Source organism: Perna viridis, chromosome 10 (assembly GCF_037379345.1).
Source record: "Perna viridis isolate PV_CMFRI_1.1 ecotype Kerala chromosome 10, ASM3737934v1, whole genome shotgun sequence".
Classification (NCBI taxonomy): Eukaryota; Metazoa; Mollusca; class Bivalvia; order Mytilida; family Mytilidae; genus Perna; species Perna viridis.
The window spans coordinates 14,322,386-14,587,794 of record NC_142454.1 but is presented as its reverse complement, the minus strand read 5'-3'; the positions used below and the strand labels follow the sequence as shown (position 1 = coordinate 14,587,794).

At 33.2% G+C, this 265,409-nt stretch overlaps 13 protein-coding genes and 1 pseudogene across 24 annotated transcripts; 4 read left to right on the top strand and 10 right to left on the bottom strand.

Annotated features, from left to right (window-relative positions):
* Positions 1–9,779: 9,779 nt before the first annotated feature.
* On the bottom strand, positions 9,780–17,870 carry LOC148604655 (uncharacterized). The gene is made up of 5 exons (XM_088549513.1): positions 17,602–17,870; positions 12,794–13,197; positions 12,472–12,553; positions 11,847–12,026; positions 9,780–11,447 (listed from the first exon to the last, which is right to left on the bottom strand). Exons 1-5 carry the CDS (start codon positions 17,759–17,761, stop codon positions 11,143–11,145), a joined length of 1,131 nt encoding a protein of 376 aa, XP_088405639.1. The 5' UTR covers positions 17,762–17,870; the 3' UTR covers positions 9,780–11,142.
* Positions 17,871–49,732: 31,862 nt separating this feature from the next.
* Positions 49,733–50,854, bottom strand: LOC148604654 (transmembrane protein 233-like). The gene is made up of 3 exons (XM_088550683.1): positions 50,695–50,854; positions 50,339–50,476; positions 49,733–49,940 (listed from the first exon to the last, which is right to left on the bottom strand). The coding sequence occupies exons 1-3, from the start codon at positions 50,698–50,700 to the stop codon at positions 49,803–49,805; spliced, it is 282 nt and encodes a 93-aa protein (XP_088406809.1). The 5' UTR covers positions 50,701–50,854; the 3' UTR covers positions 49,733–49,802.
* A 30,573-nt stretch (positions 50,855–81,427) lies between these two features.
* On the bottom strand, positions 81,428–83,263 carry LOC148604653 (uncharacterized). The gene is made up of 2 exons (XM_088548687.1): positions 83,055–83,263; positions 81,428–82,320 (listed from the first exon to the last, which is right to left on the bottom strand). Exons 1-2 carry the CDS (start codon positions 83,101–83,103, stop codon positions 81,737–81,739), a joined length of 633 nt encoding a protein of 210 aa, XP_088404813.1. The 5' UTR covers positions 83,104–83,263; the 3' UTR covers positions 81,428–81,736.
* Positions 83,264–88,705: 5,442 nt separating this feature from the next.
* On the bottom strand, positions 88,706–94,341 carry LOC148604652 (fibrinogen-like protein 1; annotated as a pseudogene). The gene is made up of 5 exons (XR_015915911.1): positions 94,213–94,341; positions 93,440–93,532; positions 92,603–92,735; positions 91,616–91,706; positions 88,706–91,238 (listed from the first exon to the last, which is right to left on the bottom strand). The product of XR_015915911.1 is annotated as a fibrinogen-like protein 1 (transcript).
* Positions 94,342–106,805: 12,464 nt separating this feature from the next.
* On the bottom strand, positions 106,806–108,301 carry LOC148604651 (uncharacterized). The gene has a single exon (XM_088550688.1). It carries the CDS (start codon positions 108,103–108,105, stop codon positions 107,299–107,301), a length of 807 nt encoding a protein of 268 aa, XP_088406814.1. The 5' UTR covers positions 108,106–108,301; the 3' UTR covers positions 106,806–107,298.
* A 13,745-nt stretch (positions 108,302–122,046) lies between these two features.
* Positions 122,047–133,141, bottom strand: LOC148604650 (uncharacterized). Its single transcript, XM_088547495.1, has 2 exons — positions 132,978–133,141; positions 122,047–124,828 (listed from the first exon to the last, which is right to left on the bottom strand). Exon 2 carries the CDS (start codon positions 123,122–123,124, stop codon positions 122,099–122,101), a length of 1,026 nt encoding a protein of 341 aa, XP_088403621.1. The 5' UTR covers positions 123,125–124,828; positions 132,978–133,141; the 3' UTR covers positions 122,047–122,098.
* A 2,144-nt stretch (positions 133,142–135,285) lies between these two features.
* LOC148604649 (protein mono-ADP-ribosyltransferase PARP15-like) lies at positions 135,286–168,073 on the bottom strand. Of its 3 annotated transcripts, none has more exons than XM_088547492.1 (12): positions 167,944–168,073; positions 162,531–162,656; positions 162,022–162,137; positions 159,229–159,453; positions 157,209–157,430; positions 156,039–156,069; positions 154,529–154,614; positions 147,505–147,738; positions 147,090–147,320; positions 146,807–146,837; positions 143,537–144,214; positions 135,286–140,482 (listed from the first exon to the last, which is right to left on the bottom strand). In XM_088547492.1, exons 2-12 carry the CDS (start codon positions 162,613–162,615, stop codon positions 140,205–140,207), a joined length of 2,217 nt encoding a protein of 738 aa, XP_088403618.1. In that variant the 5' UTR covers positions 162,616–162,656; positions 167,944–168,073; the 3' UTR covers positions 135,286–140,204. The 3 variants fall into 3 exon arrangements, with proteins under 3 accessions (XP_088403618.1, XP_088403619.1, XP_088403620.1); XM_088547493.1 differs by having other exon boundaries at positions 167,901–168,061; XM_088547494.1 differs by lacking the exon at positions 167,944–168,073 and adding an exon at positions 166,617–166,754.
* A 1,887-nt stretch (positions 168,074–169,960) lies between these two features.
* On the bottom strand, positions 169,961–181,630 carry LOC148604648 (spartin-like). 4 transcript variants are annotated; one of them, XM_088551225.1, is made up of 7 exons: positions 181,446–181,630; positions 176,587–177,385; positions 175,797–176,036; positions 174,779–174,973; positions 173,623–173,784; positions 172,563–172,653; positions 169,961–172,152 (listed from the first exon to the last, which is right to left on the bottom strand). In XM_088551225.1, exons 2-7 carry the CDS (start codon positions 177,353–177,355, stop codon positions 171,936–171,938), a joined length of 1,674 nt encoding a protein of 557 aa, XP_088407351.1. In that variant the 5' UTR covers positions 177,356–177,385; positions 181,446–181,630; the 3' UTR covers positions 169,961–171,935. The 4 variants fall into 4 exon arrangements, with proteins under 4 accessions (XP_088407351.1, XP_088407350.1, XP_088407349.1 ...); XM_088551224.1 differs by having other exon boundaries at positions 181,501–181,630; XM_088551223.1 differs by having other exon boundaries at positions 181,545–181,630.
* A 348-nt stretch (positions 181,631–181,978) lies between these two features.
* Positions 181,979–193,030, top strand: LOC148604647 (transmembrane protein 184C-like). The gene is made up of 9 exons (XM_088551227.1): positions 181,979–182,299; positions 183,674–183,710; positions 184,592–184,791; positions 185,489–185,563; positions 186,464–186,557; positions 188,151–188,263; positions 188,519–188,621; positions 189,244–189,424; positions 190,192–193,030. Exons 1-9 carry the CDS (start codon positions 182,052–182,054, stop codon positions 190,806–190,808), a joined length of 1,668 nt encoding a protein of 555 aa, XP_088407353.1. The 5' UTR covers positions 181,979–182,051; the 3' UTR covers positions 190,809–193,030.
* Positions 193,031–198,386: 5,356 nt separating this feature from the next.
* Positions 198,387–203,037, top strand: LOC148604646 (TRPM8 channel-associated factor homolog). Its single transcript, XM_088548722.1, has 3 exons — positions 198,387–199,972; positions 200,912–201,163; positions 201,547–203,037. The coding sequence occupies exons 1-3, from the start codon at positions 199,808–199,810 to the stop codon at positions 202,159–202,161; spliced, it is 1,032 nt and encodes a 343-aa protein (XP_088404848.1). The 5' UTR covers positions 198,387–199,807; the 3' UTR covers positions 202,162–203,037.
* A 3,757-nt stretch (positions 203,038–206,794) lies between these two features.
* On the top strand, positions 206,795–219,098 carry LOC148604645 (TRPM8 channel-associated factor homolog). Its single transcript, XM_088548721.1, has 5 exons — positions 206,795–207,055; positions 210,407–210,563; positions 212,649–214,075; positions 214,439–214,684; positions 217,925–219,098. The coding sequence occupies exons 2-5, from the start codon at positions 210,422–210,424 to the stop codon at positions 218,279–218,281; spliced, it is 2,172 nt and encodes a 723-aa protein (XP_088404847.1). The 5' UTR covers positions 206,795–207,055; positions 210,407–210,421; the 3' UTR covers positions 218,282–219,098.
* Positions 219,099–223,516: 4,418 nt separating this feature from the next.
* Positions 223,517–237,415, bottom strand: LOC148604644 (MIT domain-containing protein 1-like). Of its 5 annotated transcripts, none has more exons than XM_088547951.1 (7): positions 237,294–237,415; positions 233,651–233,843; positions 232,781–232,882; positions 230,235–230,371; positions 229,830–229,916; positions 228,509–228,627; positions 223,517–225,997 (listed from the first exon to the last, which is right to left on the bottom strand). In XM_088547951.1, exons 2-7 carry the CDS (start codon positions 233,790–233,792, stop codon positions 225,826–225,828), a joined length of 759 nt encoding a protein of 252 aa, XP_088404077.1. In that variant the 5' UTR covers positions 233,793–233,843; positions 237,294–237,415; the 3' UTR covers positions 223,517–225,825. The 5 variants fall into 5 exon arrangements, with proteins under 5 accessions (XP_088404077.1, XP_088404076.1, XP_088404075.1 ...); XM_088547950.1 differs by lacking the exon at positions 237,294–237,415 and adding an exon at positions 237,203–237,293; XM_088547949.1 differs by lacking the exon at positions 237,294–237,415 and adding an exon at positions 237,232–237,289.
* LOC148604643 (endoplasmic reticulum membrane protein complex subunit 7-like) lies at positions 237,362–243,701 on the top strand. 2 transcript variants are annotated; one of them, XM_088547953.1, is made up of 5 exons: positions 237,362–237,600; positions 238,864–239,122; positions 240,057–240,137; positions 240,630–240,777; positions 242,861–243,701. In XM_088547953.1, exons 1-4 carry the CDS (start codon positions 237,362–237,364, stop codon positions 240,759–240,761), a joined length of 711 nt encoding a protein of 236 aa, XP_088404079.1. In that variant the 3' UTR covers positions 240,762–240,777; positions 242,861–243,701. The 2 variants fall into 2 exon arrangements, with proteins under 2 accessions (XP_088404079.1, XP_088404081.1); XM_088547955.1 differs by having other exon boundaries at positions 240,630–240,789.
* Positions 243,702–246,965: 3,264 nt separating this feature from the next.
* On the bottom strand, positions 246,966–262,490 carry LOC148604642 (uncharacterized). The gene is made up of 3 exons (XM_088548398.1): positions 262,063–262,490; positions 253,491–260,264; positions 246,966–248,526 (listed from the first exon to the last, which is right to left on the bottom strand). Exons 2-3 carry the CDS (start codon positions 260,239–260,241, stop codon positions 247,910–247,912), a joined length of 7,368 nt encoding a protein of 2,455 aa, XP_088404524.1. The 5' UTR covers positions 260,242–260,264; positions 262,063–262,490; the 3' UTR covers positions 246,966–247,909.
* Between the last annotated feature and the right edge of the window lie 2,919 nt (positions 262,491–265,409).

Below are 265,409 nucleotides of genomic sequence, written 5' to 3'. Positions count from 1 at the left end.
TAAGGTTTCAAAATTTGATGGGGGTAACTTGGTGTGCGCCTTAATGTAACTGTATAGTGCACCCTTAACCCCTGAGCAGCAATATTTCAGCTATATTCAGGTGATGAACATGAAATGGATAACAAAATGAACATGACTTGATGATGAAATAAAACATGGGGTGGGACACAAGGACAGTAGAGGCCGACAAACTTTGATTGCCACTGGAAATAGGGAGAGATGGGTAGGGTCGGGCAATTTAGCCTTCTGTGGTGGAGCCCTATGGTTCTTACTCCGGGAGAATACCACAGAAGGGTTCTTCAACGTGCAAGGAACGTGGCATCTTTCCCAACACGATGCACCACTATGGTTTGCGGTCAGGTTTTCTGTATTATGGCCTGATAACCCCAGCATGTAACACGCCAGGGGTAGCCAATTCCACCACCTGGGGCAGACAACCCAGTTGCTCTGTGGGTATAGTGCCCTAGTCCCCAACTAGGGTTCTGAGCACTATTTGGTCTCCTTTTACGACAGGCTTAGTGCTGCTGCAGCTAGGCCTATTATTTTGACACCCGGAGCTGCACGGGGCTATTGCATTTGTTGCACTTTACAATATATATTTCTTTCCATGAATATAACGTTCCATGGTTTCAAATAAATAACGCTTTGAATACATAAAGCACAACTTTTATGTATCAGTCTAAGACTGATTTTTTTACATGTCTTCTGTTCTATGATTTGAATTTAACATGTATTTTTTTCTATAAAAATATAAATATCAATATGAAAATCAAAACCCAGCAAACAGAAAGTATTTCCCAGTTTAATACAAGAAATGAAGACAAAGTGTCTCAGTTTTTTCAATTTTGTAATATTGAAGAATGAAATAAAAAAAAGCAAACACATATCTATGTTTTGTTATGCACAATAAAAGCAGATAGACATTCAACTTCCTTTTCATTAAAAACTGTTTGCCTTGCAGCATTTCTTTAAGTTATTGAAGCATAAGATCGGAAACACTCGGTAATTTGACATTTAAAAGTATTTTAGTAGTGTCAAAGGACACCATAATAGACATGAACATTAGATAATCGGGTGGGTGTCACTAGGTATCAATATCGTTAATGCCCCACATAAAAAGGTCGTACATCATTGGCTTCTTATACTAACAGTATGTTGTAAAGGGTCAAAAACCTTTTTGACAACAGTACGATATTTATATGGTACGTGTTAAGTACAAAAAGCAATTTAACAGATAATTGATAACAAAAAATAATTTATAAACCATCAACACAGATGTTGATTGTAAGAGCATCGAACTATTTGTCCCCAACAACATGACTAATGTACAGTTAAATGGATTTAAATCAGCTTTAAAAGTTTTTGGCTTCAGTAATATTGCCCTTGAAATGCCATGTTCCCATTAAGCATTTATTTTGTGAGCAACTGGGTGGGATTGTTTAACTACGAAGATGACGTTTACCCGGCCGGTACACTTGGTCGATACTTCTTGATTTAAATGGAGCCGTAAATTCACTTTTGCTTCTTTTGGTTATTTCATGTTCTTTGTTGTGTGTTTCTATTTTCTCTGTGCTCTTTATCCAGAAATGATCAATTCCGTTGAAATCCTTGTTCCCTTGATTTCCCTTTCTTGTACGAATTGTTTTGATTATATCTTCACCATTTTAACTCAGACTGCTGACATTTTTTACCAATAAGTGTGTCGGTCAATCGTGATCTATGACAATTTTTCTTCAATTTCCAATAGACTTTTAATATTCTAGAATATAAATCGTTTACATAATGTTTTTCGCATTTACGAAAGTCCGTGCCGGTGGAAGTATATTAAGCATATGTAGATAAAGTATAACGGGAATATTTTGATGGATAGGTGGGGCCTTTTCGTTTTTAGACGATGAGTAAATCAGCTCAATATACGTTTTAAAAGTAAACGAGGAGACAATTGTCTTAAATTATCTCACTTAGAAGTGCTTAAACCGCAATATTTTATAACATATCCGGCCAAGTCACGCCCACACTACTAATACACAGAATTGATTGGTATATATATAGAAAGTACTCTCTTATTTCATACAGTTTTTTTGGCTCTTGTGGTTTATCTATCTTTCCTTTTTCCTTATTTTTTTATATTAACTGTAATGATATTCATAAAAGACAACATTAGACCGAAATCAATTTTCCGTGATCAGTATAAGGAAACACAATTTTATAATCGGGTACAAACATTATATGTAATTTTTAATCTTTAGAAGTATGTATATATATCCTATTTTATATAGCCTAGCTGGTCGAGTGGTCTATGGCGCTGGGCGTTGTGCAGGAGGTGTTGTCTTAAAAGTCACAGTGGTACGCGTTCGAGTACCGCGGAGGGAACGACCAAAAATTTGCTTCGTAAATTTGACAGTTCTAACATCGTTTGAAATTTTTCACAGCTTCCTATTCTTACATTATCTTCCCTGTTTCAATTTGATCCGATGGAGCAGTGTAGCGAATAGAGTCGTCACATTCTGAGATATATCTTAGAATGTGACGACTCTATTCACTACACTGCTCCATCAGATCAAATTGAAACAGGGAAGATAATGTAAACGTATAGAAAGGACTGAAAAATTCCCAACGATGTTAGAACTGTCAAAAATTTGCGATGCAAATTTTTGGTCGTTTCCTCTGCGGGACTCGAACTCGTACCGCTGTGACATCTATGGCAACACCGCCTGCACAAAGTCCAGCGCCCTAGATCACTAGGCCAGATAGACTATATAAAAATATAGCTTTTGCTGGCCGGGTCATTCCTCCTCACATTCTGAGACGTTTGTATAATACTGATTTGTTGTGATATGCATCATTAATTTGATCCTCTATCCTACATAACAACATCTAAATGAACTGTCCTAGATTAATCCTACGAGGAGGGATGACCTGGCCAGCGAAAGCTATATTTTTATATAGCCTAGCTGGCCGAGTGGTCTAGGGCGCTGGACTTTGTGCAGGCGGTGTTGCCATAGATGTCACGAGTTCGAGTTCATCGCAAATTTGACAGTTCTAACATCGTTGAGAATTTTTCAGACCTTTCTGTATATTTATATAATATAACAGATGCAGAAAACTTATACTGAAACTAAACTAATAAATGTGCACCCCTTTTTGAACCACAATGTAGAAGGAAGTACTTAGTCTTTTTTATTATCCTTACCACAAACGTAGTTTGTTTTCATACAGTTATCGAATCATAAACCAAATAGTATTCCTGATTTTTATTTGAGAATTATTATGATATTTGATTTTGATACAAATTTGATCGCTATCATTATATTTTAACTCACATATGATTTGCTTAGATTACCTTTTTGATACCATTACGTTAGTATTGTGGCGTTTCATTGCATTTTTTGGAAAGTTTATTTTCTTACTTTAATGGACAATTCGCGGTAAAATATCCTTAATAACAATTTTTGAAAGTATTCCTGTCCTTAGAATAACCATTTAAAAGACATAATAGTTCAAAATCGTTTAATACACATTATAATTTACTTCTTTTGATTAGAGAGCAGAAACCGATTTAGAAGGTTTAGAAAGTATTGTAATCGTCCAAGGAAAAAATGAAGAATAGATATAGCTTATCAATAAGTTTGGTAGTTTAAATTATCTAGTTTAAAAGGGTAAAAATGTATCTGACACTGTTTTTCTTTTAAGCAGAAACCAATGTCGAAAGAAAGTTGAGATAAGAACATAGATGACACTAAATGAAAACAAGTTAAACTGATAAAATGAGCAACTGACGTTGCTAAATTGTTAGAACTTTCGGTCAGCACAATTTCTATTAAGCCTGGAGGACAGGTTTTCCAACAGACCATTGGAATATCTATGTGAACACACTTTTACCCATTTTTGGCCGATGTGTTGTTTTTTTAATTAGTATGAAGTTATGATTTATAAGGACCAAAACGCGACTTACCTAGTCCTTCAATTTTTGTACCATTATATTGATGAAGTATTATCTCTAATTTCAAGAATTATAGCATTTGATCTATCTCAAATGAATTTGAAAATAAAGAGACAATGGTTACAACTTCATATCTAGTCTTTTACCTATACATAGATGACATAGCACTTTTGAAATGAAAATTTGACGAAAACGCTATGATTTGTATTCAATGTGACTTTCCAATTGTATACTCCCCATTTCGAAGTGGCAATATTCCAACACCTGTAGCATACGGAGTAAATATTTCATAGTTGATTTGTTACTATTCTGCATATGATTTGTAAACTGACTTTCCTATAGGAGTTGGTATGGTGTGAAGTACAATTCAGGGGTATGTTTCAACATTTGTTGTTATCATTTCATAAATTTGATAGTCATCATAGCTTGATTAACTTATATGAAGTTGTTTACTATTTCATAGATGGGACAATGTACCATAAGTTATATTTCCCGTCTGAACGGATTGATAACCGATGGAATTAGAGGCTTACTAATTTGCAATGTTACGGGTGCCGCTGGTGGAGCAGAACATGCTTACCCTCCCGTCACCTGATGCCAATCCCAATTTTATTTGTGGAAGTTCATGTTGTAAGGGCTTTAGCTTTTGTGCGCAGTCTTGTATATGTGACATCAGTGACTTTATGCAGTTGTAATTTATTCTGTCGAAATATTATATGTGGATGGTCGTCTCAATTCTTCCCTGTATTCACGTTTATGGTCATATCTTAGGCTATGATGTCTCTGGATTATCCTATTGTTTTGATGTTTCAGTATTTTCGTCAAAATTTACTACCATGTTTTTGCTTTTATTCGTACATTTATGCTCACCTTTGCACATCTTACCTATGTAATTTATTTGATCTATCCGAAATACATTTTGCTGAAATATATCAAAATGAAACATGTTACGTGCTTTAAATTTTATTTCCATTGTGGATAAAGTAAAATCGTTTTTTTTAGATCTTTTCAAGAGAAGACGAAATTCCTTTCGCTTACAATATATATTGAACAAATACAACATATTTGAATCGAACAAAAACTACCGAGAAATGCAAATTTATAGTTGCTTTACATCAAAAAAGAAATTTGAATCATAAACTATTTTTTTATATCCTGTTTGTACAGTTTATCAATGAGTCAAAAATAATACTTAAAGACCTGAATATAACGGCATGATTTTGCCGACATATTGTCGTGTCTTTCATATTTTATATATGACCCTTTTATGATTTTCCACCTCATTAATAAAGTGCAATTTCTAAAAAAAAATCAAGTACCCTCTAAAACACAGACATTTAAGAATCCAATATAAACACAAGTATTCTCGGGTGTTGAGATTGTGAGTGATGGGCCAGTAATCCTTCAGGTACGACATCCACTATGCTGCCCGTCCAATGAATGAGGTAAAAGATCTATAGCAGAACAAGGCCGTCATTCATGATGGAAATTGACTCAATGGTCTTGTCTGAAATGTTAGTGTGAAGTCCATAACCCCCTGCCAAAAATTGTGGAAAAACACACCAATACGCTTCATTTGCTGCAATGTGATTTAATAAATGGTAATGGTAGAGTCAAAGTCGTAGAGTTTGTTTGAAAACATACTTTTGTGTTAATTCCGGGACAAAATTAAATATAATATAAAAACTCTGGACAGGACGGAATTAATGCAAAAATTGATCAGAATATATACATAAAAAGAATGATATGAACTATACTCCAAGTCACCTCAGATTGTTCGCGGTTTGTGCGTTTATTTTTGTAATTACTGGACGGTTCCTTTAAAAAAAACTTGCCATTTTATTCATGTCGTTCTGTACTACGATTCCCTTCCAATTATTTTTCGTTCTTACCTCCGAGATTGAAAAAATTCAAAATTTATTTTTCCTACGAGAATTTTGCACTGAATGTTTTGTTTATCCGCCATCTTGTTTCTATGGATATTTTAAAATGTTCCCTATTATCTCACAATTGAAGAGCTGAAATTCCATGATTTTTCGCCATATTTCTGCTCTTTACCTTTAGTAAAAGACAAAACCAGAAGTTCCGAATGAAAATGCTACAACTGGTACTTAATATGAGTCTTACCACATAAAGTAATAAATTAGCAGGGAACCAGAAATATGGCGTAGTACAGAACGACATGAATAAAATGGCAAGTTTTTGAAAGGAACCGTCGAGTAATTACAAAAATAAACGCAAAAAACGCAAACAATTTGAGGTGACTTGGAGTATAATTAGAAATCAAAATATCGATATAGAACACATTTTGTAAGCTCCAAGAAGTGTCAGATGTTCGTTTCCTCTCTTACTAACCGCTGCAGACAAGTTTTTCGAAACTCCCGGACATTATTCAAATTAAACGTCATTTGACCACCAGATAACATCACATAAAATCATTCACTTTTTCCGACATGGCAAGATTCTTGCATTTTTTAGAGGGCTGACTGCAGCGTCTACAGTGAATTTCGAACGACAGATGCTGTTGGAAGCTTGATATTTGGTGTAAATTATGCGACGAACGTACCTTGAAAACCTACAGGTTTGATATTTCAAAAATATAATTACTGCTGCCATTTGTCAACTAAACGAATACAGCGACTACAGAACTGATCTATTCTTTTACTAGCCTAATAATTTGGCATTATCATATGTTAGTGAAAAACGGTAATTCATCAACATATTATGCACGTAATCGAAAAATCACTTTTGATCACAGTCTGTTTTAGCCTTACGCGTATTAGTACGCCATTAAATACAAGTGTCCCAAAGAAATATTAAGGAGAGGACATTAACGCTTTATTGTACAAAACACGCCCAAATATGACATTGATGTTGCAATACTAGAAACTTTGGAACACTGAAATAATATCTCTTTCAATTGATACTTATATTGTAATGAAACGAACCATAGAACAAACGATTGCGTCTTCGTTACAAACACAGAAACGCAAACATGGTTTTAAACCAAAAAAAAAAAATGTAATTGGAAAACAAGACAAACACCAGTAATGGGAAGACCGAGATAGATTTAGCTACACTTGAATCGATTGGCTGTTTAACGAAACGATAAATGGTGGCGATATTTTGTATGCAAAATGTCCGATGACCCGTTTATCTAGATCTAAATTCATAAACGAGTCAAAATCTAATACTAAAACTGCATGTTCGTTTATTTGTGTGAAAAATAATGGGATTGATGCCAACTGTACTTGTATAACTGATGTTGGACGACAGCTTCACGGACCAATTTAGATATAGTAATATCATCCCTAAAACAAAATTAATAAAAAGCAAAAATTTGGAAAATCTGTTACTTATATGAATGAATTTATATATTAGCCTCCAGTTAAATTCAACAAAACAGAACCAATATTTCATATATATTTGAATTCACATTTAGTCTGAATGAAAAACAAGTTATTTATGTTTTCTTAAGAATTGATAACCACCATCAATATCACGAGGAATGCAGGTGCGGTAGCGACGACTTAGTGTAATATTATGCGTAGATATGTACAGACTAAGATTGAAGAAAGAGAACTATAAACCTTTTCAGATTTAACTGTTGATCCAAAGAAAATTATTTACAAAACCAGTCGCCTGATGCCTAGGTGATTTAAAACATTGAATGAAACTAACGGATGTACGGATAATTAGATGTTTGATGTGTAAAAGAAATGAAAAATATAAACCATTAAAAAACAAACCAGTTAAAGCGTTGTCAAAACACAACCTTAATATATTTCCTGGCCTTTTATGTTTGTTAATATAAACACGTAGCATGTGACCAGATTTACATAGGAAAGAAACATCTTTCGTTATTATTTATCATACATTGCCATATAAATATATTGTAATAGTTTGTAAAATACCTGATTTTACACAATGAACCAAGCAACTGTATAGCTATAAAGCAGTCCGGGTCTAGCCGGTCATTCTTCCTAATATGAAAACATTTTCCAGATTTTTAAGCAATAAAATCATTGTCTTAAAAGCTTTTGTTTCAGTATTGCCAATATTATCGTATATTGGCTGTACCACACTGTAAGATACAGATCCTTCAATTCTGAACTCGCAAAGTCAAGAATTGAAAGTATGCACACATTGCCATATAAATATATTGCAATAGTTTTTAGTACCCGATATTACAAAAATGAACCAAATAACTGTATAGCTATAAAGCATTCCGAATCTAGCCGGCCGTCCTTTCTAATATGAAAATATTTACTAGATTGTCAAGCAATAAAATCATTGTCTTCAAAGCGCAATTCTTAACTTGCAGTCACAGATTGAAAATATACACACTGATAAACTCAAAGCCATATGGGAATGTTCGTATAATCCAGATCATTACAGGCTAAAAACCACTAATTCCACTTCCCATAGGCTTCTATGCTAATTTCACAATATTCAATGGCTTCTCTTCACTTTACCTTAACTTTAACCTGCAGAGGACTATATATCAGCATGATACTACATATGTCAGCTCACAATCCTCAGAATGGCATGTGGGGTTAGCAGACTTGCAGTGCAGTACTGGTCACCGGAAGTGAAGTGTCTATAAATAGCATGGGAAATCCCAGTGTTTTCACAAGATAGGGGTATATTTAGAAATCATTATGGAGATTAGGCTTCACATCACAAGAAGCAAAATGCACCTATAAAATGTACAGAAATGTTTTTCCTTTCAGAAACTGTTTACATTTTTTAAATGAGATGAGAACTTTTTTCACAGCACTATGAGGAACAGGGGTAATTTCTGCGTAGGACTATTTTTTGCGTACGTTCCAAATGCTCATTGGTTGAATTGATGGTCTGTAACCTACATATCTTCAAAGGGCGTGTAAGTGTTTCGAACGAGCACCGACGTCCAGTATATTATAATATTGGAAGCAGGCTAGATCAGATATTGCACACCAGGTTGTGAATGAACAGTAGTTCACTCAACGAACACCTGTTCATGCGTAACCTCGTGGGTAGCCCAAACTGTGTTTGCGGACAAATTGTGTCAAACAGCCATTTCTTACATGAATGTTATATTTATTCCGATTTACGACGTACCACTATTCACGCTTTGAATTTTCAGTTTGACATTGATATTCTCCGAAATGGGTCTGATGCTCTATCAACAGATCAAAATACTAAACTTTTTCTGAAGGTGCAATTATAAAGAGTAAACGATTTGTAATCGATTAAAAATATAATTTGTATACATCTTTTGATTGCATTTCATATATTTTTTATTTATTTTCTTCATCTCTATAATCATTTTTTTTCTCCTTATCTTTTTTTTCTGTAATTAATATTTCCCCAATAAGTTACCTTTTCCAACTTCATTATACATATAGTACATGTATTTGTAAAAATTCCAGATCATGCTACTTAATATATTGAGATATATTTTGTCCCTTATTTGGAGACGGATTAGCAAAAACCATATGGCTCGTTTCCGAATCCTTGTGTTTATTTACTACACTGCTATATCATGTATTGATGTATTCTTTGAAATTAAATATGTTTAAACTAAAGTCCGTATAACAAATAACAATATCGGGGGGGGGGGGGGTTCGGGGGCACCGCAATGGTCAGGACCTGGTACAATCATTATCTGTGGAAATAATGGTTTAACATTTTTATAGCGCGCTACCTCTTCCGCGTCCATTATTATAAACACACACTGTTACATAAATCAACAACTCACTGATTCAAATAAAGACAGCTCTGTTCTTCTGTGGTGGTACTGCCTGAGAATTATGTACTGTATTATTATAATTGCTAAAATGATACAAGCTCATTGTTTCATTATTGAATTTCTTTATTATTTTTTATTAAAATATTGTAACAACAGCATAAACATGAAATAAAGATGGAGTCAATATATTCATTCTAACTATACTATAAATATAAATTCTTAAAATAAAATTCAGAGTCACTAACAAATTTGAGAACAGAATACCTAAAAGGAAGTGGAATACTCTTTCAATAATCTTTCTAGTTTACGTCCTGTTATAAAATATTTCTGTCAACTGTAAAGAACTGTGCTATGGGTGGATTAATCGACTGGATTATCTACATTAACTGAATTAAATTTCATATAATATAACGGCAGAGTATCTTCCAGGTTAAAACTTTCAAAATAATATGATTAATTGATTTACTGATTATGGCAAGTATTTCATTTATTCGAAGAAATGAGAACTTGATAATAAAAAGAAAAAAAACCCAATCCTTTGTACAGATAAATGTGGTGTGTATTACTGTCAGTTTTTTAACAAATTGATTACACATATGTACACGGTCACGTGCTTTATGTTATTTGATGGATTCCAGATGAATCCGGAATTAAGTAAAGTTATATTTTGTTCTCCGTGGTCAAAATTATTAAAAATAATCTTAACAAAACATAAACTCATTTAATCAGCATCAATTATTTTTCATTGTTAATGTTATTAATTAGTTATCACACGACTACTATTATCTAACAGTGAATAATAAATGTTTTGTTTAATATCGTGAAAACAATGTTACCTAACTTCACTACTACTGAACACATATGTATCTGTAGATAAATTTGCATATTTGCAATATTATTGCACACAGACCTGCGCATTGCACTGCTTCCGACATTTTTCTTGTGTGTGAAATATATTGCACTTATAATGAATTTACTTTGCTTATTGATAACGGTATATATTTCATTTCGTACACAAATCAAACAAAAGGTATTATCTAAGGATGACTCAAAGTCTTCATGCCTTTTCTTGAATTACAAGCGCTATTAAAGAATTATTACAACTTTTGTTACACCTTGCTTGCTTAATTAATGTACTATCGATGATAAGATCGTACAAACTATAATGAAAATACGACATTATTAACTGCACCATAGTTAAAGTTTACTCAGAAATGTACTGTAATTGTAAAGTAGTAAATATTTTAATTTGTTATATCACTGTACAGGGTAGAGGACCAACAATAGAGGACCAACAACTGACTCCAGAGAATGTTCCTGTTCTGGTTCAGAAATGTTTAAAATTTATAGAGGATCATGGTATATTTATTATATTATTGATTTTGGGGGTTATGGCCCACAACCTCTAAAGAATACGATTAAGAAAGCTTAAACGTCGAAATTTTTAATAGGTTTATGTTAGGATTCAATGTTTAGTCTGCTCAAAATTTGACGAAGCTAAGTTTTGAACATCTGTTTCAAATTTAAATTGTCTCTTATCATAGAATTTCATCAGAACAGGATTATGGGGATGGTACTTTTTTAAATGAATATAATGAATTCCTGGGTCACTTTCGGCATTTCCACAGTCTTCACACACGTAAAGCTTCCGTCTTCGCTGTTTATGTTCAAAGTTATACGCCACACCATGGACTTTCTTACTATGAGATTCCAGTGAACAACGTTGTGTAAAGGCTTTTCCGCATCGCTCACATTTATACGGTCGCACGCCTAAAGAGAAATGTCAAACAATGCAATGTACTAAAAGTGATAAGCTTTGTATTTATATAGTGTATTACAGTAAAAAATACAGGAGGTTGCAAGAACGTAGCATACTTCATATTTTCATGACCAAAAATTAAAAAAAAATGAGAATAAGAAAAAGGTCATTCGATCAAATAAAAATGTTACTCTCCATTCTCCTTTACTAAGTACTACATGTATTGTTTAGTTTTGACATCATCTTTTTTTCAATATTACTATACAGTTTTGTCTGTTTTTCTCTAAATTTTGAATTTGAATTTGTTTCTATTTTAAAAACATATACTAATAAGAATCATGCATATGCACATCGCTTAAGTCCTACATATTAAACAAGCCTTGTTTGGTGTATGTTTAACACTTAATTACCTGTATGAGTCCTTGTGTGTCGTTTCAGATCGAATGTATCATTGAATCCTTTTCCACAAAATGTACAGAGGAACCTTTTAACCTCGCTGTGACATTTCAAGTGTCTATTAAGCAATCTTTGCAGACTGAATTCTTTGTTACAAACTCGACATATGTATCTGTTATCTTCTATCTGGGCAACTGAAATTAAAGAACAAAACTCGCTTTATTTCTCAAAAAAGCCAAAATCACGTGTTTTTGTGAGCTTATTTTCATTGGCTTACTTTTATATTTAAGCTTGAGAATATTCTTAATTTCCATGGTAACTCCATCCAAAGTCGTTGAATTCAATGAGGTCACAAACAGTTACGGGTTGTCTCAGATATATCTGAGACAATCCGTAACTGTTTGTGACGTCATTTATTATTTTTGTGGCGCTGGGGTCTGACCAATCGTTTTGTGAATCTTAATAATTCGTACTCGTTCCCGATACTAAAAGTATAAAAGATGTAATTTCTACTACAGAAATGTGTTTTAACAACAATAAGGTATGTATTCATTCTGAAAGATAGACAAAAAGTCAAGAAAAGACAAGAGAGTTATAGTAAATAAGTTTGATGCGAGCATGTGTTTCATAATGTCTTACCTTTCTCTTTCCCTATGTCAGGAGGAACATGGGCTAGCAATGGATTCTTTATTCCATAACCACCGTTTACTATTTCTACTCCCTGTCAATGGTGAAGGAATATTGATAATTTAAAAAAATATGAATACAAACAATGCATTGTTTGAACAGTATTCTGTCGCACAAGTTAGATTTTAATTTACCCTTACAAAATTAAATCTATTTTAAATATTATGGGAGTTCAGAATTGCTGATCTTGTTATCTAGTAGTCTTTAGGATTTAATGCAAGAAATTTTACACTTTTGATTAAATTTGAATGTTGATACTGTAGATTTAACTTACCGAAAGCAGTTTAGAATCGATATCTGTAGCAGTTGGTTGATTATCACTTACATCAGGAGTCATTCGTCTGTGCAACCCATGAAATTCAGTAGGAACGATATCAGAGCACGGACTTGATAATGACGGTGGCGATGTTGTGGATACAGGTGAGCAAAGTTCATGATGTCTGAATGGCAAAATAGAGAGCGGAGAGACTGGACTGTAGATAGAGGAAGGAGGATGCATGCGGTGAAATAGTTGAGGCTCTAGTGGGAGGTACATCTGTGGTCTCTCCTTCTTTGCTACACAAGGACCACGATTGCCGTCCGACAGGTCGAGTGGATGTGATTCTTGATTTTGACATTCGCAGATTTTCTTTGATATTTCTAGGATGTGATTATTTTCTTTTATAGCAATGTTTGCTTCTGTAAAAAAAAACCACATCAATTATTAGTGTATTAAGTATAGTTCTGTCTGAAAACCAGACGGGGGCGATTCGTCACATCTTAAGATAATCAGTAACATTGTATAAATAAATTGGTTAGGTCCTAAAAACAACTCTTCCTAGTTTATTTCCTTGAATCTGCTACTTATCGTGAACTACTTTTTGACTTATTATAGTGTATAAATTCTGGTGATAAGTTTTTCCGTACTTTTTGTGTAGCAGAGCATAATCTAAGTGTTAATATCTCCAGTGGACAACTTTCATTTGCACTTTTATTTTTGAATAAAGTTTCTACGAGGCCTATGGAAGGATTTTTAATCAAAAAAAATATTTGGGATTTCCTACATATCTTTTAAAAATATTTTTTGACTGGTTATAGACTAAGAATTATGGTGGACAATTTTCCCGTACTTTTTCTGTAGTGGAACATAACCAAATTTTAAGTTTAAATATCTCCAGTGGACTACTTTTATTTAAACTTATATTTCCTGATACAATTACTATGTGCCTACAGAAGGATTTGCAATAAAAATATTCGGGATTAAGAAATGCATGGAGCACCCATTATAAGCCTCTGCCTGTTTTTTTAGGCAAAGCTGTTCTTAATATTTATGCATTTATGCATGTTGTAAATTAATTGATATCAAATGAGCACATTAAATGCTTAGTTGATATTATTAAAACTTATAGGATGAAATTCTCGGTGCTGGAGTTTGCTTTCTGAATTATTTATTTTTCGTTTTGAGTACTAATGTTATAAATTTTTCAAAAAGTATCGATCTTCCTATGTGTTTTGTTCTAATGCTCTGATGAGAGGTTACTTTTCAAAACATATACCGAAATTTAAAATAATCATATCAAATAGGTTTTTTCGCATTTGCGATCTAGCAAATCGGACCCTTAAACGGATATTGTAAACAAAATTTTATATTGATAAGAAACAAGACATAAGATATTGGTAATTATTTGTCAATTTAATCAACATTTTGGGAATTTTAGATGCAAAAATGACCCACTTTGACTAGAATATCTGTAATAAAATTCAGTAACTTATCTTGTAACTATTAGGTCATGGAAAACTTAAATATTTATAACGTATGAAAAGTCATTCTTCGCTATAAACAGGATTGGCATCCTATATTGAAGGTAAAAAGAGAAATTTATATTAATAGCAGTTTAAATGTTGGTCATGTGATGTTACCAAAGAACATACGTACTGAAACCAAAACATTATTAAATTATCAGTGTCAACCCAAGTAAACAAAATTTGCATGCGTACATGATAGTACTATATCAACAGTCTTCTTTTGCCCCTTTAACATCAATATCTGTAAGTACCATTTTAAGGTCTTTCATGCATGGAATTGAAATTTGGCAGCCTGCTGATGTCCTATTATATGATTAAAAAATAAATATAAGGAGATGATGAGCCATGTTATATGTTTAACGACCCATGGTGAAATAAAGTATCCAATCCCTGCTGATTTCACATGAATTATATTAATCCACTGTTATATTGTACATAGACACGTCTATCAGAGAGAGATCATTTTAAGAATCATGCATAATGACGATGTTGTGACTGTGTTTGTTCTGCATATTATCGAAATAAAGACACATAAGAACAAGACAATAAATTAACAAATAAGACAATTTGTTGGAGTACATGTGAACATGTCACGAAGGATGCAGGAATCATGATGTTCCCTTACTTTCTCTGCAAAACAATATTGAAAAATTATTTAATATGAGTCAATATTATATTTAGGGAGTCGTCACCATTGAAAAGCAAAATGTGTGTGTGTTAGGTTTATTTTGATGTTTTTCGAGAGACTTGCATACAACAATGATATCGATTTATATGTATATTAAATTGTTATGAACAAAAACTAGTAGATGAAGTGTATATACTTTAACATTGATAGTCTTTTTGTTATCTGTAACTCATCCAATGCTATTTTTAATTTTTTTCGGTTGTTTTTTTCTGCATGAATCTTAATCATACTGTTTTTTTCATAAATTGTATGTAGGTACATTATCATTAATGAAGATTTAACAAAAACCATTGTGAGGAAGGGCATGCAGCGAACGTATTTTTACCTAAAAGAAAATGTCAAATCTTATCTGTTGACATGGGCTACGAATCGAATTCAAGTTTTGCGTGTGTATTAACAAACAACGTTCGAGGTTTAGTTTAGCAAGGAACAATTAAAAAACATGGACATCATTTGGAATATTTTAAAAGTTTAAAAGTCATCTATATTGTATTTTCGTAAAATGTGAAGTATTTAGTTACAGAAAAAATGTTACCAAGTTTTTTTAGTGCACTTAACCTTTTTCATAGTTTTGTTTTGTTTTTCTGTTTACATGCAAACGAATGGTTAAAACCGTCTTAATCTCAGTTTGCAAGTAAATGAAGTCTTACGACTATATTAATGTAACTGTTAACAGGCCCGTGGGTATAACGTTTAATTGGGATTATTTGACGATATAATCTTATCTTTAAAAGTGATTCACAATCTTTGAGCTCGGTTTGGGCAGTCTTTACACGTTTTTGCTTTCAGAGGAGGGATGGAAATGTCCCCCTAACAACCTGCCTGTAGTGTGGTTTCAAATGTTAAGACAGTAACACTATCGCAAACTGTGCGTGGTCCGTTCATAGAATGATCCGCCTCACTGAAGTTACGTTATACCAAATAAAATTATAGATGACGTTTTCCTTAAACAAACGTATCAATTTTCAATAGAATATGTTAACGTAACAACTTTTTGAAATAAAAGACACCATATGATATAAGTTATGATCACAAGACATAGTCAACACCTCATTTCAAGAAGTTAGTGTAGTGTAAAACACCTTTGAAGTGCTGTCCATTATAGTAAGAATAACATTTTAATTATAATACACTGAAACTATTCTAAACCGAAACCCTTAACAAGTTAAAAATTTGCTTGGTTTAAACAGGTGTCCGGTTTAACAAATTGATGTCTCAAATAGACAGCAGCCCTTTTCACAACAAATCGTAATAGTAAAATTAGTCGTAAGTTGTGACGTCACAATACATAACTAATTTTACACTTACGATTTGTTTGTGAAAAGGACTGCAGGTTTTTGGGGTTTTTCAATGTTTGGTTTGACATGTTTTGCTCTAGGTATCGATCATTCTCATTGTTTTCCTTCTTAAAAATGATTCATAGACATAGGTATTGCGTCTTATAAAACAGAAACCATAGGAAAATACTCAAAAGTAGAAACGGAAAATTAGTAATTGAAGTTTGAATCTGAAATTATTATTTTAATCAATTTCCTGTGTCAAATAACATTATTTTTTAAAGAGTTAAGTAGAATACCGCACATTGAGCCTAAAAACGAAACATACTCAGTCGTAGGAAGATAAAGAGAAAAAATACCTTCAAAACTAAAAAAATCAAGAAGGTACGATTATGTTAACAACGAACATTAAGTATGAAGGAAACTTGTTTATGTGATAAATGAAAAAAATGTATATATAAAGGGGAGAAAGAAAATAAAAATATTACCTAACCACACTAGGACAAGAAACATTTCTAGGTTAAATTATGTATTTTATACATCTTAACATCCATAAAAACAAATGAATACAAACATGTACAATAATTAGCATAGTATATTATACTACACTTCAATGTATGAATAAAGTACATTGTCATTGGTCGATGTGAAATTGAAAGCAGTCATGTGTGTTATGAATACCTTAGGACATCAGCCAATAATTACAGTGATTATATACCCGAACAGTTATATTAAATGTAACTGTCAATGATAGAGGTATCTCATTCTCTGTATTTATTTAACATCTATTCAAACTTTGTTTGCTTTCCATTTAAATAATCGTCCTTCAATATCTTTATGTCGCACAAATGCTCTCCGTTATTAGCACAGGAAATGCTATACAAATAACGGGTATATTATTTAGATTTGTAAAACATATTACATTTAGTACAAATTCCTTGGGAAAATAAGAATTGAAATTTTACAGTTAGTACGTGTAAAAACATAAAAAGCACTGAGCATGAAAATTTATGAATACATGTTGAATTCTTCATAACATTAAAATATTTCTCAAGACTGTAAAAACTGAATTTTTACAAATTTCTTAAAGTATTCAAAATAAAAAAAAAGTAAAGTTACTTCCTATAGTAATTGATAGCGAACACTTCCATCTTATTATTAAATGTTAAAATGTTTTCAAAGTAACTTGATGCACATACGCACTATCAGCAGTAAGAAAAATAAAAAAAAGAAAAGAAAATATGAAAAATAAAGAACATATGATACTAAAAGCTCACTAATAGGTTGAAAACCATCAATGCATATATTTTTTTTACATTTTAAGAAACATACCTTCAGTTTGTAGCCTTTCGCTGATATTTGAGACATTTGAAACATCTGCTGATAAAGATGCTTTAAAATCTTTAATAAACCCGTCAGCCGACTTTGTAGGTATCTTCATCCGCAACAAACACTTTTTTCCATATTTCTTGATCAAAAATGACTTAGGCATAGTTACGCTGAAGGATGGTTACAACATTTGTTTTATACCTAGGTATAACGGAGATATACTATACTCCTCAACCTTTTATACACAAACCAACAACCCGTAACAATGAAATGATACACCTTCCCCGTTTAACAAACTGTTTGTCAATTTAAGAAAAAAAGTACAATGTAAAAGATGTGGTCACTGGACCGCAACATTCTTAAAAGTGATATATTTTGTACCATTAATATTTTTAAAATTAAACATCTTCTACCCACTTGCAACTTATAAATATGTAGTCGTTAAAAAAATCAGTTTGTTTGATATAGAATTGAAACATTTTGAGCTGACATCTTAGTACCTCCTATAATTAAGAACATCCTACGCTTGACAACAAATTTATAAATATTGCATTTCAGGGTCTCACCCTTGATTTTATGGTCTGTTCATAAATACATAAATAAATACGATTCAAGATCATTGAACTGCGTCCTCCCTCACTAAATTGTTTGCTCCAAAATGGTAATACCTGCCGAAATAGAACAATATTTGACCAAAATAAAACTTTTTTTCAATGTTTGATTAAAGTCGACACGTTTGTTTCAAGTAAAATCATTATAACTATTTTGATTTTATGTTCTGTTATTTACAGCATGTTTCGATCGCTAGAGGCCGAAAAGGAAAGAAGTATGGGAATCTATCTGACAAAATAAATAATTGGAATAAAAAGGAATTTGAGAAAAGAAAATTACAAACGCAACACCGTAAATAAAAAAAGTAAGTCAAGAGCTAAACGAGAGACATATAAAAAATTACAAGTGTCACAAACCACGGTGTTTCTCCATATTTCTTTTCACAGTATGAAATTGAAAAAAAAACAAAAAAAAAAAACAGACTACTAAAAAGATGATGTTATAGTTCTGATACAAAAGCTATTAGAGTTCAATTTAGAAAAAAAAATAAATGGTTGATATAAAACATCTTTTTTGAAACTATTTAAAATATATAAATATATCTGCACATTTCTGCTCTACATATAAAACTGTACCGGGATAATGACGTGGTAGAAAGGTCTAAAATCCAAGCCTTAACTAAACAGAGTTATAGGAGAACTTTAAAACTCGATGGATTTGTATGAAAACTTCTAATAATGATAACTATGTGAAGCCATTTAGTACCTGATGTTTTTTTAATTTTAGGTTTTAATTCGTGTTCTTAAGTCTAATATACGGTAGGGGCAAAACCGTGTATCTGTCACGCCGCCTTTCGATATACAAATTTTCATTAAACTTCTTAGGACTGATGATTAACATTTGACTCTACCAGTTTACCTGGTCGTTGGTCCCAGTGTTTAGTGGACTCTTGGTTGATCATTTGTTTCTTTGTACATGTTATTTTGATTATTTCATGTTCTTTGTTGTGTGTGTCTGTCTAATTTCACTTTGTAGCCGTTATCCTTAGATAATATCCGAAATTGCCGTTCGAATCCTAGTTTCATTGATTAAGAAATAATTTACGGGGGTATCGTGTTGTACTCGTTTACACGTGGGCTAGGTCTTCATATTCATGTTCATGAACTCTAACAAATAGGCTTCTGGAACAGGGTTATGTTGCTACAAGATTGAAGTCATCACTACAGAAGTTTTACGGTCGTCATCATGAACTCGTGGATCGTTATGGTGTATCCATCTGCACCATGAAAACTGATTTATTCAACGGGTCATAGTTTTCCTTTCCTCGTTTGTCTACCCCGGACTTGACTTTTTATGAGCAACTCGGCGGGTGTTTCTAGAAAAGCAGAGGACGCTTACCCTACCTGTGCACATAGTCCATGCTCTCAGTTTTTAGTGGAGTCCGAGTTGCTCATTTGCTTTTGTTACTTTGTATGTATGATTTTAGTTACTTTGTGTTCTTTGTTGTGTATGTCTGTTTTCCATGTCTGGTTTTTTGTTCCTGGATTACATTCTTTTGATTACCACAATAACCTTGGTTCCCTTGATTACTCTATATACTTCTATTCTTATATGATAAAATTATCTGCATTTGTATCGCCCAACGGCAGATATATCGGGTAATACGTATATCATTTGACGTTTGTAGAATTTCCCTTTGAATTGAAATACCTGTATTTATACTCCTGTCATATTGATGTCAATTTTGAATGTTTTGATAAAAGTATAACAGCATCATATCTTGCCTCATACTGGAGACTTTCTGTCACCACGCCTGAGACAATAAGAAATTTTTGTCAAGAATAACATTTCTTCTGGATATGTGAAAGGTATATCTGAAGTACTCTGCATTTATAAAAAATATCACAGGATTTGTAGTGAATATTAAAAAGTTAAACCATGTAACATCTCAACATAGTCTAGGATAATATTATAAGTGCATTATTTATTCAAATGTCTAAAGTAGATAAATGCTCCAGGTCCCGATCATTTTGATAAAAGAGTTCCGTAATGGCTTAAGATTTGATAATAATGAATCTGATGTCATTTTACGCCAATGTGGCAACATCTCACCTTAGATGCATATAAAGGGCCATTTAAAGCCTGTCACACATGCACGCTGTCATACGGAAATACTATAAATAATAAAATATAAAATACTGGTGCATGTTCGGTAATGGGATGAGAAAACTATTAAACTGCCATCATTTATTATCTTTCTAGAGGCAATGTTTTTTTTTATTAATTTAAATGAAAATATTGAATGCGAGATAAATTTTAGTACATATTAATTTTCGCATGATTAAAGGAATATCATTATCAAAAAATAATTATTTTGTAAATTTTAGCGATTTACTGAATGTTCCAAGTGTAAAATATTTCGATAATTCACAATGTGAAATAAAATCGGTAATTTCAATCTCGGACTTTCTCCCGCAAAAGCGTTACAATATAAATATAAATCCGTCGTTAACAACATTTTAAATTTATGTTGCAAATAGCAATAAACGATAGAGGAAATCTATATAATAAATAGGATATTCAATTGGATATGGTGAATACCCAAAATGTAATCACTCGTGCCACAACGCATTAAGATTTAACTCGTGCGCGGAACAAGTTTCGCACACTCGTTAAATCTAGGTGTTCTTCGGCAGTCGTGGTCATATTTTGTGTATTTATTCTTTCTAATTCATTATCCTATAAATTATAAAAGAAATGTGTAATTTTGTCTGTAATATCGAAAATTTCTTCATTTTCTTTATAGTTAAAGGCGTATTATCTATAGCGTTTTGACATTTTTATTAGACCGTGCATTTTCAATGATACTTATTACATATATTTATTTGTTATAATGAAGATAGCCACACCTTTTCTGTGAACTCAGTAAAGAGGCTTCCCTGTGTAAACGGCTTTATTTCGGTTAATCCTTGTTTACCAATCTTAATTACACATTACTTTTGATACATACACGTTATTTGCCATTATTTGTTGACCATAGGTTTTGAATACAGTATTTATATGGAAATATGCTACTTGTTGTTCCTTGAAACACTGTGATACTACAAAATTACTTTGAGCATGATCATTAAGAGATTATCACTCGCTTCATATGCTGTAGTATATAATCCTCAAATTCAATTTTCTCCCTTTAGAATATATGACAGTAACCATATTCCATCATGCACATCCACGTATGATGTTTATCCTTCCTACAATATTTCATCTAAATCACTTGAGCTGTTAAGGAGAAGTTGCTCTGACGAGTTTCAACATGTAAAACACTTAAGTTGGATTGTCTTCCGTTCGAGACACCCGGCAGTAACTTTATTCCTTCATTGACACCTATATATAATGCAAAACTTCCCTATTTATTTCATCAAAATCCAATGAGCGGTTTAGGAGGAGTTGTGCTTACAAAAAATGTAGACAGATGGACAGACAGACTGACAGACAGGCATATAGAAAGACAGAAAATATGATTCAAATAGTCCCTCAAACTTTGTTTACAAGGGCTTTGATTATTAAAACAAATGTTGATTGCTCGACATACGGTTTTATAAAGCCATTATGAGAACCAAAATCTTTTGTGAGGTAGTATGTATCTTGCAGTTGACACATAGTATCAATAATACTTTATTTATTGGTGGGATATATGATAATAATGAATTTGTGATAGTTATTGCAAAGAAAGGGCTTTCTTGATTAAAAAGGAACTAGTTTGCATTCTTAACTGAATCAATCAGATTTCATACAACAACTATCGTTATAAGTAGGATTAGTAATATATGCCTGGCTCTACTTGTAATGTCATTTTCTTTTTCATTGATTAAAAAAGGGGACATTTTAATCGTAATTTCAAGCTTTTGAGAAATTCAGTAGCACTCCAGATAAGAATCATGCAAAATGTGATACATGGTTGGAAAGCCTACATATTTTTATTTTTGATATTTTGTTTCAAATGCTTCAGTAAACAAAATTTAGTATTAGTTTTTCGTATAACCCGTGTTCATAGGAGATAAAAATTGTATAAAATGCACTGTAAAATTCAAAATTAAGGGAGATAACTCTGTAAATGACACTCAAATACAATAGAATCTATTGGATATTTAATGTTGATTTTCTCTTAAGAGCATGTAGATGAATAATTACACATTTCATAATGAAGACCCATAAAACAACTTAATTTTAAAAATAAAAATAAGTAGCCTTTTTTTGGATGTATCACATTTTTCAGATGATTTTGCATGATTTTTACAAAGACAGCTACTTAACTAGATCATTAAAAGCCTTCCTATAAAACACAGAAATTAAACATATAAAAGTTACCATGGGATTAAGACAAAAATTTATTTTTAGAATCTTCACCATTTGTATTAATAATATTATCTGAATTTACCAATTCAACTTCCGTCTTCGTAAACAACGATGCATCGTCGTAACATTATCGTAAAGTATGTTTTGATCAATGAGGACGTCATGCAAACTAGCAATCCCAGAATGCTACTTCGATTTTTGAATCGGCCTATTGTCCTACTTTTTGTAAGGAAAGAAATTACAAAACAAAATAATCTCTTTCCTGTTACTATGATAATCGTAACATTACTGTTGTGTTTTTGTGTTTTGTATTGTATTGCAATTGGTATTATTGTATTTTCCAACTATTTTTCCTTTTTAAATGACAACATTTTACGAATTCATATTTGAAATGTGATTGTTATTGAGAAGTAATGAAATGACATTAAAATACCAATATATATATATATGGGAATATAACTATATGATACATGTTTATATATGACCTACAACTTAGAAGGCCATGTCATGACTAAGGAGTTTTTGCAACATTAAAACGTTTAACAGTAATTTAATTCTTCACGCATAAAAGGAGAATATAAAATGTATTGTCATACTTCATAGTAATTTGCTTCCTGAATACTTATATCATTCCATAGAAGGAAACATTTATCCGTGAGGTACATGTTAGAATATGGAAATTGCTGTCAATAGTGGAGTAATAAAATCGGAAGTGTAAAGGATGGGAGTTCCTTAAACAAAACAATTCCAGAAACACCAAGCAATACAGCAGGAGAAAGAAAAATGCATTTCATGAAAAGAAAAAAAGAACCATAAAAACAAACATACAAAAGATAAATCAATAAGAACACGACTGAAAGAAGGGATAAACCTCTGTGCCTTGGAAAGGAGAGCCGAGCTGCTTGTGAAGATCGAGTTCTGAATAGGACATCACGTATTGGTAATTCAGGTCATTATCACGAGCGTAGTACTAGGAAAATGACGACTTTCATAAATATATTCTTTATTGTACGCCCATTAGCAATGCAATGCTTGATGCAATTAGAAGTTGGTATAATGTTGGTACAATGCTATATTTTATTTTTTCCAACCATTCAACTGTCCGTTTTTGCTTCAAAATACGAAAAAAGATGATAGAAACTACTGAATTTCCATTAAATCGTTGGTTTATAAGTTCGTTTTAAAAAGACCAGTTCATGTATATTAAAAACATCTGCTTTTACTTCAGTTTAGAACTAACACGTATGATTCAATTTACCTTCGAGGTCATGTTTAAGGCTCCTTGAAAGCTGAAGTCATAGTAGAGGATTGATTAGAATCAAAGGTTTATATTGAAGTTTTACAAATGTTTTAATGTTAATCTTGTTCCCGATGCTTAAAACAAGACGAAAAAGATATGTATAGACAGTACAGTTATAACTATTAAAAAAAATAAATATCGAAGTACTCTTAATCATTTAGTTTGACGCCCCGTGCAGGTCCGGGTGTTAAAAGAATAGGCCTGCAGCAGCGCTAAGCTTGTCGTAAAAGGCGACTAAATAGTGCTCAGAAACCTAGCCGGGGGCTAGGCGCTCTGCCTACAGAGCAACTGGGATGTGTGCCCCAGGTGGTGGAATGGGGTACCCCTGGCGTGTTACATGCTGGGGTTGTCAGGCTATAATACGGAAAACCTGACCGCAAACCATAGTGGTGCACCGTGTTGGGAAAAATGCCACGTTCCTCGCACGTTAAAAAACCCTGCTGTGGTATTCGATAGGAGTAGGAACCTTTGCGCTCCGCCAGAGGAGTCTAAATTGCCCGACCTTACCCATCCCCCTTTTTCCAGTGGCAATAAAAAATTGTCGACCCTATTATCCTTGTGACCCATCCTCTTTTTTCATTTCATGTTCATTTTATCATCCATTTCATGTTCATTGTCTGAATATAGCTGAAATATTGCTGCTCGGACGTTAAACCCCAACAAACAAACAAAAACAATTTAGTTTGACCGCTAGATCACCATAATGTCAAATCGATGGTGCTTCAGCTTCCTTTTTACTTGCAGAGTGAGACAAAGTAATGGCGATATATAAAACAAGAGAAAATCCATGAACAACACACCGTCGGAACAACAAATTTTAGCATTGCGCATTCGGTACAACGGAACAAAAACGTACTCTAAGAGATTAAAATCATTTAGCGTCAGTCTCTTTAAGGATCAGACAGTGGGTGAAAAAATCCACAATTTTGAAATAGTCAAATTAAATGAAGTATAAGGGACAAGTTTTCATATCACTTCGGTTTATTGAGTTATAATATTCATTAATATACACTGAAATGGATATTTCAAGGGCAGATAACCTTGTCCAAAACCGTATTTGACTAAATTCATATCAAAATATTTCTGTGCAAATCCAGTGTTTCAGAGATCAAATAAAGGTCTTTTCAAAGAACATCCTTGGGAGAAATCAAATTGTCAGATTGATATTTTTTTTTACATGCATATATCTTATTTTTCCAATTTCGTTAGATTCTTACAGAAACTTACACTTAACCCAAACATTTGGGTTGGACTAATATGCTCCAAGAGGTTGAGTGGTTTTGTGCGCCTCGACTTTTCAGAAAATTCAATTGATTTCATTGGATCAATACTTTTATTCTAAATTACGTATTAGTGTTATTTACAGTAAAAAATGTATTTTTGAACGATAAGTGGAACTTTTCCACCAAAAAATAAATAAACTAAATAAATCACTTCTGATAAATTTAACATTATTTCAGATAAGATTCTCATACATGAAAACTCGGGTTCTGCAATATTCCTATTTGTATTTGTTATAAAAAATAATTTGATAATGAACTGATTGTTCTCCTTGTCCCTGAAAAATAATATACATAAGCGATTAAATTAAGTTAAATTCAAAATTACCATAAATGTTAACAAGCTGAATGCACTATATGGTAAGTGTCATTGCTATCATTAAGTGGATAATTAAATGCTGATGCAAATGAGGCAACTCTCCAACTTTTCTCACGCTTTTCTGAACCTTTCTGACAGGAATAAATGCAACTTAAAAATTACTATTATTTAAATGAGGAAATAGATCCTACAGTGTATTTACAAACAAACAGTAAAACTAAAGACACTAGGACACACGATATGGGCGATAATACAAGTTTCCGTTATAAATGTTAATGTTGACAATACTGGGTGTGAGCTTGCATCATTTTACAACTTTGTCTTCATTTCTGTTACTCTCATAAAAATGATTAATGCTTAAGATACCCACAACACTAAGTTCATTTTATTCACTGTTTTTGTTTTAAAAATAAATTCTTGATTTCTTTTAGGAACACAACTTTTGTCCAACAGACAAAAGATATAACTTCTGTATTCAATGGTACTTATTTGCTCCCACTTTTTAGAGGAGGTCGAGTTTATTGCTCATTTAATTTTGTTACTTTGTATGTATTATTTTAGTTACTGTATGTTCTTTGTTGTGTTTGTCTGTTTTCCATGTCTGGTCTTTGTCCCTGGATTGCATTCTTTTTATTTCCGCTAGAATCTTGGTATCCTTAATTACTCTTAAATAAGGGTAACAACCAAAATTAGCGAACACCAATCACATCCATAATCAGTGAAACATTGCAGAAATATTCAATCAATAAATTAGCTTTCTTTGGTTGCTGTACATAAATATCGTAGTAGAACATTGTGTGATAAACACTTGGAATGACGCAACACATTCTGCCAAATCATTTAAATAATAAAGCATGCTTATTTTACAGCAATTTTTTTGACGTTTGACTATCATACTGTACTGATTTAGTTGAACTGACTCGTTAAATTGGTATAAAAAAGACTCTTTTATCACATTTATTTGACTTCAATTTAAACAAAATCTTGCCAAAAAAGTGGACGCTTTACTACGAAGTATTTGGGAAACTTCAATATTGCAATAATGCAAACTCACTATTTTCAATGGTTTAAGAGAAATCAAGGGAACCAAGGTTATCGAGGTAATCAAAAGAATGCAATCCAGGGACAAAGACCAGACATGGAAAACAGACATACACAACAAAGAACACAAAGTAACTAAAATCATACATACAAAGTAACAAAAGCAAATGAGCAACTCGGACTCCACTAAAAACTGGGAGCATGGACCAGGTGCACCGGTAGGGTAAACGTCCTCTGTTTTTCTAGAAACACCCGCCGAGTTGCTCATAAAAGGTCAAGTCCGAGGTAGACAAACGAGGAAAGGAACGACCCGTTGAATAAATCAGTTTTCATGGTGCAGATGGATACACTATAACGATCCACGAGTTCATGATGACGACCATAAACATCTGTAGTGATGACTTGTAGCAACATAACTCTATTCCAGAAGCCTATTTGTTAGAGTTCTAGCGCGATACAAAAAGTCTGCGTAGTTTCGGCAAGCTCTGGCATAACGTATGAGTTGTGATATGAACACTCCATGCGCAGGTGCTGAAGAGATGTTGCCACAGATGAAAGGAAAGTTGACAATCCTGAATGAAAAGTCATCACGTTTGTCGTAAAGTTTGGTCAATAGTTTTCTTTTAACATCGATATCTAAGTGTAGGTCAAGATATGAGGCTGACTTCACAGTGTCTGTAGTATCCTTTATCTCAAGTTCTTTTGGGTAGATGCGATGTATTAAATAACCGAAATTAGGATTGTTTAAAGATAATACGTCATCTATATAGCAGAAACTGAGATTGAAGGATCTAGCCAAACGATATTCTTTCTTTCGGATCAGTTCAGCTATAAAGTCAGCCTCAAAATGGGAGGAAAAGAAATTGTTTTTCTAATGTTACCCGTGGGAGAGAAACGAAGAATTTCAATCTTATATTGGTTGATATTGTTTAGAGATTTGTTTGAGGATGTTGGTGATACAAGTGTAAACTTGTCTTTTTTGTTTTTTTTTCACTTTTAAAGATTATAATTTTAGGCAAGGAAAATACTTGCTTGGGGATTTTATCTTTAACATATGCATGGTTATAAGTATGTGAATTTGCATTAACGTTCAATATAACAAAGGTTTTTTAATTACTATTAGTGTTTTACAATAGAACTATTTAAGATTTTTTTAGGGAACTAGTATAAAGTCGACCAGACATGAGCTCAAAGTGAAAAATTCAAAAATCAAGAATACCGCTAAACAAGTCATCATTGAGAGCGAAGCTGGGTGAAAAAGTAAAGCATAGCAAATATAAAGTATGGTCTTAGGTAGGTTAGATAGAAAATAGTATCAATACAATAGTTGCATTAGCTGTCAAATTTGTTCAGTTTTGATTCTACTCAATTTTGCTGATTCAATGAAATAAGTTTGTAGTAATGCAATAGAAGCAAATCAATGTCGATAGTACCTACAGAATATTGTGAAAATAACGTTTCTTTAACCAGAGAAGATCGATAGCTCTGATCTAATTATTTTTCGCCATTACTTATGAAGATTGCCGACAGGACATACTTTAACCTTGGTAAAAAAAATAACAATCAAGGATACACAGGTAAGCACGTGTTTTGTTTTCATTTCATTTCATCTATTTCTTGATTAGTTTTCAAATGAATAATGACCATATTTGAGCCACATTATATCACAAAACGTACATTTCGTTATTTTCGAACTTTTTTCTTATACGGCTTGAGTCCGTCGGTCTTCCTTGCCGTTGAATAACCACTTTCGCTTTGCAATCAGATTTGTTACTAAAGAAGCAACCTTTACAGCACATGTGCGGATTAAGGTCACCAGGAGTCACATGCATACGAAGTTATCTAGGTCGATTTTTTTGTCTTGCAAGACAATCAATATATGGACCCCTATTTCATGTACTTAATGCATTTTATGTGTAGATATCAAATGAAATTATACAGGAAAAGTAAAAATTAGTAGAAATAATTCAAAGTTAAGGTATATTTCAACTGAAAAAAAAAATTACGAATTTGACAGTTAATGCAGCTTTAAACGTATTTGTATAGCAATTAAATACGTAGGTTAAACATTATAGTGAATATGACACTGGTAGTGTTAGATTCATTTTAGGATTATAAAGGATAGTTAGTTTCATTTCAGTTTCTTTGTATGTATAGTTTTGGTTGTTTTGTGTTATTTGTTTTCAGTGTCAATTTTTCATGTCTAGTTTTTGTCTTCGTTTTTTTTACTTTAATTTCTCGCTTAGATCTTGGTCCACTTGATTACCCATTATTATTTCATTTCATAATACAAAACTACCTACCATATATATATATATATATATATATATAGATGTGAGTAGAAGATGATCGACGGCTTGTACTAATTAATAGTTTATATTGCATTAAGTCTTGGATACTTTTTATCTAAATGAAAAAAAAGGCTTAGAGCTTACACAGTAAAAATCGTAAAAGGCGCATAATAATAGTTTTCCTGTTTTTACATTTTTTGCTATACCATGCAAAAAATGATTTAGGAAACATGTTTTTACCCATAACTGTAATCACCAAATTGTATAAAGCATCCGTTAGCTGTTAGGTGATACATACTCACGCACCTGAGAATGTCACACGAAACCATCAAACTTTTCTTCATATGATAATGAGAAATATGAGCAGATATTTTGACATTTTATAACGTTTTCCAGCTAGAAATTTACGTTTCATCACGAAAATATTTCTTGATATTGAAATAGGATACTTATTGCCATTTTTGCTTTCTTTTTTCTATTTATTTCTATTATGAAGGCGCTTAACAATATATAGAGAAAACAGTTACTGTTGTCAGATTGTCCGGAGATACTTCCCTCTTCAGGAAAGTTAGACATTTGAACTTGATTCCATTTGTTTGTCCAATAATGATAAATGATCTTATACAAAAACAGAAATAATTTATAGTTAATATTAATAAAGATAAAAGTTTCAACTTACGAATCAAGCTTACATAATTTTATTTTGACATTTACCTTAAAACTTATTTTAAAGAGGAAACATATAAAAAATTTACATGAAAAATATAAGAAATTAATCAGTGATAAACTATTCGAATAACGATAATCGCAAAGTGCAATTTCTTTTTAATGCTATAAGCATTCCTCGAACAGCGCAGACAAATCTACTATAGGAATGTTACTAGAAGTGCAGAATGTTTGGTCAACCAAAACAAACGGATTGTTAACAAATTATGCAGAGGTTACTGCAATGGCTAATATTTCTGTTGATATATCTTTAAGCATTTTATCATTTATTTAATGAAAGCAAATCGCTAAAAATAAAATTCATTTATTGATGGTGCTTGCAGCATTTTTAGATGTTTTACAGTAAAAACGTACTGTCAAACAGAGGGGCCCCGTGCAGGTCCGGGTGTTAAAAGAATAGGCCTGCAGCAGCGCTAAGCTTGTCGTATAAGGCGACTAAATAGTGCTCAGAAACCTAGCCGGGGGCTAGGCGCTCTGCCCACAGAGCAACTGGGATGTGTGCCCCAGGTGGTGGAATGGGGTACCCCTGGCGTGTTACATGCTGGGGTTGTCAGGCTATAATACGGAAAACCTGACCGCAAACCATAGTGATGCACCGTGTTGGGAAAGATGCCACCTTCCTCGCACGTTAAAGAACCCTGCTGTGGTATTCGATAGGAGTAGGAACCTTTGCGCTCCGCCAGAGGAGTCTAAATTGCCCGACCTTACCCACCCCCCTTTTTCCAGTGGCAATCAAAATTTGTCGACCCTATTATCCTTGTGACCCATCTTTTTTTTTCCATTTCATATTCATTTTATCATCCATTTCATGTTCATTGTCTGAATATAGCTGAAATATTGCTGCTCGGACGTTAAACCCCAACAAACAAACAAACAAACAATCAAACAGAGGGAAAACATTTTACAGCCGGACACATCAGATAGACAGAAAACAACTAATATAGAAACTAAAAATATACACTGTAAGGAACAGTGCTGACTTAAGGTAAACTCAAGTGCTCCGACATGGTAAACAATTACTGCAAAATATTCGTAATATTTTTGTTGATCGTTATAGTGTATTCATCCTGAACATTAAGTTTTGTGTACAAATGATGACCTTCTAAATGTAGCTCATAATAGTAGTTACATCTTTTAAACAATGTCAATATTAGTAATAAAATTAATAGATAAGGCAAATGTTAATATATATAATTAACACCTGGTTTATCATTTTCTATTGCTCAGTTATTGTTTTTTGTGCGTGCTATTTTGAATCATTTCACGTTCATTATAATGTATGTCTTTTCCCTGTCTGGTCTTTTTCCTTGGACTCAAAGTTTGATTCTTTCTATCTAATCTAGGGTAATTGTTTATATTGACCTTTACTACTCATCCTTCTCTATATATTTTTATATTTGGAAGCATCTTTTTACCCAAAATGTACAAATAAGTACCTGTTACTATTTATGACATCATGTGCCTGATGTGATCGCGTCTAACTATTTGTGTGATAACTATTTTTTGTCAGTTTTCTTTCAAGCAGTAGTACAATATTAATCGCAAACAACTGAAATTAATTTCTCTCTATTTGCTTTTTCTTCTTTTTAACTTCAAAGCATATCATTTCAGATGCGTAATCAACAACACCATATTCAATAAGGATAGTACCTTGTTCTGATACTATATGTTTGTATCGACTAATTAAGACATCATTAAAAATCGACCATAAAAACTATCACTATAGATGTATAGGAACAATTCTGGTAGTTGTAAGAATGCCGTACATGGTCGCGTGCTATATCGATATCACTGATGACCACAGATAGTCACGTGTCACCAAGGTTACCATCTATACATTCCTCAAGTAATCTATCGATACATCTTATTAATTTTACCTGTTATTCTTTTGATATTTGATCAAAATACATCATATTTCATTTCAAGATTTTCTTTTGATAAAACTGTTTTTGAATATGAACAAAAGCTTGAATGCTTTCTACTAATTTGCTTTTAAAAAAATATTTGAGACAAAAAGCTACGTAAAAACCATAACAACAAAATGTGTAACGGAAAACTTTACCATTGTTTAAAATTATTTAAAGAAGTGAATTGATACAATTTGAGATACATTGTGTTTAACAAGTCTTTACAAATTGTTTGTTATAATCAAGTTGAAAGATTCAATATTTTATTTTTTTTAAAACAAACTTCCGTAAAATTCTTTTGAATAGGCAGGGTACGTTTTGTTTTCAAATAATAGCTACAAAACCTTTGTAAGCATACCTAAAGTCAGTTGCATTTCTTCGTCGTAAAAGGTAATGTATTAGTTACATTTGGCGTCTGTTACAGAAAAAAAAAGTCATATGCTTACTAGCCAGTGTTTTAATTTCAAAATAACGATCTACGTAACAAGAACTATTAATTTACAAATTATTGTTAATCATTTTAATGCACGATAAGTATGATTTGGCGACTCCTAAAATAACTTGTATCATCTGTATCGAATGCTGTGAACGATTTAGAAATTTTGAAATTAAGTCGTTTCTCTGATACAATTACGCAAAATGTAGTGATCGTAAATCTATTTTATTTTCGTGAAACTCTCGTCAAAACAACGGAAACATAAATTCATTACATTGTATTTAACTTTTAACAACAACAAAAACTTTTAACAACAACAAAAATTCCATAAAATCGATTGATTGATATTCAACTATCAAACTGTATAAAAATAGATTATTTACCATTCAAGAAAAGAAAATTGGTAATACTTACTCGCTATAAAAATTGTGAATATCAAAGAAGGGACAACCATGGGCAAACCAAATTCGATGACAAGGAAAAACATCAAGACAGTCAGGGAATAAAATATACACAGAGACGAACAATACATAATCTACCAAAACACGGAATATGCAACAGCTTCATCGTATAAAAATATTGGACTTTACATCCCTACCGGTGCTCCCGGCCCATGCTCCGTTTTCAGTTAATTCCGAGATGCTCATTTCCTTTTTTTTCTTGAACGTGTTATTTGAATTATTTTATGATCTTTGTTGTATGTGTCTGTTTTCCTTGTGTAGTCTGCATTCTTTTGATTTTCGCTAAAATATTGGTTTCCTTGACTGTTTTTATTATTTGATCTTTAACATTGTTGAAACACTGTTGTTAATTATTCCTTTTCTGTTCTATGCACAAATAAGCACATCGGTGTTTAGTCTAGTGTCATTTATATCTTCGTTAAATATTTTATTTACATTTTATTTATATTGTTTCAGAAAATTAGACGTTATACATTTCTATAGAAAACATCGTTAAAACAGCGGGTCTGTAAAACATATATAGATCTACCGCAAATTTTATTTGATGTTTAAGACCCATATTTGAAAATGAGACGGTTTTAATGTCAATATTGTATTTTAATCTTCTTAAATTCACTTCGTCATGATATGGTACAAACTACATAAAGGTCAAGAAGATGGATATACTTTTAAGGATCACTAAGGGCTTCCGAATCCGGCGTCATCTGTGCCTTCAAACTAACTTGAAAACTAAATATATTGGATTCCGCACATGGTCATAGCAACGGCGACTTTGAATCTACCCGAATCACAGAAATTTTTACTCGCCATGTCATTTTTACCTTTAAAACTAAGTTTCAACTAAATCTTTTTTTTATTTTTGTCAGAAAAGTCGGTTTCCATGGCATTTGGCAACATATCCTTAGATACGCTTAGACACCACCTCATTTTCGGTAGCCCAAATGAAATCAATGAAAGCAAATATGTACAAAAGGATAATGATAAAACTATGCAGTAAGACCTTTCTCATCCCAACCTCTTTTGTATCTTAAGATATGTTCGGTTATGAGACGCATTCAGTTTACTGATTGTGCTCCATTATTTACTGATTTATTCCTTCACTCTTATGAAGCTGACTTTATAACTGATCTGATCCGAAAGAAAGAATATCGTTTAGCTAGATCCTTTAATCTCAGTATTTGCTACAAAGATGATGTATTGTCTTTACAAAATCCTCGGGGATTTGATACATCGTATCTACCCCAAAGAACTTGAGATAAAGGATACTACAGACACTGTGAGGTTAGCCTCATATCTTGACCTACACTTAGAAATCGATGGAAAACTATTGACCAAACTTTACGACAAACGTGATGACTTTTCATTCAGTATTGTCAACTTTCCTATCATCTGTGGCAACATTACTTCAGCACCTGCGTGTGGAGTTTTCATATCACAACTCATACGTTATGTCGTAACTACGCAGACTTTTTGTATCGCTCTAGACTTCTCAAAATTAGGCTTCTGGAACAGGGTTATGTGATGCTACAAGGTTGAAGTCATCACTACAGAAGTTTTATGGTCGTCATCATGAACTCTTGGATCGTTATAGTGTATCCATTTGCACTATTAAAACTGATTTGTTCAACACGTCATGGTTTTCCTTTCCTCTTTCGTCTACCCCGGACTTGACTTTTTATGGGTGTTTCTATGAAAGCAGAGGACGCTTATCCTACCGGTGCATCTGGTCCATGCTTCCAGTTTTTAGTGTAGTCTGAGTTACCCATTTAATTTTGATACTTTGTATGTATCATTTTAGTTACTTTATGTTATTTGTTGTGTTGTCTGTTTTCAATGTTTGGTCTTTGTCCCCGGAATACATTCTTTTGATTTCCACCAGAATCTTGGTTCCCTTGATTGCTCTTTAAAATCCAGTTTGATTGATATGAAGGGACTTTAGGGTGTGTCTGGTTTAGACTTTGTTCATATTATTCAGGGTTCGGTTTATAATGGTCTAGCTGTATAGTCTTTTAAGGTATTATAATATTTCTAGTGGATCAATTTATCTAGTTTTTTTTTCTGGAAAACGACATTGAATGAACATATTTTGGAATTTTAATGTAAAAAACATATGTCACCGAGCCTTGATAACTGAGTCTTATTTTTTTAAAAAGAAAATTGGGTGTCAACGATTTTTTTCTTGTTATATTAAAAATTCTAAAATTCACATCTTTTTGTGTCAATAATTCTTTTAAAATAATTCAAATAGCAGTTTTACATCATTTTTAACATAACTATATATATGTCTGTATGATTTTGTAAGATGACAAAAAAAAAAAAAAGAATGTTTAGTGTAACAGGCATTATCTACCTTAAGTAGAGAATACTCTATGAATAAAGAACTGTTTGTACTGTTTTGTGACATATTTTGTTAAAAGTATAATAAGGACGAAAGGTTTTAACGTACATAAACTTATTTTTATACCTTTTATATATCAAAGCTATGTCAGATATAAATGATGAAGGCAGCAATAAAAAAATAATTTATAAAGTAACTTTTATAAACCTTTCTATCAGACATTTCCTTTCTTCAATAAAACATGAAACGTTCTTAAATGTTATTATCATACTGTTTAAGAAACATCATTTTGTTAATTCCCGTTATGAGTATAGCCGGTTTTAATGTCTGTTTCTAAAGTAAAGCAGACACTTAAATCATAATAATGATGTGAAGATTGCAAGAATATACATAACAAATTACCTTCCATCCAGGAAGCCATGAAGGTCAATGGACCTATTACGTTAAAAAATATTGCTAGAGAGACACATTTTTAGAAAAATCAAGGCTCTGAGAATATTTCATCGCATTTGTTCATTGTTATTAAATTATAAATAAACTTAAATATGACCATATATTTAGATTATAATATACTTTTTTGTATACACATTATTAGTGTTTGATTGATCCCTACATTGTTTAGCCTATTTCACACATCCTTTATCGCATGTACACCTATTCGGAACACATTTGAAGTATAGCTTAAATATAAGTTATGATGAACTTTACATGTCAAAATCTGTATCACATGATGTATCAACCTTCGTGCAGTATGTTTAATGTCAATTTCAAATGGAATTTACAAGGAACATGATTTGAATCTGGTGTGCGACCGATTTTGTGAATTTATAGAGCCGCCATATACATGCATATAAAAATGTAACAATTCAATTGCACTAAAACTCATCTGTTTATACAATAATGTTTAAAAACATTCTAAGTCCAACTAAATTCCATTGAAAGAGTAATCAAATGAATCAAGATTCTAGCGGAAATCATAAGAAAACAATCCAGGGATAAAGAGTAAATGAGCAACTCGTACTACTCTTAAAATTGGGAGTATGGACCAGGTGCACCGATAGGGTAAGCGTTCTCTGTCTTTTTTGGATATTAATTAATCAAAAGAATGCAATCAAGGAACAAAGACCAGTCATGGAAAACCGACAAACACAACAAAGAACATAAAGTAACTAAAATAATACATACAAAGTAACAAAAGTAAATGAGCAAATCGGACTCCACTAAAAACTGGGAGCATGGACCAGGTGCAACGGTACGGTCAGGCATTTTAAAATGAAAGTTGGGTAAACTTATTTCACGGTAATTTTTCTTGTTTTATGTGACAAAATCTTTCATTAATTTAACTGTAATAAATATTATGCCGTGAAAAATGAAAACTTTTTTTGAGCCCGAACGATCACATAATTTTGACGTTCAAAGTCAAAAACACATTGAATCCACAACAACGGGCTTCATTTGAGATTAATTCAAACTTCGTTTAGACTATAATATACCGTACAAATCATATGTGTCTCAGTCAACTACTTTCGGCAAGTATAACTAACAGTAAAAAAGTGGAAAAAAATGATAAACAAAGAAAGGAAACTATGTTTAAGAAACTTTACGCTTGCACATATGCCTCAAATTTACTACAGTTTCTTATTATCTTGGTTCCCTTGATTAAACTTTCTGTCTTTGATATAAACTTAATTTTTGAGCTAGTAAGACCACAGACTTTCATAGTCAAATTTATGCGTTCAAATATTTCAGGTCGCACAGATTAAATGGATCTGATTTAGTAATATAAAAAGCAATAAATCAGAAAAATGATATTCATTGGTTAAAAGTGAAATGTGAATACACATAATAATTTCTACCTGTACAGTTAATTTGTATTATTTTACGGTATGTTTGCCTTTTTGTTTTGGCGTGTCAAAACCTTTCTTTTTTTTAACTGTAATAAAATCTTATGCCGTGAAAAAATGAAAATGTGACCTTAAATTCCAAACTTTTATTGTGTATATCTGTAACATAAAATGAAACAGTAGTGGACCTTGTCAAATTGACGATCCGTATTAAAATATATGGTAGGGAAACTGCCGATATGAATTTTAGAATAATGTTTTTTTATAAATCTATAAAGCACGTAGACTTAAGCCGTTTATAAGAGAATCCTGTAAAAAAGGATTCGTTAGTAGGATCACACATGAATTATTGATGTAAACAAAAATTCTATTCTTAGTGTATACAAACAACGAAACATTATACAATACTGCAAAAGTGTAATGTAAAATTCAAATGATAAATAAATTTCTCGTCCTTTATTCAAAGTGGAGTAACTCAATGAGGGTAATTATTTAAAAGTCAAATTTTAAAGATGTAGGTCTTCAGATAAAAGTCTATTGATAAAAAGGTCGTATTTTATTTAACGCGTAATATCATACGTTTTAAGATTTTTGTTTGTTATTTTCTTAAATGTAACTGCCAGTCCATATAACGTCATGAGGACCGGTAGAAAATTATATGGACCGCCACACTTTAAAGTAAAAACGGCATTATTTTGGAAGTTGTGTACATTTTTCTCTTTAGCACGAATGATCCAGAGCAAACTAAATTTAAAAGTTTGATATACCAAATAGTTCATGACACTTCGGGTCTAATTGCAATATATGGAGCGGTTGGTTGCTCTCCCCCTAAAAAAAATCGGTCCAGATGTTGCGATTTGACCCTCAGCATCATAAGCTATTTGCTAAATATAGTAAAGGTGTAGGGCATTAGGCTATGAATATTGCCTAAAATATCAACCTTCTTGTATTTTCAGTTGTCATAGGCCAAAGACATTCTTTATCGCCCCGTCTCCTTTCTCAAACGTTAGGTCCTATCTATATGGTATTGTTGAAAATATATGAAAATATATGTCATTACTCGTTGTGATTTAACCATTTTGTACGTTAAATTTTCGTATTTATACATTTGAAATAAACAGCAAATGCTTCAAAGGGAGAGAAGAACATTTATTGACATTGCTTATGTATTTATTATAATATTTGAATTAAATAAAGCATGTTGATGTTTTACTTTTATGTTATTCAGGTTTGAAGACTTATTAAACCGTTTTCTTTGATTCCTTTGGATATTTGATCGCTTGACCATCGGCATCTGTCATGCGAGAAATGCTAATAATCGTCTGCCCATAAAGTAACCAGTTGTTACGGGCGGATAACGTACGTAACGTCCCAACGTTGGATTTGGAAAATTCGATTTCATTGACAATGCGACACAATTAGACAACATTCACATTGGCAAATTTCTGACATCACCTTTTCGTACCAAATCTTTCATGGTGTGTTGAAAGGTCTTGTTATGAGTAAAAGTTGAATATCGTGAAATATGAACTCAAGTCAATTTATTTCAACATCAAAATAAACGAGTTTTGGCGAGTTGACAAATAAAGCGAGTTGCTGTTTTGCGATATTCTTCTTTCACGCGTTATGAATTTTTTTCTCCGTGATTCGTTTAGATTATTTTGGCGCGCTTGATAGTCAGAATCTGCCATGGCGGCTTTCGACCAATAATGATATACAAATACACAACAACCAATGACAGCTGTTCGAGATATAGATGAAACGACAGAATCACATAGAATTACAATGACTTATCCGTTCGATAAGTAGAAAAAATGACCAAATCATATAGAATTACAATAATTCATCAATCCGATAAGTTTATAAAACGGCCAAATCATACAGAATTACAATAATTTATCAGTCCGAGAAGTTTATAAAACGGCCAAATCATAATAAATTAGAATTATTTAGCTATACGAGAAGTAGATAAAAAGATCAAATCATATAGAATCATAATTATTTAGCAGTACGAAAAGTAGATAAAACGTTCAAATTATTTAGAATCATAATTATTTAGCAGTACGAGTAGATAAAACGCCCGAATCATTTAGAACCATAACTATTTAGCTGTACGAGAAGTAGATAAAACGCCCAAATCACATAGAATCATGATTATTTAGCTGTACGAGAAGTAGATAAAACGCCCAAATCATTTAGAATCATAATTATTTAGCTGTACGAGAAGTAGATAAAACATTCAAATCACATAGAATCATAATTATTTAATGTACGAGAAGTAGATAAAACGTTCAAATCATATAGAATCAATATTACATAGCTGTCCGGGAAGTAGATAAAACTATCAAATCATTGAGAATCAATATTACATACTGTCCGAGAAGTAGATAAAACAATCAAATCATTGAGAATCAATATTACATACTGTCCGAGAAGTAGATAAAACGAACAAATCATTGAGAATCAATATTACTACGCAGTCCGAAAAATCGATAAAACAACCAAACCATAGAGATTCATTTTTACATACTGGCACATGTCTTATTTCAGATATTTTTGTAACATCAACTTTTATGTATTTTATCTGTTCACTAGCGCCTTCAAACTAGATTACTATAAGAAAAAGAAAGACAACTTCAATTTGTTTTAAAACTAACTGAATATATGTAAGGTCAAAGTCGTCAATAGTAAAACTATGATTGTCAATGACACATTTATATTCACAATTATGTTGAAAAAAAAATACTCCACAATGTGAGAAAGTTACAAGGAAGAATTTATAAATGAAATGTAAAGAAAACATTAAGGAAACCATTCTGAGAACTTGTTCGAGAAGTAAATAAAACGATCAAATCATTGAGAATCAATATTACATAGCTGTCCGAGAAGTAGATAAAACGAACAAATCATTGAGAATCAATATTACATAGCTGTCCGAGAAGTAGATAAAACGATCAAATCATTGAGAATCAATATTACATAGCTGTCCGAGAAGTAGATAAAACGAACAAATCAATATTACATAGCTGTCCGAGAAGTAGATAAAACGATCAAATCATTGAGAATCAATATTACATAGCTGTTCGAGAAGTAGATAAAACGAACAAATCATTGAGAATCAATATTACATAGCTGTCCGAGAAGTAGATAAAACGAACAAATCAATATTACATAGCTGTCCGAGAAGTAGATAAAACGAACAAATCATTGAGAATCAATATTACATAGCTGTCCGAGAAGAAGATAAAACGAACAAATCATTGAAAATCAATATTACATAGCTGTCCGTGAAGTAGATAAAACGATCAAATTATTTATTACAATTATTTAGCTGTTCAATTTTACTTCCAAGATTTGTATTTCTTTACTTTCTTAGATGCTATTTCTGCTGGTCAATATATCGTTGTATGAAGTGCTTTAAAATATATTGATGACTTCGCTTTCAGATTAAAAACAATCGTCATGATTAAAAAAAAATATGTATGATTTTCTCTTTTCTTCAAAACAAACACTCAAGAGTCGACTACATTTGTAAAGTATAATAAAACAAATAGATCAAATTACGTGTCAAATTACAGTGCATTGATGCAGCCAATTATCAATCCTGATAAATTTTGGACTACCAACCTGTCCTAATATTGCCATATATGACCATCCACAGCATCATAGACTATTTGCTATTACCTTACTTTTATATCATTATTTACTTTAACTCTCTAATAATGGCACAAAAAAGTTTTTTTTGGTTTTTTAGAGATGTAAATATGTATACAGTGTTATAGGTGCTTTGTTCGAATAAGATTTACTATATATGCACACACGTCAGTAGAAATAAAACTCTATCAACAGACAGGTCAAACAAATATTCCTTAAAAAAAGTCAAGCTCCACGCAGCGGTATCGTTCGTTTCCTATCTTACTAACAAATGAAGTCAGGCCTTTCTAAGTTCTCGGATTCAAATCAAACATCGTTTGACAATCGGATAACGTCGCGTAATATCATTAACTTTTCCCGACTTTTCAAGATTCTTGAAATTTCTGAGAGGGCTGGCTGCAGCGTCTAGAGTGAACTTTGAATGCCAGATGCTGTCTCAGAGCTTGAAAAAGAATAATAAAGGGACCCAAGATTCTAGCGGAGAGCAAAATAATGTAATTTACAGATGATAGAAAGTCGCATTTACCTAAAAATACAAAAATATATGAGCATCGAGTTAACGGCAAAGTTATTTTCGAAAAATGGATAAAAATATAGAAATAGCGGGAACAAATGGCACGCTATTAAAGGTTGTAAGCTTTTGTATAACGCTCCATCAAATGTTCTTTTTAGGACAATTGTGACTTTTAGCTCTCTGGAAAGAAGCATTAAGAAGCCGAAATAAAAAGAACACATTAAGATTTAACTCGTGCTCAGAGCAAGTTCCACAAACTCATTGAATCTAGGCGTTCTACGGCACTCGTGATCATATTTTAGTTCTTCACTCTTTCCAAACCGCTTTTATAACTGTTAACTTCTACACTCATAGCAGTCTAAAAGGGTCTACAGTCCCACCACGACACTTGTTACTCCCGTATTGGTATTAATTTAATATGGATCCTGAAAAATTGGAAAGATCTTATGAAAAAACATCAATTCTAGATTATTATTACCCCCATGCTCCCAGTTTTTAGTGGAGTCCGAGTTGCTCATTTGCTTTTATTACTTTGTATGTATTATTTTAGTTACTTTGTGTTCTTTGTTGTGTAGGTCTGTTTTCCATGTCTGGTCTCTGTCCCTGGATTACATTCTTTTGATTACCGCTATAACCTTGGTTCCCTAGATTACTCTTAGAATACACTAACATTAAAACCTATGATTTTTCAACTATGTATACTTCTATTCCCTACACTCAGTTAAATTTTTATTTAAAAAAAAAAGTTTATATCGTTGTTACTCCACTTTGTAACAACATTTCCGAATTACTTCCAAATAGACCGAAGAAGATGGTTTCAAAATTCTGGAATTCTTGATCGACAACATATTTATTCCTTGACATATACATGTGGTGGACACATTTTTCAACGTTCGGCATTCCCATAGTAACAAATTGTGCTCCTCTATTTGCTTATCTATTTCTTCACACTTATTTCGCTGACTTTATCGCTGAACTAATCGAAAAAAAAAAGGAACATCGTTTAGCCAGACACTATGATCTCAGTTACCGTTATATAGATGACGTATTATCGTTCAACAACTCAGTTTTGGGGATTTTATATATTCTTGTCTACCACACAGAACTTGAGATAAAGGATGCAACAGAACTTGAAGTCAGACTAATATCTTGACCCACCCTTAGAGATCGATAGTATAGGAAAACTATTGAACAAACTATACGAAAATCGCGATGACTTTTCATTCCGTAATGTCAACCGTTTTTTTAAATTGTGGAAACATCCCTTTAGCACGTGCGTATGGAGTTTTCATATCACAACACATAGCTTATGCCAGAGCTTGCTGTAACTACGCAGACTTTTAGTACTGCGCTAGACGTCTAACAATTAGACCTCTGGGACAAGGTTATGTTCCTTTAAGATTGAAGTCATTACTACAGAAGTTTTATGGTCGTCATCATAAACTCGTGGATCGTTACAGTGTATCTATCCCCACCATGAAAACCGATTTGTTCAATGTGTCACAGCTTTCCTTTCCTCTTTCGTCTAACTGACTTTTTATGAGAAGATCGACGGGTGTTTCTAGAAAGCAGAAGACGCTTACCATACCGGTACACCTGTTCCATGCTTCCTGTTATAAGTGGAGTAAGTGGAGTTGCCCATTTGCTTTTTATTGCTTTGTCATTATTTTGGTTATTTTAAATTATATGTTGCTTAGGTCTATTTTCCATGTCTGATCTTTGTACCAAGGTTGCATTTGATTGTTAGCATGGCGGCTTTTGCATTTTAAAAATTAGTCGTACTTTTGGTACGTAGGGATATCTTAAAATGTAACAATTTTAATCACTTACAAATTAAAAAGACTATTCAAAGAACAACTGTAATATTTTTTTTTCGGTCTATGAAGAAATAACCTCAATCTTGAGTTAAACAACAAAGAACCTGAGTAGCAGGTTATTTCAAAGTTTACACCACGGGCTTTGAGGTTATTTCAAATAGACCGAAAAATGTGGCTGTCATTCATTGCGATTTAATTTTATAAAAATTGAAGAAGTATATCATCAAATAAGTACTTTAAAAAAAGATAGCCGACACAATAATTGTTTTTTCTTTCTTTAACTTATAATGATCTACATTTCATTCAGGAAATGTAACACCTGGCATGCAATTTTCGATACCGATTTTTTTTTTCGAACGCCACTAAGTATTTAGCCAATCAGGAAAAAGAATTGTGATCAGGTGACTTGCGTTTCCATGGAAGAGCATCTTTAATGTCAAAGGGTACAAAGCGAAACTATACCGACTGCGTCGCAATTGAGGACATTACAGTCATATCATAAAATTTGGTCTATGAACTATTGATTAATTTTTTTTATCAAAAGAGAGGGTTTCTGAATTTGAATTATACATATATAAACATTATCTGTTTAATTAGAAACGAGATTAGACACTACATTGTAATAAGGTGGCCTCTTTAGTGTCGTTTTTTTTGTAAAAAATTAGTTTCGTTTTAATTTCCATTTCTACGAGTAGTTGGCTGTAACTATCTTTTTTTTTCTTTTTGAATGACAAGACATCTATGTCCCTTGAACCTTGGTTCCATGGACCATTGGTTTTACTTACAGGTATAAACAACAGATATATTACTGTTATTTGAAACTCCTACCTTATGATGACGAAGTCAAGGTTTATTATCTGTACATGATACTGGATAAAGTCTCAGAATGTGATGACTCTATTCGCTGCGCTGCTCCATCGGATCAAATTGATACAGGGACGATAGTGTAAACGTATAGAAATGTCTAAAAAATTCCCAATGATGTTAGAACTGTCAAATTTGCGATGCAAATGTCTGGACTTTGTGCAGACATTGTTGCCATAGATGTCACAGTGGTACGAGTTCGAGTCCCGCGGTGGGAACGACTAAAAATTTGCATCGCAAACTTGACAGTTCTAACATCGAATTTTTCAGACCTTTATATATACCGTCACCGAGTTCAGAGATTTTCACCATTATCTGGTAATTACTTGCCCAGTAGTCAGCTATGTATTACGGGTGTACTGTAAAGAGAGGTACGCGTAAAAGCAAATGCACAGTTTTTCCTTTTGATGAATAGTGGGAGTACTTGTACAAAATAGTCATTAAAATATCTTAACCTGTTTTTCTTGGATTCTCGTTTTTCTTAACATCCTCTACTAGTTTATTACTTTTAAGGCTGTCTGATTGCAACGGCGACTGAGTTTCCCGAAATACCATTAACGTCGAAGACGCTTGCAGAATAAAAACGTGCAAAAAGGATTTGCACGGAAACAAAAGAAGGATCTGTCTTTACTTGCCAGTATTCACCCAATTTTCAGTCGGAAAATATTTTTATCTCAAAATTAACAGTGCAATTTTCCATTGCACAGGTAGCACGAATCTTTTTCGGAGCATTTTACTTAGAGTTTATTGGTCGTTTGCCAAAATATTTTCAGCAGAACATTTTAAAATCGTTTTTAAAACATTTTGATTTCTTTCATAATGTTTTGATAACGCTTTTGAAACATTTTACCATTTAAGTTTAAGCAAGCAGCACACACAATTTTGAAAACGATTTAAAGAACTTGATCAGTCCAACAAGATAAAAGTACAATTCTTTGTAATTAGATAGTTAAAAACTGTATGCCGAAGTACTGCGAATTAATACTAGTCTGTGTAACCTTGTTATATAAACATAGCTGGTCAATTAGTCATTTTACAATTTTCCAGTCATTAGACAAATCACGCTGTGAAGACAAACACTCAAGTGATTTCTAATTTTATTTTTATTTTATTTTTGTAATGTCCCAAAAATTTGTACTGCTCCGGAAAATTTACGTGTTTCTGCGTTTCCGGTTTTGCATAATATTCATTCAATTGCATGTCCGGAATACGATGACAAATTTAACATGTCAAAATTTATATCAAACAATTAGGTGTTGACTCAGCACGGAGTAAGTTTTTAACTTTTGGATATTTTCCTACGATAGATAAATGTCTCAATGTTTTAATTGATATGTTTACATGGCCAAACTTTGTGTAAATAGGTGTATTTTGAGCGTCACAAAGAACGTCCTAAATGTTAACCCGATCACTAGTTATGCCAATGTTTACATTCAAACTTTATGTTAATTCCTGTCCAAACTTTGTTCTTTTGTTTTTAAGGTATGTGTCAAAGAGGAGAACTATCTTCTGAATGCATATAGACGTTTGTTGTCAACAGTTTACAATCATTTTGAAAGAGTAATCAAGGGAACCAATGTTATAGCGGTAAACAGACACACACAACAAAGAACATAAAGTAACTAAAATCATACATACAAAGTAACAAAAGTAAATGAGCAACTTGGACTCCACTAAAAACTGGGAGCATGGACCAGGTGCACCGGTAGGGTAAGCGTCCTCTGCTTTTCTAGAAACATCCGCCGAGTTGCTCATAAAAAGTCAAGTCCGGGGTAGACAAACGAGGAAAGGCAAACTATGAACCGTTGAATAAATCAGTTTTCATGGTGCTGATGGATACATCATAACGATCCACGAATTCATGATGACGACCATAAAACTTCTTTAGTGATGACTTCAATCTTGTAGCAACAAGTGAAGTGTGTGTTGTCCAACAGGTTTTCATTATAGATGTATGTTTAAACCATTTTTCATTGTCATAATAGTTTTATGAATATTGTGATTATGTTTATGAGAACGTAGGCTGATCTTTTGCATTGAATCTGACCAGGACATTTATTTTGCAACTTTGAAAGTTATTTTAGAACTTATAACATTACTTCATGTCCTGCATGTATGGAAAGTCAAATTGACAGAAACTTTGAAATATTTACACTACACATGATCTCTCTCTATTGCAGGGAATAAGGATTACAAAAGAAGCTCATAACTAATGATTTCTCAATAAACCAAGATGATTATTTTTTCAAGGTAAGTTTTATATAGTGATGATAATCTGATTGGACCATGACAAATGATCATGGCATTTGTTAGCCTTTTCAAATATCTGTTCATTCATTTGACCGCAATATGGAATAACTATTTTACATAAACCAGTATCGGATCCAGCAACTCCCAAAGTTTGGGGACACATGGCCTGCGAGGTGGCTTACTGTTGGTAATATGAGGGGGACCCTCGGCTCCACCTCTATTTTTGCTGAACTTCAACTTAAAGTTTTAATTATAGAACACATGTATTAAGTTTGCTTCCATTGATATCCACTACCTGTTTGAAGAGGACATAAGTTTTAAAAACGTACATAGCTCTGCCCACCACAATTTCAGCTTAAAAGTTCATTTTATAGTTTTTTAAAGTGCAAATAAAATCCTGATGCAAAACAGCATGTTTTAATCTAGCAGACAATAGTAATTCCATGATTCACACATACACGTGTTGCAAAATAAAATTATGTACTATATAACTGAAAGTATGTATATTTTTTACTTCAGTATTTAAATTCTTACTACTGTAGGTATGTATTTCATGACTATACAATTATTCATGTACACCCTTTTTTGTCAGGATACCCAAGAACCAAGGTTATAGCGGTAATCAAAAGGATTTAATCCAGGGGCAAAGACCAGACATGGAAAACAGGCATACACAACGAAGGACATAAACTAACTAAAATCATACATACAAAGTAACAAAAACATAATTGAGCAACTCGGACTCCAGTAAACTGGGAGCATTCTCTGCTTTTCTAGAAACATCCGCCGAGTTGCTCATAAAAAGTCATGTCCGGGGTAGACGAAAGAAGAAAGGAAAACTATGACAAATCAGTTTTCATGGCACAATACCTATCTTTGAAATTTCCTTCAGTTTGTTGCTGCATCTACACATTTCTTATCTCATGTTTAATTCGTTGTATGTTGTTTGTGTATGCGATTTTGCATTAAAATATTCATAATTTATATTGTTTTAAAAATGTTATTGAAAAACATTATAATAACGTTATAGTTAATGGTTATTGATAACGTCATTATAACATTTCTGCAACCAAACATTCTCACATTTTAAAAACATTTCTTAAGATGTTTTTAGTCATTTTAAGGAAACGCTATAATAACATTTAAGTGAATTGTTATTGAAACCGTTATTATAACATTTCTGCAACCATACATTTTTACGTTTTAAAACATTCCTGAAAAATGTTTTCAGTCTTTTTTAAGGAAACGTTTCTGAACATTTTTATTACATTTTTGTGCCAGCTGGGTGGTTCATACTTTTTATGGATGACCAGGAAGTTTATTTGTTTTTTTTGGATATGTAGTTTGATTCTCATTTCGATTAAGCGTATTCTATACACAGTATTTAATATCGTACGAGGTCAGCTTTGTATATCTATTTTTATCTCTTTATCAATTTTTAATAACCCCAATTTCAAATATCGGTACAACATTTAGCTGCTGCAAATGGTAGAAATGATATAAGGTACGACAAACCCGATTTTAAGGGAAATCAAGGGAACCAGGATTCGTTGGGTAATCCAAATAATAACAAAAAGGATAACTAGAGAGTGGAAAAAGACATACGCAACAAATACTAAATAACAATTCAAAGAAACATAGGTAATTGAGCAGTCCTGACTCCACTAATAATCTGCGGGGACCGGGTGCACCAATAGAGTAAACGTCTTCTGCATTTCAAGAAAAAATAACACCCGTTTCCTCATCAACTTACCTCCGGAGTAGACGAAAGAGGGATAAATAAATGGGTTATCATTGTGCAGATGGATACACCATAACGATCGAAAGAGTAATCAAGGGAACCAAGATCATAGCGGTAATCAAAAGAATGCAATCCAGGGACAAAGAACATAAAGTAACTAAAATCATACATACAAAGTAACAAAAGCAAACGAGCAACTCGGACTCCACTAAAAACTGGGAGCATGGACCATGTGCAACGTTAGGGTAAGCGTCCTCTGCTTTTCTAGAAACACCCGCCAACTTGATCATAAAAAGTCAAGTTCGGGGTAGACAAACGAGGAAAGGAAAACTATGACACGTTGAAAAAATCAGTTTTCATTGTGCTGATGGATACACCATAACGATCTACGAGTTCATGATGACGACCATAAAACTTCTGTAGTGACGACTTCAAACTTCATAACCCTGTTCAAGAAGCCTATTTGTTAGAGTTCTAGCGCGATACAAAAAGTCTGCGTAGTTTCGCCAAGCTCTGGCATAACATATGAGTTGTGATATGAACAGTCCATACACAGGTGCTGAAGGGATGTTGCCATCAATAAAAGGAAAGTTGACAATTCTGAATGAAAAGTCATCACGTTTGTTGTAAAGTTTGGTCAATAGTTTTCCTTTACCATCGTTTTCTAAGTGTTGGTCAAGATATGAGGCTGACCTTACGGTGTCTGTAGTATCCTCTATCTCAAGTTCTTACTGGTAGATGCAGTGTATCAAATCTCCGAAATCAGGATTGTTTGGAAATAATACGTCATCTATATAGCGAAAACTGAGATTGAAGGATCTAGCAAAACGATATTCTTTCTTTCGGATCAAATCAGCAATAAAGTCAGCCTCATAAGAGTGAAGGAATAGGTCAGCAAGTAAAGGAGCACAATTTGTTCCCATTGGAATGCTGACCGTTTGTTGAAAAACACGTCCACCACACTGGACAAATATATTGTCGATTAAAAATTACAGCATTTTGTAAACGTCTTCCTCTGTATTTTTGGAAGATGATTTGGAATTATTTCTTACAAAGTATGAGTAATCGCTACCAAGAACTTTATATTTGTATCTAGGTATACCATCCTTTTTGGAAAAAAACAACGATGTATAATGTTTTTAGTGGGGATTTTAACCGAGTATGGGGAATAGAAGTATACAGTGTTGAAAAATCATAGGTTTTAATGCTCGAAAAATGAAGCGTTTTTTGTCTACATCCTTCATTATTTACATAGCCATATTCTTTTTCTGTAATTGGATCAATAAAGTGGAGAAAACAATTATATTCATCTTAAACCAACAAAAGCAGTACTGGAACACTCGCAGGGTGTCAATTTCATATAAATCCGAAATATTTTGAAACACTGCAACAACCAAATGACGAACAAAGACTTATATAGGTAAGCTTCAGTTTCTAAATAACAAACAAATGTAAACTTCGTGGGCTTTAAAAGGCATCATCTTTTGATTGATATTTATGAAGACCGCTACATTTTGTACTTAAGGTGGTAGACCAAGGGCATGTGTTCTTTACCCTAGGTCTTCCTTCATAAGAATACATATCTTACTTTAAAGATGTTTATTTAACGTTTGTTCAAATATAACTGTCAAAGCGCAATGACTGCGCATATCCTTTTAATGACAGTCGACGTATCTGTCTTTATCTTAAAGTAGATGTATATCTAATGCATTGTATATATGCATACCAATTATTCGTCTTATTCTGATGATTATAATAGCAACTTCAAAATGAATATACTTGCTGCATTGTTCCGTGTTCAGATGGAAACGATATAAATAAAATATTCATGTTGAAACTGCTTTAATTGTTCTCATTTAAGAAGATATTTTATCCTAATGTAATTAGTACATGAACATTAGGATTCGTCATTTTATATTACGTTTTTTTAATACTGATAGAAGCTACCAAACCTCAATAAGATTAGACCAAACTTAAGATGTGTGGCAAAAATATCCCGTAGAAATGTCACTTTCGACCAATCTGATTTTTATCAGATTGACTTTCGACGGACACAAAATTGCCGGCATATAGTGTTTATGGGTGTGCATGTAAACAATGGATGCGACATAGTTTATGCAAGGAGTCTTCGCTTCGGATTTTGTGTTTTAATCTTGATATTGAATTTACATTTCGCACGTCTTCACTTAAGTTGTGCCATTTCTTATATTAGATGGTATGAATGATTTACTATCAAACTTTAGTATGAATATATTTTATGTATAGTCTTAATATATAACTGAATTTGTAATTTCTGTTTATCTGTGTATTTTTTAAACGGAAATGTCAAACAAGTTGCATATTTTCTCATACAAACAAATGATTTATGAAATTAATCAGTTATAACACACTTTCTTACAAACGTTATAAGTGAAACAAAAACTCATACTATTTTACGACAACATGTGAGGACAAGTTTACTCAGATACGATCACAATATACATTAGTTATTATATATTTATAAACAAAGTGCCTTAAATACGAATGATAAGAACAACAATTATTATTATAATGACAATACCAACAACAAATCCTACGATGGACAAAATTTTTGCAATTTTAGCAAGTCGCCTGGCTCCTTCAAAATCTCCTTCGTTGATACGTTGCTGCGCCTGAATAATAAAGGTTATCCATACAGTGTGTAAACGATCTTGTCAATCTTTAAAGTCAACTTAAAGGGGAAGTACAGGTTTGTATGCTCTAATTTGTACTTGTAAAGTTCGTCAAATCTGAAACTTTTGTCGACCATTGTTCCATGTTTTTTTTCTTATAAATATCATTTATTCATACTTTTATGTTAACTCATACAATGATGTATATTAGAATTAGATTAACGTGTAGAACAGTTAAGTCAAATATAGATTAAAAAGTAAAAAAATAAAATTTAGGAAATTTGTTAAATTTCTGTCCTGACTCGAAACAGTCAATTTGGAGGAAATTTCATTAAAACCCAATTGTAAAATACATATCCGAGACCTAAAAGAACTTAAATAATGCGCTTTAGACTTACCATGAAGGCTACGACCATTGCAGCTAGCCCCAAAGGCATGCAACAAAAACAAAATATACAAACAGCAGCCTCTAGATACGTCTCCGGAGGTGGCTCTTGAATAACAACCCCCTGTGTTCCCATGGGAACTACGGTAGCCTACAATATGCAAAACATTCTAAAGCAGATCAAATCCACGCATACTATTCTGCGTTACGCTGGCATTTATTTCGTTTCAGTTTTTTATCGATTGTTGTTTGCCATGTTTTTTATGTTTTGTTGTTGTTTCAAATTTGTGTTTGTACTACAAAGTACAACGTTTAGTTTTTATTCTTATCAAAAGTACAGAAAGGACAGAAATATAAAAAAATACTTACCATCATGATGACAAGTATGAAAATAGGTTACCCTGCGTTTTTGACCAAATAATACTCGCAGCAAAAATTAAAATGAATGTGACGGTCTGTAATAAAACACAAAAATACGTTGTTCCGAATGACTGCATACCATGGCTGTTCAATATTTTAAGTAATAATAGTTTTTTAAAAATAGTAGTTCCTTGTTTTATTTATTTAAAGCTATACAATAACATGAAGTGATAATGACCAAACTTTAATTACCGTCTTTGAATGGGTTCATCTAATTATCACATGTTTATATCAACAATTACAATAACGGAAAAGTTTGGTAAAGTTTCAAGTACCAGTCCACATATAATTCAGACACTGCCAATGGAAAAAAGTGTTTTATGATGTAGAAAAACCCATCGAACAAACATTGCTCATTCTGTCTATATATTGAACCCATAGCATACAGCAAGCTGTAAAGGGCACCGAAATAAATTTAGTGAAATTATTTATAAAAGACGAAAATCAAACTAATCTATAGAAACAGCATAAAAACAACAAAAACCACAAGACCACAGGTTCCTGGCAGGCAAGTATGTGGCGGGTTTACATAAATGTGAGCGCATAACCTACTAATCTGAGAGAATTGTGGGAAAAATAACAATAAAACAAAAGTTCAGATTTACGACATACCCTTAATTTTTCGTATTATTCAACCTGAAGTTTTATAGATACTTGCCAACCATATGCTTTCTTGTGGTGAGCGCTCGAATAATAGTACCTTCATATCACTTAACGTTAGTGTTCATTAATGTATATCTTAACTTTATCAATGTATAATTTTCTGATTGATTCCAGATAAATTAAGATTTGTTCCTTGAACAAAGCTTTATTTAAAAATGTTCTGTAAGAAATAATTCCAAATCATCTTCCAAATTTACAGAACATGTTTACAAAATGCTGGATTTTTTAATCGACAACATATTTGTCCAGTGTGGTGGACGTGTTTTTCAACAAACGGTCGGCATTCCAATGGGAACTAAGTGTGCTCCTCTACTTGCTGACCTTTTCCTTCATTCTTATGAGGCTGACTTTATTGCTGATTTGATCCGAAAGAAAGAATATCGTTTTGCTAGATCCTTCAATCTCAGTTTTCGCTATATAGATGACGTATTATTTCCAAACAATCCTGATTTCGGAGATTTGATACACTGCATCTACCAGTAAGAACTTGAGATAGAGGATACTACAGACACCGTAAGGTCAGCCTCATATCTTGACCAACACTTAGAAAACGATGGTAAAGGAAAACTATTGACCAAACATGACGACAAACGTGACGACTTTTTATTCAAAATTGTCAACTTTCCTTTCATCGGTGGCAACATCCCTTCAGCACCTGCGTATGGAGTGTTCATATCACAACTCATACGCTATGCCAGAGCTTGCCGAAACTACGCAGACTTTTTGTATCGCGCTAGATCTCTAACAAATAGGCTTCTGGAACAGGGTTATGTTGCTACAAGATTGAAGTCATCACTACAGAAGTTTTATGGTCGTCATCATGAACTCGTGGATCGTTACGGTGTATCCATCTGCGCAATGAAAACTGATATGTTCGACGTGTCATAGTTTTCCTTTTCTTTCTCGTCTACCCCGGACTTGGCTTTTTATGAGCAACTTGGCGGATGTTTCTAGAAAAGCAGAGGACGCTTACCCTACCGGTGCACCTGTTCCATGCTCCCAGTTTTTAGTGGAGTCCGAGTTTGCTCATTTGCTTTTGTTGCCTTGTGTCTAAGGTTTTGGTTACTTTATGTTCTTTGTTGTGTATGTCTGTTTTGTCATGTCTGGTCTTCGTCCATGGATTACATTATTTTGATTACCGCTACCTTGATTCCCTTGATTACTCTTTAATCGCAGTCTGTGAAGTAATTGACGTAAATGGCGCAATTGCACAAAATTAATTAAATTATCAAAATCAAAGAAAAGAGCTATTACACGGTCAGGATCTAATGGGATGTAGAAAGAACTTTAAACATAAAAAGGCGGTTTAATATTACACATCGTGCACTTATTTTAAATCTGATAAACACAATATTTACAGTTTTGGAAATCATATAAAAATACCGTTTAAAAAGAAATTGTACTGGTTTAAAACATATGACTTAGTGCTTAAGTTAAGAATTTATAGTAAATGCGGATTTTGCAAATATTATTTAATTTTTATATAAGAAGTACAATTGATAAATTAACGACAATTCAGCTGTTTACCTCCATGACTCTTTGTTGTTCTATATGTTATCATCTGGAAATAAAACAATATTGTCAGGTAACTACTAACCGTTTAAAAACATACGAGACAGAGGGATTTCCAATTGCATTGTTAGTTCACTGGTTAGTCAATGTGTGTTCTATATACGCAGGCAATATACCTTTGTGACCTTATGATATGAAATGTATCTCTGTCTTATTATTCCGCCATCACATGTTGATTTAAGGCATGCAATGGAGAACATGTGTTTGCACTGTTATTATTCATAAAACCCGACACTTTAGCTTCCTCGACACATATTTTTAAAGGATCAGCACCCCTGTAGCAAGTAGGTATTAAACTGAAGCCTGTGTGTTGTTTTTTTTTTCAGTAAGACGTGCATTATAACGGAGATTTCTTGTCACATACATAGACATAAAACTCAAGACATACATAGGCCAGAAACTCCTGAATTGAGACTGGAGCGAAACTTGCAACAGAGTTAAAGTACTCGTGATCACAGCACTCTTCCTTTTAAACTTTTCACTCTAAAAAAAATTATAATCAAGCATACCTAAAAAAATCAGTTCAAAAAGTTCTGTGTCCCTAGTTAATACAAAATTAAAGAAATATACGTTACACAAAATCACAAAGACTACTTGCAGCTAACTAACATGCCAGCTCCAGACCAGTTTTAATCTACAAAAAGCTATGTTCTCATCGTATGGACATATTCAGAGGAAATAGGGTATTGCATCATACAAAATAGACAAATAAGACGAATAAGATGGTATCACGTTAGCTAAATTACCTAAATAACTTCAAAATTGAGTATATTTTACCAATGCTTTTTTAAATTCTCATATTTTTTTTTATTCTCCTTGCACATAGAAAATGTGTACCCATGATCCATATACATCAAATATGGACATTTTTAACATAAAAATTACTTTCTTTACATAGAGGAAATAGACGGTATTGCTCCAGTCAAAAATACTTTATTACTTAAAAGCTGAATATATTTTACCCAAACTTTATTCAATTTCAATATTTTGATACTCCCAGACCAATGTTTTTGCAATATATCATGTATGATGAAAATGAACACTTTTCATATAAAACATTCATTTTTTTTAGACCAATAAAATTATATCATATTAGCTAAATTGCAGAATATGCAGTATATTTATACTTCAAGACAAATAAAATGTTTTCGAATCACGCATATGTATGCTAAAACCTTGATATAGTAATTTCTCGGTTATATAAATATTCCTTCCGTTAAAATCCAAAACATCCATTCTAAACACGAGCAAATCAAACCAATTGTGATATGCAAACACAATATGATGGCACCGAGGTGTTACTGAATTTTTCTACCACATGTTGTTTAAAAGGATCTTTATTTATTCTTGCCACAATGTAGGATTCGTAACTATGCATAACGAGGTGCGCACTAAATGGTGCACATTTCGTCCGAATGAGATTTCAAATAACTCCACGATAAACAGTATCCCCACAGCGAATGAATATGTTGTTTAACAGAATTTCGAGTGCTGTAAGAATCAAAAGTTTTTTTTTATGTTTTTCGTTATTAGAAATTATAACAAATATATCCGTATCCCGATTTTTTCAAAGAACCATATTGATACGATAATATCAGTCTTATGAAATTATGTGGAAGTGTTGTAAATAGGGTAGAAAAATCAAATCTTTGAATAGATTTGGAAGATCGCACATGAGTATGTAATTTATCAAGCACTTTAAGAGATTTTTTAACACTTCAAAAATTGTTAATTTCCACATTTTCATAAGCTTTTTTACAGAAATTTATCTCTATACCTTTATGGTACCGAGCGCAATAGTTAGTAAATTAGAAATCTAATTAATACACAATGTCTTGAAAAGGAAATGAATCTATATTAATAAAGTGATTGGGGAATTTTGGGAGGCCAGTACATATTAGGAACTCTCATGCCGCAAGACTCTGTTTGTTTTCAATATCACTTTCTGAAAATTTAGTCAGTTGGAATGTAGCTAGTTGGAATTTCTTTTTGTAGAATTTCAAATAACAACAATATTATTTGCAGCTTTATCAGCTGAAATAAAAACAAAATGCCTTTCTGAGTTCATTAAACTTGTGTGGTTTTTTTTTATTTGGAGCGATCTTCAAAATGTTGTATATGTTTTATACAATACGAATGGAGTGTGATACCGGTGATGCTTCGACATTTATTCAAATTGATAGTGTATACTCCACAGGCTTAAGATTTTAGTGTATTGCCATTATAAAAGGAAAATAAAAATCATCAATTTTGTCATAAAGGTTGGATTTAAAATGTTCTGTATAATTTATGCATAAGATAAGTTCTAGGTATGGAACAGAAAAAATCTGTATCTTGATTTTAAAGTTCATTCGATTGAAGTAATCTTTGTAACCAGGATTATATAGAGATAACACATCATCAATATATATAGATGCAAATTTGACAGTTCTAACATCATTGGGAATTTTTCAGACCTTGCTATACGTTTACATATCTTCCCTGTCCCTGTATCAATTTGATCCGATGAAGCAGTGTAGCGAATAGAGTCGTCACATTCTGAGACGTTGTATATATATCAAATTGATACAGGGAAGATAACATAAACTTATAGAAGGGTCTGAAAAATTCCTACCGATGTTAGAACTGTCAAATTTGCGATGCAAATTATTGGTCGTTCCCTCCGCGGGACTCGAACTCGTGTCGCTGTGACATCTATGGCAACACCGCCTGCACTAAATCCAGCGCCCAAGACCACTCGGCCAGCTAGGCTATATAAAAAAATATAGCTTTCGCAGGCTGGGTCATTCCTCCTCGTAGGATTAATCTAGGACTGTAACTTAGTACACGATGTATGGTAGTACGGGACAGTTCATCTAGGTGTTATTATGTATATATATGTATAGATAATAGTCAACAATCACTCTTACGTGGTACCAGAAGATGGTAAAATTTACAAAGAATATTTCGGATAACTGATATCCTTCCTCAGCATAAAACTCATAAAACTATATGAGCATAAAACTCACGAAACTTCATGAGCATAAAACTCACAAAGTTCAACATCAAAACAGATTCAGAAGCTGTATCGCGTACGCTGTGGGCGATTGTACCTTTATCAAAGGCTCACATAAGCAACTGATAAGGAGCCTGAATGAAAATAACAAAGAGGGTCTATTTATCAAAGTTACAATTAACTGTGGAAAACAATTTAAAAAAAAAAATAAAAGGTCCAAATATAGTAGTACGGCGTATTGATGTATGGCAAGTAGTGCTGTACCAGCCTTAGACCAAGACCTAGAAATGAATTATTTTTTCTCGTTAATTCCATCTGGAGAAGTTGTTTGCAATTTCTTCATCCAAAAGCTTTCCTGAGATACTCTTTTACATTTTGACCAGTTTTTATTATGTTCTATGATCGTAACAACAATGTTGTGGAGATCCTCCTGGGTGTGTCCGGTGGATCTAAGATGGCGACTTAGAGGGAGGTCTGGTTTGCATTTGTAGTCACTGCGATGACCATTCATACGCCTGTTGAAAGGTTGTTCTGTTTCGCCAACGTACTGCATACCACATCGGCACTGGAGAAGGTATATGGTATTTTCGGTTTTACAAGTCACGTCGCAAAAAATGGCAAATTCCTTTCCAGTGCAGTAGCTTTTAAACGTTTTAGTGTGCAGCATCTGGGTACAAGTCTTACATCTCTTATCTCTACATGGTCGACATTGGCCTGTTGTATTTTGTTTGGGCTGAGATGAAATCTCTGCTCTTACTAGGGCATCTCTTAGGCTCCTAGGTCTTCGGCTCAGTCCATTTCATGTCAGCATCATCGATGAATCGAAACCAAGAGAGGGATTTCGATAAAGATGTTGAGATTGTTTGATTTTCTAATTTACCCATGAAGATGTTAGCATACGAAGGAGCCATTTTCGTTCCCATAGCTGTACCATTGATTTGGAGGTAGTTTTTGTCGTTGAAAGTGAAGTTGTTACACTTCAAAACTAAAGTGAGAAAATTAATAAAAATTATATACCGTCATCGTGTGGGATATTAGTATAGAGTGAAGTGACATCAAGGGAGACCAGAAGTGTTTTGGGAGGTAAAGGATTCATTGATTCCATTTTCCTCAGATAGTCCTTAGTGTCTTTTAAATATGACGCGAGCTTTTGAACAAGGGGTCAGAGATGGTAATCCACAAATTCAGAATTTTTTTTGGTAGGTGACTTTTAGCAGAAACTATGGGTCGTCCTGGGATATCTTTTTTGTGAATTTTAGGTAGAAGGTAAAAACGTCCGGGTCTTGGATCCTCTGGGTTTAAGTATTCAAACTGTTCTTCAGTAATGCTGCCGTCCTTGAACATTTTGTTCAGTTCTAAAGTGATTTTTTCACTAAAAGATTTAGTAGGATCACTGGGTAGCTTTTTATAGAATATTTCATCCGAAAGTTGACGAATATATATACCAACATGCCCAACAAACAGGCTAAGTAACATCATAGATATAATTCTCAAACCGTTATGTCCATGCGTACCAAGCTTCGTTCGCGATGATATTAACTTCCTTTCAAAACTACCTGAGAGAACTCAAACACGATCAACATTAGTAACATTTGACCAGTCTATATACTAATGTACCACACGATTTAGGCGTAGCTGCCGTAAAATATTGGGTTGAGAAACATAGGGATAAAATAGATGATAGAGTCACTATGGGTTTCATTCTCGACTCTGTATTATTTATATTGGAAAATGATACATTTTACTTTAATGGCAAATATTTCCTACAATTCAAAGGCACTGCTATTGGCACAAAATTTGCCCCAACATATGCTACGCTGGTAATGGGATTTTTAGAACAGAGATTATATAAAATTATGGAAGACAAACATGGCGTGGAAATCGCTAATTACACTGAGAATTCATGGCTCCGATTTCTAGACTGTTTCATCATATGGAATAAATCTCTGGAATTATTAGAGGACTTTACAACTGTCCTTAATCATCTTCATCCATCTATCAAATTTACAAAAGAAACAAATCAAGAAAAAATCCTTTTCCTGGATATCCTCGTGAAGCTCGATGATAGAAAAATATCAACCGATATATATTACAAAGACACCGACACCCATCAATCTCTTAACTTCAAATCATGTCATCCGTCACACACTAAAAGAAACATTCCTTATTGTTTAGCTCGCAATATTTGCACCTTTTGTACGGAACTAAATAATAGACACGATAAATTGGCGGAATTGACAGAATTTCTTCTCAAACAGGGATATCCAAAAACTCTTATCGATGGGTCTATCGAGAGAGCAAAGCATATTCCTATCGAAGAACTAAGAGCAACTAGGAACAATTACACGAATGATAATAGTACAATTCCATTTGTAGTCACCCATAATCCTTGCAATACTAATATATTTAACGTTGTCCGTTCCAATTTACCTATACTAGCACAGTGCAAAAAATTGAAGAATCTTATAAACAACGACACCGTTCTATCAAGTAAGCGACAACCGCCGAACCTAACAGGCTTACTTACCCGTGCAATTACTAACCCATTAACATATACAGTATCGAAATGCAATGACAGTAGATGCGGTACTTGCAGTTATATACACACGGGAAAAGAATTGGTTATGAAAAATGGGAATAAAATATTCACCAATGCAAACATGACATGCAAGAGCACCAGTCTCATCTATTGTATACAGTGTAATAACTGTCAGGAAATATATATTGGTCAAACTGGGAACGCACTAACACAGCGTATGACCGTCCACCGTCAGCAAATAAGGGAACCAAGATACAGATATATTCCATTGAGCAAGCATTTAGATGAATGCAATGATTTTTACAAAATGCACAGTTCTGAAGACCTTTTAAGGGAAATTAAAGAAAAGAACTTTATAAAAAAAAGGTTTAAACCTATTTTAAACAGAAAATAGCTTTATGTCCCTTTATTTTTTACTGTATCTATTGTAAATTCTAACCCTTTAATTGAATTATCTCCCCTTCATTTAAGTAACGTCACGATAACGTTACTTAGCTACAGTAACTATACTGATATCTGTACACACCTGAAGATTGTTTGTAAACATGAAAGCGCTAGTGTAAATTACAGATTTAGAAAACTCTGGTCATGTTTTATTTTATACAAGTATTTCATTCCGACGAATATATATATATATATATATAGAGAAGGGTCTAAAAAATTTCCAACGATGTTAGAATTGTCAAATTTGCGAAGCAAATTTTTGTCGTTCCCTCCTCGGGACTCAAACTCGTACCGCTGTGACATCTATGGCAACACCGCCTGCATTAAGTCCAGCGCCCTAGACCACTCGGCCAGCTAGGCTATATAAAAATATAGCTTTCGCTGGCCGGGTGATTCCTCCTCGTAGGATTAATCTAGGGCTGTAACTTAGTACATGTATGGTAGTACGGGACAGTTCATCTAGGTGTTATTATGTAAGATAGAGGATCAAATTAATGATGCATGTCACAACAAATCAATATTATACAACGTCTCAGAATGTGACGACTCTATTCACTACACTGCTCCATCGGATCAAATTGATACAGGGAAGATAACGTAAACTTATAGAAGGGTCTGAAAAATTCCCAACGTTGTTAGAACTGTCAATTTTGCGAAGTAAATTTTTGTCGTTCCCTCCGCAGGACTCGAACTCGTACCACTGTGACATCTATGGCAACACCGCCTGCATTAAGATCCTCTATCCTACATAATAACACCTAGATAAACTGTCCCGTACTACCATACATCGTGTACTAAGTTACAGCCCTAGATTAATCCTACTAGGAGGAATCACCCGGCCAGCGAAACCATATTTTTATATAGCCTAGCTGGCCGAGTGGTCTAGGGCGCTGGACTTAATGCAGGCGGTGTTGCCATAAATGTCACAGCGGTACGTCACATTCTCATTCCATTCTCGGTCAATCATATTTGCCTCGACAACCGTATTGGCCCTCGGCGATGCCTCAGGACCAATACGACCGCCTCGACCAATATGACAGACCTCAAACCTGTAACAGAACCAATATGAAATTAAATATTTATTAACATATATTCTAGTATTCTTTTTAATCGAATATTTTCATGATTCTCTTCACCACGTAGCCATAATAAGATCAAATTGTTTTTGGCAATATGCCAATAATTTTGGCTGTATATATGTTAACATTTATATGTTACTATACATATGTGTCTGTAAAGTACGATACTTTTTTTTCTATGTTTACGTTTAATAGTATATAAAAAAAAATAATGTGAAATATGATGTAGTTAATATGTTGTGTCGAATGTGTTGATTGTTTACGTAAACGTGCTCGTTTTAGCTCATTTAGTGTCAAGAATGGCGAAGCATATTTATAAAGGGTGTTGTGTGTTGCTGATATTGCTGAACCGGTATATTTCTCGTTTCAAGACCAATCGAAGGAAGTCTCTTTGAACATTTCCTGTTTGCACTTTCTTCTCCATTTGTTTGCGAATGTAAATTCTATTACACTGGGGAGAAATTTGTACAGCATATCAAAATTTGCAGTATTACAAGATTAGTACTTTTGTATTTAATAACCACTGGGTTGATGCTGATGCTAGTGGATCAATTCCCCGAAGGTATTCATCGACTCATTGGTCAGACTTGTCTGGCCACTGATCATTTCATATATTACTTATCGAAATTTACAGTATAACCAATTTTAAAATTCATAAAATACCAAGGCTTCATTTATTGTATTGGACATGGTAGAACTTATTGGTGCTAGATTTGGCTTTCTATTTCGACATTTTTGGATTTGAGAAATTCTTGTATATAATTTATTTTGGGATTAAGTTGTTCCTTTATATTTGATTTTATGCTGCTGGTGAGAGGTTACTCCTTGAAACACGTTTATAGCATATCTACAGCATTTTACTGTTTCTGGTATTTTAACTATTGTTTTGATGTCCCTGAATGAATCTGTTTTAAATTCCTTCTCTAGTGAACTATATTCGCTTTGGGTATATATTTGGTATTTTTAACATTTATTCATCATAACCTTCAGAAGCTTTGACCCATATGATATCGATCTGTGAACAGTTGATGACACGAACCGACACTGCAGCCAGATCGATTCGACTATTTCTCGAGTTGCCAGTCGTCATTTTTATCATGATATTGTGATATTGTGGTTCAATCAAAAAGTTAAAAATGGTTTGTCTCCATTTGTTTGGAAATAAAAAAAATCTTACTATTATTTCATTTATATATAAATGGTCCTTTAATTTAACTATCACATTATTCAACTTAAAGCATATGGCTCTAATTTGACGTGTAGTTGTAATTCTAAATCAAAGACTGAAGTCTTCAAAGTTGCTAATCGTCAAATATTCTATGCCACTAATTTTGGCTTGCTGTCAACATCAGAAATGGCACGAATGCGATATGCTCTAAAATAAAACCGGGTGACTTCCGCAAATTCATTTTGTAATATTACAAAATGTGTGATGTTTTATAATTATACTAAATCAGGAATTTGTAATATTAGAAAATGATTTTTTTAATATTACAAAATGAATTTCTAATATAAAAAAATCTTTTCTAATATTTTTATAGGACGTCCTATATTAATTCAGCTGAAATCATGAAAAGCTAAAAATAGCTCTACCGGAAATGACGTACATTTGTAATCAGTTATTAGAGCTTCTTAATGGGTTGAAGAGCTCCTTATCTATTACAGAGCTCATGTTACTTTTTTATTTGTATATAGTATCTGACTGTAAGAAATATTACTTACTTGCTTACGTTATTCGGAATATGCCAAGAAACATCTCCAAAGATTTCTGATCTGCCCTCTACATGCACTAATTATCTTTGGTAACGCGATAGTACAGATGTGGACATTAATGTATCTATTATCGCAGCAGGTCTCAAGTTGGATTCTGAAGCGGTTTGTATGAGTGGCCGTTCATGTTCAAAAGAGCGTTATTTTCATCTAGATGTTATTTTCTATCTAGATACTTCTCACAACTATCTAGATGTTACTAACAAGTATCTAGATACTTCGTATAACTATCTAGATACTTTATACAAGTATCTAGATACACAAAAACTCCTCACGAGTATCTCGGTGCTTCGCAAAGCACCTAGATGATTCTCACAATTATCTAGATACTTCTCAAAAGCATCTAGATACTTCGCACGACTATCTAGATACTTTTCACAAGCGTCTAGATACTTCTCACAACTCACTAGATTCTTCTCACAAGCATCTAGATGCTTTTCACAAGTATCTAGATGCTTTGCACGACCATCTAGATACTACATACAACTACCTATATACTGATGGAAAATGAAATACATGTTGGAATAATAATGTCTCTGCCAATAGAGTTCCCTGTTTCATTGCCTCTTGTTTAGCAAGGGACTACCAGCTTGCGGGATTTCAGGAACTAGACGAACCGTTTCTCTCCTCCACATTTTCTGTCCGTGCTTGACGGTCAATGTCAACGCTACAAAGATTTCAAGATTTTAATAATAAACGTGTCCATTCCTTTTCGAGCAAAAATCAATACCAATTTGCCTTTCGAAATGAGTTGCATTTGTTTAGTTAGATAAACATAATAAGATGTGTCCATATTTTAGGAATAAACGTATCCATATTCCTATGCCAGCAAAACTCAATATCAATGCCTTTCGAAATGCGTTGTACTGATTTAATTAGTTTAGTTTAAACATATTTTATTTGCATATAAACAAAAGAGATTGAACAAAAGTGAATCACACTTACGAGGTTCTCTCCTAAATACAATATAATATACAATAACAAAATGACATTGAGCATGCATCAACTGTGTATACTTATAATAATCAGTTAAATTTAAAGATAGAAAATAAAGAGAAAGAAATGGAAAAGAAAATAAAAATGTTTGAAAATACCATAATCTCAGTTTTGTCCGGATTAAATGACATAAGCCATTTATTTGACCATTTGTCCAGTTCCACCAAATCATGACTGATAACAGAAAATATCTGCTCTCTATCAGAGTCAGAGTAACTGAAAGAAGTGTCATCTGCATACAGTCTGCACAGAGATGTCATATTCCCTGCAATATCGTTTATGTATATTATAAAAAGGAGAGGACCGAGGACCGAGCCTTGAGGAACTCCAGCCGACAGAGAGCCGAGTGGTCTAGGGCGCTGGACTTAATGCAGGCGGTGTTGCCATAAATGTCACAGCGGTACGTCACATTCTCATTCCATTCTCGGTCAATCATATTTGCCTCGACAACCGTATTGGCCTTCGGCGATGCCTCAGGACCAATACGACCGCCTCGACCAATATGACAGACCTCAAACCTGTAACAGAACCAATATGAAATTAAATATTTATTAACATATATTCTAGTATTCTTTTTAATCGAATATTTTCATGATTCTCTTCACCACGTAGCCATAATAAGATCAAATTGTTTTTGGCAATATGCCAATAATTTTGGCTGTATATATGTTAACATTTATATGTTACTATACATATGTGTCTGTAAAGTACGATACTTTTTTTTCTATGTTTACGTTTAATAGTATATAAAAAAAAATAATGTGAAATATGATGTAGTTAATATGTTGTGTCGAATGTGTTGATTGTTTACGTAAACGTGCTCGTTTTAGCTCATTTAGTGTCAAGAATGGCGAAGCATATTTATAAAGGGTGTTGTGTGTTGCTGATATTGCTGAACCGGTATATTTCTCGTTTCAAGACCAATCGAAGGAAGTCTCTTTGAACATTTCCTGTTTGCACTTTCTTCTCCATTTGTTTGCGAATGTAAATTCTATTACACTGGGGAGAAATTTGTACAGCATATCAAAATTTGCAGTATTACAAGATTAGTACTTTTGTATTTAATAACCACTGGGTTGATGCTGATGCTAGTGGATCAATTCCCCGAAGGTATTCATCGACTCATTGGTCAGACTTGTCTGGCCACTGATCATTTCATATATTACTTATCGAAATTTACAGTATAACCAATTTTAAAATTCATAAAATACCAAGGCTTCATTTATTGTATTGGACATGGTAGAACTTATTGGTGCTAGATTTGGCTTTCTATTTCGACATTTTTGGATTTGAGAAATTCTTGTATTTAATTTATTTTGGGATTAAGTTGTTCCTTTATATTTGATTTTATGCCGCTGGTGAGAGGTTACTCCTTGAAACACGTTTATGGCATATCTACAGCATTTTACTGTTTCTGGTATTTTAACTATTGTTTTGATGTCCCTGAATGAATCTGTTTTAAATTCCTTCTCTAGTGAACTATATTCGCTTTGGGTATATATTGGGTATTTTTAACATTTATTCATCATAACCTTCAGAAGCTTTGACCCATATGATATCGATCTGTGAACAGTTGATGACACGAACCGACACTGCAGCCAGATCGATTCGACTATTTCTCGAGTTGCCAGTCGTCATTTTAATCATGATATTGTGATATTGTGGTTCAATCAAAAAGTTAAAAATGCTTTGTCTCCATTTGTTTGGAAATAAAAAAAATCTTACTATTATTTCATTTATATATAAATGGTCCTTTAATTTAACTATCACATTATTCAACTTAAAGCATATGGCTCTAATTTGACGTGTAGTTGTAATTCTAAATCAAAGACTGAAGTCTTCAACGTTGCTAATCGTCAAATATTCTATGCCACTAATTTTGGCTTGCTGTCAACATCAGAAATGGCACGAATGCGATATGCTCTAAAATAAAACCGGGTGACTTCCGCAAATTCATTTTGTAATATTACAAAATGTGTGATGTTTTATAATTATACTAAATCAGGAATTTGTAATATTAGAAAATGATTTTTTTAATATTACAAAATGAATTTCTAATATAAAAAAATCTTTTCTAATATTTTTATAGGACGTCCTATATTAATTCAGCTGAAATCATGAAAAGCTAAAAATAGCTCTACCGGAAATGACGTACATTTGTAATCAGTTATTAGAGCTTCTTAATGGGTTGAAGAGCTCCTTATCTATTACAGAGCTCATGTTACTTTTTTATTTGTATATAGTATCTGACTGTAAGAAATATTACTTACTTGCTTACGTTATTCGGAATATGCCAAGAAACATCTCCAAAGATTTCTGATCTGCCCTCTACATGCACTAATTATCTTTGGTAACGCGATAGTACAGATGTGGACATTAATGTATCTATTATCGAAGCAGGTCTCAAGTTGGATTCTGAAGCGGTTTGTATGAGTGGCCGTTCATGTTCAAAAGAGCGTTATTTTCATCTAGATGTTATTTTCTATCTAGATACTTCTCACAACTATCTAGATGTTACTAACAGGTATCTAGATACTTCGTATAACTATCTAGATACTTTATACAAGTATCTAGATACACAAAAACTCCTCACGAGTATCTCGGTGCTTCGCAAAGCACCTAGATGATTCTCACAATTATCTAGATACTTCTCAAAAGCATCTAGATACTTCGCACGACTATCTAGATACTTTTCACAAGCGTCTAGATACTTCTCACAACTCACTAGATTCTTCTCACAAGCATCTAGATGCTTTTCACAAGTATCTAGATTCTTTTCACAAGTATCTAGATGCTTTGCACGACCATCTAGATACTACATACAACTACCTATATACTGATGGAAAATGGAATACATGATGGAATAATAATGTCTCTGCCAATAGAATTCCCTGTTTCATTGCCTCTTGTTTAGCAAGGGACTACCAGCTTGCGGGATTTCAGGAACTAGACGAACCGTTTCTCTCCTCCACATTTTCTGTCCGTGCTTGACGGTCAATGTCAACGCTACAAAGATTTCAAGATTTTAATAATAAACGTGTCCATTCCTTTTCGAGCAAAAATCAATACCAATTTGCCTTTCGAAATGAGTTGCATTTGTTTAGTTAGATAAACATAATAAGATGTGTCCATATTTTAGGAATAAACGTATCCATATTCCTATGCCAGCAAAACTCAATATCAATGCCTTTCGAAATGCGTTGTACTGATTTAATTAGTTTAGTTTAAACATATTTTATTTGCATATGAACAAAAGAGATTGAACAAAAGTGAATCACACTTACGAGGTTCTCTCCTAAATACAATATAATATACAATAACAAAATGACATTGAGCATGCATCAACTGTGTATACTTATAATAATCAGTTAAATTTAAAGATAGAAAATAAATAGAAAGAAATGGAAAAGAAAATAAAATTAAAAAAAAAAAAAAAAAATTTGACAGAAAAGTAGTGGTGATGATGATGGTGATGATGGTGGTAGGAGAGTGGGTACACAAAGTAATATCTTACAAGTTATTAGACAACAGAAAATCTCTCAGAATCTTTGATAAAGGCTAGAACGTGCTTCAATAAACTTATGTTTTGATCATATGTTAATTCCAAACTACCACGTGTAAGAAGTTCAACATCTATTGTTAAAGTATCAGGAATCCAGTTAATGTGGTTTAAAAGGCGTGCTCTTATTTCATCATATAACGGACAATGAAAAAAGAAGTGATTAACATCTTCCATTCTTCCGCATCTACAAAAAGGTGCATCCACTATATTCATTCTGTGCAAGTCATGCTTTAAGGAAGATACAGAATGTCTTAGCTGGGTCAGAATAATATTTAGTTTCCGTGGACCAAAAGAAAAATGCTTTGGAACTTGCAAGATATTTGTATTACTTTTAAAAGCGGGCTTGAACTTAGAAATTGAATCTAGTTCTCTCGTGCAGATATCGAGTTTATTCCATTCTTTAATTGTAGAAGGAAAAAACGACTCGCTTGTCACAGATAGTCTACAAAAAGGCTGCATAATGTCATTTCCATTTCTAAGTGGGTAATTTGTAAGTGACTGGATTTTAGGTGGAATTAGATCGCATAGGTATGCAGGTGCATTTTTATGTTCGATATTATACATCATGTTTAACTTTCTCCTATTACGTCTCACTTCTAATTTTTCCCAACCAGTTTCTCCGTAGAGTTTTTCTGAGTTGGTGAAGATAGGTAAACCTGTCACTATTCTAGCAGCTTCCAATTGAAGTCTTTCTAATTTAGACGAAAGACAAACCCCACAATTATCCCAGACTTCAGGAGCATATTCTAGTATGGGTCTAATGTAAACTAAGTATAATTTCTCTAATGTATTACGGTTAAGTTGGTATTTAAGCTTTCGCAAGATATTCAAGTGTTTTTTAACACTAGTTACAACGTTTTCAATGTGATCGTTCCATTTAGCATTGCTACTAAATGTAACACCAAGATGTTTGTGACAATCTGTGATTGGAACGCTTGTACCGTTTAAGGAGAAATTAAAATCAGGCTTTTCGATGTTTGAAAATACCATAATCTCAGTTTTGTCCGGATTAAATGACATAAGCCATTTATTTGACCATTTGTCCAGTTCCACCAAATCATGACTGATAACAGAAAATATCTGCTCTCTATCAGAGTCAGAGTAACTGAAAGAAGTGTCATCTGCATACAGTCTGCACAGAGATGTCATATTCCCTGCAATATCGTTTATGTATATTATAAAAAGGAGAGGACCGAGGACCGAGCCTTGAGGAACTCCAGCCGACAGAGAGCAGCTGTTAGAGGGTGATGTGTTTAGAATCACCTTTTGACGTCTATCTAATAAATAACTTTTAAACCAGTTAACAAGATTTCCTGATATACCATACGAATCTAGCTTACACATAAGACCTTTATGCCAGACTTTAACAAAAGCTTTGGAAAACTCGCAAAAACAAAACAGTTAATTTCTTTTTTCTCAAGTGAATTTAGGATGTTACTATAAATTTCAAGTAGTTGGTGGACAGTCGAATGTTTTGGAAGAAAACCAGATTGATATTTGTAGATGAGATTGTTGCTGTGAAGATGGTTGTACACATATTTGAAAATTATTCTTTCCATTACTTTTCCAACACAACTTATTAATGATATGGGTCTATAATTGGATGGTAAAGATGTATCACCCTTCTTGAAGAGAGCAGTCACATTTGCCAATTTCCAACTAGTAGGAAATTTGCATTGCTGAATAGATTTATTAAAAATTTTCTGCAATGGGAGAGCGATTTTATCAGGACACAGCTGAAGCATTTTATGACTGATAACATCGGGTCCAGATGCTTTATTTGGTTTTAGAACCTTAATAATATCAATAATTTCAGACTCTTCTATATGTACGTCCGATAATTTATGATTTGTTCGGTTTTGAAATTCCGGGACTTGATGATTTTCTTCATCCAATTTAGTGATTGAACAGAAATATTTATTTAGTAATGCACACTTCTCGTCATCTGCATATGCTATATCATTTAAATCCTGATCGTTTATAATATTCTGAAGTGGGGGTATAGAGTTGGAACCTTTGTTTGACTTTATCAACATTTTCATTATTTTCCAGTACGCTTTGGGGTTGTTAACATTTTCTAAAATGAAATTGTCCAAATTACTTTCGAATTTTTCTTTTGCTGATTTTTTAAGATTATTAACTCTATTTCTCTGCCTCTTGTACTTAAGAATGTCATCGTCGGTTTTTGATTTTAATGCCCTTTTCCGTAAACGGTCACGTTTTCTTATTTCCCTTCTTAATTCGTTATTAAACCACGATTTGTCATTTCGTCTGATGGTAACTTCCCTAGTTGGAATGGACCTCCCCGCGACGGCCAGAAATGTTTCTGTAAATATATCAGTCATTTGATCTACATCTGTACCGTCGGGAAGGAGGGCATTCCAATCCAGAGCCTGTAAATCAGCTGAAAACTTTTCTTTATTCGTTTTATCATACAACCAAATATGTCTTTTAAAGGCTACGGATTCTTTATGTGGGCACAGTAGGTATACTACAGCTGCATCGTGGTCCGATATTGATCTCGGAACATCAAAAACATCAGAAAAGCTGTACGACAATGTATCACTAATAAGTATAGGGTCTAATAAAGATCTACGTTGGTCAGTTACTCTTGTTGCTTTCTTGATCACATTAGTGAGATTAAACAGATTCATTGTGTCGAGAAGTCTATTATTTTCTCTGACAAGTAAATCCGTATTTAAATCTCCACAGATCACTAAACCGTGACTGTATAGGTAACTTGTACCTATCGAGTGGTTCAAGCGCGTGTAAAATTCCGAATCAGTACCTGGTGGACGATAAACATTACATAATAGAAATTTTTGACCCTTTGCACTAATTTCGACCCAGATAGTTTCATCAACATCATTTTCCAACATATTCATTCGTTTTACATGGATATTTTCCTTGGTTAATATCAAGATACCGCCACCGAACGCATTTCTATCTTTTCGATGAATGGATTTAGAAAATGATTCTAAATGGATTTCTTCGTCCTTAATGTTTGGATCTAAGTGTGTTTCTGTGACTGCAATAATATCAAAATCTTCACAAAACAAGTTTAAGAAATTAAGTTTGTTTCTGATACTTCGGATATTGATGTTACATATCGATAGTGAGTTGTCGGTGACCGATGACCTAGAAGATGATCCTGGACCAGGGTTCATCTCTATGTTACCGATGATCAAAATAAAATGGAGTACAAAAAGCAGAAAAACAATGTCAATATTAGGATTAACTGACTGCAGGATGGACAGATTGACGACGAGAAATGTACATTTTAGATTAATACACAACAATTCAAAGAAGGTGGATTTTGACGGTTTTAGTGGCCCAGATTTGACAAATCTTCTGTTGTTGAATATACCAATGGCTGCCCTGTAAGTACTAAGGTCACTACCCATCATCTAATACAGGGACAGATATAAGGTAAGTTACCACAGTACAGCCATGGTTATAAAGTGTAACCCGTATCAAATCATCATCACCAAGAGAAAAGATAAACAGATATGAAAATGTACAAAGAGAAACAATTTAAAACACAAGATATGGAGACATATACAGGTAAAAGACAAATATCATTTCATTGGGGAATTTAGGGATCATTTTGAGAGATTTTCACGAACACAGAAATGCATTAAAATATGGTAAATCATAAAAGCTGAAAATTTGTATAACTACATGTACTTGTATTTAGTAAATTTAGATATAAAACATCATTCTAAATAATTGCAGAGATATATCCATCACAATGCACATCGTACCCATTGGATGGTTTTGTCAGGATTGACAGATCCGCAGAACTGCAACAGCAGAGGTCTAGGACATGTGTTACAGTTCTTCAGGCCTAGCAGCAATCCAAAATCAAAACAAAGTACAAAATACATTACGATGGAAAATACATAAACTACAATATAAAATATATTTTAGAATAATTCTGAACACGGACTACAGTAACTACAAAACACAAACAAAATGAATTATTCGGGTATCATGAGTAATTTTGAATGCAATACCATGATATTTTGAATTCAAATGACATTATATTTCATTCATACACATCAAGCAGCATTTGTTTTGATTTTAAATAGCAGAAATGAATGATATACACTTGGTACTTATTATATACAATATATTAAATAACTACTGTTTTTTTTTAACAGTGTCTACAAGCAAGATATTGGTATTAAGATTATAAAACCTGGTTAATGAAATTATTCCAAAACGAAATCAACTACTTTTTGATTCGCCGGAAAAGAATTAACTCTTGAAATCGTTTTTATAATTAATCATAAAGTCCAGAGAATTTATGAAGTTTTCGAGGAAAAACAATGAGAAAATGAACATCTTTTAATCACACATGTGAAATTTTCTAGTCAAGGTAAGTGGTCTATTCTAAATTTAGCAACAGGAAAAACCCTATGGTGGAACAGGTGAGTATCAATAACCCGGTAACAATAACAATGAAAGATCACGTGTTTCACTTTGACGTGGATATTTTAGAACCCAATACACAGTTCTAATATTATAACATAAAGAGTACACAGACAAAGAAAGTATTTGGTTGACAGTTATGAATTGTTAATTTGGCAAAAGTTTATTAAGTTTCTACAAATTTATTGTTAATAATAACTAAGTTATTCTACACCATCATTGCTATTCTGGTCATCATTCCAGACACTTTATGACGGTGGTTGCTCCCGGATCCTTCGCTCTAGGTTGGAGATATCGTCATGACAGTTTATAATAAGCTTTGTACTATCTTCTGTACGCTTGACAAATATTCTGCCATCGAAGGTCCAGTAGGCCTCTATCTGATTGTCATTTTTAAGCTTGGCAATCCTCTTGACTAGACTTGTTCTGAACTGCGTCAAATTTTCAGAAATGAATGTACCGTTAGAGTCATTTTTCAGTGCTTTTTTATTGGAGTACACCAGATGCCTAGTCCTGTAGGATATGAATCTGACAATCACCTGCGATTTACCATTGCACACTTTACCGATGACGTGTGTCCGACCTATGTCCTGAAGTTGGATGTTCAGCTTCATTTTCTGGTTGCATATATCTAATATGAGTTGGTCGGTATTTACTGGATGTGCGATTTTTCCGTCATCACCAATGAGCACGGGTACATTGTGAAATCGGAGGCTTGTTCTACGGGAATACTGTTCTTGGTTTTCCAATCTATATTCCAAGTCAGCTATTTTCTGATACAAAGCATCAATGTCCCTTTCGCGCTCCTTGACAGCAGTAATACTCTCCCTTGTCACCCTTTCAAGATGGGAGATTTCTATAAACTGCTTGCAAATTTTAGTCTAATTTTTGTGTTTAATATAAGCGCTTTGTTTCGGTAGTTCTTCTCGCAGTGATTTTGTTTCTGCTTGTACCCGTTCATTTACTTGTTGCTCAATCATGGTTGATAATGACTGGCCGATTTTACTGGCTAACACAGGGATGATAGAGTCAAGCACCTCGGGACTAGATAATATCTCTAGGACTTTGTCAGCGAGGTTTTTATGAGCGGCTAATTGCTTCTTTGTAAGTGGTTTCAGCTCTGTCATATCACCAAAGGAGTTGCGTCTCCGGATTTGTCGCTGTGTCTGCTTTTCTGTTGCAGGCAAACCTTCGGGACTTTCTGGACTAGGCCGTTTGTTATTTGTAGGGTCAGTAGAATCAAGAGAATCGAAACCAGTAGTCGAAGTTGGGTTGGGCTGTGACTGTGTAATGAAAGGCGGATCATGTATGGGGGCGTCCATGTTTGTTTATGTTTTTGTTATTGTTGTTGTTGTTTGTGAGTCCGAGCTCACTATCGAGTTCACTTCAAAAAGTTAGTGTATCAAACAATCACTAAATCAGCTAAATATCAATTGTAATGTACATCTACATTAGTATTAATGTTACAGAAAGTTTCTTTATGTAGCATTCATGTTTTCCAGCTTAAATCCCGAAAATTCCGACGGATATTTTTCAACCTACCATGTCCTGTTGACGGCAGCCATCTTGAAATCTGATTTAATTATATAAACTGTAATAATAAAACGTGTCCATATTCCTATCCCAGCAGAACTCAATACCAATACCTTTCAAAATGTATTTGTTTAAATAAATAGACATCTGTCTTATCCCTCCTATGATTAAGTATTGAACTGCAACTTATCTTCGTTTATTTTGATTCTTGTATTGTTTCATAGTATTTATTTTCAACAGAGTTTCGAGTTAGCTATTTGCTGCCTGTTTCCATTAAGTTTTAGGAGTTGGTTGTCTGTTTTTATCTATCAATTTTCTCTACACACGATTTTGTTAATAATGTTATCGTCTCTGTAATGTTCAGTTTACTCATAAGAGGTAGCAGTTACCTTTCTTTTTATATTTAGTCAGTAGGAATCTGTTTACTTTGTGTTTCGGATATCATTTAGGTCAAGACGACCAACGCCGTTCATCCTCATCTGGTACTCTAGCCTTCCATATCGATAGAGTCAAATATATTTCATTTTGACAGAGAGTTTTATACCCGGTGAATCTGTTTTTACCTGAATATATTTATAAACTTTCCATTTTCTATGATTGTTTATAGTTTTTGCTGAGGTTAGATATTCTTTTTCGGTTTTTTTTTCTGTAAGCTATTATCGGTGGTCTAGGAATAATGCAAGTGTTTCTTCGTGTTTTTTCAAACATCTTCCTAATTGTTTTAAAGAGTAATCAAGGGAACCAAGGTTATAGCGGTAATCAAAAGAATGCTGTCCCGTGCAGGTCCGGGTGTTAATAGAATAGGCCTGCAGCAGCGCTAAGCTTGTCGTAGAAGGCAACTAAATAGTACTCAGAACCCTAGCCGGGGGCTAGGGCGCTCTGCCCACAGAGCAACTGGGATGTGTACCCCAGGTGGTGGAATTGGGTACCCCTGGCGTGTTACATGCTGGGGTTGTCAGACTATAATACGGAAAACCTGACCGCAAACCATAGTGGTGCACCGTGTTGGGAATGATGCCACGTTCCTCGCATGTTAAAGAACCCTACTGTGGTATTCTCCCGGAGTAGGAACCATAGGGCTCCGCCACAGGAGGCTAAATTGCCCGATCCTACCCACCTCTCCCTATTTTCAGTGGCAATCAAAATTTGTCGACCCCATTGTCCCTGTGTCCCATCCCTTTTTCATTTCATCATCATTTCATATTCATTTTATCATCACTTTCATGTTCATCGTCTGAATATAGCTGAAATATTGCTGCTCGGACGTTAAACCCCAACAAACAAACGAAACAGCAATCCAGGGACAAAGACCAGACATGGAAAGCAGACATACACAACAAAGAACATAAAGTAACTGTAATCATACATACGAAGTAACAAAAGCAAGTGAGCAACTCGGACTCCGCTAAAAATTGGGAGCATGGACTAGGTGCAACGGTAGGGTAAGCGTCCTCTGCTTTTCTAGAAACACCCTTTGAAAGAGTAATCAAGGGAACCAAGGTTATATCGGTAATCAAAAGAATGTAATCCCGGGACAAAGACCAGACATTGAAAACAGACATACACAACAAAGAACATAAAATAACTAAAATCATACATACAAAGTAACAAAAGTAAATGAGCAACTCGGAATCCACTAAAAACTGGGAGCATGGACCAGGTGCACCGGTAGGGTAAGCGTCCTCTGCTTTTCTAGAAACACCCGCCGAGTTTCTCATAAAAAGTCAAGTCTGGGGTAGACAAACGAGGGAAGGAAAACTATGACCCGTTGAATAAATCAGTTTTCATGGGGCTGATGGATACAACATAACGATCCACGAGTTCATGATAACGGCCATAAAACTTCTGTAGTGATGACTTCAATCTTGTAGCAACATAACTCTGTTCCAGAAGCCTATTTGTTACAGTTCTAGCGCGATACAAAAAGTCTGCGTAGTTTCGGCAAGCTCTGGCATAACGTATGACTTGTGATATGAACACTCCATACGCAGGAGCCGAAGGGATGTTGCCACAGATGAAAGGAAAGTTGACAATTCTGAATGAAAAGTAATCACGTTTGTCGTAAAGTTTGGTCAATAGTTTTCCTTTACCACTGATTTCTAAGTGTAGGTCAAGATATGAGGCTGACTTCACAGTGTCTGTAGTATCCTTTATCTCAAGTTCTTTTGGGTAGATGCGATGTATCAAATCCCCGAAATTAGGATTGTTTAAAGATGATACGTCATCTATATAGCGGAAACTGAGATTGAAGGATCTAGCCAAACGATATCCTTTCTTTTTGATCAGATCAGCTATAAAGTCAGCCTCATAAGAGTGAAGGAATAGGTCAGCAAGTAAAGGAGCACAATTTGTTTCCATTGGAATGCCGACCGTTTGTTGCAAAACACGTCCACCACACTGGACAAATATGTTATCAATTAAAAATTCCAGCATTTCATTGAACAATGGATTTAATTGAATTTAGTAGCTGAAACTAAAGGCGGAGATCTTCTCTTATTTTTAGTTTTATACCCTAATGTATGTCGAGATTTCTCAAGCGTGTTAAGTATCCATGGATTAATTTCATACAAATTGTAAACCCTTTGGAACCCGTGCAGGTCCGGGTGTCAGAAGAATAGGCCTGCAGCAGCACACAGCTTGTCGTAAAAGACGACTAAATAGTGCTCAGAACCTTAGCCGGGGGCCCACAGAGCAACTGGGATGTGTGCCGCAGGAGTGGGGTACCCCTGGTTTATTACATGCTGGGGTTGTCAGGCTATAATACGGAAAACCTGACCGCAAACCATAGTGGTGCACCGTGTTGGAAAAGATGCCACGTTCCTCGCACGTTACAAAAACCTACTGTGGTATTCTCCCGGAGTAGGAACCATAGGGCTCCGCCACAGGAGGCTGAATTGCCCGACCCTACCCACCTCTCCCTATTTCCAATGGCAATCAAAATTTGTTGACCCCATTCCCCATTATCCTTGTGTCCCATCCCATTTTTCGTTATATCATCATTTCATATTCATTTTATCATCCACTTCATGTTCATTGCCTGAATATAGCTGAAATATTGCTGTTCGGGCGTTAAACCCCAACAAACGAACAAACAAAAGTAACCCCTTTGGGAAAGTTTGTTCTTGAATAATTCTATCTGTGCATTAACGTCATCCCTGTTGCTGCATGTTCTAATAAATCGTGTTACTTCCCCAATTATGAATCCTTTGAAGACTGACGTTGGGTGTTGGAAGTTGTGGGTTTTCGATACAATTTGACATCCAATGTTTTGTTAGTCTTAAATCGTTCTCCTTTATAAACCAGTACATCTAGAAATTTGTATTTGTTGATCAGATATCTCATGTGTAAATTTTAGGAGGGGATGCACGTTATTTGCAATATTATATAATTAAAAGATGTTGCTTGCTGCCTTTGAATAGAAAAAAATACATCGTTTCTATATATTGTTAGTAGAGAAATATTCGATGGGAATCGTTCTAGTATTTCGGAGATTATTCCAAACATTCTTAGATCAGTTAAACTTGGAAACATTGGTGAACCCATGGGCACTCCTACTTTTTGTTTATATATTTGCCCATTGAATTCAAATTCATTATTTTCAAGTGCTAATTTTAATAGTTTTAGTAACTCTCTTTTTGGAGGAATTGGAATTTCTAATTTACATTCTAGTATTTTAGGCCACGCTTCATTAACGGCATCTATTTTTTCGGACGGGTGTAATTTTGTGTACATACTTGTAATATCAAGAGAATTCATTAATATATCTGAGGATACTTTGACACTTCCAAGCTTATCAATGGATGCAGTCGAGTCTTTTATATATGCCAAGAACTGTTTGACGAATCTTTATATAAAATAATCTATGTATTCTGCTACTTTTTCCAATGGGCTTTTGCATAATGATACAATTGACCTCCCAGGGATTTCCTTATTTTGAATATTTTATTTTCTCTTTCTTTCCTTGTCTTTGGAGCTTAATTTATGTACTTTTGGTAGAAAATAAAGTCTACCTAATCGTGTTGATTTATTGCTTACCAGATATTTGCATGTAATGTCGTCAATGAAACTATTATCGGGTGATAAATGATTGTACTAACACTTTGTAATATTTCTGTTGTGTGAGATTGTTGAATTTGTTGACAATGTATTTGATCATTCAGTTGTATTCTAGCTATTCTAAGATATATTCCGTTGTCTGAAACAACCGTTGAGGAGTTTTTGTCTGCTTTTTTTAATTATTATTCGATCATTCTGTCTTAATGTGTGCAGTGCATTTCTTTCATGCTTTAATAAGTTGTCTCGGAATGGTTTCGTTTGTATTTTATTTAATTCGATTCTTGTTGCAAAAATGTAGCTTTCAATTGCACAGTTTGCTGCATTTGGCTTGAATCCAGTTTTTGTTTCGACGGGATGATAATTGAATTCATTAGATCCACTGTCAAATAAATATTTACATCACATTTTTCTACCTAGTTCTACCAAGTCTTGTATAAGAGATATTCTAGTATGTTTTGGTTTAGTACTTGGTACAAATTTCAGGCCTTTGGCGAGTAGTAATATCTGTGTATTTCAATGGTCTTCTGTTGTGAACATATCGACTTAGTTCGCCGCTTTCTGTATTTTTAGCATATAGTTCTTTTGACGTTTCCTTTTTATTTTTTGTTTCATGTTATTGTATTTTCTGTTTTTTTTTTCTCTATTCTTTTCCATTTTCCTTTTTCTTTTGATCCCTGAACTTAATTGACCTATTGTCCCATTTTGACATTAAAGTGGATCAATTACGATCGGTTCCGCTATTCGGTATAAATAATTTATTTTGTTAGATATTACCTTCTATTTTGAGATTCTTTTTCAACTTTTGAAAAAGAATTCTCTCGGGTAATAATCACACTTATTAATTCACTTTTTTGATTTTCGAGATAATTTTTCTAATTGCGAAAAAGTGTTCTCTTATGCGAATGTTCTAATTGCCTCTATATCCAATTTTTAATTTTGTTTCTCGAAATTTCCAATATTCTTGTGAGAAGTATCGAGATAGTTGTACAAAGCTTCTAGATGCTTTTGCGAAGTATCTAGACGCTTTTGTGAAACATCTAGATGCTTATGCGAAGTAACTAGATAATAATAAGAAGCATCTAGACGTTTGTGAGAAGTATTTAGATAGTTGTGCGAAGAATCTAGATGCTTTCGTGAAGTATCTAGATACTTTTGAGAAGCATCTAGATGCTGGTGAGAAGTATCTAGATAGTTGTGCAAAGCATCTAGATGCTTTCGCGAAGTATCTAGATACTTTTTGAGAAGCATCTAGATGCTTGTGAGAAGTATTTAGATAATTGTGAGAAACATTTTGATGCTTTTGCAAACATTTCACTTTGAAATAGCTTGATCAAGTTAGGAACACGGTGGCTATTTCCATTTTTCTGGTTTATTTTTTTACTTTGCCATTTCAATTCATGTATTATTTTAATATTTTCCTTCGATTTATGGTTATACATGAGTTCGGTTAATATTTTGTTTTATCCTTACTGTTAATGAAGACGATAAATTAGATGTTAGAGGCATCTTTAACCAAGTCATGCATTGCTTTGAGTGCAAATATTAGACTCTGATAGACAAATTCTAAAATAATATTAAAATATGCAGTGTAATAGGCTTTATAATTTTGTTTTATGTAATATAATGTTGTTTTTTTTTCATTGTCGCAATTAATTTTTATTGTCCAATTTTATTATAAATGCATGTTGAACCTATATTGACTTAGTGTTGGAAAGTAAGAGTTTTCCCTCTTTGTAGGTAATCGTAATACTTTGAGAATGCCTAGCTCGAATTCGCGTTCTTTTTGTGCACTGAAAATTAATTCTCTCTAATGTAGTTTAGTTTGCAGTGACATCTGGGGGGGATTATTTTTTACATAGGTATGACATGCAAATCACACAGATATATATATATATATATTGTATTTGGATTATTCTTAAATATTCTCTTATTTTTTTCTTTGGATAACTTTTTCGAGTTTGGATGACAAGCGTTCCAACATATTATTGGTATGCCTATAAGAACAACCTATGCGCCATGATATATTTCGTAATTTGTATGAAGTCATGCAGATTTTCAGAAAGGTTACCACAGAAGACCCAATTTCAGTTTCCATTATATACATGTAAATGATATAATCTTTAAGTTATGATGTCTATTAAGATATTATCTGATCTTCTGTCTTACCAGATTAACAATTCATCGAACTTGACCACGCTTACCAGACTGTATTCATTTGTAGTTTGACGGGTGGCACTTGCATAGCAGGTCATGATAATCATTCCAGAGTAACGGGTGTCATTCTTGCAGTTCTGTTGGAGTTCATATTGCAAGTGCTTTTTGTGTTGTCTTGTTCTCTTATCTTCAGTTTTTAAATGTAATTTTGTTATTTGGTCCACCGACGTGTATGTAGATCATGTCTGACTCCTTTGTACATGTTTAACCATGACTTTGTATTCTGATGTCTATGATTCGTCCTTTTGTGTTGATGTTAGGTACTTTTAGGTACTATTTGTTAAGTAACTGTCTTTGTAAGAATCATGCAAAATCTGAAAAATGTGATACGACCCAAAAAAGGCTACATATTTTTATTTTTGTAATTAAGTTGATTTATGGGTCTATACTATGAAATGTGCAATTATTCATTCAAATCTGTCTGCTCTTAGGAGATAATCAATATTGGAAATTCAAAAGATTCTATTGTATTTGAGTGTCATTTACAGAGTTATTTCCCTTAATATTGAAATCTACAGTGCATTCTATATAGTTTTTATCTCCTAAGAACACAGATTATATGAAAAACTGAATGTTAATTTCTGTATATTATGGCAATTTAAACAAAATGTCAAAATAAGAAAAATATGTAGGCTTTTTATCCATAAATCACATTTTGCATGATTCTTAGCTGGAGTGCTACTTAATATTTTGGATGTGGTCAGTTCTTTTTGAGAGTCGTAGGAATTCTTACAAAACTATATTGTATGGTGTGATATTGAAAGAGAATTGTTTTTGAAAACTTAACATATTTTAATTTTGACATTTTTATACATTTTATCTAGATACATTATTTTTTCTTGAACTGTAAATATTACATATATATATTTAAGTCATTTTGCTTTTCGGTATTTCTTTTGCTTATTTGTTTTTTTTGGTTGCGTTTTATTTGATTTTGTTTGTTATTTTTGTTTTTTTTTGTCTGTGTTTTTTGAAGTTGTTTTTGTTTGGTTTAATATCTTTTCTTATAAATAGACGTGCAATTTCATTTATTCAATTAAGGAGGTAGACCTAGGGTAAGGGACACAACTCTTAAATATCATTGGAACGTTTGTATTCAGCATTTTACATCAATCTTATGTAAGCATCTAATTAACTTGGATTCATTTTATTCTGCTTCTAACGAAAGCAGAGGAGAAGCTTTAGTGAAATTGAATATAATACAAACATATCAATGATTTCATGAGTTATGTCCCTTACCCTAGGTCTACCTTCTTAAATTGCATGCGTTTTAGTTAGTCATTTGCATTTGTATATACCCTTCCTTTGCCGTATTCGCTTTTCCATTTCTGTTATACTTTTTCTTTAAACACGAGTAATTCCAAATGCGGTTTATTATACCCCGCCCAAACATGTTTACGAAAGTTCGGGATATAAATGAACCACCTTTTCTGTCGGCTTTTATCCCGTTCAACTGTCCAAAAAGCGTATAAGCACAAGTTCTCCTAAATTGTTAAAAAAATGTTGACATTTAAATCGTCTGTGTCAAGGAAATTGAGATAATCAAACTTAAGTCCAAGCCATTTAAAAGGACTGGGGTATTCTATCGTTTACATTAGTTCCAGTTCATTTAAAAGGTGAGAAGTAATCTTAGCTGAAGATACAGATATAGACACAGTTATCGCTTTAAATATGCTACAGGTATATAGTTGTGTTATATTTTTTGGGAGCGATCTTTTGATTTTTTTTTCAAATTCAAAATAAAAAGTCAGGACGATGATGTAAGGTTGAAAATAGGATGAACAGTTAGGTGAAATAATTAGAGCCTGAATCGCTGACTTGGTCAAAAATAGTCTTTTTAGCCTGAATTGCCCGACCCTACCCATCCCTCTCTTTTCTCTTGTGGCAATCAAAATTTCTCGACTCTATTATCCTTGTGTCCCATCCCTTTTATCATTTCATTATCATCATTTCATGTTCATGTTATCATCCATTTCATGTTCATCGCCTAAATATAGCTGAAATATTGCTGCTCGGGCGTTAAATCCCAATAATCAATCAATCATAATTCCAAAGATCTTCAATTTGACCCCTATGATCTATTTTTAGCGGCGGCCATGTTTTTCGGACGACATAGAGATGACAATGGCTCTCATGATCTTCCGAGACGGAGAGCCAAAAAGCAGTGTCCAAGTGGTAGAAAAAAAATCATGATCTGGTTTGAAAAAAGCCAGGACTGGCTAAAGTGAAAAATAAAAAGTCAAGCCAGAAACTACACTGAAAAAAATACGATACAAAATTTGTTCCTAGCCCCCTTTAAAATCGAATGGTTTATTTGTGTTTTAACTCGTTTAAAGTATTGAGCGTTTGATAAATAGTTATTTCTCATTAATCGTGTTGTACTTCAATAATTCATTTAGAGTAAATTCTATAAAGAAATTTCGGGGACGGCCATTTCATTCTAAAGGGGGCTATTTTATGGAAATGTTCTGGACCTGATAAAGTATTTTATGACCTCAGTAAAGATACGTCATACAGTTAAATGGAAAGAAATAATCTTACCTTATATGGTTGAAAATAAATTTCCTGGCCTTTAAAATTTCAAAAATAAATATTCAGTCCCAACAAAATTTGCCAGCCCGCTCGGAATCAAATGGTTTGCCCCGCCCCTTTTTTGGAAAATGTTAATTTAGTACTAAATATTTGCATAAAATGAACAATTATCATGGTCTAGAATCCCTCCCCCTTTTATAAATTTCTGAATAGGAACCCCCTTTTTTTAATGTATCTTTAATGTGAATATTTGCCTGAGTTTTGCATTGATATGAAATAGATTTAAACGCATACAGCATTAAAAAAATGTTTACCTTCTGCTAATCAAGTTACAATTCCTTAGAACACTAAAGATTTTTGTCATTGAATAAATACGGTAAAATGTTTATTGCAACAATATCGTTCAGAAATGTTTATATACAATGTAATTTATTTATACAGGACTTCTAAGGTTGCTAGATAGTCAATATACGAAATGAAATCGATGGATATCGGCAATCTACAAGATTGTTTATATACAAATTTACATGTATACGAGTTATATAATAAAACATGCATACCGTTGGTAAGTTTGGAATATGCGTAGGTATATAATCAAAGACTCAGAGTTGAGTTGAAAAATCTGCTCCAGGATTAACTACCCCAGCCGGAGGGCCATTTTTTTCCGAGTAAGGCGAAATAATTTGGCTCGATAATTCAGTTTTATGAGATTTTGTTGGTGTCTTATAACGGAATTTCTGGATAGCACATATTCCAACTAAAGGAACAACAAAAACGATCGACGAAATGACTGCAACAATTATATTGTCTTCGTATTTTTCATTCATACTGGCGTACAGAGGTCCTGAAAGGTTAACCCCTCTTAGAAGGTAGGCACGTGGTGTATTATTTTGTGTCAATACACATGAGTACAGACCTTGATTTCTCAAAGAGACACTTTTGATCCGGAGTTCTTCCCCTTGAGTTCCGATTAGTTCATAATCTGAACCGTTATATGGATACGTTAGTACTTTTCCATCCGGGGTTTTCCACATTAGTATATCCTCCGATTGTAAGTTTACTCGGGAATTGTTGCACAGTAACATACGGGACGAGCCGAGTTGGACATTAATTGCTCCTTCCCATTCCGTATCCTTCGCCAGTGCAAAGGGAAATAACCCAGTGATTATAACCAGGAACAGCATGGCTGAAAAGATACATGTACATTAATGACTACCAAATATACAAAGTAATGCATGCATGAAGAATTAATTATGACTATTTAGGGGGGCATATTTACTTACACATAATTTTCAAAAAGACAATTCATGTGAAAAACCACAAGATAGAATATAAAAAAAATATATGTGAATGACAAGGATTGTAAACAGTTACCTTTTACAAGCACATGTAACAAGATAGACATGAAAACAGCGGTGACATTCTATTGTCATTAAATTAAAGTTATAACCTAAGTGGTACGTTTGCACTATACTATATGCTATGAATATAACAGGGCGAATCCATGATTTCAGGAAATGGGACGTAAACAGAACGAAAGGCAGAGTCAAGCGATGTAAGAAAATTTTGTGGCTTGTGAAAAATCAGGAGATTTGATGCCCCCAAAAAATCAAAAATTCTAAATTTCAAGGGTGTACGCCGGGTCCGCCGCTAAGAATCCGCGCCTGCATGAATATACGGTACCTAGCATATAAAAGGAGCTAGTAAATGCGTATTGTCATGACGTCATTTCAGTATACCATATTCATCGTTAAAACCTGTTGATAAACACCTGTGAACTAAAGTTATAGTTAAAGCTTTGGCAAAATAAATGGATTTACTCAAAATAAAACTTCAAAGAGAAAGAAAAAATATGGAAAACAAAGTACAAACTATGTAAAATTGAAAGATAAAAAGTAAACTACAAAGTTAGTTACCTACCTGTTTGTGTGATAAGCGTCTTGTTGACAAGAATATTGATCAAAATCATAAAATGTTAGGAGTGCACTGTAGCGTCACACTAGGTGTAGTTCACAAAATAACATTTTATTCAAATTTAACGGTGTATTCAGCGGTTAGTAGGACGTTCGTTTTGTGATCAGGGATGGATACATGAAATGTGATACTTTATTTCTTATTGCGTTGTTTAAAATCCCATAAATTTAAGTTTATAATTATATAGGTGATTTCAAGTTTGAAAGTGCAGGTACTCCACTAAAAATGACAAAAGACACTTTTACCTGTAGAATTTGTTTATATCTTGGGGGAGATCAACGTTTCAGCGGTTTATTTGTATATTGTGATTGAGATGTTTAAACTCGTAGGTAAAATGTGTGTGGTTGATATATATATATACTTTACCTTTATGTTTCAGATTACCGTTTTGATTGATAATGCTTCAATTGATAAAACGTTTGCATCGAACCCACGCACACGTACCACACTCAAGGCGAGCACGGTACGACGAGAATACGAAGTATATTGTAGATAATAAGAACTACATGGGCGGATCCAGGATTTCAGGTTGAGGCGTTTCTAGAATAAAATGCCAAGCGACTTTTTTTAAAGATTTTGTTATTATTGTGACTGTTTTTCTTGTTTTGCACTTATTAGCAAAGAAAAAAAAGAAAGCGGGATCTTTTGGCTGTATTTTATCTAATTCAAAACACATACTTTATTTGATTAATTTTTATCTTCGTCAACAGGAGTTGTCAAATTTTGGTAAACTTGTTCTACATGCATCTGTTAGCACTGATCTTCCCTGGCATATCATCCGGTACGGTAGTCTCTGCTCATACCAGTTTTGGTATTGATGGCAAACAACCGTTTCTGGCGAAGTTGTTCTGACATAAAATCAGTATATAAAATGTGTTATAATACCAAAATTGGCCAGTGAGGACAAGTTGCTTCTGTTGTTGTTTTTTTAACGCTAGACAGCACCGTTTACTTTTAGCTAGTTAGTTACTATCTGATTATATGCATAACTTAAAAACTTTTCAACCAGTCTTAAAAAAAAAACCTTATTAGCGTAAAAGTCTAATAAGAATTATCTCCCTTTCACTGCTTCATCGGATATTTTGCCCGCGAAAAAGTTTTAGGTTCCACATTGAATAAATACCACTAAGGGAGTTACTAGTGTTGTGGTAAGGTTGGGGACCCTCTTTAACAGCAGTGAGTATAGAATTTAAAAGTTTAGTGGTACATTTTGCAGATCCAGCTGTGTAGCGTTGTTTGTATGGATTCTTGTGGAGGAGTAATCAAGAGAAACAAGGTAATAGCGAGTTTAGGAATCGTCCTTGGTAGAGAGACCAAAAGAGGATAGCACAGATTTATGATTTTCCACTATCTCTTCTTTGGAGACAGTAGAGGCAGTGTAGGCCTTATCACTGCTATTGGAAACTTTCCTTTTTCCATGTTTTGGATATTCAAATAGTTAACATGATGAAAAAGCTCAAGTAATATAAGGTGCGATCAGATCGAACCATTAAAAAATACAATGAAAATTCTTGCATTAACCACACACGTTTGGGACAAAAAGCTGTTTAAAAAGGAAGTGTGATATATGGTGAAGATTTAAACTCTCGTTTCAACTTCATAAATGAAGACTTCGATGTTCGGTTTGTTCCTTGATTATGTAATACTATATTTTATGAGAAAAGAAAAGTAAATCAAATAAAACAAAAATATCTTAGTGTAGAAAATATCAAGGCCTAGTATGACATAAATGCTAGTTTCAATAGATTTTTTTTTCAAATTAAAACGCCCAATATAAGTCAGAGGTTCATATCGTCCTTAAAACTACACATTCTAGTGTTTCCTAATTTATTATTTTTCATGAGTATAATTCAATATTTACACTTTATTACTTACCAGACCCTTCAAGTTGAGTTAGCGTATGAAAATAGTGATTTTTATTCTTCACTTTTTGACAAAGATATTATAAAATACAGAATTATATAATGTAAATCTGTATTACATAATAGTAGAATCTCAGCTAAGTTATCACTAAGATTCCGTATTAATATTTAAAACATACATGCTCAACACTTATTTTAAAGTGCAAATTCTTTGAATATATGAGCATTTCCGAAAATTTAAAAGATCATGGTCTCAACGCAATCATGACTCATTTGAACTTGAGGGTTACGACCAGCATGTATAAACATATTTTGTACTTTAAGGAATAAGTTTCCATGCGACATGAACGAACCGGAGACAGGTGGATATGTCCATAATAATTCTAATCATGAGATTCTTCATGCTTATAGCCGTTTTTGATTGACCGAGAACGTCGTTGCCAGAAAGTTCATACATGCATGAACTTCGCCAGATCGTTCATACACAAAAAAAGCGTAAAAACACAGTGTATCAATATAACCATCCTCCCAAGTCAGGGTTTTGAGTCCACCCTCGCTCCTTCAAACCTGGACGATACCCGCTAAATATGAATGAGTGATGTCAGGGTTTTGAGGGAGCAAGGGTGGACTCAAAATCCGACTTGAGAGAATGCAATATAACCGACTGAAGCTCTCAGAGGGTAACTTTGACTGTCGTATAGAATTATAAGGGTTGAACAGCTATTTCCGGTCGTTCATGCATGTATGAGCGGATCTCTCCATTTCCAAACATTACACGAACGGCCAAGGCCGTTCATTGAGTTTGGGAGCTCGGAGATCCGTTCATACATGCATGAACGACGGAAAATAGCTGTTCAATCCTACACAGGCAAAATTATTTCACATGATTTTCACATGAATTTCACATGATTTGAGCAAATAAACTAAGTGCAGAGTTCGCGTGAAATTCGGGTGAATGGAGCCTTCACGTGAAATTCACACGAAATGTTCACATGAAATTCGTGTTTAGTGAATTTCACATGAAAATTATGTTAATGTCACTTTAATTTCACATGAATTTTATGTGAAGCTTGATTAACATGAATTTCATGTGAAAAATATTTGCCTGTGTAAATAAACCATTTTCAACTCTATTCGGCGAAACGAATACAGAACAGCCGCCATTCAGTGTGGGCTAATCTTTTGTTTTGAAAAAAAAATGAATGACTTATTTTCATTAACTTGTTTATCTTTCACGCGTTTCAATCATATACTTGGTCGACTTTTGAAAAACAGTATGATTCATGTCTGATATAATTAGGCTCTTCGTGAATAACAATTCGTTCTAAAATATGTCGTACAAAACTTTTGTCGACTGATCTGTAACTCGTTTTGATCACCAGCTTATGTCAAATCGAAATGGGTATTGACCTCCAACAAAAAAATATATCTGAACTGAAAATTATTTCGATTCACTAATGCTCGATTTTTCTACCAAGATGCAAAACTTATTTGCCTCAAAACGATTCAAAAGTAATGGCCATCCAATATAATAACAGTTTAGAATCCAACGTCACAGCTGTTATAAGAAACAACTTATAACGTTTGACGTTATTCGGCACATTTATTTGATTTCAATGACGAACAATCATTATGTTTTTTTTTAAGACAAAGTACTACCAGAGTATGAATTCATTGATGATTTCCTAACAATGAGTTCAATCGACGTATCTTTATATGACTAGGTTCAATGAATTCAAGTTACTGACATATTATGTATATTCTAATAATCTGGCCATAAATACATGTACAATGAATTATAAGAGTAATCAAGGTTATCAAGATTCTAGCAGAAATCAAAAGAATGTAATCCAGCGATAAATACCAGACATGGAAAACAGACAAACACAACAAAAACATAAAAAAAAACTAAAATAATTCATACAAAGTAACAAAAGTAAAGGAGCAACTCGGACTCCACTAAAACTGGAAGCATGAACCAGGCGCTCCGGTAGGAAAAGCGTCCTCTATTTTGTTATTTAGTAGCATCATTGCTAAGTGTTTCTTTATAATTTATATTTATGGATCATGATGAATTTTGGAAAGAAAGATGAGATAAGTTTGTAATATTTTTCAATTCAAATCGTTTATTGTTTGCGCCATATTTACATCTGTTTAAATAATAATCCATCAATAGCTTGAATGTTTATAGCTCTTTTTTTTTCGAGACCTTCATTTCAATAATTTCGTGATGTATTACAATGGAGTTTGTTTATTCATCAATGGATGACACGTGTCTAGTTACTAAACTAGACGTCTGTAAATACAGACAAATTTTCTTCAAATAAAGCACCCATTTTGTTTATTGTGTATAATATTTTGTTTCCTGGCATTTGTCAGGTTTGCGACACACATTTTAAAAACAAATTTATCTCTTAAATATCTAAATATCAATACGATAGATAAAGTGATAAGTATTTATTTACAAAATGTATTTCTTAATTCATCTTTAAAAACATCAATTACAGTGTTTTATATTTTGATACACAATGTATTTCAGTTACATTATCTAAAAGATACATGTAAAAAATAATAAAAAGGAAACAAAACTATTTTAAGGTACATTGCATACACCATTGATTACTATGAGGTTTGTATCTATTATGTATCTTTTCAATTAGAGTTGGTCTTTTATAATGTTTATGGTTATGTGAACTTTTTAGGCAGTAAATGAAATTAACGAATTATTGTTTCTCGGCGGCATAATAAACGTCCAATATAAGTTCAAGGGAAAGAAAGCGCAACAAAACTGCAACGAATTCAGTCAAATCAAAGACAACCACTTTTCAAGCGAAAATCACATTTCAGAAAAAGAAGTAAATTGCGACAACATATAGAAACCACTAAAAATCTGATGCCTGATTCATACCCGATTTTATACCTTATCTATTCAAAAACAAGACGTTTATGTGTCATATTTATTAAAATTCGTTTTAAACTTCTTTCAGTTTAAGCGACGAATCATCATTACCGTTGTCTTCAACGAGTAGTTCCTGCCTTTCCATGCCCGCCAGTAGACACCATGGTGTGAACTGGTTGGTTTCTGATAAAATATTCTCCGTTCAAATCCGATGTAGTGCACCTATTAAACCACCACGCTCCCTTGAGCATAACTACACAGTTAGAACCGTGTTTGTCGTGGTCACTGTCTTTCGTTGTAAACCCATGTCCGTTGTGGTGAGCAAGACTGTTGCCTGATACTAAATTTTTGTCCATGCTCCCAGTTTTTGGTAGAGTCTGATTTGCTCATTTGCTCTTGTTACTTTGTATGTATGATTTTAGTTACTTTATGTTCTTTGTTGTGTATATCTGTTTTACACGTCGGGTCTTTGTCCCTGGATTGCATTCTTGTGATTACCGCTATAACCTTGGTTCCCTTGATTACTCTTGTAACATCAGATTTACATTCAAAGTATCGCTTCAAACATTTTATAGGGCATGACTGTTTTCGAAAAGGAAAATGTAGTATGAAATTGATTTTGCCATATTAAGAAGGTCCATTGCGATGGTTCGTCATGCAACCTCTCTCACGCATAAAACTAGAACATTATGTTCTATTATAATGTCCCATTTAATGTTCAATAATAATCAACGCAATTCCAAAATATATGCCATTTTTGCAACCCCTGGATTTAAACAACTAGAGGCTATCAAGTACTTGAAATACTTATCTCGAAAAATGATTGAAATGTGAATTTAAATGTGGATCGTTTGTAGAGACGTTACGCTCAATGTTCAGGATTATCAGCAAAACAAACTATTGGGAAACGTGGTTTTTAGCCAGTGAGGCATTCTTGTAAGACTCAGAAAAAGTGACGAAAGAAAAAGAATGGAATAAGGATTTTATCAAAATAAACTAATTTTAAATTACATTCTGAAAACTCAAGAAATTAAACCCGTAACAGAGCATTTTTAAACAAACATAGAAAAAGCTGGTTACTTCAGTCAGTCTCGTTTTTCGAACCAAAACTGGACAATCCTGTAAGCCTCAGTAAAATAGCTCATATTTCAAAACATTACGTTTTGAGGGTAAATCTTGCTGAACAATTGTAGATTTTAGCGAAATAACATTTATTTAGTAATAAAATTATCACCCTTTGTTTATTGAAAATCTTCGTTCTTTGCTTCTACAATTAGTTTGTCGTTTAAATTTTTTTATGGGACATATTTCCTCTTTCCATATATTGTATAAAATTATTTTTTCCGTGACATCACAAGAACATCATAGAATAAACCCTTTTGTGCTAACGTTGGGGTAGTCGATGAGCATACGTAGAGCATGCTCAATATACACTTTCGCGAGGAAAATTCTTTTTTTCTACCCAAGCTCTACCTCGCGGAAGTGTATATTGAGCATGCTCACCAACTTACCACAAAAAGGTCTATAATTCAAAAGAAAAACTATCTGAACCTCCTTGTTTGATAAGGCAATGATGTTTTTACAGTAATTTGGTATTTACTTAAAAAATAGTAGTTTAGTATATATGAATAATGAAAAATGTTACCTGGGAAAAGCTGGAAATAAATTACAACCGTTAAGCGCGTCATTAAAACATGAAATATTTTGTTATTGTTTTAAATGTCTTTACACTCCAAAATAAATATAGAAGCAAATGGTTCTTTTGCGAAAAGAAAAAAAAATGGCAATCACGATTGAAGCTACATACACTGATTATTCACTTAAGTGCATGTACGAACAGCGCGCGTAACGTAAGAAGAATCTTACCATGTTTTAAAACATTGTCACCAGTCGTTTCAGAGAAGTTGTTTTTCTTTTATATTTGACTGATCAAAAGCTAAGATACCCTCTTGTGATCGTCTTATTGTATCAGTTGGAACTCAAAGTGGATCGTTAATAGAGGGTCTGCCATACACAACTCTTGTCAAGTGTACTACAAATTATACGCCAAAATTTGTTTCTCAACAGGGTTTCCGTGGCAACTTGAGTGGCTACAACGATCCACTTAGCTACATGGGCCACACAAAAAAATAAACAGTATATAGCCTATTAATACCAAATCTACGAAATGAACTATTCATTCATTTTAAAGTATCCTTTTAACCTGAGATTACACAGTTGTTTAATTGATGCGTGGAAATACAAATGTCCAGGAAAAACAATCCAAAACCTGTATCATTTGACAGAGAAAATTGTAGTGTACATAACCGAAAACAAGATAACTACGATAGAGGATCCGCTTAAACAATTATCACCTATGTGCAACCCTACACAAAATATTACCTTTGTGACATCAACATTATTTGCATAAATAATAAGAAAGATGAGCGGATGTAAAGAAATAAAAAAAAGATACAACAAAAAGACCAACTTTATCACGAGAATTTCTATTATATCATACAAAATGAATATACCTGGAAACTGGAGAGGTTAAAATTGAATGAGCATTTTTCAAGGAAAACAATAGTAGTCCAATTTAGCAAAATTTTACTCTAATTTAAACAAACTGCAACAAAAAATATCTGTTTTAATCTATATTATTATCAACCACCCCCCCCCCAAAAAAAAAAAAAAAAAAAAAAAAAAACACAGAAAAAAAGTCAAACAAAATTTAAAGAGCGGAAACCTCAAAGTGCCTATGGAAATTAACATTAGAAATGAGAAATAACTCTGTAAAATGGCTGAACAACAATAGAATTTTATACAAAATCATGATAATGTCGTATCTGATAAAGAAAGTGTAGATATTGTGGACATTTTTTTGGCATTAGTTCCACAAGAGTGTCATACTTTACATGAAATCAATAAAAAAATTTGAACAAAATCTGACAAAAAACATTTTTATATGATTTTTTTCCCCTTTCCAATGAAACTTTCTAAAGGAATTTAGAAATACTTACTTTGAGTTTTCTTCAGCTTGGATTCTTTTTAGACTTTTTTTTCTGTGTAAATACAGGGAATAATGCTATGTATTTGAATCAAAATATATCCAGTTGCAATATGTTTAAGTTAAAACTTGATTTTTGACTGGACTCTAAAGGAACATTCTTGCTAATGTCCAGCATAATAATTAATGAATAAATGTGTACAGTATAATTATGCTTATCTGCAGTCCCGGAATAACCATTTGCAGTTAGTTTGAAGTTGCTTCTCTCGTCCCCAGTGTTAAATTCGTCATATTTTGCAAATACACTATTTCCATCAAAATCAGTCAAATCTATTCTCATTTATATTTGCCTTGGTTAGTAATTTTGTTTATTTTGGAGTGTCCTATAAAACAATATTTATTCTGTTACATTTATCAAAGTAGAAATTAAAAATGCCGAATTAAGTACTTAAAATCCAAAACAAAGAGGTAATACTAACTATTTTGGAAAGATCCAGACAAAAACTATTTGATATTCTAGTATGATGTTCTAACAAAGCTTATGATTTCTGCAACAGATTCTTTTATTTTGCATTCGATGGATCTAGTTGCATACGAATGCAAATTGTCCCCCTTAATCAGGACTATTATCTGAACATCGGAACATCTTCTGAATATCGGGATAAGCTGACATATGAGAACAACTGTAATAACTTTCTTGTCCTATGAGATTAGAGTTTTGATTTTTCTTGTGACAGTAAAAAAAAAACAGTGCACTCACCAAGCCAAAATTCAGATTTAGGATTCCCAAATCCATTTTTATAATCGTTCCATTTGCGATAACAATAACCATTTTCTCTTCTCTGGAATACCTGTAAATAATGGAAAGTATTTGGAGCATTTTTATATTTGACGGGAAAATCGACTACCATGACAACGCCAACTTTCAAATCTTTTTGAAACTTCCAAATTTGGGCTCGACATGTTATTTTTTATTTAATTTTTTCTAATTTCATAAATATGTAGAATTCAGAATTGTGGGAGGAAATCGGACACCATAGCAACGTCGACTGACTGTCGAATGTTCTGGAAATCTCAAAATTTGGACTTGGCATGTCACTTTCATCCTAAAACAAAATTTTGTCCAAAGCAATAACGTTATGCACGATGTTTGTACATGATGAAAGCGTAACAAAACACCCGGATGATCAGTAAACTAGGGAAAACATCGTTTTTAGCTAATGGATCAATCTTGTAAGACTATGAAAAAGTCTTTTATTACGGAAAAGGATGAAAATTCATAAAATTAAACCCGTAAGGCACTGAAGAGGCTGGGCTTTGATGTCGGATAAGAATTCATTAATATTTTCAGCAGGGACCGAAATCGATATTTTTATTTGAGAATCTGCCTTGTTAAGTAATGGGGAAAATATAGAATAACTTTTTTTCAATGGGTGAGTGAAAAAACAATTCCCAGAATTTGGAACATTTATTTTTTTTCAAAAACAATCCTCGCTAATAAATTAGTTGGCATTCTAAAGGACATTACTGAAAAAATCTACCCACTTCAGTCAGTCGCTAATTATTTCGGGCCAAATTTGGAAGTGAAGTGCCACAATTCTCTTTTGGAAGCCTTGATATCTTTACCTAGTCAACATTAAAAAAAGCATTATAAAAAGGACGTCACGGGATAACAAATAGTTTACACATCAAGGTTAACCTAATGTTTTAACCAATAATAAGAAAATAACAATTGCATTTGACGTACAGTCCAATGTCCACCGTCAATGTACATTTCACAGTAGGTTTTAAATCCTGCTGATTTTGTGGATATATCGTGTATACACCACTAGAGCAGTTGTCTTGTATATCACTACAGTCCTTCGGTCGTCTCAGAGTCTCTGTTGAAAACAAAAATACAAAAACAACACAAGAAAAAATAAAACCAAAACTCCCTCAAAGTGCAGTAAGTGCGTGCAGAAATAAGCGGTCAATAGATTATTATAGATTATGATGACAAAGTATCACGCCCGTCACACTGTCTTTGCCTATTTGAATAAAGGACACAGTAATCATTATCCTTTGAAAATGGTATTTAATTCGAAAGACATCCTCGGTTTGAAGTTGATGTTCGCGATCCTTAATATCACGATTAAGCTGAAATACTTGACAACCATTATCAATTTGTTCCACGTCATTTCCATAGCTTGACATTGCGACAGATAAGTGTACAAGATTTTTTTTTCGAATGACATTTACTGAGTAATAAGCTCTTTTTATCCAAAGCTTACAATGAAAAAAAATACATTTGAATTCTTTACTAATAGGTTTAAAAACGAAAGTTGCTCCCAGTACTAAGTTGGACACCGCAGAGTACATTGTACCTAATGTTTTTGTTTTTGTTTTTTTTTTCTTCATTAAAGTAATTCAAGTCATTAAGTAATTTAAAAATCGTGAATAATATTACGCGGATTGTCTCACAGAAATAATTTTTCAAAACTGATTTTTAGGAAGTTAGCATATTCAAATATTTCTGTATATAGATAGAAGGCGGTAATCTTGGATCATCGACGTTTTATGAAAACAAAATGAATATAGGTCTTACCTGCACATTTGGTTCGACGATGTCCACCACTGGCAATCAAATCAAGAATCCTATTTATAGCCGACATTCCATTGAAGGACAATAACGGTTGACCTATCAATAATGAAACAGAATTGGAAAATTTAATCTTATATTTACCAGAGAAGTTATGCGTTGTACAAATTCACTTGAGTTTGTCAGTGAGTAAAGAAAAAACAAAACAAAAACGGGGAACGTTTCATCAGAAGAACCGTTATAATTGTTGTAGGAGTGATGAGTCTTTGAAGTTATTAAGAAACAAAAATTGTTTAACACATTTTCAAAATGCAAAACTTGTCTTTCGTTATGCTCTCCAATGTATTATAATTGGAATTTAGATTAAAAATATGACAGAGAAGAAAGTGGAAACGGACAATGTGTCAAAAGACAAAATCCCTTTCAAGCATTTAAAAAAACAAGTTCAAAATTACACACAAATCGATGGGTTTTTGACTTAAGTAGGCCCAAAAATGCAAAAGGGAAGCTTTTTTAATGGGACCACATAATTTTCTCTACTTCTAGCATTTCCATTCAACGAAATACACAATAACAAACCATAACATTAAAATTAAAAGTGGTATAAATATAATGTAAACATCCGGAACAACCAAGCATACAACAATTAACAGGAAACGCAGGACAACAGGCAGTCCATAGTATGCCAGCTCAGGACCTAAGTTGAATTGTAAAAAAGGCCTAGTATGGGGAAGAAAAATAAATAAACAACCGTGTAAGAATATGAAAAAAATACCAACCTATCGTTTTTGTTTTAAAGCCATATTGTCCTTCCAGAGCAGTCGTAAAATTTACATAGAAAATAATAGTCAGAACTATGGTTGACAACTTCATATCGCTTTTTCCGAAAAGAATTCAACTAAAACAAAACATTCGAATTGACGGTATGTACAGTATCTATACAATATTTCTAAAATTATAAATTGCGTGGTGACATGCAAGATTTTCATGAAAGTGATATCCGATATGTTTATAGGTTAACTGTATCGTATCGACGTTAGCAGAATGAGTTCAAACGAAAACTACTATATATCAAACCATTACAAAATTGTTGTTCATTATTTGCCTTTATTTATTTTGATTTGATGTTTAAATCATGTCTCTAAGTCGAATTCAAAATTATTCTCTGTACACCAGTCTTTCAAGAACAATGTTAAAGTAAAAAGTGCCATCATACAGTTTTATTAAAATAGTTTGAAGTTATTTGGATATTGAAGAGTCATATTATCTAAATCTTTCATTTGAACCATATTCAAAACCTCGTTTTTAAAGGATGCGCGCGTCTCTTTCACAAAAAGCTCATATCTGACCTAAATATTTCAAAAAAATCAAATTGCTTTTAGGGAAATTTTGATAACTAGAATAACAATAGCAATCGTAGTCATGTAACACATCAAAATATGAGAAGTGCATCTTAATTACCAAACCAGTATTGATAGAGGTTGTCTGATTACCAACTCTTGGGCAAATTTTGCCATTCCAGAACGTGCACGTTTACGTTACAAATTTACAAAATCGACAAAAATATATAAACAGTGTTCATGATGGAGTTTTGTTAAGTTTTACATACTTGGTAGGCTCTATGATTAAACCAAAAGGCTAACATTTTTGTGTACTTTTACACACATTTACAATACCATACGCATTAGTGTACGTTGCATACTGACCAAATTATTAACCGTCTGAAAAAAATCAGTTGTATATATTTTGACAGAGAGAAGATTCGTAAATATTTCATTAAAATATTGTACTGTCAGAAAACAAAACCTTTCTGAAGAAGTTCAGTTGGAAAATAAAGTATCAGAAAGAGATATCAACAAGTATATTTGCGATATATATTATAAACATCTCATCATCATAACTGATGTCTTCAGTGAGTAATTCCATTTTTTCCATGTCTGCCAGTAGATACCATGATGAGGACTGGTGTTTTAATATAGTATTCTCCGTTTAAATTTGCCGTGATGCACAAATCAAACCACCATGCTCCCTTGTACTTAACTACACAATTGTTGGACCATTGGTAGTCAAAATCGCTGTCTTTTTTTGCAAACCCATGTCCGTTGTGGTCAGCAAGACTGTTGCATAATATTAATGTTGTTAAGACATTTTCACCTGCAGTACCGTAGTAACCATTAGCAGTCACATTGTAGTTGTTTCCAGTGTTGAAGTCGTCATGTTTTGCAAACGTATTGTTTCCATCGAAATCATTCAAATCAATTCTTGGTTAATATTTATTCTGGGCACTTAACTTGATGATGTTATGTTGGTGTTTCCTCTACAAATTATTACAAATATTGAATTTTGAGCATCTTTTTGTCGTTGATATTTCATTTCTAACCATATTCAACTCGGACTCCACTAAAAAACTGAGAGCATGGACCATGTGCACCGGTAGGTTAAGCGTCCTCTGCTTTTCAAGAAACACCCGCCGAGTTGCTCATGAAAAGTTAAGGTAGTAGACCTTGGGTAAGGGAGGTAATCCAAATGGAAAGGATTTAAGTCATTACAGCGTTTGAATGACTCCTAATATGCAAGTTTCAAAGTAATACTGATGTTAAAGGGAATAACTCCAAGAAAGGGTTCAACTTCTAGAACAAAGATGCCAACCCAAGTAACTCTGTTCTTTTGAAGTATTGATTAAATGTTTCAAATGGGTACATTGAGGAATATATTTTATAAGGTAGGAAAACGTTTGAAATGATACCTTTCACAAACGAAGATTCCTTTTGATATAATATTGAAATATGAAATGGTCTCTGTTATGAGACAGTACGGCTAACCAATAACATTGCCAGTTTTTATAACTCGTTAACCTTTTAGATGTAAAAAAAATATACATTTTCTTTAATTCCTTATAAGACTTTAAGCTTTCTGTTTTCATTTTGTTGCTTTGTTCAGCATATGACTGTATCCAGCATTGAACTACGTTTAACATATATGTTTGTCCCTTCGTGCAGAAGTATAAATATTTGTGTGACATTAATTTGCAACAGTAGTTGGCTAAAGCTGTGCCTGGCAATGCTCTTTCATCAATATAAGTCATCATAATTTGATACTTGGTAACCTTAATGAATATTAAAATGATTCTAGCCATAATGATTAATTATTAAAAAAAATATTTCAATGCCTTACCTTACTATCATTAAAACATTTAAAAAAATACACGGTGAATTTTTCTGAAAATGTGTTCATTGATTCGCATATGAATAGTCCATATAATATCAGTTTTGTACGAAAATTGAATTATGAATTTTTGGCAAAAAATAGGTTATTATATAAGTCAATCGCTGATAATAACCCCCTTTTGGAATTTTGGAAAATTAAAAGACTAGTATCTCTTCTACAAAATGGAAGGAATAGAATTGGATATTAAATCTGATATATTAATTCTTTTAAAGTGTATCTGACTTAATATTCAGTTATTTATTTAAATATATTGTCAAACTCACCCTTAAATACCAGATATGGTTCAGTTTGGCCAATGATTCAGATTAAAAAAATAGCAATATTTTAGTCTTCATTGTTCAAAATCTGCGCGGTAAATTTTCTTAAAATATTGAGAAATTATGCGCCACATTTGGTGTTATATCATGTACAAATTTGAAAAAAAAATGAATTATGGGAAAATTATGTGGGTACCCAAGATCTACTGCTCTAAGTCCGGGGTAGACAAACGAGGAAAGGAAAACTATGACCCGTTGAATAAATCAGTTTTCATGGTGCAGATGGATACACCATAACGTGCAACGAGTTCATGATGACGACCATAAAACTTCTGTAGTGATGACTTCAATCTTGTAGAAACATAACCCTGTTCCAGAGGAGTTCTAGTCGATACAAAAAGTCTGCGTAATTTCGGCAAGCTCTGGCATAAAGTCATGTATTTGAACAAAACATAACCCCTTCACTTTGTTGATTTTTAGGATTTTGTTACGGACTTACCCAGCCGGTATTCGGTTGCAAACCCGTTTTTGTAATCAACAAAGTCTCTTTAAAAGTTGGCGTAACCATTTTCTCTTGTCTGAAATACCTATGAACAGAACTTGTATTTGCAAAGGTAAATGCTATTGAAAGTAACAACAATGACTCAGATATTGAGGATAAAATTCCATACTGTCATGTTAACGACAAAATACTGAGACACAAAGAATGACGTAGCATACTGAAAATTTCCTAAAATATTAGTTTTATCTTTAACCTGCAAACTTTGCAACCCAAGCAAATGCAAGCGGGCAAAAATAAGCATCTAATTGTGAAATATTGGAAAACGTGTATAGGACAAATCCTCAATTAATTAGGTGTGAATGTGGCAAATTTATGATACTTTGTCGTTTTATGGTATATTGTTGGTAACTCAGTGTAGATTGCGTTGCTTTAACTTGTCCGAAATCCCTTGCAAAATTTATTTGCAATAAAATCTATTAAAAGATGGTACATAGTTATTACCAGAGCTACCTTTCTGTCGTTTAAATAAGACATAATTCTTTTCAATGAGACCAAATGTTCAAAAGTACATATCTTCAACCAGCTACCTAGAAAAGGAATCAATGTCCATTTCACAGTACGTCTTAAATCCTGTTGATGCCCGTGGGTACATCGTGTATGCACCACTAGGGCAGTTTTCTTGTATATATTATTACAGTCTCCTGGACGTCCAATGTTCTCTGTCATAGAGTTGAATACCAATGAATATAATTTATAATCTTACTACTAATCAAGTTAAACAAAACCAAATAAAACAAAACAAAAGTCCAGATTTCGGTTTGAAAGATAATATGTTACAAAGTTTACTAAGAATTAATGATGCTTTAATACTTTTCACGTATTCACGGTTTTACACACCTCATACAAAAGTTAAAAAAAGACCACTTCGTATTCGATGGATTGACGAATTCCTTTTATCTGGTTATTTGAATTAAAAAACTTAAAGAATCAGGCAAGGCTCTTGTGTAAATTATACGATTAATAATTTAGTTCGGAGAATTCATTCGGCACGATATACTTGTATTCATTTTAAACACATTTCTATTAGTTCCGTACCTGTGACAAACACAAAATGTGAAGTTTTTTTTTTTTAAATAATGAAGAAAAAATAGTTGTTGATAAAAAAAACTGTAAATATATCAATATATTCGCCTTAATCCTATTGCAGTTGTCTCATATCAAAAACGAATTTACGATATAACATTTTATTGACTAACGTTTGAATATTAGCCTAAATATGATAAAAACTGCCAATACAATACAAAATACAAAAGTGCACCAAAACAGGATTTAGCCGACCGATACGAATTTTACCAGTCCAATACGACATTTAGCCATCCAATATATCATATTGGACTTGTTAGTCAATAAAGGTATAATTGCGTAAGGTTTTCCATATTGGCTGAGTTTTTGGTCTTCGGCCAGTCATAATGGACTGAGGCTACAGAAAAACAAACAAAAAAAAATATAAGAGAACTTCAAACCTTAAAATGTTTTGAAGAGTTAAATCTTACACATTATGGACATACTCCAAAACATAGCGTGACAGTTTTTTGCAATGTAAGCCTGTCATGCAGAAGAAAGAAAATTCGGCACTTTGTTCACTTACAAAAGTATTTTTTTCATTATTATTATTATTTTTTTTTTTTTTTTTTGGGGGGGGGGGCTAATTGGTTTGATGACTTGAAAAATTCTAAGCTTAGGTTTTTAAGAGTTTGTACGGAACACCCCGTTTGATCTCCCTTAAATTAATTAGACTTGCTTCAGATAAGATCATGATGACCGTTTTGAAAGAGAAACAAAATTTAGGCAACAATAAATTTAAAAAGAAAAAAGTCAGTTAAAACAAATGTTTAAAATAGTTTAAAACAGTGTTTATGCAAGAAATATTTAAATAGGTTTTGACACTCATAAAATGGCATCATAATGGTCATCCTATGTTGACATTTAAAAGGTACAGCTACAACGTGCTGAGAAATCATTAAATCAACTATATCTGTCAGTCCTGGAAACGTTGGACACGGTAGATAACCGACGAACCTTGGAAGGGGGACACTGTAGATAAGCGACGAACCTTGGAAGGGGACACGGTACAAGTCAACATGCAAAAATAATATACCAAAATAACATCTAAGCATTCCCTCTAATAGAAACTGAGCAATTAAGCATGCTTGTTGTATTTTCAAATGTATAAATTGTCAGAATTGATAATGAGACGGATTAATAAAAGCTCAGTGCTTGTTTCCGGATCCTGTTTGTCAAACTTTGTTTGATCTATTCTGTACATATGTTTGAAATTCATAAATAAAATATGTTTAAACTAGTAGAAACTGAGAAATCTAATTGATTATAGAAAATTGTAACAGGAAAACTGACAGACTGACGGATAAGCAATGTGATTGCAATATACATGTCCTCAAATGAGGTGTACGGAATTCGAACACTATTATTGTGACTTGCTATTGCTAAATGACCAACATTCATTTTGTTTTAATGGAATTTCTGCTTTAAATGGAATTCTTTATTTTATTGGAAGAAACAGAAGACCTGTGTTTAGGTAAGGCACACTTCCATACCAATTTTTAATTTACTAGAGCATGCAAACGGACGCTGGGATGACATCATGTTTTATATGTAACGGTAGTCTTATGTATGTGCAAGTTTCTCAGTGAAAATGGCCAGTTAACACTTTGAAATCTGACTAAGGAAACAGCAATACCAACCTAACCATATAAGTAGTGTGACATCCTTTTTAATAAATGGTGGTAAGTGTTTGAACGTTTGCTGATGTATTCGCTTTTCTAGATTTATGTGTCAATATCAACAACCTATATAGTAAACTCAAACATGACACCCTGTTATGTGGTATGTCCGTGCACTGGGTTCTGTAACTAGAACACTGCATAAATGAAAACTCCATTAGAAACACATAGTTTATTTGACCAAGTACAAAACCTTTGCTATAAAACAATGGTGCATATCGCTTATAAATGCATCGCGCTTAATAACTTCAAAATTAACCGGTATGACGATGCAACGGGAAGATACTGGCTTCACGCCTTAAACGTTTGTTTACCGCGCCATATTTGTAGCTCGACAGAAAACCAAAAATACAAATAATTTCGTATTAATTTAGCATATAAAGAAGCCGAAAGGTTCGAATAAATCTAAACCAAAGCAATCTCTCGGAATTTTACATTCCTGTGAGAAAATGGCATAACCGTAGATAAGTTAGAAGCAAAGAACGTGCAGACTGTAACAGTCTCAAAGCGTGCTACACACCTGGATGGCTATCTATAAAAAAGCAATAAAGCGCGCTGATGAACTCGCTTAAATACTAAATGCCGACTGAATTGACCAATCATTGCGACGATTGTTACTCATGTGTTATTAACTCATTGACAATCTCGTTTTCAAACACATTAAGCATATATAAAATACAGAGAGTCTACAGTTAAATGTAAAACTCCGAGCTCAGCTCACTACTGTTTATATCCATAATGAAACCATATGATAATCACGTGATAATAGTAAAACCATCTGTACATATAAACAGATAAAATTATCTTCCATTATAAATACAAGAGTATGCAAGGTGGGGTGGAAGCTGAGATGACATCATGTTTTTAAAGATTGTTTCTTAGTACCTGTAGTATTATTAATTTGAAAGGGTTAATAACCGAAAATGATCACGAGTGCCGAAGAACGCCATGATTTAACGAACTTGACAACTGGAAATTTAACTCATCAAAAATTTTATGGTTTGAAGAGTTCTCATATTTTTTTCTGTTTTAGGGCTTATGTGTCTATAACTATCGGCCAGTTTCTATATATTTCATCTTTATTCATTGTAAAAGTGTTACTGTTTTCAAGTATTGCTTGAACGCATAATTAGCTCTCCTGCACTTTTGGTTATTCTCTATATTTTTCCTTGTATTAGCGGCTGCTAGTTTCTTAAAAAAATTAAATGCAAAACAAATATTTTATTCTGCTATCATCGTCTACAAAATGTCGAATACAGCTGTTCGCGTATATAAAACGGTATCTGCACACAATGTGGTTATTGATACAATTAGAAGAAGTGGCTGTCGATGGATTAACCATGCTCAATTTAGAAGTATCTAAAGCCTTTCAAGTTGTTTGTTATAATTGCATTGTCATAAAATTATCCTTGTAAAATATGATTTTTTAGATCGAACGTACAAAGCACTAGCATAAATCTGTTTCTTTTTTACGAACACAAAACAAAGAGGAAAAGTTATTGTTCTAATGGAACAGTCAATATAAATATGGTAATTTTCAGAGTTCTTTTATTTGTACAATAATATAGTTTTTATTAGGTTAGTTGTCTTTACTAGTACACATTATGAACCATAAAGAATATAGTTTTATAAGAGAAAAAAACTCAAAATAAAGGAGTTTATTTCCCAATAAATAAAAGGACATCGATATAAAACTTTAATACAGGAAGTCATTCAAAGTTTCTTATAGTCTGTTATGACATGGAGCGGTATGGATTAGAAAGCCTCCATAAAATGGTCGAAAAAGTGTTATGAGTTGAGAATAAGTCTTGGAGAGAGACTTGCTGTGAGGTTATCATATAAACTACTTCCCGCAAGTAGCTTTTCCAATTAAAAATTGGTCTACCTTAATAAAACAAACCCAATGAGCGTATTCTGTCAGGAAAAGTGAAAGAAAATAGACATAAAAATTCAAGTTTAAGACACCAAATAGTTTTCCGCTCATTTTAAAATTTATTTCAGAAACCAATTTATCCGTACACAATGTGTAACTGTTCTCGATATCTTCTCAATCTCTAATATTTGGCCTACTTTTATAGCATGCTACATGCACATGTACATATAATCCTCTATAAAAAAAACCTCTGTCCTACTATAGGTTTATTGACGTGGACATGAAGTGGGCAAAGAACTAAAAAAAATTATCACATGTGCAACAATCAATGTCATTCAAGTTGATTTCTGAAACATCAGCTACTAACATCACATTTCTCGATACTTCTAGCACTTTATCAGAAAGTGAGCTGTCCACAGACTATACTCTAAACCAACTGACATCTATCAATACCATTTAGTCAAGCTCTTAGGTGCAACTGAAGAACAATTTACGAAGAAGAGGGTATAAATATAAGACCATCAAAGAAGGGTTAAAAAAAATCACAATATTACAAGAAGTAGCCTGTTACAGTACAAGACAAAGGAAAAGTATCAAATAACTTCTTGTGTAATTACATATCGCCCTTGTTTTAAAAACAATAGCATTCGTGAGCACTGTGCCTCTGTAGAGAAAAACTCCACACTATCCAGTCTTTCCCAAGCTACCAATGATTGCCTTTAGTCAGTTTACTTGGTTTGCTTGGAAGAGCACAACTAAACTTCAGGCGAGAGTCGCGCCTGTGGTGACAAAAGGTGTAAATGTTGCAAACAAATGCCCCATTCGCCATCATTCACCAGCAAGGTCAAGGGGAAACGCTACAAAATATTTTGTATCGTGCACTGCAAGAACAATAAGTAATAAAATGTAATATATTTACTTCAAAGTCCCATTTGTGACCTCCAATATGTCGATGAATCCAAACAGCCTTTCCACAAGCGCTTGAACGGACAGATGAGAGACCTAACAAAAAAGTCGTTACTCCCTATTAGTCAACACTTCAGATTATCCAACTACTGTCTCGACGATTTCAACAAAATGCAACAAAATACGATCTAGAGCGATCTACAGAGAGTGAAGCGGGAAGGATTTTGGATAAAAGAACTCCTTGTTTTACCTTTACACGGAATAAATGAAAAACATTACGTTCTTCCTGTTTTGTATAGTTTCTTTTCATCATAACGTTTGTAAATATTTTTAGTTTTATATTTTTGCACAAAGTTTAAGACCAGCCCAAAACGTGCGTCTCTATAACACAATGTTCAAGATCTTTGTTAAATGTCGATAAAATTTTAATACGTCACAGGTATTCACCTGATTAGGTAGTGAGTTGTGCTTATAGATCATTTACTTTCCTACATACTTTGTTAAAGACACTGAAGAAGGTCATTAGTTGACCAAAAATTTTGCTCATTATATATTTTTTACACAGTATTCACATCTTTATCGGTATCATTGTGTAATCATCTGGATTTATATAATGAGCAACTACATATAACAAATTAATAACAAGGGAAAGTATAGATATTTCAAAATTTATTGGTTTTTTTTTATTTATATCAGACTGATTCAACCAATTTTCTTTTTCAAATTCCCCGTGCAGGTCCGGGTGTTAAAAGAATAGGCCTGCAGCAGCGCTAAGCTTGTCGTATAAGGCTACTAAATAGTGCTCAGAAACCTAGCCGGGGGCTAGGCGCTCTGCCCACAGAGCAACTGGGATGTGTGCCCCAGGTGGTGGAATGGGGTACCCCTGGCGTGTTACATGCTGGGGTTGTCAGGCTATAATACGGAAAACCTGACCGCAAACCATAGTGGTGCACCGTGTTGGGAAAGATGCCACGTTCCTCGCACGTTAAAGAACCCTGCTGTGGTATTCGATAGGAGTAGGAACCTTTGCGCTCCGCCACAGGAGGCTAAATTGCCCGACCCTACCCATTCCCCTTTTTCTAGTGGCAATCAAAATTTGTCGACCCTATTATCCTTGTGACCCGTCCTTTTTTTTTCATTTCATGTTCATTTTATCATCCATTTCATGTTCATTGTCTGAATATAGCTGAAATATTGCTGCTCGGACGTTAAACCCCAACAAACAAACAAACAAACATCTTTTTCAAATTGAATCATATATAATTATGGCATAAGGAAAACCATAAAATTCATTCTTGAATGTTGACGTTTTTAAATTTTGAAAACAAATACGGTAAATTGATCTAGTTTCTAAAATTACGGCAATTGCCTCTATAGAAACAGATTAATTAAGAATTGCTTGCGATTCAAAAGTAATTGTGTTTTGATTTCAATCTTGGTACGATGATGGAATAATAATTATGGTTTTAGGAAACATATGAGGAAGACCATAAAATTCATGATTAAATAAAAAAATACTTGATACTAGCATTTACCATTTATGTCTTTGTAATGCATATAGTAACAATTATATATCATATGAGTGATACTGGGGATACAGTCTTATAAAACACGTTAATTCAACAATGTTCTTAAAACTATCTATGTTTGTTTGCTAATATAACCAGAATAGGTATAGTGTACATGTCAAAAAGACAACAACCCCACTGGGATGAAAATGTCAGCCCGATGCCACCCATTCATCTTCAATGAGCGACGAGGAAACCCTTATACTACTGGACAGGCTGCAGTTGGCCCCAGAACATCATTATACACTGGTATGTAGTGAAAGAGTTGCCCATATGTACTCAAGTAACATAAAAAATAAACTTATGGTGAAAACAAAGCAAGGCATACAGAGGCCAGAAATTTCTATCTTGGGACAAACACAAAAAATGCGGCGGGGTTCAGGTACTTTGGCATGGTCACAACTCTCCCCTTTAAAATCTGGCTACTCTGGGGAGAAATCAATTTACACAATCACACACCTAAAATCAGTTCAAAATGGTCTGAGTTCCTTTTTACAACGGAGGTATGTATGTTATGTTATCATTTGAATGCTGGTTTGTTTTTGTTTGTTTAGGTTTTTTTTTTGTGGGGAAGGATAATTTGCAAAAAGTGTTTACTTAGCTCAATTACAATTTTGTTTGTTATTTTTATTTTTTTTTAAATTTCACAAGTATTTGACGATGTTCTTGTCTGCCACTGCCATTATTAATAAAGTAATTTTAATAAAAGAAGTTCAGTGGTGGATCAAGAGGGGACTGGGTTGGAATCCCCATTTTCCGATGGAAAACAAAATCAACTTTATTTCTATTTCAAATTTGGGCAAAAATTAGCAAATAATAACCAGGAACCCCCATTTCTGGAATTTTGGAAAACAAAATCTCCGCATCGTAGTTAAATTGGGCGTCAAATAGGTCTTTATTCCTTTAAAGTACATCGTGACCCTAATTAATTTACCCGGGTATCTCAAAAAATCTTAAGTGTTTTGACAAAATATAAATCGATTTTATGACAATATTTATATATTTATGTTGAAATGTTTTTAGACATACATTCGACATCTTAATTGGTATATTTAAACCTACGGCATTTACAAGATTCCAGTCGTGTATGCAATTGTATTTATGATTAACTTTTTTCTAAAAAATTATTACTATTGTCAAACACATAACTAAATTTCTAAGTGTTTGTCGAAATTTTAATGAGTTGAGTATTTAAAAATTATTTGCTTTGCGTTGATTTTTTTTCTATTTCATCGTCCCATTTATCATGCCTTGGGAAATTGACATAAAGATATAGTACAAGCGTTCTTAAAACTACATTCAGTACGTAGTGTACTCTGGTCAAGAGTTGAATATTAATTGCGAACTTTTTTTCGCTCCTTTACATGTACAAAAACACGAATCATAAAGATATTGCAAATTTCTATTTGTAGTACACTCGTTACAGGGAGTAACCTCTCATCAGCAGCAGTGGAACCTAATACATTCGGATTCTAACAATAAACTGTTTACAAAAAAATGCTTAAAACGAAAAAAATATCGAAATAGGCAAAACCAAGTATCGAGAAATTCTACCATGAGTCAAAAAGGGAATGAAGCCTCTGTGTTTTTCAATTTTGTGATACTGCAAATATCGGTAAATAATCTATGATAAAGTTCGGGTCGGAAAAGTCTGACTTCTGGGTTGGTGAATACCCCACCAGTGGCATCGCCCATACTTTCTTAATTACATGAATACGAAAAAATACCAATCATATTAATATTTAAAATTGTTGAAAAGTGTGAAGGAGATACTTTGATCAGTTTGACATAGCCATCTTTACCATGAAGACGAAATTGTTTCTGACGAAGATAACATGAGGAATGGCACGATAAATACTCCTTTTTCTCTTTCCTTGGTATTTTTTTTTTTTTTTTTTTTTTGGTTAAAAGAATTTTCCCTTTTTCAAATTTAAACTTGACTTAATATTTAGAATGGCTTTGAAGCTCATGGTTAATACATATGTATTCTTTTCATTTTTGATCAGTATTTGGGTTTTGTTTTTATTAGCTGTCTCTTTACTTGCAAAATGATTCAACTTTGCTTCCCTTGATTTCATCCGTAAATTACCAAGTGACCAAACATTTCTTCATTCAGATGGATTTTTAAAAAAGAGAAAATGGAAAACTAAACAATATAAGTGATGTACAGTGAGTTTACAGCAGACATCCATTTCAGTTTGGTACTTTCATGCTCGACATTAATTGGTGTATCAAAATAGCATGTACTCGTCCCGGTGACTTGATGACTTCTAATCAGTGTAGCCGAAAAAAATGGCAGAAAATTACTTACAAGCAACAGTCAGACTTATACCTGCACAAGCAATTACTTTTATTGGGGTTTATTCAACATAAGTTTATGTCATGGCGAAAAAATAGAAAATGTACAGTACTAAAGTAACAACAAAGAGAACCTTACTCAAAATTTGAAATTATAAATACAAGTAATTTAACAAAGAAGTAAAAGTGGGAAATAATAGATTCACAAGTTGCACTTGTCAAGTTGGAAACAATGTTAGAAGTAAAGGTGCAAAAAATAATTTATGAATGACACAATTTCATTTTAAGATTTATTAAAAGCATTTGAGTAAAATCAATTTAATATAAGCATATACCTGATGGAGTAATAATGATGATGTGTAAGTAAAGCACTGAAACAGATGTATCGCTATCGAACATTAGTCACTTCTATTACACAGTTCATTTCACATGTTATTTTACTATTTTGAATTCGTTTGACCACAAAGAAGACCACTGGTTAAAGTCTGACACTGGCTGAATTTTCCTTGGGTATTTTTTAATTCTTGGCGAAATAGTGTTCAGGTCTCCACTGCCTCTTACAGTATCCAAAATGTCCATCGCGCTTTGAAGTCTTTGTGAGAGAATTATCTTCCTTTCACGGGGAACCGCCAACTTTCCACCAACCACCGGGAAACTATGAGGTCTAGTTAGAGAATTAGAGCTTTTCGATAACTTCTCGTCTTTGGTAGTCATTTTACTGGAACGAAGAATATCTATTTTTTCTGACGAAACACTTTTCTCCAACCTGCATAAACTATCATCAGCGTGCTGAAAACCCTCTGTAATTTCTGTCTCATTATTATCTTTCCCTTCACTGACCTTTGACATGTTACTTGAGTTTTCATTATCGTTAAGATCTACGGATCCTCTTGTCGGTGTTTTATTCCTCCGTAAAAATAATTTACTCGCTGGAAATTGTTTGCATATTTGCTCATACACAGCATCTTCGTAACCCTTCATCATGGCGAATTGCGCGGCAGGGGAAAGAGACGACGAGAAACGAGGTTCCGACGGTAACAATTTCACTGTAGTAATCACATCCTCTCTGTCATCGGCTCCAAAAGCTCGTTTTATTTTCAACAGATTTTTTACTTTGCCTCCAAGTTTGTGAAAATTTTTCATTCCTTCTATTCTTGGAGATGAACTATTTGAACTACATGTAGATAATTGTCGTTTTGTTATAAGTGGAAGCTTAACTTTGTCCGAAGTCATTGTCATTTCTTCAATTTCTAAGCTTTTTGCGCTCCCATAGTCTTAATGAACAAATCAGAACTGAGTCAGAAATGTAAATATACGTGTTTTATCAATTCCATCCAACCACGAGGTAATTATTTGTTTTCTAATTGGATCTACAATTCATATCGCCAATTGATAGAAAATGAAGCGAAATAAATTTTAAGATTACTTTCTACCAATATTTATGGTGAAGCATTTAAACCATTTTAAACATAATTACTTATTTGGTTTAAATATCATAAACTGTATCCGTGAGAAATTGTTTTCATTGAAATCATTCAAATCCCTGTAAACAATTCCGCTGACTATATTTTTTCTCTTTCTTCAAAAATAACAACCTTTAATTGGGAAAAGAAAGTTCAAGTGCAGGTTATTGCTCACTGATATTCTACGTGTCATAATCACAACAAAAAATAACACAAAAACCTTACCACCAGTCCCGCTATAAGAAATAGTTTTTGACAATTCATTTAATTTTAACTGAACACCACCCTGAGTAGAGAATTAAACAAGTCAAGTCTCCCCACTTTCTCACTCTCTCTATTATTAATTAAGATTACTAAACGGTTAAACATTGTACACACATAGTTTATCCTCATATAGATTAATATAAATATAGTCGAGGCATATTTGTTTTGCCCCCCCCTTTTTTGACCCTGCTTTTAGAATAAAGCCCGAATAAAAATTACCTGAAATATTTTAATACTTATAAGGTAGCACATTGCCTTCAAACTGTGCAATATTGATCATTTGACATGACGTAATCGATATTATTTTGCACATACTGTACTGTCAAAATTTGCAGCTTTTTTCCAAGTACGTTTATCCTGTTCAAAAATTGGACTGCATGATTATTGTGTCACCATGTAATCCACCCTAATCTCTTATGCTTTGTGCATAATTGTAATGAAAACAATTATAAATTAACAAATTAATGCCTGTCTTGACATAAAAGTGATGTACGGATATGGTTTAAAACTGAGGGAAAAGCGTGAATGCACCGATCATTTTCACCCCTTCGATCCAAATTTGTATATCGAGGTTTTCGTCAAGTACAGTTTCTGTCTTTATGCTACAACTAAAATATGTTTATTAGCCGGAGGACGGAGCGGAAGCAACGTCCCATAAACGTTGTTGTTCCAAAATGTGTGCATTGTTTAACTCAAAATAGCAATATTCAGTATGTTACACACATACACATATTGCCTGAAGTAGAGGGTGAATACGCCGAAGTAACACACGAGGAAGATATCTCACCCGAGACATAGTCGAGGGTGATATATTGTTTGAGTGTGTTACTCGGTGTATCACCCTCTGCTGTAGACAATAAGTGTAATATGATCATTTTAATACATCACATTCTTATGCATATGTGCTTAACCTTTAAGAAACCAAAGCGTAATTGTTGCAACACCTCATATATAGCGAATGTCTAACTGGAATGAAATTTACAAGTATTTTAACATTTAAATAAATCAAAAATAGTGAAAAAAATACAAAAATGAGCTCTTCCACTATTCATTTTTCTTATTAAAATAATCTAAAATAAAAACGGAAAGGGTGCGCATATGGACAATGAAGGCTTCCTGGTCAAGAGGGAGATATATCGTGATGAGGGTGATATATCGTGGTGATAATTATATCGTAACTACCAATATGAAGCAAGAAAGGAATAGACCAAAATAACACATAATGCTTATGAGCTATTTTGGTCTATGTGACAGTGTATGGCTCCAAAGTTATACCTGGAATGTAGTCCCGAGAACCTGGATAAGCTCAAAATCACTCCGTAGGAAGTGACGTGTTTTCGTCAGAAATGACGTATTATTGTTTGAACTATTATAGCTACGTCCCTCATAGGCTCAAAAGAATAATGAATAAGTGAACATCAGCCACGTTTAAAAGGTAAAAAGAAACTGCATACAAATAAAATATGAATGAAACGTAAAAGATATAAAGAATATGGGTCCAAATTTTCGGCCTTGCGGCCATCGTCAGGGGCACAAAGTATTGGAAAGAAAACTGACAACTGCGCACACCATACAGACAATTTTAAGATGCTCTTCAAAACTGATCTTGATCATTGTGTAGATGCTTTAAGTTCAAGATAAAAAATTATAAAAAAAAAAACTGTAAGTGAGCTGACCAAAAGCAATTGAAAACCGTGTCATGGAGACTAATGCGGTGTTTGACATTCATTCCACAGGATTGGGTAGTCCCAAGAAAGCTGGTGATATTTTGTTCGAGGAACTTTCGTTGTTTTTTCGGCTGTACATGTTTCCAAAAGAACATTTACTTTATTATTCTTTATTTATATCACTACACTGCATTCTGACGGTTCAAATGGAATGGTCGCAATATAAAGTAATAATTAATTGTAGTGGCAAATCAAGGGGGTGCAAGGGCATGGCACCCCTTATTTTTATTGGAAATGTGGCCATTTTAATGTTTAAAAATTGACAAAACAAATGAAAAATAATGGCCTAGCTCCCTCTCTTTTCTGAGGATCCCGGCTGGCACCCTCCTTTTCAAAGTGTCTGGATCTGCCCCTCAATTGATGTGGAACAAAGCACTGTTTAGGTACATGTTTACTTCTAAGAATCATCCAAATAAAGAAGCAGGCGATGTCGAAAATTTTTGTCAACTTCCTCAACAACGTTGAATCTTTATAGAGATGCCACAAATTTAGTATATAAATGACAATTCGAGTTGTGTCTTAGGTTATGAAAGAGTACTTCCCTTATTATTTAACTACATATCCGTGTACAACCAGTCATATTTTCTCCATTTTCTCAACAATCCACATTGCTATTACTAATTGGACATACTTGATACAGTATCACTAATTAGAAAGTTGACACAAAAAATTACTTATCGCCATCTGTATGATTCTTATGGCACATGTTGATTCTTGCGTTTTTATCAATAACAATCTACATCATATATCTTGAATATACATTGTAAAATAGGTTTTCATGTAATTCCCCTTGATTTTTATTTCCTTAAAAAGACTGTGCTTTTTTTTCAAATTTATGAAAATTAATAAAAAAAACCATTTTATTGAACATCAATAGCAAACATCCTTTGTTTAACATTTCTGTGAGTGTGTGTGTGTGTGTTTGTTGTTATTGTTGTTGATTTCGGGGAGGGGTACATATTTTTGTACGGTTTGATATACATGTAGTGTCCCTTAGGTGCAGTCTAGTCAAAATGATTTCTTTTCGATTGCAATTTTTGTAATTCTACTTTTTTGATTTCAGGTATCAACCGGCGGCTTTCACATGAGCCAGCATATACGAAGAATGTGAAAGTCACTGTAGTCAATTTCAGAAACAAACATGACAAAAATAAAACGACTTTGGACACTTGATAGATCGATCGATTGATTGATTGATTGATTGATTGATTGATTGATTATGGTTTAAAGTTCTATGGCAGATATTTCATGCACGATTTGATTCTGCTGTGTACTATCATATACAGCATATACTACTCCGACACGTTGAGCCGGAATTTTGTTGTGTGCTATCTTCCAGAAGCAACAGACCGCAGGTAGGCATACCACCACAATAGGACACATAATTCCTACTCCGAGCCCAGTCAGTTTTAAAGTCTTTGGTGTGACTCGGCCAGACTCTAGGTGATCTTTGGGAACGTGAACAGGATACTGTAGTTGAAAGGTGTTTTGTTAATAAGAATTTTATCTGTTATAATATGTTACTTGTTCTACTAAAGTATGCAGAAACTAGTCAATACATGTAGGATAAGGTGAAATTAAGGGGTGTTTCATTCTATATATTGGGGAATATTAGACTAGTCAATACATGTAGGATCAGGTGAAATTAAGGGGTGTTTTATTCTATATATTGGGGAATATTTAACAATCAGCGTCCAAACAGTGATAGGAAAGGTGTAGCGTCAGATTAACACTGTGCTGTACTGGCTATCAACTACCTCGGCTTGAATAATATTGATGTTAAAATTGAGAAAGACATTTAAAGCAAATCATATGTAAAAATGTTTTGACAAAATCATGTAATTGCGACTAATCATAAATCGAATCATTCAGGTCAGTCCGTGCATTAAAAAAGACATTTAAAGGATCAAAATAATAAAGTATTGATAGCTGTTTCGGCTGTTTGTGTCATCGAACTTTTGCTAAGTATTGACATATTTACGCCCTTCCAAGGTTATGTGATATACTGTACCTGACAATGATCACTACTTAACAAAATTTTATAGTAGAGGGTAGATATTAAAATGGGTCTTTTGAATCTTCGTACTTGTTTTCCCAAGTGAGGATTTACAAAAGCACATATATTTAGGAAATAAATTTTTTAAGGACAAAAATCTAAAAAAAAAAAAACAAAAAAAGCAAAAAAATAAAAGAAACAAAAACGCCGAGTTTTACTATAAAAATCGAGGATTTTCGTGAGAATTTTGAATTTACAAGTATTCGTATGTCCCACATACGCTTCCATTGAGATATTCCGCTATAAGAAAGTGTGACTATTGTTGAAATGGAGAGTTTATTGTACACCTTATTATCTTTTATAAATAAAGAGAAGGATAGTAGCTTATCGTTAGTGAATAAAAGAAATGCCTTCTAACTGTATCATATGCCAATCGATTTGTGGCTGGATCTTTTGAATCACTGACGTTCATTTTCCTTTCACTGTCGCTATTTAGCACTTTCAACTTGACGTTGATCATACCTAATATTTCTAGTAGACAGATTTTCCTGGTTTCTAGTTCCTAGATGACCTGAGCATATTTCAGAATCATAGGTCACTGAACTTGATTTCGAGATAATTGAGCCTTAATACAGGCAGTTTTTTACATTTTATGTGGAATCCGAAGGAAATTATCACTTCTTCGTGTACTACTTAAAAATAGTGCATGTAGGTAAAGGTCTTGCATATTTACATAAATAATAATTAATATAAAATATTTCATATTTCAAAAAGAAAGTTGAGGGCGACCGAACTCAATTTCTTGTAATAGTAAACAATTTTTAACATCATTTAACCACTAATAGCTTTGCAAGTGCTCCGTTTATCTGCCGTAACATTCTAATATGACGTGCTTCAAAGGTGTTTATACCACAGCCGTGGTAAAACGGTGATAAACATATGACCAATTTCATAAATATATGACGGTCTTACTACTGACGTCATAGATATGTTTTACCCAGTTTTCCCAACGTCAGTAGAGGTTTGGCTAGCCATTGGTAAGAGTAATCAAGGAAACCAAGGTTATAACGGAAATCAAAAGAATGTAATCCAGGGACAAAGACCAGACATGCAAAACAGACATACACAACAAAGAACATAAAGTAACTAAAATCATACATACAAAGTAACAAAAGTAAATGAGCAACTCGGAGTCCACTAAAAACTGGGAGCATGGACCAGGTGCACCGGTAGGGTAAGCGTCCTCTGCTTTTCTAGAAACACCCACCGAGTTGCTCATAAAAGTCAAGTCCGGGGTAGACAAACGAGGAAAGGGAAACTAATATCCGTTGAACAAATCAGTTTTCATGGTGCTGATGGATACACCATAACGATCCACGAGTTTATGATGACGACCATAAAACGTTTGCTGTGATACTTCTGTAGTGATGACTTCAATCTTGTAGCAACATAACCCTGTTCCAGAAGCCTATTTATTTGAGTTCTAGCGCGATACAAAAAGTCTGCGTGGTTTCGGCAAGCTCTGGCATAACGTACGAGTTGTGATATGAAAACTCCATACGCAGGGGCCGAAGGGATGTTGCCACAGATGAAAGGAAAGTTGACAATTCTGAATGAAAAGTCATCACGTTTGTCGTAAAGTTTTGTCAATAGTTTTCCTCTATCATCGATTTCTAAGTGTAGGTCAAGATATGAGGTTGACTTCACAGTGTCTGTAATATCCTTTATCTCAAGTTCTTTTGGGTAGATGCGATGTATCAAATCCCCGAAATTAGGATTGTTTAAAGATAATACGTCATCCATATAGCGGAAACCGAGATTGAATGATCTAACCAAACGATACTCTTTCTTTCTGATCAGATCAGCTATAAAGTCAGCCTCATAAGAGTGAAGGAATAGGTCAGCAAGTAAAGGAGCACAATTTGTTCCCATTGGAATACCGACCGGTTGTTGAAAAACACGTCCACAACACTGGACAAATAAATTAAAAATTCCATTTTGCATTTTGTAAACATCTTCCTCTGTATATTTAGAAGTGATTTGGAATTATTTCTTACAAAGTATGAGGAATCTCTACCAAGACCTATATATTTGTATCTAGGTGTACCATCCTTTTTGGAAAAAACAACGATGTATAATGTTTTTAAGTCGGGATTTTACTGGTAAAGCAGTAATAAACTAGAGTCTGTGAATTATTTCTTAATTTTTCCTTTTATTGTAAATCCCTTAAAAGTTTACTTTTCCTCCCAAAGGCGCTCCTTACATTTTCATCTCATTGAAATTCACCTCACAGTTTCTCTTATTGAAGTTCACCTTACATTTTCCTATCTTCGGCGTTCCTCTTACATTTTTATCTCATTGAAATTCACCTTACAGTTCTCTTATTGAAGTTCACCCTACATTTTCATGTCTTTTGCGGTTCCCTTACATTTTTCTCTTATTGGTGTTCCCCCTCACATTTCGTAACATCTGATGCTTCGATAAGTCATTGTCATACAAAGTTGTAAACTCTCCGATCTAAAATTATACCCATTTTTGACAAACACGGCATTATCGTAAAAAGCCCTATTATAATACTGCTGTCATTTTAATTTACATATTTTATTGATATGGGTTGATATGCATCCTATACAACACAATTTTTTTTCTTCTGTCATCTTTAAAGTCTTTTACGGTCGCTTTAACTGCTACATTAACTTTAGTAGTATACTTTAGAGATCTTTGATGTTTTACTACTATATCCAATATGTTTGATGGTTCAATTTGGACGTAATAATACATTTGTTTGTTTGATGTTTTATTATTTATTTCTTGCTTAAAATATGTACATAATTATATATATTTCATGGCTTGTTTTTTTAACGTCATGGTTACGTATTTATTCATTGTTTGTTCTGTTTTTGGTGCTTCATGTGTTTTGATATTCTTATTCATTTTCATATTTGATTTTATTTTGCGTTACTTTTAATGTCACCATGTCCACTTTTTTCTGAAATTAACTGTAATTATGACTCATTTAAAAAGGAGCTTTAATTCTGTGTGGATTCTTAACAACATCTGAAGATCCCTGGAGAATGTCAATTCCATATTGTTCTCGAAATAATTTTTCAAAATGTTACATCATTCCATACAAACATTAAAAAAGAGATTAACCTATATTAAATACTTTGTTTTCGCAAACATTGGAACATAGAAATGTAAATGTACATATTAACGTGTAGAATTTGATAGAAAGAGTAACCAAGGGAACCAAAATTCTATCGGAAATCAGAAGAATGTAATTTAGGGACAAAGACCAGACATAGAAAACAGACACACACAACATAGAACATAATTTAATTAAAATAATACAAAGTAACAAAATTAAATGAACAACTCGAGCTCCACTAAAAATTATTAGTATGGACCAGGTGCACAGGGAGAGTAAGCGTTATACCTTTTTCATTAAAGAAAAACCGATTTATTTCAAACAGTCCTCGGATGAAAAGAAAATGACTGTTTTACGTTGATACATAAGTGTAATGTTTATTATATGCAAAAATTGTTTTTCAAATGGGTATAGACTATAAACCTGTTACTACACATGATTTTGACATAACAACGGACATTGTTCACACAAATATGACAACATCTTTTGATTTACCATAATTTTATACTAGTAGTTGCCTTCAGCAAAATACTTGAGGCGGAGTACATATAACAATCCCTTAAGAACTATGCAATAGTATCTTCTTCACATAGCTGTCAACCTTTCTAAATATGGTATAGAGTTAATCTCAATATTTATATATTTTAAGAATGGTCCCCTGTTAAATCACAAATATGCTTGACAATGTACAATATCACATAGTTCACGTTTGGCATAATAAATTCTTTGACCACTTTGGGTTTATAAACATGGTTTAGCCCTTTAACATCAATGCATACTTATTCAAAGAAATCTGCTTTGTCCTCGTCATTATATTGCTGTAGTCTTAAAAATAAACGAAATAGCAAGATCTGCATCAAACGCTATGAATATGCACTCCTATCGCCAATTATGAATACGGAAGTTTGATTTTAATTTTGGGTTCCGAATGTTCGTTGTTCATTACCTTGTTACTGTTGATTTTATTATGAGGTCTTTATTTCCCTGGATAAAATTTGTGTAAAGGGATTGATTGACCAAGGACATATCAAGGGCAATTAAGTTATTACAATTAAATCCTGCCGGTAAACACCGTACCCTTGTTGTGCGTAATGACAATTGATAATACATGTATTAACTTTCATTATTTAAACACTTCTCTGTCTAAGAATCAGGCAAAATTTGTATAAGGTGTGGCACATGAATTAAAAAAAAAACAGAGATTGTATTACATTATCAAAGTATTTGACATCATAACCTCATGAAATAACCATAAAAAGTGTTTGTAAAGCTTGCCTTGTTAAGATATTGATAGGTCAAACTTATTTTAAATGCACTTAGGGAAAATGGCGGGAATATTTTTCTGCACCTTTTCCCTATATAAGCATCACACATGATTCAGGATATTTGTAAATAGCTTTTCGGTTGTTTTCTAGATGTATAGATTATATTCAAGGAACAAAGATCAAATTGAAAGAAAAAAAATTATGTGCCACCCATGGTCTGATTTTTACGCAGAAATGGTGCTTAAAACCTCAACTTAATATTGACACTGTGTCATTTGTGACTGAGTACATACTTATTAGTCACAAATAACAATGACGAGCTGGCAATGGACAATTACTTATTTATTTAGATCTCATATGTATCATATGATTGAGTATATATCATTTAATTCTATTCAAATAAACAATCCAAGGCCAAAATCCTGTATCAAAATAAACACGATGACATTTAAAAAATCACAAGCACTGGAGAGTAATTTGAATGGTCGCTATTTTATTTCTGTCAATAATACAGATTTATTCTGATACTTCAATCATTATCCCTAAACATAAATTCCAAATAAAGGAGGAACAAGCCCGAAATGGTGAACAACGTACGTCCTTAATGTAGTATATCTTCCACAAACCGTGCATCCTTTTGTTGTAATATTATTGTAATGTACGTTGTCTAATTTTGTTTATGTTAAGAATTTTAGGCTGTATAAAATTATTTTTTATTTTTATCTGTATACTTTTTTTAAATATCACTTTTCTGACTAACTGTATACTTTCATACCTGTGCGGTACTTAGACCTTCAATATTTTAAGATATGGCTTAAAGAGCCTGTTTTATTTTATTAGCCGTTATTGTTTTATATTCGAAGAAAGTTTTCAATTCTTACTTACTGTAAAATTATCAATTATCGCAGTTGCTGATTTTCATGGATTCTGTCAAATGAATTAGTAGTTGTATTTCATCTGTTAATCTATTGGTACTTCCATTTAATACATATCACTCGGTTTGAATTTTATTCAGTTGATCAGTGTGTGTGTGTGTGTGTGTGTGTGTCACGGGGGTGTGGGTGGGTGTTGTGTGGCCTCCTCCGTGGTAGTGAAGGCCCTGTCAATATCTCATGGTCAGATGTATCAAGGTTTTGTTATGTGTATGTTGTCTTATTAGAATTTGCAAGCATCCATATTTAGCTTTGTAGCCATTTGAAATAACATATTTTCTGAACTAATCACTAGGAAACTAACATTTATTTATTAACCACGAAACTTTTGCAAACTCGCAGAATATAACGACTTAAGGAATTAAAACCTCATTAAGGATAGTAATCCAATTACATAGCACAGTAGGTAAAAATGTCACGTCGTTGTGGAGTTATTCAATTCTCGATAGCTTGATCTGTACAAATATTGAAAGAATGTTGATAGATGCCGACTATCTATGGAAACAAGACATATATACTGACTTGTCAATAGATATATTAACATTTAATTTTCTGATGGAAATTGTTTATTGCTACTACATTTGTTTTTATTTATGTTGATATTCAACAAAGCCTTCTTGATATTTTTTTGTAAATATTGCCTAATTATTATGCTTTGTTCGATATTACTTAACCCACCATTTCGTTTGAAGTGACTGTACCAAGACAGTCCATTGTGTTACCAGCCATTCTTGTGGTGTAATATCTATTTTGCCTGATTTACTTTGGACTTGAATTGATTATGAATTGGATTAGTGTTCGTTAATTTTGTTGTTACCCTTACTTATGCAAAGGTTTTACCAAGAAAATCTTTAATACCATTATCGTCCACGATTCTCCATTAATTTATTGTTGTTTTTTTTCCGTTTTTTTGTTTTTGTTTTTCTGTTTGTTTTGCTGTTGTTTTGTTTTTTGTACCTAATTTGTCTTGTCAGTACGTGCAGTATAATACATCAACGTGAGACGTTACTTGTAGAAACATATGTATAGCATTGCAGTTATCATATGAATAGTATTTTTGAATTTATATCTTAACTCGTGTCAATATCAATTTGGGTAAATGATTGATTGTTGGGGTTTTACGTCCGAGCAACAATATTTCAGCTATATTCAGACGATGAACATGAAATGAAAAATGGGATGGGACACAAGGATAATAGGGTCGACAAATTTTGATTGCCACAAGATAAATGGAAGAGATGGGTAGGGTTGGGCAATTTAGCCTCCTGTGGCGGAGCGCAAAGATTCCTACTCCTATCGAATGCCACAGCAGGGTTCTTTAACGTGCGAGGAACGTGGCATCTTTCCCAACACGGTGCACCACTATGGTTTGCGGTCAGGTTTTCAATATTATAGCATGATAACCCCAGCATGTAACACGCCAGGGGTACCCCATTCAACCACCTGGGACACACATTCCAGTTGCTCTGTGGGCAGAGCGCCTAGCCCCGGCTAGGTGTCTGAGCACAATTTAGTCGCCTTTTACGACAAACTTAGCGCTGCTGCAGGCCTATTCTTTTTACATCCGGACCTGCACGGTGCAGTTTGGGTAAAGGTAATCCTGCTATTATTATTTTCCATAAGCTATTGAGAACCTAACATTTCTAAACGGTTTTATATGAATTTTATGGACACTCGACTAAATTAAACTAGCTGAGGATAATAACTGGCTTGAAGGCATTAAAAGGTAAATATCATAAGAATTACTATGTAATTTTGTTGTAATAAATAACATTGAGAGGTAGATTGTTGTGTTACTTAAATAGCAAGTATTTCATGCATTCAGCAAGCAGAGACTGATAAGTCGGACATTGCTTGCTAAGTGTTTTAGTGCGTTTATTTTATACACTAGGTCACAAAATGATGTGTCATTCCATTCAAGAGTTATGTTTACCTCTATTATAGACAATCCACACTTTCTCTTTTGTGTGACGCGACTTAAGTAAAACTCCTCCGGGGAACGAACACCAAATCTCGAATTCCTTCTATATTCACAAGACCTAAAAGCAGCTATGAAACAAATATTGTATTTCCTTAGAACTGTATAATATTCTTTTCTTTGATTTATGCAGTTAAATGCTTAGCTCTGAAGGTAGAATGTGAAATGTTGCGACCAAAAAAGTCTCCTGAAATAGTGTACAAAAGAGCACCTTTTTAAAATAATATAGGGTTAGAGTTTGTTTTACTTAACTGTTAAACAATAAGCAGCTTCAAAGATTCTTAGTGGTAAGCTGCATTGTTTCAGTAAAAATACATTCCCTGTCAAATATATTAATATCCTGTTAACAAATATGTAAAATTGAAACAATTTTCTTCCTTAAAGTATTGTTCAACGTGTGTAATATTTTTCCTTTCCTCTTTCGTCTAACCCGGACTTGACTTTTTATGAGCAACTCGGTGAGAGTTTCTAGAAAAGCAGAGGACGCTTACCCTAACTGTGTACCTGATTCATGCTCCCAGTTTTTAGTGGAATCCGAGCTGCTCATTCGCTTTTATTACTTTGTATGTATGATTTTAGTTATTATATGTTCTTTGTTGTGTATGTCTGTTTTCCATGTCTGGTCTTTGTCCCTGGATTACATTCTTTAGATTACCACTATAACCTTGGTTCCTTTGATTACTCTTTCTACAGTCTGTATTTATCAGCGTCGGTAATTCCAGATTTTGTAAACACATATAGGAAAGCTCAATGGAATAAGCAATTTATGTAGGTAGTTAAGGATCTTAACTCTTGCCTTAGGTGATATATTATTTTCAATTTTACAAAAATGTATCACGTGTTCGGGTGAAACAGAATGAAATCAATCCAAGTTACTTTGATACTTACACAACATCTGAGTAAAACGGTTTACAAATTGTACAATTTTGTAAGAGTTATGCTCCTTAACCTAGGTTTACCTCCTTAACAAATCCAAAACCCAATTGATGCAAGAGAAGAATGAGAGTAAACAAACCCACTGTCTGATTACTTACTGGGTTGCCATTTTCAGTAAAATTTTTAAAAAATGGAGATATAATTTCTCCTGACATAGAAAGCAACTTAGCAGTGTGTTCTTCGTGATAGTGTATGAATCCATATAAACAGCTAGTTAAGAACCCTCCGTAACAAACATTTCTAATATAGTCTTTGCCATAAAATAGAAAACTGTGGACTAGGGATGGAGGGTTTTAAACATAATGAACCCAGTTTATCAAAATAACATCTACATGTATTTTCTTTTCAGATTTTAAAATCTTGACTTGATTGTTCTTGGTATTTTTTATCAATTCAGCAGAAAGTTTCAAATCACCCTTAGTTTACGATAAGGTTTTAGAAGTAATATTAAAAACAACGAAAATTATTTTTAACACCCAAAATGGAGATGGAGACCTCAAGACTAATGCAATAATTTGTAGTAAGTATACTGTGTAAAACTCTGCATTATGGCGACTCAAATATTGTATGCCCTGAGAAAGAACACCATGTTGTTTGTAAAGCTTTTAGTCGAAGTCATTAATAGAAAGATTAAACAAAAAATATGTGTCAGTGGAAATGGGGGGATATCAGACTGGTTAAATCCATGTGCAAAACCACATAGAGAACATATTAAATGATAAGGAGAGACACACAACAAAAAAGAAGGTAAATTAAAATACAAAGAGACGAGCAGCACTAACCCCATAAAAGAAGGTTGAGTAGACTGCTTTTTTTGTGTGTTTTTTTTTTTTTTTGTTTTTTTTGTTTTTTGTTTTTTTGTTTTTTTTTGTTTTTTGTTTTGTTTTGTTTTGTTTTGTTTATTTTTTTTTTGCAAGACACTTGTTGTGTTGTCGGTGGCGGTCTTGTCTAGTAAAGAGGAAGAAAATCGATGACAATTGTAGTTCGTTAATCATTCTGAAAACAGGCAGGCAATGACGATCAATGTGACTGCCGTAGATTTTTTCAAACAACGATTTAACCCGAGGTCTGATGAATTTAACCCTTCAATTACATAACTTACCATACTCAAGATATTTTATTTCATTTTTTTCATTCGTTTTCTACCTTCGATGATTTATAAACATTAGCAGTTAAAACATGTCTATTCCATTGAAACAACACGTGATTAAATTTCCCTCTGTAAAAACTTCTGTATATCTCCTTATGCACAGATCATATTTGTTTATGCTTGTATGCCAGTTGTTTTCGATACCTCTTTTATATTGTTGTGATAGTGTTGAAAAAAATAAAATATATACAGATTTAAATTGATAAATTAAAAGAATTCCCTAAAAGTATTGTGTCATTCTAGTCCTATTTGTATATTTTTTAACAATAAACAAAACATTTGGAAAGAAACATCTTCCAGCAAAGAATAAAACAAACAGGAAATTGTATCATTTGATATATTTAGTATAAAAATACTTATGCACAATAAAGTTTTAAACCTTACCATAAGGTTTGCGATTTATTTTGAACTCATTGGACCATATAGATGACCACTGATTAAAGTCTGATACCGGTTGGATTTGCCTAGGGTATCTGTTAATTCGAGGCGAAAGTGGATTTTGTCCCAAATTACCCCGAACGGTGTCTAGTATGTCCATAGCACTCTGTAAACGATGGGACAAGATCAGTCTTTTTTCATGTGGTACATGTCTGACCACTACCGGCATGCTCTTTGTTCTAACCAGCGTCGATCGACGCTCAGATAGCCGCCTCGATGGGTCAGGTCCAGGTTCACTATTCAAAGAACAAATTCGTATCCTTTTCTCACGATGTGCCTGCCGAGTTTCAGCGTATTTTTTAAGGTTTGTTTCTTCATTTGTTTCGCTTTTTTCAATGTCGTCCTGGTTGTCCTCCGGAATCGTAGCCTGTAACAGCTTGCTTACGTCATTTATGTCAATAGTAGCTCTAGGTGGTGTTTTACTTCTTTTGAGAAATAATTTACTGGACGGATAATTTTTACACAAGTTTTCATAGATGGTATCTTCGTATCCTTTCATGAAAGCGAATTGCGCCGCAGGGGACATGGACGAAGAAAAACGTGGCTCTTTCGGCAAATGTTTGTTTGAAGTTATGATATCATCTTCATCCTTCTTTGTAGTAGCAAATGCTTTCCTTACTCGAAGTAAGTTTGTTACTTTTCCACCTAGAGAACGAAACTTAGAATTAACGTTAGGCGCTGCTCGATTCAACACCGTTGAATTACTTCGACTAACTTTAACTACTTTGCGCTCTTCGGGAGGTGGATCTGTTGGTTTTTGTACCGAAGCGTAGGTTTGCTTTACTCTTTCTAATTCATTTCCCATCGCAGCAGTAAAATGAAAATGCTTCAGTTTCTTATCTCTTGGAGATATAAGCTTCGGTGACAACCCTCCAGAAATACTGCTTGATCGAGATTGTGATCGTGTATCAAGGCGCCAGTTTTTCGGCGAATCATTTTCTTGCTTTAAAACAGTAGTCATAATTGCTTTTAATGGTGTACAAAAACTGTAATGTATCCGATTTAAATTAAACTTCACAACATCGGCGCTAATTATTTAAAAAATGCATAATTAAATGACTTAATGTAGATATCAGTCCGTAATTTCCAAACTGTATAGGAACAAGTCAATATCTACCAATTTAACCGCATCACTAAATCTAATTCCCGTATGATGTATCCAATTTAGTTTTAGTTGATTAAATTCCCTGTAAAATTGATGTTCTATTCTAATCGGCATCGATTTGTCTGATGCAGTGCTGCAAAATCCTTATGTTAATCAAGTACCTTAGTTTTTCTCTACAACAATGATTGCATTTAACAGTTATCATTACACAAAAGCGTTCTAAAATTATTGCTGTTTCGGTCCATATAAAAGTACAATCATTTCAAAACACACAGGTTGTTATATCAACAGCATCAATTACTAACTATTTCCTTCCAATCACAATTGCAGATTTATAACAACATAGAAAATTGTGTCACTAGGAATTGAATTTTCTAGTTTATATAATGTCTTATGAAAAACAACATTAAACTATTCCCAGCGGTCTATGTCTGACTGTATCATTCCATTATAAAGATCAATATTCTCAAGTTCTTTTGTTCCGTTAGAATTGATACATCCAGTCGTTTAACCAGAAGCAATTGTTTGTATCATGTTTGTAACAAATGTCACAAGTTTCACAATATCCAGTCTTTTTTTCAAGAAAACAGTTTGATTGCGTCCTCCAACGTATTCAGTCTTATGTTAGATGTAGATTTATTGGATTCATCGAGTATTGTATTGGGTATTTAATTATTGTTATTTTCTGATGTCATAATATCGCTTCAGTTTAATGCTCTTAAGATGAACTCCAATACTATCAATATGAATTGGATGACTCGGTATGGTTGATGGTTTTACTCAATCCTGTTACTAAGATTACTTATTTCTCTTTTCCTAATTTCAGAATGAATTTCATTTAGTACTGTTAAATCGACCAACAATAAAACATTTTCTGCAATCTTTTAAACATTGTTTTTAGTTTTAGTAACTAGTAAAACACATTCAATTTAATGCACATTACAGAATTGTAGAAGTCCTTTAAACGTGCTCCGTCTTTTCTGATCTCAGTAACAAATTTTCAGTTGCTTAACATGTTGGAGAAATTCGAATCCAAATACGACACCTTTTATCCAACAGGTGCGTGCTCAGTTTTATTTTACTCTTCATAAGTATGTTACTAAAAGTACACTTTTCTCAATTTAAAGAAAATGTTCAGAATAATAACCTATTAAAGGAATGTGCATCTTTCTCCGGCGTCTCCAATTTTACAGGTTCTCATCAAATATCATCACTCTTTACTTCTCAGTTCTGTATCTACCCTTGTCACCGATGGTACAATTACCATTGAACACGTCTCGTCATTTCCAATTATTTAATCCCAATAAAAGGAAGTCGGGTCTCACGATTTGTCATCATAATAAGCATCCAATATCCTTATTGGTGAGAGAATGTCACATCACTCATTGATTTCTCAATTTAAAAAAAAAAACTTTATTGTACGTGAGGTGGTGCCATTGACAATAAATCAATATATGATTTAATGTATTCCAATTTATTAGAAAGACTCAGTATAACACAATCTTATCATGCTTATTTATATTTACATGCAACAGGAGATTCATTTATACCTCTGACAAACTGTAAATAGAAAATACTTCATTTACAAAGTTTGCGATGTATAATTTTTAAATTCTCATTTCGCTCTAATGATTATATAGTGTCAAAAGGAAAACGGTTTTTAACCTGATGCTATCGGGGGAAAATAAAATGATGGAAAGTTTTAAATTTCGTGTCAACTCGAATAATAATTAGGAAACACTATCGGAAGACAACAATTAAAAAGTTCATTTTCCATCGCAGTTAAAAGCGGTTTCGATTTTCCGCGCGTCATTGTTGTATTTATTTTGTCAAGATAAAAAGACCTGTAATTATGTTTGAAAACATATTATTGTGTACTGATATGATATTTATATTAAATTTTATATGTACCGTTCTACAGGTTGACAGCCATCATTTAGTACAGATTGTCATCTCACTATAGATTATAAGAGAAATTGGCTGGAAATGGTATCCAGTTGATTATCACCTTGTATGAGTTTATGAATCAAGTTTCTATATTACAAAGCATTGCATAATGCGATGTATAACGGGTTTATGTACATAATAGTTTTCGTAACTGAAAATTTTATTCATAAAAATATTTGCTATTATATTCGGTGCTCATTATGGTATACAAATTGTACCTGATAAACTTGATATTCTAACTGTTACACTCGTACATCTATGACATTCGTTTATGATATATTGTTTCATTTCTATTAATAGCAGTGTCTAATTAGACTCAACTTTATTTAAAGAGTTATAAAGGGAACCAAGGTTATAGCGGTAATCAAATGAATGTAATCCAGGCACAAACCCCAGACATTAAAAAACAGGCATACACAACAAAGGATATAGAGTAACTAAAATCATACATACAAAGTAACAAAAGCAAATGAGCAACTCGGACTCCACTAAAAACTGGGAGCATGGACCAGGTGCACCGGTAGGCTAAGCTTCCTCTGATTTTCTAGAAACATCCGCCGAGTTGCTCATAAAAAGTCAAGTCCGGGGTGGCAGAAAGAAGAAAGGAAAACTATGACACGTTGAAAGAGTAATCAAGGGAACCAAGGTTATAGCGGTAATCAAAAGAATGTAATCCAGGGACAAAGACCAGACATGGAAAACAGACATACACAACAAAGAACATAAAGTAACTAAAATCATACATACAAAGTAACAAAAGTAAATGAGCAACTCGGACTCCACTAAAAACTGGGAGCATGGACCAGATGCACCGGTAGGGTAAGCGTCCTCTGCTTTTCTAGAAACACCCGCCGAGTTGCTCATAAAAAGTCAAGTCCGGGGTAGATAAACGAGGAAAGGAAAATTATGATCCGTTGAATAAATCAGTTTTCATGGTGATACACCATAACGATCCACGAGTTCATGATGACGACCATAAAACTTCTGTAGTGATTACTTCAATCTTGTAGCAACAAAACCCTGTTCCAGAAGCCTATTTGTCAGAGTTCTAGCGCGATACAAAAAGTCTGCGTACTCCCGGCAAGCTCTGGCATAACGTATGAATTTTGATATGAACACTCCATACGCAGGAGCCGAAGGGATGTTGCCACAGATGAAAGGAAAGTTGACAATTCTGAATGAAAAGTCATCCCGTTTGTCGTAAAGTTTTGTCAATAGTTTTCCTTTACCATCGATTTCTAAGTGTAGGTCAAGATATGAGGCTAACTTCACAGTGTCTGTAGTATCTTTTATCTCAAGTTCTTTTGGGTAGATGCGATGTATCAAATCCCCGAAATTAGGATTGTTTAAAGATAACACGTCATCTATATAACGGAAACTGAGATTGAAGGATCTAGCAAAACAATATTCTTTTCTTTCTGATCAGATCAGCTATAAAGTCAGCCTCATAAGAGTGAAGGAATAGGTCAGCTAGTAAAGGAGCATAATTGTTCCCTTGGAATGCCGACCGTTTGTTGAAAAACACGTCCACCACACTGGACAAATATGTTGTCAATTAAAAATTCCAGCATTTTGTAAACATCTTCCTCTGTATATTTGGAAGATGATTTGGAGTTATTTCTCACAAAGTATGAGGAATCTCTACCAAGAACTATATATTTGTATCTAGGTGTACCATTTTTTTTTAAAAAACAACGATGTATAATGTTTTTAAGTCGGGATTTTAACTGAGTATTGGGAATAGAAGTATACAGTGTTGAAAAATCATAGGTTTTAATGCTATTATATTCAGATAATAGTCTTGAACTGATTGTCTCCAAAAGATCTTTTGAATTTTTCAGGATCCACATTGAATTAATACCACTACAGGAGTAACAAGTGTTGTGGTAGGACTGTAGACTCTCTTTAACAGTTGTGAGTATAGATATTAAAAGTTTTGAAAGAGGTTTGGTGGTACATTTTGCAGATCCAGCTATGAAACGTTGTTTGTATGGATTCTTGTGAAGTTTAGGAATCCAGTACATAGACGGTAAATCACAATCATCGTCCTTGGTAGAGAGACCAAAAGAAGATAGCAGAGATTTATGGTTTTCCACAATCTCTTCTTTGGAAAGAGTGGTAGCAGTGTAGGTCTTATCACTGCTATTATTTGTTACGTCTACCTCTGATAATAAACATTGGATATAAAACGTTTTGCAGACAAAAACAATGTTGTTTTGGGCTTTGTCTGCTGGTACGACAACATATTTGTCATGTATAGTAGACAATGTTTTTGCTACATCGGGTCTTTGAAAACTGATGTAGCCTTGGCACTCATTGACCTACTTAAAACTTTCATTCGTTTCAAAATTAAAGACCTCACGGCCTTCAACCACTCTGACGGAGAATCAATGTTTACAAATCTGTTTTCATGGCGCAGACGGATACACCGTAACGATCCACGAGTTCATGATGACGACCATAAAACTCTTGTAGTGATGACTTCAATCTTGTAGCAACATAACCCTGCTGCAGAAGCCTATTTTGTAGAATTCTAGCGCGATACAAACGTCTCGGCAAGCTCTTGCATAACGTATGAGTTGATATGAACACTCCATACGCAGGCGCTGAAGGAATGTTGCCACAGATGAAATGAACGTTGACAATTTTGAATGAAAAGTCATCACGTTTGTCGTAAAGTTTTGTCAATAGTTTTCCTCTATCATCGATTTCTAAGTGTAGGTCAAGATATGAGGCTAACTTAACAGTGTCTGTAGTATCCTTTATCTCAAATTCTTTGGGTAGATGCGATGTATCAAATTCCCAAAATTAGGATTGTTTAAAGATAATACGTCATCTATATAGCGAAAACTTAGATTAAATGATCTAGCTAAACGATATTCTTTCTTTCGGATCAGATCACCTATAAAGTCAGCCTCATAAGACTGAAGGAATAGGTCAGCAAGTAGAGGAGCACAATTTGTTCCCATTGGAATGCCGACCGTTTGTTGAAAAACGCGTCCACCGGACTGAACAGATATGTTGTCGATTAAAAATTTCAGCATTCTGTAACATCTTCTGTATATTTGGAAGATGAGCTGGAATCATTTCTTACAAAGCATAAGGAATCTCTACCAAGAACTATATACCTGTACCTAGGTGTACCATCTCTTTTGGAAAAACGACAATGTCTCCAAAAATACTAATTTGGGAAAATAAAAACACATGTTGTACTTATATAAATCTGAAACCACCATCTTTACTTCAGTAAAAGTCCTTTACTTAGATGTCGATAGATGAATGAGTTGTTATTTCTCTTTTATTGTCGGAGTTTTATGAATATTATTACACATTTAAACATTCTGAAGTACTTTAAAATAAGAACTTTAATCGAATGACTATTTCTATTTCATTTGCATCTTAAAATATTTAGTACGATTTTCTTAAAATGACTTGAATCTTAAATGCAGGTTGTTATTGTATCATCATATTTTCGTTTTCTTGCAATTTAAAGTGTGTTTTATAATTCAAAACATACAGATGCTTTTCGATTTCTATTTCTATTTGAGAACCACTAAATTCGGGGTATATAGTAGTGATTCCTCGAGTCATTTTTTCGGTTCTACCGTTCTCCCGTCACACTTTTGATTTTGAGAAGAAAACCAAAAGGCATAACTAAATGTCCAAAACTAAATAGTAACATCAATTCCTCGGCGCTAGATACAACATCCCATTTGGATGTGTTTTAATACCTCTTGTTTATACATATTTTTTTATCTTTAACCCCCACAATATATGATTCTGGTGCTGCTAATGAGACCTTACTCGTGAATATCATACCACAATTGCCATCTTTAAATCAGAATGGTATTTTTGCATTTTACAACACGAAAATACAGCTTCAATTTGATTATGATGCATTGATGTATCCCATTCTCATGTAGGGAAATCTAACACTACCAGATAAACTTTATTCTAGCTTTCCGCTACAATCTCATCGTAACTCTATTTTTTTTTTCAAAGTCTCTTGTTTCTAGTCTAAAATGTACATTAAATGATTTAATTTTGTCATGTCATATATTTATTATAGAGATGTGAGTAATATAAACCATTATTCTAGAGGTTTATCAATGTTTAAATATTTTGCAAAGTCACACATGAATATATATATAAGGTTTTCTTTTGTAAATGATTTATTTTAATACTAATTTTATTCAATTATGCTCGTTTAAAGGAATGACATATGAAATTTTTAAAGCATCTAATGTTGGTATGACATTATATTGCCCAATGTTCACAAAACATTTAACGTAATAAATTTTCTGAAATTGCAAAAATAGTATATACCAAACTAAAATAAAATATTCATTAACAGTAACCCGATAAAATATTTTCTTAAACAGTATAAAATGGAACAACACTTTACATTGAATTATTTAAAGAGTAATCAAGGGAACCAAGGTTATGGTGGTAATCAAAAGAATGTAATCCATGGACAAAAACCAGACATGAAAAAAAAACAGACATATACAACAAAGAACATAAAGTAACTAAAATCATACATACAAAGTAACAAAAGCAAATGGTCAACTCGTACTCCACTTAAAACAGGGAGCATGGACCAGGTGTCGGTTTCACAAAAAGTCGTAAGTGTAAAATTGATCAGAAGTAATGACGTCATAAACTAAAATAGCATTGTGACGTCATGATTTACGATCAATTTCACACTTACGACTTTTTGTGAAACCGACGCCAGGTGTACTAGAAATAAAAAAATCCCATTCAAAAATTTAAAACCAAAATAAAAGGTCGCAATATCATCAAGTGTTGAAGAAGGTGTGGTATTGAATTCCATTCAGTTGTTTTAGATGAGTTCCCCTTGGTCGACCAATAACAAGTTCTTTGTTTGACATCGGGAAACCTAAAAAAAATCGTTAAGATGGAAAAACAAAATACATATGCAATATTGGCACAACGGGGTCATGTAATATAGAATGAGAAAGGTTTCATCAATTTTTATACCCCGGATTGAGAGAAGTTGTGGATTAGAACTGGGGACGGACCAACGAACAAATGAACGAAACTTATTTTCTAGCGGGGTAAGGAAAATGTTGGGTTTATTTAAATTGACATGGCGGGCATGTTTTCTGTAATACCAGCATAATCTCCACAGTTATTACGTTGACATCATAGTTATTTGTTTAAGTTATTATCCATAGAGTGATTTCAGCGGAAAAGACATTTTTTAATGTTTATGACGTAACAGACGATGACAGACAACACAAAGTGATGACTTAAGCAAATATGGACAGCAAACAGAAACCGAAAGAAACATAAAAAAAAACCTAAAAGGAAAATTATCAACATGAGATACATTATACATGATGTTCAGCATATTTCCATACGGATAATACGAATTTTAAAAAATCAGCTATGAATAAAGGGTTGAAATATGCCTAAAACCATATGGCCCTTTTCACATGTTTATCGGAATGTAGACTTTCTCAGGCTTCCTTTATCAAAGGAATGTTCTACAACAACATTTTTCTAAAATAGTTTTTGGAACTATTGAACATTGGTAATGAGGAGAATATGGGCCAATATTCAGATAGATGAAGGAAGAATTACATTATTCTCCTTTTCTTAACATTCATTGAATCTGCCAACAGAACATAGCTAACGCATTCAGTAAAATTCAAAGAGTTCATACCTACATATGATTGATGTGTTCTCATATCTTAAAGGGGAACTATATCAAATTTCCTGTAGTCATACATTGGGCGCACAAGTGCATAATTAACGACAGAATTATGCAAAAAATCAGTTTTTATAGAGAACGCGTAGGTCGCCATGTTAAAGACAGTATATCAAAATATACTAAATATTTAAATGGGCGTAAAATTAAATTAATATTCTTTTGTTGAATGGGAGAAAGCTTCAGATTTATTGTGCGTTGAAAAACATCAGTAAATTAATTATTAACTTGAACTACTTTGGGAACATTCTGCTATTGACAAAAAGAAACTGCTGTGATTATGTGATTAAATTGTTTCGGCAATGTTGACATGATTGTACGATTTGGTAACTTCCTTTGAAAGTTCTTTGTTGTTTTTTTTTTAAAAAGGTATATGGTTTATTATATATTTATTCACAATTAAACATTAAGTTAATTCAAGTGTCTAGCCTGTACATGTACCTTAGTATTTCAAAATAATCTTTTACAAAATATGTAAACAATAATTAAATTTCTTAAATATTTTAATATTACTTTGCATTAACAACTCCATTATTGAACAATTTTTTTCACAATTTTGATTTCTCCTTGATCAAATAGCCTTTCCTATGTAGAAACATATCAGCTGTTCCAGCGTATTTATAAATGCATTTTTTTTTTTCGGTTCCTTTTTTTTTCTAGAAAGTGCCATTATCCAGTCACCCTGTCGGAACAGATAATTTCATAATGGATACACGTAGTGTTTTGTGTCGGTTATTTTTCTGAATGCATATTTTTATTCTTTTAGTTTTTTTTACCATTTGTATTGCTTCTGTTGTCTTTTCGTGTTCTTTGTGTTATTTTGTTAAAGGCTTTTATCTTGTTTTTTTTTCTTTTGATTTTGTTCTTCTTCCAATATACTTGAATGAAGAAAAGAAATATTTCATAAATGAATTGAAGATGAATTATGAAATGAAACTCAAATTCCGATTAGTATTTTGATATAAATAATCAAAATAATCAATGCGGTGACACATTAATTTGCTTTAGGTCGTTGGTATGAGCATGTGCCAACATAAAGTGGTGAGTCACTTAGGGAAAACTCTTATTGTTACATCAGTGTTGTCCTTTTACCTAGGCCGTATTTTGGGGGAGGGTATGTGGATGCTTTATAAGTTTCATGCTATATGATGATCATTATATCACCTTGATCTGTGGTCCTTTTTTATGAATTAATTTCTGCTGCTATTGATCAATTTGTCATACGTATTAAGAAACAATCTTTAAAAAAAATTAAACAGGGTGTTATTCACGCATGTAAAAAAGCACATGATTCGCTATTATTTCTAATTCTATATAGTTATAGGTCACATGATCAATCTTGATTTATCATTCGGTTGTTGCACTTAGATGAATTGTATATGAAATTGGCACTTTAGGACGCTTACCTTACCGATGCACCTGGTCCATGCTCCCAGGTTTTATTGGAGTCCGTGTTGCTCGTTTGCTTTTGTTACTTTGTATGTATGATTTTAGTTACTTTATGTTCTTTGTTGTGTACGTCTGTTTTTCCATGTCTGGTCTTTGTCCCTGGATTGCATTCGTTTGAATACCGCTATAACCTTGGTTCCCTTGATTACTCTTGCAACAGTTATCATTCTTGATTTGGTTTGATTTGGTCGGTTGTAGTGGCAGAGGTATGTGTGAATTTCACAACAAACAAACAGAACTAAACACAGAGAGGACTATCTTTTCGTAAAAAATAGCACACATAAACCGAAAAAGCATCGTTCGTTTGTTCGTTTGTTTGTTTGTTTTTTCTACACCATGAATCACCTCTACCATAGACAATGTCTGAATTCTTTATCGACTGGAACTTAATTTGGAAGGGGAGACATATATTTCCAAAATATTCCAGCTTGTTTTAACCTTGTGTATTTGAACATCTGATGTTTAAAGTACTGTATAAGTATTTCCAATCGAGGGCCTAAGCATGATGTCGACTTCTGTTTAACCACTGAGACCATATGTAACTCAATTCAAACTACTTCTTAAAGAAATATTACCTACCTCTATAAATATTGTACCGTCCTGGTGAACAGTTATCCTGGCGTTGGTAATTTCAATCAACTTTTGATTTAATACTTAAATCTAAAGCAATTCTTGCGATTAAACTCCATCCGATAGCTAATTTGTATAAATCAAAATTTTGTTCCAAATTCTTTTCATGACACAAGTTAATATATGGAGGTTCACTCATCGCTCTTTCAAGTAAATACTTGATATGACATGGAAATGTTAATTACCTGTGCAAAATATACCTTCAACTCCTGCATATGGTGTTTATATTTCAAAGTATTATTCATTCTAGAGCAAGTACCGACTCCTCTGAATTCCTTGTACGCCATAAATGTCTGTGTAACACAGGAGTACGAGGAAATGCTTCTCAAAAAGTCTCTTACTAATTTTTTTAGATATCAGTCCTTGGTTGAAAAATACTCAGTTTCTTCTACAATAATGAGTAATGATTGTTTTTTGTGAACTGTTCTTACTGCTGATGTGAAAGAGTAATCAAGGGAACCAAGATTCTAGCGAAAACTTTAATGAATATAATCCAGGAACAAAGACCAGACACGGAAAACAGACACACACAACAAAAACATAAAATAACCAAAATAATACATACGTAGTAACAGAAGTAAATGAACACATTGGGAGCATCTGCTTTTGTAGAAACACCCGCGGAGTTGCTCATAAAAAGTCAAGTCCATGGTAGATGAAAGAGGAAAGGACAACTATGACACATTGAACAATCAGTTTTCATGGTGCAGATGGATATACCGTCACGATTCACGAGTTCGTGATGACAACCATAAAACTTCTGTAGTGATACTTCAATCTTGTAGCAATATAACAATGTTCCAGAAGCCTAATTGTAAGTAGTCCAGTAGAGGAGCACAATTTGTTCGCATTGGAATGCCGACCGTTGTTTAAAAACGCGTCCACCACACTGGACAAATACGTAGTCGATCAAAACTTTCCAGCAATTTGAAAACTTCTTCTGTATATTTGGAAGGTGATTTGGAATTGTTTTTAAGTATGAGGAATTTCTACCAAGAACTACATATATGTATCTAAGTTTATCGTCTTTTTTCGAGTAACAACGATGTATAATGTTTTTGAGTCGGATTTTAACTGAGTATGGGGAATATAAATATAAATGTATTCTGATAATAATGTTGAATTGAGGCTTTCCACTGATTTACCGATTATGACGCAATGGCATGCAAATCACCGCCGGTATATTCACGCCGCACTTGAAGAGGGAGGTCTAACGCGCTGTAAAGACTAGATTTAACCCACCATTGGTCTTTGTCCCTGGATTACATTCTTTTGATTACCACTATAACCTTGGTTCCCTTGATTACTTCTCGTTTAGAATGCCTGTACCAAGTCAAGACCATTGCGGTATTAACGCTCCAGTGGTGCAATATCTATTTTGCCCGATTTATTTTGGACTTGACTTAATTATAGATCAAATTAGTATTCGGTAATTTTGTTTTTACCTATATTTTCAATCAAAATTATGTATGTTTTCGTTTGTGAATAAAAGGTACATGTCATTATTTTATAACTTTTGTACATAGGGATAATGTCAATGATAACAAGAAACAACATAACAAATAAGTTATTCTCTGGTTATTAGTAACTCATTATAATATCACAGACAGACGGTAAATTGAATCAAAAAGTATATCAGACAATTAAAATAACAATTAATTATATTATAAAAAATCATCAAAAGAGATCAATTACTTTTTATCATAAAACACAAGTCCTTTAAAATAGATTTTCTCTTGATTCAGTTGATTTTAACTGATGCTTAAAATTGGATTATTTTTTCATAAATAAACAAACTTCGATATTATTTTATGTTTATAATTAAAACATTTACCCCAAACCTTTCTTACTTTTATTCCTAAATATATTTTGAATTAAGCGAACACAAAATATGTCAAAATCAACTGGTTCGGAATAATTTATAAAGTGTGGAATATATATTCTAAAATATTATGTTAGCCAAATTCATTCTAAGTAACAATATAAGTTTACTTAGAATTAAGTCTGAGTTCAGAATGAAATTATACTTAATGCATGTTTATTTTAGGTTTAACTTGGATTTTGATTACCTTCAAGTGACTTTAAAGTGAAATCTCAATTAATAAAAATGTATTGATAATTCACTTTAAAGTATACTTAACAATTTGTGTTATACCCCCAAAAAAGAATAATAATGTCATGATCTTATACAGCAATATAATCAAAGTAAATATCGATTGAACTTCATAGTTCAGTACTCCAAATTATCCAGATTAGGAAAATTACATTTTTACATAAAAAAGGAGAAAACTAAAATCTTTTAATTTTTTAATGTAATTTTAAGAAAACGATCATACTTGTAAATGAAACTGCCATCATTTCTTATTATTCTTAAGCTTCTGCAACTATCATTTTTAAAAACTGTGTCTAATATGGTGCTTCAAAAATTATTTCTCAAAAAAATATATATATTACACAAGACATTTTAATTATGATGAATAAAAACTGATTTTATCCATCAATGTCTAAAACAAAACTGGACCATTAAACATTGTCTTACTTTTCAGTGTTTTCCTTGTTATACCAGTTAAACCTCCCACATTAAGTTGGAGTGTCCTCCACAGAATCTCAAACATACAAATGAAAGATCTGTTGGAGGTTTTTGCTAAATCACTATATTTATCGTGTTAAAATCCTTAGTTAATAACTGATTTCTTACTATAAATATTTGCCTTTACATAAAAAATCTCCCACATGAGACAGTGTCAACTATATTTTCAGTGAAAAATATATAAAAGTTGAATTTTACACCAAAAATTTGCTTTTATGTAAAAATCGCCTACACCGGACAGTGACTACGGGAGAGAATCTCCCACATAAGCTGTTCCGATGGTTGACAGGTGTTTTGCAAGTTAAGACTTTTCTGTTTGATGATTTATTTCAGTAATTTGGGTATTAGTATTACCTCACTATATTATATATTCCTAGGTATAAAAAATAATTCAATAAGGGCCGATAGATCAACAATATTTTCAATTGCAAAGACATTTTGGTTCATTTAAAACAACAAATCAAATGCAAATTAAGAAGATATTATGATTACTATTCAGATGATTGTCAATGGAACAGTGACTTCTGAGAAAAAAATGTTAAATAATGGCTAATACATGTAACGTGTTCGTCATAGCTAACAGGAACCTAACAATGTAAGCTAATGAAAATAGCTCAATACGATTCCTAGAGGTCTGTTACCTGTCTGTAAATAACTATACAAATAACATAAGCATCAGTACAGGAGATAAAATAGAGCTACAAGTGAAATGTGATTGCAACCTGTTGAACATCTGAATAAGGATGGGCAATAAAATCAATATAAACAAGGTGTAAATTAATACAGTGGATTCCACTTAATCGCATACCTGTTAATTGCATAGAAACCCAAAGAGTAAAATCATATCCCACCCTCTGTGTGTCGAACATTCCTCAACATTCCTCTTATTTGCATAACATAATAACACAAATTAGATAATTCCCCTTAATTACATAAATATTTTTTCTAAGTTTACTCCAAAATGTACCTAATCAACAATACATCATTAGTGAAATACGTAAATTTAACACAAAAAAACACAACTTTTTTTATAACACTTTCACATTCTTTTGACACGACCCTATGGCGGGAATCTAATTAGACTCAAGATGAAAGAATATTTCCTACTTAAACACTGATAATATGAGGTAAAACATGTATTTCCCCTTGATATGATGATTTTTGTTAATTGCATATTTTTTCTGAAAAATATGAGAGTTCGCCAATCTCATAAGTGATATTCACTAATTTACACATCATTAAGTGTCAAATTGGTTGGCAAATAAACTACTAAATAAACACTTGACAATTCATGATTAGAAGCCCAATTTTCAAAACCACATATCTTTGTTAGTTTATATCCAATTTTGGTTCTGCAAAATGTTTCATTTATCTAAAATAATTCACAGTTTGCATGTAAATTTATAACTCTTTCACTTGAAAAATAAGTTTGAAATGATATTCATATGTAAACCTCTATTTCTATACAAAATTATCATTAAAAGTTTATGTAAATATAGTCTATGTACTTAACATTTATTTAAAAATTCCATGGATAAAAAGAAATTTACTTGCAGTTTAGGGAACCAAAAGAATTTTCAATTATCTTAAAAATAAAAATAATGACTTAAAATTGATGTCCCATTCCACTCAATAGATTTTTTTGCCAACCAAAACCAAATCACAGGTAAGTGATGACATCACAAAGAACTCTCTGATAGGCTTTGCAATGAACAGAAATCCACTGCATTATAAAGGCAACATGAATTTTCATGTAGGTCAAGTCACCTTTTTATTGTTGAAATGTCTATCACTTTGATGTCTTATTTAATTTATTAGTATTGATGTTCATGTTTATCATTTTTACTGAATTAAAGTCTAACCAATTTCAAATAAATAAGAATACTATATATACAAATAGCACAATAGCATATTGTAAATGTAGGAATAAAATTCATATTATACACTTTTTTATTTATAAATTAGAAAAAAAATGGGATTGGTATGACTCACACAAACCATGGTGGTTCTACTGAAGTTTTAATTGCACAGCATGTACTACATATTTTTTTCTTCAATGACACTTATGTAAATAAATACTCACTCAACAGTCATTTCATGCTTTCAAAATATACCAATAAACATGTATTATGCATCATTCTATGGACATCAAAATAATTAACTACACTGAACAAAATTGCAACTTATGTTTTCATATGTTTCAAAACATGGAAGTATAACGTTTAGGACAGGTATAGAAATATATCAATTTAAAATTTCAAAAGGAAAACATGCTACCAATGCTACAATTCTACAAAGAAGTATCAATATGATAACAGCAAATATAAAAAATCTAAGGGAGTTACTATACTTGCTTTTATAGTATGTAAATTAGAGTTATAAATTTACATACTAAGTTTTTATTAGGGATGGGCACTAGGATGATTTCTTTTTACATATTTCCAATGTATTAACACTACAATTCATGCAACTTTCTTATCCAACCCAATCAACATTTGTTTAATTTCCTACAGAACAATTAAGAAAAAAGAAGCAGATATTACCATGTGCAATATGACTTATTCTTTCCTAAAATGTTCTGCATACAAGCCATGGTCAATACAAGGTTTGAATGTGAATTTTAAAGTGTGTGTGACTTACAATTCTTATCATATCTGACTGACAGACACAGGTTGTTTTTAAGTTTGTTTTGTTGTGCGCTGATAAAACAAGTACAAACTTTATCTGCTCTCAGCATTAAACAAAATATTTTTGATAAATGAAATATTGAATTCATTACTAATATTAAGCCATCTCAATATACAATATTAACCTTTGTTTCCAAGTTACAATCCATGATTAAACACTGACATTACAAATGTATGAAAAATAACTATTCAAACAAAATATTATTTGAATTTGGAATTATTTTGGATTAAAAAAGATCAAATCTAAGACCAACTCTACTAAAATAATTACAAATTAAAAAAAAACACTTTTATTCCACAGAAGACATTTAAAAATGCAATCTATATTCAGATCGGAAAATGGGAATGTTGATTTATATCAAATTATGCCCTGAGTATAAGAGTAATCAAGGGAACCAAGGTTATAGCGGTAATCAAAAGAATGTAATCCAGGGACAAAGACCAGACATGAAAAACATACATACACAACAAAGAACATAAAGTAACTAAAATCATACATACAAAACAACAAAAGCAAATGAACAACTCGGACTCCATTAAAAACTGGGAGCATGGACCAGGTGCACCAGTAGGGTAACAAAAGCAAATGAGCAAATAAACTATGTCACATCAATACTGATGTTGTATGATATGTTGTTTAATCAGTGTTTACTTTGCTAACAAAACCTTTTAACAATGCCATGATTGCATAAAAATGGAATCACAAAGGCAAACTGAAGCTAAAATGTGTCAATTATTCTTTTATTTTTCAAACTAATGAAATGTATATGTAAGGGCTCAACAATATTTATTAAATCCATTATTGAAAAAAAATAATATGGCAATATCTTGTTAAAATGACACTATATTGTTTTTTTTATGTTTCCAACAAGATATAATTATACAAAAGAAACATAATATTTTAGTGAAAAATTATCATTTTAATATCTGAATTTAAAATAATCAATTCATGTTTTGTATATCATTAAAAAAAAAGTAAAACAAAAATAAGTCAATTTTTGTTTAAATCTTCATTGATAGATCATTTAGTAAATCTGCATAAAATAGAAAAATGAAACAAACCACTCCAGAAAATAGACATGTATGAATAGATCAGAGATCAAGTGGTCTTAAACAGCAGTGATCACAGTTTTACAAAAATCAGTTTGACGGATCGAAGATTGATCAGAAACTAATCGATGATCAATGATGGATCTCAATTATAGTTGCAAGGACCAGTTCAGGTATTGTAACAACAAACTGAAAGAAACTTTCTGTTTACCCTCCATATTTACCTGAGATAACATAAATAAGAACAATAACTCTTCAGAGAATAATGGCAGAAAAAATAAGCAATGAGAAACAGTCAGGACATCAATACAGATATTAATGCAATAAAACTTGAATTCAAAACAGCATAAATCTCTGAACTGGGATGTTACAAATGTATTAACTGGTTATGCAAATAGTTCTATACAACAACTAGTACCAATAAGTTAAAAAAAAACATTCTTCTTTCTTCAATACTGATTACTAATGAAATAGAAAAAAAAATAAGAAAATGTTTTCTGAGACAATCAGTTCTGAACAAAAGGTCAAATTATGAATGTTTGACAATAATTACTAATATCAAACAAATTTTATTAAGTAATCAACTGAAGCAGATATAGGCATTTATGCTTAATTCTTTAACTGTAAATTTATTAAACTGTTACCAATATAAGCTTTCCAAAACATACTGTCCATTTAAAACTTCTGTTATCAAAACATGGTCATATTCTGGAAAAATTCTATGTTTACATCTTGTAGAAATAAAATTAAGGTATGATCGAAGGTAAGAAAAAAAACACACCTAAATCTCAAGTTGACATTTAGATTTTCTCAAATTCAGTTCTACAAGTCAGTAAAACTCAGCATCCATCAAACACGCATATAGGTGATAACATATTCAGGATAACATTGTCCAGAGTTAAAGGCCATAAACTCACGAAAATTCCACTGCCCATCTACAACTACAGAATCATAGAATCCATGCCCATCAGGATTATGTGCAGGGTCTATACATCTGTCATTGGAACAAGTCTTGCAAGGAGGACGAGAAAACTTTTGTTCCTTTTCTGTTACAAAAGTTTCCCCAAGTGCCATCCTTAATAAAAACATTTTCTTTGGATTGTTTTTGTCACGAGCACCCTTGTCATCTGAAGATAAAAAAATTCAAAAAATTTAGAAGCATACTTATGTTCCTTATGTGATTAATTGTAAGGTTTATACTGTGAAAATATTGTTGCTCGTGGGCAACCAATTTTCGTGGATTTTGTGGGTTTGGTTAACCATGAAATTTGGTTCCTAACGAAAAGAAAATCTTCCATTCATTGGTATGATAGAGTTGTCAAATACACATATTCAATAATCTACAAACTAATCATTTTCCCCTCAACAATGAAAATTGGAACCCTCAAATTAAAGTACTTTCACAGTATACAGGTCAGGAAAGTTTTTATCAAATGGCACTATCCAATGTCAACCTGGGACATCAACAAATATTGGAATCAAAAATATAACAGCAGTAATCTTGTTTTTAAATATAGGACTCGTAATTCTGCAATCCATATGATCATGTAGTTATATTTGTATACATGTAGGTATTATTAAATATTAGATATCTATCCTTCCTTATTGAAAAAAATATTGTTCTTTTTATCAACTTTCAATGAAAATATCAAACACATGACCTAAAATGCATATAGAAAATAACAGTGCATTGACTTGATAAAAAAGGAATTATCAGTGAGGCTCGAAATTCTAGGAAGATACTATTTTCTCTAGTTTAAGCCATATTCATACTCCGTTTTTATCAAGTTAGTGCACAGTTGCCATCTTTATTCTGCGTCATTGAATTTAATAGAAAACGTGTTTAAGTTTAAAAAAAAATTAAGTCAAGTTGGAAGACTTCCTGGTAACTTTAAAATAATGTAAATTATTGATGTTATAATAAAACAATATATTTTATCAGTGACAGTATATCACTTGTACACAAGTGAGTGACAGTATATCACTTGTACACAGGTCAGTGACAGTACATTACTTGTACACAGGTGAGTGACAGTATATCACTTGTACATAAATGGTCAGTGACCGTAAATCACTTGTACACAGGTCAGTGACAGTACATCACTTGTACACAGGTCACTGACAGTATATCACTTGTACATAAATGGTCAGTGACAGTATATCACTTGTACATAGGTCAGTGACAGTATATCACTTGTACATAAATAGTCAGTGACAGTATATCACTTGTACACAGGTCAGTTCAGTGACAGTATATCACTTGTACATAAATGGTCAGTGACCATAAATCACCTGTACACAGGTCAGTGACAGTATGACACTTGTACACAGGTCAGTGGCAGTACATTACTTGTACACAGGTCAGTGACAGTACATCACTTGTACACAGGTCAGTGACAGTATATCACTTGTACATAAATGGTCAGTGACAGTATATCACTTGTACATAGGTCAGTGACAGTATATCACTGCACATTTATGTAAAAGTGATATACTGTCACTGACCATTTAAATACAAGTGTTATACTGTCACTGGCCATTTATGTACAAGTGATTTACTGTCCCTGACAATTTAAGTACAAGTGATATACTGTCACTGACCATTTAAGTACAGGTGATATACTGTCACTGACCATTTATGTACAAGTGTTATGCTGTTACTGACCATTTATGTACAGGTGATATACTGTCAATGACTTGTGTACAAGTGATATGCTGTCACTGATCATTTATGTACAGGCGATTTACTGTCACTGACTATTTATGTGCAAGTGTTATACTGTTACTGACCAAGATCTCTAAAGAAACTTGGTCTTTGTACATTCAAAAAAATCAACATCATACAATAGAGGGAAACTTTATGACTGCTAAGGTATATCAAAGAATGGGCAGGTCCAATTAATCCTCAAAACATTGGTTCAATTTTATTTATTGTGTAAAATCCTTAATAATTGACTTTTTAAAATATAAAGAAATTGCCTTTACACAAAAATCTTCCAAATTAGACAGTGCCAATGGTGGAGAATCTCCAACATGACTTGTTCAAAAGGTTACCATGTATGGGTCACTGACAGTGATAATTAAGACAGAATTAAAGGGAATACTGATTTTGGTCCACATAAAATCATGACATTGTAATGAATTATATTACTTTTTATTTCTTTATTCCAATAACAATTATAAAGGGGAAAGAACATTAAAATTATACTGATTTGAAATTCTCATGTTTGATCATATATGCAATAAACAGCTGCACCACAAGCTCATGATACTACTGTCATCTTGTGAAAAAAAAACTTGATAAATGTTTTTGGAATAACACAGGGTTATACAGGATGTCATGCCAAGTATATTCTGACTCATTCCTTATTGCTGCTCAATAAGAAGTTTGTATCAGAGACCAAAAAAAATTGCTTACAACATGTTTTATATGATACCAAATTGAAGCAATAATTCTGATTAAGGGAGCAAAGATTTTTGCAACAATAATTTTGCGTGTCAATATATAAATTGAATTTTTCAAAATTCCATAAAACAAAAAGCTGAAAAAAGTGAGAAACAAAAATGTTTATAACATGTTTCAGCGTTAATTGTACATGAATAATGTTTCTCTAAAATAAACTCCCCCATTGGTTCTTTCTAAGGGTTACTCCATCAATAAATGTATAGGAGTGTTGGAAGGCTGTTTTTTGTGACCCAACCACCCATACATATTTTTTATAGATTAATGTATTTCCTGAATTACCCTCATACAGCTCAAAATGGAAATAAAACCTTTTCAAACAAAAAAACTAAGTAAAAAAATAAAAAAAATTCAAAAATAAAATAAAGAATCATCAATTAAAAGTACACATAACTTCAGATTAATACAACTAACAAGTGTATAAAGTTTTATCCAATAATCATAAATGGTTTTTGAGATACGACGAGACACGTGAAAAAATACCCCCTATTTTAGTTACAAAGTCCTGAAACTCAAAAGTTTTAATCTGATTTTCACCCAAAAATATACAGACCGTTTGACCATCATAACAAACAACTACCTTAAGTTGCAAAAAATTTGGATAAGTTGATCTCAAGTTACAGTGCAACATGTTAAAAAAACATGTCACTTTTTTACAAAAAAATCAATGTAAAACATACACACTAGAAATATAAACAATGAATTTAAAACTACATACCAGCATACTGGTCACTCTTTGTTGAACTCTCAGCTGCATAGATGGCAGCACCAAACATGGCTTTGTCAGCACGGGTTATATCGAATCCCTGAGTAGCAATGATGTCAATCCTATCTTCCCTTGTACCATGGAACAGATAATGCTCATTGATTTCTGGATAAAAATCTGTCAAAACATTAGTGTCTGCTTTCTGCGTAGTGTAAATTGACTCATGCTTCATCCCAGTAGGAATATCCTCTAACTTATCAAATGCCTTCTCAAAAATTCCAGCCTTCCTAAACAGAGTACCCCTAAAATTAGTGTATTTTTCAAAAAGTTCAGGGTTTTCTATTCTTTGAACCTGCGTAACTTTAACCCTACTGTAATTTAGACTGTCCAGTCCATATGCATCACGACCTTTTCCAACATATTTAGGAAGCCATGTCTCCTCCACAATTTTAGTCACAGCATCTTTAATAGACTCTGACGCATTGACTAATTCATACTTCTTCCTGCCTTGAGCCAGACTCCAATCTTTAAGTAGTTTGCTAGGACCATATATTGACCAATAGCTTGGTGGTTTGTCATCATATCTATACATCCACATGTGAAACTGAGGGGTTCCTGGTGGTGGTGACATTGGTGGAGCTGATGGTTGGATTGGTTCTGCAGGAGCTGAGGGCCTAACTTCATTGAAATCTGAAGAAAACCAGTATTAATTGTTTGTAAATCTACAAAGATTGTAGTTGGCATGCATAAAAATTTTCTTTGAAATCAAAACATCTTGTTCATTCAATGCCATTATATCAACACTTGAATACATTTATTTTCTGTTTCAAGAATGTTATACTGTTAAATTACTAAGTTTCCTAATTGAATACTTTTCTCTTCAATAAAAAACAGCCAATTATGAATAAGAGAATAATATTAACTTTTATTACATAGATAAAAGTGTTCTATCGAATGTTCCAAGTGTAATAAATTTCAATAATCTATACAGTGAAATAAATTTGGTAATATCACTCTCTGGCTTTCTCCCGCCAAAATGTCACAACTTTGATATTAATCGACCAATCACAGAATTTAAAATTCATGTTGAAAATATTGATCAATTATGAAGAAAATCTAAATAATCAATAAGAGAATCAATTGTTTATTGTGAATAACCAAAATATGATCATTGGTGCCAAGAATGCTTGAGGATTTAACTTGTGTACAGTACAAGTCCTTCACACTCATTAAATCTAGGCATTCTTCATCACTCCTATTAATTTTTTATGGATGGTAATGGAAATAAATGGGTAAATACAAGTACATAATATAAAAAAAAATGCTTTGCTGGGTGGAGCTTGAAATGATCACAGAGATCAAAACCTGAACAGTTGGGGTAAGTATAGACACACCATTCAAGCTTTATACAATGCTGAATTCAATTCTGATTTAATATTTGACACAGGATAAGAATTTGAACAGAATCAGAGTGGTCCCTTTTTGAGCCATTATTCATAAATGGTTCTGTTTACAACCCCAAGCTTCCCATCTATGGTATGGCATCTTGTGGTACATTTTCATTGACATCCATTTGTGAAAATGATTGTTTCCTGGCCCCTTATTGGTCCCTTATTCTCACATGGTTCAAGTGGCAACCCCTATATCAATCCCAGCCTACCTTTTGTGTTATGATACCAGGTAGTATAATTTCATAATAAAGTGCTTTGCTGAAAAACCATGATATGACTGAACCCTGAACAGTTGGGGCAAGTGTGCACAAAACATTAGTTTTTGACACACTTAAGTATAGAGAGTTACAGTTCATTAACTGGTTTGGACACAATATAGCACAAAATTTGAAATTGAATTTCATATTTTCAAAATCAGATCAGAAATCAAAAAGTCTATATTTTGGGGTGTTGCCATTTAATCCTTTTAACTTGAAAAAGGTATAAGATATCTGAAATCTAATTAAAAAACACAGGCAAGCCTTTCATAATCAATCCAATATAAATAAAAATTATGAAATTGGGCAAAAAATAAACAGTACGCTCTCAAGAGCCTGAATCGCTAAAAACGATCAAACACCTTTGACTAATGTTACCTGAACAGCATGCTAAAATTGCAAAAAATCATGAAAAAATGCAATCATCAAATTTTCACAATTTGAACCAACCTATTTTCAACCTTTTAGACCCTTATTTCCAAAAAGGGTGGGGCAAAAACCTCCAAAAACTAAAGGGCACTCTGCCATGTCCCTATAAAAATGTGTTCACATTTTTTAAAAAAAGATTGTATCACTCCTAATTAAGTTTTCATAAATAAACTTAAGTTAAGGGATGCCAATGATGATGACAACTCTGATGCAATGGACGACAGGGTGATTGCATTATGTTTTGCAATTGTATAAAAATCCAATCAATTACAGTCCAATTATTGTCCTGATAATGCTAGTTTCCTGCCTTATAGTATAATAAAATGGAAATCCATACACTTATACCCAAATAATTGTCTGGAAACAGTACTTACTACAGATGCAAGACAATGACAAAATGAAACCATTACATACAACCATGATGACAGAATGATACCATTATATACAACCATGATGACAGAATGATACCATTATATACAACCATGATGACAGAATGATACCACTTTATACAACCATGATGACAGAATGGTACCACTTTATACAACCATGATGACAGAATGGTATATGACCATGAATATTTTGGTTGTACAAAAAATATCATGTTCAAGGGAGACAATTCCTAATATTGTAAGTATATAGATTTTCCTAATTTCTCCCAAAGATGACCTTGAATGAACAAACTGAAAAATTTCAAAAATAAAAAACATAGGTCACTGAACTTAATTTTGAAATTAAGGCATTTTTTTACCACATTCTGTAAAAATTATTTAGGGTAATTTCATTATTTCAAAAAAAAAAAAATTAAAATGGTCTGTAAAGTTTAAAGAACACTTATCTGACATTCTTTCATATTTCAAATCCCATGGTTATCTCCCCTTTGCAAGAGGCTTTTTAAAATTAATATTTGTAATTTTACCACATATAGCTTTATGTCAAAATTATTGTTTTATTATTTATAGACAATTTGTCAACATCATTTCAAATTCCTTTTTTTCTCATTGAAAATACATATTTCTGTGAGATTTTCAAAATGGCAGAAAACAATGCTCTGTCTACCTCAACTGAATTATAACACAATGAAATAAATGTATTTACCTGCAACAAAATATAATCATTTGAATTTTAATCAAACAGAAAAGTATTACCTGGTGTCACACTGAACTCTTTCAGTAGTGCCTAAAATGTAAAAAATATCTTGAGCAAAACACATTACATGTAATACATTTAATTTACTTATTTACATATGCTGTTAAATGTACATATTCAAAAATGTTAATCTTTTCAATGGAGCAAATTCATTATACCTTTATTGGATTTATTTTAATACTGTTTGCCCCCAACCTCAAACCCCAAAAAATAATAAAAACGATCAAGCATCTTAAAGTTCAACTAGTTCTGACAATAATCAAAAGAAGTGACTTAATATACCTTCTCTATCTCCAGGTAATCTCTACTTTTATTAAATACAACAATGTATATATTACGAAGTTTAGAATTGTTGTTCATGGTATCAAAGGTTTCTATACAAGTTTTCATGGTCTTGGCTAGAATATGAGGTGGATATTTCAAGGAACCTGTCCCAAGGGTTGGGAAAGCCAAGTATTTTACATCATGGCTGTGAGCTTTCTCCAAACAGTTGGTAATCACTTCTGTTAAAGCCTGGAAAACATTGTTTTAAATAAAACAGCATTATGGGTTTAGTAGAGCACTCCACAAATTCAAATATTTATGACGCTATAGCAGAGAATGGAGTTTATCTAATATCACAATCTAAAAATACAAAATCATTTACAAATGCATGGAACAATTTCTAAATTGACAGTAAATTTCATATACAATCTACCTGTTGAGAGGTGTTGGATGAAGCATTCCACGTAGGTAAAGACACAAAGTATACAAATCGACAAGGAAGCTTGTATCCTCTAGTACTAGCTATTTCTCCATTGTCTATCCCATTTGGATAGTTGTTATCACAAGCATTTTGTATATCATCCCCAGCTGCTTCCAGAACAGACTTGGAAACTATGCCATTTTTCAGCTTGAGATCTTTAGATGCTGTAACTACCATCACATCACACTGTTAAGAAAAAAATTATCACTTCAGCTGAATAAAACTTTCTCACTGTACCAGTGTTTCTGTCTGATGTTATTTTAGAGGGGACATTTGTCAAATTCTCTTCCGGAATTGAAAATGATCCATAAAATCTGATTGAATCAAGGCAGCCCTTTAAATTAAGAATGCCTTATTAAAATCTGTGGTTTTCAATGAAATTCAAATGCTTTTTGTTCATGTTATTTCATCTTCTTATCTTATCCACATTCCTTAGTTAATGTAATTGGAGAGTCATTGACTCATAAGATAAGGGCTTCCAAATCAGTCCTGGCTATGAAATTAGGTCCCTTGCTATTAAATTTATAATTAAAAGGTCAGTTGCTCCAGAACAATTGAAAGGTCTTTTCCATCAATTCCCTCCTGACAACTGTCTTGTTCATGAGAAATGACCTTTGCCTCACAACTAATGGCTTATTGTGTTCTAGCTCGTAGAGACAGCTTCATTGACAATATTTATATCTTGTACACATGTATATATTTTAAAAGGCGAGGTGTTTGACAATTGTTAAAATTTCAAAATAGTTCTGATTCTTATAAGAAAGATGAATTCTGTAGTAACTGTGTTGTAATAAACTATTTTTTCTGTCAATTTCATCAATACAATTAGTTGAGAACAAAATGAACTTGTGTTTTCATGAAAATAGATAAATTCAAAGGGAGATAATTATAAAGTATTTCAAGGCAAAAGGTCTCAATTGTCACTTCCAGGTCAAATGGCCACCCTTCTATGAAGTACTTAAACACACTTAACCTAGAATTATCCAATGTAAAGGTATTATTTGAGTGTGTATTGAACAAATGTGGTCAAAATAGAACTCAGATTGTAAACTCTAAATTCGTACTTTTAAGTCTCCACAAAAGTATGAGTATTGTGTATAAGTGTGAATAATGTGCCTCCATTGTGTAAGTTGGAACAACAATGTCAGAACAAAGAGACTTTACAAAATTACTGTACAATAACTGCTTAAATATTTTGATAACCAAGAAGTAGGTCTCTGTTCTTGCTATTTTAAGGCAACTAAAAGTGTCAATGTAAATTGATTCAGTACATGAGTACATTGATTTTCCTATTTTAATGACAATTGAAAATAATTAATACATGTTTATTTATCGTGATATTCTCGCTATGCTGTTGTTTATATGTTAGGCCATACATGGGGTTGTTTTGCATTTAAAGATCGTAAATAGTGGTTTTTTACTGATAAATAGCTGGACATCCCCGATTTAGGTCCAAGCCATTTTTTGAAGACGATTTTCAGAAACTAACATTCACGCATGAATTAACATTATTTACTTATTGTCTTTATCCATATGCATTTTTTAGATTAGTTTTATAAAGAGTAATCAAGGGAACCAAGGTTATAGTGGTAATCAAAGAGTAATCAAGGGAACCTAGATTCTAGTGGTAATCAAAAGAATGTAATCCAGGGACAAAGACCAGACATGGAAAACAGACACACACAACAAAGAACACAAAGTAACTAAAATCATACATACAAAGCAACAAAAGTAAATGAGCAACTTGGACTCCACCAAAAACTTGGAGCATGGACCAGGTGCACCGGTAGGGTAAGCGTCCTCTGCTTTTCTAGAAACACCTGCCGAGTTGCTCATAAAAAGTCAAGTCCGGGGTAGACAAACGAGGGAAGGAAAACTATGACCCGTTGAACAAATCAGTTCTCATGGTGCTGATGGATACACCATAACGATCCACGAGTTCATGATAACGACCATAAAACTTCTGTAGTGATGACTTCAATCTTGTAGCAACATAACCTTGTTCCAGAAGCCTATTTGTTAGAGTTCTAGCGTGATACAAAAAGTCTGCGTAGTTTCGGCAAGCTCTGGCATAACGTATGAGTTGTGATATGAACACTCCATACGCAGGAGCCGAAGGGATGTTGCCACAGATGAAATGAAAGTTGACAATAAATAAAAAAATGCATTAATTACGGTAAGTACTGTTGTTTTCAATGTGTGCACCAATTTTCAAAGAGAGAGGTGATTTTCAATAACCAAAACCAACAAAGACACCACTAATGGAGTTCGTTGTATTCGAACATAGTTCTAAATGTCGGTGGAGAGTTTTCCTATATAGATACATATTTAGACAGTAAATACCGCATTACCAGTAAGTTATAACTCATACTATGAAGACAAACAAAAAACTACAACAAAAAAGTGCCTAATAGAGATTCAGAAATGACCATACAAATGAGGTAAAATATCTTGTCAAAGTTTGACTATGAACCAAGATATACAAAAACATACTGCAAATCATTTAAGATCAACAGTGAAGGTCCCAAGTCTATACGACTTACGGTTTAGTGACCAACCGAACAATTTCATTTTAGGTCGCGAAATCGCGTAACCAGGGAAACCTCAAATATTTTCGAAACTTTGTCAAATAGTACTGCCCTGGGTTTCAAAAAAATATGGAGCTTTCGGTTTGTGTGCATCTAAAATGGTTTAAGAAATTTTAGCAAAATTAGTTTTTCCACTACGGGGCAGATAACTCTGGACCGACAAATGATTACGTCTCACAGGGTGAATTCCAAAGTCCCCTATCAGATTGCAAAAGATTGTCAGAATCTTGTGATACGTTCAGCCAAAACTTTGGCAAAATGTCTGGTGGAAAAAAAAAGAATAATAATAATCAGAAGAAATACAAAAAGGTCTTCCCATCCAAATTGGTTATTCGAAGGAAAATATGGTATTCTGGAGTCAATACAACAAGAAAAATACAATTTTTTTGAAAACGTCGCAAATCGGTGTATTTTCATCGATTTCTGAAAATTGTCAAATTTGACCGGAAGTATGCATTGTGGCATATCATTGGATGTGGAACCATGCTTCTAAATTGATTGGAAGTAGTTTCAGTTGTCTATCTTGAACCATATTGGCAAAAATGGCAAAAAAACATTTTTTGACCCAGTGTTTGACCATTAAAACAAATGACCTTGACCTTTGACTTTTGACCTTGATATTTTTAGATAGCATTTATGCTCCTGAACAGAAATATATATAGTTTGTATGTACTTTTATTTGAAACAAATGGAAAAAATTGACAGTTCCTATCAAAATAGCATAAAAAATCAGTTTTTTGGCCATAACTCTTACAATTTTGAAAATGCTGAATGAAAACCTATACTTATCTTGTAGAACTTTTTATTTTGAACATATTTGTCCGTACAGTAGACCTCTATCTGTAACAGTTTGTGAGATATTGGCAAAAAACACCAAAAATACCAGTTTATGAGCTATAACGTCAAAATGCTTCATCGAAACGCTTAGAACTCTCATTACATATGAAGATCTAATCAAGATGCATATTTTTCATGTTCATCATTTTCTTCTATCTGTTACCAATTTCAAGTTTAAATGATAACAAGGCCAAGGTCAAATTTCAAAGTGACCTTTGACCTTCACATTTTTAAACACACAACATATCATCTATGATCAACAGTGAAGGTCTCAAGTCTATACAACTTACGGTTTAAAAGTTTATTGACCAACTGAACAATTTCATTTTAGGTCGCGAAATCGCGTAACCAGGGAAACCTCAAATCTTTTCGAAACTTCGTCAAATAGTACTGCCCCAGGTTTCTAAAAAATATGGAGCATTCGGTTTGTGTGTATCTAAAACAGTTTAAGAAATTTTAGCAAAATTAGTTTTCCACTACGGGGCAGATAATTCTGGACCGAAAAATGATCACGTCTCACAGGGTGAATTCCAGTCCCCTGTCAGATTGCAAAAGATTGTCAGAATATTGTCGTGAAATGTTCAGCCAAAACTTTGGCAAAATGTCTGGCGGAAAAAAAAAGAATAATAATAATAATAATAATAATAAAAAAAAATACAAGAAGGTCTTCCCATCCAAATGGGAAAGACCTTAATAAAATTGCAGATACTATTATTCCCATCTTTGTACCACCACAAATACAGTGAAAAGTAACAAAAGTATCCAAATTAATTAAGCAGCTGTCTTTGTAAGAATCATGAAAAATCTGAAAAATGTGATACACCCCAAAAAAGGCTACATATTTTTATTTTTGTAATTAAGTTGTTTTATGGGTCTATACTACGAAATGTGTAATTATTCATTCAAATCTGCCTGCTATTAGGAGATAATCGACATTGAAAATACAGTAGATTCTATTGTATTTTAGTGCCATTTACAGAGTTATCTCCCTTAATTTTGATGGGCTTTTCACCCATGAATCACATTTTGCATGATCCTTATCTGGAGTGTTACTTAATAACAAGGTATTATTTGGTTTTGGAGTGTTTAACTATTTCCTATGCATGGGGTAGTCATAACATAATGCAAGTACCGATACACCAAAAGGGCAACAGTTAGTTTTTTAAATATTTTTTTTTCATTTTCTTCAATTCAAAATAACTCAAAATTCTACTAAAACCTTGTTTTCCCATACTTTTTAAGGTGAACAACAATACTCTCAAATATAGTTCATGTATCTTTTATGATGCAACATCTTCTAATTAAAATTTTTTTTTTTAAATCAATTTCACAATTGAATGTCAGTTTTTTTTCCTTTTAGGAAGAATAATTTAATTGTTAGCATCAGCATCAAATTTCAAAGGCTTATTTCTTTTTTAAGTACCATTCTGTGACAGAATTAGGCAATGAGTGGCATATCATTTTTCTCAATTTGGTTGATTGATTGATTGATTGATTGTTGGGGTATAATGTCCAAGCAGCAATATTTCAGCTATATTCAGATGATGAACATGAAATGGATGACAAAATGAACATGAAATGATGAAATGAAAAAAAGGATGGGGCACAAGGATAATAGGGTCGACAAATTTTGATTGCCACAAGATAAAAGGGAGGGATGGGCAGGGTCGGACAATTTAGCCTCCTGTGGTGGCACACAAAGGTTCCTACTCCTATCGACTACCACAGCAGGGTTCTTTAACGTGTGAGGAACGTGGCATCTTTTCCAGCACGGTGCACCACTATGATTTGCGGTCAGGTTTTCCGTATTATAGCCTGACAACTCCAGCATGTCACACGCCAGTGGTACCCCATTCCACCACCTGGGGCACACATCCCAGTTGCTCTGTGGGCAGAGCGCCCTAGCCCCTGGCTCGGTTCCTGAGCACTATTTAGTCGCTTTTTACGACAAGCTTAGCACTGCTGCAGGCCTATTCTTTTGATACCCAGATCTGCACGGGGCTTCTCAATTTGGTCTATTTTGTCTCAAATGTATTCAAATACATCTAGTAAACAACTGAAAAGCTATTTAAATTTATCCTGAAGCATTGGTGACATAGATATTCTTTGACTGCTTACATAAGGAAAAAGTTTAGAAAAAAAATTCCACCATTTTTCCATAGTGCCTTTCAACTAAATTTGACCTATCAATATCTTAAAAAGGCAAACTTTACAAACACTTTGACAGTAATTTCTTGATATTATGAGGTATAAATACTTGGATAATGCCGTAAAATCTCTGTGTATTTTCATTCTTCATGTGCCATACCTTATACACATTTTGCCTGATTCTTAGATGGAGAAGTACTTTGAAATTGTTAAGAAATAATGGGTGTGGTGACAATGTAAAAGACATGAAAAGAGCTTACAATGTTTAAAATTTAGAGTTATTCCCCTTATTATCATAAATATCAGAAATCAGGAACATCTTGAACAATAGCAATCCCAGAATGCCATACATGTTCTGAATCAGTGCAATGGAATAGAACATGGGGCAATACATTAAAGACCAACATAATTCTACAAATTCAAAATTTGTGAATTAAAAGGAACCTTTAAAAGTGCAGATCATTTACCATTCACTTCAATTGAATTATTTTGTTGCTGTGTTTTCACTATATTACAAAAATAATTTATCTATGACTTTGTGATATTCTCGGCAATTTAAAGAGGGGCACATCAATAGTAAAAAATTCTTTTAGCTTTTTCGAACATTAGAGAAACAATATCTAAACTTGCAAGCAATTGATTATACGTAGTTCTATAGTTTTCATATTTATAAACCTTCAAGGAAAATTCAAAAGTTAAGGTAATTCATCATTTACCTCAATTTAAATTGTCAGTTGCTTTGTTTTCATTATATTATAAAATAATTTATCCCTTACTTTGTCATCATAGTTTTTCTAGGAGGGGCACATCAGGGGTAAATGCATACCTCTTAAAGATAGTTCATGTGGTAGGTGTCCCTATTTTTACACTGCCTCGTGTAGGTTACTTTCACATAAAAGCAAATTTTTTATGTAAAAATTCAATTTTTTTAGTATTTTTCGCGGAAAATATGGTAATTATAACCAAAATTTACTCATAAATCAGAAAATTGTGTGTTGCAGATACTAGATTTTTCTTTGATTTTGTGTTCCCCTCCCAATATAAAGAGGTAGGAAAAACACTTTTAGCTATTTTAAATATTAGACAAACAGGATCTAAACTTGCAAGCAATTGATTATTGTATTTCTGATAATTAAATTTCAGTTTTTAGTGGAATTCGAGTTGCTCATTTGCTTTTGTTACTTTGTATGTATGATTTTAGTTACCTTATGTTCTTTGTTGTGTATGTCTGTTTTCCATGTCTGGTCTTTGTCCCTGGATTACATTCTTTTGATTACCGCTATAACCTTGGTTCCCTTGATTACTCTTTGATTACCACTATAATATTGGTTCCCTTGATTACTCCATGATTACCGCAAAAATCTTGGTTCCCTTGGTTACTCATTCAAGTGTCTAATACTCACCCTTTGTTTGGTTAAGCTTCCTCTCTGTATAGTTACATTAATATTACCACATTTACTAGAATGACTAATGGGCTGTGATGCTATTCCTGTACAGGAAAAATAAACATCTTGAGAAATAAGACAATCCAATTGAAACTGAAACAACTGTACAATTTACAAAAATATACTTTCAAGTTGTTTTCACAAAGTACCTACTGTTATATATAATTAAGCAGTAAAATTACCATAAAACAATAAGGCCAGTAATAAAATTTGTCGTTTTGGTTTCATACCGTAAAACAAATATATAGTAATTAAATGTAGGTAAGGATTTCTTTTTTTTTTTAAATTGAGAAGTCTCAAGTTTAACAGTGCTTTGGCCAAAATGTCCATAACAATGATAGGGTAGGCACCAAAAACTAAGATATTTTGGGAAACCTTAAACACACTACTTTTTTATATGTCCTAAGAAAATTATTCATGAATTAAGGCATAAATAATATTTCATCAGAAGACATTGATGATACCATAAATAGGAGTGCATACAAGTGACTTCATACAAAATCAACCTGCAACTACAGTCACAACTGTAAGAATATCCAACTAAGCACAGAGAAATCTGCTGAAACAGAATCTTTTTGGGTGTGATTAACTTGTTAGGTTTAAGTGGTTTTCGAGTTTACACAGAAAAAAATGAATTGAAACTGGTATAAATGGACATTAGAAGATGTCTGGTTAGGACAGGTTTCTGGTTAATTGGTTAAAACAGGTTTAACTGTAATTGTTACATGTCACCATTTTTATAACCTATAAATAGATTTTTTTAAACATGAGACACTTGTAGGTGCTGTATAATGAAAAAAACATGACTTCTGTTTCCTGCAACCCTACCTACACCATTTTGTTGTGCCAGTCCTAAACATTTCATACACCTTTTTTGGTTCAACCACCTTTTAAGTCTGTATTTTTTGTCATTAAATTATTTTTGAAAAAATAAAACAATATCCCTACCTACCCACCCATCTTTTTCTTGCTGGAAGTAGGAAACAAGACATTATTTTTCTTGCATTACACAGCCAAATGTGCCACATATGGCAATCATATGGTGCTCGATTCATATGACAATCATATGATATTTAACATGTGGTGGTCATATGATTACCATATGATTTTCATAATATGGGCTTGAAAAAATGATAATCATGTTTTTGAAAAACATGTAACTATCATATGATAACCATGTGATAATCATATGTTAACTGAAACATGTGATTATCATATGATGCTCAATTCATATGATAATCATATGATGCAAACCATCTGATTCTCATGTGTGGCACATTTGCCTGTGTATACTTTGCATTGTTTACTGAAAATTAAATCACAAGTATATGAATTTAAGACTGTTACTATTACATTTACAATATTGACTGTTTAAATAAACTTGAAATAAATTACATTTGCATTGATATGACCAACAAAGACGAAAATTACAAGATACTTTTTCTAAACTTCAGCCTTACATACCAACCTGATAACTCTCTTGCTTTTCTTTCAAATGCCTGAAAAATGAAGTAAACAAGATAAAACACAAAGAAATTTATAACAAATCAAGCAATTAGATCGTTACAAATAAGTTTTAGAAAATAGAGAAAATGACTACTTTTCTTACTTTAGTGTCAGTTTTAGAATGTAGTTGTATCCAAAAGAAAGATAATAGATTATTTACCCTGAAAGATAACCAGCTCAATTGGTCTTCTAATTAAAGTAAAGAGCAACAGAGAATGTTACAGAATAAATGAACTTCATGCTTAGGTCTAAAATAAATTACATGTATTTCCACTAACCTTACTGACCCTAAAAGTTTTTGCCCATCCTAAAGTCACTTTGGCAATTTTAGACAACCACTATTTTTTTTAAATCTGAATGCATTTTCAATACAAACCAGTAAAAAACTTTTGAAAAAATAAATAAGATTTGCCCCCTACCTACTGACCCTAAGGCCATGTTTTTTAGGGTATGTTAGCAGAAACACAAGTATTTTTTTCTTGGCCTTAAGCTTTGCACTAATTACTAATTTTTAAAATTAAATCAGTTGTTTGAACTAGAATATTAATTCTATTTTGTTAAATGGACTAATACAACAAATTCCAACATTCAACATCCTAATTTAAGCAGGTATCATGAACCAGATGTCATACCAACCCTGTAAATTTCATGGTGTGTATATATAATACAAATCATTTGTCTGCCACAAATAAGCTGTGTGCCATTGTGTATCATGTAATGTGTGTGGTATCACAATATATTGTTTTACTTTCCCTTTTCAAATTACTTTTAAAAATGATCTAGAAACACTTTTTAAAAACATTTTTACTCCCTTGAGTAGTTCAGGAGGAGATGCACTTGCAAGACATGTGGACAGATAAGCAGACAGACAGGCAGACACACAGACAGAGTGACTCCTAAATACCTTCCCTCTCAAACTTATTTGTGGGTGTAGAATAATAAAAAGAAGCATTCTTTCACAATACTTAACATTATTTTTACACAAAAAAACTGAAATATATTAACAGTGGTCAGATGAACAAATTGAAGTATATTCGGTATGATTATGGTGTAAATGGGTAATTGTGCATGAATATTTAACACAATGCACCTCATATCAGAAATCTGACACATTTCAGGTGTAAAAACTCACCCTAAACACTTCTCCCTGTGACCTGTAACAGACTACTACTACTGACTTTATAGAGGTAGATTTGTTTGACCTTTCAAAGTCAACAACACCATCCAAAATAGAATTGGAGAGGACATCCACAGGGTAACCTAAATACCCTGATCCAAAGGGAGGAAAAACAAGGGAGACCATTCTGTTCTGACTGGCTGTTTCTAGACAATTCTTCATTGCAGATTTCAAAGCCTGAAATATAAGTCAGAAACATGAGAAAAATAATCTTCAGCTAATTCAGAATTGGAACTGTAATGATAGTCTGAAATAGTACTGCAAATTCAACTGCATATCTAATTCCAGGTTTCATGAATAAGGAAAAAAGTGAAATGGGCATAACTTTCTCCTTTCCGTGTGAATGTGATTGATAATATAATGAGCTACAAAACCATATCCATTGTAAATGTTTATATATATACTTTGGAACTGTGTGTATCCTATCAAACAGTATTAACAGTATCCAAGGAAAACATCACAACTATAAAACTTAAAATAAATATATCAAACAGTTCAGCTGATATTATATAATACACTATAGTACTAAACTTAGAAAAGTCTGATAACAAAAATTCAGCTTAAAGTTACTTATGTTGTCACGCTAGGTATACTCCAAAATGTTGGATATTAAACAGCACAAAAAATTACTTACAACATATAAACCACCTATATAAAGACACATACCTAATTTCAAATCAATCCATCAACTGAAAGTCAAGAATATTGTGATGGAATTTTGGTAGACAGACAATGTAATCACACTTTGTGAGGGTGAAATATTCATCAAAAGTATAGATCTGTTTTTTTTTTTCAAGATAGATGGATAAATGGACAGACATATCTTCAGGATAACACATCATACAATACCGGTATGTAGATGGGAATATAGAACAACTTTGTTCTTGCTACAGAATTTTCAATTAGGGGGTAATAACAAATGTTAGCTTTGATCTTGTTCTTTTTGCAATATTTGTTCTCGATAAGTTACAATTTTTTATTTCTACCTACTTCTGGCTATGAAAAAAAAAAAATAAAAAATCCTGTTAGCAGTGGATGCTTTTGATTCTAAAGAAAATTGAAGTATGGACAAACTTGCAAAGATTACAGGACGTAAAATAAAACTGTCATCATACATTTGTGCTTCCCATATTATTTAGAACTGTTTTTTATCTTGAAATGCAGAAACTGAATGTCAGTCTTGACCACTGGTTTCTGAATTATAAACTGTAATCAATAGTTAAACAGTATCCTACTTCACACACATTTACATATCATGTTCCATTTCTCCTTTTTCCCAAATTTTTAAAGCTGTCCAAAAGTTCGTTAACTTTCAAAAACTACTTTAACTGCATTAATCCTACACGATAATTATACTCAAAGAAAACCAATTTCAGCTTCAGTAAATAATTTCCTTGATGAACAAAAAATTTCCAAAACTAGACAATTTTCATCAATTTGAATTTTCCCACCCATTTTACTTGTTTAAAACCACTACTCTTCACCTCCTATTTATTCATCATAAAATATTAATGATAGGATAAGATTTTGACTGATAAGTATGTTAAATGGAACATGCTTAACACATTTAATGTTTCTTAACACATCACTGCAAGAACTAAATTCCCTATTTTCAATTTTATTACCAAACATCTTCCAAGGCCACAAAAAAGTCCCTCAAATCTTCCATTGATGTGAAGACTAAATCTTAATTTTATTTTGCAGAAATAATAGAATATTATTGAACTGAACAATTACCAAACATATTTACTGGTTATAAAAGAGATATTGAATAATGTAAAAGGAATTGCATATGATCTATATTTTCTTGTAGAGTTCAGAATTAGTAGGGAAGTTCCAGACATAAGGTATTTGATCCTGCAGGATCAAAAATCCCCAAAAGGCATCCAAAAATTTTGATGGCTTAAACAATGAACTCCTGATGTAGATGTCATACTGTTCTTATATGCTGATATTTGATGTTCCTGAAACATACTTCCTTGTTAGAGTCATCCCATTTTGGCAGCGTTATATGGTAGATATTTTTACAATTTAGATTTCCACCTCCAGTTATCGCCACTTCATCTTCAGAAATCCCACTTGGATATTTTGATTGGCATTCGCTTTGTATTGAACTACCACCTTCCTCAGCAATAGCATTGGAACTACGACCTTTTGACAAAACAAGGTCATAATCCACACTGTTCACAATTACATCAGCCTGAAAATTAAAATGAAATACAGATAAGATAGAAAGATTCACTGAGCACCCCAACCAGTTGAACTCTGTTCACTTGGGGCAAGTGTGGACACTGTATGAAATTTTGACACACTCAAGCACAGGGACTTACAATTGTTACAATAAAAAAAAAAATCAAAATCATACCAAAATAAAACAGCTGATTTTTTTAGGGGTGTGGCCTATTCGACCCTTTAAAACTCGAGATATCTGAAATCTGATTGATAAAAGCAGGCAGGGGTTTTCAAAAGATATCCAATGAAAAACATTTTTTTTTAAGTCTGACTAAAGAAAAATTTATTTTTAGGTCCCACTTTTGCCTCTATAAACTGAAAATGCTAAATGTTTACAAAAAAACAAATTCAAACAAGAATTGTCAAAATGGAATGAGAAATAAACCTACATCAATCTAATATAAACATCTATTTTACCCCTTTTGACCCCTTTTTTTGCAGAACAGTAGGGTCCAATGACTTCATCTTTCACAGCAAGCTTCTTCTAGCAGCAAGTAACTATGTATCAAAATTTCATGACATTAAGTTCACTACAATTGAAGTTATCCCAGAGAAACAAAAAAAATAAAGAAAACAACAGCATCATAACATAATACAATCTTATTTTTTGAAGACGTAAAAAAACAACAAATACCGGGGTCATTAAAAAATTGAATGTTCAGGATAGGTAATCTAAAACAACTAAATACAGAAGTACTTGAAAATCAGAAGAGAAACTCAAAACAAGCATAAATTAGAGGTTCTAAAAAATCTGAAAAAAATATAATCTGGAGGCCATATTGTTTTATAAAGCAAATAAAACTATATCCAATCATTTTTTATTCACAGAGTCCATCCTTACACCACTGGATATTTATGTAGACCTTACCATATGAATGATTGAAAGTTTCTTTCTATCTACTGAAAAATTTCTGGTCTTCCAAGGGTAATAGTTCCAATAAGGAATTGTCCAACAATTTTAACCAAATGGAGACTTTTGTAAGCCTTATCATATGGATCATTTCATCAACTGAAAGTTTCTACCTGTTATGGTTTTTAAGATATTAGCTTAAACCTGCAAAAACATCATTTTTCACATTTCAAGGGCTCTAATTCTAAAAAGTCTTTTTTCTTTTTTAATGAGATGTGTTTTATTAAAAGACATGGTGGTCCTGTTTATCCACTGACTGGTATAACTTAAACAATTTTTGAAGAAAATACCCAAAGAAAACTGATGACCAAATTTGTTTGCAATCTATTCAGGTTTTAAAAGAAAGTTTTTTTAATTACAAAGACACAAAGTATTGACAATTATTAACAAAAACCTTCAGTCCAGGTGAGCTTCAATGTAAAAAGCATATTAATATCTTTATTGGTGTGCATCTATACCATAAACCCATAGAGATCAGTAAGACAAGGCTTCACAGGGTTCAGCTTGATATGACTACAGAGGTCAACCATTAAGCAGTTCCACCTACAGGCCAGTATGCATGAACACACCAATCAAACTTGATACAGCTTGGTTTCTTTTGTGATTAGACACTTGACACATGATAAGAATCATTTTTGACCCCTAATTCCTCAATGGTTCCAGTTACAACCTCCAAAATTAATATCAACATTCCTTTGGGGGTAAGGTATTTTGTGGTAGAATTTCAAAGAGATCCATTTCTTTTTACTCAATCAGAAAAATGCATGTTTTGGGTCCCTTTCTGCCCCAACTCTTAATTGGCTCATGTCGTGACCCCAAATATCAATCCCAGTCCCCTTTTAATAAATGGCATGTTGTAGTACAATCTAAACGAGATCCATTCAATTTCACTCAAGTGAATGTCTTGACATCAGGAAAGTACTTGTTTCTGGCCCTTTATTCCTAATTGAATCAAGTCATAACCCCTAAAATATCCAAGCCTTTCTTTGGTAGTATGGCACCTTGTGGTACAATTTCAAAAAGATCAAATTTAAATTATAGTCTAATTATTGTCTGGACATCAGGAAAACACTTGTTCCTGATCAGTCCCAATGACTAAATGTCTTAACCCCCAAAATCAATCTCAGTCTGACCTTTGTGACATAGATTATTGTAAAGCAACATCATAGACATTCCTATGCTTTTACTGGAGTTTCCAAGTGAAATTTTATTCTATACTTGTTTTTGGTCCCTAATTCCAGAACGGTTGGGGCCAGAACCCAAAAATTCAATACCATCCTTCCTTTTGTGCTTTGAAACCTTGTTATGAAATTTTATAAAGATCAAGCAACTGATATTTAAACCAAAGGTCTAAAAACGATAAATACATGGACGATGATGACAACAGCACCATAAGGATAGTATCTGACAATGCTAATTCTGCCAATAAAACAAATAAATTTCATGTTGAAATATTTTCCTTTCAAATTCACGCATTTAGCCTTATTTATACTTATCAGGGGAAAACATAGGACATGTTTATGTTTCTCATCTTGATGAACATATTTTTCCTCAATTTCAGAAGAATATAGTTTTCTGTTCTGTTCTGTATCAATCAATAAAAGTAATGATTGAATTCTTGCCTACCTTTTCCTCAGTTATCTTTCCCTGTATAATGCTGACACTGATCTTTCCAATTCTCAATACTTTACGTCTCCTTGGCAGCTCTGTTGTGGTCAAAGCAGTTGTTGATTTGGAAATAACTATAAAAGATAAAAGAATTCTTACATACCCTTAAGGCCTTTCAATTAGAATGGACGCTTAGTCCTGAAAATGAATCTCACATTTAACTTTGATCTCTGTGAAACCGCTTCTGTTGGAAAATTTTGAAATTTAGTAAATTTTGTTTAAAATAGGTCTCACTTGATAAATTACTTAATGGTTCCCTCTTGTTGTAATATTATATTAGAGTGTAGTACCACTGTATTCTTTCACATTCAATAAACTATTTATTAGCTTTTCCAATTTAGAATGATGACCACAATCAACATACTCTATTTTGAATTGTTCAAAGGAAGATTGATTCTGAGATATTAATTAGCAGTGTCAAAAATGCCGAAGTATAAGAAATCAGGATCATATAATTCTCCTCTCACCTCTATTTCCCAAATTGGTTTTCACAGCCTCCTGGTTCTCCTTAGCTTCTCCTTTCCCTTTGCCTTTGTTAATTAAATTACCCATTCTTTGAATTAAATTTACATTCTAAGAGATTGGTGTTGCATCTACAATAATATACATTAACTATTACTTAAATAAAATGTGTTTTTTCATTAGTTTTTTTTTATCTCAGGTTGAAGTAGGACACAAACTATACAAACGTTTCTCTTGATACTGAGAAATATATTGCTAATACAGTGTAACCTGTCAAAACCAAACCCTCTGTGGACTTTAACATTGGTTTGGTTTAGACAGGTATGTAACAAGTATCAAAACACAATTGAATTGAAATTTTAAAAAAGTAATGAAGGGAACCAAGGTTATAGCGGTAATCAAAAGAATGTAATCCAGGGACGAAGACCAAACATGGAAAACAGATATTCACAACAAAGAACATAGAGTAACTAAAATCATACATACAAAGTAACAAAAGCAAATGAGCAACTCGGACTACACTAAAAACTGGGGGCATGGACCAGGTGCACCGGTAGGGTAAGTGTTTGTAAAAAGTGTTTGGTTTAGATAGGTATTTGGATTATTCAGGGTTTGGTTGAGATAGGTTTTTCAGAATTAAGAAGTTCCAATTTCTCACATTTTAGTCCTGTTTAAGTTCTATTTTTAACACGTAGCAGAAAAATACTTCAAATCTATACAGGTTCACAGGTCCAAGATTCCAGGTTGGGGGAGTCAATAGAAACAACCATTCTGTACTGCATGGCAATACAAAGTCCTCTACTGGAAAAAAATTATATTAAAATAAGAACATAATGCAAACTACGTGCATAATTAGTAGACAAGAAAAGTGCAGAAAACTGAGTCTGCAGTAATTTTCTTAGTCCAAGGTCCATAACTCAGCAAAAATTCTGCAGAGCAGAACAAAATTTGAGCTTGATCTCCCACCTGTCTATGTAAACAATGTACCAAATATCAAGCATGTATCTGCAAGAATGGCCAAATAAAGTCCAGAAAACTCTGTTATTACAGGGTACATGAATTTCCTGTCCAAGGGCCTATCTCAGCAAAAAATCAATGGACCAGAACATAATTCAAAGTTGTACTGTAACTTGTCATAGTCAAGCACTTCATATCTGCAAGCATGACATAAAAAAGTGCTGAAAATGAATTTACCAGACTGATAGAGCGCAGACCTAAAGTCCGAAAGTCGCCAGTAGGGAACTAATAAATGCCAAGTTATGCAGACCAAGTAAAGTTATGGGGAAGAATTTGAAAAAAATCAAGAATTAATGCCCACCCAACCTTGGATACCTTCCTGGTTCATGTGGACAGTATTCTTAATGGAGCCTCCTGATGCCCCTCTGAATTTTATTATCAGAAATTTTACCTATGGAAAATTCAACTACTATACATTAAAACCCTAGGATCTGTTCTTTACCAGACATACTTTTAATTTACAATTGCTTTTTAAATTCTTTTTAGTTACCATGGAAATGTTCACAAGGCTAATCTACTTCTAAATTTTCTTTACGTACATAATGTATGATAGCCACTCTATAGCAGTATCTGATTTTAGTTTGTTCACAATGTCATAGTTTCCTTTCCTCTTGTATCTGCCATGGATGTGACATTTTATGAGCAATTCAATGGGTGTTTCTAGGAATGCAGGAGACACTTACCCTACTGGTAATTGATTCATGCCCCCAGTTTGTAGTGAAGTGTGTGTTGCACATCTACTTTTAATTAGTTCAAATCCAGGCCTAATCCCTTGATTTTCCTTTCAAGCTTTCATGATTATTGAGAGGCCTGATGGATTATTTTTGTTCTTGGTGATCAACGCATTTTCGCTATTGTGACCTGTTTTCTACAGATTTATTTTCCGTGATTTGTGATGAAAGCATTGTTCGTGAATCATTTTCATTGGAGTTTTACGTTCGTTCTTTGTGATTGAGACATATATTTTGTTTTCGTGATTTTTTTTTCATTACGGAAATAAAGAGTTCCATTGAGTTGTCTTTCTTGGCTTAAAAAATTGAAGTGGCACGATTTAATTTAGAACCTGGGAGAATTCAACATGTAAAACAAGTAATGAGCCAGTAATGTATTTGATTGTAGCTTAACTGAACCAATCTATAAAACAAACAACCAGCTTCTGAATCTCTATTATCGAGATTGATTGGGGATACTCTTTTTATATTTACGAGATCCGTGATCACAGAAAGTTATTTTCTGTGAATCGTGGTTGACAAAAAAAATTAACTCGTGAATCATGATGAGACACCCCTCCCCCACCCCACATCAGGCCCCTCATTATTCTAGAAAATTTTCATAGAACTTAAGTGCAGTAACAAAAGATATCTATAATTTTAAAGCTACATACATATAATCAATATGCAAAACTTCTTTCTTCATTGTGTGAGGATTACTTAATTATCACTACAATATCTCTAAGATTACAATATTAAACATAGATAGCTCTAAACAGGAAGAATGTGTGTTTTGATAACTTTTTTTCAGACCAATCTGGCACATTTTTTGTATTAATATCAATTTAGATCGGAAATCATAATTGATATAGCAGTCACCAGACCCTATAGGTTTGTAAAGCCATTAAGGTTTCAATACAGATAGTTTAGAGTCCCCTTTAAAGGTTTCTATTATATTTTGTAATCCAGCCAATTAACAACTTTTACTGCGAACTTAATATGCTGATAAATTTGGTTTCATCAACAATGATCTTGTTAACCTGAATAATCCAATTATATTAGGTTCCCTGTGATCACTCCTCAAGAGTAGAAGTGAAATGGATACAGATCCAATTAAAATTTGCTGATCTCTAACCTCTTATTAGTACATGTTCATTTCTTTTCATTTACCAGAATAAACTAGTTGTTCATTGTCAACATATTCAAGCTGCCTACAAATGCTTGATTCTTAGAAGCACAACAACAGTTAAAAATGAAAACCCTATGAGATAACAATCCTAGAGAGGAAATATAAAAACGAATGCTGAATACCAATTGAAAGAGTTATCTTCAGATACTTCATGCAAGCCCAGGTGAATCAAAATTTTCACAAAAAAGGGGGGAGAGGTTCCAATTAAGAAATATATAAGACAGGGTTCCATGGTTTTATTTGCCTCTTTTTTTTTTGTGCCAAATTTTAATCAAAAGAGTAGATCTAGACCTGCCCCTAAACCCATCCTGATGTATCACACAATGTATCATGCATTCATAAAATATGGAGCATTTGTTTGCATTACACGGGCATGCTGGTCAATACTTTGACATTCATGTTAATGTTTGTGTTTTTAGGTGGCTAATCCCACAGTTTGTAGCACTGGGGATATAATTAGTTAATAAATCGGAGAAATAGTTGAAGCTAGTTGACAGGTTCATGCATCTAAGGACAGGATTAAGTATTTCAACAATTGTGGTTTAAGTTTGGACGATGTGAGACAGTTTTGCCTGGAGGTCGATATATTGAATTTCGACATGAAAATTTGGAAACTAGGAAGGGCCAACTAGTAGTGAGTAGTTCAATTATGCAGTATTATGAGGGTTTTGTGTTCAATCATCTAGGTGTTCCATGTACTAGTAAACCATTATCAAACCTGAAAATTATACAAACTGGAGCACTGCTAGCTAGAATGCCAAATGCATTTTGATTAATTGAATGACTCATTCATAATTTAAATTAACAATAAGCTTGTGCTTATTTAAGTTTGAAGTTGATCCTCCTCTCAACAAGGACTTTTATTTACACTATCTATTATAAAAGACAAATTTCTCTACTGTACTTATACTTCTTATCTTTTACTATTTGTTGTTGTGTATTTAATACACAGGTTTAGCATGAGCTTATCAACATGTTATAATCTGACGTTTGTGCTTCACTCATGGAGGCGACCAAGCAGAATTCGCTTCCCAGGACGGCATAAATATTTCGAATAAAGTTCTGCCATTTACTTAAATGTACGTATACACTCAGGTGCCAAAAGTTTGTCAACTTTATTTCAAGATGGCGTTATTGTAAACAACAAACGTCACAATAAAAATTAAAAATCATACCTTTATTTATGACATAAAACTTCAATATTTTGTAATAAATCCTTTAGACATTAACACTTGTCGGCAACGTTTCGGCAATGTTCCGTATAAGCTCTGCAGGTATGTTACACTGATCTTATTCCAGGCCTTCCAAAGTTCGCGTTTTAGGTCCTCCGTGTCTTTAATGTGAAAAATGTTTCTTTTTATGTGATTTTTCAAGACCAGCCAAACATTCTCAATCGGATTTAAGTCCGGGCTCTGTGGTGGCCAGAAAAACGGTTGAATTCCATTTCGCTGCTTCCAAGTTTCGGTTTCTCGGGACCTGTGCACGGGACAGTTATCATCCATAAACTGAAAGTCATTATTCGGAAAGTGTTTAATGATAACAGGCCATAAAAAGTCATCTAAAGTCTTGATATATTTCTCCGAATTCATATTTCCGTCAACGAATGCAAGCAGTCCTCGTCCGAAGTAAGTAATAGTACCCCAAACCATAAGCTTCAGACTACGAGTCGGGCCCTGATTCAGATATCCAAGACAATAACCACGCCATTTTTCGTTTTGTTTTCTCCATACCTTCACTTTACCATCCGGTTTTATAACAATAGTCATCTCATCACTGAAAATAACTCTCTTCCAGTTACGGTTAGCTGTCCAATGTAGTTTTCCACGACAGAATTGTAGGCGTTTCTTCCTGTTAACCTCGCGTACTCCAAGTTTTTTCGCTACTGTCCTCCTATTATACCCAAGCTTCTTCAATTCACGTTGAACTGTTCTACGAGACAGTTTCACATGTGTATCACTATTAAGTTCCGCTGTTATGTCGTTCAAAGTTTTCCGGCGGCCTTTCTTTACAATCCTTGTCAATGCGTTTTCTCCGCGAACTGTCAAAAGTTTGGGATGTCCTTTCCTTGGTGCGTTTTCGTTGTTTCCACGTTCTCTATACCTCTTCAAAACTTTGGAAACTGTAGACTTATGTATCTCCAAGATTTCTGCCACTTTAGACGACTTAAATCCACTCCTAACCATAGATAGAATGGTTTCTTTGGTTTGAACATCAAGATCTTTACCTCTCTTCCCCATGTTTACAAACACGCGAATAATGACGTAACAAAGAAAATGACGTCATTTTTGACCCAGTCACCATAAAAGTTACTTATTTTACTATTTTTAAACCAACAATTACAAAGTTGACATGCATTGACATTGTCACTATCGGTATCGGAAAAATTAAAAGGGGCCGTGGCCGGACTAGCGTCTATGTGAAAGTTGACGAACTTTTGGCACCTGAGTGTACGTACATACCTTAATTGCCTTGTCGAAGACGAAATGAATAGCAAAATTATACCATATAAACCTCCATGAAATGACAATATCGTTCTTTATATTCTAATTAGAGTTAGTAAAAGCTTTCAGAGTGCCTTCCTTCGTCAGATATGCAATATCACTTCTTTGTCGAAACGAAAGTAGAACTATAGGCTTAAGGGGAGATAATAATTTCCCGCCAGATAGGAATACGGGGAAACAAGTAAAAATGTTAATGTCTCCACTACCTCGAAAATAACGATAAAGGGATTTGCGAGAGCACATCGTGTTGACCTCTGTTTCACTTAGGGCAAATGTGGACAGCTTCGGACACTGAATCCCAAAAGAGATTATGATATAAGGAATCCACAAAATTGGACATATTAAACAAGTTGATACGTTTTTATGTGACCCCTTATATCTCGAAAACCATTTGAAATATAGTTGTATCTGAAATCTAATTGAAAAATTCGGGTATGAATGATTAAAAAAAAACATCTCAAAATTGGACCAAAAATTTGAAAAAGTGATTTTTAGGGTGTGGCTCAATTCCTTACAGGGTTCAGGAAAAATTTAGCAAGAAAAAAAATCTTTAACTTTTTCATCATGAACTCGTATTTATAGACCATTACGGTGTATCCATCTGCACCATTGAAACTGATTTGTTCAACTTGTAATAGTTTTCCTTTCCTCTTTCGTCTACTCCTGACTTGACTTTTTAAGAGCAACTCGGCAGGTGTTCCTAAAAAAACAGAGGGCACCAACTCTATCGGTGCACCTGGTCCATGCTCCCAGTTTTTAGTGAGTCTAAGTTGCCCATTTCCTTTTGTTTTTTTGTATGTATTTTTTTTGTTTTTTTGGTTATTTTATGTTCATTGTTTTGTGTGACTGTTTTCCATGTCTAGTCTTTATCCCTGGATTACATTCTTTTGATTTCTGCTAAAATCTTGGTGCCCCTTGATTACTCTTTAATACATGTACTCCACCATAACTTTTAAAGAGGATGTTTCCAACACATACAAGATGTCATATTATGACTTCCACTCTTAATCAGTTTTAAAATAGATTTAGATGAGCAGTGGACATTTTTGAAAAAAATACTTTGAAGATATTGCTGAAAAATTGCATAAGTCCTCATGTTTTACCTTTTAAGAGTAAAGAAACATTCTGTGACATGAATCAATGCCATAAATGTTGAAAACACAGGTACTTGATGTCGAAAATTTTTTCTATTGTTTTTAAATTGTGGTGTCAATCATGATATGGTGTGATACTACTGTAAATACTGCTTTTATACTATACAAGTTGGATTCTCCAATATATGTGATTGACTGGTACATACTGCTATATCCTCTATATTATTCACATTCTGATACAGAACCTTTCTAATGAACTTTGAGCTGAGTCAGTCAAAAAAGTAGTCAGGATTTGTATAAGGATGTGGTGCAAGAATATCAATACCATTAAATACTCTGAGTGACATGTATTAGACTTCAAAATCTTAGAAACGTGTGACAAAAAGATAAATAAAACAAAACATAAAGTTAGGCATACCCCCATTGTACAGGAATTAGATACATTTATATGATATATATTTATAAGAAGCCATACACTAAATTTGAAGTCAATACAGCAAAGATTTTTATGAAGTCAATTATCTGTATCATACCATATACAAAATGTGGTGAAAAGTGGCAAAGTCCCACAAAACAGGAAGTTGATATCCAACATCAATCAAAAAAGCTTACAATGTATGCCCCATCTATATAAACCAAATCTGAAAAATTAATCCATCCATTGGAAGCTGAGATAATTGCGAGGAACTTCAGATGGACAGAATGATGGATGAACAAGGTGATTCCATTACCTCCATTACCTCGGGATTAGAGAATAGCGAAAAAATAATCACATTACATCCCCCAATATTTTAAGTGGAGTTTGCCATATGAGTGAAAAAAATGTATGGATGTCTACAGAATCAATAGCTGAGAATCTTTTGCCATTTACTAATATCAATAACAAAAACAACTGGTGGAGGCAATTTAACTGTAACTAAAAAATTACACAATAGTTTTTATTAGAATAAAGTCAACAAATTGGTTTTCAGGTATGTAAAATTATTATTGTATATCACAGTAGGAAACTTAACCAGGGATCTGTCTTTAAATCAGGCAGGGAGTGATTCATCATACCTCAAGATAATCAATGAAACTTCAAACACATTTATTATGTCCTAAAATAGCTCTTCTTGTGTTCATTTCCTTGGATCAGCTATATGTCTTGAAATAATTTTTGACTGGTTCAATTGTAAAAATTCTGGCGGGAAATTTTCCTGTACTCTTCCATATCAAAATTTTCTGGGATTAAGATATGAGTGAATCACTAACAATAAGCCTCTGCCTGGTTTTAAGGCAGAACTGTACTTCATTTGATTAACATATAAGATCTGAAAATTAACTTAATGAGTTCACACCTTCATAACTTTTTGTGACACATTTTTCTATAAGAGAATATACAGAAGTGTCTTCAATGTGTACAAGTTAGTAGATACAGTCCACAACATAAAGTGACAAAAAATGTTAAAAATGTAGGAAACACATTTCTCTGTAATATGTATATAAACATAGGGCAAAGTTTTAATCATAATAGTCTAATACTTTTTGCGCTACAAATTAAACAATGTGGGTACCATTTGACAGATGGATGGAGTCACTACTAGACCTACTTTCACTGTTGGTGACTCGGGGTAAAAAGAAAACACATTGACTAAAACTTAAAATACAAACAGATTAAATAAGATAATGTTTTCCTCCATAATTTAACGTATAAAGTTTACAAACAAAAACAGTATAAAAAAAGGCAATTAATAAACAAAACTAAATTGATAACTGAGTATCACACATTGCTGAAGTGCATGTTTATAGTCCAGTCAATCTATCAATTTTTTGCCATTAATCTAAACAAATTGCAACAGAAGATATTTGAGTTCTAAGCTCTAGCATTATGACCAAACTAAGTACAACAAAGTCTAACTAAATCTAACATACAGAAACATCACAATAAGCATTTTAACTTTCTGACAGAAATTACCTTTAAAAAGGGGAGTTAACTTTATCAAAATGGCTGAAATAACAATAAAATTTGATACAAAATTATAATTATGCTTTATCTGATAAATAAAATGTGGAGATAGTAGACCTTTCAGCATTGATTAGAGGATTATCGACAACTTAAAAAGAGTTTTATCTTTTACCAAGCAACAACTTAGATTTTGAAACTAAGTAGTAAACCATGTGTACATTTTTTGAGATAATGAAGTTAAAAAATTACAATTTTGATGAAAATAATGAAGTAATTATTCTACTGTTTGTGGTTAAAAGTTTATAACAAAAGCATGAACAATACATTTTTTTTTAATTAAAAATGAATGAAGTGCCTTAAAAAAGGCATTTTTCTGTAATTAAAAAAATTTAATTATGTCTATCCTATTAAAAAATGTTATTTATAATGTGCAGCAAATTATGGGAAAGAGTCATAAGGAAAAAAAACTTTCATCTAAGTATCATACTTTACATAAAACTGATAAAAAGGAACAAGAAACATTATACATATGGAGTTATCTCCTCTTTCCGACATTGATTTCCATAGGAAATTTGAAGTGTTTATTTTGAGGTTTCTGCACGTTAAATTTTGCAAGACTTTTTTTCTGTGTTTATTTAGGTCATAATGCTACATATTTGAATCAAAACATTTTCTGTTGCAATTTGATTAAGTTTAAAATTTATTTTGACTGGACTATTATTGACAGTCATCAATCACGATGAATTACATGACATTCACTCCTTACATCAGTGAGGAATTTTAAGGGAGCATACCTTAAGACACAAAATCATTTAACATTTCAGTCATCCAGAAAATTTCAGACTGTTGTTGGGAAACATAACAATTACTTCAAATCACTAAGAACTGGTACTAGAAAGCAACCAATTCAACCAGTCAATGAGTAAGTTTAGAATTTCCAGTAAATCCTTTTTGCTATTGCTTTTTAGAGTAGGACACAGAATCAATATTGGCAGTTACATTTCCTTTTTTTCTGTCTTTCACATCTGTTAATAATGCCTTCCCTGTATCTTTAGCAGCCCTCTTGGCTACTGCCTTAATGCCAAGATTATCTACATTGTTAACAGCCAATGCAGCATTTCCTATGGCATATAGTCCATTCTCTGTTAGCAGTCCAGCCTGACTTCCATATCTAAATAAAATATAACATAACCGATTCAAATTATAGTTTAGCAACTTCCATAGGCCTGTACAATTCATAGTGTGGCATCCCTTGGCTATATAAAACTTAACTCTGTGAACTTGAACTTTGACCTATGACTGAATTCCAAGTGTTTACTGATATTTCTCAAAATTATGGTCAAAATATGTCAATAAAAACTGATTCTTTATCATTTCTAGGGTTTTATGGAAGACTGACAGACAGTAGGTAAACTTCATTGCCACTAGCAAAGGAATAATAGACAATCAAATAACTTGGCAAAACCCTACAACCCTATTTAGTTTGATAATTTTTTTTCCAATTGTATAATAGCCTACAACACATATTACAAAAGGTTGCCTACTGAATTACCTTATAAAAGCATTTTCTCTTAGACTTACTTATGATCAACTAAGGTGACAGTTTCATTTGCTATGCCTTTACCAAGAGCTTTGGCGGCTGCCTCTAAAGTCATGTATATCGTACTAAATCCTGTAATGTAAATAAAGTTAACAATATAACTAGACTTAATAAGTACAATGTCATATCTAAGATAACAAGATGAAAAAAGAAATCTTTTTCGACACCTGCTTAATAACAGTACCAGTAGCCTAATGAAGCAAGAATAAAGATATATAGACAAATAGTTACTTTCTATTTTGATGCTTTTAATATCATGTGAAATATCTCAACAAGCCCATGAGTGTGAGTGGAGATAAAGTTTGTAATGAGTGGGTGATATACCGGTATTTAAATCACATTGTCTGATTGTCCATCCATCATTTTGTTTGTTTGAATTTTGTTGCAATTTTCTTGACTTCCATATGATGGATTTGTTTCAAATTTACTGTGTCTCTTTATACGAATATGATAAACCTTGTAGGAAATTTCAGATTTTCTCTGATATTAACTTTCTGTTTATCATTCACTATATAAACATTAGAAAAAAATTTCATCACAAAAACCTAGGCATCCATCCAATGAATGGATATATTTCAAATTTGGTTATCGCTTTACATGTATAGGTAGTCATACATTGTAAGCAATTTTTGGTGCTGTCTTATGTTAACCTCCTGTTTTTGTGTGACTTTGCCACTTTTCACTACATGAAATGTAAGAGAACATTTTCATCTAAAAAATCTCATCTCCAAAAGGAGGAATTGATTTTAAATTTGATGCATTGTTTAATACAGATAGCACATACATTGTAAGTGAATTTGGGTGCTGCCCTATATCAACTTCCTGTACAAGTGAGGGTAAACCTAGCTGGATATTGCATGCAACTTCATGTACTTATTTTTCACCTCCACACTTTCAACACACAACATATGTCCAACCTTTGGATCTAAATGTTGAACTTTAAAACTGGAAAAAATATTGCGATGAGCATCCTGACCTACATTCAAATTTCAAACATTTAAACTGGTTTGAGAACAAATGTACTTTATTGTGTTGCCTTACCTGCTAGTCCAGCTCCAGCTACATCAAGAACACCATCCACTTTAGACTTGCCATCTGAAGATTTGCCTTTCATAGAGTCAGGCAATAACTTCTCACCATGTTTACGTAAATGAGGTGCAACTTCTCTACCTACAGCCATTGTTGCTTCTCCAAGCTTCTTTACTACAAAATACATGTATACATGTATCAGGGAAAGTTTAATCAGTTAATTAGGAATAGCAATCACTGATATTAGGTAGATACAACAAAGTTCATTGAACCTTTACATCAACTGCACAAGACTTCAGAGTTCACAGATGATCTTATTATGTTAATTAATATCTTATTAATTTAGATTTTGAGTGAAAATATTGATCAATGAAGTAGAAATAAAAAAAATGATAAATATAAGTTGTGCAAGTATTTGTATCTCTCATTGTTCAAATATATGCAAACATTTAAATGAAAACTTTATAAATAGTAAAGCTAAACTTTAGTTTTTAGCTTAGGATAACGAAAGAGCAATTACAATAGATAATTGGTCAGTTACCACTGACCTAATCTAATTAAAACTAGACCTATCAATGTTCCATTCAGTCACTGCATGTAGGATCTAACAACACTTCATTTTACTTTCTGTTCTGATGACCTTTCTGATTAGCTCATCAAGGTCATATGAACAAAAAGTAGAATGGAGTGTTGTTAGACTAAATGGAACAATTGAAAGGTCTAATTTTAATAGATTGGTACTGACAATAGTCATAGATAATCAGTTGATAATTTTAACTGATTGGACAACACTAATGTCTTCTAAAGATTCATTAAAGTAGATGTTGTGAAAAATAGGGCAAATTGAACATTAAGTAATACCCTGCCATGTAATGGTGGAAAAAGAGGACAGCAAATGTTCAAAATGGCTTAACCTGGAAACTAAATTTTGCTGAAAATTGAACTTAACCTGTATTTTATGGTACTAAAGAATTGTGCAGTTTCATTTATTCTTGCTCAAGTTATCTCCTGGAAACCACTGGGAGACACAAATTTTTCAGAGGGTATTTTAAGCCACTTCATGTGGCGGGGTATTCAAATAAAATGTGAAGTAAATATTTTGGAAGTAATAAATAGAAAGTTCTGAGTTGAACATAAAACAGTCATATAGTCATTGAGTAATACATACCAACATAAGAACTAACTTTGACAGCCACATGGGTCCCTCTTCTCACATACTGAACACCCTGTTGTACTCGAGGATCGATATCCTTGGTCCTCTCTTCAGGCTTTAGTTTAGCTTTAATTCTGTCTGATCCTATTTTGATATACTGCCCAGCCTTCTCAGCTCCTTTCTCTATTCCCCAAGATATCCAATTAGAAGCTATAACACAATGTAATCAAGAACACAATATATAATTATGAAAACTTGAGCATACATAAATGTACAGTGAAAGGGATTAAGTAGCTGTCTTTGTAAGAATCATGCAAAATCTGAAAAATGTGATACACCCCAAAAAAGGCTACATATTTTTATTTTTGTAATTAAGTTGTTTCATGGGTCTATACTATGAAATGTGTAATTATTCATTCAGATCTGCCTGCTCTTAGGAGTTAATCCACATTGAAAATCCAGTAGATTCTATTGTAATTGAGTGCCATTTACAGAGTTATCTCCCTTAATTTTGAAATCTGCAGTGCATTCTATACAATTTTTATCTCCTAACAGCACGGGTTATATGAAAAACCACATGTTAATTTCTGTTTAATATGACATTTCAAACAAAATATCAAAAATAAAAATATGTAGGCTTTTACCCATGAATCACATTTTGCATGATCCTTAGCTGGAGTGCTACTTAAGTTTTTATGTTTCACTATATATAGGCTTTGTAAAAACCAATTGTATATTACATGTAAATACACACACAATGTTAATTGTTAAGAAATTTTGAAGTGAAATGCAAACAACTATATTAATAGTAAAATCTGCCCAATCTTCTTACTACAATGACAGCACAGCTATTAAAAATATCTACAGTATACATTTATTATAATGTCAGAATATCAGAAAATAAATCTGGTCCCATATTTTTAAAACTTATCTGAAGATAAGCTTAACAAAGAACTTAAATGTCCTTGAAATACACCTAGTAATATAAAACTAAAAAGAGAAGAGGACTTCGATTGTTTAGACTAATACAAACCAACAGCTATTCCTTTTGATATTTTTGAACTAGTGGATTCTTCTTCCTCTTTACCAGCCTCTCGTTCCTCTGGAGTGGTTTCCCTTTCCTCTGCAGGTGCTGAGGGTAAAACTCTTTCTTCCAAAGGAGTTTCCACAACTTCTTCCTGATGCATCATTGTCATAGAGGAAAGAACAGACTCAAACACATCTTTATCAGCAGTAGACATTGTGTCAGGCAGCATCAAGCCCACAGCTGACCCTGAACAAATAAGATGCACAATATGATTTGCATTCAACGAAATATATAAATAATTGAACCAAGATAAAACATGTACATGAAAATGAAATGCTGAGATTTGTTAACTGGTTGAAGCTATATGAACTACACAAAGACAAATTTTATGAAATTGTCACTAAATGTAAGGCAATGTGCCACTGAAATACAAATGACATCATATAAATTACTTAGTTTACACAAGTACATGTATGTACAATTCTGAGAACAACTGAGGACACATGTACTTATTGTAAAGATTTTCTTTCAACATTGAAAGTTAACTTTTTTGGCTGTATACATATTAAAGGCTTACAATATCCTTATGCAAAGAATCATTAGCCAGTACATTTCTTTTTTTTTCTATCTACATGTCCTCAATTTTTTAATAGAAGGTTTCAAGTACATGTTGGTGGAATAATATTTTCCCTTGTTCTGATGCTTTGCCGTCATTCTAAAGATCTTTTTTTATATTACAAATATGTTTTTACAACATTGCATATGTTAAACTTTCTGTTTAATGTATTTTCTGTACCTGGTCTTTCTGCAGTGTCAGGGAATATATAAGCACCATTTGAAGCATGAAGAGCCGGTGATGCCCCTGTTTGTAGTGGATACACCCAGCTCCCAACTTGTAAAAAGGCTGGAGGATGCTGCTCTATAGATGGTGTTGATTCATTCACAAATTTAAATATTTTCAAAGCACTAGGATATGATGGTGCACTGACATAGCCCTCCGGTGTTATGAAAAATATTTGTACTCCTTCAGGAATATTGTACACTTCCGTTGCATCAGCAACAAAAACTTCAGATGACTCGTCACTCATTATTGAGTCACCTAATGATTGGAAAGTAGTGTCACTCATGGACTCTGACCCAGACTCAGACATGACATCTTCATAAGATGGAGGTTGATCTAATTCCATTGGTGTTGATGGATGGCGAGATGTAACATTTCTCTGAACCTGTATACTTTGAAGTCTATATTCTATCTGTAGTTTTGTTTTTGTCATTTTTTGCTGCATTTGTTTGGCAGCATCTTTTTTCTCTTCTGAGTCCATCAGTTTTTCACAATCTACTCTCAATGCTTTATCCAACAATTGAAGACCAGCCCTATAATTGCTGACAGCATTTTCTATATTCTCATTCTCATCATCAGCTAGTCCTTTCTCAATGTGTTTATAGGCTTTATCATGTAATGTCTGTAAAGATTTAAAATCAGTCTGTTCTGTGTTTGCTTGTAATGCAGGAGGGCGAGGTGGAGGGACTCTTCCTCTGGGTCTTGCCTCCATGCACGATGCCATGAAGATTTCTTATCTCAAAATTTCTTACCACTGAAATATAAAAATATAATAATAGAAAAGACTTGCCTTGAAAGATAGGGGAGAGCTGAATTTTAAATTATTTAATATCAGAAAGGACTGAAAGCATACAAGGTCTGCTTCAAAATTCCATGAAATCTTATCAATAAATGATGTACACGGAACTAAAATACAGGTTTACTTTCAGAAGATGCTTCTCTTTATGAGAAGTGTTGAAGAAAAATTTCATATAGTCCATTACCCTTGAAAAGATCTTGTGCCTGTTATATTAAAGCGGTTGCAATTTACAAAAATAGGGCATTGAAGGAATATTAAGTGTTACCCTGCCATGTAATGGCAAAAGAGTAACCAAGGGCGCCAAGGTTATAGAGGTAATCAAAAGAATGTAATCCAGGGCAAAGATATGGAAAACAGACTTACATACAAAGTAACAAAAGCAAATGAGCAACTCAGACTCCACTAAAAACTGGGAACATGGACCAGGTGCACTGGTAGGGTAGGCGTCATCTGTTTCTAGAAAAAAAAAGGGAATGGCAAAATGTTCAAAATGATCTTAATGGAAAACTACATTTAGAATTTAGCTGCAAAGTTTCAAAAGAATTAAATGATCCGTTCTGAAGTTATCATTTGGGAATTGTTGGGGATGGACAGATGGATAGACACGTAACTTTTCAGAGTATCACATATATTACCTGGCCACTTTGTGAGGTGGAGTATAAAAATTGATCCTTTTACTGTAGTAAATTACAAGAGAAGCCAAGCAGTGGTCTCGGTCTCATTAGCCCAATTTAGAAGGCTGCTGTGCCCTTCAGCCCTTTTAACTTGACCCAAAACACCCTTGTGCCTTTTCTTTCATGCTTAAAAAATCTGACAAAAGGTGTTCGTTGTTGTCTAAACAGGTACAGGCCCAAGATGTTCAATATTTGGGAAATGAGGGTCAAGGGGGGCATTGACCCTCTTTCAGCATTATTGAAAGTCTAGTGACTGCGAATAGATAAGGGAAAGATTTTATGACCAGTAAATAATCAGCTGATCAGGGTTATCCAATGATGATTGACAAGTAGTAAATGGACCTGGGAAATACTATTCCTTAAAATTAGTAATGATTTTGGAAATTTGGTAGCAGCTAACCTGACCATTTGTTACATTTTCAAAAGCATCTTACATCATGGTATGCAGTAAATTTAATGAAACACATGTCCAATTTCAACAAGTGGCCAGAATCTTACAACAATGTCCTCAGGGAAAATGGTTTTAATGGAGCACCTAACATCTTCTCTAAAATTTATTTGGCTTATTTTTTTAAATTTTTTGCGGTGTTTCACTTTGATAAAAAAAAAAAACAATTATATCAATGGCAAGAAATTCATGGGAATAACTTCAATGAACATATACAAGCTCATGATCACTAAGATGCCTTGAGTTTGATATCAGAATGTCACATAATAAAACATTATGCTGATTTTTTACTAATTATTTATTTCTCTAATAGGTGTTGTGTACCACCTAAATATTATGTTATTTTAACTGTATACTAGCAATGACTAGTAATTCTGCATTGAATACAAAATGAGTAAAAAATTTTGAAAAAAAACTCAAATACAAAACGTGGAAACAATGACAAATAACAAGAAAAATTCCATTGCAAAAAGTGGCCTTCTAAAACTTGAGAAAGTGCCTTTTCCTCCACTGGCATGTCCCCTTCCCCTTTCAATTTCTTATTGGAGCATTGCCATGTTTATTTAATCATAAAGCAAGAATAATTTAATGTATGTCTTGTTTCATGTGCACTTTAAGTTAACTGTTATGTTTTTGGAGTCTATAGTATAAAAGAGCAACTACAAATGTATATTTCGCTGTATCTTTGTTTAATGTTGTTTTACAGACTGCTACATCCTGCCCGGAGGTATGAGGGTTTCCTCCTCGTTAACTGAAGACCAATGAGTGGCCTTAGGCTGACACTTATTTTTACTTTCATCCCAGCTGAGGGTTCATATTTTGACACTCATCATATCCATTCTCTTTATATTAAATAAGTTTCTAAGTCAGGGATGTGTTATGCTTTTGTTGATATCATCACTACAGAAGTCACAATTTGATTGACTGATACATGTAGGAAGTTCCTATTCCACATATGAGACCAGATAACATCAGTCAAGATTTCATGTTTTAAAGGGATGGCAACCTACCGACCATGGTACATGTACTAACCAGATTTGGCTCACTTGCAATGTTACTGGTGTCAATGGCAACACAGGAACCCTAAATAAGGGTATAGGGTGGTTTTGTATGGTTTTGCCATATATACTCATTTCATGCGAGTTTTTCACTATATAAATGAATTATATACATGTTTATAGAAATGTTAAACTATAAAATCTGTGCTTATGTAACACAAAAAAAATGTATGTTTATCAGTAGTTGGTTCTATCCTAGTATTTAATCATACTGATTCACTGGGTGAGATAAGCTGTGCAAGTACACTTGTATGCATGATAAGCTCTTTTTTAAATGAAGTGTGTGTGCCTGTGCGAGTCTATCTTTTCAAACAATATGCACAATCTTCCTTTTAAATCAATCATTGCTGTACATGCAAGTTGAGACTCAAGCATGTAAAATAAAGATATAAAAAAACTGACAGATGACAAAAGAAATTACTATGGAAGATTTGTTTTAGTCATTACATACAATGGCAGTGATACACAGAAAACCACATTGTCTTAAGTTTCATTTGTGTCAATGAATATTAATTACTTTGCTCCCTAAATTTTACGATTGCAATCACTGCTGCAATAACCATTCCAATCAGTCAGAAAATGATCTTAAATAATGGACCATAAGTCTTATACAAATGTAAAAGGCCAATAAAATTATATCTCTGCACCCCTGACTGACTTATTTTCAAACAACAACAAAATAAAAAGTACAGTGTACCACCAAATGACCCAACATTTTACAGATGGTAGTCAATTTTTGGTTTCCACAAAGTCTGGCTGATTAAAAAAGATGTTTTTGAAGTTGTTTTCTATGAAATTTGGGGAAAATATAAGTAACAGAAAGCAGAAATATAATTTTATTTGGCCTAAGCAACTCACAATTTGTCTTCCTATGGCACATATTTTAACTGTTAGAAAAATAATAACTGTACAGAAATCTTAAGTGTACAATGACCAAGTTAAACAATGAAAAACACATAACAACCCAGGGCTAACATGGAATAGGTGTGAACACACCCAGAATCCTAAATAACCCTTCTTTATGGAGCAACTGTTTGGGGTTCATGAAATTGTAAGTGCTTAAGAGTGTGTATTGTAACGGGAGAGCGTGATTTGATTCCCAAAATTATACTCCGCCACCGGGGATCGAACCCTAGACCGCTCGGTGACAAACCAGCGACAAACCGATTCGGCTAAAGAATTAATCCTTTAGCCAAGTCAATTAACTGGCTATTTAAATCTCACTACCTACTACAACGCAGGTAGGCCCTCCTGCCACATTTCCCCCACCTTAAGAGTCTTCATACCACAAATGACTCTAACACTAGCTCAATAGCTAACCAAACCCCATGGGTTTTTAGTTGGGCGCCAAATGTAACGGGCGAGCTTGATTTGATTCCCAAAATTATACTCTGCCACTGAGGATCGAACCCTAGACCGCTCAGTGACAAACCAGTGACAGACCGATTCGGCTAAAGAATTAATCCTTTAGCGAAGTCAATTAACTGGCTATATATATCTCACTACCTACTACAACGCAGGTAGGCCGTCCTGCCACAGTATGTATATGATTTTTTGTTCACTCATTTTCAGCATGCTTTTTTTTAATGTTATTGTGTTTAACTCTGCTATCTTTGTATTCCTGTTTTCGTGTGTGTTACACAATAGGATCATGTACAGTAACAGTACTTGGATGTTTTATGTCCTTCTACATGTATTTTTTATGATACATGTATATTTTTGCCAATATGTAAAACTTCATACAGTATCCATTGATAAAATTGCAAGCTCATTTGGTAAGTTATTCAAATACAGTAAAAAAAGGAGCTGCATATGACTGTTCATTACAGACATACATGTACATATTCTTTTTCAAATAAGGATTGTCCCTACTGAGAATGAATCACGTACATGGAACAGGATCAAAATACTACATTGAAAATGGTAAACCCTACGTGTGATGATAAGATACAGATTACACTATCTTCTTTCTTGTTTCCTTAATGAAAAGTATCATCAGATCTCATGATATGATGTCAACAAATCTATAAATAAGTTTTCTGGAAACCACCTTTTCATCTTTAGGGTGTAATAAATAAACAAACGGATCGATGGCCAGGATCATAGCCACTCGTCCACACGTCTTTGTGCATAGTTATGGTTTACAATTCATATTCGAGGCAACATCAGACACTTGGTTTTTAAAGCAATGCTGTGATGGTCTTTTCCTTTCACTTATTTCGTGAAAGAGTTGTAAGAAGACTTTGTGTATCCGTGTCTTCATCCTTCTATAAAATGTTGTACCCTAAAGAACCGAATCAAAGTAGCGCTTTGTACTAATGAAAACTCATATAAAAGCGTCCGTAGATAACTTTCGGAACCTCTTCAGTATTTTCATCACCACAATGGTTTGGAAAACAACATAAATACGAGGAAACTCCCCTTCATATACTGAAATAGCCATGAACTGGAGAAGAAATTGGAAATTATGGATACGTCCATTAATTATTCTTCTTTACTTTTCTGTCGCTTTATTTGTTGCACTTCCCTTATGCATCATTGAATTGAACAGAGCAGACAAACCCACTCATGTGCAAGCCTGGTTTGCTGGTGGCATATTTGTCTTGTGTGCACTACCAATATCCTTCTTTGGAATGCTTCAACATCTTGTAAATTATACTCAGCCAAATCTCCAAAGACGTATTATAAGGTATATTCACATACACTGTACAATTAAGACAGGTTCTAATCTGATCCGTTGACTCCAGAAGAACCACAGGCACTTGTTTCTATCAATGACCAGGCATTACTGTCCTCACATAGTCTGAATAAACTGAACAGTTTTTCTCCTTGGAAATGTGTGGATAATAAAGCCCAGTCATTGATAGAAACAAGTTCCTGGATAGGTTTTTCTTGAGGTATACATGGATAGTTAAGCCTGGGAAGGAAGTGCCTGTGCTCAGAACATACATTTGTATGGATGTGACTAGAATTACCCTGGGAAAACTGTATAAAAGTAACAAAAACAAAAACTTATTGTTACCTAAAAACGGTGGGTTGCCTAATCTGAAAACAGCAGAGGACACTGAACCTTTAAAGGGATCACATGTAGCACAGTCTTACTCCAGGACCATTCCCTATTTTCAGAAAATATTTTAAAAGTACATGTAACAATATTCATCAGAATAGGAGTTACTCTTCCTTATTGTTATTGATGTAGAAAGTTCTGTGTTCAATTATATAATATGTAAAATAAAGGAAATCTAAATTTTGCTTTTGTAGTTGTTTAGGTTAATATAGATGATAAGTTTTTAAGACATGAAGTGAGCACAATGTTGACAATTAGGGACATTTTGATGCTGGAAATAAATAAGACTGATGATAACAAAATTTGTTGAGACATTTTGATGCTGGAAATAAGTAAGACTGATGATATAAAAAAATTATCTAGTCAAGTTACTAGAAAAAACACCAATAAAAGGAGATAATTCTATAATAGATGATGGAATTCTTTACAAGGTCATCTTGTAAAAGTCCTAAATGAACTCTATCAATGGTCCAAACATATTAGGTCCTTACTGAAATACTGTGGGTAAATGAGTACAACATCATACCTAACATGAAATATTTCTTATCTGATATATATCTTTTAAAAGTTTATAGGACATCTTTAAATATCATACATGTACCGGTAGTTGTCATATATACATGTATGTACAAGATTTTCAGTGATATTGCCAAACAACTGCTATGTCTGGCCAATACACAAGAATGATACATGTAATAACATATTTTGAAATCATACGTGTAGTTATTATTTACAAGTTTACAAACCTGTAGTTTTCTTGTTTCATTACAATGATTGCAAACATTGTAAATCATTACTGTTTGATGCATATGTAGATAGTTCAGCACATTTAGACTGGTATTGAAGTATGGATATTTTTGTAGATATGGTTTTGACTTTGTTTGCTGACGAGACACATACAGATATTTGTAGCATTAATGGAGTGCTGTTTACAAAATAAGGTGGCTGAAGCTCTCTTTTTGTACAATGTACTAATCAATATTATTATTTTTTTAGAATTCTATGGATGGTTCCTGTGTATGCTGTAAATGCTGTAAGATTGTTTAACAAATTTTTTTTTATTTTAACGGTTACGAGATGTAAGAGGGCGTCAACACAAAACCAGGCAGTAGGTGGCACATGACAAAGGTTTTCAAAAAATTTCCAACTATTTTATATTGCAAATGCATCCTTTCTCAAAGTTGAATGTTGGTTTTTAATTAACTGCAATCATTAAAAAGAAATAAATAACATAGATTTCATAGAAAAAGGGAGATAACTCTTTCATATTGTGTTCATTGTTAGACCAGTTGTCTGAGATTTCAAAGTAGACATTTCACAATTGAAAATTCTGAAACATATCAAGCATGTTTTTATATGAAAGAAAATACCCACAAGACAACTATACTAACAAATACATTATGATCTGACAGATACAGGTGTATGTATTTTACGACAGATACAGGTGTATGTATTTTACGACAGATACAGGCATATGTATTTTACGACAGATAGAGGCATATATATTTTACAATAGATACAGACATATGTATTTTACAATAAAACTGCATCTGTTATTAGCTACATGGTAAAAAATGTTAATAAACAAAACTGTCAGTCACTTGACAGAAAACAGAATTCATAGGTATTATTTTGTTTGGTACTTTATTGACAACAGGTCACATTTAATAACATAATTAACATAACAGCAGTTTGTAATGCTTATAGGGTTGTTTAACATATTAAATTTGTGTTGTCTTGATTTTCCAGTTCAATTTATTGGAATTTGTAAAAAAAAATTTAAAAAAAAAACAGAGGCATTTAGTTTGATGAAGCTGTAGTTACCATTTTTATGCAGTGTTATTATTTTTTTTTTTGTTCTCTAAATAAATATATCAATAATCTTACCCCATGGTCATTTTATTTACTTTTCAGTGGTTTGCCCTTAGATTTCCATCAGCAGCAATTTATTTAGATACTATTAGAGAATGTTACGAAGCTTATGTAATCTATAACTTTATGGCATACTTGCTGCAATATCTAGAAAATGAGGGAAAGTTAGATGACTTCTCAAGCAGGGAACCAGTTGAACACATCTGTCCCCTCTGCTGGTTACCTCCCTGGAATATTGATAGGTTTGTATACAGGCAAATAAAATAAATGTGAAAACCACTCAAATTTGCTTAATGATTTTTCATGTGAAATTTCTAATAACTCGAGACCATTTGTACATAGATGAAAGTGACAGACACAAAAAGAAAGTCACTAAGACTAAATCCCAAAGATGACAATCTGAAAATGAAAGTCACATGAACATACTTTGCTTACACCACAGGATACTTTCCAGTACACCATGCAAAATATAGTTAGAAAATTAAGAAAACTAAACTTTTCTATGTACATGTATAATGACATTAATGACAATGATTTTACTAGAAGGGCACTGCAAATTTAAAAATCATACTTAATTTTCACCCACAGTATTACTTGTGCTCATTGGCTACCCAAAAGAAAAGTATATGACATCTCTCTGACCTTCAGAAAAAATATTAAGAAAAACTGCTCTTTCTATCTTGAAAATATACAACCATTGATAAGATCCTTTAAACCAAGAAACAGCCAATACTGGTATATGTATATACTGTATATTAATGAATCTATCAATAAACCTTTATATAAACGAATTGTTTACATCACACAAATGACAGACTTTCATTTTGCTGCTTATTTTTAGGTAATTTATATCGGAATAGCAAAATATGATTGATTTCACAATAATAAAACACGAATTTGAACATTTATTTATTACAAGTAATTTGATGTTTTTTTCAGGCATTTCATCCAGAGATGTAAACATGGAGCTTTACAGTATACAATAATCCGACCACTAACAACAATTATAGCTTTGTAAGTAAATGTTAAAAATTGGGAAGTTTTTATACCCCACAACACAAAGTGGCCAGATATTATGTGGTTCCCTCCAAAAAGTTATGTTCCTTCTGTCTGTCTGTTAGTCCCTGCGGTTTCCAGATGATAACTTGAGAATAGACCATTGAATTTTGTTCTTAAACTTTGCGCTGTTGTTTTCATACTCTCTGATCCCTGACCAGTATCTTCAAATCCTTAATGTCAGAGCACTCTCTGATCCTGAACCCCTCCCCTTCTGTCCTTCATGTCACACCACTCTCTGATCCTAGACCCCTCCCCTTCTGTCCTTCATGTCACACCACTCTCTGATCCTGGACCACTGCCCTTCTATCCTTCATGTCACACTACTCTCTGATCCTGGAACCCTCCCCTTCTGTCCTTCATGTCACACCACTCTGTGATCCTGGACCCCTCCCCTTCTGTCTTTCGTTTCACACCACTAATCCTAGACCCCTGCCTTCCTATCTTCCATGTTTCACAAGCCTCTGATCCCAGGCTGGTATCTTCCATTCTTCAGTGTCACACTACCCTTTGATCTCAGATCCCTACCTTCCTGTCCTCCATGCTGCACAAGTATGTCATCCTAGACCACTAGGTCACCATGTCTCCCTGCAGCAAAATCTGCTCATATTTTTGTACTGTTTTTTTTTTTGTTTTTTTGTTTGTTTAATTGGTTTTTTTACAGTCAATTACTTACATTGGTACTAGTATTTAGAAAAATTACTTTTATTCTCACAAGAATATTATTAGAAATTGAAATTTTGTCAAAAAAGTCAAAAAAGAAAATGGTTAACACAAAATCTGTACAAATGTACCCTCTACACATGATTGTAAATAAGACAGTGAAAACTATGTAACAATAAGTACATCCATTTTCAGAGCCTGTGAAATGGGAGACAAGTATCATGAAGGAGACTTTGATTTTAAATCATCTTGGTCATATTTAGTCATAGTTAATAATATATCACAGATTGTGAGTATCATTGAGAACTCAAGGGTTTTAATGTATTGATAATGTGTCAAACACACACAAAATTTTCTGATATGTTAACACACAATCCCTTGAAATGTTAACACAAAATCCTACAAAATATTAACTCGCAAAATCCCCTGAAATGCTAACACACAAATGCCCTGAAATGTTTACACATAAAATCTCCTGAAATGCTAACACACAAATCTCATGAAATGCTAACACACAAATCCCCTGAAATGTTAACACACAAAATCTCCTGAAATAGTAACATACAAAAATCCACTGAAATTTCATCACACGAAATCCCCTCCAAAGTTAACACAAAATCCTACGAAATATTAACCTGCAGAATCCCCTGAAATTTTAACACACATCATTCTCTTAAAATGTTAGCACACAAATCCCCTGAAATATTAACACACAAAGTCCCCTTAAATATTAACACATGAAATCCCCTGAAATATTGACACTCAAAATCTCTTTGAATGTTAACACACAAAATCCCTTGAAATGTTTTTACAATCTGCAAAAGTGGTCTCCATTTTATTTGTCATTGATTTATGACATGTAAGTACAGCAAAGTGCCAATTTGTGCAAGAATCCGGCAATTGGTGGTAGATCGTTTTTCTGAATTTGGTCTTTTATGTCTCAAACATGTCAAATACAATCAATACATCTAGTAATTAAATGAACAGTAAACATCTTTTAATAATTAGTACAAAATTATTCATATCATTAACAAAAATAGACTCTCCGGGGTGAAAAGTTAAATAAATGTTTTTAGTGCACCTTCTAATTACTTTATTTGTTGTACATGTGTTTTATTACTATTCTTATATATGTGGTGTTTATTTGTATCTCTGAACCAAATATGTTGGTGTTCAGAGAATAAAGGAGATATATAGATTGTGAAAACTACTGAAAAGCTACTTGAATTTATCCTGAAACGTCTATGACAGATATTTTTTTACTGCTTAAATAGGGAAAAAATAATGGAAAATTTTCCTACCATTTTTCCATTGTGCATTTCAACTTAATTTAACCTTTCAATATTTTAAAATGGCAAACTTTACAAACACTTGGATGGTTGTTTCTGGTGGTTATGAGGTATAAATACTTGGATAATGCCATAAAATCTCTGTGTTTTTTCTTCATGTGCCATACCTTACGCACATTTTGCCTGATTCTTAATATGTATGTTTCCTGCTACCCTGCCTACCCTAAATACATTTTGGCTCAAGCACTGTTGAAGTCTAGATTACTTCCCCATTGAATCAATGTAGAATGTTTTTTGAAAAATAAAATAATTTCCCTACCTACCCACCCTATTTTTTTCTTGCATATGGCAGGAAACAAGACCATTATTTTTTTACCTAAATAGGTTGAATGCATCCACAATTTGCAGATTTATCTCTGACTGGTATTCCACATTTCAAGATCTTTTTCCCCTTTCCTCATTGATAATTAATTTTATAAAACAGCATTTTTTTAAATTCTGGATGCATAATGATAAAACACTAATTTTGTACATATATACTTATATCTCCTTTCTGACATTTTACCTGTATATCATTATTATCTGTTTTATAGTGGGCAATGTATAGCTTGGTGCTGTTTTACAAGGCTATGAAGGAAGAGTTGTCTCCCATTAAACCAGTTCCTAAATTTTTGTGTGTAAAATTTGTTGTGTTCTTCTGTTTTTGGTAAGTATGTAGTTCTAGCTAATATGTTTGTTATCATTCTCACCTGAGCTTTGCTCAACAGTAAGAAGCTCTGTCTGCAAAGTAGATCCAAAATGACATTAAACTTTGCATGAAAAAAAATTAACATCAAGACTTTGAACCAATTACATTGTACAGGGTAATAGACATTTGTTCTCCTTGTCTTTCTTTGACACTTTTTTTTTTTACTTTAAACTTTCCTCACTTAATTACAATTTTATATTTTTTTTGTTCTAGGCAATCATTGGCGATAGCTATACTAGTCAAACTAGATGTTATACCAAGTGGGGGTACATGGGATTTCTACAAAAATATCAGTGACGTAGCCACAGGTCTACAGGTACAAGTAATATACCATCATAGGGATGGAGTGTTAACAATGGTCTTTATATGATGTATATACAGGAGGTCTGAAAAGTAAACGGCTCAAAATCATTCTGAGAGAAAATTTGTATGTATTTTTGATATGTTTGTTTGAACTTTTAAAGCAGATTAAGAGGGGTGTTCTAGAAAGGCTCACATATTCCCCTATGTCAAGAACACGTCATTTCATCATTAACAAAAACATTTATGGAGTACAACTAGCTCTATTCACATTTTCATGTGTTAGATATATGTTAAATTATGCTTAAAATTTATATTTATGTAAGTGGAAAGTTTTAATGTCATTTTATGGTTTTGCCAATGCCTCAGCATGTGTTTTGTCTCACTTAAAGCATTTTAAAATATTTCTGCAACGAAAACTTATACAACACTTAAATTTGAGAAACACTGTGGTGGAGTTCAAATACTACATGTACATGTATGTGTGTACCATAAGTTAGCAGTTCACACGAAAGCATGATAAGTATCATAGAGTATCAAGTTGAGCTATGTCAAATTTTATTTGCTTAATCAAATGATTGTTTGATACTGTTTTCCCACTGTAAGATTTAACAAGATTTTTTAATGTTTGTTTTTAGGATTTCATAATCTGTTTAGAGATGTTTGTAGCAGCCATAGCACATTACTATTCATTCTCACACAAGCCATTTATAGTAACAGATGCGGGAGTAACACCACCTAACTGTTGTGAAGCCTTTATGTCCATGTGGGATGTATCAGACATGAGAGATGATGTTTTAGAACATGCTAAAATAATAGGTAAGTGTGAAGTAATGGCCGTCAGGGCCTATTGTGAATTACTTGGGGAGATGGAAAAATTTCAATTAAAAAATCAAAGGTAAAGTTGATGTAGTTGTGACCTACAAAGTTATATGGAGAGACAAAATTGTAACAACTAAATTGTAAAAAGTAAAATTGATGTAAAATTTGTGACTGAAAACTTGTCATGTACTGTACTGTGAAAGTTCATAAATTCGTGGATATCAGTTTTTGTGAATTAGGAAAAGAACACAAGTTTGTGGATTCTTGAATTCATGGTCTTGAGGTTTTCAGTATACACATCAATGGAAATCTCATTTAAGGTGGGAACCAAATTTCTTGGTTTGGCCTACCCACGAAAACCACAAAAATTGGTACCGCACAAGCATTAGAGCTTTCACAGTATGTCAAATCAAGAAGAATACCATTTACCGGTACTGTATAACAGTATCAGTAAATATCAGTAAAATATTTGTATCTACTCTTGATTGTATATGTGGTAGGAATTTTATTGTGAAACATACCCTTGAAAAAGTTCACTTATTATGCAAGATAAAATGAATGGTAATGGTTGAACTCCATATCATAAAATCTCCATCACATAAAGAAGTGGAAAAACAATCATGAAATTTTTTGAAAATTTGAAAATTTTTAAGTATTGTTTAGTATGAAATTGAAACTAGGGGATAACATTGCTGCATATTCAGCTGATAAAGACCTTGTGTGTTGGTAAAAATAGAAACGACAATTTGCATTCAATATTCCAGGTACTACTGTGAAAAAAACAGTTAGCAAATCAAGATTAAAAACAGATGACACTGAAAGAACTCCATTGATAAGAGACAGTCAAAGTGGTTATACAACAGATGGGGGTACCAGTGACTGGGACACAGCGTCACTGGAACAAAGAGATGTAACTCATAAAAATCCTGTACCAACAGAGTCTATGAACAATTATTTAGTGTTTGGGTCCAGCACAGAGACTTTGAATAGCAATGATATTCAGACTGATTCTAAAGTAGGTCAGTCAGATCTTGTAACAGCTGATTTACATGTAGTAACTAGCAACAGTGTTAGAGAACCAATAGAAAATGCTGTTATAAATACTATTGACTCAACATCCAATCAGGAAAATAGACATGGAGGTGATGAAATAGTGCAAGTACAAATTCATGACAATGATCAGAATATAGAGCCTGACCAAAGAGGTGACGTAAATAGCAGTATTTCTCCTCCTGGGGATGTAAACAGCAGTATTTCTCCTCTTCTGGCTTTAAACAGCAGTATATCTCTTCCTGGGGATGTAAACAGCAGTATACCTCACCCCGAGGGTGTAAATAGCAGTATAGCTCCTCCGGGGGATGATAACACTCCTATTGTGTGAGAACATTATACAAGTCAGATGTAATTTCAACATTCCCACTGCTTACTGACCAGAAGGCTGTTGCTTTTTAAAAAAAATTACAAACCACCTGCTTGATGTTATAGCAAAGCTTTTAATTATAGTCTCATGTCTTCAAATTGCTTTTATACATATTTCAAAGAAAATCATATATAATAATTTTGGTCAATAAATTTCAAAGTGGATGTTCAACAGGCATACTTAATTACATTAAAAAAAAACTATTCAATACTTGTTTTCTTTGGATATGTAAATAGAACAATTATCTTACATGCTTTCATATTTACAAAAATTGATTGGGATACAAAAAATGAATTAAACTTTTTCCATGATATTTGTGAAAAAAAAAACAAAAATTCCTTGCATGTTTCAGTACAAAGTTATCCCCCCTTAAAAGAGATTGTTTAGGAATATTGGTCTAAACATATTTCAAGTAATTTGAAGATATAATGCCTGTTCAATATATCAAATACTATTTACTCAATGAAAAAAAGCCCCCAAAAAAATACTCCATATAGTATCTGTAGAGATACATGTAAAACATTGGCTTTACAGTACTATAAGATGAGAATATGTGTGATATTAATGCTTTAGCCTTTGTCAGTTGGCTGACAGAGTTATCTCCTCTTTGTTGAACTCCTTTCTTAAAAATTCTTCACTGTAGTATTTAAACTGAAAAAAATATTGTCATGTCTGGCTTATAATTTCACATTTTTTGTATCTGTGACAGCATTTTTTACATATCTAGTTTATATTCATTAATTGTTTCCTGACTTTTTTATTTTGTGGCTATGTGTTCTTTATTGTCCAATTTGGATTACTTTATAAAGGTGCTACTTTGGGATATCTAAGGGTAATTACATATGTAATGGTCTATATTTTTGTTGTTGTTTTATAATTGTATTTGAGCATAATTTCATATATTTGATTTAATGTGTAATACAATGAAGATTTCACAATATTTGAAATGACATGTGAAATTATATCAACTCATGGTTTTAACAAGTTCATGGCATCAGTGTCAATACCTGCTAAATCTCCTCATCCTCCAGGAAGACTTTCTTCCAGGAATGTTCTTTCTCACATCCAATCTTCCTTATAAACTTTACCTCTTTTGGGGGATAATGTTTTGAGTCATGTTATTTTTAGTTTTTTCTTGTGAAATGTATGAAAACAAATTGTTCACAAAAATAAGTTGGTTATTAATAATCCCAGAAGACAATTTATAAGTTCTCATACAAAATAGTAAAACTAAATAGCTTGCTTATCCTCTTAGCATTGACTTATGCCTTGAATAATGCTAAATAACATGTCCAGGATGTATGGCTCCAATGTATCTTCAACAGAGATAAATGAATGAAAAGTTGGTCCCTTAGTTTATATTTATTGAAAAGAATATTAAATAATTGCATGAAATCAAAGTCCATGTAAATCTACTTACTACTTAAATCAAATCTTGGTTTGATAATTTTTTTCTTATGGTTTATGAAATTATTTCATATCTCACATTTTATATTTGTTAGGTTTTGATAACAAATATATTCACTAAAAATGACATGTTCATTTTTTCCAAAAGCATTTATTTCATCTTACACTCTTATCTACTTCTATGTCTTAGAATCAGGCAAAAATGTGCATAAGGTGTGGCACATGAAGAAAAAATGCATAGCTTTTACTGCACTATGAAAGTATTTATTTCTCATAACCTCTTGACATAATCATCAAAGTGTTTGTAAAGTTTGCCTTTTTAAAATATTGATAGGTCAAATTTATTAACATGTAGTTGAAATGGTGGGAAATTTTTCCCACATCTATTCCTTATATAGACAGTCAAAAATAACTACATCACAGATGCCTCAGGATAATTTTAAACGGCATTTCAGTTGTTTTTAAATATATTGAATATATTTAAGGTAAAAAGGACCAAATTGAGAAAATTGATATCCCTCCATTGCCTGATTCTTACCCAAAATGGTACTCCAATACTCATGTCCAATTCTTTATTTTTTTTCTTTTGGAAAAAGTATTATTATTTTATTGATATAAAACTATAATTGTGGTTAATAAGTCTTTTTAAAAAGGTATAATGTAGTTCTGTGTACCAGTATGTGTGCCATTGTTTTAGGACCAAGTGAAGCTGTGTCTGTGATTTTTTGTTATTTCTATGTTTTGAATTTATGAATTTAAATAAACTATGATTATAAGACTGTTATTTTATAATTACAATATTCTGCCATCAGGTCTCTTAATAAATATTTTTGTTGCCAAAAATTGTTTAATTTTTATTTTAAAAAGATAAGTTTTTTTCTATACCAATGACATTACATGTTGGCCATTGACCCCATTCTTTTTATGTTCTGAAAAGTACACTGAGTACACAGTTAGAATTATTTCACATGATTTTCTTGTAGATTTTACATGTTTTTCACAGTAATTTTGTCATGAAGTTCATGTGAATATCACTTTAATTTCATGTGAAGTAAATGTGAATTTCACTTGAGCGATATTTGTCAGTATAGAGAACCTGTTTCTAGGACTACCTCTATGTATGTATTGTTGTGACAATCACTGTATATAATTGTACATGGAAAACCTAGTCACAAACAATGTTCATTGTAAGATGTGACAAAATATGTGAAGGGACGGGTACAAAAGGACGATTGACTGACTATTGACCAAAGTTTACGACAAACGTGATGACTTTTTATTCAGAATAGTCAACTTTCCTTTCATCTGTGGCACCATCCCTTCAGCACCTGCGTATGGAGTGTTCATATCACAACTCATACGTTATGCCAGATCTTGCCAAAACTACGCAGACTTTTTGTATCGCGCTAGAATTCTAACAAATAGGCTTCTGGAACAGGGTTATGTTAGTACAAGATTGAAGTCATCACTACAGAAGTGTTATGGTCGTCATCGTGAACTCGTGGATCGTTACGGTGTATCCATCTGCGCAATGAAAACTGATTTGTTCAAGGTGTCGATCATAGTTTTCCTTTCCTCTTTCGTCTACCCCGGCCTTGACTTATTATGAGCAACTCGGCGGGTGTTTCTAGAAAAGCAGAGGACGCTTACCCTACCGGTGCACTTAGTCCATGCTCCCATTTTTAGTGAAGTCCGAGTTGCCAATTTGCTTTTGTTACTTTGTATGTTTGATTTTAGTTACTTTATGTTCTTTGTTGTGTATGTCTGTTTTTCAATGCCTGGTCTTTGTCCCTGGATCAGATTCTTTTGATTACCGCTATAACCTTGGTTACTCTTTCTGACCAAATAGCAGAAGCGCACCGTCAGGCTTCAATGATTTTCTTCCTCTTCGAGAAAGGGGAGGGCTCAGGTCTGGTGCTCCGGGCCTGGATCCGCATTTGTTAGAAGATGGAGATCCATTCATGCAATTTGACACCGAACTTTGATTTATATACGGTGTTGCAGTCAGTTTGACAAACGTACAGTGTAAGAGTTTTTTCACGGTGATTTATTTTTGCTTTCTTTGCGAACATGGAAACTAGCGAACTAGCACCCCAAAAATTCCTTTTCATGGGTATATATAATAAATTATGGGATCGCAAAAATTACATCAGTCTAAAATAAAATCACTCTAAAATCTACATTAGAGTATGGGTCAATAATTTGGGATCCCTTCGAAAGCGATGTTCTCATGATCATCTGGCTCCGTCATTATTATGCTCAAGGACCCTGACTTGCCAACTTCACAACAGCGAAGGAAGGATCTACGCTTGACTTTCCTGCTCAAGGTCGCGAAGGGGTTAGTGGCGGTCAACCTGCTGCCGATTACATTGTGCCAGTCAGTCAAAACAAACGTCAGATACGAGCATTTCGTTTCAGTGACTTTGAAGTTGACAATAGCATAATTCACCATCAGATAAACCATAATAAGTGTTTCAAAACTTTAATGGATGTAACACAGCCATTTAAAGAAACTATTGTTTTACCGGAAACTGTAACAGAGTGGAACTAGCTGGACGAAGGAACGGTCATCTGCAAGAGCCCAGAAGTATTCTGGGCAACTGTGTGCAACTAAAGCACCAAGCGCTCTCTCTCCCGACTTTAAAGTACCTACAAAGTACCATACTTGACGTACCTATACAGGTGCAGGTAGAACTAATTCCTTAGGATATTTTGCATAGAACTGATTTGGGGTATTGTTCTCTCAAAAACTTGGCTGCCGTTACTAAAAATAAAATATAGGTATCAGACAGAGGTTTTTGGCAAATATCTCCAAAACCGTTAAGTTTAGCAAAATTCGGGCAAAAGTGTTCAATATGATGAGACCTACATGCGGTTTAATTTTCGCGTAAATCTGTTTAGCCATGTTGGAATTGTTACTTTTTTTTTGCTTTTCTTCGCTAATTTTAATGTTATTTTCAAAAATCTTCTCTTACACCACCTGACCAATTAAAACCAAACTTGGTATGAATGCTCCTTATGATGTTCTATATACATGTAGAATGGAAGTGGTATTTTTATCCATTAAAAAACATGGCCACCGTTACTAAAATTAAAAATAGGTTTTTGCATATATCTCCAAAAACTGATAGGTTTAGCAAAATTCTGACATAGGGTCAAGGTGTTCAGCAAATGAGATCTATTTGTGGTTAAATTTTCAAGCAAATCTGTTCGGCCATATTGAAATTAATTCCCTTGTATGAATTTTTTTTTTGCCATTTTCAATGTTATTACTTTCAAAAATTTTCTCCTCGGAGACTACTGCAATGAATTCAATGTCAATGTTATTGTTCCTTAGGGATGAGGTTTATTCGCGAAAATGGAAACTATAAATGACATGGAAAAACTGTTTTCGTGTATTGTATTTTGATTACCTCCATTTTGCTAGATTTTTTTTGGATTTGACTTATTCTGAATCGGACTAGAGTTCGGTAATTTTGTTACCCTTATTTGTATACATATTAGAGATTCGACACATTCTCCATGAAATGCCTCTTGAAATAAGCTGTTTTTCATTATTCATCTGAATTTTCTACTTTTATTAAAGTTTCGTCTTCAGTTTTAGTGAAACACAAACATGAAGTTTGTTTTCAATAAAGACACATATCTAACAACTGGATAGTGAAATTTTCAAATTTATCAAGAAAACTTAAATGGTTTTGGGACTGCTTATCATGATATTTTCTGAACATACCACTCTGCCTGTCACACGAGAAAGGAGATACTTTTTAAAAAGGAATTGGAATTTGACCTCTTTTCGATGTTACATGGATGTTGTATTTATACCCTCGCAAACGAAGTTTAGGGTGTATATAGGTTTCACCCTGTCTGTCTGTCCGCAACTATTTTCTGAGCAGCTTTTGCAGCAGTATTGTGAAACTTTGTGGGATTTAATATAACCACATGGAGATGTGCATACGGTCAGGAATTTAAATTTTGGCAAAAATTGTAGACATGACGGCTAATGGACTTTTCAGCAAATCTAGGTCTGATGCGTTGTCTGCAAATCCTCCTCAGCGAAATGCAGGATTGTAATGAAACTCAATAGATTGTTAGATTACTATATTGTTAGGAATTTATTTTTACAATAAACTTCCTGTCATATTCTGTTATTGTGTTGTCAATAACAACAAAAATCGTACTGATTTCTGTTTTGATTCGGGTGTTCTAGGCAGCAAAATTGTGTGTCAATAGTGCTTAGCCTATCCCCGATAAAATAAAAGTTAGATATCAATCGTGTGTCCACATTCAATTTGGTCCCCAAATGTACAGGTTTCAACAGACTGTGGGGTAGTAGTCCCATTAGGGACAATGTTTAGTTTTTGTTAGTTTTTTTTTTTTTTTTTTGGTTATGTACATGTATGGTATGAGTGTTCAACTTGCTAATATTATATTTATTAAGCTAATGCTGGACTTCGTATGAAACTTTTCATGATTTTTCTGTATTGAATTATGAAAATATCTTTTCATTTAATATGCCGTGCAAATAACTTGTATATGTGTACAAAACAAACACTGTTTGTTGTTCACAGCATTTAAGTAAGGAATATCATAAATATTCTATGGTAGAGCAAGGAATTCAGGACACCTATTTATTATTGAATGTGCTTTAAAGTATGCATCGAATCGTTGAATATTGTTCTTGCAGTTTAAGATTTGTTTATATTGATCAAAGCAGAACGCATAATAAACAAGGAAATATCTAAGGGCATAATAGTTAAAGGGAAGTTTCCTTATGAAGAGAAAGTTGAATTGGGCTGATGAATATTTATGGGTTTCCATAGGTATACATACATCGGTGAAATAAGGACATTGTACGTTTAGATACTTTACCAGAGCTGCTATGTTGGACTTAAAAATAACCGTTCTTGTGTCAACCATAAAAGGTATGCATGGTTTATGCAAATTTAATTCATTGTAAGTTTAAATATACGTCTATTCTTTTCTCATTGACTTTTTCTGAATTTCATTTTCGAAAACAATATTATTCATTTGTCAAATTATATTTAGAACTGTCAATTTCATTTTGCATTTTTTTTATCAGGTTTAGTATTATTTTTGACTCTGAAAAGGACATTTGAAATACTATTTTAATAGTCTTGAAAACGGAGGATAAAAGCAAGTGTGATAAATTAATACTCTGCAGCAGGACCTGTCAAGGACACAGTATTATAAGACCTCTGTAGAGCATGCTACGATTCAGACTATATCCTCTTTTGCCTAGTTTCTTAAATCAACGATTCGATTCACGCACGAACGATAGTACATTTGTATATTCAATGATAAGAAGAATTCATACATATTTTAAAAAATGACGGTGATGACAGTCTCATAATGCACACTTTGCATCGGATACAAAACAAACTTCTGAAGGAATTTCAATTCGAATCTCACAGATTTAACCAATAAAACAAATATTTTTACAAAATTTTATTTCAAGTAAGATTGAGGTTTTACTATACACTATGGCTTTAAATCTGTAGTTCCTATCTGTCTCATCTGTAATGCAATATGCATTAAATATTTCTTGCATGGATTCATCCGGAAACGTTTTGAGCGTGTACGCCAAAGATAAAAAAAAAATGTTTACTTGTCGATAATGTTCAGCAATCGAGTCATATTGCAAGAGGTTAATTGTCACCATTTTCTGCTATGAACATCAAGATTCAGTGATTGTGCTGCAAAAGTAAGGAATGTACGAGTAAACGATAGAGTTAAGTACTGGTAAACAATAGACTTTCAATACAACTTGTCTATAATATAACAAGTCTTTAATGTTGCCTTTTAATCTTAATCTACAGCTACCATACCATAAAGATGAAAATTTGGAAATTAGAGTTACTACACGGGGTGGACGTTGTCACCTTCCATGGATGTATTCCATGTGTAATTGTCGCATATGGAGAGAATGCTCAACCTATTTTGGCAAGCAAAAAGGGGGAAATTCTATGCGCAGCCGGTAAGTGGGTCCAATCACAGTCATATTAAAATAAAAATCAAGATTTAACAAATCTTTCAATTAAAAAGAGAAAAAAAAATGTTCATTTTTGTAAAATTCTGACATACCCTTTTGGGTGATTGAATTCAAACAAGACTGTGACGGACATAAATTTTCTGTCTTTCAATATTTATATAATGAGTGTATTAAGTGTAAAAAAAAGACTGAAAAACAAATTTTAATCACCACACCGTTACAACACCTATAGATTTACATGTATCATAAAAATGTCTTTCCATAACATACATAAACATATTGTTTTCTTTTCAGCTGAGTTTGGACAGGGAAGAATTGTAATGTTCTCCCATGATATGTTCGTTACTAGTTTTAATGGAAAGGAACTGAAACAAACCAACGAGCAATTCAACAAAAATATGGCTAACACGTGGTACTGACCAAGGAAACGAAATTCTTCCTTTCAATAATGTTATACCTATTATGGATACACTTCCTTCTGAATGCCAAATGTTAACATGGAATGGGTTTGGAAACCCAGACGAACAGCAAGTATAAAAATTAGTAGAGTGGGTAAAACGGGGAGGCGGATTAATATGTGGTGTTTGTCCATAATTAAAAAAATTGACGTCTCAAAAATGCCACTCAATCTGATTTTTCAAAATGTTGGCGTTGCTTATGCAGGAGAAACTCTTTTCACAAACGACACAAATGGTAAAGCCGAAATTTATGTAAAAAACAACATGGCAGATTTTGCAAAACCCAAAGTTCTTAAGGCTGAATTGAATCAGCATCCCGAAAAGATCGACGAGTTGGGAGGTGTTGTACACGGCATCATTAATTTACCAGATGAACTGTACCTCACAAACAGACATATAGTTCTCGATGTCATTTGCAAACTATCTGGAAATGACAACGTTCCAACTAGAAATAAACGTGTCAAATCTCAGGCCGGAAGGAAAGCCGCTTGCCTTAAAGCAGACATGTTGCTTAGAGATGGATTGTGCGGTCAATCTGTCTGTGCTGCTGGAATAGATGACTTTCCAGGAAATTTTCAATTGACTCCAGTCCTCGAATCTATTGAAGTCAGTATCACATCAACTTGTTATAAATACCATGCAACTGGTTGTTATCTTCCCGCGGGTACAGTCATGGAAGTTTCCTGGATCAAAATGAAGAAACCATAGAAAATATTCGTAGGTCTTCATACAGATGATCTCACTCGATATAGTAACGAACCCAGGAGTTGGCCTAAAATAACTTTAAAGAAAGATCTTGAATGTCACAAATGCGGAGATAACGTCGACTCACCAGTTAAACTCTGCAGTCCATTTGGTGGATTGGTTTACGTACAATCACCACCAGATTGCAACGATAAATTGGATCTCAGATTAAACAATGTCGTCCCAGGACCTATGTTCACATATGATACGGCTGACAAGTGGGAATCAGTTGAAAGACACAAACCTGGTTTATGGTGTGATGTAATTGGCGATATGATTTCTGTAACTTTGCCGTCCACTTCAATAAGACACTTGACTTGAATGACTTGACATCCACGATGAAGGCATGGGATGCTGTTGTGATGGCACATACAGACCTCCGAGGCACAGAGCCATCAAATGGCCGAGGACAATGGGTTAACACTGATGAACAACCATCAATGGGCTATATGCATTCTGGATATCCGATTGTGACACATCTTGATGTTTCTGATCCAAATAAGGTCAGTTAAAGCTTGTTTCTTTGTTTTGTTTTCCCTATAAATGTTTAAATTTGTAAATTTGTGATGCCTTAATTGTTCTCTACAAAATGTTTTTTTAGGTTTTCCTTTTAACAATTAAATGTACCACGCGATCGCGCATTTTCAATTTTTCATATTTATGTATGTATATTCGACAGAAACGCATTTAAGATCGATATTTAATAAATAATGGTGTTGCATGTCTGTCGGAATTCGGAACTTTTCAGAATTGTTAAAGTCGAGAAGCATACCAGATCTATGAGTGGCGGATCATGTCATAATAGGGTTATTCCTATCGGCTTACTTTTTAAAATTTCAACAAGTACTTTTTAAAAAAATCGGCTTACTGTTGAAAAGTAAACCGATAGAAATATCCCTATTATGCCTCGAACTGACCACTGATACAGATCATATTGACCTAAATACCTCTCGATTGGTTGCCAGATATTAATAGCCGTGAAAATCTTTTTTTTTTTAAAAAAAAACGTCGTCTTCCATCCAACATATCGTAGCTATTGTGTTAAAGAGTTGGTAAAATAGCCGTAAAATCTGGAGGAAATACATTTGGAATCTGAAACCTTCAGCATATTTTCTAGAAAATCGGAAATAAACATATAAACGGTATATTATGTAAAATCTTGGAGGTAACCTCTTTTGTCCATTATTTCAGATGAAGGTCGGGATAACTAACGAGTCATTAAGTTCGAGCTATTGGTATACTAAATGAAGTATAATTGTTAGTCACCAAACCGCGAATCATTAAATGATTAATCGTATTGAATTGAAATTTGATGATTGGGTTAGAATACATTACTTTTGTCGGAAATTACATTAATATTAGCGATTCTGTCAGATTAAAGAAAACAAGTTATTCAAAAATCATGCTGTCAAACATATTAAAATTCCTTTCACTTTTTCCAGGAGCATGCCGACTGCTTCCTGCCAAACAGAGATCACGCCCTGAACATAGGAAGCGGGAAAGGTTGTTGGGGAATGTTTCACGAACTCGGACATAACTATCAGGACAGTCTCTGGACATGGGACGCCACAGTTGAGGTCACGTGTAACATATTCACTCTACATGCCATGGATGTTATTTGCGGAGTGAAACCTTGGGACCATCCTTGGCTCCGTGGACAACTGAGGAGTAGAAATGCACCAAACTACCTCAGGGTATATATGTTAACCAATAATATCTATTACCAAACTGGGAAATATGCCCTCGTTGGTTTTTATTCACGAAAGTTAATATCGTAAGTGCTGAAGTGAAAGTAGAAAAAGTTAATTAAAGTTGTTATCTATTTTAGTGTTCTAAACAAAGAAACATTCTTCCACAACTGTATATCTTTTACGAACTTCAACAAATATTTGTAGAACAATTAAAAAAAGACTCCGCATGGAGATTAATTCCATTTAGAAATTGATTCTACAGTAGATATATAAGGACAATTTTCGTGGCTTTATTCTTTACTTTCAGGGACACTTATCATGGAAAGTTTAAACCAAGACAAACATTATCCTTTGAATTTCATTTGTCAACAATATATTATTTTCAGACTGGAGCAAAGTATGAAACGTGGTGTATAGACCCAGGCATAGCTTTAGCAGTGTTTGCACAATTAGCGCATGACTTCGGATGGAATGCATATAAATCCGTTTTCAGAATATACAACACTCTGCCGAAAGATAAACATCCAAAAACCCGTGGTGAAAAGGAAGACATGTGGATAGTGACGTTCTCAAATACTGTTAAGAGAAATATGTGTCCTGTCTATGAATTTTGGGGTTGGCCTATACGAAATGATGTACTAGAAAGCGTAAGACATTATCCCTTTTATCTTCCAGATGATGAGACTACAAACAGCTACGCAAAGGAAAATGCAGATTCAATAAGCCATAAATACAATTATCCATTGAATCCTGTTGAACATATGGAAGCCCTTTTAGATGGGAAACAGGAACCAAGTCTTGACAATAGCCCTAGAAAAAATGATAATTATCAAAACAAACAATCGCACAGACTAAGGGAACAAATCTATGACAATAACTCCGAGGTAAATGAAAAACATCATACCATTTCACGTCAAGGATCAAGGTCTTACGATAGCAAGCAAAACGAAGCACAATATACAATATATAAGTCCAATAGCAGCACCTGTACATGTCTATGAAACGACTTGTTATCAGCTGAATGCATAGATGGGGCGACATGTTTATTCCTTAAAACCATTCCATAACACACTAGCTTCCAAAATCTATAGTTCGATTTGTGTTCAAATCAACGCCATGACAACATGCTAATATAAACAATGCAAATACCATTTAGTGATGATATCAAACACAACGCTCGTATTAAATACTGTGTAGAAAGTACTGATTTTAAAACAAGATAATGTACAATTGATTTTATTTTTTTTAAAAGTGCATAAAATGCATGTTTAACATTCAAGCAGATTGGTTTATCCTGGGAAGTTAAATTTCTTACTGTGCATTGTGTGCCCTTATTCTTACGTATACACGTATCAACGTTTTTATTTTACGCCGGCCCCGGCACCACAAAAGTTAAAAAAAAAAATTCTATGTGAATTTTCCATGGTAACACCAATCAAAGTCTTCGAAATCCCAAAGAAAATCCGATTATCGTAAAATTAGATGGGCTGTCAATCCGGTAAGACGTGAAATCTTGATGGACACATTATTATCCATCTGTGAAATAGAAACTTCACATCGGACAATCAACATGTTACCGCGATAGCCATTCTTTAAGATGGTATCAACAAAGGCTGAACATATATCTTAGAAGCTCGTTTGATAATTATCTCGCTCTACTAAGAGTACATACATGATAGTTACAGAAAAACTGTGGAGTGCATACTCCATATACTATATATGTAAAGAGGACTTGGTATCGTGTTTTAGAAGCGCGTTTGACATTACCTCGCTGTACTAAGAGAATCGGTGTACAATAGAAACACGATAGTAACGGATAAATTGTGAAATGTATACAGCAAATACTATATAGAAATGTTGGTATAATGCCATTAAGAAAGAGGAAAATTTACAATGTTAAAATCAAAATCATCACGATTGAGATATAGCATAAAACTCTGTACTCATCTCCGTTGTCATATTATTTGTGTATTATAACTCGGATCTCGTTTTACCTAGACGACAAGAAATAAAGAGAAATAAATAGATTTTGATCACCTCTTTGGTTTGAGTTTCAAATGTATCACGGTAAAGAAACTTAAAAAAATAAGACAAAAAAAACTGATAATATCAATTTTAGAACAACAAAATACATGTCAGTAATCTTCAGTGGCAATACCTTGTATGCAGAGACCAATCTGTCTACAATTTTGTGAAAATTAATTCTAAGTACGGATGATCAAATAATGATTATGTTGATTGTACAGTTTGTCAACAGCAAACAATGGGCATACTGATGAGCTAAATTTAATGGCGGATTCAGACATTCCAAAATGATCACAAATTGGCGCAGTCCTTTAATTGCAAGCAGCTTCCCTTATAAAGATGAAGTTTTATTTTGAAATAAACAATCCTCGCTTTGCATGGTTACCATACTTCCATCTGATCTATCAAAAAAGTTTAAATTACGTACAGTTTAAAGAAATAAATACAGACGCCAGTCTATAATCTCGGCCCGTTCTTATAGGGTTTGTAAGCCTCGTTCTAGTTTCAGTTTCCCTTCCGGAATTTCCGGTGTAGAACGTATTGAAATCCGAAGACCGATATGCATTTTAGTGTGTACTTCCGGGAAATTCAAACGCTGCTTCACAAAGCAAAATCTTCCATTTTATGCTATTCTAAACATTTTGTCTATTAGAACTTGATAATTGTCATTTTAATCAGTATTTTACCCAAGAATGATACTTCGCTTTTAATATTGGACTCAAAGCTATGTTACTGACGAATCTCCATATATTTGAATGGTAGGACCCATTCTTACGAAACCACGGAGTCACGTGACAAGACTTGCATACCGTATTAACAATAAATTAATTACGAACTTGTCAAAAGATGAAAACTTTGGACTTAACTCGCAATTGAAATGTACTACTCACATTAGTAATGAAAACTTCTGTTTCATGTGCACATGTTTGAAAGATTTATTTAACCTCTGAAAAGCAATGAAAGTAGTATTAAGCTTGATTTTTATGGCTTTTGAATTTCATAACACTTCAAATTTCGGCAAATGGTATCAATGGGATAAATCGGACCAAGAATAAAAATGTCATTCAAATCAATATTGAATTTCGCTAAGCCGTGTTGTACACGTATTTTAAGATTAACCTCTCATCAGCAACATTATAACCAAACATAATTTTATACAGATTACTACGACGACGAAAGATGTTAGAATTACGTTCATCCATACCCAAAGGATGCCGTGGGATTGCACGAAGTCAGAAAATAGGTTGCCAAGCAACCTAGCTCAAGCATTGCTGAAGTAATAAAAATATCTAAATCCAAAATTAATTTTAATTACTCGAAGCCAAAAATATCGAACGGGAAGCCGAATCCAGCATCGAGTTCTACCAAGTGCAATAAAAAGGAATGACGTCTGAGTGTTCGAATATTCTGAATTTCGTAATTATTGCAAACGCGACATTTTTTCCCATTGTCAACTTCCCCAAGTGTATCCAGGCACTAATAGGACCGAATTCTTCGGTCAGGTATCCAGGTCTCCGCTACCAACATCTGTGGCATATGATTATACTAACAGCTAGAATCTAGTAGATTACAATTACTAATTATACCCCGTAGGGAGCGTTTGCAAGGATAATCAACGAAACATAAACCAAATTGTTCAGCTGTGAAATTATTAATTAAACGAAGCAAAGAATTCAAAGGTAAAGACTTATATTAGGAAGAACTAAGTTTTAAAACAAATAAGAAGTTTCTGTGGTGAAGCTTGCTTTTAAAATAATCAGACTCAAGAAGTTATTTAGGAATTGCAAGCTATCAAATACACTGCATACGTGACACTTATAAGTAGCGCAAGAATTGTCTTTTTTTTGGGGGGGGGGTGTTCATCAGAACTTCTTTTTGTTAACATTCTTTTTTTCTGAACTCCGATTTGGGACATTCATAGAAAAAATCTATACTTTGTTTGATAAACCTCATATCTTCGGTATTACCTAAAATATTTTTTTCTAATGGGTTCAAATTAATGGCCATTTTGGGCAAAACAATCTCCTAAAAAACTGCCTTGGTGGTATCAAGACTGCAACCTTTGTTCACGCCATGGTTGATTATTAATGTTCAACCACATGGGCTTGCTCCCACTATCAAATATGCAGCCCACTAGTATATAACACTAGTGGGGCTGCATATTTGACATCGGGAGCAAGTTTGTGTTTTATACTAGTGTGAATGCATATTTGATAGTGGGAGCAAGTCCCTGTGGTTCAACGCATTGAAATTTTAGCAAACAAAATTCTAAAACAACCTATAGGTGCAGAATGTCAAGACATATAGCCACAAAAATGATGATCACCCGAACATCTCCGTCTCCGTATCTAAGTCTCAATTAGGGTTATTCGCTGCTCTTTTTAAAATATAACAATGATTTCAAAATGTTGTGGAATCTTCCAAGAGCTCTCATGCTAGAACAAAATAAGAAGAAAAACAGATGGGTCAGTGTGCTGGTTTTTGTGGTATAAGCATTTAAATTTTTGGCAGGAAAAGGATATCTTTAAAGAATATAAGAGATCTAATCAACTTTATAAGATATCTTATAAAGTACAAGAGACATCTTGAACATGGAATAAATATAAATACGGTGTGCCATATATACTGATCCGTAAATGATTAGCAGCGAGATGAAACTTTTCTTCCAATAATTGCATTGCTTTCTTAATGAATACACCACTTAAGATTTAATTAATGAAAGCGTTAAATGTTTCGTCTGTGTTATGTACGGTAACAGCACCACGAAACAAATACGTTACTGTGCGCAAAATTTTGCGCAAGAAATAATTATTGCAGAGATCGGCGAAATCTTGATTTCTGAAGTTTGGCGTTCTATGAAAATACTCTCTGTGGATAATTGATGAGATGATGAAATCGAAAATTTTGTTCTGCACGAATGATTTAGACCTCTCTTCAAACACTTATAACAGTGCTGTTCAAGTTATTTAAAGAGAATGACCCTCTTTTTTGTACGCGGAATTCGGTCCGTTTTTAAAGCGTATGCAGTACTCCTACCCAAAGGTTAAGATGGCACCAAGTCAGAAAATAGCTTGCCAGAAAAGTTATCGCATTACTGGAATAGCAGTGCTCCCACATGCGAGTACCGAACGCAAGAGCGTACGCTGAACTCAAAAGGGGCGGCGACAACCCCTCAAATTATTTACAGATATTAAGTGTAATTTGCATTGTTATTGAAAAAGATTTTAAAAGCTCAGTTAACTCTTTAACATGGTTTAACCTCACTTTAAATCATGCCAAGAAATACCCCAAAAATTTCTGGTCTGCCCCTACAGGCACTAATTATCTTTGGTAACATGATAGTACAGATGTGGTCATTAATTTATCTATCAGCAGGGTCTGAAGTTGGATTTTGGAGCGGTTTGTCTTGGATGGATTTAGATTCCCTTTTTATTAGTATTTATTTGAGAGGTACAGTTCAATAGTTTAGTTGCGGGCAACTATTCTTTGATGCAATGAACGTAATTTATTTGTTGGGTGGTACAATATATCAATTTAGAGAGTTTCTGTAGATTAGGCGTTCCATACATTTCTAATTATAGATACAAAGTATAATATACACGTGTACTTATTTATAGATCGATCACATTGAGTGTATGTTTCTTCGAAAAGATGCTCTGGAAAAAGAACAACTTTTAAGAATATTTTGTTTATTTACTGGAAATTATATTTATAGATCGATCACATTAATTTGGGTGTATATTTCGTCGAAAAGATGCTCTGGAAAAGAACAATTTTTTAAGAAAGGAGGAAGTAACTTAGTTGATTAGTTACTGTACAATACGACAATTACTTAACCATTGATAGGAGGCTCCGAGCTTGCAGGATACGGTAAGTCAATATAATATAAAACCGAGAGTGCACTCACACACCGCCGTTGTTACAATATTAAACGCATGTCAATTGAGGGTACTTGTACTGCCCGTAAGTCCGGTAATCTGGCGTGCTGGGCGTGTAGGCCATCTGAAAATTGGGGATTTTTTTGTTTTTGCCAGAACTAATACAGAAAAATTGTGACAGTATTGCGCTGAATTTCTTATTCCTTTATACTATACATTAATTCATTGAAAGAACTACAGATAAATGAATGCTGTCCTTTCCTTCGATCAGGCCCAGGGGCAAGTCAAACGAGACAAAATCAATGTGTATTGCCTTTATGATGGGGCTATATTAAATTTTAAATTATCAAATAAAATCAAATGATTTTATTGGATAACAGCACAGTTAATAATACATGTAATAGCCCCTATGTAATCCAAATTAAAAAAAAAGCTTACATAGTAATAAATAAATTTACAGCTAGAGGAAAGGGTTTAGAAACTTCAAGAACAATGTCCGTAAAAATAATAATGTATTCAGCATCTTTGGAGGGAAAACCTAAAAAAAAAATAATGACTATGTCCTATTTGGAAAAAAAAAATTTTAAAAATATACAAGTAGTTTTCGAGTAGGTTTTGTGTGTTAAGAAGAATTTTAATAAATTCCTCCTCTGGTGGTTTATTTATCAGTTAAATTATCCAAAGGTTTGTCAACAAGATTAGACAGGACAACTTTATTGATGACCTCAGACACAATAGGTGTACAAGGGGACACTATCATACCATAAAAATCACACAATACATACAATAATTACAAAATATAAAAATAATACACAACACAGTATCAAGATATAAAGTATCTAACGGATGAAAGGTTGGTTTTCACAGCAATTTAGCAAGATTTCTAATAAATGATGACCAACTAATGTACAGTTCTTTATGACAAAATTCAAGAAACATATCCCTTATAGCTGATAACACTGTCCCTAATAGCTGATAACACAGTCCCTAATAGCTGATAACACAGTCCCTAATAGCTGATAACACTGTCCCTAATAGCTGATAACACAGTCCCTAATAGCTGATAACACTGTCCCTAATAGCTGATAACACAGTCCCTAATAGCTGATAACACAGTCCCTAATAGCTGATAACACTGTCCCTAATAGCTGATAACACTGTCCCTAATAGCTGATAACACAGTCCCTAATAGCTGATAACACTGTCCCTAATAGCTGATAACCCTGTCCCTAATAGCTGATAACACAGTCCCTAATAGCTGATAACACTGTCCCTAATAGCTGATAACCCTGTCCCTAATAGCTGATAACACTGTCCCTAATAGCTGATAACACTGTCCCTAATAGCTGATAACCCTGTCCCTAATAGCTGATAACCCTGTCCCTAATAGCAGATAACACAGTCCCTAATAGCTGATAACACAGTCCCTAATAGCTGATAACCATGTGCATTGCAAAACTTAATGTAATTTCGTTTGCTATCCGAACTCATTCTAAGTTTGATAAATTCGAACGCATTTTTTTTATATTTTAGTGCTCTATACAGCATGTGATATCAGTGTTTGAAGATTTTTTGAAAATTTTAAGTTTCCACTGGAAATTTACTTGCCAGCAATGAAAGAATGCTTTCCTTATTTAACAAATCCTTTCAGAAATTCAAGATTTCTACTTGCTGAAGAGAAAGTAGAACATCATGAATAACTTTCCACACAAAAATTGCACTTACCTCAGGTGATGGAAAGTGACTTGAGAGGGTAAAATTACCGAATGTACAATGTATTTCATAGTGTGAATTATCGAAGAATTTTAATTTACACTTGGAACTTGAGGTAAATCATTGCTATCAATATAATAAATGTTTTTATTTTATTTTTTAACTTATAAGTACTAGTGCATATAACATTCAGACATTGCCTATGGTAAGGTGATTCATGGTGTAGAAAAAAACCATGGGTCAGACGATGCTTCTTTGGTCTACATGTGCTATATTTTTATGTGGCGATACCCCTTTCTGAATTTAGATCTATACTTTTGAGGAAACTTCACTTTAACTTCCCACTAAAATCTACTAAAGCAAACCAGATTAAGAACGATAACTCTTGCAAAGTGCTAATTTTATGTACAAGCTATGTAGATTTTATCTTAAAAGTGCAACCCCCAAATGAAAAACTAAGACTGATTCTGTGATCTATAACGGTTTCTGAAATTGAATTCAGTGGGTTTTTGACATGCATGAATCACCTCCTGTCTGATTTTTATAAAGACTGCTTCTTAAGTATTTGTAAGAATCAGGCAAAATGGGAAAACTCAGAAACGTGCATATCAAAACCCACCGATCTGACAATATAATATCACTCAAGGATACTTTCTCTATTTGAAAAGAACATTATTTTATTTCTGTATCACTGGCTTCGATTAGAATTTTTCCAATAGAATGTTAAACAAATGATGATTTTTTTTACAGAGTTATTTGCACTTGAAATGTTCATTTTCAGTACATTTCAATGAAATTATCTCAATGCACCAACATGGTATCGAAATTATTGTCTTTTTTCCTTGATTCTGGTGGTGCAAATAATCAAATTACACTATCAAAATGATGGTTTTTTCATACCATGTTTCACCCACTGCCTGATTCTTACAGAGACTGACCCTTAAACAGTATTAGAGTCTGTGAGTCGTTCTGGTTTCCTTTCCGATATGGAATGTATTGAAATCAGAAGACCGATCTGCATTTTATTGTTTACTTTCGGGATCTTGAAACGCTGTATCTTCTATTTAATGCTTTTTTTAACACTTTTATCATGATAAAGATAGAAATTTGTTATTTTTTTATCGGCTTTTTTTACAAAAAAAGATGTTTTGGTTTTAATACTGAACTCAACGTTGTGTAAATGACAAATCTCAATGCATTTGAATGGTAGATCAGGACCCATTCTCGACAAACCACGGAGTCACTTGACGAGACTTAAATAACCTAATAGGCTAATAAAGATTATAGTTTGGAGGAAATGGAACAGAGCTCCATCACAGTGTGACCCTCGGCTAGCGGGTGTAATCATACACTGGGGCAAACCCTCACTAAGCTTAAACATTTGTCGGTTCCACTCATATAATGTATTGCTGTTATGTTTTGTAGCATTGACGATTCCGCAGAATTTTGAATTTGTTGAAATCACGAGAGCGTTCTTTATAATACATTGATCCACAAAAATTCAGAAGTTTAAAGTATCCTGTATTATAATAACAGTTCATAAGATTAGTTTTAATGATTTATTGTTGACACGAATTCGCCTGATCTTGTCTATGATGTTAGTTGACATCCTCTTAAAATATCTCTACAGCGCTATTGGAGAAGAATGAAAAGTTGGAAATCCGAGATACTCCAGGAAGTAGACGTGGTCTCATTCCGTGACTGTCTGCCAGGTGTTATTGTCGTATATGGGGAGAAGGCTCAACCTGTTTTGGCAAACAAAAAGGGGGAAGTTCTATGTGCAGTCGGTAAGAAACACGTAATTTGGCCATACAATATGAAAACTAACATGTAATCTATTTTGACGTTTATATTCAGAATACTTGGAGATAAGAATTATTCACTGCTTACTGTTCACCTATAGATTTCAGTCGATTTCATCAAGACAACAAATTGTCGGTTAACTCTAAAAATATTTTGTCTAGGTCATACTTGCACGGCTTACAGTATGCTTATGCAAAATAACGTAATACCAATCATATAAATGTATGCTGCATGTACACGTATTTCAGTGAATAACCCCTCATTAGCAGCATTAGAACCAAATACGAGGGAAGTTCAAGTTTCAAAAGTGTTATACCCGACTTTCGGACCAACATTTTGTCAACATTTATCTCACTTTGGAGTAGGTGTCTATTCGGAACACGTAAGGTTTTCCATCCGATATCGACGAAGATCTCGAAAGTCAAAAGGGAATTTCTCGTTCTGCTGACCTTGCCATAAATTTTCTTTACCCGGGATACAAATGAAAATCATCCTTATGTAACCTACCAACAAAATGGAACACCCTGTAAATTTTAGAAACACCGTTGTGTTTGTCTGCTGGGGATTCCATTTTCATTCGAGTTATCTCTTTTTTCTGCAGGTACGAGATCACAATTAATTCCCATTGACTTTTCGTTGTATACTTCCTTTTTTTTTAGTGTTTCTTCCTGATTTTTTTTCTTTGCTGTCATAAACTTTATTGCTTAGTACAAACTGCAGAAATGTAGGGCAAGGATCAAATTTACAAGTTTGTTTTTCATTCTGTAATTTTATGTGGAAGTTGTAATTTGGTCCTTTGAAAGAAGGTCAAAATTTAGGACATTTGGCAGTGGTCACTTTTCATGTCTACGGGGTCTCAGAAGCAAAGTTGCTAAAAATAAAATATGATGGTGAATTTTTCTAGCACTCTTATAAGTTATAGAAATCTGCTTTTATGCATGTTTCCATATTGGTGAAGTTTGAATGAGTTTGAAGCGGTAGAATTTTTTTATATGTCAAGATGGGTCTGTTGAAATACACTACGAAATTAATTGTGTCCTCGTACCTGCACCCGAATCCGAACATCGATTAGAGAGACTTCGAAATTACACCTGCTCTTATGGGAGGTAACTCTGCAAAAACAGGATAAAATATAGCTGCATCCCGAGCTCCGCAAGTAGGGAATTGCATACAATAAGTATTCAAAATAAAAAAAACGAATCGAAATAGCAAAGACATTTAATTCCAAATATGCAAAGAAAAACTCAATTAGAAGAAATACTGTAACAACGATATTGTTTTAAGAGAAATCAAGGGAACCAAGGTTATAGCGGTAATCAAAAGAATGTAATCCAGGGACAAAGACCAGATATGGAAAACAGACATGCACAACAAAGAACACAAAGTAACTAAAATCATACATACAAAGTAACAAAAGTAAATGAGCAACTCGGACTCCACTAAAAACTAGGAGCATGGACCAGGTGCACCGGTAGGGTAAGCGTCCTCTGCTTTTCTAGAAACACCCGCCGAGTTGCTCATAAAAAGTCAAGTCCGGGGTGGACAAATGAGGGAAGGAAAACTATGACCCGTTGAATAAATCAGTTTTCATGGTGCTGATGGATACACCATAACGATCCACGAGTTCATGATAACGACCATAAAACTTCTGTAGTGATGACTTCAATCTTGTAGCAACATAACCCTGTTCCAGAAGCCTATTTGTTAGAGTTCTAGCGCGATACAAAAAGTCTGCGTAGTTTCGGCAAGCTCTGGCATAACGTATGAGTTGTGATATGAACACTCCATACGCAGGAGCTGAAGGGATGTTGCCACAGATGAAAGGAATGTTGACAATTCTGAACGAAAAGTCATCACGTTTGTCGTAAAGTTTGGTCAATAGTTTTCCTTTACCATCGATTTAAGAAAAGTAAATACATGTACAGGTATGCTCAATATTTGACCAAAGGTGATACATATTGCATATGAAATTCAACTCTATAAAATTTACGTAGTCTACATTTATTAATTCTAAAGATATGATTTTACTAAAGACACTAATCCTGGACAATTCTAATTTATCTTTTCAGCTGAGTTTGGTCAGGGAAGAATTGTAATTTTCTCCCATGATATGTTCGTTACAAGTTTCAATGGAAAGGAACTGAAACATAACAAGCAATTCAACCAAAACATCCGTAAATGGCTAACACGTGGTACTGACCAAGGGAAGGAAATACTTGCTTTCAATGATTTTATACACAATTTGGATGCACTTCCTTCTGAATGTCAAATGCTATCATGGAATGGATTTGGAAACCCACATGATCATCACATATCCAAATTAATAGAGTGGATAGAAAGAGGAGGGGGCTTAATTTGTGGTGTTTGTCCATGGGGTTTTGTTCAACTTACTGGAATTGATGTTTCTATCATGCCACTCAATCTTGTTTTTCAAAAAGTTGGTGTTGCTTATACAGGAGAACAGATATATACAAATGACACTGATGGAATAGATGAAATTAATGTAGAAAACAATATGGCAGACTATGTTAAACCTCAAGATCTTTGTGCTGAAATCAATGAACATCCGGAAAAAATCGACCAATTAGGAGGACTTGTAAATGGTATTCTTCATTTACCAGATGAAATGTACGTAGCGCACAATCATGTACTCCGCGAAGTCATTGACAAAATGTGTCATGAAAACGACAAAATTCCAACTAGAACTAAGCCTGTCAATTCATCAGCTGCAAAGAAAGCTGCTTGTCTTATGGGTGACATGATGCTTCGAGACGGGCTGAGCGGACAATCTGTCTGTGCAGACGGTATAGATTGCTTTCCGGGAAATTTTCAATCGACTCCAGTCCTCGAATCAATTGAAGTCAGTATCACATCAACTTGTTTTAAGTATCATGCAACTGGTTGTTATCTTCCCGCAGGTACAGTCATGGAAATCTCTTGGATCAAAACGAAGAAACCATGGAAACTTTTTGTAGGTATGCATGGGGATGACCTTACAAATAATGGTGAAGGACTCCGAAGATGGCCTAAAGTCACTCTCAAGAAAGATCTGGAAAGTCATAAATATGGAGACAACGCATGTTCTCCTGTAAAAATATGTAGTCCTTTCGGTGGATTGGTCTACGTTGAATCTCCCTCAGATTGCATTGATAAATTGGAACTGAGATTAAACAATGTCGTGCCAGCACCGATGTTCACATACAGCACAGCTAGAATGTGGGAATCAGTTGAAAGATATAAACCTGGTTTATGGTGTGATGTGATTGGCGATAAGATTTCTATAACATTACCCTCTGCTTCTGTTAGGCATTTACCTGATTTAACCTCAACGATGAAAGCATGGGATTCTGTTGTAATTGCACACACGGATCTCCGAGGCATGGATCCATCCAATTGTCGAGGACAGTGGGTAGTTACTGATGAACAACCCTCAGCAGGTTATATGCATTCTGGATACCCGATTGTGACACATCTTGATGTTTCTGACCCAAATAAAGTGAGTTGCTCAGCCGCTTTTAAGTTATCATCAAAAGTTACTGTCCCTTGAATTTATTTCATCTTTCTGGCTAAGGTCAAACCTACATGTAAGTTCCAATACATTCACGGTGAAAGAAAATTTATGTTGTCAGTAGAAAATGGTACACGCATAGCAGTTTTAAGGAAAAAGGTAAGATGTCATGATAGCAGTATCAATCTAATTAAAACTAGCTCTTGTAATATGCCACTACGTTCCCGCATTGAATGCGGGAACGTAGTTGACAAATTACTAGAGCTAGCTTTAATTAGATCGTAGCAGTATTGGCCTTTATTTATAAAAGGTGTGTAAATAAACTAATTGTACTGATTTTTTTATTATTAGAAGTACTCCGATTGTTTCCTGTTGGACCGAGATAACATAGTAAACGTTAGAAACGGGAATGGGTGTTGGGGAATGTTTCACGAACTCGGACACAACTTTCAAGACAACCTTTGGACATGGGATGCCACGGTAGAGGTCACCTGTAACATATTCACTCTTCATGCCATGGATGTTATATGTGGAGTAAAACCATGGGATCATCCTTGGCTCCGTGATCAGCTGGAAAAGGCATCAAACTTTCTCAGGGTAAATTTCATTAAGCTTATTTATTCAAATCGCGTTAAATTATAGTTTTATTTGTTATATCTGAACACTCTTCATTCTGACAATGATTTTTAACGTATGCTGTAAAATCCTTTATTATATAGATAGCAGTGTTTTATCGAATGTTCCCAGTGTAATAAATTTCGATATTTCACATTGTGAAATAAATAAATAATTTCACTCTCGGACTTTACCCAGCAAAACGTGGCAACTTTGATATCAATCCGCCAATCTCAAAATTTTAAAATTCATGTTGAAAATATCGATGAATTATTAAGAATATCTATACAATAAATAGGATAATCGTGAATAACCAAAATATTATCACGAGTGCCGAAGAACGCCTAGATTTAACGAGTGTGCGGAACTGTTCCGCGCACGAGTTAATTCCTCAAGTGTACTTGGCACAAAATCGGTGAACAAAAATACTGGAATTTCTCACATAAAGATAGTGTAAGAAATTTTTGGAGGTTACTGATTAGAAGGACTATATTTTCTGTAAAACTGAATACTAAACAATTGTTTACAAAAATATGCTTAAAATGTGAAACGACAGCGTCTCCCATATGAACTATACGGTACCAATTGTTGACAATGGTCCCTTTCTAAAGGTCCCAAGTACCGTGAACCACGCTCAATAAATTGGAATTATAACTTTGAAATTCTTGTGGAAGTCGTGGAGGACTATGCAAGGAAATACATGAATAAAACAAGAACAAGAAGATTCCCTGTCAGAGTGAGTAAAGGCTGTGAGGTCTTTGAAACGTATGAAAGTTTTAAGTAGGTCAATTAGTGTCAATGCTACTGTAATCGCACTATGTTAGGCGACACAATGTTGTAAGGTTCCGGATGGTTTATTATGAAGCATTTAGAAATAAACCCTGTAACAAAATATCACAATTAGTAACAAGAAAATATATGTATAAGTTTCTGATTTTCTAAACATGAAATAAATCATTCTAATAGATTTACAAAACGTTTGTCATTCTAAAATTACTACTTGGACTGTAATTGCGTCACAGATTCATAAAATTAATAAATTGAATACTTAAATATTATATGACCGAAAGTTACTTTTCTGTGTCCTTAGAAACAGTATAACACTTGCCAGAAGATAAAAATGAAAATAGTTATTCTCATTCGTTAACTTCAATATTATATAAAAATAATCATATTAAAGAAAACTGAATTAGCAAAGCAAATAGCAAAAGCATCTAACTAAGCAAAATTAAGCTAAGCAAATCAAAAGCAAATCAACGCAAAATACTAAGCAAATGTAAAATAAGCAAATACAAACTGAACGATTTACCATACCTTATATGAGGTACAAAGGTTACACCTCATTACATCATAAGGTAGATTGCCAAATCTGTCATAATATCTGTACAACAAATATTAAAGTATAATTACTTTGCACAGACTTGTATACACTGAAATTCATAGCTGCCTTAGACAAGTTTAATAAAAACATTTAACTCAAAAGTATTTTATCAAATTTAAAAGTTTACTCATTTACTCTCGGACTCATTTCGCTCAGTCGCTCGTCATTCATTAAGTTTATTTAAAATCAAGTTATTTAATTCAGGCATAAATCAATAACTCTTACCTTAAATATTATGCCCGTTAGAAAATTACAGTTACTTTTAAAAGTTTACATAATTCAAACAACATTCGCCCAATGCACATTCTGACTACGATAACATGTTAAAATGGAAAGTTACCCGTGCGGGAAACGACGTAAATCAATAATACATCCGAGTAGAATAATGACCGAAAATGTAAAGATAAAGTAATAAACTGACCTGAATTAACTGTAGAATTCCACATGAATAAGAAAAAGCAACAGAAGAAATCAGATACGTGTGTTCGGCTTGAACATAAATCTGCAACTACCTGGACTCTAAAAGGAACAAACCGCCAAAAGAGATATGACTAATAGTAAAGAGTGTGCGGCTAAATCAAGCGTAAAAACTGACCATATAGAAATAATAAGAGTGAACAATAATCAAGACGAAAACTGTCAACTGTCAAAGTCCGTCTATGTAAAATACAAATATATATAATTCATAATCAATTACAATCCGTAATTAATCTATGTTAAATAAAGACAAAAGTTTCATATGAATATATTAATGATTTTATTTCAAACTAAAGTCAATATGATAAAATTAATTCAAATTTCAAATAAGTATTCAAATATAAATTTTAACACAAATTCTGAATATTTACACACTATCACACTACATCAAATTTCAAAGACCCTGATGTTGTAAAACATTTACTATACATGACAAATATGTTCTCGTACCAGCAGACAAAGCCCAAAACAACATTGTTTTTGTCTGCAAAACAATTACATCCAATGTTTATTTTCAGAGGTAGACGTAGAAAATGATAGTAGTAGTAGAACCAATAAACTGCTACCACACTCTTTAATAAAGAGATAGTGGAAAACCAAAAATCTGTAGTTTCCCCATTTGGTCTCTCTACCGAAGACGGTGATTGCGATCTACCGTCTATGTACTGGATTCCTAAACTCCGCTAGAATTCCATCCTCCCAAGTCAGAGTTTTGAGTCCACCCTCGCTCCCTCAAACGAGGGTGGACTCAAAACCCTGACTTGGGAGGATGCAAGAATTCATACATTTCTACATAGCTAGATCTGCAAAATGTACTACTTAACAGCTTTCAAAACGTTTAATTTCTGTACTCAAAGCTGTAAAAGATGATCTTCAGTCCTACCACGACACTCGTTACTCCCGTACTGGTATTATATCAATGTGGATCCTGAAAAATTCAAAAGATCTGGAAACCCTCAATTCTAGATTATTATCAGAATATAAAAGCATGAAAACCAATGATTTTTCAACTCCTTATACTTTCAAACCCAATACGCAGGTAAAATTCCGACTCAAAAACATTATACATTGTTGTTACTAAAAAAAGCTGACACACCTAGATACAGATATGTAGTACTTGGTAGAGATTCTTCATTATTTGTAAAAATGCTATCATTTACGTTATCAGATATCATTTAAAATTATTATATGTAAGAGGTCTTAATTTAAATGAAATAGGCAATATGAAAGTAACACCAACTCTGCTAACCAAAACAAAAAAAAACACTATAACGAAATTGTCTCTCATTTTGGTCTATTTTGTGTAAATGTATGATTGAAATACATTTTAGAACCATAATATAAACATCATTATGACCTTTCAGGAAGGGGCGATGTATGACACATGGTGTTCAGACCCGGCGATAGCTTTAGCAGTGTATGCTCAACTAGCACGTGACTTCGGATGGAATGCATACAAGTCAGTTTTCAGGATATACAACACTCTGCCACAGGATAAATATCCGAATACAAGGGATGAAAAGGAAGACATGTGGATAGAGACGTTCTCAAATACTGTCAAGAGAAATCTGTGTCCTGTCTATGAATATTGGGGTTGGCCTGTACGGAATTGTGTACAGGAAAGAGTAGGACATTATCCCTTTTATCTTCCAGATGATGAGACCACGAACAGCTGCGCAAAAGAAAGGGCCAGTGCAATAATCCGTAAATACAGTCTTTAAGGCAGGCCTAACAAGAAGGGCAATTTCACACAGAGCAATACAAGAAAACATTCAATTTAAAGTTTGCATGTGACAAGTGCATTTTCACAATTCATGTAGCTTATTTCTAGTTTTTCTCATTCCGATCCTTTGCAAATTCGCATTCATAAAGAAACTGTAAAGACATTTTTTCTACGAGATTGATAAAAGTTTGAACTTTGGATTATTTGAAACAGCTTTTGAAGTTAGAATACTGAGGAAATAATCCCATATTCTCTCATTCAAAATTCAAATGAAGACTAATCTTGATCTACATAATATTCAAAAGACTTCCATTAAAATAGTATTTTAAAAAGTAGGATAAATGATTTCAAGAAAATTATGTGCCAAATCCGAAGCAATTTATTTAAAGAAAATTATGTATCATACACATGTACAAGAAATACATAAATGTATGTTTCATCGTGTTTATATCATATGGCAACCTGTTGTAGTGTTTATATCATATGGCAACCTGTTGTAGTGTTTATATTATATGGCAACCTGTGGTAGTGTTTATATCATATCACAACCTGATGTAGTGTTTATGTCATATGGCAATCTGATGTAGTGTTTATATCATATGGCAACCTGATGTAGTGTTTATATCATATGGCAACCTGATGTAGTGTTTATATCATATGACAACCTGATGTAGTGTTTATATCATATGGCAACCTGATGTAGCGTTTATATCATGTGGCAACCTGTTGTAGTATTATATCATATGGCAACCTGATGTAGTGTTTATATCATATGGCAACCTGATGTAGTACTTATATATCATATGACAACCTGATGTAGTGTTTATATCATATGGCAACCTGTTGTAGTGTTATATCATATGGCAACCTGATGTAGTGTTTATATCATATGGCAACCTGATGTAGCGTTTATATCATGTGGCAACCTGTTGTAGTGTTATATCATATGGCAACCTGATGTAGTGTTTATATCATATGGCAACCTGATGTAGCGTTTATATCATATGGCAACCTGTTGTAGTATTATATCATATGGCAACCTGATGTAGTGTTTATATCATATGGCAACCTGATGTAGTACTTATATATCATATGACAACCTGATGTAGTGTTTATATCATATGGCAACCTGTTGTAGTGTTATATCATATGGCAACCTGATGTAGTGTTTATATCATATGGCAACCTGATGTAGCGTTTATATCATGTGGCAACCTGTTGTAGTATCATATCATATGGCAACCTGATGTAGTGTTTATATCATATGGCAACCCGTTGTAGTGTTATATCTTGTGGCAACTCGTTGTAGTGTTTATTCCCTATTTACTGTTGTCAAAAGTTAATTTATAAGTTATCTTATAAAAAAGGACTGAGCAAATCATTAAGACTTGGATTGAATCCAGCTACGCATCATATATAAACTTATAATTCGTTAATGCTGTTTTTTTTCATTTCCGATAAGATATTTTTATTCACCAATCATGGACGCTCTCGGAAAGGAAAATTTAATACAATGACTACAGTGCTTTTTAAAAAATGTGCAAGTAGACAATATAACAATCAAAATCCTTGCTCGAATGATCAATAAATGCAGTGTAAAACTGCGGGAAAACTAACGATAGAGGTTAAAACACAATCATAAGTTAAATGTTCTATTGAATATAATAAACTGCAGGTTCCGGGTCGTTTCGCCCTTTTTCCCCTTCGCCCTAGGTTCTTTCGCCCTGTGTTGTTTCGCCCTTTATGGTGGGTCGTTTCGCCCTTTCCTTATTAATAAGGAATTTCTCCTTATAAATATTATTTACTACTATTTTAGCCTTCGTTCTCGATGTGAGTCGTTTCGCCCTCTCTAATTCGTTTATGTATCATTACAACAAATAAATAGTTGATGATACATTAAAAAGAGTTCGTTTATGTGATGAGTCATTTTATCCCTCCATTTTTTATGTATTTATTTCTTCTGTTAAAAAAGGTCGGAGATTTTCGCCCCTAGGCAATTATTGAATTCTCTCAATTTGACGAATCCTTCGACGTTCCACACCGGAATGCAATGGATGGATACTCCTTTGGTGTGAAGGCAGAAAACAAATCCTCGACACGTTGGGTCTGTAGTGTGAGATCGAAGAAGATTTGATGTCATGCTACAGTGACGCAGGTCGGGGATTCGTTCAATGCTGGACCCCAAAGCCACAACCACCCAGCAGACATCAAACTACCCATGAAAGCAGATCTTTTCTGCAAGGTATAATTTTTCTTCTTGCAATAATAGTTGAAATTTAAATAATTAATAAATTAATAAATAAACTGCAAAGGTACGAAAATGTACTAAAATGCGGTATCCACAAAATGTCATTATCGGTAGTCCGAATTTCAATAAAATAGCATACAATATTATAATTCAAGTTCACTTATACATATGGTCTTCCATACAAAACCAATGGAAATATTCCAGGTGTAAGTACAATACGGCGTCATTACCTTAGCTATGATTTCCGAACTGTCCCTCATAACAATTTGTAGAACAAACTCAGTTTAGACAGATGGGTTACAGACCACCAATTCAACCAATGAGCATTTGGAACGTACGCAAAAATAGTCCTACGCAGAAATTACCCCTGTTCCTCATAGTGCTGTGAAAAAAGTTCTCATTTTATTTAAAAAATTTAAACAGTTTCTGAAAGGAAAAACATTTCTGTACATTTTATAGGTGCATTTTGCTTCTTGTGATGTGAAGCCTAATCTCCATAATGATTTTTAAATATACCCCTATCTTGTGAAAACACTGGGATTTCCCATGCTATTTATAGACCCTTCACTTCCGGTGACCAGTACTGCACTGCAAGTCTGCTAACCCCACATGCCATTCTGAGGATTGTGAGCTGACATATGTAGAATCATGCTGATATATAGTCCTCTGCAGGTTAAAGTTAAGGTAAAGTCCAGAGAAGCCATTGAATATTGTGAAATTAGCATAGAAGCCTATGGGAAGTGGAATTAGTGGTTTTTAGCCGATATGTTGCCATGCCAACTTAAAGGATTATAAAATACAGTGAATTACATATATGTTCAAATATCAACAAACATGGATAGGAAAATGGATTTAACTGCTCGCAATTTTTCACGATAACTCTAATTGGCACAAATGGGTATTATGTAAGAATTATGTAGTCCTTTTTTATATACACAAAATAAAATCTACTTGTACAAACAAAATACAAGCCGCCGAAAAAGTGAACTTTGTCCTTTAAATACTGTACGACAAATAAGACACTTCGCAGGGCGCAGCTTGATACGACCTTAGAGGTCAAACCCTAGTTGGAACAAGAACTTGATACAGCTTTGAATTTTGAATACGATTACCAGACATTCGACACAGGATAAGAATTTGACCAGAACTGAAGTGGCTATTTTTTGGCCCTTTACTCCTGATGGTTCCAGTCAAAACCTCCAAAATAAATCTCAACCTTCCTCTGGGGTATGGCACCTGGTGGTACAATTTCAAAGTGATCCATTCCATGTTACGCAAGTAGTCATCCAGAAAAAAAAAACTTGTTTCTAAACTCGTTGTGGTGGTATGACACCATGTATTACAATTTCATAGAGATCTATTTACTAATAGACAAGTTATTGTTTGGACATCGGACACCTACATAATTCTGGCGCATAATTTCTTCAATGTTCAAAGTCTGAACCCTAGAAATCAATCCCCGTCAGTCTTCGTTTTGGTGGTATAAAATATTGTGGAACACTATCGTGGACATCCATGTATATATAGATAAATTCGATGAAATGCTTGTTTTGTGTCCCTTTTTGGTCATTAATTCTAATATGATTGTGGCCATAAGGGAGCTCCCATTTGATTTTTATTGGGGTGGGGCTAGGATAATTTTTTTTTCGTCCTGGATATTTGTTTTTTTTTGTGTTAAGACTATCCTGACTTTTCAGTTTTGATTCCAGCCTGTCCTGGATTTTTTTTTCATGATATATATCCTGTTTTTTTTTTTTTCAACAGATGCATCCTGCCTTTTTTTAACCCGAATGATCATCCTGGATTTTTGTTACCATATACTACTATCATGCCTTTTTTTCAAATTTAATCATGACAACAGCACCATACCATTATATATATATACAACCGCAATTTTTTGCAGTTGTATAGAAATTTGGCAGGAAAACTGCCAACCAGTATGGCTTAGCACTGGGATGGACCAAGGATTTCAGGTCGGATAAAAGCCCAAGCAAGGCAAGTCGAGACCATTTTTTTGGGTAGATTTGTGAAAATTCAGATTTTATGCAATTTTTTTTCTGATATTGTTAAGAATGTAATTATAATTTCCAAAAAACTTTGCTTAATCCATCTTTATACAGTATTCCATGTATATGCATGGTTTCTTCCTTCACACAACATGTTACTACGGCCATATTTTGCTTACCACAGAAGTGTAAACATCAAATTTTTAAAAAAATGTACAGATTTACCAGAACAGATTTTTGTCTGGAAATGTAAATATGCTGTAACCAAAATATCTAGTGCAGTGCAAGCTAGCAATATTTTGTGATAAATTGCAAGATTTTAATGGAAATTTTAATATTTCATGTTTATTGGTGTTGGTATTTAGCTGGATCATGGTACTGCAGCAATGCTAGATGTTGTCTGGCAAGCTATTTTCTGACTTGGAGGTATGGAGGAACGGAATTCCAACCTCTTATGTTGTAGGAGTAGATCATGGCATAAAATATCTCAATTCATCAAATTTAAAGAAATTTTTCAAGAAAATTCATGCTAGCTTCCACTGCATAATACATATAGGAACAGGACTATATCAGTTTCAGACTTCAAATCTTGTTTTCGACAGCTGTAGTTAAAATATGTTGTTTACACTTTTGTTGTTATTGTTATATAGAAGTTTTAAAACTTTTTTTCTTAGTGTGACTTGTGCTTGTGTGTTAATTACATATAAAGATACATTTAGCAATGTTTCAGAACTAAAATTTAATTTATTATTAAAACAATGAATGAAAATATTTCATTAAGGCATGTCCTAGATATTGACTTTTGCTGAACCTTAAAATATTGCATAAACAACAAACCTCCATCACTATCAAATATTTATGGTTTCTTAGTTTTATGTGTAGAATTAAAGAGTAGGTATTAAATAAATGGGGCTTTAAATAGTTTGTAACTGATAGTATAAGGTCAAGATAGAAATTACAATGTCACAAATTCAATGAATAAAAATATAATAATTCTTTTATTTGAAAATACAGGCGGAAAATGGTATAACATAGAAAATAGAATTCTTCACAGAAGGCAGCTTGATACAACTAAATAGGTCAACCCTGAACAGTTGGGGAAAGTATGGACACATCTTACCAACTTGATACAGCTGTGAATTTTTACAAGAATAATACAATTGACACAGGATAAGAATTTGACCAGAATTGAAGTGGCTACTTTTTGGCCCCTTACTCATAAACGGTTCCAGTTTAAACCTAACTCAATTCCTTAAAGGGTATGGCACCTTGTGGTACAATATCAAGACAATCCATGCCCTTTCTCTGAAGTGATCATCCAGAAATCAGGAAAAATACTTGTTTCTGGCACCCAATGTGGCCCCTTGTTCTTGCTTTGCTCAAGTCCCGGTCTTCCTTTTGTTATATGGCACCTTGTACATGTAATACAATTTTAAAGAGAGCCATTCACTTTTATTAAAGATTTTGTCCAGACATAAGGAAAGTGATTGTTTCAGGCCCCTTTTTGGCCCCTTATTCCAAAAAAGTTCAAGTTTTAACCCACAAAATCAATCTCAGCCTTCCTTTGGTGGTATGACACCTTGTACTACAATTACAAGGAGATCAATTCACTATTAGTCAAGTTATTGTCTGGACATAAGGAAAATGCTTGTTTCTGGCCACCCTTTTTGACCCCTAATTTCTTAAATGTTCAAGTCTAAACCCCCAAAATCAAAACTAGTCTGACCACTGTGGCGCAATATCACAGACATTCCTATGCTTTTACTGGAGTTAAATTCTATGAAATGAAATTCTATGAAATGCTTATTTTTGGCCCCATTTTTAGCCCCTTAGTTCAAAACGGTTGGGACCATTAACCCCAAAGTCAATAACAACCTTCCTTTTGTTGTTTGGAACCTTGTTATAAAATTTTTGATAAAGATCATACAACTAATGTTCAAGTTATGGGTCAAAAACTAAGTGGATAAGGACAATGACAATATGGACGGTGATGGTGCAATACCATTATACCACTGCAAAAAAAAATGAAGTCAAATAAAATTATCAAATTGCACACTAGTATCATCATTTTATCCTTAAAAAAAAGGAAAGAAAAATGGTTTGATAATTAAGGATTTATCAATATATGTTAAGGCAGTTGATAAGAAGTTATTAAACACTTTCTCATATGCAACTAAATAAATGCATAAAAAATATAACATGAATACTAAGACAAATAACTGAAAACAAATGTATCATAGAATGTTCCTTAGAAATGACATCAAAGTCATATTATAATCACATGTGGGCATAAAGTATTTAAAACTAGATAAAGTGATGCCCCCGCATTTAACCTTCATACAGCTATATCATAACTCATAATTGTAAAAAGCACTTTGTCAGATGTGTTATTGTGTCTGTGAGACACAAATGATGCCACCGCATGTGGTTTTGAGTAAAACTCAGCATAGCTGGATGAAACTTAAACTCAATCTGTAACTAATCATGACAGACTCACAAACCAAAAACCAGTCAAATATCTTCAAGCATTTACAAAAAAAAAAGTGAAAAACTATTATTTCAATACAATTTTTAAAGTGCAGGGCCCATTATTTTGGTAAAACTCAGCGTAGAAGAATGAAACTTATACTCGTTTTGTAACTAATCATGACAGACTCACATACCAAAAAGCAGTTCAATATCTTCAAGGATTTACAAAAAAAGTGTGGAAAACTATTATTTCCATGGAATTTTTTTTATAAGTCTAGGGCCCATAATTTTGGTAAAACTCAGCGTAGCGTAACGAAACTTTAACTCGATCTGTAACTAATCATGAAAGACTCACATACAAAAAATCAGTTCAATATCTTCAAGGATTTTCAAAAAAAGTGTGGAAAACTTATGGGACGGACAGAATTATGGATGGACGGACAGGGGTAAAACATTATGCCCCCCCAACTTATCGTTGTGAGGGCATAAAAAAAACCACATGGTCACATTTGTACCACTAAATACATGCTAAACAGAAAAACAGAGCAGTATTTTGAATAATAATTTTTAAGTAATTTTGAATATTGGCAAATTTAAAAATCTATGTTAATTTGTATTTGCAAAGAAAACTACTTGAAAGATTGCTTACATAAATTTAAAAAAAATATAAATGTATCACTTCAAATAAGAATTTGGAAAAGAAAAGTAATGCTTGTTCACAGATGAGCACCTGATTGACTAATCATGGAAGAAATTTTAATTTCATTATGGATTGAAAAATATATAAAAAAAATCTGCAAATGATGAAGTAATTTTTTGTCATACATTGTCATCATTTGTTGTGGATAAAGATTTACTATGAAATATATCTACAGTAGTTTTATGACAAGGTCGAAGGTCAAGGTCAAAGAATCCAACAGAAAACTTAGTGTCTGTAGGTCTGTAAATATCAAGACCACGTCCAATCTTTACAATCCAACCAGTGTTAAACCTAAAAAGACAAAAACATGGTTCAGTAGGGAGAAACAATTTCAATTGTAAATGTTTCAATGGCCTATTCCTTGTTTAAACAAAATAATGAAGAAGACATTAGAAAAACCAATATGTCATATGACCCTGTGAATTCACAAGAATGGGAACCCTTAATCCTAATATCAGCATAGGAAGTGACTTTTCATACAGTAAATACAACAATCTTGTCATTGAAAGCACAATGTGTGAATACAATGATATAAATATCACACTTAACAATTTCTTCACTATGAGATAGATTATAGAAAATAATAATTTCTGACACTTATACATCATATTGAAGTGCCCAGAAGTAGTAAACCAATCACAAATCATTCTTCAGTTTTGACTGCTTTGAACAGGAGAAGTTCAAGGTAAAAAAAACACTTATAAGCCCTATCATACCTTTAAAACAAACACATCTGTTTACGGATTATTTCCAATGATATTTAATATTCCATAAGGTTTTACATTTGCCAGAAAAATCTTGATTTTAGTGATTTTCCATACTTTATGAAAGGAGATTTATACTCGCACATACTTTCTGCTATGTTTATATATGTATTATAGTTTACAGTGAAAATCCATACAAATTACAAAGAATACTTAAATTAATTTAACACCTCTGTATTTGCTTTGATCTATTGCACACTGTTAAGTTCAATTCACTTCACAGTAAATTTTGATCTAGAAGGATATGTACCTCAAGAATATACAAATTATATCATAAATAAAGAGCTTAATAGAGCTTGAGGCATATGCAGCTCTGTTCACTTGGGACAAGTGAACACAATATTAGTTTTTGTCACACTTAAGCTTGAGAACTATCAGTTCATTATGAACACAACAGCTGATTTGAACACAATGTAGCACAAAATTTGAAATTCAGCTAAAAAGTTTCAAAGGGGGCCAAAAATAATAAAAGTGAAATTTTTTGGGGTTTGTCCCTATAAGTTGAAAATTCTAAGAGATAGTTGAAAACTGATTGAATAATGCAAGCAGAGATTTTAATGAGGAATGAAATGAAATTTCAATTTTGGACAACAAATTAAAAAAGTTGATTTATTTGGGCCTGGCCCAATTTGTACCGTTTCAATTCAAGACTAATAGATATTAAGTCTACCCTGTAAAAATCTTCAAATTTCAGAATTTCAAAAGGAAAAGACATCTGAATCATTAAATTAGACCAAAAATAAGTTTTTCCTATAAATTCTATTAATAACACTCAAGGTCAAAAACCTTCAAAAAACTATAGCCCCACCCCTGCCCCCTTATCAAGTCCTTAAGAACAATGTGTTAACATTCTGAAAAGTTTGGATTAGTTTTACTCAAGTTTTTTTAAATAAACTTAAGTGAATGACAATGACAAAGACAGGGTGATGACCTGGTATACAACCAAAAAATGTTTGCTGTTGTATAAAACAATTTCAAAATCAGACCATTAATAAGAATTGATATTTTGGGTGTTGACCAATTGTGTACCACTTTAACTTCAAAACCGTAAAAGATAAGCCTACCATGAACATTTAAAAATAAATAGAGTTTCAAAAGGAACAGATTGACTTCTGAATCAATAAAATCAGATGGACAATAAATGCTTCCTATAATGATAACACCAATTTTCCTCCTTTCAATCCCTCATTTGGAAAGGGGTAGGACAAAAACCTCCAAAAACTATAGTGCCCTTTCTGTGTAACAATGCTTTAAAATGAAAAAAAAATTGGGTAAGTTTTACTCAAATTATCGTAAATAAACTAAAGTTAAAAAATGCCAACAATGGCGGGGTGATACTATTATACAACAGAAAAAAATCTTTGTGGTTGTAAAAAAGAAGTGGTAGCTCAAATAAATATTGAAAACTTTAATTATGATAGCTCTTCTTGTTTCACTTATGCTGGGTGAATTCATAGGTTCTAGATATTGGTCTGATTTCAAAGTCATGGCATGATACAGAAAAAGTGATGCGTCTGACATGATCTCCCTTTCATTGAGTGATACTGAGAGAGAAATGTGCAGTAATATGATCTCTCTGTGATTTAGTGATACAGGGAGTGTAGTGCTTAGCATGAAGCATGATCTCCCCATCATGGCATAATACAGAGCAATATATCTGACATAATCTTATATCATTGGAGTGTTACAAAGAGTGTAATGTCTAGTAACACAATCTTCCAGCCATGGAGTGATACTGACAGCATAATGTCTAATAACACAATCTCCCAGCCACGAGGTGATACTGAGAGCATACTGTCTAGTAACACAATCTCCCAGCCATGGAGTGATACCGAAAGCATAATGTCTAGTAACATGATCTCCCAGCCATGGAGTGACACTGAAAGCATAATGTCTAGTAACACGATCTCCCAGTCATGGAGTGATACTGATAGCATGATGTCTAGTAACAGGATCTCATTGTCATGGAGTGTTACACAGAGTAAAATGTCTCACCTGATTTCACTGTCATGGAGTGTAACAGAGTAAAATGTCTCACCTGATTTCTCTGTCATGGAGTGAATCCTGATATGATACTGTGAACTCAATTCCTTGATTATGTAAACTTTTCTTCAATTGGTTCAACTTCTGTTGTTGCTGCATTTGGGTATCAGGATTCTACAAAGGGAGGTAAATCAATTGTAATCTAATTAATAAAACCATGAAAGAACCATAAATTTGTTGTAAATATTCAACTAAAGATTATCATTATAGTATACGCCATTTAGGTTCATATCCATAGATAAGGAGATTTTTTAACTCCTGAAGTACCGAAGTATGCCCTGATGACTTCCTTCTATAGTATAGCACCTTTTGGTACAACTTCCTAAAGTTATACACTGAGGATGACATCATGATACCATTATAAGGCCACACACAAAGTTTTTATGGTTGTATTAAAATACACAAGGAACTTAAATAACATGCATCACTGCTACATAAAGAGAAATCAGACTTAAGGAGGTAGACCTAGGGTAAGGGACATAACTCATGAAATCAGTGATATGTTTGTATCATATTCAATTTCACCAAAGCCTCTCAAGCTTTCGATTGAAGCAGAATAAAATGAATCCAAGTTAATTAGATGTTACATATGATTGATGTAAAATGCTGAATACAAATATTTACATGATTTTTAAGAGTTGTGTCCCTTACCCTAGGTCTACCTCCTTAAAGGACTCAAAAGTTGTCTTCCTTAACTTCTGACTTTGCTAAAACAAAAAAATGTTTTGATCTCCAATAAAAATTTATGAGTGATACAGCAAATGATATGAGAGAAGTTCAAAATGTGATTGACTGGAAGTTTTTTATCTTGTTACTATATCCTTACTAGGGGTTGCTCAAAATTTGTTACCTATTACTTTTTTTTCATTTAAAGGACACTGGAACTGAACATTATACTCTTCAAGGATGGAGTTCTCATTTCTTCAATTTGTTTATCATGGTGAACTTCAAAGCTTGAAAAATTCTGTTTTAAAATCATTCTTTAATCATGTACATGTAACTCCTTATTTATTCAACCTCAAAATGAGGAAAAATGTTCTCTTGATAGAACAAGTAATATTAACAAGTACAAAAGTTAATAGATATATTATGATTCTGGAAAAATATCAATTTTTGCAATTGCTAATTTTTGCGGATTCTGTCAAGTAAACATACTTGCAGGTGTAAATTTTTGTGGATTCAATGATAAACATTAAATAAATGAAGTGTTGAAAATCAGTCACTGTTACAATCTTTTGCACATTTATGTTCAACACAAAAACGGCAAAAATTAGTACAATTATTAATACTTGTACAGTACTTGACATAACACTAACATCATCTCTACCAGTCAGAAGCTTGATCTGTTTCACAGAGGTCTTGCTCTTCACTACTACCTCACAGAATCTCAGTAGGTTACAGATCTACAATTCATTAAACAAAATCATTAAACATAAAATCTTACATACTGTTAAATCTCTTAAATCTGAATCTCGAGATGAGAAACCAAAAACCTTATAAACCAAACATATTCTAGAATTCCTCCCTATTCTGAACCTGTATAATCCAAGCACATGCATAACCAAGTAAACTATTTAGTCAAGAGAGATTGGACTGAATAAATTGCTTTGTATTTTTTTTCAATGATACCAAAGATCATCCTAGATTAATATAATGTAATACACTATGTGATCCAAACTCACAAATCAATCAAAATATAAATATGAAATCATAATGGATACCTGGTGATGTGAACGTATATATGGGTCTTCAATCTCAATTTCAGTTAAGAATTCTGTCATAAACCTTGAGAACAATCTCTCCATACCAAATCCTGTTGCACCATCTTCAATCTGGATCTGCTCATGTGTTCCTCCAGCTGCATGAAATATGTACAAAAGTGAACTTTTTTATTGACACCATCTGTTGTACAGTAACCATTCCTTGTAAAAAGGTTAAAGGTCAGGTATAATATTGTATTATATTATATCCAGTTGATATATTGGATTTTGCACACATTTCTTGCCATACATGTCCATTATTTAGCAACTACATGTAGTTCATAATGCTGAGTGTCATGTGGCAAAATATGGACCAGTTGGTTGCCCTAAAAATGATCATGAGCAAAGTGTAGGTGAGGTCTATTGAATGTTTTGAGACTGTCACCAACCACTTCATATATGGGAAAATGAGGTGGTCCTATGTAACAATTTATGGACCAGCTATCTACCCGTATATAAGAGAGTAAACAAATAAAAATCTTAAAAGTATAACATTATGATTATGTCATTTTAAAAGTAGCCATGTTACATCAGGTACAAGGAACAGGTGCCAGTGGAAGGGTGTCAATTTTAAACTTTTACTTCCAGGTAAAATGATATAGAAACAGTCTAAATATCAAGTTAATAATTTTCAACACATTATTTTTAAATGACGCATGTTTCATGGTGATTTTTCATTGCCTTAATCTTTTTTTGTTGATTTTGGATGTTTGTTCATTATTTCCAAGTTGACTACTGCATTTGTGGCATGATACTTGGATAGAAATGAATGATTTCACCCTAATGTCAATAGTGTTTAATAATGTTGGTCATTAATGTGCCTTCATGTCGTTATTTGACTTTTTAGTTTATTTTGAAGAAGTGTCAGCCTTCTGTTACTGTGGACTTTATTACTATTATTTTCGGGACCTTCTCAGAGCTTACTTGAAGGTTTGTTTACACTGGTTGAAGACCTTTTAGTGATCTTTGTAAGTATTTACTATTTTATAATGCCTATACAATGGTGCATTTATTGGGTTTAATCATACCTGTTCCCTTTTTCAGACAACTGACAAATTATTCTGTCATTTAAATTTTGAAATGAGCATTTACAAAAATCTATTGTTTTAACATTCTATACATGAGACAAAACAATAGTTATTAATACATAGTTCTTTGGGTCATTTTAACAGATATCTGTCATAAAATTGGTAAATTTTTTGGAATAAAAAAAAAAAAAAATTAATACAAACTACATCATTAAGTGCAGTTCTCTGTAAAAATCAGACAGCAGGTGAATCATGATGAAAAAAAAAAAAAAAAACACAAAGTCTTCCCATGAAATCCTATTCAAAATGCTATCTGAAATGCAGAAATGCCATTCATTTCTTTAATAGTCAGTAATTTTTGGTATAAATTATATAAAATACACAGCAATTTCATTATTAAACAGAGATAACTCACTTTCCCCATCACTCTCAAACTGTCAATTTGTCAACTATGTGCCCACATTATCAAATTCATGAGTTTTTTCCTGATTCATTATTTTTTTAATTTTGCCAGATTTTTACAGATCCCAGTACTTAGCAGTTATAGTGGTTCTAGCCATGAAAATTCATAGTACATCTCCACTTTAATTTCATCCTAGGTACTTAATTTATACCCTTCAACTTTCATGGAGTTTCTCATAAATTGTTTATAAAAACACAAAAAATAAAGTTCAAAAGTTAGGCCAAATTGATGAATTAATTAATTTATTTATTGTCATCCATTTGTGATCCTAAAAAAAGACAAAAACAAAAACTAGAGGGTCTAAAGGCCCTGAATTGCTCACCTAGCTCAATAAGCAACATTCTATAATTGTAAAAGCAGCCATGTTTTTCTTGGATAAAAATTCCTAATGATCATACCAAAGAAATAAACATATCAATTTTCATTAAATTCTGTCCAGTAGTTTCTGAGGAGAAAATTTTTCAAGTAATAACACTCAAAATAGCAAAAAACCTTCAAAAAAGGACAATAACACAAACATGGCTTAGCAGATTAACACAAAAATTTAGTCACTGATAGATCTCATCACGCTGAACACTGTCAAACCAGTTCTATGTAGAATATCCTAAGGAACATTCATACTCAGATTGGTTCTTATTAGTCTCGTAATTTCAGAGGAAAAGAGTTTTGAAAAATTGCCAATGATGACAATGGATGACGATGACAATGAACGACAACTACAAACGCCAAGTGATGGCAATAGGTCACATGGTCCTTTGGGCCAGGTGAGCTAAATATTGTGGAGCGGGAATTTTAGAATCAGGATTTTTTTTTTGCATCAGTTTACAAATCTTTCATTTCTTGGTAACTTAAACAATGTTCTTCTCTGAAACTGATGTGGCAATGGATTTAGAACATATTTATACTTCACAGAGCTCAAATTGGGGTAGTAAATATCTGGTAGGAAATAAAAAATAAAACAAACAATCCTCCATCCACCCCATATTTTTTGTGAAGGTTGGATTACTTGGCCTTACCAGCTTTTGTCTCAGAGACAAATGATTTAAGTTGTTCAGCTCTATCCATGTAGTCTGAAATCTTCTGTCTAAACCTTTCTTTCTTTCCCTTGTCATTTGTGGCTATAAAGAAATGGAATGTGATGCAACATTTCTAAAAGGCAGATTAATGTGATGTAATTTATTTTAGAAAATAAAGTCACCGTATGAACAAATAGATTATAGAAAAGAAGAGGACATTCTTCTAATGTGGCAACATCTATTGAGTTTGAGTTGCTGTACTTAAGTTTCATGCATGCATTTTTTTCATGTCGGTCTACTGTTTGCTGCTTATGTGTAAGTTTGTCTTTGCTTCATCTTCGTTCTTTGTTGATCTATGTATTTCACTTTTAATCATTTGTAAGGACCTTAGACCTATAATGTACCTAGATCCCCGTCTTTCAACTCCTTCCATTGACACTTTGTTGCAAACTTTTGTTTTTTTTCAAGTGTGCCATTAGTTAGACAGTCTCCATCAAAACCTTTCTCAACAACTAGTCTAAATGACTAGAATACAAAATCTGTAAGTAGTCAAAAAACTGATTTACTTGTCTGAACAAAATAAGACTAGGTTTTTGATTTAAAGATGACCTTAGAATAAAGATAAAAAAAGGGAGTTATTTTTCTACTAGTCTGATCAGACCAGTGGAAAAAGACAATGACTAGTCTAAATTGGGTTTAATAGTCTTGGACATTGGACTAATGCCCAAGTCGCAGACTGGTTAGAAAATTAAAGAGGTTCAGGACCTTTTACTTGGAAGTGAATGTGAACCCATCGTGAATATCCATGACTTCCCTTTTACTCTTGTACTTCATTTTCTAATACTAAAAATTATACTTCTGTTGACATACCTTTGAGTACCTGAAGCAGCAAGTTAATGCCCTCTTGGTAACATACTAAGGACTCATCAAACCGACGAGCTGTGTCCATCTCTACTGCTCTCTTCAGAACACTAATAGCAGAGGCTTCAAATCCAGTTACCATGTCTGCCATAATTTACTTCTTTTTAAGATCTTGATGTAAAGGAGTAACATTGCATCTTCACTGAAATAGAGAGAAATCTCATATTCCACAATCTAACATTGAAATAGACATGATACACAGATTGATTTAAAAATGATCTAAAAAATCAAGTAAATGTATTTATAGTCATTTTAAATGGCGACATTATCTTAAAATCTGCAATTCAGGTCTGTGCATTCACCTGAAATTTGTAGCAAAAGAGCATGATGCACTTCACAAAATTCACAAGACATCAGCTTGGAATCAAACCAAAAGACCTCATTCAACTGGTAAAGAGAAAGTCATGTTGTGCAGTATATAAATGCTTCATCAAGTCCCTATAAATCATTTCAGCTTTTTCATAAATTGTATCACAGTAAGTTTTTCAATTTTTTTATCATAGATTATGATGCATTCCATCAAATTAATACAGAACAGATGAAAGTGTTGGTTTTTTTTGGTTTTTTTTAAAAGTTAGAATGGTTTATAGCGCAAGAAGTCTTTGGTTCAATTCACTTTGGGAACTGTTATGAATTTAGTTGATTGTGTCTAGGCTAAAAACCACTAATTCCACTTCCCATAGGCTTCTATGCTAATTTCACAATATTCAATGGCTTCTCTGGACTTTACCTTAACTTTAACCTGCAGAGGACTATATATCAGCATGATTCTACATATGTCAGCTCACAATCCTCAGAATGGCATGTGGGGTTAGCAGACTTGCAGTGCAGTACTGGTCACCGGAAGTGAAGGGTCTATAAATAGCACGGGAAATCCCAGTGTTTTCACAAGATAGGGGTATATTTAAAAATCATTATGGAGATTAGGCTTCACATCACAAGAAGCAAAATGCACCTATAAAATGTACAGAAATGTTTTTCCTTTCAGAAACTGTTCAAATTTTTTAAATAAGATGAGAACTTTTTTCACAGCACTATGAGGAACAGGGGTAATTTCTGCGTAGGACTATTTTTGTGTACGTTCCAAATGCTCATTGGTTGAATTGGTGGTCTGTAACCTAAAGAGTCACTTTTTGCCTTAGAAAAAATAAATAACTATACAGGTATTTTCCTACACACATACTGAATGCATTTGCAAAGTTTCAGTGAAATGTGACAAGCACTTTTTTAAATATTTGATTTTTAAATATAGGGTAACCAAGTTGTGCGAGCAAAAAAGTGACAATATTCTACCATATTTAAATGCATTAAATATTTGCAAAGAACTTTTTCTGACTTTTCAAATAAAAAATATCAATCACAACTTGTTTTTTAACAATATTAATGAAGAGATAGTTTTAAAAGTAATCATTTTCTGAGAAATTGGTCTATTTTTAAAAATTTATTTCTGACATGCCTCCCCCTTTTTCTTGATCACATGTCAAAAATCCTAAATCTTTAAATTTTCACAAAAGGTGATATCTTTGGCTTTAAATTTGTAAATACAGTGTTTTCACATTAAAACATGACCAGTAAAGGGCACCTAAAGCAAAAAAAGTACTCAATAATGGATTTTCCATGTTGCCATAGGGGAATGCTTATATGGCCTTAACCGCAGTAATGAAACTGAGTTTTTCCTCATTTCTAACCTAATATTTGCTCAAATCTACACAAAACTTGATTTCAAGTGCTTATTACCACCATAATTAGGTAAATATAGCCCTCAAAGTTTAATATTTGATATTTTTACTAAATTTTCTACACTTTTTACAAGATAGGACATAAAAATCAGCCAAAAAGACCAATTTTCCATAATTTGGACCTTTAACTTAAAAAAATGCATATTTTGAAGGATTTTTGTAGTGTATTCCTCTCATGGCAAAGTTAACAAGATCTTCAAGTAGTTTAAAGCTATTTCAAGAAACTTTTCATTTTGTCATGGCTTCAGCTTAAGGCTAAAAACCACTAATTCCACTTCCCATAGGCTTCTATGCTAATTTCACAATATTCAATGGCTTCTCTGGACTTTACCTTAACTTTAACCTGCAGAGGACTATATATCAGCATGATTCTACATATGTCAGCTCACAATCCTCAGAATGGCATGTGGGGTTAGCAGACTTGCAGTGCAGTACTGGTCACCGGAAGTGAAGGGTCTATAAATAGCACGGGAAATCCCAGTGTTTTCACAAGATAGGGGTATATTTAAAAATCATTATGGAGATTAGGCTTCACATCACAAGAAGCAAAATGCACCTATAAAATGTACAGAAATGTTTTTCCTTTCAGAAACTGTTCAAATTTTTTAAATAAGATGAGAACTTTTTTCACAGCACTATGAGGAACAGGGGTAATTTCTGCGTAGGACTATTTTTGTGTACGTTCCAAATGCTCATTGGTTGAATTGGTGGTCTGTAACCTAAATCTAGTTCTACAGAAAATGCAATTATTCAGGGTTTGAAATAAGCAGGAGTCCACAGGCCAATAGCCCCTTAAATTTTGTGTGGGCTACTAAAACTTCTATAGTAATTCACTGGTATAGGTTATTTGTTCATAAACAACAGAAGCTGAGAATAATGAATTACAAATCTACAATTTACATTCCCTACTCATTGAGATTAGGCAACTTTTGAATCAGTACAGCAAATTCTTCGGAAACTAATTGGTGATTGATGATGGATCGCACCAATGAGTTCTGGTACTATATTGGGATGTTTATATGCTCAACAGGATATTCAAAATATATATAATATGAATACACAATTTGTTTGACAATAACATTCCTGTTTTAATCTTATAATTTTATTTTAAATGTATTCATGCAAGATAAACACAAAGCATGAGCAGGGAGTGTATATAATAGACTATATATGTAGTAGGATGCACACTATTGCAGTACTGGGATATAGGATTAGATTTGTTACAGCAGTTTTTCTGTGAAACCTTCAACCATTCGCTCACATTAGACCCACATGTTATTTGATCGAAACTCCTTGAACATTTTTGAAAAAAACTTACTTCCAATTATTGTAAAGCAAGGCATTTTTTGCCGATCCTGGAACTGTTTGACTGATAAAAATACAAATGTTTGGAATATCTTTTGCCTGATCAAACAGATGTATTATCTTAAATCAAATTTAGCAGAAATTGTAAATGAAAGGAAATCAATTTTATTTTGAAGGAAACATACCAAATGCTTCACTCGCACTTAAGAAAATGCATTCCTCATATTATAGTTTTGTATTCTAGTTTGAGTTTTCTACAAACTTATTGAAGATCAGTCGTGCAAGTAAGCTTTTAAAGTAATTTGAAACAACAATTTAACAAATCACCATCAAATATCTAGTCAAAGGTTGGCTTCCTGTTGAGATAGACGATGTAGAAAGTATAACCCAAAATGTAAACATGTGTTTATAATGGTATCTCTTTCTGTACAGGGAAATTTATAGTGTGTCAGCTCACAAATCTGAATAACTTCTCTGCAATAATACCGGAAAAATGAGACGGAAAGTGTTCCAAGTTCATTTTTTTAATGGTTCCCTGTTAAATTTACCTAACTTAATTCCTTGAAATGTGTTATTCAGGATCAGTTCAGAAAAAAAATCGATTTCCGGCTTGAAAATGTTGCCTCAGATTACGATGGAAGATGTCCTAAAATCTATTGGCCTTTGTGCCGTTTATGTGTTTTTGATGAGTCTAAGCTGTGTGCTGTGTGAAAGTTCTGAACTCGAAGATACGGAGAATATCGATAGATTTAAAATTGAAGGAAAAGTAGACCTTTTCTCAGCTGGGAAAAACAAGGACTGGATCAGCCAAACGCGTGTTTTAGTGGACGGTGGTGATTATGTGGCATTGCTCAAGTAAGTATTTTCTCTCTAATGTGTAGACGTATATTATAATACTAGACTGTCAATATTTTGGAAACCTTGAACATTCAAATGCCACAATAAATGTACACATAATTCATAAATGGTGCTTAGTAATGACCATTGTCATTCAACCCCCGTTTGATAGTGTTCCCCAACAAAGATAGAAACAAGCGGCTTTGAAATGTACTATAATTATCTCAATACTTAATTTAAAGCCTAAAAAATGTATTTCTGTTTAAGGTACATAGGGTCTGTAGGCAGGCATTTTCAATTTATATTTTTCTGCACTGGTTTCACCTTTACTTAAACTGAATCATTACTCTTGGAGTTAAAGTTTACGGTCCACTTCCCTGTGATACTGTTCCTATATGTTTGTGTTTATTATTTGTCTATTAGGAACTCAATTTTAACTTAAGTTCTGTGAATATGCTTTAAAGGAGCCATGCACAGTACCTTAGGAAGAAGAACTGACTTGACGTTCTAATAACATTTAACAGATTTAAGCACTATAAAACAGGTCAACATGGCCTATGCATGCTAAGCTTTTTTACTGTCAAATGTGAAAATACATTTCATGAAGGAAGACTCCATTTTTGAGCTCATTCCCAATTTGTGATTTGTTCATTCATACCATTATTTTTATACAACTGCAAAAAAAATGTTCGGCCATATTATGGTATCACTATGTTGGCATTATATTTGTTATGAAATTTTCTACCTGCAGATTTCAGATATCTCTTACGGTTTTCGAGTTGTTTGGGGTCAAAAGGACAACACACCAAAAATTCCACTTTTTTGTTTTTGGTCTGAATTTGAAAATACCAGTTCTTGTGTCCATAATGAAATATAAGTCCCTATGCTTTAGTGTGCCAAAAACTAATATTGTGTCCACACTTGCCCCAACTGTTCAAGGTTCGACCACTGTAGTCATATCATACTGTGCTCCACAAACTCATTATTTCAGAAAGTATGAATGTAACACAGGGCTGATTTACTTTTTGTTTAGGACTTGATATGGGTCCTGCAACCTTGACATACATTGTATGAATAATATCACATTGAACATCCGAGTCATTCTGTCTTGACTTTTCTTTCATTTTTATAGATTATTCTTTGTGGGATTCTGAATTTCATAATTTCAGGTACATGTAACCTTTAAAAATTATAATAGTGAAGCCGCAGATTGTTGATATTTTTTTTTAGAAAAAAAGGAATAACTGTTTCATTAATCATTCTTGTTTTTTTTTTTTACAGAAATGATGGATCCTTTGTTGTCAATGGAGTTACCTCAGGGTCTTATGTGGTAGAAGTATCAAACCCATCTTTTATATTTGATGCAGTCAGAGTGGATATAACATCTAAAGGAAAGATAAGAGCCAGAAAAGTCAACTACTTACAGCCTAACCAAGTCAAATCACAGGCTTACCCTCTATTTCTACAGGAACGGCAGAAAACAAAGTTCTTTCAAGAGAGGGAACAATGGAAATTAACAGATTTCTTGTTCAATCCAATGGCAAGTCATTTTATCATAAAGGGCTTCTAAACATTTATTATTTGGAGTTTCATTATAAAAGAAATATTATATTCTATGTATTTTATCTTTGTTAATTTAAGGGTAAATTTTATAGTGTACAAATTTTGGTGTTTCATATGATTTCCTTAAGAGAATACAGTTTTAAAAAGTTATGGTAATTAGGCAAATTTAAATATATGTTAGTTTACAGTTACCTAACCAACCCTAAGTCATTTAATCTGCAAACTTCTTAAGTAAAAAATAACCTTAAATATTTCTGTAATCTTCCAGTAAAAGTCATTCTGGCCTGTGTGTTAACTTAACATATTTGCGACTGTCAAACTTATCTGCATCCCACTTATAAAACAAAAAGCCAGTATAGCACAGGTCTTGTCTACCGTTGTTTTACATTTTTATAGCACTGGAATTTTGATAAAGTTCTTCTATTTAGGTCCCTTTTGCAGCAAGTAATCTTGGTAAGACAATGCTACTTGTTTATTAATGAAAATTTCCCCATATTCTTTATCTTTTTTATGTTCACTAAGTTATCCACTCTTTGCTCATCAAAACTTCAGAATTGCTATATCTGAAATGTACTTCTATATGTACATGTGTACAAATGATATTTTGATTAAAATGATTGTCCCCTAACAAATATTGTTCCATATGCTTTCAAAAACTTCTAAAAAAATTCATAAAATTTTATGGACAGGCTTTATTATTGCCATTTATCATGTATAATTCAACTCAAGGAATGTGTGTCAGTCACTTTTTATTTGTAAAAGAACAATTTCATAATAAACTGGTACTAACAACGTTGAAAATCTCTCCTGGAAATAGATGTCTTTTAGAATATAACCTTAAACAGAAATGTAATTTTTGGCATAATCATGTTACTTTTTGGAATACATTTGTACATTTATTTATTTTGCAGGTATTAACAATGGTACTTCCACTTTTACTCATCATGGTATTACCAAAATTAATGAATGCAGCTGATCCAGAAGCTCAACAGGTCAGTTTATATTTAATTGATAAAGGAAAGGTCCAAAATGTTATTTTTACAGTTTTACTACAGTATATGCAATTACAATACATTTGCATTGTAAATGTGTATTGCATGTTTCACAATAATCCAAATATTACAACAATTATTCAATTTGCTGCACCAGATTTTCCTGTTATAAAACAGTTATGTTTATATACTTAGATTCCTGTACATGTAGTGGTGGTCAAATACATATTCATTTTTTGGTATTATGTTAATGCAACTTTTAAACAGAGCACAGTGATGTTGGTGAAATTGACTAAACTTATCTATGGTGTCAGAAATAAGACTGTCACATGTCTGTGACAATGGTCATATTGTTATCACCATTTTACCATGACTGTGATATACCAGTAAAGGCCTTTGATGTGTATCATTTAGACTGACTGAATAGTCTATTTAACCGTTGATGCATGATAAGTTTGTTCGGTTGTTAAAGATTGTTTTTATTATTTGCAGGAGATGCAGAATCAGATGAAAGCTTTCAATGATAAATCCAATCTTCCTGATTTGTCAGAAATGATTGCAGGATTTCTTGGTGGTCCTCAGACAAAAAAGTCATCTAAGTCTAAACAAGTGAAGAGACGGTGAAGTTTAACAGCTCTAGGTTAATGAAAATGTATTGTCTAAATTTTGTAAATTAAAAATACAGCTCAGCTTAATAATTAGGCAACTGATATTGCATTGCTCATAAATCAAGTAATGTAGTGAAATCATTGTACATTTAAACAGTTTTTCCTGAAATAAATGATAACACCAGTCAAAGTATTGTACATGTACATGTACCATATACCTACATTTCCCAGTCTTGAAATATGTGTGGCTTGATTGATTTTTAAAGGTGACATTAGCGTTTTTAATGCAAAAAAAGCTAGATTTGAGATGCAAAATAAAATTATATTTAACTTCTGCTTAGTCAAATCTTGAACGGATGCAATACATTGTATGTCTGGCATGAAAATATTTTGATATTTGCAATTGATATAATATGCTTTTTTATTTGTAAGGTGGAAAGATTTTATGTACTAGTATACTTAAACTTTTTATCATGAAATAAATTTGTAGTTCTTATCCAATTAAAAAAAATACTTTATGTTGCAAACAGTTCAGAATTTTGAACATGGATTTATTCAGCAGTCATACATGTACATTTATATTATTGCAAACTGTCTTTAATGTGCAAGTTTGTTTTATTTTTTATCAGAATTGATTTGTTGAGGTATTTTTCATATTTCCTGATATTTTTGCTGAGCTGTATTCCAGGAATAAGATAAATTTAATTGTTCCATTACTGTGAAGTAATTTAAAATCTTCAGTTAAATCAATGCAAATGAAGAAAGTATGAATGAAAACAATTATAAAGAAAGAATTTTATGTCTAGTTAGCCACTTCTAAATGACAGGTTACTATGACTGATGTAAAAATTGGTGAATTTTGACATCAGTAATTTTGGCAGATGCTAAGTCACACTTTGTACTAAATCCCAGCATAAATATTTTGCAGCATTAATATTGGGGTTTGTAAACAGACTGCAAAAATATGTCACAATCAGCACCTTGTGAAAATTACCCGCTATACTTTTATTAGACCTATTGTCTTTATATGGTTGAAGTGATACTAAAATCCAGGTTGCCTCTGGTAGGTTTTCTTTTCAGTGATTCTTATTGTCCATGCTGTAAGGACTCTGTTTTTAATATGACTGCAAAATATTCGCTGTCATATAATGGTATGGCACTGTCAACATTTAGGAGTAAAAATAAATTTTGGCATAAGTGTATCGATTTAATTGATGTCATACTACATGAATTTATGCTAAATAGAAGTTTCTGGTGGATTTAAAAGTTAGAAAGGCCCAAAACTATAAGTAGCCAAAAATGTTTTCTTCAACTTCATATTTTATTTTTATTTCTTTCCTCTAATTGTAGATTCAAAGTCTATTGACCACTTTATTTTGGTCAGAATATTACACTGTCAAACATTTAGTCACAATTCGAACTCAGAGGTATTTTAAGTTTGGAAGTGTGTCCACACTTGTCCTGACTATTCAGAGTTAAATGTTACAGGTTGTATCAAGCTGCATCCTATGAAGCTCATTAATTACTATACCATAATAATATTCATGTTGCCTTACCATAAATGTTCTTGATGACCATCTTCTCTAAATAAAATTGAAATAAGCATTTGAGATTTGAATTTATGTAGCCTTAATTTGAAATTGTATTTAATTAGTTGATATTTATTCTTTGATCATATAAGCTTGTCTCATGCAAGTTTGTATGATGGTTATTTTGTGATGTGATATTTGGGTATTGTATGTAGATATATATATATTGAAGTTACTTGTGATGTAATTTTTGACACCCATGAAATGTATATACTTCGTGCAATGTACGTATTCCAGTGTTTTAGATTTTAGCATTTACAAACTTCTTCATCAGGAAAAAAAAATGTTTCTGTTTAAAGGTGATAGTGATGATCTACAATCTTGTTTTGTTTTCTCCTCTTTGTATTGGCACAAAAGATTTTTTTATCATTTAAGTGATCAGATGGTTTGATAGTTCTCACAATATCCTGAACAAAAACTTTCGATAAGGAAAGTAATAAATGTACATGTATCTTATATCAATTTGATCTTTTAAGCATCATAGAGTTATTGCTCTTTAATTGTAATTTTTCAATCTCCTTTCCAGGTAAGCACAATTTCAACAAAGGCTGGTACAACAGTTTTGAAGTCGAGACAAGAAATATCACAATGAGCTGGTTAAGGCAAGATGTGAGGTTCTGTTGACAAGTTCAAAACTGATGTTATTTTGTTTATCTGCAGTGTTACATTTGACCTATGTAATGTTGTCATTGGAAATGGCCAATATTTCATAGCTGAATTATTAAGCTGTAATAATAATAAAAAATCAATAAAGTTGCAGATAAAATTTTGAAGTTGCATGATAAATATTGTGAAGATATTTTTTATGTTTCAAAATATATTCAGGATATATTTTTTTCTTTTGAACTTAAAGAAAATTTGGCCTAGACCATTTTATTAAAGAAGAACAATTTATCCATATAAGTGCCAGGCTTTTTAAAACTTGTAAACCACAACTAAAAGTGTTGTATATGTATATACTGGCTGTTCATTTACCACCAATGTATTTATAATTTCATTGTCCCTCCTATAAATTTTGTTGATGTTTTTTTCACAATATGCCTGTTCTGAAAAATGGAACACTTCCATCACACTTTTCTTTGTTAATAAACAGTTCTTTCTTGTTTATATTTTTTCCTGTACATGTTTTGATCAAATAACATCTTAGTTTTCTCTTAATATTTCCAAATTATTACTGGGTCTTGTTACTTTATAAACAGATTATACAGTAAAATCTATACATACCTAACTCAGTGGAGATCATGTTATATAGTTATCACTGTACTTTTCATTATGGAATGAATCTTTGTTTTTATTAACTTGTTGTAAAATAAAAAGCAATTGTAGTTATACAGTAATGGATATTTGATTACAAATTTTATAAAGAATGTGGGTTTTTTTCTGTTTGTGTACCCTTTAATTCATAATTATGACAAAAATTAATGAATTAAGCCATCAGATGATTTGATATTTGAGGAAAGTAGGATGACAAAATCCACTGAGCTTCAGGAACAGATTCCAGGCATATACCTCCCCCCACAGAAAATTTAGTGAAAAAGTTTGCATGAAATCTTATTTTTTCACAAATTACTGTTGCCTTGTTTTACTTGGCCTATGATTTTATTTACACCACCCAAATCTGAAGTCCTGGATCTGCCAGCCAGAGTACTTTAGCAGAAACACATCAAGAATGTCAGGTGATGGTTTGCATAAATATAATAAATAGACTGGTCAAAGCAAGACAATTTCTGGGATAGGATTCTTGCAAACAGAATGATTTTTTGCTGAATTTGAAGGTGAGCATATGACCGACATGCATTTTCTTGGATTGGTGCCTGTTTATAAGAGGATTTCTCATATATTCTGTTCATGATTTTTATAGAAATAGTAGTATTTGAAATTGGCATCAGGGGAATTTGTGTATTTATCATAGTAGTGACCAGGTCAGTCTCTATCACCAATCTCCTGTATCTAGAAGTCTATTACTGGGATGTGATTATTTGATTGTTTTAGAAAACCAAAAGCTTGTCCGACTTCTGTTGAAGAAGTCCAAATTGCTGTTTATTTCATATTAGAATTTATTAGTCCTCTACAGTCTTACGCCTAAGGTGACTTAAGATTTGCACTCCATCCGTCTGTCTGTCCATAAAAAAAATTTGAAGTTTTCCACACTTTTATTGAAATGCTTGCAGATGTTGAACTGATATTTGGTATGCGAGTCAACCTTGATGAGTTACCGATCAAGTTTACATTTCGCTCCACTTCATTGATGTTTGTCTGAGTTACGGCCCTTGAACTTTCCACACTTTTTTTATTTTAACACTTGCAGATAATGAGCTGATTTTTTGTTATGTGAGTCTACCCTGATGAGTTATGTTTGAGTTTAGGTTTCGTTCCACTTCACTGATTTTTGTCTGAGTAATGGCACTTGAATTTACCGAAATTCAAATTTTCTGCACATTTTTTTTAAATGCTTGAAGATATTGAGTTGATTTTTGGTATGTGAGTCTACCTTGATGAGTTACAGATCAAGTTAACAATTCATTCCGCTTTGCTGATTTTTTTCCAACGTTACCAACTTTCAATTTTCATGCCATTTCATCAGTTTGTCAGTTATACTTGATGATCTGAGGTAGTACTTGGGTCAGTGATATAAACAGCCGGTAGTGCACTATGTATTGTTTTGCAATACTCTCAGAATGCTTGTTTTCTTTGGTGTATATTGGTCATTTACTATTTGTTATTTACTAATTCCGCTTTCTGTTTACTCAATGGCACTAGTCAGAAAGTAGCTCACCATTCAACATCCAGCATTATTGAAGACTGTATAGTTTCTTTGTTTCTTAGGGGTACGATTATGTAGCAAGCATCATACAGAAATTCAGAACTAGTTTGGACCCAGGCATTATTGTTCGTATTATAATTTTGCAGTTCACTGATTAAATAGATTAAAGCGTAACATTTCAGATGTCTTTTAATTTGATATAATATATAAAACCAATCGACATACATGGATTGGCGGAGTGTTTGTCTGTGATATAGGTGTGTGCTTTATATTACTCACAAAATTCAGGATTATACCTTGGTAAGGTATGAAAATAACAATGAAGTAATTGTTTTATGTCTTAATAATCGTTCACTAAGGCTATATAAACACGTTAAATTTACGTTGCCTGGTTATTTTCATAAAGCGTAGATGTGCACATCCCTAAACCATTGATTGGAACAAATAGGAGTTGGACTATATTTAACAGTTCTTCAGACGAGATTACTTGTCGGCATTCCAATGGGAACAAATTGTGCTCCTCTACTTGCTGACCTATTCCTTCACTCTTATGAGGCTGACTTTATAGCTGTTCTGATCCAAAAGGAACATCGGTTATCTAGATCCTTTAATCTCAGTTTCCGCTATATAGATGACGTATTATTGTTAAACAATCCTAGTTTCGGGGATTTGAAACATGGCATCTTACCCCAAAGAACTTGAGAAAAGGGATACTGTAGTCAGACTCATATCTTGACCTTCACATAGAGATCGATGCTAAAGGAAAACTATTGACCAAACTATACGACAAATGCGATGAATTTTCATTCCGTATTGTCAACTTTCCTTTCATCTGTGGCAACATCCCTTCAGCACCTAGCTGCGTATGGAGTTTTCAAAATAACTCACGCGTTATGCCAGAGCCTGCCGTAATTAGGAAAACTTTTTGTATCGCGCTAGACTTCTTACAATTAGGCTTCTGGAACAAGGTTATTTTGCTGCAAGATTGAAGTTCTCATTACAGAAGTTTTATGATCGTCACTATAAATCCACTATGTGGATTGTTACGGTGTATCCATCTGCACCACGAAAACTGATTTATTCAACGTGTCATAGTTTTCCTTTCTTCTACGTCTACCCCAGTCTTGACTTCTTAAGAGCAACTCGTCGGGTATTTCTAGAAAAGCAGAAAACGCTTACCCTACCGGTATACTTAGTCCATGCTCCCTATTTTTAGTGAAGTCAGAGTTGCTCATTTACTTTTGTTACTTCGTATGTATTATTTTGGTTATTTTATGTTCTTTGTTGTGTTTGTCTGTTTTCCATGCCTGGTCCTTTTCCCTGGATAACATTCTATTGACTTCCGCTAGAATCTTGGTTCCCTTGATCACTTTTGAACACATTTACCCTGAACCTACGTGGAGATTTTTCCAAGTTAAGTAATGATGCATTGTTATGAAATGCAGATGCACGTAAAACACTGTTTTGACTGTTCACAAAGCTTTATGAAGTATAGGTTTTAGACTGTTTTCAGCAGTTCTTAACATCATTAAAGACTATGCGGCTTGACCAGGGAGTGAATACTAAAAGTCGGTATATAATGTCCCCGTTATTAAGTAAATATGCAGACTAGATCGCTAATAATATCCAAAAAAATTACTCGCATTGAAGTTTTAAATCTCACCAGGGCGGGCTAAGCATACTTCTCTGGCAAGTAAGAGGTTAAAAATTTTCTTTCCTCCGTACTTTAATGTTAGGATGTCACATTCGTGAAATAGCTAGCCAGCCTCTATTGCTTTGATATGTATCGTTAAATTGTGGTTCTTCAGCCTGTAGATACATTCTGTCGATTAGTTTGACAATTCACAGTATATTAAGATCTTATAGGTACTATTCATATCTTTTATTACAACATTTGCAGTTACAAAATGAATACACCAACATGCTTATACAAAATGGCCTCTAGGATTTCATTGCCGTACAAGAAGTAATAAATTTAATTGGTATATGAAACCCTTATCCCAATTCAAGCGGAAGGCAAGATCTTGGCTTAGAGCACTAGCATTGCCATAGTAGTCACTTAGCAATTTATAAACAAAATTCATTATTATTATATAGATAGCAGTGTTTTATCGAATGATCCCAGTGAAATAAATTACGATAACTCACACCGAAATAAATTCGGTAATGTCACTCTCGGACTTTCTCCCGCCAAAACGTCACAACTTTGATATCAATCCGCCGTTCCCAAATTTTAAAATTGATTTTAAATTTAGCAATGAATAATGAAGGAAATCTATATAATAAATAGGATAATCAATTGGTTCTCGTAAATAACCAGAATATGATCACTCATGCCAAGAACGCAGTAAGATTTAATTCGTGCGCGGAAAAAGTTCCACCCAGTCGTTAAATCTAGGCATTATTCGGCACTCGTGATCATATTTTGGTTATTCACTCCTTCCAATTAATTATCCTATTATTATTTATTTTGTATGAATTATCATATTTTATGTCCTTAACAGAAAGTAGATCTATATAAGTATAATCCTTTTTAATTTTTTAAACACAATTAATTAATACCAATACAATGTATTAACATGAAGTGTTATTTACAATTTATAAATTTACACATTTTACTATCATACACTATTTTCAACGTACTCTTCTATTTACATAGCACCATTATCACAATTTTGCATCACCAGAATTTTATAAGTCAGAACAAAGTTTGTCAAAAATATACTGACAAAGAACGTCGACAGAAAAGAATCTAACATGCACTTCGAACAAAACGAAACTAAAAATGTTTCGTCTTACGAAATCGAAGTATCAGTATAAGAATGGGTTCTCAGGAAGTAACGTTTTGTTCCTTTTAGTTTTTACAGTAATATCTTCCCTGTCACCCTCTCCGCCTGCGGCATCCATCAATTCATTAAACAGTTCTAACGTGTCCTGACTTGAAAGAACGACTTCCTGTGGCTTGCGCCGGGTGTAGTGGCTATATTTGTTGGTAGTAGAATAACCCTCGTCATCGACTCGATCCATCACACGATCATACAGCATCCTCCGTTGTTCGTCTGCGTAAAAGTCAATTTCCACCACGCGCGTGACAATTGCCTGATTTTTGCGCCATACATGAAATTCATAGTCTATAGGTGTTAGTCTCTCAGCTGTAACAGTGATAGTAATATAAGCTTTTCCGTCCTTCATCTCTAAATCGACGTTTTCAGTCACTGTATCATAGTTAGAGTTAGTGATACGTCTTGAACTGGTTCCGTCTGCCTGCTCCAGATGTGGATCTCCGTATACATCCTCGTGGTGATGTTTCACATCTAGTGTCTGACGGATGTCTTTCGAATCCATCGTGGAAAGACGGGTTAAGAGAAGATTAGTGAGGTTTTGTTTAGAACGTGGCTTGCGTCGCTCACCATCAGCCTTCCTTGTCACTGAAAATAAGACGAAAGTTATTTTAATTTATCAATATTAATTCAGGGTGTAAATATGGCGTCATACATTTGTACGAATGTGTAACAATTTGCTTTTTTTTTAAGGGAGAGTCAGACGAAGATCCTATTTGTATCTTTCATGCGGGACCCGATTTAGTTACCGATAATTTTTGTTCCTGACTTCGTTTTTTGATCTCGCACGACATTCTTTTAATACATGTAGCTAATCAGCTCAGCACCCCCAAAACCGAGCGAGATGTAAAAACTGTCAGTGGCCAATATTATCAAAGAACAAAAAAGGCAATAGTCAAGTAACTCGTGTAGCTAAACAACCATTGTTGGAGGCGCAGTCCAGCCTTTGGTAAAAAAACCCAAAATTCAGAGTATGCCCTAATGGCGCCCGGGCTGCTGTATTGACGTTCTGCCTAATCCAAAGCTCAGCGTAAGTCTGGTGCACTTCCAACTTTTATGTCTTGGAAGTACGCGAACCCAACGGGCCTCCATATAAAACAGCTCAGTATATTTCAAGCATCAGTTTTGTTTTTGTACTTATTGGTAAAAACTTAAATCCTTATTTTTACCTTACCCTCATTAGCTTTCATTCCCGGTTGAAGGTTCATTTCCATCTTTAGAGTCAGTTAATGGATATTAAACCTTATAAGCGTCGCATGTAGACACTTTAGATTTATATTAGCCTATAATTTCAGTTTTGTTTGATATAGAGTATTAATTTTAATCTTATGAAATATAATTTATCATTTTATATGACTTAGTTGTCTGGTGAGCAGTTCGATTAAACTGTAGTTCATGTATATTACATGTAGTTTTCCTCTGTGTCCTGAACATTCTATACTTAAGTAATAGCTATAATAGGGAGTATAGTTCCATGTTTTTATTACTCATTGAACCGAATGGGTAATATTTTGTCCAGCATGGAGATGCACACCTTTGGCCTGATACAATGCATTTGCCTTCTCCATATTTTCACAAAACAACAATTAACTATTTTAAGTCTACTTGCAAATATTTTCACCAGTTTAACATGACTTCGTCAGTAAATGGATCCCATATTAGAAATGTGCTTAAGGACTGAAACCTCCTACTTGCATAGAAGATCAATTCATATGATATGATCAACGCCTGTGCGGGCAAACAAAATATACACTTTATTGAATTTAAGCAAATTAAAGGAAACATAACACGGTTACTCATTTATATAGGCGGATATATTATGTCTTTAAACCAACATGTATTCATACTTCCATCAAAACATTATTTTTTTCTGTATGATATGCAACATTAATTTGGATATATGTATGTTTGGATACATGTATGTGCATGAAGTATGTGTCTACATTTCTAGCTCTATACTAAGGTAATGTTTCACTTAAGACTTGATACTACGTAAAAGGTCATAAAACATTTAACAGGAAGAGAAACTCAACTCGGACATTGGCTTTGTTACACGAGATCATTATAGTTAACACGCAGGCATTGTCGAAACAAGTCAGGTTAATACGTATCTGTTTTATTTTCACTTCTTATGAGTTGTGGTTGTCGTACTCAACTGAAAAAAATACCTAAATTACCTAACAGAATATGACAAACTGTCATTAGCCATTAAAAGTAATTCGTTTGATATCTCTTTGAAACTTGAACTTTACCGAGTGCGACTTAAAAGCGATGAAAGCAGTCATACTTATATTTACTATTAAAAAATACACGTATATATAAATGCGTTTCGCTATTTAATACAAGTGCTGTTGATGTGACTGGTAAAAGATGAAATATGCATCTGCATTCCATGACACATATTATACTACATGTAATATAACTGTAAAGGTCGAAAAATGCATTTATATTCTAGATTAAGACAAGATTTGCCCAACGGCTAAGGAGGAAAATCTGATAGTTAATCCTTAAATCCATCAAATACAATGCTATGCTAGCATGACGAACAACTAGCCATCGGCAGCAGAATTAACTGTAGATACACCTATCTTTGGTTATACTGCTTAATATTGTAATACTTAACCGAAATGCATCATAGCTTCATTGAGCGTTAAAAAAAATGAATGTAAGTTATATTCGAAATTAAATTTTAAGTTAAGAATTTTCCGAATGAGAAAATTACTCCGAAAAGTACCAAATTCAAACTTTCATAGAAAAACCCAAAACTGACAGCTTATTTGAAAAGCTTTAAATTAAGAAAATGGTGGGACAGGAAATACAATTCTTATCATATATTTTCCGTACTGTAAATATATATTCATACTGTACATGACCAAAAATGTGTACATTGTACACATATAAGAATGGGTGTGCACAAGTGTACAGTTAGTGATTAAATGGTGTTACATTACATTACTATAACCCTACATCAATATGAAAACGCTTTAAAATACGCATATGCAGGTTTAATGACATTAAAAGTAATCTGCGTCATTAAATTAAGATAAAATTTGGCATTGCTATGTCCACAAGAATGTCATCGAAATAAGTAATTGGCCAAAGATGAAATTAATCCGAATAACTCAAGCAAGGACTTCATCTGTTTTTATTCAGGAATCCACGTCAAGATGATTCAGTTCATATTTAATTTATTCATTTTTGCAAACGTTGGCAGTAGTTTATAATTGAAACTTATTCATGTAAGTGAACTTTCTGTGTTTTTCCAAGGATTTTTACAGTCTACTATATAAAAATCCTTGTTTTTTTCTAATTGACAGAAGCATTTTGTTTCCCCTCTTCTTTGTACTGCCAAACCTTTTAGTAATAACACAACGATGAGATTAATATAACTTGGATACAACAAAATAGAAAAGACACGGCACTGTCACACCTGACATTTTTTTTTACTACACATTTGACCACAGAACGATAAATGGCTGTATAGGTAGATATATAAATACAGGGTGGGGTGTCATAAAATACATGTTTAATTAAATTTCAATACAACCCGTTGTGGACATTCTTAATGGAGTTTTATCACAGTTAAAAATCTTTATACACAAGTAACTTTCTATTACCTAGTAAAACTAGTGATTTGTACAGAATTGTATAGATTAGTGTTTATTATTCGCTATTTACTGGGTTAATGTTTTGAAAGTATTTAAAGGTAAAGAAAATCAAAACAGCGTAAAATTTGTCAAAGTAACCTTTCGACTTGTGACGGTATATTTGGCACCCTAATTAACATTGTACAGAGGGAACAGGTGTTTGTAGCTACAACCCTTAAAACACTGTTTAAGAATATCACGTCCGCGCGGTAGCGAAATAATAAACAAAGTTCATTATATCATATGCTAGCTAATTCGAATATGGCGATCTTTATACACTTGAAGAATCGCGGCAAAATGTCTAGATAATTTTCGAAGAAATCAACGTAAAAATACAGAACCAACCATCTTCAATATGCATTTAAATGTAATTTCTTGTATGTCAGTGCAAGTGGTTACTATACATGTACGCCCTCTTTGAAATTCGTTGGCTCCGAGGGCATTTCAAATCAGGCGAAATGAATTGTGATACATAACAAGCATATAAAAAGAAAAGGTTAACTTCCCAAGTAGTCATTAAGTACGTACATATCTTTATAGCTACAAGTATTCAACCCTACTATTGAATAACAATTATTACAAGTTAATTTAATGTTCGGGGCACTTTTACCTATATGAAAGACAAATATGTAAGTTCCCACCTATAGCATACATACATTACGTAATTCTGTGTACATTATATTATGTAGTTTAGAGAGAATGTTATCACTGAATATTTGTAAATCAGAAGTCTTATATATTTTCCTATCTTAATTAATTTCTATAGTGTTTAATGATTAGGGGTGCATACACAGTTATCTTATATTCAAGTTTATGGGAGGGAATAAACCACAAATAAAACATTACCAAAATGAAAATCTACTTTAAAATACAATCTTCATATTGCATAAAATAATCTGTACAAAAAGCTGTATAATTTGTGGGGGAGGGGGGTGAAAGCTAAAAATATATATGCGTGGTCGGTAAGGCTAAGTATTTGCATGACGAGCAAATTCAAGTTATTTAGAAATATATCACTATAATCCAGTTAGTAGAAACCAAATTTCACAGGATACAGTACATTTTGATATGTTACCTATACAAGGATAGTTCTGTCATGTATTATGTTAAATGAATGAAATGCATATTAAAGTGGTAGGAATTGAATATCTTGATGTGTTATCGTACGAACTAGAGCAGAAATTGTATTGCTTATCTGAATTTCAAAGCATGAATTGTATAAACATCTTGATGTTTACAATTAAATTCATTGAAACGTGGGAAACATTACCTACGTTTTAGTTTAAAGCAGTGTAGTCTTGTAATTCTAATGTATATATAGTCGCTATTCTGGTATTTTAATATTTAAAAAAAACAATAAAATAATTATTTAAATAAAACAACAGAAAAAGAAAAAAAACCAAATGCATGCACATTCTTAACATAAAGAATTAATATGAACACATACGTTATCATTACAACAGTAGCATTTAAAGTCGATGCTTCAAACCTAGAGCAACGAAATTGAAATTCTGAGCATACATTGAGAATGATAATAAGATCATCTCTATATTTACTTCTGTATTATTTAATAATTGTAGACTTAGGGTGAAAATTTAAAAGAAAATTAAATAAGTTCTCACATAACCTGTAATCTTTTCAAGGCTATTCATATATTGAAAATTTTAAACACATGCAGTTTTTTTTAAAAGAGAGTTATAACTTTGTCTTAATTTCTCTACTTTATACTTTAGGTAAGCATTATACGGAAATATACTTATAAAGATCAGCCACAACAGGGGTTTACATTCAAAACTAACCAAGACCGGGATAGTAATGTTGTTTATATATCAATTACTAAACAACAACAGTTGAAAAGTACTATAATGAACTCATACTGAACCACCAGTAGTAACATTGACCTACCATTTTTAGATTTAGAGAATCTATCCACTGTTTCAAATGCCATATTTTCCATGTCTCGAATGTCCCTTTCTTGTTGACGTCTCTTTTCCTCTTCATAACGCTTGTATATATCCTCGTCACTATTGTAGAGCGGATTACTCTTGCTCATGTTAAAGCCATTGTCAAAAACATTTATATTGTCATTAAACTCGTCCAGTCCATCTTCAAAATTGTTTTTGATCAAGATATTCCCACGAACGACCTTCATATTTCTATCTACATCGGTATAAACCTTACGTTCTTGTTCCGGAGTTCCTTGGTAATTTTGTTGGTGGTTCAAATATGTGGATAACTTGGACTGGTATCCATCTAACTGATCGTATGGCTTCCTTCCAGTTCCACCATTAACTTCCACTGTTGAACGGAATGGTCGCTTCTCTTGTGTGTGTTTTAGATTAACAACACCGTGACCAGTTAAGTTCAGAGGACGACTGTTTCCCATTTCAATAGAGCTAACATTTCTATTTTCGTCGAAAAATTGACCACCCGAAAACCCAGCATTTTCTGCTTTCATCGTTGTCGTTGTTCTCGTAGATTCCTCGTAAGCAAGAGTTTCTTCTCTGACATCATCAGAGGCACTTGACTTAACAACTTTATACATTCGACCCGAGTCGACTTCGTCTGGCGGTTCGTAAGGTTTGTGTTTCTTCGCGGTATGCCATTTTGGGGATTCATAAGGACCCTTGACTAATGCTACTGATTTATATACAGGGCGTTCTTTAAAATGTTTCGAATCTGTTTCGTCCGTACTTGTAACGATTCTGGGCTCTTCTTTTTGTTCCCTTTGTTCCGTTACGACTTGTACACCGGTTGTTACTTTTTGCGGTACGGGTTCTAATTGTAGAAGATTGTACTGCGGAACCGGGAATGGTGGCAGAATTAACGGTTGTTGAACGAAGTATGGATTTATCTGAGGTGCAGACGACATTTCGTACGATTGTTTTACGGTTTTCATTGAAGAGGATCCGTATGGGGAACCACCATCCTCATACTCGTAGGCAGTTGTTCTTTTCATCGAGGAACTATCACTGTATCCATAAGGTTGAACTTGCATGTTTTCCCGGCTGTACGTACCCGAATAGGAGCGCTCATCTGTCTCTGAGAACTCCATTCCGTGTGGATTATATAAACTGAGGAGTACTTCCTCTGCTGTTTCATGATCAATGCCGGATTGCCCATGAGCCCGTAAATTGTTGATTCTTTGGTATACTGGACTCTCACTTCCTGGACTTGCAGTTTCGTATTCCGTGTGATATCGACGTTCTGATGAACTATATTCGTCGGTAATATCTTCAATCATGTACGTATCTCCCTTATGATCCTGAACTATATACGTGTTTTGATTCATTTCCGAGGGAACCATGTCCGTTGCCCTCTTTTCCTGTTCGTCCTCCTCCTCAACAATCTTATGCGTTAAGGTTGTTATTACTAAATTACCTCCATTTAACTTCGTAACTGTTTGATTGATTTCAGGAATTATATCATCAGTATTTTCCCCGTTAAGTTTTGATATAGCCTCCGTAAGCAGAGCAAGGCTACGTTTTTGTTCAGTTTGTTCATCATCGTTGTATCCGTTATCGTTCACAGAGGAGGTAGTTTTAGTAGTTATCTTCTTGCCACCTTTGTATTCCGACATTTGAGAAGTTTTTGTACTCCCTGAAGATTTTTCCGGCATTTTAACACCAGACGAAATATCCCGAATTATCGCAATTTTGGAAGGCTCCTCGGATTCCTGACAAGAGTTTGTTTTTAAATCCAAGTCATTAACGCTTTCTGTATTTGTGCTAACTGATCCGTCACCATCCTTTAACTGCGGATTTTCAGTTGTTAAAGTTTTACCTGTACTTGTCACATGATCACTGCCTCTGGTGTGACATGCGTGAATGACTTTACCTTCTTCAGAACTGACATCAAAGGTGACAAATCGTTTTGGTTTGCTAGATGTATTATTGTAATCCCCCGAATGTGTATTCAATTCAGTATAACTGTCATTTTTCATTTCATTTGTCACCTGAAGCAATGGATACTGACAACTATCATCAGTAACATCCACGAATTCATCCGCTTGTTCTTCGTTTAAGTAATCGAGATTAAGTTTAAGGGCGTTGCGTAGGTCTTGATTCGGTTCTTGGTTTTCCTCTTTATGTTTACCTTTAAAAGACTCATCTGAATAATCTGAACGTATTGTGTAAACTTCAGCTATAATGTTCTCTCCCTTTTCATCAAATATAGGATATTCACATTCGGATTTTATTCCAGGGTTCCAGTCAGCACCGTGATTAGTGTCTATCAATGGAGTCTCTACAACATATTCCCCTTCTTCCGAACTATCACTCGATATTGATGTACTAGAACCCTCAATACCAACAGAGCCAACAATGTTTTCTCTAATATAATTAACTGTGTTTGAGGCTTGACAATTAACAATATCATTTCCTATTTCTTTTTGATAGTTAGGGTTAGCATAGACTTGCTCTATATTGTCATCCTTTCCATGCATGTATTGCTGACTATTTGGAGTTTCGAGAGATAGTGTTCTGTCGTTCGCCACATCCACATTTGGTTCATTGGTTCGTTTTGAATCCACCGATCGACTCTGTCTATCAAATATTTCAGATAGTTTAGGAGGTATATGGCTTAACTCTAACCTATGTTGTTGATTGCGGTTTCGTCTTCTAGAATTCCACGTATCTTTAAAGTCCAGAAACGAAGCACAGAGTTCTTCCTCTGAATGTTTTAACCGTACATCATCACTTTTCTCATTTATAACGGTACCCGTGAAGCTATCTTTTGATTGTTCATTGACGTCTTTGCTATTAAACCTTCCCAATAAACGAACAGATTTCTTTTGATTCTCCCTTTCCTTGGGTAAGTGGTCAGATATCGTTGGAGTCTCCTCTCTACTGTGTACCAGATCAGAATTTTCTGGAGTTTCATTACTCATTGGTATCTGGTCTTCATAGTGATTATTTAGTTTATGTTCTGTGATAGGTACTGCACTTGCATGTGCGGTTACACATGTAGTACTCGTTCTTGTTTCATTCAAATTAACAAGGCAAGTATTTAAATCGTTTTTGTTCCGGTAAACATGGTTGTCTCCGTGCTCATAGTCAACATCGACAGTTTCATTATTAGATGTTTGCAGACCTAAGGGACATTTATCGTTGATTTCAAATATCATGGCTTCATCTTTGTCTGAACTGAAAGAATCGATTCCACGCGAGCTACTCATTTCACCATCTTTTTGGCATTTGATTGACAAAAGGTGCGTATCTAGATCCTGGGCGAATAAATTTTCATCAGTTTTTAAGTTATTGTGACCTTTTAGATTCATTGATTCACTTTTGAAATCGAAAGTTTCAACAACGCTTTCTTTCAGTTTGATTTCGTCTGACTGGTACTCATCTTCAGGTACGTTTTTAACATTTCTACTCGTGAGCGACGACTGTAATCCACCAATTTTGGGATTAGATTTTCGTTTTCGCGGAGGTTTCTTTGGAGGCGACTTTTTCTGACTTATTTTCTCGCATTCAAGAGTGCTTAGTGTAAATGTATTAATTTCCGGGTCTATTATTTTTTCTATAAAGTTTTCGTTCTGTAACGAATGTACATTGTTTACCTCACCAATGTCCTCGAAGTGACCATGACCCTTTAAATCCGAATCGATGTGTATTTCAGAAACTACTGTCAATGGTTCATAACTAGGGGATAGTTTCGAAGGAATACATTCATTAATATTGAGAACACTTTCTTGCTGAAGAGTATGACCAGTTTCACTTGAGTGTTTATCAACAAAATCGCAACCATTTAAAGAGGTCGTGAATTCAGATCTATTGGAATCAACTAGTACATTTTCTCTGACAAGGAAAGTCACACTGCGATGCGAAGATTGGGCTTTATTTTGGGGTAAATATTTTCCAGCTTCCAAGCCTGTTTTATTTACAAACATCGAAGAATAGTCATGCTCATCTGAACTGTCAGTCAATTCTGGTAGTAATTCCGCTTTAAATGTCCTTGTATCCATGATTATGACCTTATCGGTCGGATTGTTACATTCGGATTTCTCAAATGTTTGGCGTTCTGTTGGAATAGCACGTTCTGTTTTGTGACTAATGTCATTTAATTCATTTTCAGTTAAGTAATTTTCATTCTTAAAACTGTCTGTCATACTGCCACTAAGAACCCCAGGCGTTTCTTCTGATTGACTACAACTGTTTACATCAATACCTCTTTCGTTTTCTCCCATCACAATTATTTCGGATACATTCGTAATGTTATGAGGCTTTTCATGTGAGTGCAAGTTTTCATATGGGGCAGAGTCTTGTTCTTTTGGTCTCAAGATATCAGGACTTATCCTATTCTCGCGGGGGGATAACTCAGAAATTGTATTATCAGAAAAATAACATGAATTCAGTTCCTGTGGGTGAGAGTCTGATAATGTGCTAGCTATCAAAGGATTTGGCATTTCAACATTAGGACTTACAGGTGGTGTAAGACACTGAACTAATGCTGGATCTATTTGACGACTACGAACCGAATTGTTGTTTTGTTCACTATCATATTCACGTACTTTTAACTGAGCATTTATATTCCAGTCATCTTCAGTCTTACTTCTTAAACCAAATTTCAGTATAAGATCATTCATTTCACTTTTAGCGTCATTTTCAAATTGTGAAAGTGATTGTATGTTCTTTTCTTTTTGGGACTTATCCTCATTATTTTTGTGTGCAGGGTATCTGTTTTTCAGAAATGATTTTAATGCATCAGTTGAGGTTTTTGATTTTGTTTCGGATGATCTTAGTTTCAGTGTTGTATCTTTGTTATGCTTATTTTGACTTGTAATTCGTTCACTTCCTACTCTTTGAAAGTTTGCACTCAAATCATCATGATTTTGTTTAACATCGTTCCGTGGTCTAGGTATACGTTCACTTCCTATTCGTGTAAAGGAAGAAGTATTTCCTTTACGAGTAAGATTTTCTTGGATTGGGACAGAATATTCACCTTGAACTTCGTTCCTATAACGACTCGTATCAACACCAACCAATATTTTTTCACTTACAGACAGATATGATTTAGCGTTCATGTCGGTCTTGTTTTCTTGTAATCCCATTGAAATGTCACTGTCAGTGTTCAAACTTTGTGAGGTGTTTTGTGGACTTGGAAAATGCTTTCTAGTTTTAGAATGAATTCCGGACTCGGACACTTTCGATAATTGACTATGAGTACTATTACCGTGTTCAGGAATAGTTCCCTCTTTGGACTTCAATAATTTTTCTGAATTGACTCTTACGATATTCCTTTCTTGGTGACTACACTTATATACTGTACTGGAATATTTTAATTCTTCGACAGTACCACTTTTTGTGAAATGTTGGTTTTCGTCGGACGGATATTGCTTCTCCAAAAAGTTCTTTAAAGCGTCGGTAGCACGCAAACTACCCGTTCGGAGAAAACTTATTTTTTCCTCTTTTGCGGAAGTCGCCATATTTATTGAACGAACACTTCCTTTCCTAAAACATGGGACATCTTTATTTTCCGCCTGGAATGTCCGTAAACTTTTTGAGCGGGCGAAATTCCCGACATCTTTTTGTTGCGACGTTTTTAGTGAAGATGATATATTTCCTTTTTCTGATTTTACTTCATTTGAGTTCAATCTACTTCTAGACTCAGTTCTATGTCGCGGAACAGGCCGTCTAGAAACCTGATTTCGGCTAATCAAACTAATATTAGGTTCACTTGCTTTTTCCATTTTATTTTCAAGTATGACATTTTTTGTGAAATTCTTGTCAGAATGAAAATCATTTGCATTACTTGATGGGGTGTTTTTCAATACTGGTGAAGTTAATTGTCCCGCCCTTGGCACTTCATTCAAATGTTTAGGCTCGCCGGAAGTTTCGTATGAGTGACGGAGAGATGATAAGTCAGGACGGTCCGTTAAATTAAGTAAGGAATGTGTACGCTCAGGTGAGGAAGATGAAAAATTTGCCACTGATAAATAAGTTTTAGTAACATCATTTGCACTTTTATGTCTTCTCAGCGTGCTTTTTCGCGGTCCTATATAATTGTCGTCTGTTTGAAAGTCGCTATTAATAGAAAATATCTGTTTGATTTGGGACACATATCCTGCTTTAATTTTATGTCTAACAGTTTGTTTATCGTCTTTTAGACTTTGTACCACAACTGGTTCCCAGTCCTTTTCCTTGACGACCGGTCTTTCTCTCCGTCGGCGTTTGGGTCTGTTAACGCTCTCTAAAGTATTTATGGAATATAATCCTGTTTGACTGTCAGAATCCGAATCCGAAAACGAGTTGTAATTTTCTAGTGGAATACTTAATTTGAAGCGCACGGAATCCTTTTGGTCTACCTGCTGTCTCTGTGAAGAATTCCATGATTTCGTCCTTTGGCTTGAAGTTCGGAGAATAGATACTCGAGTCAACACAGGAGTTGATGTTTCCGGTACGACCTGATCATGTTGTTTCGATGCACCCACGTCTAGACCGTCGGGTGAAAGGTAATCTTGGGGCGGTGTAGAAGTTTCACCGTGTATGAATCCAGAATCGAGCGACGAGAATGAAGTTGAGGGCGATAAGGTTGGAGTATCGTTCAGCGATGAATATATTTTCTTCGGGGTTCTTTCGCGCTCAGAGTACATTTGTTTATCGCAACTTTTTAATTCTTTTGAAATACTTGTATCTATTTTAACCATCGTCATAGTTCTTTAATCAATTTTACCAACTGAAAAAAAAAAAGAATAAAATTTTAATGTTGAAATGATAATATATTTTCTAAGGCTGCTACAAAGTCAATGTACGTATGTTCGGCACATGATAATACTGAACAAAGCCTAAGCTAGGCTTAAATCAAAATCATGTGCGTTTGCTACCTACCGAAATAAAGACCCTTCTAAAATTATTCCCATCTTGCAGCAAGATTTTTGTGTAGTTTAACACCAATAATGGTTGTTTTAAGAACCAATCCACATAAAATTCACCCTGTCAATGATAGAGGTGACTCATGGTGCTGAAAACCAAACCGTTCACGCCATTTTAGCATGTATGTTTTAGGAAAACCTTGCATTCATCTCCCACTTAAATCAACCAGATCAAGAACGATAACTCTCTAGCAAAGTGCCAATTTCATACACAATGCATGAATCACCCCCTGTCTATCTTTTTAGTAGCAAAAGGCTTTACCCGACATAGGAATTTCCAGATAATTCACACATTTTTTTAATCAAAGTTCGACTTCCTATCAAATAAAGAGTGTAAAGTTTACTTTTTATTGAAAAAATATCTTTAAATGGATATGATCGAGCGAAACGAGTCAAGAATATTTTTGGGTTATTATTAGTGAAAAATCAAGATTTCATGCAAACATAAGATTTGGATAAACTTCATTGTAATTTAAGATCGACCGATTTTGATGTTACAATATAAAAATGTATCATCATTATTGAGAGCAAATATACTCTGTCATCATAAAACTCTCCAAAACTATCAAATCTTTGACAATGTCAATAAAAATTGAACGTAACCTTAAATGACTAAATTTTACCTGCCATATAAAGTGAATTTTAGATGAGAAAACGTTGAATGAAAAAATATTTAAGCAGAATATAAGCCTATGGAAACATATTACGAGAAACTCACGTCAGTTACCCTTATTGTGAGCCCATAGTGTAAGTAGAAGTCCTCAACTAAGCTCGGAGGAACATAATATGTCTATTATCTACTGGCTGCAAAGGCGTTAACCTTATATTTCATGAAATATGTCGAAAATGATAAATGAGATTTCGGTATTGGGTTATAAAACTTAACTATGACTTAGAAGATGAGAAATGTTGTGGGAGGCATATTTGCGTTTTGTTTGCATTAAATGCACATATACATTGAGGAAATATATATATGTAAATACGGAGTTGAAATTTTAGGCAATTTAGCACCTCTTCTGTGTATAAGAAGATAAAAGAAATCCTTTCAAAAATGTTCGTAGGTTTATTACTGTAGACCCCGTTGGTCTCACTCTGTGTCTACCTTATATAGGAATGTCAAAGTGAAGGTGGACAGACCCAGAGAGAAGCAAGCACGTTTTCCACTGGCCTACGCATGAAATATAACACCGACCCAAATATCAAGTTGTCAAAGTGATAAACTGGGAGACCGTTAAGAGGATTTTGGAAGAGAATAAATAAATGAAAGGTTGATTGTAAGAAAATAACGAAAAACTTGTCAATATATTAAACAATAAGTTAATAGTATATTTGAAAATTATCATAAATTCGAAAGAACAAAACATGAAAATCTTACTGTACCTCTTAAAAATTAAAATACAAATCAAGATGCAGAAAAAGAGTGTTACACATTGCTTGCTTGGTTGATTTCGCTACATTACTCCATGTTTGAAGTTTTTGTAATATTTTTGTAAACCACAGGTATATACTTGAAAGAATGTACATGCATGTGTGATGTTAAATCTTCTCAAAACGCTTTGACAATTAAAATGAGTAAACATTTAAGTTGATAAACATATTTACCACTTAAGACTAGTCTGCTACATCAACTATAAGTTCCAATGAAATAAAAATACTCAAAATGTTAAAATACATCCATCATAACTTATTTGAGCTCTCATACTAAACAAAAAACGTAATACGCAACTATATATTTTTTTTCAATAAAAATATGAATTAAAATATCTGTCACGAAATTAACTTGGAAGCTGTCGATGCGTTGGAATAAGTTTTACGATCTAGATATTCAATCAAAAACTAAAAAGACGGAAAACGATATCGTAAATAAATCCCTCTTGAATGTGTATTACACGTATTCGATCTGTTGGTCGCAAGTTTCAGAATACAAATTCAAAATCCTTTATCCGTTTAATCTAGAATTAAAATGTTAAAAAACAGCAGGTCTGTAATCCGAATTATCCTCTTGTGTTTTTCTAATAGTTTGACTTTAAATGCACTGCAAATGTCTACGACATTTAAATGTATTTAAATTGATTTTTATAAATAGTTAACCCCCTTTTCTGAACCAAGATATAATTGAGATAACGCCTACTTGATAAACAATAGAAAGTCAAGGGACCACTACTTATATTGTTCGTTTAATGCTCAATTAAGGAAGGCAGTCACCCGAAACTACAAGAAATAAAACTTTCATACAATCGAAAATAAATTATAGCTGTATTAGGCCAAGGAAGAAAAAGTATAAAAACAGGTTTTTTATTCCTCTAGCTTTTTATAAGACTTTTTGGAAGGGTACAGACCCCATCTGTAGGCATATCCGCTACTCACGAAGATTTATTGAAAGCATATTTGTTAACAATGTTTTCGCTTTAAAAAAGGGGGCATGCCAATAAAAATGTTTATCCAAAAACGAAACTCCAATTAACACAACAAAACCGAACAAAAAGCAAAACAAAAACAAAAACAAAACATAACACCCCCTAAAAAAAAACAAAACAAAAAAACAACAGCACACACACAAAATAAATAACTCCATACATAATTGTCCTCGAAAAGTATAATAGGAGTCAAGATTTTACATTCATCAAGAAGAATAAAAGAAGTCGTGATTCCCTCTATGGTATACAACAGGGAAATCCGCAAGTTCCGATAATGTACGAAAGAAAAAGTCTGCAGAATGTGAATATAACTTGCAATTTTATATTCTGGTAAAGCAAAGACAAATGTATTTATTAGTCATCTTGCCTGTTTATAAACGGCTTTAAAAGCTGTACCCAGAATGACCAATGTTAAAGATAAAAAAATAGTCATGCCACCCAGTTCGGGGGTGTATAAATAGCAATGACTTAAATCAAAGCATTTGACTATCATGTCGATTTATTTTTGCTAAGAAACGCAAGATGCTTTGGTTTAAATTCCGTTCATCAATACTCCAATGCAGTGGTGGTGGATTAGAAAATAGCCTGTCAGTTACATCTAGCGTAACTTGGTGTGAACATAATGTAGAATATAGTTTTATTAAAGTAGAATTTTTGCTATATATTTTAATTATTCTTCTAAAATAATTTGGCCTATTGTAACATAAATCAGACAAGAGACAAAGTACATGTTAAAACAATGACTTTTTAAGTTACGCGGGGTGAAATAACCACAAAAGATCTAAATACCAAAGCGATAGATATGAATCTATACACAGAAAGTGTCAAATGCTGTGTCATTCCTGCAGTTTGACGATATGTTTGAGGTCGACATTGATAAAGTATACATGTCAAATCATTCTAGTTTTCTAGTTTTATTCTACTGCGACTAAACAGATACCTCGGAATTGTGTAATTTATAGATAGGCACAGTACATGTAATTGTTTTATCATCTACTCACGACCTGACAGAGGCAAGTAAAGTATAATCTTGTATATATCACAAGAAATATTGTACGGTGATGCTAATGCAACTGCATATTATATATGATTGACCTAGTACACATAGTTCACATTAAAATCAATATCAACTAGTCTCGCGAGACAATAAAATCAAAGGAATTAAACAATTCACAATGTCATTGCAAGTCCGAACAGGAAATTGTCCCTTTTTACCACAATGAAAAGCTTCGGCTAACGGAGCATGATACGACCGCAGCTAGTTGAACTCTGTTCAGCTGGGGCATGTGTGAACAAAATAAAAGTTTTTTGCCACACTTAAACATGGAGAAATCATATCACACAACTACAGGGATGGATACAATGTTGCAAAACATTTTGAATTCAATTTCAGTAAAATGTTCTGCTTTCGGGGTACTTTCGTGGATAACGTTGTACCATAGAATCTCCAATACAGTTTAAGATAGAACAAAATATTGATGACATTGAATGACATGAATTACGGACATGAATCTGCCGTAACAGAAAGACTGATTCCAATATATATTTCAATAATGAAGGCCCGTTACTCTAAATTATAACATCTGAAATTTTTAATTGAAACGGAGATTAATTACATCTACTAATTTTTCTACGTACTGTCTTAATTTTGGTTTAGCAAGAGGTCAACATGGCTTGCCCTTGCAAGTGTTTATATGCATGTATATTATGTGTCAGTATGTACGTATTTAGCTAGGTCTTTAAAAGTAGAGGTCGACATGGCTTGCTCCACTAAAGGACACCCTTCATACTTTTTAGAAGTTGTTATTTTAAGAATTTAGATATTGCTTGGTTAGATAGGACCGGATTAACTTAACTTATTATGAATGGATCTGGTGGGGTTTTTGATTGTACATTCACTTGGATTTTGCCAAGGATACTTTGGGTGGAGGATCCCTTTGCAGGGATATTTGGCACTTTTAGACCCCACCTTTGCATCTTGTAATGTCATACTTATTCATATAATTATTCATTATTATATGATATGTTCTTGCTAGAAATCAAATATTGAATAAATTATCTTTTCACAATTCTAGTTTTTGTAATGATGCAACTAAAGCTGCGTATCCTCTGCGACCGTAAAATGGTTCACGTCTTTATTGAAAATTTTATCTGACAAGAATGAACATTAATGTCCATCAAAGTTTTATGGACATTGCAGCAAGTGTTTTAGAGTAAAAGTCCGAAAACAAAGAATTTCATCATTTTTGTACTAATGAAGTTTAATAACTTAGTGTTGTTAGCACGAGAGGTTTTTATCTTTGTGAAAATAGTATTATAAAAAGAATTTCAAAGATTATATGGTGTAAAATATACTTGTCAAAAAATTGCATTTCCCATGCACATAGTTTAGAATTACATATTTTTCTTATTGGTTTATTAAACTGACTGATCCTCACTAGTGTTTTTTTTTTCAGGGATATAATCTGTAGACCAATAACTTAAACAGTATCTAACTTCACACAAATTCACAAATTCTCTTTCATTTCATCC

Coding starts and splice junctions, on each gene's coding strand:
- LOC148604655 (XM_088549513.1), bottom strand. CDS start 17,761: ATGCCTAAGTCATTTTTGATCAAGAAATATGGAAAAAAGTGTTTGTTG. Junction 12,554..12,793: donor TCGATTCTAAACTGCTTTCG/GTAAGTTAAATC, acceptor CACCATTGACAG/GGAGTAGAAATAGTAAACGG. Junction 11,448..11,846: donor ACACACAAGGACTCATACAG/GTAATTAAGTGT, acceptor ATTTCTCTTTAG/GCGTGCGACCGTATAAATGT.
- LOC148604654 (XM_088550683.1), bottom strand. Junction 49,941..50,338: donor CAATGGTCGTAGCCTTCATG/GTAAGTCTAAAG, acceptor TTTATTATTCAG/GCGCAGCAACGTATCAACGA.
- LOC148604653 (XM_088548687.1), bottom strand. CDS start 83,103: ATGATTTTGATCAATATTCTTGTCAACAAGACGCTTATCACACAAACA. Junction 82,321..83,054: donor GACGCTTATCACACAAACAG/GTAGGTAACTAA, acceptor GTATCTTTTCAG/CCATGCTGTTCCTGGTTATA.
- LOC148604651 (XM_088550688.1), bottom strand. CDS start 108,105: ATGACAATGACTTCGGACAAAGTTAAGCTTCCACTTATAACAAAACGA.
- LOC148604650 (XM_088547495.1), bottom strand. CDS start 123,124: ATGACTACTGTTTTAAAGCAAGAAAATGATTCGCCGAAAAACTGGCGC.
- LOC148604649 (XM_088547492.1), bottom strand. CDS start 162,615: ATGGGTAATTTAATTAACAAAGGCAAAGGGAAAGGAGAAGCTAAGGAG. Junction 156,070..157,208: donor CACAGGGAGAAGTGTTTAGG/GTGAGTTTTTAC, acceptor TTCATTTTTCAG/GCATTTGAAAGAAAAGCAAG. Junction 154,615..156,038: donor AAAAGCAAGAGAGTTATCAG/GTTGGTATGTAA, acceptor TTTCCTGTACAG/GAATAGCATCACAGCCCATT.
- LOC148604648 (XM_088551225.1), bottom strand. CDS start 177,355: ATGGCATCGTGCATGGAGGCAAGACCCAGAGGAAGAGTCCCTCCACCT. Junction 174,974..175,796: donor ATCAAAAGGAATAGCTGTTG/GTTTGTATTAGT, acceptor ATTGTGTTATAG/CTTCTAATTGGATATCTTGG. Junction 172,153..172,562: donor GTCACCTTAGTTGATCATAA/GTAAGTCTAAGA, acceptor TATTTTATTTAG/ATATGGAAGTCAGGCTGGAC.
- LOC148604647 (XM_088551227.1), top strand. CDS start 182,052: ATGAACTGGAGAAGAAATTGGAAATTATGGATACGTCCATTAATTATT. Junction 188,622..189,243: donor ACGTAGCCACAGGTCTACAG/GTACAAGTAATA, acceptor GTTTGTTTTTAG/GATTTCATAATCTGTTTAGA. Junction 189,425..190,191: donor AGAACATGCTAAAATAATAG/GTAAGTGTGAAG, acceptor TCAATATTCCAG/GTACTACTGTGAAAAAAACA.
- LOC148604646 (XM_088548722.1), top strand. CDS start 199,808: ATGAAGGCATGGGATGCTGTTGTGATGGCACATACAGACCTCCGAGGC. Junction 199,973..200,911: donor ATGTTTCTGATCCAAATAAG/GTCAGTTAAAGC, acceptor CACTTTTTCCAG/GAGCATGCCGACTGCTTCCT. Junction 201,164..201,546: donor ATGCACCAAACTACCTCAGG/GTATATATGTTA, acceptor TATTATTTTCAG/ACTGGAGCAAAGTATGAAAC.
- LOC148604645 (XM_088548721.1), top strand. CDS start 210,422: ATGAAAAGTTGGAAATCCGAGATACTCCAGGAAGTAGACGTGGTCTCA. Junction 214,076..214,438: donor ATGTTTCTGACCCAAATAAA/GTGAGTTGCTCA, acceptor TTTTATTATTAG/AAGTACTCCGATTGTTTCCT. Junction 214,685..217,924: donor AGGCATCAAACTTTCTCAGG/GTAAATTTCATT, acceptor ATGACCTTTCAG/GAAGGGGCGATGTATGACAC.
- LOC148604644 (XM_088547951.1), bottom strand. CDS start 233,792: ATGGCAGACATGGTAACTGGATTTGAAGCCTCTGCTATTAGTGTTCTG. Junction 232,883..233,650: donor GCTGCTTCAGGTACTCAAAG/GTATGTCAACAG, acceptor ATTTCTTTATAG/CCACAAATGACAAGGGAAAG. Junction 228,628..229,829: donor TTCTGACTGGTAGAGATGAT/GTTAGTGTTATG, acceptor CTCCCTTTGTAG/AATCCTGATACCCAAATGCA.
- LOC148604643 (XM_088547953.1), top strand. CDS start 237,362: ATGTTGCCTCAGATTACGATGGAAGATGTCCTAAAATCTATTGGCCTT. Junction 237,601..238,863: donor GATTATGTGGCATTGCTCAA/GTAAGTATTTTC, acceptor TTTTTTTTACAG/AAATGATGGATCCTTTGTTG. Junction 240,138..240,629: donor CTGATCCAGAAGCTCAACAG/GTCAGTTTATAT, acceptor TATTATTTGCAG/GAGATGCAGAATCAGATGAA.
- LOC148604642 (XM_088548398.1), bottom strand. CDS start 260,241: ATGACGATGGTTAAAATAGATACAAGTATTTCAAAAGAATTAAAAAGT. Junction 248,527..253,490: donor ATTCTCTAAATCTAAAAATG/GTAGGTCAATGT, acceptor TCTTATTTTCAG/TGACAAGGAAGGCTGATGGT.